At 41.9% G+C, this 257532-nt stretch overlaps 7 protein-coding genes across 14 annotated transcripts; 3 read left to right on the top strand and 4 right to left on the bottom strand.

Annotated features, from left to right (window-relative positions):
* Window positions 1-17190: 17190 nt before the first annotated feature.
* ARL14 (ADP ribosylation factor like GTPase 14) lies at window positions 17191-21524 on the bottom strand. Its single transcript, XM_037407189.1, has 2 exons — window positions 21328-21524; window positions 17191-18705 (listed from the first exon to the last, which is right to left on the bottom strand). The coding sequence occupies exon 2, from the start codon at window positions 18612-18614 to the stop codon at window positions 18039-18041; it is 576 nt and encodes a 191-aa protein (XP_037263086.1). The 5' UTR covers window positions 18615-18705; window positions 21328-21524; the 3' UTR covers window positions 17191-18038.
* Window positions 21525-22876: 1352 nt separating this feature from the next.
* On the top strand, window positions 22877-27795 carry B3GALNT1 (beta-1,3-N-acetylgalactosaminyltransferase 1 (globoside blood group)). The gene is made up of 2 exons (XM_037406715.1): window positions 22877-23082; window positions 26306-27795. Exon 2 carries the CDS (start codon window positions 26634-26636, stop codon window positions 27594-27596), a length of 963 nt encoding a protein of 320 aa, XP_037262612.1. The 5' UTR covers window positions 22877-23082; window positions 26306-26633; the 3' UTR covers window positions 27597-27795.
* A 1361-nt stretch (window positions 27796-29156) lies between these two features.
* On the bottom strand, window positions 29157-137584 carry PPM1L (protein phosphatase, Mg2+/Mn2+ dependent 1L). 2 transcript variants are annotated; one of them, XM_037406713.1, is made up of 4 exons: window positions 136633-137584; window positions 62353-62527; window positions 43501-43662; window positions 29157-38911 (listed from the first exon to the last, which is right to left on the bottom strand). In XM_037406713.1, the coding sequence occupies exons 1-4, from the start codon at window positions 137029-137031 to the stop codon at window positions 38565-38567; spliced, it is 1083 nt and encodes a 360-aa protein (XP_037262610.1). In that variant the 5' UTR covers window positions 137032-137584; the 3' UTR covers window positions 29157-38564. The 2 variants fall into 2 exon arrangements, with proteins under 2 accessions (XP_037262610.1, XP_037262611.1); XM_037406714.1 differs by lacking the exon at window positions 136633-137584 and adding an exon at window positions 132410-132557.
* Window positions 137585-153838: 16254 nt separating this feature from the next.
* On the top strand, window positions 153839-163216 carry LOC119157035 (serine palmitoyltransferase small subunit B-like). 3 transcript variants are annotated; one of them, XM_037407551.1, is made up of 3 exons: window positions 153839-154009; window positions 158984-159170; window positions 162283-163216. In XM_037407551.1, the coding sequence occupies exon 3, from the start codon at window positions 162315-162317 to the stop codon at window positions 162555-162557; it is 243 nt and encodes an 80-aa protein (XP_037263448.1). In that variant the 5' UTR covers window positions 153839-154009; window positions 158984-159170; window positions 162283-162314; the 3' UTR covers window positions 162558-163216. The 3 variants fall into 3 exon arrangements, with proteins under 3 accessions (XP_037263448.1, XP_037263450.1, XP_037263447.1); XM_037407553.1 differs by having other exon boundaries at window positions 160263-163216; XM_037407550.1 differs by lacking the exons at window positions 158984-159170; window positions 162283-163216 and adding an exon at window positions 156261-156650.
* A 9617-nt stretch (window positions 163217-172833) lies between these two features.
* Window positions 172834-183870, bottom strand: NMD3 (NMD3 ribosome export adaptor). The gene is made up of 15 exons (XM_037407221.1): window positions 183771-183870; window positions 183351-183485; window positions 182808-182904; window positions 181717-181797; window positions 181186-181314; window positions 180558-180648; window positions 180304-180382; window positions 179901-179997; window positions 179520-179637; window positions 178712-178857; window positions 177934-178046; window positions 177192-177264; window positions 176578-176684; window positions 175532-175602; window positions 172834-175108 (listed from the first exon to the last, which is right to left on the bottom strand). The coding sequence occupies exons 1-15, from the start codon at window positions 183812-183814 to the stop codon at window positions 174975-174977; spliced, it is 1515 nt and encodes a 504-aa protein (XP_037263118.1). The 5' UTR covers window positions 183815-183870; the 3' UTR covers window positions 172834-174974.
* Window positions 183871-201334: 17464 nt separating this feature from the next.
* SPTSSB (serine palmitoyltransferase small subunit B) lies at window positions 201335-212444 on the bottom strand. Of its 4 annotated transcripts, XM_037407619.1 has the most exons (3): window positions 212116-212444; window positions 212069-212073; window positions 201335-202862 (listed from the first exon to the last, which is right to left on the bottom strand). In XM_037407619.1, exon 3 carries the CDS (start codon window positions 202829-202831, stop codon window positions 202589-202591), a length of 243 nt encoding a protein of 80 aa, XP_037263516.1. In that variant the 5' UTR covers window positions 202832-202862; window positions 212069-212073; window positions 212116-212444; the 3' UTR covers window positions 201335-202588. The 4 variants fall into 4 exon arrangements, with proteins under 4 accessions (XP_037263516.1, XP_037263517.1, XP_037263515.1 ...); XM_037407620.1 differs by lacking the exons at window positions 212069-212073; window positions 212116-212444 and adding an exon at window positions 212044-212064; XM_037407618.1 differs by lacking the exon at window positions 212069-212073 and having other exon boundaries at window positions 201336-202862; window positions 212116-212443.
* Window positions 212445-224285: 11841 nt separating this feature from the next.
* Window positions 224286-237603, top strand: OTOL1 (otolin 1). Of its 2 annotated transcripts, XM_037407655.1 has the most exons (9): window positions 224286-224366; window positions 225863-226013; window positions 226228-226421; window positions 227471-227572; window positions 231370-231502; window positions 232622-232981; window positions 234608-234697; window positions 235608-235679; window positions 235825-237603. In XM_037407655.1, the coding sequence occupies exons 6-9, from the start codon at window positions 232630-232632 to the stop codon at window positions 236718-236720; spliced, it is 1410 nt and encodes a 469-aa protein (XP_037263552.1). In that variant the 5' UTR covers window positions 224286-224366; window positions 225863-226013; window positions 226228-226421; window positions 227471-227572; window positions 231370-231502; window positions 232622-232629; the 3' UTR covers window positions 236721-237603. The 2 variants fall into 2 exon arrangements, with proteins under 2 accessions (XP_037263552.1, XP_037263551.1); XM_037407654.1 differs by lacking the exons at window positions 224286-224366; window positions 225863-226013; window positions 226228-226421; window positions 227471-227572 and adding an exon at window positions 230315-230418.
* Window positions 237604-257532: the final 19929 nt, after the last annotated feature.

Genomic DNA, 257532 nt, shown 5'->3' with positions numbered 1-257532 from the left:
TTTTTTGGTTTTTGTTGGGGTTTATTTTTTAAATAAAACTGTTCTACTTGCGGCCGCAGGACGGCAGGAAGAGGGTGCCCGGCTGCTTCGGGCGGCGTGGGAAGGACGTGGGGGCCTCCGAGCCACCTGAGGGGAGAGAGTCAGCGTTGGCATGCCTTTGAAGTTTCGAAAAAGTGAAAGACTTGAATAAAAGGAACCGCTGCAGCTGTCACGTTTGGCACGGTCCAGATTTTAATCTCAAACACTTAGTAGACTGGCCCTAAGCACAACTGGTTTTGGAAAGAAAATAGTAGAGCGCAGGATACAGCAGCAGGTATTCTGGCAGGCCCTGTGGAAACATGGGTAAACTTTCCTCAGGAATTAATATCATCTGTATGCAGGATTCCACTGTATTGGGCAACATTCTCATTTACGCTGCACAGCAACTGTGGACCACGTTCACAAGCAAGACTTGATGGAAATATTTCTGATAAGGATGATCAGAAATGACAGCAAAATTATTTTTCAGTGAGATGAGATTCCGTGGATCTTTCTAGTTTCCTAGCATGATGAAAAGAGGCCAGATTGGTTTATTTGGGTCCAAAAGAGGTTGCAGTCATCTTCTGGATTCTGCTGTCTCAGAATTTTTTACATGCCGGTCTCTTACCAGTTTGATGATGACAGTCAGGTTTAGTGGCAGTGGATTTCAGCCAGTAGAAACTGCTGTAACTCATTGTCAGGTGATGTAGGTGGATGCTGTTTCCAAACTAATTATGAGCTTTCACCAGATAGGCTTCTCACATTTGAATATAGTCATCAGTGTGACATTGTGACATATATTTTGTAAACTCCCTTCTGGGACTTAAAGCTTCCTTCCAGGGTGCTTTCTAATAAGCAACATTATTTACGTGTTACACAAACTGTGGTGAGCTGCAAAAAGTCATTCCTGAATTTGCATTGATCATACCAGCAAAGGGAACGATGCTACGAAAACTCCATAGATGTGTTTTGTTTGAGCATAGACCAAGACTGTGTTTACATCAAATACTGTGGCTATCAGAGTACATCCCTGTCTTTATTCAGGTAAATCCAAACTATAAAAAATTATTCATTGGGAACTCGCATCTGATAAAACTTGCCTCTTGACACTGACTCTTCAGAAATACAAAATAAATGTTCCACTTCTATAGCTTTTCTGTGATGCAGGTAATTAGACTACAGAAAGTTTCTGGAAGGGCAGAGAGATTAACAGTCGCCAGGAAAACAAAGTGGTTTATTTACAAAACATCCAGTGGGTTTTTATTTCTCAAAGCTCACTTCAGAATGCCTTTGACAATTGGGAAGCAGCTTTAACTTGTGAGGAAAATACACTCGGAGTAGTATCTGTTCCTTCCAGTCTTCCAGAATATTAGGGGGAAAAAAGCTACTATCCAAACTATTTAAGCTAACCTGGATATTTTTTATTGAAATGAGTTAAGGGTATTGAAAGAAATAGATACACTTGCAGAGCAGAGGGGATGCCAATTTTTTCCTACTTTTGTAATTTGATCCAGAGAATAGTACCTCTGTTCATAACTAGAAGCACTCACTGGAATATATAGCCCTCATCCTGCATGTAGTTTATACTTACTCTTAATGATTGGAAAATCAAGTCAGCGGTTGTGAGGATTCCTCTCTGTTAAGTCCTGCGTGTTGATAGAGCCGTTGTTTCGTCAGCGGCCTTATGATTTTCCATAATACTTGTTGAGAAAAGTCAAAGCTGTGATAGGAGGTGCAGTCTCCCAAGTCTGTAAACTAAGTCACTCGGAGACTTACCAATATCAGAAAAGAGAACTTGCTTTAGTTCTTTGTGAAAACACAAAGATTATGATCTTTCAGACTACAAGCTAATGTGTGTTTTATCTCGGGGAGATTTCTCAGAGGATGAGGCTTTGTTCTAGATAGAGTTCTCATCAAGATTGAAATGACAGGACTCTGAGTCACCACAGCCACATCTGTTGCCTAAATGTTGTAGTGATGTCACAGCAATATGAGTAGGGTAAATCAGTCAGGTTTAATTAGTCCTGATGGTATTTCATATAGGATAGCTACTTGTCTATCAGTATGTAAACTGTTTTGTTCAAAGCCACTGTGGGTGCAGCAACGCTTTCACACTGCAGTCTGGATATACAAAAAAGACCTTTTCTTGTCATGGCTATTTACATTTTAAAAAGTAGTACACTTTGTCCATTTGACAATGTTTTAGAAGCTACATAGAGAAAAAGAAAAAAAGAACATCTCTTTAACTAACAATCATTTTCATTGGTATCACAGCACAGCTGCCTTAAGAAAACAGAATATTATAGAAGTACAACCCTCCCAAAACCGTACCTCACTTTTTCAAAAGTAATGTATTTCCAACTGATGCTATCATTTCAGAAGGAAGCCTTTAGTAAAGAAACAAGAAAAATATTCACATATGTAAACAGTAGAAATTTGTGAAGTCTGGGAAATAATAAATTCTACCAGCATGTTCAATTTTAAATTGGTTGAATAGAATTGTCAGGTAGTTTCTCATTGCTTTTAGCTTCTGCACTTAATGTTTAAGGAAATGATCAGCAAGTAAAATATTTTGTGTTACCAAACTGGAAATTTCTTATATTTGCTATGGCTTTTGTTACGTTGAGTTTATTTTATAACCCTCTATTTACATCTGAATGGTTTGAATTAACTGAAGTAAAACTCCCTGCTTTTGACTGCATTTTCAGGCATATTTTAACAGTGCTTCCTTCTGTGATTAAAGATTGTGTTGTATGTATCACAGGGACATGCAAAATGCTTAGTATTTTTTATTCTCTGTCATCTTTGAAATTGCCCTAGATGAACATACCTATTGTAATCACATAGCTGATATGATGAAAATAGTATTACACTGGCAACTGTCATCTAATACTTTTTGCTGAACCACAGTTTTTTACATAGTAAGAGTATGAAATCCAGAAAGAGATACCTAAAACTAACAAAAGTTTAACTAATAACTGTTTCAAAAGATTTGAAAAATCAGGATGCAGCCCTATGAATCTGTTATTCTGACTGGCTCATCTAGTTGTACATTTAAAATTCCTCTCCTGAGGAATTATTCCACTGACTGGAGGAAATATCAGAATTGTAACAAGCCAAATTGCTTTACAATTTCACCTAAAAATAAGAAGTATTGAAAACTTACAGTTACCTAATGGCATAAGTCATTGGTCTCAAAATTAAAAGGTATTTTACAGATCTATCAATAATTGGCTGACTAGTTGTAGTGTCACTTCCTTTGAGGAATAATTTTAGTGTCCCTGAGAAACAGTTTTGCAGAATAAGTTTAGAATTCTGTGGCCCCAAGGAGGTTTCTTCGTGAATCCATCTCTTCAAGCACAATTGAGGCTCTGTCTCAGCAGAACATGGTTATCAATAATGAAATTGGACTCTAGTACATTGGGACTGGCATGTTACTTTCCTGACTATGTCTTGGCTCATAGAATCATAGAAGCATTTTGGGGTAGAAAAGACCTTTAAGATCATCAAGTCCAACCATTAACCCGGCACAGCCCAGCCCACCACTGAACCATGTCACTGCATCTATGCGTTTTCTAAACGCTTCCAGGGATGGTGATTCCACCACCTCCCTGGGCAGCCTGTTCCAATGCTTGACCATCCTTTTGATGAAGAAACATTTCCTAACATCCAGCCTAAACCTCCCCTGGTGCAGCTTGAAGCCTTTCCTCTTGTCCTGTCACTTGTTACCTGGGAGAAGAGACTGACCCTCCTGCCTACAGCCTCCTTCAGAGTTGTAGAGAGTGACCAGTTCCCCCCTGAGCCCCTTTTCTTCAGGCTGTACCCCCCTAGCTCCCCCAGCCGCCCCTCACAGGGCTTGTGTCCTAGCCCCTTCCCCAGCTCTGTTGCCCTTCTCTGGACACACTTCAGCACCTCAGTGTCTGTCTTGTAGTGAGGGGTCCAAAACTGCACACAGTATTTGACGTGCAACCTCACCAGGGCCAAGCACAGGGACGATCACCGCCCTAGCCCTGCTGGCCACACTATTTCGGATACAAGCCAGGATGTTGTTGGCCTTTTTGGCCATGTAGGCACCTGCTTGAGATTATAACTAATCAGGCTATGAAGGTAAAAAATATATATGGTGTCTAAGACCCAGCCCAGAAGTTTATGAAAGGAAAGAAAAACTATTTTGCTCCATCACTGCTCTTTTCATAGCTACCTTTTCCGCGTCTTTGCTAACCCAAATGTATACATGTTCATCCCATATTTACTACCTCCGACTGTTGCCACGCTTAGCACTGACTGATTGTATAACATGTGGTTTGGGAAAGGTGGACTTGAAAAGCCAGCACATTCTAGCAACCAGAACTGACTCAGTGCCCTAACTAGTAACAATGACCTCTTAATGAAGTCATCTCTCTGTTGACCTTCCCTCTGTATTCTTGGAAAAAGATTGACACAGACAAGGGACTGAGCAATAATCATGTTATTTTATGAGTAACCATTTGAAAATAACTGAAGAATCATCTTGGAGAATTTCCTTAAAATCCACACCTGTCTTAAAATCACATTGCCGCATCATCAGATCTAATAAACCATTCCAGTGTGCATAGTTTTCTTACCATGTACTTTCATGTGAAATAGAAGAACATACTATGCTCTTACTAAATTATGTATGTTTGGAGGAAGACTATCCTTCAGTGGTCTTTGATCTATATTTTTGATGTAGTATCATCTGAAAAAAATTCATAGTGTGACTTCAGTGAGGACATAATCATGGATTAATCAAGTGCATTTTGCTTAATCTGTTTAGCTCTCAGAAGAACAATTACCATGTTATTTTTGTATTGGTTTGATTTTACTTCAGATCTGCACTGCAAATCTGCCAGCACTTGGAAGACAAATTTTGAAGAACAGACCAATTCCCTTCTGAATTCTTGATCTTGTGGCTGTCTTAAAAAAAAAACCAAGCAAACAAACAAACAAACAAACCAAACAGATATTTTGATTCTAAGTGAGTTTCTCTTAGAAGGGTATATTTTGGCTAAATGTAGGTGCCTACAACATAACAAATTATGCATATAATACAAATACTCTTGGTATGGTAATGTTTAAACTTCATGTGATGTTACAGTAGCTCTGTATCTTTTTATATTTTTGCATATTTCTCAGATTGGAAAATAATAGTAATGCAAATATAAAGATGTGAATTGGGTTCTGCTCACCTTCTGATCCTTCAAGCAATGACAGGGAAGATACTGAGAGCTGCCCTAACCTCTCATTAAGGAGTGGTTCTAAATTGTTTGCTCCCGGCACCTGAACACGAAGTTAGAGTAGCTTGAGGTGGTTATAATTTGTATAGGATTTGAGCTGTCTGGCAATATATAGGTGCTAGAAAGGAGATACCATTTGGCAAGGAGGAATTTGTCTCCACAATACAAGTTTCCAGTTGATGTAAGGAGCCAATTTTGTCACTTTTGAAAGTTTCTAATGCGGAGGTTGTACTGCATGGGCATTGTGCTCAGTAATGAAAATTCTGGCTTGCCAAGCAGCTACATCATATAGAGGGCATTCTGATTTCAGAGATCATTTAGATCTTTGGAGAAGAAAAAAAAAAAAAAAGAAGAAAGGCAGAATACATAAGTTTGAGATGGCTTTTAGCTACCTTTGTCCCTTCCATATATGTATACACAGTAGACAGACTTGCATTATAAATAGTTTACATTTACAAACAGGTAACACATTCATAATTTGTGAACTTTGTGCTTGATTATGTAATTAGAAAACATGTAATTATCAAGTTATCTTTAAAAATATCCTTCAACTAATAACGTAAATTGATCTGAAATGTTTTAGTAATATATTTTGTTTTAAACATACATTTAGGCAAAATGAGTTCGGGCAGATGGCTTTTCATAGCAAGTAAACATATCTCCCTAGTATAAGAAACAAAATACTATGTCAAGCTGCAAAAGATTTGTGTTGCACATTGAAAAATTCCATTAATCCCGGGATTTATAAAAATGGAATAGCTAGTATTAACAAAAATGTAGATCACTGAACTGCTGTTGGGATATTTTATGATAATCTTTCATCTGGTATGCAAACACAACTACTTGTTTTCATTTTGCACAGAGCTTCTCTGAGTCTGGAGTCCGACTGTTACTTGCTGGACATTGAAACAGCCCTATCAAATAATACCTAAACTAAACTGGGGTCAGCTGTGAATATTGCACCAGGTGAAAAAGCCATAAAAAACTGTCACACACAAGTAGTAAATATACAAAACTGAGCTTCACAGAACAGGGGGATTATTTTAAAAGGGACATTACTACAAAAAGTAATCTACGTAAGATTGAACAGGGCTGATCTAAGTAAAGCACCATGGGGCTTTTGGGCTCCATTAAGCAAGTCAATGTTTTTTGCACTCGTTTTCACTTTTCCCTGAAGTGCTCTGCTGTAGCTCCTTAGCATGAAAAGTCTTTTCTAGAAAGAGCTAGAGGTGCTGACAGTTTTTCTGCTGAAGGAGCAGGCAGGTGGAAGCGTAACGATCCCAGAGGCAAGTCAGCACAGAACCCTTAGCAGGAGCCTGTGCAAACCCCACACCACGCGGTAATAGGTCATGAGCAGCAGATGCCACGCTTGCATTGCGGACTTCCCCCACTGAAGCAAAAACAACCACAGCCTGCTTCCAGGGGAGATAACTCAAAGACAAACTTTTGCAAAAGACAGCACATTTTTTAAGGTTGTATCTAGGAGAAAATTTAATTTCTACTGTCTGAATGCTAGTTTTGCTTTTAGTCTTCTCTTACATCACTGTGCTAGAATAGTTTTTTCAGATGTGCCATTACACAGCTACTACCTCTAGGATGTCTCCTTTTAGTACAGTGCTTGATTTTGCCTGAGCCTCTGTATCCTCTTCTACCGTTTTCTTATTTTACTCATTTGAACTGCTTGAGCCAGACTGTCATTTTTCTCTCTTAGAAAATGTTCACACAAAGTTCAAATTCCTTCCTGAGGTATTCTTTGTTAGCTGTCTTAATTAGTTGCTCAAAAATTATTTGCCCAAGTTCTATGCCATTTTGTAATAAAAGGGTCTACACTGAGTACCTGCAGCATCTGCAACAAATCCTGCTACCACTGCTGACATTTCCTTTACTCTTTCTGTTGTCCAGAGGCATGTGAAAACAGCAGTATGATGGACCATGCATTGACGTGGATGCACATCATTCCTTTTGAGCTAGAAAGATGTATTAATACTGCTGTCTTCTTGGATAAATTATTAACTCTTACATCCAGCCTTCTGCCCAGCTTCCCTCCTCCTCACTTAAAAAAAAACAAACCAAAAACAACCAAAAAACCAAAAAAGGCACTTATTTCAGCTAATTTTTCAACTTGTTTTTCCAATTGTTACCCTAACCTACTAGTTTAAAGTTGCTTTTTGACGGAACTTGGCTGAAGTCCTTTGGATTACAGTAAGAAAAAAAGATTTTAACCAGAAAATGCTTAAACAGCTCTCCTATCTTTTGACTCCATTTGCTTTCACACAGGGGTCATTCTCTTGTGCAGATGGAGACTTCTCTTGTATTCAAAAGCTGCAGAGTTCCTGTGCATGTGTCCCCTTTATTTTTCTCTGTCCATTTAGAACCACTGGTTACACTGTATTTTAGCTTTTCTTTGTATTTAGAAAAAAATATGTGTTTATACTTAGAAAAAAACGCTCTTTAGTTGGAGTGGTACTTGAAACCTCACTTTCTAGCATCACAGTTTTTCAGAGTAATGAACTGCACAGAAAATCAGCCTAAAATATCCGAAAATGTCCAAAACATAGTAGGATTCAATGCCTTTCCATTTATAACACTTTAATCATGTTGTACAAGACACTAAAATTACTGAGAGATGCTCCTGATCTTAGTTTCAGTGCTGGCCCATATCAGATGTTAATGAAGCCAAAGGCCTGTTGATGTCACCAGGCCAATTTAGTTTTAGTGCTCTCACTCACTTAACACTGTCCCTCACGAGGCTTGCTTTCCTGTGCTTACTTACAGCCTGGGCATTACAGACGCCTTGAGGATCTCTTCTCACAAGGCCAGTTTGAATTTGAAATACCACATTATGAGCACTATTTATCTAGTTAAAGAGCCCTAAATATTTTCCTTTTTCAATTTGTGGAAGCCACCATGTGATAAGTTATAAGATGATGCACAATATTCTGTTTCTTCAAAAGGAGAGACTGTAAACCAGATCCCCAGATGGTGCAAATTAAAGGTAGCTCCTCTGGCCTCAGTGGCCATGTGCTGATTCACATCAGCTGAACATCTGCTCCTGTGATTAGAAAATAAACTTAGGGCTCCCACATGACTGCAAACACTAAGCAGGAGGCAGTCCTGTTAAAATTTATGATCAGAGTTTCAAAGCAATCTCTGAATGAGCCTACTTCTGATCTCAGTTATTCTGTTTTAATATAACTTTTTATTTAATATAACCTTTGTTTTTGGGATTGCTTTTAATTAACATCGGTGATGTTTTCCGCAGTTCAGCCTATATTAATTCAGTTTTTAACACGCCGGATCAGATGTTTTGCAAACAAATTTATAGATCATGAAATGACCGCTGCCAAAAATGTTTCTTAGTACCAAAGCCAGAGTTGATCACAAAATCCATCAGCTGCAAATAGCCCATGAAGAACAGGAATCAATCATGACTCAGCAGATTGTGGAGCCCCACTTCCCTGCCTTTGTCCTAGCTGCTCTACCTTTCAAACAGAACAATTCCTAATAAAGGCAAGGGAAGAAAATTTCATTCAAGATAAAAAGTGAGGAACGGTTAGTGAAATGAGTTTCCTGAAAGATTCAGGAATATATTGTTTCCATGCTAAAAAAATTTTCCTTCTTAAGAAGCCCCTAGAACAAAGTAATTTTCTGGTAGCACTGCTGATGGTTAAGACAGTGACAGAAAACTTCTCTGTCACAGCTGCTTGATTTGGGCGAGTTCCATGATGTTTCTAGAAGGAAAGGGAAACAGTATCTGCTGGCAGGCCTGGGAACTCCCCATATACTGGGTTCTGTTCCACTTGAGTGCTGCAGAAGGGAAAGTCACTTGCCCTTCCTTGGGTTTTCCAGTGGAAGGATGATCCTCAGGGCAATACTTTTAAAATTAATATATACAATATGGTTACATAATTAAATGCTAGTATGAAGTGTTAGGTAATATGTGTTTCACATTGTACGCAGAAACACTAATAGGATCACAAAGCTAGAGACATTTATGGGAGCATCTAAAATTTAAGCTCTTATTTCTGGCTGTTAACACTGCCAGTGAGCAGAATTTAGCATATAAAATGGTATCAAATCCAAGATGCATCTTTTATGCAACAAAAATGTAAATGTGCAGATGCAGATTGCCATTGTCAATGCTGTGTTTCAGACTAATTTTGCAAGGAAACTAGAATACATAAATGAATAAGGAATTTTGAAATGCTGAAGGACTGATATTGAGTAGAGATGTGAAAATACCCTAAGTATGCATATCTCTTTGTTACACTGTAATGAAGAAAATGAGTACTTCTGAGCCGCAGCACTAATGAGGCCCATTTTCGTAAGGATTTCTGACTGAGCTTTCCTTGATTTTCTGATGCCTGATAAACAACAATATTTCTGTTTCAGCTTTTCTTTTGAGGGGGAATAATGGCCACATAATTTTCCTGAAATACATAGCATTTTAGTAGCTTCAGGAACTCTACACCTCTGTCATATCACCTAGATCAACTCTTTCCTTTAATATTCATAACTTCTTTTTTTAATTAAAATCTCCTTTTTGTTATGAACTAGTATTCAGGGCTCTTATAAATCACTACCAACTTAATGTGAAAAAAAAATAATATTAATGGCAATTCCAGTTTAGAAACACATCATTATAATCTAATAAACTATAGAGTAACTTTTGTCCTTTCTGCATCATGATAGTCTGAGCCTGTGAGACATATATGATGGAATTTTGTAGTGTTCCTGCAGGAGAATGATGCTGCTGGCATGGAGAAGGGATGGGACAGCAGTGAAGTTGTTGAGGAGTGCAGTCAGTCGGGGGGAACGGCAGTCTGCCTGTTTGGATGGTGTAATGACTGACAGAGTCTTTTTTTGCAGTATCATACGTTTGGACAGACAATGAATAACACTCACCTGCAACCTAGGAAGTGGAAAGCTGATGTAAAGCTGGTTTGCAATCCCATCTGTTGCACAGAAGATGCTGAGGCAGACTTACCTGCCTGAAGATTTACTCTTGAGACACAAGATAGTATACATTTCACTCTAATAATAAAAATTGTGTTTTGGTAAAAATAAAAAGCAAAAGGACAGAGACAAAGAGGGAGAAGGGAAGAGGAAAGCTCTCCACATGGCCGGCCAGGAAGAGAAGCAAGGGGGTCCCCAGCTCAGCTGCCTCCCCTGGACTCTTCTCCAGTGCAATGTGATTGCCCCCTTCCCATAGTAATGAGGTAGTTTTCATTTCATAGAATCACAGAATAGCAGAACAGTTTGTGTTGGCAGGGCCCTTAAAGCCCACCTAGCTCCAGCCCCCTGCCCCGGGCAGGGCCACCTCCCCCCAGCCCAGGTTGCCCAGAGCCCCGTCCAGCCTGGCCTTGAGCCCTGCCAGGGACGGGGCACCCACAGCTGCTCTGGGCAGCCTGGGCCAGTATCTTGCCACCCTCACAGCAAAGAATTTCTTCTCAATATCTAATCTAAATCTACCCTTGTTCAGCTTAAAACCATTCTCCCTTGTCCTATTGCTACAGGCCTTTGTAAACAGCCCCTCCCCAGCTTTCTTGTTGGTCCCTTCAGGTATTGGAAGCTGCTCTAATTTTTCCCTGGAGCCTTCCCTTCTCCAGGCTGAGCAACTCCAAGTCTCTCAGCCTGTCTTCATTGAGATCTACTCAACCCACTACTGACCGTTCCTGCTTACAACACCCTTAGCGCTGTCTGGAGCATGCTTTAACCAGTAGCATGTGTTGCACACGAATGGGTTGTTATGCTTTGGACATTTGTATTACTGGGTTATGCTTATTAAATGTTGAAATGACTGTAGTCTGCTTGTTTGAACAGTTTGGACATCACTCACTTATAAAACTTCTGTTCCACAAAATGCTGTACTTTTGAAACATTCATCTTAATGTGGAATGAAAACAAATGTGGATTTTACCTGAAGTACAGAAATCTTAATTTAACGAATTGTTACTATCAGGTTTTTAAATACTTAATATCTGAAAATAAGTCCCAGCAATGTTGTAATTAGCTGGTTTTTGTTTGAAAAAGTGATGTACAAGATGGTTACTTGTGTGGTTTAAACCTCCAAGAACAGAGTTCTCAAGCTCCTATTGTCACCACTCGAATTTACAACCAGTTTCGGTTTTATTAACTGCAGTATATCTTATATGCCACAAGGTGTCTCTGTGTGGAAATGCTAAACTTTATACGAGGGTTTTTATAATATTACTCAATTGATGTAAAGATTTTCTACTATTTGGCTTGGGTTTTCCTTAATACTTGACAGGTTTTTTTTAATAACACATGAGAAAGAAAAGTATATGCAAATTTATCCATTAGTATAGGCAATACATTATTATTTTAAATGGTCAATGAACCAAATGACTTATTGGAAAATTGTAATCTTAAAAAAAAAAAAAAAAAAAAGCTCAATGTATAGCCCTTAGTAAGCAGGTGATAACAAAGAAATATGAATGTCTTCCTATGCGGGTTGAAAGGAAGAGCTGTTTGAAACTGCTCTATTTAATTTCCACATTTGTTTTTAAGAAGATCTGTTATGTATTCATATTCAGGATTAATATTGTTTAGGGTTACTATAAGGAGCCAGTTATTGGCATAATATTTTCTCTAAAGATTACATTATCTTTGGGGCCTGATGTGCCTAAGATCTATAAAATAGTTGCCTTTAGTATGTAATGTATGTTCAGAGATAATACATGTGAAGTTACATATGTGGGCACAAGTAGGAATTACTGTCTACATTGCATGTTTAATTGAAAATAAGAGAAGGCTTCTTAACACATTATTATCACAAGAGGGGAATGCAAAAACCACTCAGGAGATAACGGCTAATGATGATTTTTTTTTTTTTTGCTTTCTATTGCTTTGTATATCTGCATACACCTAGTACTATGTTTGCCCTGAGAACTTTTCTAACCTATTTTTCTTTTCTCTATCCTTTTCCATTGTATTTCTTTAGCTTATCTTCTCTCACTTCCCCTCCTATTTAACTCCTTATATACTTCTCCTGTAGCATACTATTTCTTATTTTGTTTTACCTTTCTAGATAAAACAGAGTAATTCAAGCTGGATTTGGATGCACTCATGTTGGTCTGCAACATGTGTAAATAACAGATGAGTACCTAAGCATTATATTGCAAGTAACTATATACATTTAAGATATATCAAACCTTATATTGTAGATCCTCAACAAAGGAAAAAACACGTGAATGGAGGCAAAGGCCATTGCGCAGTGTTGTGAATACACGCAATGGGAGCACCCAGCAGTGGAGACCTGGGCGTGAGACCTAGCCAAGGAGACTGACATTCATTCATCAGAGTTGTTAAGCTGTTTACAGAACGTTTTTACATTTTGTTTTGCATCCAAATGATATGAGGGATTTTCACATGAATCTGCAATGGTCCTAAACTAAACCAGAACATTTCAGAATTATGAATCAGCTAAGAAAAGGTTAAGAGACTAGCCTTCTTTAGTGATTAATGTGTACGCTTTAGATAAAGTAACTGAAAACGGTTAAGGCACAGTTATCCTTTAACAGCCAAGCACAACTGTAAAGGAGTTCAGCCTTTGTTTGGATCAGCGAAATTGTTGCTGCAGTTCCCAGCTATATTTGCTAAAAAGAAAGGATACACATGGCTTCAGACCTAGATGGTTTATTTAAACTCACAAAATTACTTATTTTAGCAGATGTTCCATGAGATTCAGGCTAATAGCAGTAATATAAGGTCTAGAAACTCTTCTCATCAATCAGGCAGCATATAAAACACAGAACAAAAAGATGATCTTTGCACCAAAGAACACACATTCTAAGGTTTAAAGGGACCAGATGAATAAATATGGAGAGAACAAGGAAATAATAAAAAAATATTCATCAAAAGATATGGGCTGCGGCCTTGTCATAAAACCCTAAGAGCTATTGTCAGATTTTTTGCATACATCGTGGGAAAGGAGTGCATTAAGGAAGGATCTGAAAGAAAACAACAAAATGGTTTTGTAAATGTGTTTAGGTAATTCCAAGTACAAGGAGCAGCATGAGAGCAAGCGTAAAAACACTCGATGACTATCTAATAAAAAGACCATGAATACTGGCATCACCATTTAGATAGCTGGTGAAGGACAAGGGAAGTGAGAAGGCTCTGCTGTGCAGACCTGCAAGTGTAAATACGTAGCTGGGGAGGGGAACACAGAGGTGACAGAGGGTAAGGGGAGGTGACTCTGGATGGCACCCAGCTTCACACTAGATGTGACACAGTTACACTGCAAAAACATCATGGATGGGTGGGAGTGGTACAAGGACACTTACCACAGCTAAAGAACAGAATATTGTAGAAACTGGAACATATGCTAATGCACAATTTGATAAAATTACATGTGTTCCAAATAAGTTGTGTTTGGACATGTTGTGTTGCTGTTTGATTAATTTAGATTTGCAAATTGTACCTGCAGTATGGTGTGTGCTTTGTAAGTAAGGCCTCCACCCTCAAGAGTTTACATCCTAAATTAGAGGCTCATATAACCTAGCCTGCCTGATCTGGTGCAATATATGTCCAGAATCTTCATGCTTGTGCTGGATAGGAATACTTGAGCTAATTATAAGTGGAGGAAGTCTAATTGTAGCAGCACAGAACTCAGCATGGGTCATTTACTTTGGAAAGAAAGCCTGCTTTAAGCAGTTAAGTATACATACAGCGCTTCAAAGTATTGTCTTCCTTTACAGTAGACTTAAAACTTGTTTGAAAGGTGAAAGTCCTTCCTTTGTTGCAGGTAACTTGCCAGAAATGAGGGGGAGATGGCAAAAGAGACATTTTGAGTGAGTCGCTCAGCTCTACATTACCTGGTACTGAAAAAGCCTTGTCCCTCATTCCTTACACATTATGCTTCCCTTTGATTCTGCAGAGTATTTCATTATTGGGGGAGTTGTCTTCTAACAACTAAGGAGGAGGGAGTGTTACTATCCAAATTTGCAATGGTTTCTTATGCTGCTCTGCACCTTCCCTTAAAATGGCATTTCAGCCCACTGGAACTATGTTAAATGAGCTCCATGACAGCTATTTCAAAACTCATGATTTTATACAACAGTAATCTTATTAATGAATGGTCAAAACGACAGTTCCCCTTACCCTGGATTTGTCAACTTTTAAAATGTCACATTCAAACGTGTCTGAAGTGGATTATCTTCTTGTGAGGGCACAGGATATAGCATGTCTTGGTTTCACAGATCCTTTGTGTTTCACAATCTCAGATACGTACTGTTTATTTCTTCATGGATGACTGTTCTGTCAGCAGAAAGAAACAGGTGCAGCAAACTTTGTGCAAGAAATACTAGCAGACACTGGGGGACTTGTCCACTTCAGCTACAATATAGTTGTAATGCTTCTACCACTTGATTGCAGTTGCACAAGACTGCCAGTATGCATCAATAAAAAATGCAAGAAACGCCAGGGTGAACAAGGTGTGATTTATTAGGAGACCTAATAAAAAAAGTTCCAAAACCTGAAGCAATATAAACAGCTGAGGGGTGTCCCAAACCCTTTAAGGCCTTTCATTCCATGCCAACTTTTCAGCTTACAGGCTTTGGTTCCACTGCCAAGTGGGGCAGTACTCCTCATATGCTGATTTCTTACCTTCTCAAAGCACTCCAAACCTTCAAAAATCCTAAAATTGTTTTTAGTGAGTAACCTATATAAATTCTAAATAATAAAACAAGACTTATCCAGGAATAACTTATGCTTACGATACTATGGATTGTATTTTTAGCTCAGGTCGAATTCTACTTTGTTGTGCTCTGAAACGTAAAGACAATTCTGCTCATTATATTGTTCAGCCAAGCAATCAAAAGTTATAAAACTCTCCATAGCAGGATGAAGCTGTAAAATGCCTTTGTAACTTCCTTGCTATTGATTTCACCATGTAACACGTGATGGGATCAGATATCAAACAGTTTCCAGGCTTCCAACAGGGAGCAAACAGTGCCGTGGGGCTCGGCAGTCTTGCAGAACTGAGCCAGAAGTTCCAATTCCTCTGCACTTTCCTGGCCTATGCTTTTTCAGAGATCCTTCCCAAAACATGCTGAGTCGTCAGGGAGATTCTTTACTCCATGTGTAGAAAGGAAATTTTAAGCAGTGGGTTCTATGTCCTCTATCTCCTCATCCTAAACAAGCCCCCAAGTACACCACTTACTCATGCAGTATAGAGAAAGACCAACTAGCTCCAGGAGCAGGGGAACTAATTAAGTCTGAGCTCTGTGGATTTATGTTCCCGCTTAGGCTCTCTTGAGGCTAAAACGGAACATTTGTCTCCTAGGGGATTAGTCTTTTGTACTTTATCAGCCTTGCTTTCACTCGGGGCACCAGTATGGTCACTCCTCTATCTCACTGATTTTTTTAATTAAACTTTCAGGCATATAATTATTTTGAGAACCTGCACCTTTGTCCAACTTGATATTAGTTTTAAAGCTTAAAAATTATTCAGTAAGGTAGGGATCTCCAGGGGCAGATAAAATGGGCACGGCTTCACTTCTTTAGAAAACCAAGCTCTTAGAAAAACTGAGTTTTAAATACTTGATATTCTGCAAAGTGAATGGAATAAAGTATATTTATTTCCTTTGAAGCATAATGTAAAAGATTCTCTTCAAGTCAATGTGAGCATCATTTAATCTAATTTGATAACCTGGAGAAGGGATTCTGTGCCTGAAAGCTTATTCTCTGTTTTAGCTATGTGAGCTAGTCTATTACACAACTTTATTTCTCCCTTCAGAACTTGCTTCTTGTCTAATTAGAGACCCTCGTGCACTCTCATTAAATCTCTCAAGGAGTATTTCTCCCTATGGAAGTCCCGAGGCCAGCAAACTATATTCAGGTTTATTATAATAGACACGATTAAACTAGTGGGAGAATTCAATGTGTAACATACACATGCAAATGTTTATAAATATATTGATCTGAAATAGTACATTTTTAACATTGAATCGTCAGGTTTAGAAAACTAATGTTCCCATTGTGGCTGACTTTTAAGAATCTTTTTGGGGACAGAGGATGTTATTTTATATTGAGCCCAAATCATCAGACCAGGCAATACAAGTCTAAATACTTTCTCAACATGACTCAGGATTTAGCCTGTAGTAATTACTGTCAGTATGAGTGACAACTGCTGTTGAGAAACCTTCCTTTGTTTACTATTTCAGCAAATTCACCTGATGATGTTTTTGTCTTTGAATTATATATGCATGAGACAACAGGGTATGTCTGGGTGTTTTTCTTGCTGCTTCACCTTTCTACAACTTGAAATTCCTGCCTGTTTATTAGTAAGAACTAAATGTAAATTTCTTATATTATTACTTGGCATAATCGTTTTGTCTCAAGAGAAAAGCTCACAAGCTGACCTTTGCTACAACTTTTTTCAGAGCACATAACTGGGGGGGAAATTTTGTCAAGGGACTGTTGAGGCACAGAGTGATCAAATGACTTGCCCATGGTCAAAGATTGTGGTAGATGTAGGGAAAAAAAAATAATATGACTATCTAAGCAAGCATCCTAACCACCGGAGCATGCTATGACTGCAGACACTGCCCAAGGAGGCAGAAATAATTGGGCTGGATTTTCTGGGACTGTATAACCAATAATTAGATGGTCTCTTTACTCTTGCTTTTAAAAGAGCAGGCCCTGTTAACATTTCAGCCTTAGTGTTTAAAGTGTTCTCATGGTTGATACAGTTCAATTAGTCTTGTAATTATGAATCCTTCGATGCTTAATGGACCTTATGAATGAATTGGAATACTAATTCACTCCATCGATCAGGAAATCTAAACAGAAATTTCATTTGGAATTTTTTTCTACAAACTATAGTAAGAGGATCAGCAATTTGGTGCCAGTTTTATCTCAAATTTAATTAAACCTAAATTTATGAGTAACAAAATTTCAGTTGGATTCAGTACAGGCAGGACAGGATCCATCATGATCTATAAAATTGACAAGGAGCCAACATCCCCATTCCTCCCCACTTTATTCCCCACACAGACAACGGGGATGAGCGCTTTGCTGGACCAATCCTGTGCTGGCTTCCACCATCCTGCTCTTGGCTACGGGTAGCAATCCAACAGCACAGAAGCAAAGAGATCGGTACCTGGAAGTCTGTAATGAAGGGACATCAGACCTACACCTTACAAACAGCACCAGATCTTTGTTTTGTCAGTGACTTGATGAAGTGAAGATCCTGTTTGTTAAAATCTGTTTGGAGTAACTGGTTCCAGAATGCAATAACATCCAACAGGTATTTCAGATTCATAGGATCTCCTGTATATAACTAAGAGTTTAAGCTCTAAACTGACTATATTTTTACATGAGAAATACATCCATGGAGCATTTATTACAAAAAAAACATTTTATCCCTCGCTTTTCTTGCTGAATGAACGACTTCACTATTTTATATCTTGACAAAATGACTCGATTTAAACATTTGAAGCACTGCTCACCTATTTTGTTTCCACCTGCTAAAATTCGGAAGCTCAACTTCACCTCTTTGATCATCCAACAGCCACATTTCTGAGCAGAATAACCCCAAGTATACCGTCACCAATGAAACACTGCAGAGTGGCATCTCAGAAGCATGTGCAGGTGTAACAGTATCATCAATTATTGTCAAGGTTCTTTATAGATATTTACTGATAAGAGTTCTCCAGAATCCAGTATTTTCAGATTTAGTCCAACAAAATGTATTCATTAATGTTCATGAGAATGCGATGATAGAAATTCTTGAAGAGTTTAAACTTCCTTAGAGATTGTAAAAGTCTCCTTTGATCTGCTGTAGTGTTTTGAAAACATGGTTAGCCTTTGGAGAGCTTCTGATAAACCTTCTCCTGTGATGGCACAACAGGGTTGTACATACCAATTTCTGTCACTGCAGTACTTCTTCATGTTGAATTTCCTGGTTATTTCCTCAGCGTTCAAAGCTCCAGGCAGATCCTGCTTGTTTGCTAGCATGACAACTGGTATGCTTTTCATAAATTCATTCTTTAAAATGAGTTCAAATTCTTTCTTTGATTCTTCCAGACGTTGCTTATCAGAGCTGTCCACAACGTACAGAAGTCCATCTGTGTTTTCCAGGAAATTGCACCAGACCTGTCTCATTTTCTGTTGTCCTCCAACATCCCAAAATGTCAATGTAAAATTTCTCTCGGTTTCAATCATATCAACATTAAAGCCAATTGTTGGAATCGTTAGAAAAACATCATTATACTTGAACTTGTACAACAGTGTAGATTTTCCTGCAGAATCAAGTCCTAACATCAGTATATTAGCTTGCTTGACTTTGGAGTGCTTGGTGTTCTGGAGGCCCATTTGTGCCGCGGGGTTCTCTAGCAAGCCCTTAAAGGTGAAATTCCCTGTCTTCTGTGAAGTTGATTTTTGTCAGCAATGTGTCTGTCTGCCTCTGTGAGACGAAGCACAAAATGTAAGGAAGAGGAAGAAGCAGCCTTGCGATACGGAAAGTAAGTAAAAGCTCTGTACAAATGCTTGCTGGCTTTTACCAACTTGATAATATGCAAAGAGTATTTATGATGGTGCACTGTACATTGCCAAGCCTGTGGGTGGAACAGCTATGAGTAACATACCAATTGGTCACAAGCACAAAGGTTACAGTCTTTGAACATGTTTGAACAGTGAACCACACTTACAGGACCATTTAAGAACTCTTTACAATGTAAATTGTGCAAACTGAACCCCCAGCAGTCTAGCTATACTCCCAGATCCCAAGGTCTAGGGAACTGCGAGCTGTCTGCTCTGTTTCAGTGTGTGCCCAGAGATAAATATGCCTTTATGACTGCATCTGCATCCATTTTGGAAAAGAAATTAAATATAAACACAGGCAGTGAGGAGGGGGAATCTTAAGGTTTGCCCATACTCAGCAAGCCACAAAATGACACAGTACCTGATTCATTGGTGCATCTCATGTCCCAGCAACAAATACATCTCAAATGGTTTAATCATAGAATCACAGAACGGTTTGGGTTGGAAGGGACCTTAAAGATCATCTAGTTTCAACCCCCAGCCATGGGCAGGGACACCTCCCACTAGCCCAGGCTGCTCAAAGCTCTATTGATCCCAGCCTTGAGCCCTGCCAGGGATGGGGCAACATGTGCCAGCGCCTTACCACCCCCACAGTGAAGAATTTCTTCCTGGTATCTAATCTAAATGTCTCCTCTTCCAGTTTAAAACCATTCCCCCTTGTCCCATCACTACATGGCGTTGTAAAAAGCCCCCCTCCAGCTTTCTTGTCAGCCCCTTCAGGCACTGGAAGCTGCTCTAAGGTGTCCCCGGAGCCTTCCCTTCTCCAGGCTGGACAACCCCAACCCTCAGCCTGCCCGCACAGCAGAGGGGCTCCAGCCCTCCGAGCATCTTCCTGGGCTCCTCTGGGCTCGCCCCAGCAGCTCCGTGTCCTCCTTATGCTGGGGGCAGAGCTGGACGCAGGGCTGCAGGGGGTCTCACCAGAGAGGAGCAGAGGGGGACAATCCCCTCCCTCGACTGCTGGCCACGCCGCTGGGGATGCAGCCCAGGTGCGGCTGGCTTTCTGGGCTGCAAGCGCACGTTGCTGGGTCATGTTGAGCTTCTCATAAACCAACGCCCCCAAGTCCTTCTCCTCGGGGCTGCTCTCAATCCATTCTTTTCCCAGCCTGTATTTGGGCTTGGGATTGTCCCGACTCACATCCAGGACCTTACACTTGGCCTTGTTGAACTTCATGAGGTTCATGTGTGAGTCTACATGGGCACATGTAAACACATGTAAACTGGCTGCCTCCGACTCCCACAGTTACTCCTCTTGCCTGCTCATGCATGAAGCTGTCTGCTTGGATTACACTGTCAAGAGTTGTAAACTCGATGATTTATGTTTATATGAAGAAGATTAACCACACTTTGCATGGTGGAGACTAAATATCGATCTTACGATCTGGTCATTACTAAGATTCTGCTACCTGAAATTAATAATTTCAGGTAGCTTTGTTACGCTCAGTTGTTGCCCATGGATCTACGATGAAGATTTCCTTGAGGAAAGGAACGAGAAGGGTGGAGTAACTGAGTCTCAATTAAAAGACCTTTTTTTTGCCAGCATTCTAAATAGTGTGTGTGTGGGGAAAGAGGATAGAAAATTTAGTCTAGTATTATTTAATTCAAGTCTCCATTTTTTGGCAGTTAGTAGACCTACGCTGGGCTGGTTGAATGTACGCTGGGTATTGCAATACTTATTTGCCCTTATACCCAGATGCACTAGTATTACTTATTACCATGTGTCTTTGCTTCAGAAAGTACATAATCAGCAAAACAGATGTAAAGGTCTTCTGGCCAAATAAGCTGCTGACTGATAGGGTAATCATTTTGATAATTATGATATTGGTGGCTCAGGTATTACAAATGTTGCGTAAAATAAACCGCAGCCTTGACAGACAAGTTATAATCTGGTTTCTCTTGAAGCTAAAAGGGTTATACCGGAACTAATTGGGGGCAACAAAAGATGACAGTGACATACTCACAGTTGTACCTTTTTCAAACTTAATAACATGTATAGATTACATGTAGGATTTTTTTTCAGGAGTGGGTCATGATGTATTAGACCAGGGAAGAAAGTGTTTGCATTTCCTTATAAATAATGTATATGAATGAATCAAAAGATGGGGAGACAAGAAACTATGCAAAACACATTGTTAACACAGTTGAATGAATCATAATTCCCTGCAAAATAGCATGCCATTTCCTTGAAATATGGTTATCTCCATCAAGGGCAAAACCTCCCTTCTGTGTGACCTGTGACAGCATGGATGGATGGTCCACGTCCCTGGGTGGTGCTCTGATTTAAAGATTACTCACAGTTCTCTGCTCTCTATGTTTGCTCCAACTGTATCTGATATTTATGGTCTCAACTGTTATTTCATTACATCAGACTATCACCTTAAAGAAGTGATTAACCAATCTCTGATTTTTTACAAGCTAATTAAATTTATTTCCAGGACAGAACAGCTAGCTTCTGAAGACTCCATGGTTTTGCAGTTTTTAACCTTACCTGAGTCAAACGTGAGTTTGGTTCAGAGCAGAATTTGGTGATGCAGAGCCGCTTCCAGTATGATTTCCCACATTGCTCTGGAGTTTATACACCAGCATGAGGTCAAACCAGAGCCGTAATCAGGTGCACCAGACACAGCGTGACACACACAGCCTTCTGCTTGCAGGTCCTGAATCTACATGGCACTGAAAGGTGACCATTTGACAGAATGAGAAGTGTACCTTTGATTTGTCCAGAGGTGTGTTTGCCTAGCCAGGGTGAGGCTATCTTGCTTGTGTAGGGTTTGCCTGCATGTTCGGTTTAAAAAAATGCAGAGTAATAGAACAAAACCAGGACAGCTGATTTACCACCAATTAATCTGAACTCAAACTTTGCACAATAAACGTTTCATAAATGATCTAAGTTCCTGAGTTGTCCAAGCAAGATATTCCACCATGGCTGCATGCTTTTGCAATGTGACAACATGTAATTAAAGTAATAATTCAGGGAGGCTTGGGGGTGAATCCTCACCATGGACTGAGGGTATTCAGCCTGGAGAAAAGGGACGGGGGGGGGCACGGACAGGACGGGGGGGGGCACGGACGGGACGGGGGGGCAGGACGACACCTGATTGCTCTCTGCAGCTGCCTGGAAGGAGGCTGTAACAAGGTGGGGTTGGTCTCTGATCCCAGATAATAAGTGACAGGATAAGAGGAAACGGCCTCAAGCTGTGCCAGGGGAGTTTTAGCTTGGGTATTGGGAAAAATTCCTTCACTGAAGCGTGGCCAAGCACTGGAACAAGCTGCCGGGGGGGGGGGGGGGGGGGGGAGTCACCATCCCTGGAGGTGTTTAAAAAACGCATAGATGCGGTGATGTGGTTCAGTGCGGGGTCAACGGTTGGACTCGATGATCTCAAAAGTCTTTTCCAACCTATGCGATTCGATGCTTCTATGATCGGTTCTAGCGGCAGAAGGATGAGAGCAAGTGCGGTTTGCAAACGGCTGCCTCCTGCCCTGCAGCCCCCGGGCTCAGTGTGACACCAGCCAGGCCCTGGTGCTGGCGCCGGGGCCCCAGGAGCGCGGCCAGCGGCCAGCCCCGAGCCCCCAGCGGCCAGCCCCGAGCCCCCAGCCCCGAGCCCCCAGCGGCCCCGAGCCCCCAGCGGCCAGCCCCGAGCCCCCAGCCCCGCAGCCCCCAGCCCCGCAGCCCCAGGCAGCCCCCGCGGAACGCCATTTGCCGCGGCCCCGGCGGGCTGGCGGGGGCGGGTGTTTCCCGGTTCCCTCGGCGCGGGCAGCCGGTGCGAGCAGGACCCGCCGCCCTGGCCCTGAGGGGCCGCGGCCGCTGCGAGCGGGAGGCGCGACGCCGTGCTCGGCGGGCGGCAGGTGCCAGCGGCGGTGCCGGTGCCAGCGGGGCCGGGGGGACGTCGCGGCTCCTCACGGCGGCGCGCGCGAGGCCGGAAGGGCGCGCGGGGGCGCCGCCATTTGGCGCGAGAGGGCGGCTGAGGCGGCGGGGGCGGCTGAGGCGGCGGGGGCGCCCCGCTCCCGCCCCGCTCCCGCCCCGCTCCCGCCCCGCTCCCGCCCCGCTCCCGCCCCGCTCCCGCCCCGCGTTCCCTTTTCGGCACAGGAACCGTTACATCGCTTCGAGTGTCTGTGCGGTTCCCGCAGAGCGCGGCAGGTTTCCCGCAGAGCCCGTTCTGCCTTGTGGGCCGGGACCGCGTGTGCGCGGCGGCAAGTTGCCTAGAACGGAGAATGACGGTTGCTTGGGCGATTTGAAGTGAGAGTAAGTCATCGTTAAAGGCTATTTCAAATAATTTCTAAGATACTGTTATATTAGATCGTCGTACACCAGGATCTCGCAGAAATTCCTCTAGTTTTTGTTGGTCCTAAGCCCTATGAAGAAAACAAGAAGCCAGGAACAATGCAATGCTTCCAGATTATTTCTGCTAGTAGCTAATAAGTAAGTAAATAAATAAATAAATATTTTTATGTACATCTAACATTATAAATATGGACTTTTTTAAAACTTTACACAGGGATATCCATCGGTTATGGTAATTATTAGACTTTAACGCATGTGGGAATTTGCCACCCTTTCCCTGTGAGGAATGCCTGCCCTCAGCGCTGCCTGGCTGTAGCGGAGTGAGGGAAATGTATCGGAACTCACTACAGCACATACACAGTACAGGTTTTCTTACATTTGTTTTAAAGTCAACCGATTTTATCTGCCAGCATAATCTCCAAATCGGTCGCTGTGAGCTTGGAAGCAAATGAAAGTGTTCCCCTGAAAGGAGCAGTTCTTGAGCTGGTGCTGCCCTGCTGCAACTGGAAGCAAAAACTGCCCCCAAGGAGAGCCTGGAAGTGGTGGAGAACCTGTCCTGGAAGGTCTGCAACTGCACTACTTCCAAGCAGAGGTGCCAGCAAAACTTGCAGACCTCACCTCTTCAACATCGTTACTTTGTTTTAGGCGTTTGAAATAGAATGGAGGTTTTCGTGCCAAGGGCTGTGGCTAGGGTGTCAGCCCTGGTTTGCCCTTTTCTGCATGTGTTTGCGCTCAATGTTGGAGGATGACTGCCTGTATTTTGAATGGTCGGCGCTGCGGAAATGTCTCATGTTTTGGGGAGTGTCGTTTCTACCCTGTGACCATTATAAAGGCTGTGTCTTGGCGAACTTATGACATCTGCCAAACAGTTTAGTGTGCCGCTGGAGCAGTGGGACCTCAGGGAAGAGACCGGCAGGGTCTGGACTTCCTAGCTCCTCAGGAGTCGTACAGCAAACCAGCATTTTGCAGTGCATGTCCTGGATGCCCTGTGGTGCAGCCTTGTCATAAGGATTTAAGATTGTGTATTGCATAGTGTGGACAAAGGACCTGAATTAATGATTTATTTTTTCATTACCTAGCAGATCAGGCACTGGCCTCCAAATCTGTTGTTCACAGTATCACATAATCAGGCTTTTGTGTCCATAAATAATCAAAATACTTACAATCAGATTTTTGTTCCATTAGGTAGTCAAGAACTGATCAAAGTTTTATATGCTTTTACTTTAAATTGATCATCAAACTTTGAGAAATGTTATTTATATAAAATGAAATACGTAAGCACTGATACATGATTTAGGTTAGTTTCTTCCAGTTTCTTCTATAAAGCCGGAAAGTAAATATGAGATTGGCAAATCTAAATTTGTTTACAGTTATAATTGACTTTTGTAAATGCAGTTTGAATAGTCCCGATGATAGTTTCCTTTGCACTCCAAACTTCTATTCTGTTTTAGTCACAGAATCGTGATTTTACTTGCATGTGTTTAATCCCTTTGGAGAAAAAGAAGTGAACCAGCATAAAGCTTCTGGGGTTCTGTGTTTTTATAAGCTAGGACACTGGTCATTTTGGGAAGTTCTTACCAAACCTCAGCTTGTTCATTTGCAGTTATGTGAGGTACCTTTAATGAAGGATTGACTCCTGTTAGCCCCTCGGTATTTTTGAAGTAATGCAGCTTTGAAAGGAATCTGTCTGAGATTCTTCTATTTAAACAGCTATTTGTATAAAATTGCTTTAATACAGTTTAAGTGATGTGCTATGCATTGCTGGTGAATTGCGCTCCAAATGCTTCCTTTAAATGGTCATTAATATAAAGTCAAATTATACCCAGAAATACAAGGCAGGTGGGCTCCGGCAAATCAAATTCACCTGAATTCTAGTGTGCTGTGTTGGGGTTTGGATCTGTTTTTTTTAATATAAAACATTTACAAGCCCTGCAGTGATCTTTTTGAAGATAAGGTAAATAGTAATTAACTGTGCTGTGGAATTGAACCTTCCACCATCCTTACTGTGTCTTTGTGGATACTTCACAGTGTAGGGTAAATATTATTACTGCAAACATTGGAAATCATTTGGAACTCCCACAGTAAGACATTGTAGTTATTTTGGCTTGTCTAATATATGTTCACAGTGTATGTAGTTTTAAAGAAATACAGTAAAGGTAAGGACTGCTAAATGGAGGGTATGGGACTGAGATTTTATATTTAAATTTATATTAAAAAGTTGTATTGATTGGAATATCTAGTCCTGCCACTGCAGCGATGTCTTGAGCATGGACTCTATGTGGCTGTGTAAGTACTTGCACATGTAGATCGGACTCCAGAGCAAGATGTGTGGCTTTAATCGAAAAATGCTTTAGTTTGTCTTCATCTCTTGTGCTGATTGCCATTTTTGGTTTGTGTGGCGTGCCTGATGGAGCTGAGCGAATCTGTTGTGTTTTCATGCACTGGCAGATGGGGGTAGGCTTTTTAATGAAAATAAGGCAGATAGGATCCCTTCTTTAAAACTTAAATAGGTGGACGTAGCAGGAGGATTTGGTAGTGTCTTGTTTGCTTAAATGGAAAATATCAGAAGAATTCACAAAACTCCTTTAAGATTTGAAGCTTGTCTACTGGAGTGGATTCCCTGCTGCTCCCATTACATCAACTGTAAAGCTGCTATGACAAAGTTGGTTGCAAAGCCCCCTTCTTAAATCACTTGATTTAATAAGCACATATTAGATAATAATTGATTGCTGTATAATGTTGCGTGTTGTGGGAGCAGCCACTTCTTTGGGCAGTGTCAGAGCTCAGTCTGTCTGTCAAGACAGGTTTGTGTTCGCGTGACTGCAGCTCTGACACTGTTCGTAAGGAAGCTGATTTTCTCTGCCTCCCCCCGTCACCTACTCAGTCAATTCAGAACAAGCAGCTGCTGAACCCTTAAATGAGGGATGAAATACTTGTGCTTCTCTTTTTACCTGCTTGCTTGGCTGATTTGACCCAGCTTATAAAAACTAGTAGGACTTCCTTTCTATACAAATTCTGGAAGCTTCTGAACATCAATTTGCTGAGCCCTTTGTAGCCATTAGATTTTGCACATGGTATTCCTTCCCCGAGATTTAATTGAGTTGACAACGTGCTGAGATCTCTGTGATCACAGTGCTTGACGTGTGCTCTTTTGTGATCAGGTTTATGTAAGGCACATTTCCAGGGTGAAAGCTATGAGGTTTCAATCCATACCATCCTCAGTAGCAGCTCAGTGTTCTGCTCATACTCATTTCTGGGATACAACAGTGATTTCTGGTGTATAGGTAACGCTGGACCACAGTCTCGGATTCGCCTTCCATTATATTACAGCGTGCTTTCAACTGACACTTCAGGCAAGACAAGAAAAATGCCGTATTTGAATAACAGCATTCTGAACACTACTGTTTCATTTCTTTTTTTTAGCAAGAAACACACTTCAGGACTTGTGGTACAGGTTTTGAAGTCACTGACTGCTTCTGCAAATTAGTTGCTGCCCAGTTCCAGTTAGTATCATGTATATAAGACTGTTAAAATGGATTTTTTTGTTTCTCCTTGTATTTCCTGTCCTTACAATGTGGTACCTAGCTTATTTTTCCAACACTGTGATTGAGCATACAAACCTTACGTATTTCTATGAATATGAACCGATTTACAAGCAACAGTACCTTTTCACACTGCGGGAGCGCTTGAAATGCAAAGATGTAAATCCACTTCTAGTCATCTTGGTGTCTTCAAGTCCTAAGGATGTGGAGTCAAGGCAGGCCATCCGGATAACATGGGCATCTCAGAACTTCTGGTGGGGACATCGAATTCTGACCCTGTTCTTACTAGGACAGGATACTCAAAGAGAAGACAATCCTGCAGCACTGTCGGTAGAAGATGAAAGCATCCTCTGTGGTGACATAATTTGCCAGGATTTTATGGACACTTACGACAATCTCACCTTGAAAACGATCATGGCGTTTCGGTGGGTCAGTGAGTGCTGTTCAAATGCTAGATTCCTCATGAAGACCGATGCCGATGTCTTCATCAACACTGCTAACCTGGTAGAATTTCTTCTGAAGCTGAATTCCTCAGAAAGTGTTTTTACTGGTTATCCTCTTACAGATAACTTTGCCTACAGGGGCTTTCACAAAAAAACGTACATCTCACAACCTGAATGGATATTCGGTGTATATCCTTCGTATTGCAGTGGGTTGGGTTATATATTGCATGGAAAACTGGCTCTGAGGATTTATGAAATGATGAGTCATGTCAAACCTATTCGATTAGAGGATGTTTATGTTGGAATTTGTTTAAATATACTTAAAGTGAACATCACTATTCCAGGAGGTAAACAACAATTCTTTCTTTATAAAATTAATTTTCATATTTGTAAGTATAGAGATCTGATTGTGGTGCATGGCCTTACATCAAGTGAAATAGTCCAGTTTTGGCAGGATTTGTCATCAAACACTTCAGTTACTTGCCTTTGATTCTGTGATCATGTATGAACTTAAAACTATTCGGTGTAAAACCGTTAGAAGTACAGGGCAGCACAAAACCAGAGCTAAAGAGATGACTTTAGCTGAAGGAGGGCTGTGCTGCCGGGGCAAAGCTGCAATGGCAGCGTTCCTTTGGGACATTTTAATATTCTTAAATAAAAGTATTGGGAATTCAGAAAGCACTTTTCCATGTCTGTCTCCCACACGTGCAGGATACTGCGGAATACTCTCCCCGTCTTCCTGTGGTGCTTCTCCATGTGGTGTGCTGTAACCACGGGATTTCTACATGAATCTTTTGGAATGTATAAAATGTCACTGTGGAACAATGTTTATGCCAAGAAACTGGCTTTGATGGTGCTTCCCAAATTCCTACTTTGATTTTTTTTTAATCTTTTTTTTTGCAACTGCATAATCCTTTGCCACTCCCAAGTATTTGTTCTCTGCCTAGCATGGAACTTAGAACAACCTTCTTTGTCCTGGTTTCAGCTGGGAGAGAGTTAATTTCCTTCTCTATAGCTGGTGCAGCGCTGTGGTTTGGGTTTGGTGTGACAGCGGTGTTGACAGCGTGCTGATGTTTCTGGTTGTTGCTGGGTGATGTTTATACTGAGTCAAGGACCTTTCAGTTTCTGGGGCCCTGCCAGTGAGAGGGCTGGGGGACCCGGGAGCTGGGGGGACCCGGCCGGGACAGCTGACCCCCCTGACCCCAGGGTACCCCAGACCATATGGCGTCACGCTCAGCACGTACAGCTGGGGGAGGAGGAGGAAGAGGCACGGGACATCCAGCATTACGGTGTTTGTCTTCCCGAGTAACGGTTACGCGTGACGGAGCCCGGCTTTCCTGGGGATGGCTGAACGCCTGCCTGCCCATGGGAGGTGGTGAATGAATTCCTTGCTTTGCTTGCGTGCGCAGCTTTTGCTTTACCTCCTAAATTGTTCTTACCTCAACCCCTGAGTTTTACATTCCTTTCCAACTCTTCCCTCCATCCCTCGGGCTGAGGAGGGAGTGAGCGGCAGTGCTTGGTTGCCAGCTGGGGTTAAACCACGGCAGCCTTTCAATGCATCACCTCAGTAATCCTTCTGGGCGCGTTGCACCTTCTTATTTACACGTATTGCCTCCGTAGTTGCTCTGAGAATGTTACAAGCCTGTGGATTTTGTGGGGTCTGCAGGAGCTGATGGGAAGTTCCAAAAATGTGATGCACTGTGTGTGTGTATTTCTAGCTATATTTATATACATATGAAATAGAACGGCTTTGGTGGCTTTGACAATGTGTGCAGACTCTGGAGGGCTAGATGCAGGCGAGCTCATGTGCAGTTTAATGACTAGACATCTCTAGTATATCGGGATAATCAAAACCCGCATCTGTAAAAGCAGACGTGTGTGTGTACTGATGCATCCCCAGAGCTTTGGAACCACACAGGGAAGATTAAAACATTCATACAATGACTTTATATCTGTTTCTAAAATAGTTTTCTTTCTTCAAATTTTTGAATCAAAAAAGTAAGAAATACCAAGATTTGTATTTCTTAAAGAAGACAAGCTCTACTACATCTGTAAAGACAGGTTTTTGAATCACTTTATTCGTATCAGCAAGGCCAAGTTTTCAGTAGTTTACACTTCTAATAGACAACAATACAGAATTTGCAATTGCATTAACATAATTATTCTTGACACACCCACTACACAGTGAAGGCAACATCCTGTACACCTAGAATGACAGAGCACTGCCACCTTATTTGTACTACAGCTAAGATGTTATGATGTATTTACATTTGGCTGTCTTTCAGATAGTCTCTTAGAGACAAATTAGAAGAGGTGCAGAAACCTCTAGTACCAAGTTGGAGGTTTCACCAGTTTTTTTGTTACATTGTGATTATGGTTGGTACTGAATCTCGCTATCTTTTCAACAACTGCACATGTTTTTTGATGGAATAATAGGATGTGTTGTTTTTTTTAGATATAAAAATGAGGTCTTGGGGACAATACTCTCTAGACAAGTATTTCAGATGTCAGTGTTCTAAGAATTTATGTTAAGAAGGTCAAAGTTTTCCAAAAATAGATTTCTTTTGTTAAACTAAATAGCTAAAGATACAGTATTGCATAACTGAGGGAAGAATGCTATTGTATTTCTAGAAACAGGTAGAACTGCAGCCGTTCCTATGGGTTTCGGATCTGTTGTTTGATTGTACTGTGGTCAGATCCTGAGAGCTCTGTGAGAAGTGTTTAACTTGTTCTTTGATTGTTTATACACCTTAAAAAAAAACACCTCCATTTTTTTTAGAAACCTGCCATGTTAAATGTTTAGAAATAAATAGTTTGTCATGAGAACACTGATACTACAGCACACATTGTATTGCTTTTTCAAAAAAAAAAAAAAGTAATTGTGAAAGACTACGCAATCTTCAGAAACTGGATAGATAAAGCAGACAGTGCTCCTGTTGAGAGAGTACGAAACGAGTATCAAGAGAACTGGCTGTGCAGGGCCGCACTAAAAATGCAACTGTCACCAAGCGCGGTATTTTTTATATTTGTGCCCCAGAACAATACTACTGATTGTAGATTACAAGGCTTTTGCTTTCACAAATGCAGGTTTATACACAGTGATCTGTTTATGCCACCTGAAATTTAACCTAAAGTGACATCAATTCTGCAAGAAATTTACATTGGAAAATATGCCTGCACCTGTTCTGGTTTTTTTTTACAAAACCCTCATTTCCAAATCTGGTTTGTATTTGAGTCTGACCTTATTATTGCTTAAAAGACCATAAAAATTCATAACTAAGCTAATGTTTCCACTTAAAGCAAGTATCAGGGAAGTTTCTAGTGTGTGCAGCCATGCAAGAGGTAAAAAAAAGCTTAAAACTGTGAACTAATATAAACATTTAAGTCAGCGGTGGGCCCAAATTGTATAGCATCTGCCTACAATATTGTACTAAAAATGAAGTTTAAACCACTGGCTAAGATTTTTCCAAATCCTAAGGCTCCTTTTGTCGTGCAGGCAGGTGGTTCGGAAAGCTGTATTAAATCAGAATCCCAAGCACTCGTGATGTGGGTGTGAAAATGGGGCGCTCTGACTTGCAAAGCCCAATCATAATCCATCAGTCGAAGGTGTTGGGAAACCACTGCTGGGTGGGCAGCAAAAGAGGTTTACAATGTGAAATGTCAAGCCTGTGCTGCCTGTATGTCACTTCGGAAGAGTTAAAAAGTCAAATGTATCAATGCTTGTGTGCATTGGAGAACAGGCAAGCTCAAAGTGAACCATGAAGCAGTACGTGCTGCCAATTCAGGGCATTATTCTCTATGATCAGTTCGCTATTAAGAGGACACAGACGGTTTGGAGTATTTTCCTAAGTTTTGCCTTACGTTTTCTAGTCACTACTAAAGCCTTCCAGTGGAAGTTCATTGCGAGTAACTCATGAATGCCTGGATGCACAATAAATAATGTAATTTTTATCACATTTCTTTCAAATTTAAACTAAAAACTGATTGAAGGCTGTTAACCAAGCGATGCTGAGTTCCTGATAGGTGTCCCTGGGTTACGTTAGGTATGTTGGAGAAGTTTGGGAGGCAGAACTTTGCTCCGTATTCCTAAAATGTTTGTTAATCTCCATTTTTGTCTGAGTAGCGTGTATACCATTTTGGTTGTTCAGGAAGTACTTTACAGTTCACCTAAGGTCGAGGTGGTAGGGAAGGAGATGTCGCACTTTCTGCACTCTCTGTTAAATTAGGCTTGCCAGGTTTTAATGCAGTTACTGTATGTTGCATATTGAGCTGTAAACCGTATCCAAATGCAAGTACTCCATGTAGGAGGGGAAGAAAACCAAGTTAAACTGAAGCTAAGCAGATGGTTGGGTTTGGTGGTGGGTTTTTCGTGTGTAGTTGAGTCCACATTTTAAAGAAACCTAAAATTGTAAAACCAACACAACCCCCTCCCCCCTCCCCTATTTATATATTGGGTTTCTAAAAATCCTAAAGCCACTTCCTTTCACAGGACTAAAGAGAGCATAGCCTGTCTCCGAAACGCTGCTGTTACGTGATGCTTCGCTAAAGGTGGTATCGACCTGCAACTCAGATGAGGAGGTACTACCTGTGGTACAGCACCGTTTGTCTCACCTGCCCTTGTGGGACTCTGGGACTTAGTTTTCCTCCTATAAAATAAGGACTGAACAGTATAAAATTTACCCGAAGTGACCTCCCTTGGGATGGTTTACATACCGGAGCTCTGTTTACCTCTAGCCTTCTGACAGCTGCTGCACAGTGTGTTCGTTTTCCAGACCACATTAATCCAAATAATCTGAATGAGTGGGGTTTATACAGTGTGAGGGTGTCACGGCCGCCCCGGCTGGGGTGGGGCTCAGCCCAAACTCCTAGCTGCTTCTCTCAGTAATGCTTTGCCTGCGGTGGTCCTCCACCTAGGAGTAAAGTGCAGTGTCCCCTGAGCTTGCAATAAAGATAAAATCTTAAAAACATTTCTGGCTTTGAGTGAAAAAAATGTTACAAACAAGCCTGAAGAGGCTCTTATCTACAATAATACAGCCGCCTCCTACTAAATGGAAGCTGTCCTTAACCAAGATGGATTGCCTAAACATTGCGCTTTGTTATCTGGTGTGTTGTGTAGGATTTTTGTTAACGAAGCTCTGACCTGCCCTTGCAGAGTTCCAAACGTGCAGTTCATTCTCGAAATGACTGTCTCGAGTGTTTCTCAGGGAGTGTTTCCCAATACCCTGTGTAAAAGCGGTTTTACAGCCGCTCAGTGTAACATTCGCACAGTACGTGTTTTAAAGTTGTTTTTCCACACCCCGCTCCTAACAACTTTGTAGTTAAGTTACGTGACGGTTTGAACTTTTTAAAGAGTTGATTTCATTTGTAAATCCAGCATGGCTAACCACCGCTTACGTTCTGTACCTAGCTTACATGCACAGGAACGACGTACCAAGGAGCAGCGAGTGATTCACTAGAGAGTGGAACTAGCTCTAAAGAACTTTTCCCAAACGAATCATGTTTTCAACATAACTAAATTTGTCTTTCCAGAAGGAAGAAATTTAAAAATGACACACGGACTTTGGCAGTTGTGTTGTGGGAGCCTCTGGCCATCAAGAACAGCTGGAGCCAGCGGGGTGCAGGGGCGCGGGAGCAGCCGGGCACGGAGCCAGCCTGCCTTCCCGGGGCGGCAGCAGCGTGGTGGCACCGGCACTGACGTGCGGGACGCTGAGCAGGTGTCCCACTGCCAGCCCACACAGCTGGACTTCAGGACTCTCATTCCTACCAGGATTAAAGCAAGTGCGGATCAAGTAAGTGCAGATCAAGTACGGTTTCACCTGAATTGCTCTCACACCCCTGAATACAGCGCATGAATTCCCGGAGAGCAGGGTTTGATAGTTCTGCATTTAGATTCCTAAAATGTTGTAACTGGTTATTAATTTCATTAACTTGGTGGAATAAAGGCTGAAGTAGATCTGAGCATCCACATTCCTAGAAGTACTAACACATTTCCAAAGGCTTAAAAGAATAGAGGGTTGGCCATTCAAATGCAGAAAAAAGTGCTTTATTTCCCTATTGCTCAACTAATTGGAATTCTTCCTTAAGACTGAGCAGCCCAGACACAGGAGCTGAGCTGCTCACGAAAGTGGATTTCAAAACTTTACTCAAGAACTGCTCTTGTTGTGAGCATCTATCTATGGTTTTAGATAGGCTTCGGCTGCTTTGGCCGCACACGTTTTGCTTGACAGAGCGTCTAGACTATCATCTATAACCAGAGACACCTGATACCTACAACTTTAACTTACCTAAAGGAAAACTATATGTAAAGCAGCTGCTTACCTAAGCCTTAGACTGTCACCACTATATAAATAATAGTGATTAAAACTGCAACCCAGTATTAACTTAACTGTATATATCTCTTTAGATACGAGTCCTCAGGTTTAGGGAGGTACTTTATCACCATACTGACTGCACGGAGGGGCAGCAGCTCTGGATATACAGCTGCCAACTTCCGCAGGACATTCTAAATTCTGACCCTGCGATGGTGCACAGCCAGCTTTCGGAATGGAGGCCTAAAAACCTACTTCAGGAAATGAAAGGCTGGTGAGTTTGGGGTTTTTTTTCCTTTAGTATAATCACTTACTAGATGTTTCTCTGTGTAAAATAAGTATCAGATACATTAGCAATACATTAATATTAAAAGCAAGGATGTCGTATATTCTAAGAGGCAGCTGAACAACAAAACTCCCTTACTTTCAAGATGCAGCGTTAGTGTTTATGTAGGAAACACTGTCAGCTCAAGCAGATGCAGTGCTTTAGTACTAACTTTTGTATTCTAACAACTTGACAACTTACATAATTTTCCCTTACATAAATGGTAAAATACCGTAATAACATCAGCAGCAGTTGGTACTGGCCTTGTGTTCACAAGTCAGTGGACAATACATGATGTTGGATGGAATTTATTTATAGTTACCTAAACGTTCTATTCAGTAAAACAGGCTCATTCATTTAAAATTTTGTATTTTTAGAAATTGTAGGACCGCAGTGCTGATGCGAGCCTCACAATGCTGTCTGCGACTGTCCCTCCCCCGCGAGACAGGATCAATACGCCCAGACCACTCCTGCTGGATGTTGCAACAAAAGAAGCGGCGTACGATTTATACAAAATAAAATAGCGTCTCCTGCCGCCCCCGAGACTCCCAGTGAAGTATGGACTCTCCCAAGCTGGATCGCTGCACTCTGTGTAAGCCGCGCTGTTGCCAAACATTTGGATCCCACTAACAAGCATTTAAAATGCATTCACCAAGGCTGCAAAGCCACCCACGTGGGAGGGGGAGCTGGCAGGGGCCGCAGGGCCGCACTGTGGTGTGCCAAACTTTCACGCCTGTTTTTTTAGCATCTGAGCGTCTGCGTTTCGTAGCTGCGCCTGCGGATGCACGCCTTCAGCCCGCGCTGCTCTGGCACTGCTATAAAATTCAGCCTGAGAGAACGGGCCTGCATTCACCTCCTCGTGAACTGCACGAGGGACAACGGGAACTTCTAATGACTTTTTTCACACGGGCTGAGAGCAACTACTCGCAGAATGCTGCGTGGGTACGTGCTGAGGCCAGGCCTGCCACTAGGCGGAGCTGCGATCGCACCTAACCAGGCCGGGACCGAGACCCGGCATCCCCGCGGCTGCACCAGCAGCTACAAACGGGGATGGTTACTGTCCGTCCGTTACACCAGTGAAAAGCCCAACACCCCACTGGTATATAATCAGAACGATAAACTAAATGGCAGTCCATAAGCCAAATGAAAAGCTAAATGGCAGTATCTTTAAAATGCATGATGTGAGTTACACTGTTAGCTTGTAACGTCACTGGGAAAAACCCAAACGCTTCCAAGCTCTGGATGAGATGACTAATTACAAGGTACATTTTTTCATATTGGACCGTATGGAAGATGCTTTTTGGCAGCAACTTCATGTTTTTCTGCATGGGACGCTCTTGAGGAACAGATGTCACCGGTGGAGCTACTCGGGCTTAAGCAGCAAAAAATTCTGCGAACAAACACGGCCAGAGGGAGCTCTCAGGTCTGCACAAGCCACTGCAGCCGGACGGCATCTCCCTTTGCGTGCAGAGGTGCCCAGGCAGCAGGGAAGCAGCACCGAGGATGCCCCTGCGATGCTGTGACGCATTCTGCCAGGCGGCTCGAGCATACGTGGGGTATTTCTGGTTACAGTGTCCAGCAGTGCTTTCCAGATGTAGGATGTATTATTAAGGCAGTGGAGGATCAGACCCTAGACTGTTTAGGTTGCATAAGCAATATGTACATTGGTTAATCTTGTCATCCAGCAGCTGTATGTATCACAGCAGAATTTGGCACAAATCAGCACGACTGGAAAGTTATAGGTGTCCAGATCTGCATTAAAAACTTCTTTGAAGACTTCTAGCAGGGAGCATAGGTAGGCACTGCGCATGTATGTGGAAGACCGCACAAAGCCTCTCATCTCCGTTAGTCCTTCATCTTTAAACCTAAAGTAGCTATAACTATTTTTTTAAAATAATAAACCCAAAAGTCAACAACCTTACCAGAGATCATTGGCGTGAATGTCTTTGGCCAGGAGAGAGCTACTAGAAAGGTGGGAGTGTTGCAGAGAGAATTGAAGGTGCTAAAACATCTATTGTTGCACCTGCAGACGCTTGAAATAGGGCTGATTCAGTAACTGACTGGACAGGCCTGTGAGTGACAGAGTAAATGAGTCCTGGAGTAAATCTCCAGACATGCCTGCAGAGCAGTTCTGCATTGCACTGCACTATGTGTTTCCCCAAATCCTGCGAGCATGGCTTACTTCCAGAGCAGGCCACGTTCCCACTGCTTCCTCACGGCTGCCTCAGGAGTCTGTGAATGCGTACGGATTCCTGCCACCTCATTTTCCCATCTGTCTCGAATGCCAGAGCAACCGGCAGGCGAGCTGTGCTCAGCAGGTCGGGCACCCCCCGCAACGCTCGCTAACCTCAAGAACATGAGCTGCAGGAGCCTTAGTGGCAGCCATGAGCTTTTTGCTCAAGCGGCGTTAGCCTATAATGGTTTTTTTGGAGCTGACCACTGTTCCAGTTCCAGTTTCTCAAAGGATTAGTAGTGATGTCTCTCCTACACAAGCGTCCCTCGGCTTTAGAGTTCTGTAGGCTGCTGACTCTAATTCTTCTTTTCCCTGGGCAGCCATTTTGACAAACATCCAGGCTGTCCCCTCCAAAGAAAAGCCAGTACAACGGAAACATCATCTGTGAAGGAGAAAGGAAAGGCAAACACGACATGCACCAGGAACTCTGCCTGGAGCACAGTTTGGATACTGCTGCTGTAGCATTACTGAGTACACGATTAAGCACTCCCCATGAAAATATCACACAAGGTTTTCATTTCACAGCATTCTAACCTCAAATACCTTTTCAAAATAAAATAACTGAGGCGCTCGGCAATTATTAACATTCCCTGTTAGCTGCTCAATTTAACTGCACAGTTGCATTTAAAATTCACTGAATGCACAGTTCAAGAGATGTAAAAAGTACAAAATCTTCCATCCTCTGGGGAAGGAGCGGTGGTGGGCTGGCTGCCTGCTGGCTTCAGAGGGTGCGGGACACTTCTGTACTCCTCTTTTCACTTGCCTGTTACTCAGCGTCAAGGGGCTCTACCCAGAGTCTGGGATGAGAAGAGGCTGCTAAAGGGTATGTGTACAACGTGAATAGCACTGGGAATAGCAACAGATCCAATTAAGAGTTGTGACGATCTCCAAACAGATGAAAGGAGGGAATTTTGTTGGGGAAGAGATACCCTAGGGACAACATGGAAAGACTAAGACGGACATTCCTTCTCCAGCAGAAATTTGTGCTCATTCATTTTTGCCTTGAGAGACACACACCCGCTCTGCACGACCACAACGCATCACAGTATTTTAGGGATCAGCAAGCCACTGGCCCCAAAACGCTGTAGGGTGATGAGAAATATTGCGTCTACCCAGGAAACAGACAACACTAGTTAACGCGCTGCACCCCTGATTCACCTCGGGACCTAAACGCGGACAGCCTCCACCACCTTCAAGATGAGAGACTTCAGCAGATCGGCCAGGACCGCCCTGTGAGGGGAGGGAATGCCAAGGATAGCTGTAAGACGCGACAGGGGTAAGCCATCCATCCGAAATACTGACCTCCAGCTCAGGCCCTGGCTCTGTCCCACTGACACGCGCTGCCCTGGCGCTCCGCGGCTGTTGCCTCTCGATCATGAAGCAGGCAGCTAAACTGTCAGAGGTAGAGCAAACTCAGACAGTCGTTGTTTAAACTTACAGCAGTCACAGATTCCAAAATTAAATACTGAAAGCTAGATCTAAACATATTTTTATGTAGATCTAACACAAGCTTTCATCTCCACAGTGCAGTGACACTGCCTGGGATTTATACATTATACCAACACACGGTTCTAGAGTGACCTTCCCCCGGATTAACACCACAAATTAATCTGCAGCAGTACAAGGAAGTCTTTTAATAGGCTTGACTTCCATCTAGGTAGCTCTGCGGAATGCCCTGTTTTAATTAGTTTTCCAAACAGTCACTCAGGAAATTAATTTCATCTTGCATTCCTTTCTTTACACGTCTGTGAAAAGTCCATGCCAAAAAAACACTGTAAAGGGTGGGTCTCGGTGAATGACAGGCATCCTTCTATCACGACAGAGCCATTTTTTGCTATGGAAGGTGTCAGACCTCACCGTATTTTGTTGAACTTTAACATTAGTTGGTTTGAATACAATATGGCGTAGAAGAAATGTTATTAGAGTATCGCACAGACTGAGTAAACATGTGGCTTCAGGTAATTCAGTAACTATACCTAATCACATGCTCGGCGGGGATTTATTTAAGGGGGGTGAGGTTAAACAAAGCGAGAGAGCCAGTTCTGTGGTAGCAGGCTAATAGTTGGCTCCTCTTCCTCCTTCATATCAATAACAGGCCAATAATCACAAACCTTTTCCTATACAACCTTATCACTGCAGATTAAAACCAGAAAGAGATGAGAAACATGAGAATCATTCTGAAGAATCACACCGATGAGTGAGAAGCAGCATCATTCCTATCACTTGCTCTTAAGCGGCAGCACTGCCCTGACCCTGCCGTGCACCTGAACGAGCCTTTGACTGTTAGAAATGATCAAATGGAATCAAACGAAATGCGCACACAGGATTTGTAAAGAAAATTCTGAAATGGAAGATTACAGTTAGTTTCTAAGGAGCAGCAAGGTCACAGGAGACAGGTACATGTGAACAAATGTAATTCTTATCACTCAGAATGAATTTGTTGTATTGCTCCTTTTGTTAAGCAAAGAACAAAGACCAGAGGGATCTGTTCCTTTTGTGTAGAACCTTAATGGTATTTACTACAGCTTTCTACTATGTTTAAAATGTAAGAGTTTGTTTTTAGTTCAGAGTGAGGCAGAGAACCGCTGGCAATTACTGTTCTTCCGTTTTGCTGCTATTCCTGAACTTCACCACCATCACTGTTATATTATCAGGACATCCTCTGTAAAAGGACTGTAGAACTATACTCTTTGCACCGAAGTGTGGCTCATCCAAGCGTTCCTTGATGAATCGGACAGCTTCCTCGTTGCTGAAAGCATCCCACAGACCATCCGACGCCAAGATCATGAACTCTGGCTGCAGTTTGTCCAGGTCAAAGGTAAGAATATCGGGGTCGGGAATGACAACATTCAGGTTCTTCAGAGGGTAATCTCCTAACGAGCGGGACATGGCCAGGATCCCCTGCACGCGCCAGGAGCCATTGAAGCTGATAAAACCACCTGGAGAGAAACACCAACACTTAAAGCCGTTCTTTTGCAAGTTAGAGCATTCGCCTGGCTCCCTGCCAGAGCCCCCCACCATTCCATCCTGCAGCATCCTGAGGCGTGCAGACGTTACCGATCTCAGAAAGCAGGACATGGCTTAAGTAAAGCTCGGAGCGCTGCGGGGAAGAGCTGGATTGTGGCTGCTAGTGCTATTGAAACAGCTGAAGCAGGCAAGTCATGAATAGCTCAGCTTTCAAACGAAGCAGCTTCATGCTTTACTCCCCCAGAGACCGACACCTTACTGAGCACAGGTGTCCCTGCAGCACACAACTTACTGGTCAGAAAGCCTCATGGCAACGTTAAGACAAAAATAGAGAAGGCAAATCTTTATGTTCTTGTGTTAGTGAACCTCCTTTTCCGTTTTCCCTGTTTCAGAAGATCTACGAAGGAAACAACACTGAAAACACCCTGCAGTAGGACGCACATCTCACTTTAAGGCATAAAGCAAAGCAGCAAGTGCAAAACCATTTATAGGCTCTTCCTTCAAGCTGCCTTGAATGAGCGGTGTCAAAAAGGACCAAAAAACTGCTGTGAACAAACGGATCGTGAAATTTTACTTCGAGTCGGAAAGATGCAGTGTGGGATCTGACTGACTGATTTTACCATCACCAGGATTAAGGCTACTTCTAGTTGAAAATATATTCTTTTATTTAGGGGTTACTTACAGCGAGAGAACATTTTGCACTGAAATCGATGACTGAGGCTGGCAGCCCCTGGTTGCTACACACTCTGGCTGTGCCAGGGAGGGAACAGCACAGTATTCAAGGTCAAAGAGTGAAACTGAGGCACCTTCAATTCCTGTGCATGCATCTGCGTGCCACTGTCTGCACTGTTCCACAGCAATATTCCTGCCACTGGAACGTGAATGAAAAGCTACTTGAGGACAAAAAGATTGCTAACATGGAACATTAAAATCTATGACGAAATTAGGGGAACTGTTGTCTTTTGTGTCTGCAAGCTGTCTGCTTTGGTGTTCTTATAAATGTATTTGTTCTTTGTCGATATCAGGACGTTTTCAGCTCTGCACCTCAGCCTATGTGTTATTTGTCAGTCACCTACTCACCTAAATCTTATGATAGCGTTTCCATTCCTGGTTGGCTGATCTAATCTGTAAATTCTTTCTGCTTTCAGGTGAAACTATATTTCATTTGTTGATTCATGGTTGCTAAAAGCTTGAAACTTGGTTTGTGTTAAAATCAGCAGAAACACCACTTTTTATCTGGGTGTTCAGAGCCTCCATTGTGAAGATGCTTCCTTCCATAGCCAAAGAAAGGAAGGACCTGCGAGCCTACGGCAGCTCCCTCAAACACACCTCATCCAGCTGCTGCTGTAGGTTTTGGGGGCACCTCGGCTGAACGTTGCACAGCCACCTGCTCACCAGCTCTAGGTTTTTTCCTCAGCCATTAGGACTATAGTAACTGGAGTGTGATCATCTGTATGTATTGGAATGACAGGGGAAGCAAAAAGCAATAAGAAAAGGCAGTTTTAAGTAGACATTTTACACATAATTAGAGGAGAGCAATGCCTGCACCCGTTACTGTACCTGCAGAGCAGACAGCTGATGCTGCCGAGTTGCTGAGCACGCTTACTCCAGTCTTTGCAGGCTGTGCTTACGTGTACAAAGTGACTTTTCGGTGCCGTTCTCACATGGCACCTGGAACTGCCTACGGCACAAGTTGAATTCCAGTGGTCTGCTGAAGTGTCTGTTGGCACTTCTAGTATTTTCTTTTATAAAGCCTTCCATACAGAATACATAAAAATGCTCAGGGAAAAGCAAACATTCCGCAGCGCGGGCTGCTGCTGGAGAAGCAAAGGCATCAAAGAAAGAGAAGCTTTTTGGCAGCCGCACATTTTGCATGTTGGCAAGAGCTGAGCTTGGAGGATTATGTTCAAGGTGAATCACTTAAGTTTCTATCTGTGACAATCACCTCGTGGCTCTACAACCCACCTTCACAAGCCCAAACCAGGGTGGTTTCCAGGCCACTGTCCTACACTGGTACAATATACATCGCTCAAGCGCCTGATCAGGAGCTTCCTTGTGTTTTCCAGGGACACCAACGTCCTTGTGCCACAGGACATGCATTTCCCTTTCCCACAGCAACAGGTCAGAGCGGTGGGACCCCCACCTCATTTAGCTGCGAGACGACCAGCACCGCAGTACTTGTGCGCGTGTGTCAGCCAGGCTTTTGTTGAAAATAAATCAGTCCTGACAAACCTCCCGTAACCGGTGCTGTTAACTACACAGCCACGCTGCGGAGCAGGTAACTCCGCAGGATGTGGCACCTCGGCTCAGAGTGGAGGGCGCTGCCCTGCCCTCGTAGCTGCCACCTTTCCTTTTGGCCTTTGGCTGCAAGCTTGGGTACCAGGGACTTCTCGCTGCGCTGCACAATGCCCGTGAGAAACCTGAGCAGAGGCTTCAGTGCAACAGCTGCTCGAGCCCTGTTGGACTGATCAAAGGAATATTTTTTTTTCTGGTTGTGGGTTGACTAAGACTTTGTACGTGGTTGCTGGGAACAGGGAAAAGAGCGGGACTGAATTAATTCCGCATCCGCTGACCGCTGACAGCAGCAAGCAGCGAGCCTCCTTAACATCCTCCATGGCAGCCAAAAATGATGGATTCGTTTAGACCTGTCGCCCCAATGTTAACGCCCTGCTGAAACGCAGAGGGCAAGTCACGCTTGTCTTGGAGCTGTTGTTTCAGGCTGCCTCAAATTCATTTCTATCAGAATGAGCTTTGAAAGATACTTTCTCAACTGTGGCTATATGGGTTTAACTTTTAAATTAAATCTAACCCTACTAACACAAATGTGCAGTCATTTTATAACTATCTATAGGGCACTGGACAGTGCAGCTTGGTGGTGCAATGTGAAGTCGGAGCTACCAAAATATAACATAATGATGGGTTTATTGTCGCTTTTTTCAGCTCTGCATGACGATAAAGTATCTAGACGGTGGGAAAGAGTCTGGTATGTTAGTCACAGTAGCAACGTAGGGTTGATAAATCAGTTTGGGCACTTTGCTTCAATTTTACGCTTACTGTATGTAAAGAAGGGATATTCCAAATCGTAAAATTATCCAGCGGTAGTATAAACTGGGTTGTTTGTTTTTAACAGCACTATGAGGCCATATCAGTCATGATAATACAGTGGGGCAGCAGGTCACAGAGAAGTGAATTCGTTAAGTCACTAGGGTAGACAGAATATTTCTTGTTTAGCTGCAGATAGTTACAACATTTACCTGTCTATTAAAATAATTTCTTCCCAAGCTGGAAATTCCAGAAAAAATCCAGGTTAATTTTACATGTTGTTGTTATAAAGCCTCACTTCTGGACAAATGAAGTAATCATGTTATTTTTTTCTTCTCAGTGAAGGCCTTTTCTAAGGGAACAATTGCACAGAGGCCCTGGACTTGCCTCAGGGGGAAAAAATTTTACAGACAAATCTCCAGATTTTACTAATGCATCCCCCAAGTAAAGACTTGAAGCAAAATGAGACCAAGATGTTCTTATTCCCTCTTCTTAGGATCTGTATACTTTTTCTTCTCCTTTGGGGAACATTCGTGACCTCAGCTCTCTGCCTAGCAGCGGGAAGGATCCCCACTGCTCTTACGCCTCCTCGGCACTAACAGCGGAGCAAAGCGCACATGGTGCACGTACCGACATCTCTGCTGGTGTGAGTGTACCGATAACCTGTTGGTTTTAAAAATGTTTTATACTTGGGGGGGTGGTGTGGTGTGAAACTTGTTCTTTCCACTTTATAGAGAAAGACTTGGAGGCAGAGAGGCAATGCATCTCTGGAGGCAATGCTCATTGGTAGGTTTAACACAAACGAGGGGAACTTTTTTTCATCAAACAATTTGCTGCTGCAGGCTGCTGCAGAAGCCAAACCAGAAATGGGTTCAAAAGAGACTTCGACAAATTTACGGAGAATTGGCTATTAAACTTGATGATCCAAATGTAACTTCTAGCCCAGGAGGTCACTAAACTGACAAGTGATGAAAGCAATAAAGATTTATTGCAGAAAGGTTTCTGTTTCTTATATTCTTTCCCTGTACTCCTGCTACAATTTACATGTTCGTGCTCCTGAGCAGTCACTATATGGGAACAAAAAATAGCTTTGATGAATTAGATTTATGTTCTGCTTATTTTAGGAACTAAACCTCACTCAGCTTCATACCCAGTCTCTCACATAAAGGCTGCTGATACGGTTTGGCGTGAGGAAGCCTGTAGCACTGCTGCCCCTGTTTATTAATTCGCTCTCTGCAGGGGTCACAAGGCAACTGGCTGGCACGGGCAGCGGGCTGTTGAAGATGAAGGCTGCTCTTCGTACTCGACACTGGCTCATTAAGGTATAGGTCAATCTGCTTCCATTTCTCTGTTTGCACCACAACATCCCACTGAAAAGTGCTCTGTTAATAATGGGAGATTTTATCTGCTGATGCCTCAGTCTGGTACTTTACAGTTTCTCTCAGGGGAAAAGTCTATATTATTGACAGAGAAGAAAAAAGATGGAACTTCAATCCAAAGCAAAAACGTTACGACTCACCAGCTCTTTTAATCCTCTTCCTCTCTTTCAGTTGGTAGGGCTTGTGATCGTGTGACAAGGGGATAGCGTTCCCATCCTTGTCACACAAGACTCCTCGCGAATCACCAACGTTGGCCACTGTGAGCTCTTTATCTGACAACAGCGCGATCAAACAAGTTGTACCTGGAAAAACAGAAGGGAATGGGAAGCAAAACAAATATATGGGGGGGGTGTGTATATTATATAGAAATGATCAGCAGGAAAATGCTTTTCCTATTAATAATGTCAGAGGGGGGCTGAAGTGGGAGGAACATTTCCCAGTCTCGGTCTGAGAGCTGGCTTTTCTTCATGGCCAAGGAAAGTAATAAATGAAAAGTATAAATTGGCCCCAGAGCCCACTTGCTGCTTCCATGAACAGTTTCCATGCTGCAGTGGTCCGTGCGTGTGTGAAGCAGAGCTCTCTCCCCTCATCCTCCCAAGAGCTACGGTCAGTTTTAAATTTTTTTTATTGCAAAAAGGAAAACATTTGACATTTTTAATTACCTCAACCTTTAAATACACAGAAAATGACTAATTAGTCATGGACCACAGTATCCAACACGCATAGTGTTTATTAGCTAAAATGGCAGGAAAATATTGGAAAAATTGCCTATTTTTCAAGTGCAAATACTATAGTTTTTGTTTTCCTCATATAATGGATGCAGAGCAGAATGAATGTTGAGCAAAGCAGAACCTATTAAGACCATGGCTTTTCTCCATTTCCCCCTTCCAGCTAGTGCGAGCTGTATTCATATAAACTCCAGCTACTCCAAGCGTTCCTTGCATGGCCTTTGGACCAGATGTCACAATTTCATTCATGCTTTAGAATCAAAAGATGGCAAGTAAGTTTTTAACACACTAACAAACGTTAAAAGGCCATGTGCCTGGCACTCAATTTAGATTGCACAGTGCTGCTAATACTGCTACAAAAGGCAATTCAACAGTAAATAAAATTAACTTCATGGCTGCTTTCTTTTTCCTTCACGTAGACCAGAAAAGCACATGGTTGAGTTTTCAGCTCTGTTGTTAATTTAAACCTGATTATTCATTAAAAAAAAACAAGGTGCATCCACAGCTGGGTTGCTTGCATGTTTTAATTGGACAAAGATGCAGTTTTAATGAAAATGCTGGCAATGGGGCATCCCTGCACTGCCCACCCCCAGCGGCATCCTGACCTCTGGTTTGCTCCTGGGGAGCCATATTAGGGTTTAAGTCTACGCTCTGTGTCTCTAAAACTGAATTCTCATAGCTGCTGCTTGTTGCACCGCTGTCCGAACCCAAGCTAAAAACTGTGTTTTGCTGTTCCCATGTCAGTAGTTCAATATCCCATGACTGGTATAAATGAAATAGCCACTAATAAACAATTTGTGTTTAGATGCACCGTGTCCTGAAGATTTATTTTTAACTTAATGGTCTGTCTTGCACAGCTCTAAACTAGAGCTATTTTTTCACAAGACAGGCATATATACGTATGTATTATTTTTACAATTGATTGACACGTCACAGACCTAAATGGATAGAGTTTCCCATTCGTTGCTAAACCCCCTGCTAACTGCACAACTCAACGGCTCACCTAACACCAGGGCGTGCAGAGGAACCTGTCCACCGGGATCACCCGAGGCAGCCAGTAATGAGCTGCCCGCTCGAGAAGTCTCTCCTCTGCAGACTGAACGAGACTGCACCCAAGGGCGCGGGAGGCTGTGCCGGGGGAGCACTGCCAGCTGGGCGCCCGCCCTGTGCAGACGCAGGGTGTCTGGCCTCAGCACCCTGGTGCACAGACCCGCTCTAACCCCGGAGGACTTGGCAGTTAGAATACCAGTATCCAAACCAGAAAGACAACAAAATAATAACGAGGATACAAACTACTGTAGTGGGGTGCAGCTGGTCACTGAAGCAGAACAAAATGGGATTTACCATTTGAGGTCACCTCATTCTCTGCCTGAACAAATGCTGGTAACTCTCCACACCCATAAAACTCTGCTTCAGTAAGAAAACTGCAGCAATAAACGGCACCCTCCCTCGCTTTCATTTATGAAGCCTTCCTTAACAAATGTTCGAGCAGCATCATGCTGACAACCTGCATGAGACTAGAGGGCTGGTACCTGCTGAAGCTGGTCTGACATTTCGCCCTTGCAATTTGGGTTGAAAACAAAACCTGTGAGATGTAAAATGGGCGCAAAAGTGAAAGCCCTGTTGGATGGGAACACAAAGCCAAAACCAACGCGGGAAGGATCCTGGAGTGCTGCGGGACAGAGACCCACGCGCTGCACGCGGGGCTGCAAGGCTCCGTGAGCCACCACCCAGCCGACGCTTCCTTCTGAGGATCAGAGCTCCAGCTTTACCTGGAGCTGCCGTCTCGGCCTGACATTTGCATTTGTACATCCACCCACCCTCCTGCACACAAACCCACCCTGCTGCTCCGCAGATTGCCTTCCCCCCTTCCCATGACACCAGCCCAGCATGTATTTTTCCTACAAGCCGTAGTAAAACCCACATGTTTCCTAGTAAGGAAAATACTTCAAATAACATCCTACAGCCCTGGCATTCAGAAAGTAAAATGCTTCACAAACACAGTCATTATTACCACGATTTATATAAAAATGGTAACTTTGAACACAGTCATCTTGGTTATATGATCTGTGTGAATGAAAGAGAATGAGCGTCTGAAACAGAAGATAATTTCCAATGTGATTTAGGAAGAATCAGTTGTTTCATGGTCCCTGACTGATGGCTGGGCTATCGTTAAATCCCTGACCTCACGCAACTGCCTGCCATTACATGAGAAAGAAAACTTATTTTACTTTGTTTTCTTTCCCATCTATTTTTATTTCAGTCATTTAACCTTGTGTAGAGTTAGAAAACATCGTGCTCTTGTCAGCCGCCTCAGATTTAATGCAATTGCACAATGGAAAATTCCCGACATAAAGGGTCCAAAATTGAGAACACATGTTATATTAGTCCCTCGATGCAGCTGCCAGAGTAATACCCTGCTGAGCTGTTTACAAAGAAAATGACCAGAAAATTTAAAACCTGTACTACACTGGCTGCAGAGATAGGGTGTTTTTGTTGTTTGGGTTTTTCTTTCTTAACTCAGGTAAGATTATTGGTGGTGTGGTTTAGTATCAGACAAGGCACCTTGTAAAAGTCAAGGCTGCACTGGCTCTACCAGTTTTTAGATAACTGCTTTGTAGAGACGAGAAAAAAGTCACCAGAGTGCAAACAAAACCCGATTAATACATTAAAAGGCATTAGAGAGCCCAGGCATGATCCAGCTCACCCTGCAGCCGCTGGAGATCTCGTGCTTCCTGTGTGGCATCAAGAAATCCTGCTGGTGCCTGGCTCCAAATCTCTGCTGGCAGGGCAGCTCAGGATGAGGACCAGAGCTCTTGGGCTCCAGATGGCCCAAGCTGGTTGAAGTTCCCCCAGTGCCCTCGTTCCATCCTAACCCATTAGAGAAAAGGTGCAGATAGTCTCACCAGGTTCTCACCACAATGCTTCTTTTCTCCCTCTGTGTCGAGTTTTCCTTCTGTTTTCCAAGTCTCTCACGCCCCACAGCTTTCAGGCCATCAGCATGTGTAACCGCTGCCCTTCCTCTCCCCCCTCACCACCCTCCTTGACCCTGAATTTTTGCTTGTCCCTTGGTGAGAAATCACACCTCCACCCTGCCCTCACCTCACACTCTGAAACACCAGAAGTCCCTGGCCAAGACTCTTCCTCCTGAGCAGCTGTCCTTCCACACATGCCTTCCCACTGCCTTTCCCAGTCCTCCCCCACCTTTTCCATAGCTCTTTGCACAGTCTCTCAGACAAGCGGGACTCCCTCCTCCCACACTGTACCCATTGCTTCCCCATTTGCCCGTGTGCGAACGTTGCTCATGTGCTGCCTCCTGCGGACCTGTCTTTCTACTCCAGTGCCTTTTTTGAAACATCTTTTATTTGTTATCACCTCATCCCTATGCTTCTCCGGCTCCTTTCTTTCACAGCACATCTTTGTGACGCCCCTCTAAAACCCCATCACTACCCTTGATGATTTTTATGGCTACCCCTGCGTTCCTGTCTCACCTGCAAGCTCACTGAAGGTGCCGCCTGCCATCACTGCCAGAGGTTTCCTTCCCTCCAGCTCCACACTCCACCTCCTCCAGTGCAGCCTCTGCCCCAGGCTCACCATCGAAGCAGCTTCTGATGAGTCCCTAGCAGCGTTTTCCAGTGGCAGCGCAGACAGTGAGTGAGCTTCTTTCATCCCTCTCCCTGGCTCCAGCACAGCCAGCTCAGTGCTGCTTCTAGGCTGACGAGACACCACTTCTCTCCTAGTTTTCTGCTTTGATTCTCTAATTGCAACCACCTCTGAAGACCCCTTCATCCCTCTCCTCTTCCCGCTCCTCTCCTGTCTCTGACCAGCGCCTTGCCTCTCCGCAGGCTTACTTCTGCATAACCCCACCTGCAAACACACACATCGCCAGTATCTCCACACAGACCCTGCACCTGCTTCTCCATCCCACACGGGCCTCTTCTCTCACCTAAAAGGTCCGCCCGTGTCCTTTGCAGGTATTTATCCCAACGTCTCTTGCAGCCTGTTCCATGGCCTGAAAAGCACCGTCAGGCACCTCGTGGTGCCACCACGGCAGGAGGAGCAGATAGTTTCACTGCCTCATCTCAGCTTTCTATCACATCTGATGTGAAGTTTCCCGTAGGGAAAAGGAAGAAAATTGGCAGAATGGTGACTTCAAAACCATCATCATTCTCTTCAGAGAGACCAACACTGTCCTCTTAGCATTTGGCCTAAAAGCATTAAACCCCAGAGGGCTAAAAGCTGCGTTAATTCCCGCACAGGTAGGGCTTGTGACAGCTCATTGGCATTAAACAGAAGTCTGTGCAATAGGAAATTGGTCTAATCTCATCTTGGAGGTGGGCTGCAGAAGGAGGAGGTGGGCTGCACCAGCTGGGACCACTGTGAAGCTGCAGGGAAAAAGATCCCCAGGAACCTTAATTAGAAAGGGAATAACCTGGCTAGCTGGGCTGCACCATGCCTAGACGGGCGCAGCTCTCCACACCCTGTTTTTGGCAGGCTCAGCCACAAGAGCTGGGGAAATGCCTATGTGAAGAGCATCAGCCCTGCACTGGCAGCGTCTTTCAGTCCCAGGTTTGAAGCAGCCGTGTCCTGTCCTTTACCCGGGTATCGAACTGAGAATGGAATAACAGCTCAGACCAGTCCTGCCTTTGCAGGTGATTCCTAGTCGTGTGGGAGGGATGTTCAATCAACCCACACAATTGCTTTTTGCTAAGTCTGGATGCCCTGTCACAAGCTGAGGGTGTACAATAGCACTCCTGTGATGCCCGACTGACGGAGGGCAGAGGTCTACTGTACCATTTGAGCAGAAATGTGTTCAGAGCCACTGCAGGTCAAGAAATTCGGTACTTACCTGGGTGGACCGATTTAAAAAAAAAAACAAACAAACAAAAAACAACTCAAAAAATCCCTTCCCATCTTCTTTTCAACAGCGCTCAAGCTTGAACTCACATAATAATTAAGCAAGAGCTAGTATATTTGACCTTCAATAATCTCCAGGAGGAAACAGAATTACTCAGAACAGTGCAAAAAGCGGGATAAAGAAACCCACAGATTTATATTTACTCTCCACTAGCAACTCACACCGCATGCAGCTTCTTTCTCATTTATAGACCATGCATTTCCACTTGCCTTACAGGGACTTTAGATCCTAAACAATAAGTCTCCAGTAGTTTTCAGGGCATATATGTGATGTTTTTATCATTAATGTAGCTGTCCTCTGTGCCCATCTGCCTCAGCTCCTCCTGTCGAGACCAGCCATGTGTCTCCTGATTTCCGATTTCACATGCTGTGCACATACCCCTCGGGCAATGCAACTAAAACTTTGATTATAGCCTGTGGAATAGGCAAGACTGAGAAAAATGACGGAGGATAAAGGAGTCTCTTGCTTCCCAGTTGCCAGGAATATGGCTAAAAAGTGGTGCGTGACCTTCAAGATCATGAAACGCTGCCTCCATGTGCCCTCCAAGTGATCCACCAACTCGAATCTAAAGCCATATAAATAGATCTAATTATCCACTGCTTATCTATAAGATAAGAAACAATAAAACCAAGCACGAGACATTCACAACGAGACATTCACGTTTTATTCACGCCTGAGCAGTGAGAGGGCTGCAGGAACTGCAGGGGCTGAAGCCCTTTCCTTGCTTGATGCTCCCCAAACCACCATGCACAGAAAAGGAGGGACAAATCAGGTACTGAAAACAACAGTTTTCCAAACAAAAATGATCCAAACAACCTTAACTGAGGTGGGATCACTGTAAAACCTTTTGCTGAGATGGACCTTTTGCTGGGTCCCAATGGTTGGCACCCGTCCTCGGCTGGTTTCTAATCCAAGGCACCACGTCTCGTGCTTTTTCAGCTTCTCTGACAACATCCGACCTTCACCAAAGATTTTGTGGAAGGCTAAGCTAATTGTGCTCATCCTTTACTCCTTTATAGGTTATTGAAATGTTTAAATAGCTACACACTTTCCTTTAGCCAAAGCTACGTAGATTAGAGAAAATGCCATTATAATTTCCAAAATACACAATTTTGGCAATTTACTGGGCTAACTGCCTGCAACTGAAATGAACTGCCTATCACTCAACAATACCTTGCAAAATACATGTGCACTTTTAAGATATCCACCTAATTTCCTCAAATGTCTCGCAAGGTACACAGGACCGAGCAGCCTACACATTATACAGGCTTCATCCCCGAATCCCCTCAGCGCTGTGTTTCCTACAAATGAGCTGCACTTGCCCCTTCTTTCAGTCAACAAAATTCTTCTGCAAAAGTCAGTTCTGTAAAGCACGGACCTAAAAATAACCATTCTGAAAACTCAAGGTCTCATAATTCGTTAATCATCTCAACATAATGTTTTTTTCCGCTCTAAAATTAAAAGATCTCCTACTTTTAAAATAGATTAAAAGAAACATTGGATTCTTACAAATACGTAGAAATTGCTTCACATCTTGGTAAGATCATAGCTTAATTTCCGTCATGAAACAATTCCTACCTGGCTGTATTTTAAGATTTTGTATTTGATGCAGAGAACCATATTGTATTTCTGGTTAGATCCTATTTTCCTGTCTAATCAGTGAGTATGTATATACAACTCAATCCTGTTTACCATTAATCATATTGTATTCATCATATTTGGGATACACTTACAGACTAACAGATTCATGCAGATGTTCTGACTCAGCTATATAAAAAATGGCTAAGAGTGTTTTCCAGGTAGGAAAACGAGCTGGAAGGAAGTTTTGTGCGTCAGGTAGCAAAAGTTAATTACTGAAAAGTGGAAAGCCTTTTGGGCAGCCTCTCCATCTTCCAGACTGCTCTGACATTGCCTCATCAATACTGCAGTGGAAATGGCGAGTGCTCCCACCTTTGTGCTATCCTAGTGCCACTTGATTAATTTCTTGTCCATGTGAAAAATAATCTTAATACAAAGGGAATCTCCATTTCAATTCAAACGTCGATTTCTTGGCATCACTCCCATATGTAGTTTCACCTGAACAACCCACTCAGCCATTGCATATGCTAGAAGTAGAAATATGTTGAAAACAGTTTATTTTTTTCTGGTTAGAAATTTCCATATGCCACCAGGATAATTAAAGTGCAGAAAACCACATGTGCAAACTCCTTTGCAGACGGGCTTGGGCATTCTGCAGTAGTTAAGCCTCCTGTGCAGTGTTGCAGCGACACAACAAGAAAAAAATGCCTACACTATGGTCTGTATGCAAGAGGAAAAGAAATCTCAACAACAGCTCCAACCAGCTGCTACATAAGCTGAGCAACAAGAGGAAGGGTCTAGCTCAGCGCGAGGTTTAGAGATGTCAGACGGAGCAGACAACGCGCAGCCCCCCGCTCAGACCATGGCAAGCACGCAGCATTCCCTTGCTGAAAAGCACAGGTTGTATAAACTAAACCCAGAAGTTACTGCTTTCAAATAGGAATTATACCTATTCCCCCACCCTCCTCCAATCTGTTGCTGAACATGTTTTCCCCAATTCCTAGACCTCTACAGCAGAACTAAAATTTAGGGGCAATTTCTATTTCTCTCCTTTGAACCGGAGGCTTTCCTAGGAGATCCGAGCTACTCTGACCCAAGGCAGTAACTAGCTTGGTTTCGTTTAGCTCAGCAACTGTGCTGAGCGATTTCGGAACAAAGCGGTGGGATTTCTATAGGGTCAAATGGCCAGCAGAAGGGGAGCCAGAGGATATCACAACCCTTCCAAGCCCAGAATAATACCCGCCTCGGTTAACAAAAGCTGCTCACATGAACCTGGGGCATTCAGGAAGAAGTTGTACACTTTTCATTGGGAAACATGAGGGTATTCCTTCAAAATAACAATACCTAAACTTTTCTAAGGAAGAGCTGGATAAAAGTTTACAAACAAATGAAAGCTACTAAAAGTTTTACAGTGAGATGTGTGTAGTCTGCTTCATTAAGATGTGTCCCAAATTCTGTGATCTGTAAGACAGATCTTCTACAGATCCATTAGAAATCTTCTACAGCTTTGCATTTCCCATTATGGAACGATATCAAATTTCAATGTAAAACACAGTTTGCAAAAGTGATTGCACGGGGGGTGGGGGGAGGGGTGGTCATGGTAGTGGAAATAAAAGGATTCACCCTCTTAGTAATTTCAGACAAATAAACCCCTCCACAATCACAGTGCCAAAGATATTAAAGACATGAAGTTTATGACACTAAAGGCTTTTGAGTGAGTCAGTTGGGTACCGACCTGCTGCAGGATCCACCCCACGCTTTGGGCCAAGCAGAAGTTTGCTGGTGGCAGCACAGGGACAGCCGAGGCTCGATGCTTGGAGATTCCAAGCGTCAGCAATAGGGTCAGCAATGCCACTGCTCCACACACTGCCCCACGAAGCCGCTAAGAGCATGACTGACCTTATCTAGTTAGAAAATGTTATGCTAGATGGTCAACAGGCTTTTATTAGTGATGTTCAACTGTAATGAGGCCTGTAATCACAGGGAAAAAGTAAAAGCAAAATGAAAATCCTACTTGGACCCCTCCCCCCTCACCAAAATAATTAAAAGCATGCAATTTGTGCCAAGCCCTGTGACATCTCTGGCTTTATCCCAGTTCTGCCTGAAGGATCAAGGCTGCAAAATTTCATTTGAACCCCAGGAACTGGCCTGCACTTCCCTGAGGTGCCTAAGCCATAAATACCAGAGCCAAAGCAGCAGCTATAAATAAGGTGTCAGCAGGCAGGCACTAAACTGAACTCAAAACACATAATTAGCAAATCCTTCACAAACAGTGCAACTAACAGCTAACTTATAGATGCTGCGTGCATCCCTGCATCACTCAGCCTTAACAGGACTGTTCAAAAACCCCCGTCGTGGCTGGCAATCGTATCCGACAAATGGTTTTTACGACAACTGCATTATCCCTTGTCTCCTGGAGTCAGGTTTTACAAAGGACCAGCACCCTCAGCAGCAGGACCGTCTATCAGGTTGCAGCTAATTTCACGGGGGACCACTGTAAATATCTGCTGCGCTCTCCAGCTGGCCCTGAAGCACTTATATGATGGATCACTCACCTTAACTCCTGAACAAATAAGGAACTTATTAGTATACAGGCAGAGCTGTACAGCAAGGCGGTATTTAAGAGTTATTTATTCGGTGCCCAAGGTGTTATCACAGAATTACAAACACAAACATGTACCCCGTCCAAAAGGATTGCAATCTTACTTTGTATTTCCTGCACTGGCTGAAAAGTGGAAGCGAGTCGAGGAGGAATAAAAGGGGTGGGGAGCGACAACACACCAGAATTACACACAATTAAAGAGGTTTGTGATCTAATGCAAGATCCTTACTCTGTTCCCATCCCCTCCACTATCCAACACACGAAATTCGGTGATGCAGATTTTCCTGAGCTGTAAATTGAGGCTGGTTGGCCTGAGCAAGGGTGGCAGCTTTAATCAAACTGGTGACTTTTCCCCTTTTCAGGTTAATCAAACACAGGGGCTAACCATCTTCCAACACCCCTCCAAAAGTCACCTTGGACCATACTTTTTTCTTTCTGTATTTTCTGGTTGTGTCTTCCACTTCTCCAAATCAAAACCTACTTTGGTCATTTGCAAATGCAAAACCCCTCCATCCGCCAAACATCCATTTTCTGGGGGCAGAGCTGTCACCTTGGAAATCATCTGCCCGGCACGCGGCTGAGTGAAACAGCACGCTGTGGGGTGAACGTTTGTATGAGATCAGCAAAACCAACAGGCAGCTGGAGCCCAGGCCGACACCTTTCCAAAGACAGGCTCAAGCCCCTGGCAGACGGTGGCTGCAGCCTGTCATCCCAGAGCTGATGGAAAAGATGCACAGAGAGGGAGCAAAAAGCAACAGTATTGCCAAAACTCAGCAACTGCCACTGTTAGAAAGGTATTACAGCATGAGGAAGAGCTAGTTTTTGCTTGTTCATGACCAGCTTCTTTACCTTAATGGGTTGTTACAGATTATGGATAGGGTTTTAAATAAAGCTTCACTTGAGAACAGAAAGCCGCCTTTTGTTCTTGCTCCTTTTTCCTCCTACATCTCCCCATGTATAATTCAAACACTGGGAAATAATGGAAAAGGCTAACAGTGATTGATTGTGGCGTGCAATGCAGTTGTGCATGCAAAGCAGGGCTTAGCATGAGCTGAACGCTGCTGCAAATGCGGAGAGCACAAGGACAGATGACACAAAGATGTGTGCAAGAGCGCAAGTGATCTCCAGAAACACAGCAGCGCCCACCCTTACACCATAAATCCCTGTGCATGTGCGTGTTCTTGATGTTATGATGTATTTTCTTCCAATGATTTTCATATTAAAATGTTCTCAAAAGAAAGCAAATATTAGCTTTTTGTACACAATATGGCAATACTAGGAGCAGCGAGAGTGAAATTACTCATTTCAATACTAAAATCTAAGCAACTGTGGGGTGAAATGAATAGTCTTGCAAAGGTGCAGCCGGTGATGATTTTGTGCCGCTCCACCCTGCTACAGCAATGCTGCTTATACTTGTCTGGGTAATGATGCAGGAAAATTTAATAAGGATCTCCAAATGGTCTGCCAGGTTTGTAGGCAGAACAAACTTTGCTGCTTTCATGGCTACTCACAAGACCCTTCAGGCATCTATCTCTGCATCCATCAGCAGGTGACAAACCCCCACTGAGATGGATGGCTTTCTTCCAGAGGCCTGGAACAGATATCCTCTCTGCCTACACTGAATTTGCAGCAAGCTGTGTCTTCAAATGCTATCTGTGTCTGATATCTGTTTAATAAAGGATACAAAAATGAAATAAATCCGTGCTCATGTTTATCTATTCATGCAACGCGTGCGTCTAGAATTCAGGAAGAACACTACAGTACTGACAGCGACTATCTCAAGCAATGGTGCACATCAACTGAATCTATAGGTTTTCAAATGAAATCTAACAAAAACTTATGCAAAATAAATCTCAAATAATGGTTTTAATTCCCCAGAGCTTACTTCATTAGGCCAAAGATACAAACAGGGAAGATGGTAACCAGGTGGTGATAATGCAGTGTCCCTGAAAAAAAATCTTTAAAAGGCTGGAGAAGCAACCTTTCCCGAATGCAAGAAACATCAAACCACCCTTCCACTGGGCACAAACCAGAACTGATTCTATCTCAGGTTATGGTTAAACTAAGTAACCACCGAAAAAATAAGTTTATGCATTTTAAAGATGCTTTCCAGACTTAATTGATAAGTACACAGAAAGAAAAAGGTCAGTTAGTAATAATTGGTATTAAAACCATTACATGGTTTATAAACCATTTTCTATTAGACTTCTGAATCTCAGCACTCTGCAGGGCTGTGTTGGTTTCTTCTCTTTCTGCAGGACTTTGGTAATCGCAAAATTATCTTTTTTTAATTGCTTCAAATGTATAAACACCAAAGTAAAGAATACATGGCATTTATACAGTAAGACTAAAAATAGTTACATATACTTGAGTGAGAACAGAACACTTCATGTGATTAATAAAAAAATCCCTAACTTACTGACACAGCCCTGCAGAGTCACCATTGGACCTACATTGCACAGAGGTTTCACCAAATATAAAAAAAAATATTTTTTTTGGTTTACCAAATCTATAAATAGATTTACTAAATACTCCAAACTAAGTATTGTTAGTATTTATATCAGTTCTGGAAAAGCAACTGCTAGCTGACAAATGGAAATAGCTAAATACCTACTTCAAAATTGATGAGGAAGTGAAGAATATTTCACAGGCAAGTAGGCACCTGTCAAAGTGCTACTTCTGCTCTGAGCTTCTGCTGAAAGGCTACAATTACAGGAATAATAAAAATTTATTTTAATGGAGCAAAAGAATACAACATGCTTGGGCTGGCTTAAATACATGTCTGTTGTTTATAAACATTGCCAATATACCAGAAAGCTGGAAGACCACAACGCAGGAAATTCAGGAGTCACACAGTTTGCATTGAAGCTACAACCTGAAATGTAGTTTAAATGGGTTTATGTGTTCACATACAGAGACACTGAGGCTGGCGTTCAGCTCCTCACTAGAGCTGCTTCCCTGTATTTTACCTGTGAACAACAAGCTAATTCAAAGCCAACAGAAAAGAGCGGGCACGTTTAGGATACGACTCTTCACATACTAAAGCACATGCTTAAAATAAATCCATTAATCACCCTAGAAACACCATTCTCCTTCCAATGACTACTGAAGAGCTCTAGAGAAGTTGCCAGAACTGATGTCTTTAATGCAGGTATCAAAAGGTAGAAGAGGCTAACTCTGCCCTCGATGTCTGCCCTGTGATTTCTGCTGCAGGTACTGGCCCTCTGCAGGAGAGCACTGTTTCACAGTGACCAAGTTTTAGCTGTACCTTTAACGTGTAAAAGAAATAAAATAATCCAAAGAAAGCGTGGAGCATAAGGCAGAGATTAAATAAATTCAGCAGTAATCATCTGGCTATAAAGGGTAAAACTTCTACTGTATTATCTGGAAAAAGCACAACATCAAGTTCTCACTGCAGTGACCAAGACTCAGAGAAGGGAGTTGGTTTAGATCATGTTTTTGAGACCAAATAGCTAAAAAACATTTAAAAATCAAACCTGAGCTGGAGAGAAAGCAGCCACCCGTGGTGGCCTGCAGGCCACTCTCGTTTTCTGCTTGTCAGAAGGAAGCCTCTGGCACAGCAATAAATGTTGCCCAACACATTTGAGCGCTGTTAGTTACACATCTGTTGTGTCGAGGTGTTTGCAACACATCAGAAAATAAATGTACTGGATCGCTAAACCCCTGTCAAGGGGCGCTCGCTACAGCACACACAAATCCTACCCAGTAGCATCTCTCGAGATAATAGAAACACATCATCTTCTATAATTATCCTTTTCTTCAGAAAAAGACATAGTCCCTGGCTCTTCTCTTGCTTGCTGTCTCCTTCCCGCTCCCCTAGTTTTGTTCTTTCATATTCCATGCAACCCACTGCCTTTGCAACTGTTGTTTTTATCATGTTTAGTGCATGACACTCCTTCCTGCTCTTTAAATCCCTCCTAAAAAAGTACATAATGCTTTTCAACCATTTTTTAAGCTCAGGTCACTTCATTTTTTGCAGTATTACATGTTCTTGTAGGACCATTATCACTGTGTAACTGTCAGATTACGGATGTCTGCTCTTCCCAGTGCTGTCAGCACAGCAAGCCCATACTCTGCTTTACTGGTAATGGCTGTAGCCAAGACTGGAAAAGAAATATTCCCAAGCCTCCTTGTCAGGACAAGGATTTCAACACCTGAAAAGTCAGCACTACTGAAAGTGTGTTCCCATATTTCCCCAATGACCAAGCCCTCCATGAAAAGGACCAAACACATACCACATGCATGGTCCAAGCACAAGTGTGCACTGTAAGACAATTATTTTTTTTTATGTTTTGAAGAAGGACATAACAAACCCAAAAGATTTCTTTCTGCATTTTTAATGGATTACTGCTGAGCACGAGCCACCTTGGGATAAACATCACAGCAAAGACAACTTGCTTGATCTTCCCTGTGATGTAGCATAACGATGACTTTACCTGCTAAAGCTCTTTGCAGTGGGAAAAAAGGTTTTCCCCCAGAACAGTATTTATTATTTCAAATTGTAGGATGTATTTTGATGCAATTTTACTGCCTTAATTTTCTCATTTTCTCCTTGTAGTCACTTTCTCTGGGGGAAAACACCTGCCTGCACTGCTAGAACGGGAGCACTGTAATTGAAAAAGGAGCATCATTGGCCCTTTGATGACTAAAGTTAACCTTTTCCCAGCATGACCACACTAGCACGGATGCTTGTGTGAAGCAGATGGATTTGCCAGCCTCTTGGGCTGAAGTTTAATCCTGGATATTTTTGCCTTTCTGTACTTTTGCCAGCAACAGCAAATGCCCACAGGACTGGATCTACGCTGGGTTGCAGTCCTGAAGTCAGAATGAAGGTCTGAGCCTTGGATTTACTCAGAGCCAGTTTTCACAGCTGCAACTACTAGTGAAACCAGACTCAGCCTTCTGTGAAGCACAGACATACAAGTTGAATAAGAGGAGTTGATTTAATTCCTTATCAATTTATTATATACTAAATCAGGCCAGGAATGAGGATAGGAGGACGCTGCATCATCTGCTTTGCAGGAATGTGTGATTCCCAGGGAGAGCACAGCACCAGGCATTGCTGGGGAAGGCGGACTACAAACCCCATCTCATCAGAGACAAAGCGCAATGTGTTGTAGCACCAATCACCACATTTTATCTCAGCAGAAAATAAATTCTGTTGCTAAAATTGGAGTATTCAGGCGATTTGGGACACGGACTGCTAGCATAAAAACCTCGCTTTAAGAAACACTATGGTACTAACAGCGAGTGTTGCAAGCAATGGTGCACATCAACTGTAGCTAAATTTTACAAATGAACTCTAACACAAACCACACCTATAGGGAGAGGTGCGCAGGGTCTGGGCAGGTGTGAGCTTTCGGTCCCCCGGGGAAGATGTGAGGAGGAGCAGCCACCCATTTTCCTTGCAGCGTGCTCCAGGAAATGCTGGGCACCCTGGCAAATATTAGCTAAGAAAACATGTTTTGGGCTGACATGTGGCTGTGGATACAGTGCCTAAATATCTTTCATGACTGCTTCATGGCAGGAAAAAATGAAATTAATCTTTTTTGTCGCACAATAATGAAATTCAATTTCTACAGGACTCTGGGGGAGAGGAGCCATCCATTAAAGAAAAACCTATTGACAGCACAAAACCACCACCAGAATCTCCTAGCAGGCTTTCGCTACCTGCCACACCAGAGTTAAATGCCAAAGCACTTTTAAATATCCCAAATTTGTATTTGTACAGAGTAGTCACCGACTACTCCAGCTGTTTAGAGATGCTATAAAGCGAAGGAATAGGATTAATATCCAACAAAGCTTCAGTGGGAAAAAATGTTCTTGCACAAAATTAACCCAGCCGTAGCTAGTCAAGAATGCCACTTTTTACACTAAAGGATTTAAAGATTATGAGAGGATTCGTACCCGTCTGTCACTTTTGGCCTGCTTTCATTTTATAAAGCTTCCCTAGTCAAACTTTACTAAAAATCTTGTCAACATCTGATTATTTTTAGATGAACTCATTTTATTTGGTACCTCTGATACACTGATTTCCTATAGGGAAAGATTTACAAAAAGTCATTAGGATGTTGAGCCCACTGAAGCTGCACGTTATTAATATTGCATGCTACTAGAAAGGCCAAATTAACATGCAAAATTGTACCAGAAACCCAAGCCATTCTAGTGCAGTTCTGTTTTATTCTGACAAATGGATGTAGCTGAATTCTACCCATTTTGGGACACAACCCTGGGGTGAAGGGAGTCAGCTGGGGGTAAGCACTCTGTGAACCCTTGGAAAACAGCCCTTCCAAGAGGGACGGGAAAGGCTTCTGGATGGAAAAAAGTCTGCTCCTTTGCTGGGGAAGTGCTCCCCTCCACACAGCACCCTGCTACAGTCAGCCACTGACCCCTCGTACCACATACCTTAAACTCATAACTTTCTAATTTCCCTGGCTGACACATAGCAGAACTCCAACTGCTCATGATTACAGAAATTAAACCGGGTTTTGCTCATGTCACACATAGTCCCCAACCAGTCAAAGCTGTATTTTCCCTTTACATCACAATCACTTTTGTTTTCACAATTTTGATTTTTAAAGATTGCTTTCTTCATTATGTATGTAAGAACAGCAGCTTGATCTTCTCACTGAATAGACTTTGGTATGGAAAAACACTAATAAAAAGAAAAATGTCACCAACACAACTGCTTGAGTGCTGAATAGCTGGAGCACTCTGGATCACAGACAGCTGCTGCAATTATATTTAACTGCCCATTTTCTGTGCTTTGCTCACAATCAGATCTTACTTCAAAAGCAGGTAGCATCATTCCTGCTTTTGTTGTAAACAAGTGGCATGATTAGAATGACGAACAGGTTCCATCTCTGTGTTTTAATCTTTACAGATGTCTCTACCTGATTGGGCAGCCGAAATTTTGGCTTATTATTTACACTAAGCTGCGCTCTCTGTTCGTTCTGAATGCTGGGACTTTTCTAAACTAGTTAGTTCTGTATTTCTACATGACTGTTTTGTAGCATGATATAAATCCCCAAATGTGTGTTTCAAGCAGTTTTAATCTTTGCTTTCTCTTACAGAGTTTTCAATAAAGGAAAATACTTTTTCTTCTGACAGCATTTGGTAATTTCCTCTACTACATTTTCTCCTTCTTAACAAACTTCTATCAATCAAAATGACTGGAAAGATGAAGTGACTGAACCAGGGAAAAAGATTTACTTGAGTCACTGGATTGGTAAATTCTGCATTAAAAAAGATAAACAGAAGAAACAGAAAGCAATGATTTTTGAAGCTTATTTTTAATGCATCATTAAAAACAGGCCCTAAGTGATTAAAAAAAGTATCCTGCACCCTCATTTTAACTCAGTTGTCCTTTTGGGAACTCATATGACTCTGACACCCTGAAGTACGTGACATGTTGTCTGCAAATGGCACTGTATGGGACTTGAGAGCATCCGCCAAAGCAGTTTAAGAGAATCAGGCTTATTTATTGGGTGAGTGCACGAATATAATTGATATAGTAATAGAGCACTGTAATTACTTGAAGTTACTAAAGCTCACAGCCCTGTAAGTACCCAGAATGCGCAGTCTGCAAATGGCATTTTAAGTTGCTCGAGTGCCTTTGAGATCAAAGTAGCTTAAGAGAATCACATTGCTAGTGAGTGGGAGTCTGAGTAGAAGTCTGAACGAAGTTGATAAGCAGTCTGAGCATTTAAAGTACTTCAGGGCACTGCAGCCTGAGTACAAAGTAATAGGACAAAATAACACCAGCTTGTCAGTGCTTGGTTTTCCAGAGCTGGACTACTGATGAGAAACTCAGATGATGGCAATTTTAGCAGGGTACCACCTAACCAAACAAAAGAGTGATCCATTTGGGCTGCTGTCTGGAAAACATGATCTAAACAATATGAAAAACCCAGTTACAAATTTGAGGCTTCTGCCTGGAACACAGCTCAGCACAGCTCCCCAAGGCCACCACAGTGCCAGGTACAGTCAGGGGAATAACAGAACAAGAAAATGCCACCAGGGATTAAGAAAAACCCTCAAATGGGGACATACTAAGTATAAACTCTCCTTTTCTATGACAAGGCTGCTTGAGGCTGGTTGGTAGGGCTGCAGATGAAAGGAAGTGGTGTGTTGCAGCTCTCAGCCACATGTGGTTAAAGCGGAGAAACACAGCAACATCTTTCAGACAGAGCTAAGAAATGGATGCTGAGAGATGTGCTACTGGGGAGAGTGCAGTGAGCCACACATGCACACACCTGGAGCAGAAACACACAGCTCGTCCAGACAGACTTCCATATGCATTGCCAGTCCGCTCATTACCGTGAATACTAATTCAGTGGTAAAATAATGAATTCTTCTTTTTGTTCGATTCCTTCTTTGCAAGGTTGCCTCATTAATTTCAATTTATCTACACACTGAGAAACTTGGGAAGATTCAGGGGAGTAGGCGTATAGCATATATGGGTAGCTAGTTTGGAAGATCAGCAGAAAACATGAAGAGCAACTCATTTTTTCCTCTGTAACTGTGAAGATCACGCACCAAGACAACTCTGTGAAGGATCTAAAAGCTAGAAGAAACTTCTAACTACTTTAACAAAATGCTAGTAAGTAGTATTAGCTATAATTAAGAAAACCTTCAAATTATTAAGAGGTGAATAACAAAACTGAACCCCCCTGTAACTGCACTGTTAAAATGCCTCCAACGCTCAACAATTTAAGTAGTTTTGGGTATTCACGTGCATTATGTCACATTTAAAAATCAAATTCTGTGACTATCCAGTACACTCTTAACTAAGTAAGCCCAAAAATAAGCTAGCAATGAAGGAGAAAATCACAGAAACCAGGTCGCACCACTTGCAGAGACAATAAAGAGACACAGCTACATCAGTCAACATCAGTGCATTGCAAAGGACAAAGTGCTGTTAGAAAAATAACTGTCCTTTCAGATAGTTAGTATGCAATCACTGATGTGGAAAATTTTCTATCTCAACTTGATTTTAGGAAAAAGAAATGTTTCACTGAGTCACTTCATACCTTTGAGGACGAAGTTCAATTTGCCAGCACAAGCACTAGTATTCAGGAGAAAGACTGAAAGTGAGCAATTCTTTTTCAGTAAAATGCAATTTAGAAAGAAACACAAAATATACCTGCTTCATCATAGGATACAGTCAGTTTTTCCAGCATTTCTCGATCAATTGATAAAATCTGCTGTTCCAGGATGGTTTGGTAAGACAGCACGCTGTTCTCCTTGTCCTTCTCGTAGTCCTGAAGATGTTGTTTTAGGACTTCAGGCAGGCGGGACTTCACGTATTCTGCTGCTGACTATGTACAAAAGAGGTAAAAGTTTAACTAATACTGTCTTTTGAAAAGATTAACACAAGTCCATAGTATTTTTTTTTTAAATTTAAAGCATTCTCCAACGTAACTCCTCACAATAAAATACTCAATGCTACTAACTCCATGGTGCAAAATCCATAGGTCATTTCTCTGCCAAAATGACCCCTGCCCACCCAAAACTTCCAAGGAGTCAGGGATATAATGGACCAAATTCCTCTAAGCTGAGGCATAATGCACTCTTCAGCAGGGAATCTATGGCAGTTCAGAAGGAGTTACCTATGCTGGACTAGACACATACATACCACAACAGCTCAACTTATTCATTAACATATTTTGAAAATATAATCATGAAATATAATGTTTTTATTCTAAATTTTAAAGTACAAACTGAAAGAGTGGAATCACTTCACCTGCTATTGATACAAACCCAGGCTTAGACAGGGAGATAGAAGTGAATGTTTAACAGCACTAAAAAATTACATACATATACACACATGCATACACACACAGAAAATTCTTTTACATTTTTTTCTCTGACTGCTCCAGGCCATAAGGGAACAGAAATTAACACAAGGTGGCATGGTTGTACCGATGTTATGGACCTTTGTGCAAAAACATAAATGGTGGTAACTAATAAGAGCATCTGCCTCTGGAGAGGTGTGAGTGCCCCAGGATCCCTGCCACCACTGAACAGCTCTCTCCTTCGGGGCTTGGGCTCAGACACCCTAAGGAGATCCAACACAAGATAGCTTTCTGGTTTTTAAGCATTAGCATCCCTCTCCTGCGAGTATTACACTCCCACTATAAGGGATAATTAGAAAGTCCCTCTTTCTGGCACGGATTTGGGGTTGGTTTTTCCTGCTTTCCATCTCTGATACAAATGGAACTGGAAAAGGGAGAATGTAGCCCAGGCTGCTGCCCTGCTCCAGCTTTCCTGCCAACCTCAAGACAAAAGAGAAAAATAAATGATAACAAGGTCATATTATTTCAGGCCTGGGACTGACCAGAAGTTACCTCTACTCAGCAACAGGCTGTTCCTGGATTTATATTTAGTTTTCCAAAGTCAACTGCCAATTAAATTGCGACCTTAAAATGTCACTAAAGTTGTGTTCAATTTTTCTGCAAGCTAAGCCATGTGAGACAAATGAAATTATTCTAGAAAAACCAAACAAACTCTCCACACGAGTACAGCATACTTAATGTTACTTTGTAATAGTGATTTTCTTCCAAGGGAAGGCCAAAAGATACACCAATTATTTTAGTCCAAGTTCAGGCACTTGTGGTTAGTGTTTCCTTTGAGAAGAGGTTTTTACTCTGCAGGGGAGTATTTTTGTGCTCTTCCCAAGGCAGCAACTTTAAAAAGCATAAAACAAAAGAATAATTTATACATATTCATTTCCTGAAATACAGTGCCAGCTACGTGAATATTTATATATTACTGGCTGTAAGGAAAAATACCCGTCCTGTCCCAACGATCTTGCAGCCCAAGGGAAAATCAGGAGACAGATGGGTACAAGCAGATGGGAAAACCATCCGGCCCATCAGCCGCAGTCGGTGTGATGGACAGCCATCGCCAGCCACGTGCAGCCCAACTGGCAAATTTTTCCATAGACATCGAGGCAGAGGATTACACCTACTTCAAGTGTGATCTCACAGGCGGGGTTTCTCCCCCTCAGCGACAAGCAAAAGCCAACACTTGCTTAGCCCACTGCCTTTCAAATTACATCTAGATTAAAGATTTAAACTGTAAAGCAATGATGAAACTGATACAAACTCCTCTCTTTTTCCAGCAAGAAAGGTGATCAGCTACATCTGAGTAATTACGTCCTTAGCTGCACTGCAGCGATGAGACAGATAGTGCTATATTCTATTCAGTACAAAAGCAATTCTATCTTGGTTTTAAAAAGTTACTCCCAGTACCTGGAATATTAAAAAATAAAAAGCGTGAGGGTGTGAGCGCATGTTTATGCATGTGTTTGCAATTAAAGAAACCAAGAAGCTAACTGTACTGGGTGAATAAAAAATAAACAACATTTATCAAAGAAAGACTTCCACCATTTCCATGCTCTTCCATCTTGCCGCAGTTCTCACCACACAGACCACAACACTCATTGACCAGATCAGAAACGCCCCCTGCACCCGTCCCACATGGACCTCGGAGCAGGTCACGGTCCAGAGACCCGTTTGCCAGGATGCTGCTCACAGGCAGCCTGCCGGCAGAGCATCCCACCCCCCTGGGCAGCCCACCAACAGCTCGGCCGCTCCTCCACCAGCCAGCACAAGGGTCCCCTTGCTCTCAGGATATCTATTTTCATTAATATATATTTGTGTCACAGGTGGAAGTTAGGGGAAATAAACCCATTTCAGTACTTTGAGGTTTCAAAATAGCTTCATCCTTCTCCTCCCTATAGTCCCTCTTACTCCTGCAGGAAGGAATTACAAATGTAGCTGCTCCTGGAAAGTGCCTGGCCTCAGCCATTAATTATAGGTACAACTAGTGGTACAATATTTTCTGGTCAGCCTTCCTCATCACCACCCCTCTGAGAAAGCAACTTGGAGCCATAGGCACTGCAGCAGTGAGAAATACAAAAGAAATGGTGGTCCTGCTCACGCAGGCACCTTCCCACAGATCGCTGCTTCAAAACAACAGCTTTGCAGAAATGCACATTGCTGAACAACTACCTCTCTTGGTCACAATAACCTCCTATTTTCTGGTAGAAATTTATCCTTTTCTTTTATAAAATTGTAACTGCAGCATCCCTTGTGGATCTGTTTTCAATGTGAAGCACCCTTCTCCAAATTAAATGAAAGACTGACTTTTAACACCTTAATTGGCTATAGGGAATTTCATCCTACCATTGAAAACTAATATTCCACATATAGAATAAGTTTTAAAACATCTACATACAGTGAAATACACTTGCAGTGCTTATTCACACACACACAAAATAATCACATTTTTATCTATTCATTAAAAAAAAACCCTACATAAAAATCACATCAGGAAATGCTGAAATGCCTCACTATGTAGTAACCTGAACCTTAGATGCAGCCAGCATCTGTCTTTAACTTTCAAATTTGCCCACTTTTTTTAATTTTTAAGGAATATATATCCAATACAAATTGACATTTTATAAATTATGCTAACTGCCTACTAAAATTTGTTCTGCTTTTCTGAAGTGCATCCTTCTGGGAGCACCATTGTATGTGAGGAAGCAAAGACCTAAACCAGTTAATTAAAGGCTTCTTTATGAAGCTACTTCAAAAATCAAGTAGCACCTTGACAAAGCAGTCTCCTTACACAGTTACATTCGGTAGAGTATTTGGCGTCTGGAAGGCTACCACAGGCGCAGGGGACAGCTGCATCCTTGCACATCCTCATCATGTTCTGCAGGCTGCTACAGCTCAGCATGTCCCACAGCCTGGCTTCACCAACCCACCTGACCTTTAAAATTCAGGTTTTCACCAAAGCAAATGCAGGGACCTTGCATATTTCTGGCACTTGAAACACTCATGCAGGTCTCATTAAACTGCTACTGGCTGATAAACACTGTTCAGTGGAAAACCCTCTCTAAGCGGCAATGCCCTGGGAATCTGCTTGCTGCTCACCCCTCGGTGGGGTTGGCTAGGAGGAGCATCAGGACTGGCTCCTGAATTATGTGTCTCTCCATGCAGATGTTTGCACACAGCGAAGATGCACCTACACGCCATGTGTGTAAACATGCAAGAAGTGACTGGAGTACTCTATGACAAAATACATTAATTAAGATGGCAAGTGTTAAGCAGCTTCAAAACCCCATGAAAAACAAGCAATGCAAATGAGAGCTATGGGACGATCAGAACGCTGGCACATAAGCAACTGAAGGATTTAATTAGATGGAATGGCCATTATTTATAAACACAGATTTCCAATTTAAAAAATGGAAGACAGAGACTTTATTGCCTCAGACCTGCACTCTGCAGCAGCTCTTATGATTTACAGGGGAAGGAGGGAAAACACAAATTTATGGTCTTAATATTCTTGGGACAATTCATTCTGCCTGCCCAGTTACTGCAAACATTCAGAGATCACAGGAAAATACAGGATCCATTTTAGAGTGTGGTATTGCTGGTGTAGCACGTACACCAATGAAGGATTTCAAAACCCATCCAGATTCCTCTATCACATCTTGCTGCCTATCTTTTCACACATTTCCCTCCCTTCCAAAGACACACAGGTCGCTATGACAAGTTTCCTTCTTCAGAGACAACACACCATGAACTGCTGGGCAAGAACAGAGTTCACCTTATGAAAAGAGGAATATCAGCTTTGTTCACCTCTTGGTTTAGCTCAGGGAAAATATTTTTTAAGCAGGATCAAGTGAGTTTGACAAATAAAAGCCTGAGGGGGGTACAACAAATGAACATGGGTGTAAACCCTATGGAAGATAGTGTTGGCCATGATAATCTCATGGGAAGGAAACACAATGAAGAGCAAAGTGGGACTGATCTATGGACCGTATCAGACATCTCCACAAGACTTGTGGAGAATACACAAAAGGAGCTGGGCGGAAATCAGTACAGTATCAAAACTATAATATAAATGGGCAGTAAGAGAAGCTCGGTAAATAACTCACAAGACTAGATTACTAATACAGATAACTTACTAAGAAAAGAGGCTATGGAAATAAGGAAGCGCACTGCACATCAAGAGAGTATTTGCTCTTTTAGGTCCAGTCTGTAAATGGGAGACAGCCCTGACAAAAGTCATCATGTAAAAAAGAGAAGCAGAGGGCACTACCATAGCACAGGTCCATCAGATACCGAATGAAAAACCAAGAAGTTGGGGGTTTTTAACCAGGAACTGGAATAATTGACCAAAGCACAAGATGTAATGAAGTACTGCAACTACTCAGATATGTTATAGGAAATTATTCAGAGCACAGGTTGTCCAGCAACCTTGGAGTGTGTTGGTAATAGCAGCAAAAAACAGCCTGGGTGAGGGATGTTCCAGCACAGAGAAGCCCCCTAAGATAAGAAGGCAAAAGACAACTTGCATGAAAGTGCCGATTAATTCTTCAGGGAGAAAACAACATAATAAAGACAAAGGACTTTAAAGTAAGGACACTTAAAGATCTCTGAGGCTTCGCAGTACAAAAAGACCAACAGCTGCACATCAAAGGAGAAAAGAAGGTATGGGACCAAATGTTTCCTTAGAGAAATTATGTGAATGAAAACTATCCCAATGCAGAAAACGCCCAGGAATTAACCTGGCTAAGCCACAAGCTGCTCAGTGATCTCAGACTCGAGAAGGACACATATACACAGTCAGAATAGTATGTGAGTATAAAAGAATAACGAACACTGAGAAACAAGTGGAGACTAAAGAAAAAAATGACTTGGAGCTAGCCAAGGTAGCACGAAAAAATTCTACAAGTTCATTTGTAATAAAAGAAAAAAAAAAAAAAACAGGCAAAATGTTGCTCTGCTGCTCAGCAGAGTAGAAAAGATATTGACAGATGATGCCATAAAAGCTGAAGTATTTAATGTGGGTTTTTGACACAGTACTCACTATCTTTACCTTGTTGCATTCAACTAGCAGCTAATATCAGAGGCAAATAACCAAGATCTCAAGACAGAATAGGGAAAGAACACGCTGGAAAGTGCTTATAAAGATTAGATATTTTCCATCTGGCTGGGCCAGATGAAATTCATTCAGGTATACATAGGTAATGGGCTGAAACAATCTCTTTAATGACCTCTGTCTTTGAAAATTCACAGAGGATGGCGAGATGCTATTTGGAAAGGGCAAATATCGGGGCTACTTTTAAAATAGTATAAAGGGAGAGAAATGGAATTACAGACTCGTCAGTTTAACTTTGATGCCGAAAAAATGGGATAAAAGATCAAATGATTTCTACGCACATGAAAGCACCAAGATTTGTAAGATGCAGAGAGCAAAGTGGTTCTCTCAAGGTGTAAGGAGACCTGCTAATTCAGTTCCTGTAAACTGCAGTCTAGGGAGCAAATGCTCCCTTGCTTGTTCCAGCAAACACGCCCGTGCTTAAAAGTCTGAGTACCACTGATCACATCATCAGCGCAGACAAATCTTTCATGCTATTCTCTTAAGCCTTAGGGGATCCCAGAGAAATAGCCTACCATGTAAATTAGTACACTGAATCCCATGCAGATCAAGCATTTCAGACACTCTTCCAGGATTAAGATGCATCTCCAGAGTCGCTTTGGACCCAACGCGTGTGTTTGGTGCTTCCAGGGAATGGATGCCTGTCACTGCCAGAATCCGACCTTCATTCACAGCTCAATCATTTCAATGCTCACAGAAAAGATTTCAACTAGAGGTGCTATTTGAAATACATAATGATCCCATTTGGAATTTCACATTCCATATTTCAGACTAGTAGTACTCCGTAGCAAAAATAATTTTACATACAGGTTTCTGGACCCACATCTTTAAGAAACCCGAAAAACACCCACACAATTCATTATTCTAGGAACAGTGCACTTATTAGATATCTCCCAATAGGATGGGAAAAACCATGGCATGATAAGGTTGTGGACAAGAAATGTATTTTTTTGTAGCAATGACATAAGGCTTTCCTGTCTATTTTTAAAAATTACAGTACAAAAAATACTTTTTTATATATGTATTGCTCTAAAATCAGATTGCTAGGTTAATGAAATCACATCCCAGATTAGAGTAAAAGATCTGAAGGTCAATCTCCCCCTGACCCACCTCATTCTAATAGAGATGTCCTTTCTTCCAGGGGTGAACCAGGACAACTTTATGAGCATATTCCCTCTGTCTAGCCACCCTGTTTTCAGACTTGGTGCAGCACAGGTAGTAAGTATTTTTTCCTATTTTACTGTCATTTCAAGAGTTGTTTCTTGGCATCCTGATGCCCTGTCAGATACATACTATAGGAAGGAAACGGTTAAAGCATATACTTTGGGTTCCTGCCTTCCTGAGAGCTAAACTTACTGCAGACAAACCACCTTCTCAACTTATTCACACTACAATGTGGGAAAGGCTGGTGTTGATTGAAGCAGACACAAAAATTCTGCCTCCAGGCCCACATGTGCCACTTAACTGATTTCAGAGAAATATACGTATATCAGCCCTGACTCCCACATCTCACACATGGTATTTAGGATCAGATGCCTCTCCTTCATCAGCATGAACCACAAATAACTCCACTGTAGTCAGTGAGATTTTGCTGAGGCAAACCTCTTGGAATAAGGACATGAAGCTATGAATAGTTATTCAAAAGGAAAACATACGATAGCAAAACATAATCTACTCTCAAGAGGATAATACAAGATCTACAAATGGCACCAAGACAAACATTTTGCCCTCTAAAGCAAGGAGCTATTTAAAGGACAAACATGCCTAAAGAAACCTGTTAGTAGAGTTTTCCTGTAATAGAAACTTCTGGTGCAGCTGGCCTATTATTTTCTATTAAAAAGTGTCTTTTTTTTCTCCAAAATAAATATTTAAGAAAATAATTTACTATTGATCAATATGTATCCTAGGAAAGCCAAACTCACAATTTAAAACAAGGTTATTAGCAAAAGCATGGTATCTGAAAATGTTTGGGGAACTCAGAAATTCTCTCCTAGGACTTTCAGCAAGACTGAACACTGAAAACACCACTATTATTTTGCAATCCATGCACAATTTATTTCTGTAGCAGGAAAAATATTAGCCTCACAAACATCTTCAGTTAATCAGAAGCTATATAATCATGAGAAAATTAACCTGATTCCAAGGAGATGTATAAAGTTCAAATTAGTATTCATACTGGATTGTCAGAGATATATTAAATACATAATTACAGTAATCCACAGCTGCTTCAACTGTAGAAAATAATGAATTGCCCAGTGAGAACTAGTGTCCATGAAATGGAAAGAAAAGGCCATCTGTTGGGGAGCTTTGCTCTGACTTCATGCTTTGAGCATGGAGAGCTTGATCTTCTTTGACACAGTCTATATGTGGATTTATGGCTACAAGCAATCCAAGTAATCCTATCACCAAACAGAAACGATAAAAATAAAAAATGATGATGACTTACGGCTTTAAATTATGCTTTTTAGTTTCTTCCCTAAGACAGCACTTGTCATTCACTTCTTAAATAGACTTACTTAAATGTCCTAGAATGAGAAGCAAGTCAACGAAATTTGTAATGGAAAAATTACATGTTCTGTTCTCCCTCCCACTCCCCCCACCATTAGTCATATAGAAATGTGTGCCACTGCAGTGTGCATGCACCGAATGTTGGCATGGTACTCGTTAATCTAGGATATGGATCAGAAGAGGTGAGAGTAAATACAGAACAATTATTTTCCATCTTCCAATGAGGGAGTGGTTAGTGAAATACACGTACAAGTAATTTTTTTAATAATTGATTTTAATTAATTAATTAAAATTAACAAAAATAGGTTCCATGTGATATAGTCAAGCAGTTACTCATTTTACAGACGAGGAAAGAAACAAAGCACAGAGACATTTGTCAGATTTCACTGCAATTGGCAGAGCTACAAGGAGTGCTCTGGAATCTGGACGTCTAATTAGAAGATTAATTTTATCAGGGCAAGGGGGAGCATTATGATTATCTTGTCTGGCATCTTGAATCAGGACCGTAGGACTTCCCTATCTCATTGTTTGAATGAATAAGTTGCATATTTTTCAGAATTACTATTTCAGAGACAGAGAATCTTCCACAGCACTTGGAAGTTAATTATCCTTACTGTTAGAGGAGAAATTCACATGCTACAGAAAATGTTCACATTATTTCCAATCTGAATCTGCTATTATCTATGACTTTCAGCCACTGAATCAAGTAAAATGTCTGCTCACCTACATTCCTCTTTCTCATGTAAATACATGCAAATTGATCAAATCACCCCATTATCTTCTCATTGATAAATTCCATAGATGGAACTCATTGAATGGCACATTATTACATGTCACATTATGACGCGCCCTTTCTAATCTTTTCAGGCATTCATATGGTTCTCCTTTGAGCACATTTTCCAACATTGTTCTTTAGGGGTAATCATCACAGTAAGGCAACACACCACGGAGGAAGACTTACTAATACCAAAACCACGTCCTTACTTTCATTAACCATTTGCATTATGCTTATTGGCTCACCACTGCCTTGAGATCTCATGTGCAGTTCATGCAGTCCCTAAATCTTTTACGACTTATACTGCGCACCACTAGATAGTGGATTATACTGAAATGCATGCTTACATGTCTTCACCCAAGAAATGAGTCAAATTTCTCTGGATCTTTAATTGAACATCATTATTTATCCCTTCTCCAATCTCTGATAAGAATAAGTCACATCCCTACAAGAGCCAGGATGGCTCTCCATATGAATATACCCACTGAACAATTTCTATTTATAATTATCCCAAAGTCTATCACATAACCCAAGTTTAATCCCTTTAATACATACCTTATTGATTTGAAAGTATTCAAAATAGCATGTACATCAAGTCAAAACACATGTTCTTCTCGTAAGATTTGGCTAACCACTATGAGAACTATTATTACTGATGAAAACAATCAAATGCTTTGGTTCATAGTTAAAACAATCAAATGCTTAGATTCCATGAAGTGGAATCCTACTCACAAGGAAATCGAGTATATTCTGATTAATGAGCCTGGATGATGGGACAGAGTGCACGCTCAGCAACTTCACAGATGATATAAAACCAGGAGGAGCACTTGATACACCAGATGGATGCGCTGCCACTTAGAGGGACCTGGACATGCTGGAGAAATGGGTCAACAGGAACTTCATCAAGTTCAGCAACGGGAACTGCAAAGCCCTGCCCCTGGGGAGGAACAATCCCAAGCACCAGTACACACTAGGGGGCCAACCAGCTGGAAAGCTGGTTGAAGAAGGACCTGGAGGGTCCTGGTGGACAACAAGATCACCACGAGACAGTAATGTGTCCTAGAAGTAAAGAGGGCCAAGAGCACAACAGGCTGCATTAAGCAGCGCCTTGCCAGTAGGTTGAGGGGTGATGCTTCCCCTCTGTTCAGCTCCGGTGAGATGCATCTGGAGTACTGGGTCCAGCGAGGGGCTTCCCAGTACGTGACAGGGACATACTGGAGTGAGTCCAGTGAAGGGACAAGAAGATGATCAAGGGATTGAAGCATCTGTCATACAAGGAGAGTGTAAGAGGTCTGGGACTGTTCAGCAGAGGGCAGGCTTAGAGGGATCCTTAGGGGGATTTGTGTACCAACACAAATGATAGAGCCAGGTTCTGCTCAGCCCAGTGAATGGCCAAGAACCATTGGGCACAAACTGAAATACATGAAATTCCACTTAAACCAAAGAAAAAACTCTTTTTGTGGTGAGCAGTGTCAAACACTGAGGCAAGTTGCCCGGAGAGGCTGTGGAGTCTCCATCCTTGGAGATAGTCAAAGCCCAACTGGACATGTTCTTGAGCAACCTGCTCCAGCCAGCCCCAGCTGCAGCAAAGGCTGGACTGGATGGTCTCCAGAGACACCTCCAAACTCAGACCCCCTCTGACTGTGAAAATATTTGTAGATAATACAGTGGGATGGCTACTCCACCTAGAATATTTATTCTGACTGTTTAGACAACTACATATATGCACCCAAAAAATGTTTAGTAAATCTATAAAGAATAATGAGATAAGAGGAATTATTACCCTAGTAAAAGAAAATGCATTAGCACTTAAATTGCATATAACCAGACACAAACTCTGAATCTTAATTGTGCTAGGAAGGCAATTATTATTCATGCCTTTTTTAGGAGAAGAATTAAGATTAGTGGGTAAAATAAACCGAAAATTAGCCACAGACAGAGCATTTATTTTATAACACTCCTGTTAGTTTTAACAAACAGGAAGCTGAGTATTATTGTAAAAGTGATGTATTTCATAAATCCTGGAAGACACACAAGCACAGGCACAAAAGACAAGCAGTAATTATGACTACCATATCCATATGGCCATATGTAAAGGACATTAGTATTTGGCATATGAGACTAATATCTTTATTTGCCAAAAGGCATGATTTAGCTAATGGAACAAAGCAAAATATGTTTGAATGAAGTACTAAAAAAAAAATAGGTATTTCAAGTTTTAACTGAATTTTTATGCTAATTGCTTGTAACTATTAACATAGATGAGCTGAATATTAAATAAGGAAATGTTAAAAAAGGTTTAAAAATGCATGCAAATACTTGTCCATTACCAGTTAGCAGTGCAAAAAAATCTAGTCCCAAATTACAATTTATGGTCGCAAGTGATTACTAAATATAAATGCCTATACAGCTACTGAAGATCTGCGAGAAAAACTTTACCCAACCAGGACGAATTGAAACATTTTTTTATATTACTATAATCAAACTGAAGCAATGGAGGATCTTTTTTTTTATATTGGCATAAAAAAGCAGAAGTGAGAGAAAGAAATAACACTGAAAATAATGTTTGAAATGTCATAAAACCAACTAACTTCACAAGAGTATTGAACTGCTCATTTTGTAAGCTAAGCATCAAACATTTTTGGATACAGAAAAATACTCCATTTTGTATTTTACTGAGCTCATCAGGTTCAACAAAGAAAGCGAAAAAAATCAGATTTGCAAAATGACTACAACTTTGTGCAATCCCTGAGAAACTGATGCTAAAACTTTGCAATTGTAACCTTGCATCAATGCAGATCCTGAAATGAAAGCCTTCATCAGCAATTAAAGTGCCTTAAAACTACTCTAGGGGATTTCCACAGGTGCTCCTGTGCAGATGCTTTTCCAAAGAGTAGCAGGATATGAGCTGGTTTATGAAGAATCAGTTTTTTCAGAAGCCTTTCATTCTACTACTTTAGCTGAAGGAAAAATGTATTTATAGCCTCTTAGACTCAATTAAATAGCAAGAAGTGTTCTTTCTTTGCCATTGTTCTCTCCCTCCAAGCAAAGGAAGAGTGAGTACAGCGGAATATTTCAGTCTAAATGGCCTCTCCTGATTTAGAGACATCACTTTCTGCCAAGCAGAAATCATCGCAGGAAATAGAAAGGTTTGGTCTGGGCTGAAACACTCCAAGAATCAGTTTGTTATGCAGGAGACCAAAAAGACTCTATATTCACCTGCTCAGAATTTTATCAAAATTCAACCATCTGGTCAGAAGCCTGTATTCTATTTTAGATTCTTATTCTAACTGCCCCTTGCACCCCCCACCCCCACCCTCCCAAAAAAAAGAAGTATTCCAAATAATTTAACTCATCTAGGGAATGAAGATAAGGAACAAGACATTGCTGTTCCCTTTGTAAAAGTCACAGTTTCAGCAAACACTTCCTTAAATAGCTTCAGCTCAGTACTACCTTGGCCACGCAGAGCGGGGACTGCACACGCAGAGCACTCGTACTTACTGGGATGTCTCCATGCCGGAGCAAGGCACTGCTATCAGGTGATGGATGAAGAGACCAGCACACAAGATACCTTATATAAAGCTGGGAATTTGAATTTCTTATGATGCACAGTGCAGAAACATACCAGTATTGCTTGTGTCCTTTGCTACCTGCCATCTGTTTGACTGTGTGGTGTGAAGCCTGCTCAGAGGGATGCTGGTCAGGACTGGTAGGCCAAGGCTCGCTGCAGTCCTGACCATTACTTTAGCTGAAGTAATTTGTACAGATGGCTCATACAAAGCTGTCCTGTATTTACAGGCTCTCATGCAGAAAGGCAGGTGCACAGATGCCAGTCTAAGTCACTTCTCAGGGTCTAGGACATGGAAGAAGGTAAATAAAAGTCCTGCCCTTCTGCCTTACACTTTTATAGCTGTGTGGAAGATGGGTATGGTTCATTCTAAAAAGCAAATGTAAAAGGGTTTTTATAATGGATGTAAAAGAATAGGGGAAGCACAGTATCATGACACACGCTGGCTCCCACCCTTCTGCTCTGGGGATATTTTCCCCCCACGAATGAGGGTACCTCTAAGGTTCCCATTGCTCCTTTTCCCAATACTGAGTCCAGTGATCCTGAATGAAATATTTCTGTAAATTATTCCAGTACAGTTTCAAAACTCCAAAGCTCAGCAAGCAGAAAATAGACAGGGATTTTCAAATAACTGTGGAGTGTCAACATATAAAGTACTATTATTTTGCCTTCCGCAGTCATAAATCACCTGCATGTCCCCAGCAAATCCAAAACACTGCAGCAGCAGGCTGCACATCACCTACTTCTGTTCTGGAGCAGAAGCTTTGACCAGATGTTGTGCCCTGGAGCCCAACAGCCAAGTCCTGTCCTGATAAGGCTTTTACTAAACAGCCTAAGTCTAATGCTGGCAACAGTTCTTAAGCCTTCATTTAGGTCCCTATTTCTCTTATGAGTGACCTTATAAAAATTCTGTATTAAGAAATCACATTAATAATGAGCCCCATGTTACATCTGATGCTGTGATGAGGAGATAAGAAGCAAGATAAACCACTTCAGTGTGAGAAAGTACATGAAGCTGCAGAGCCTCAGGGTTAATCCAAGTAGTTCTGCTGTGCCGTTCATTCTGAGGAGCTGGAGGGATTAATGAATAGATGACACAACTGCGATTTGTTCCAGCTGTATTTACTGGAGTCCCCTGCTGTCTCTTCAAAAGCCAGAACAAACCCTGCACACAAACAGTTAATGAGGAAAATGTGGCCGTGTAGTCCTTTAAACAATTTACTGCTGGGGCCTGATTACATTTTCTTTTAGTGATGCATATGGGAATTAAAATTTGTGAAGATAACAACTACAAGATTCAATGAGCTCTGTTTAAATGCAATTATGGTTCTTTTGCTTAGGTCCTCTTCTTGCTTCAGATTTGAAAAAGGCCACTGTATTGACCCACGTTGCAAATAATGAGCTGGGAGCTACTGAGGAAAGCACTGCATTCACAGTTTACATAAAACTAATCCAATGCCATTCAAGAATAAAGAAAACTTTTGTCTCCTCTCTGTGTGTGCTACTGTAACACCAGTCTGCCAGGAAAAAAGATTTTTCTTGCCCATCAGACTTTGTGATCATGTGGGTGATAAGCAGCTGAAACATAAGATTATGGTACAATATAGTGTTTAAGAAGTCTACTGGAATCCTAAGATGTATAAATAGAGGAATAATAAGGATTTATTGTAGTAAAGTTATTATGGAATTTTTAACGGAATACTATGTTGAGTTCTTACACTTGGAATTTGAGAAACAAGAGAACATCTGAGGGTTCAAGAAAACAACAACAAAAAGGAAAACAATTTAAGTAACCCCAGAAGTTTACAGCAAGAAAAGCAAGGCTCTGTCTGAAGTTTATCAAAGCTAAGGTCAAGTGGAAAAACCGTACATGTGCTCCACACAGGGGTCTCCATTTAGTTAGAAGGAAGACACCACTCATAAACTCTCATGGATAACCAGGTTACTCTGAAATCTCTACACTGCCACCAAAGTAACCGCTGCTGAGAAGGAAACTTTCCCTCTCATGAGCAACACACATTAACAGCTCAAATAGGTAAGGATGCAGAGACGGCTCTGAAGCAGGAGATGCTTTAGTGACTCCACTGCTACGAATGATGTTAGACAAAGCAGCCACTGAGGGCACGAAGAGGTACTACCTGCATGTAAAGAATGCCAGAACTTTCATAAACCCAAAATATCTCCAGGATTATAGCAAAGAAAGAGCCAGGCTAGGTATTCTGCCAAAAGCACACAGATGTTGTCTGTATTGACACAGAGATTGGATCGCAGCTCCTCTTCCTAAAAGGAGGAATAGGAGAAAGTTTTGGTACATCAGCAACTGAGGAAAAAACAGAACAGCCTTAGCAGCATCTCATCCCACCTAACTCAGTCTGCCCTGCTACAGAAAGTGTCTTTACCTTGGGATTCTGCATTTTTGTGTTCTGTTTTGTCTCCGAAGTTGAAGGACTTACAAACCAGCATTAAATAGAACACCTTCAGTAAGAAAACTCAAACCTTCCAGAGTGGACAGAACTGATGACAGCGAGTAATTATATAAACCACTTAATTAAATGGCACAGACTCAAAGACAGGGACTTCATTAAACAGAAAAGCAGCCAATTCGAATTCATAAATAGTTTCCAAAGCATGTTCATTTTCTAGTGCCATTTCACTACATAAACACTGAGAGCAGTACCCTTGAGAGAAGGAGAGGCATAAATCAGGCCTCCAGTTAGGATAAACACCAATGCTTGGATGTTATTTTTTCTTCCCTCTAAAAATGCACATATTTAAAGAATAAACAAAGACTTTCATTTGCCTGTGTGATCAACACATCTTTGCTTATTGAGCCCAAATGCCTGTAAGCACATGGGGACCAGCTAACGCTCTTGGTAGATGCATGCACAGAGCCCATCTGTCATGTGGGCAGCACCTGCACACAGAGAGAAGTTTGTGTTGGGTTGGAAAGAAAAGTGTGCAGACCAAGGTGTGACGACCCAGGGCACTGTGCCACAGGGCTGCAATGGTGGCAGAGCAGAGCAACGTGGCTGTCTGCAGCACGTTCGCCCTTGATGCCTTCTCACCTGGCATTTGCAAAGGCAGTGGACCACCAGCAAAGAGATGCAGAGTTCAGGAGAAGCCTTTGGGTTTTTCCACCTCCTTTTTCAATCTTACCCTTAACTGGAGAACCAACTTGTTCACTTGTTTTCTCTGAGGAGTGTCTGCCCTTCCTGCACATCCCTCAGTTCCCATTATCCACCCTGGATCTCTGCCATGCTCCGATGCTTTGCTCGCACATGTTCATGGAGGCAGCAACAAAAGCAGAATTGCATCTGCCTTTGGAGGTATTTCTGTATCCTTCATATCACTTCAGTGCCTGACCAGCCAATTTATATCAAAACAAAAAAGAAGGGAAAATAAGGAGGAAAGGGAAGGAAAAAAGGACAAAGGGATACTAACTAAAGGGAGAAAAGTAAGGAAAGGGGAATGAAGTCAGAAGAAGGAAAGAGAAACCAATGCCAGGGAAATATAAGTTACCATTTAAATGACAGTTTTCTGAAACACAATTTAATTAAATATGATAGTACACAGTAATTTTGTTTCTGTATCTCATTAGGACAAGGGGTTGTTAATCACACTTACTAACAAGGCAGAAGGTCAAGTAGATTTCAGGCTATTTTCATCACTGAATAGATGAAGAAAGGGGGGCTGAGCAAGGAAATTATTCAGCCAAATGACTTGTTGCTGAAACCCTGTGGCTGGGATTAGGATCCAGTGTTTCAGCAAACACCTCTTTTCCTGCATTAGCTGCCAGAGTTTAATGCCATTGTGGAACAAAACCACAAAACACAAATCCAGAAAACCAAATACACACAGGCAAAAAAAAAACCCTCAGACATAAGTAAAGTTATTTCAATGCAACTTCGAATGCATTTTCCTAAAGGGAGGAAAGTAACTTCACAATACGCTGATTTACAGAAGTAAGCAGCACTGCTGGGGACAGCTGCCTCTCCATTGACTCTAACCACAAACACACGCTCCGAGTCTCAGGATAACATTAAAGAATATGTTGTAGTCATCACTTTAGTAGTTTCTAAATCTCTATACATCATGACACTGTACTACACCTAAACTGGGACATTTCAGTGGCATCAGGCTTAAAGTAGCCGTGACCAGGTTTACTCCATACTGGGACAGAACTAGCAGACTCTATCAAGTGAGACTGATTAAATTTTCAAACAGCTTCTTTTCCTTACTGCTTCACTTTGCAATTTCTTTCGATTTTTAAGAGCAGCCACAGCACGGATTAAATGTCCATGATATCACACCAAAAAACTTCAAAGACACAACTGGAAGTTATTTTCCTTCTGCATTAGAACCTCCTTGAAAAAGCTCCTGGTCTGAAGAGATAACAGCACAGCTTTGATTTTAAGCCTTTTGTATTGCTGAGCGTTGTTTGTATATTAAAGTGACACAGTCTGAAGTTTTCAGATTTCATGGCAAGCCTTGAGACAAAAAAAACACATACCTTTTTATCAGGAGTATGTAGTGAGGCAACTTATGCAACAGAGCTTAATATTTTGGAAAGTTCCCATAAATATTCAACCTTTAACTTCCAGGAGTTTAAATAGAAATTTAAGCAAACCTGAGCCAACATTTCTAAAGAAAAACAGATTTGAAATTCAGAGAAACCCAATACATCATTAAGGCTAGTTGTGAATTCATTTTGAGGGGAGACTGCTGTTTTGAAGAACGACAACTGCTGGCAGCGTGCCTGGACCTGGACTGCTGCTTTGACCCATTGACCTCAGGCACATGAACCCAAACCCTTCCACTTGGGTACATCTGGAGGACTGCTTTCTGCATGCCTGGCATATTCAGTTTGTTGAAATCTGACATGCATATGCCTCGACTGAAGACAAATGAACCATCACCACCCTGGTGTGTCCTATCCACAGGAAGGAAATCTCAGACACAGAGAAGGTGCTTTGGCCAAGGTTGCACAGCACACTGGTAGAGAGGCTAAGAAGTCAGACCCACAACTCACAACCATCACCCCACAGCTCCTCGGTGAGTGCAGGGCCACAGCTCATGGAAAAGTTCCTTCCAGGCTTATTTGCAAGGGAGTTATACTTATAAAGTGTGTTATGTATATCCTGCAGCCATCAGCTCAAGAATAGTTGTGCATCCTTTACTCCAGGGAACATGTATCATCTTTTGGATCATCACTTTTCAGCACTCCAGCACATAATGCATCTTGTGAGAAGAATAATATTACTCAAGATTTTCATCAAAAGCAACAGCTAAGTATAATATGGCTGTTCCCTGTGAACCACATTAACACGGCTAACAAGCAGCTTATCTTACAGCCTTCACTTTCAAAACCTCATTGAAATATCTGCCTCTTGTGAATAAATTACTCATGTTTTTCTGATTCAGTTAGCTGACAGCCTCTGAGGTATATAGTAGGAAGTTGGTGAGATCAAGATTATTTTCTCAGCAAAAAGGGATGGTAGAAAATCTTCCTTTTGTCACTCAGTTTTTGACTTACTATTTTTCCCCCAAACCCTTAGGCACTTGGTCTCTTTAGTAAGATGCTATGCCCTGTCTTTCAGACTCATGCTGTCCCCTAACTTCAGTATTTCCCCCCTGAGGATGGATGAACTCTGGATTTCCTTCTCCCCACGCTCATCATTACCTGCACTCCATCTGCACAAGCACTGTTCTCTCCCCTGTTGTTTTTTCCATGCCACACAACTGACAGAAGATGTAACAGCTTCAAGGACACTGAGCTGGACCTCTGTACCACAAGTCGGCTCCACCAATACACTCTGGACTGCTACCAGAGGCACATACAGGACTGTGCACGGAACAGGCAATGAGTAATGTCTGCTCTCCTGAGGCTTTACAAATTCCACCTCTCCTGCATTGCATGGATTTCCTTGCTACTACGTACTTCTAAGTCCTTGTATAATAAACAGCTTTTTTTCCTCTCTGCAGAGTGCTTGTATTAAACCAACACGTTCCTCGAACTTAGATCCTATATCCAAGCTTGTACTATGTCCGGTACAGTTTGAGGCAAAGAAACTGTACAGATTGCATAGCAGAAACTGATTTACTGAGAGGCATGAACAAGCAGACATATTTCAAGTAAAATTTCAAAACATGCAGGTGCCATCAAAGAAAACAGCCCAGAACAAAAGAGGCAGATCAGCAGCATAACTGGGGATGACTCTCAGGTAAGGTCTCATGGGCTGGGGTCTCTACTGACATGTTTCTGTACACCTCCATCCACATCACTGTCAGGAACATAACCACCACTGACAGTATTGCTTTCTTGAAATTTTGCCTGCTTTAATGCCACTCTCTTCCCCCTTCCCCCCTGCTGCTAACTATTCCATCTGGATCTTTTTCACCCAGTTATTCCCATCCCACCTGAGGGTTTCCACGACGGTTTCATAATGGTTGTCCAAGACAAGGCTCATGGCCGAGTCCCACTCATAAGGAACCAGATCAGCCATAATCTTTATGCTGTTGACTTGCCAATCTGCCTTGACTCTCCAGAGCTTTCTGAACTAAAATCTAAGTCAGACAGCTCTAACATTTACTTGGGGATATTCACACAGTGGTGCAAGATAAAGCAGTGGAAGCATAGCTCTTAATCTTCTCTCATAAGTCCTCCTCTCATCCTTTTATCCCAGAGACCAGGAGAACCCCAGTGTTATTCTTAGAAGGATGTATCCAAGGCCTTATCTTTGACCTGGCTCTGTTTACTACACTTCATAACTGAACTGTGTCTAAACCTTCCCCATTCTTCCAGTATATCATCTAATGATACAGTTGCTTTTAAACCCATGTAGGTAACGTGCTCCTTCCAGGCACTGCATGATCTTAACTACTGGATCACCCCTCACTCTGCCCTCTAGCTTTATTTCCAGCCTTTCAAAATGCTGTTGCAATACTGCTTCTCTATCAACGCCACTGTAAACTGTTTTGAGCAGAAGTACATACTAAAGGGATGAACTGCAGTGAAACCAAAAGAGAAGAGCAGAATGGAAAAATATGCTACTTGAAGTATCTCGACAGATCAGGACAAAAATGTGAGAAAGTAATTCAGAGCAGGAAACTGCTGGAGTCAAGGCTTTTTGCACCAAAAAGTGGGCTGTTTCTTGGCGACTGAAGTTGGGACACAAACAGAGAATGAGAAAACAACATCTGAAAGAATCCCAGTGTCATGAGTATGGTTGAAAGAAATGGTGCCAACACTGAGCAAAAAAAGGATAAAACAGGATTTGGGAATGTTGTGGGTGTAACAGAAACTAATCTTGACAGAGACAAATAAAATATCACCAGAAAACATTGGGGGGAAAAAACCTGGCAGACACACAGTGTGTAGAAGACTGAAACCAATTTTGAAGCCAACATACTGGTATAGTACTGCAGCCAAAGAATAATGGGATTACTTCAGGAGAAAGTATATGCAGGGAGGGAAATGGTAGACAAAAGGGAAGCCCAACCACCAAAAGCTTGCTACAGAGAAGATAAAATTTAAGAGATACTTTTAAAGATTCCTTTGATGAAGAAGTTAAAACAAGTTAGAGGTGCTTGAGGCACTTCGTAAATCAGAGCATATCGTCAATTGCCTAAACATGGACACACCTGACTTCTCAGCCCTCAGTTCATTACAATGCCTTTCAGTGAGATGGGTATCCAAAGACTGATGTACCAGGCAGGCTACAGTTACATACAAACCATCACCCCCTTTCCTCAAAGAGAAAAAAAATAAATCACAGATTAGAAGTTAATGCTGTCACCAACTTCTGGGCTGCTTTCTGCAGGCAAATCCCCAGGTTCTGGCATTATTCAGTGCCCTGCCAGGTATTAAGTCACTACATAAACTTAGAGTCTATCAATTTCCTGTTTTCTGAGAAAAGCTTATTTGGTTGGGATGAGTATGATAAGAGCACTAAACTGGACTTCACTCAGAAAGAAACTTGCAGTTAAAGGTAGCTTTGCTAGCTGCGAAGCAACATAAAAAGCCCAGTGCCAATCCCTCTTGGTGTATATGCCAGCTCAGTAGTTCAAAACCAGATTAGTTTGCCTTGCTTGGCCTTTTGATTGAATCTTGGCTATTTTTAATCTATCCCATTATACAAAGGAGAAAATCCCCTGCAAATTAATACTGAGAATGAGCGTTACCTTACAGAGCTACAGATATTTATATATAAAACCAAAAATAATCCTAGAAAGAAAATGCATGAATCTGAGAGCAAATTAATCTGATGAGCTAACTTGAATGCACTTGTTGCTTCTTTAGGCAAAAGTCTTGCTTTAAGGAAATACTTCATTTTGTTTCCCACCTAAGAGGCTCCACAAAACGTCAGAACAAAACATATAACCAAAAAGCCCAAGAAAATTTGATCAGGGCTACTTCTGAACTTCTTTTCTCAATTTCTGAGTCAATGAACTCCCTTTTCCTTAAATGTAGATGCAATATTTTCAAAAAGAGCATCTTAATGTACTGGTAAATTGAATTTACAAGAGCAACGACTGTAGGAAATCATGACAAAATGTTTGATATTTCCTGACACTTAAAAAAATATTCTGCTTTAATAAAATCTGCTTTTCCAAAGTTTTGCAATAAACTCTACTGCTTGGAAATAAGGTAGAAATCAGAGGGGATGAACGAATTCAAATACAAAATTAGGTAATGAAACTTTTCATTAGATACAATTATGAGAGATTATATTTTTAAAGAACTGCAGATTAAACTACCTGGATGTGAAATCTTTAATCCCAGCAATTAAAGTAACAAAGAAACAGAACTGAATTTGGCTGGGTAAAAAGATATTTCACATGGACATACTTCATCACTTACATTCAAACACAGGTGTTCTGGAGAACTTGTAAGTAGCTTGGACTTCTTTTCCATGAAGGTTATTTTGGTCACTATCCAAGTTTCACATACACATGAGGAACTACCGGCTATTTTTTGGTAGCAGTATGGTCTTTATCCTGCTATTTTTATTTCTCATTGCCATGCTTTTGCCCTTGGCCTCTTACCACCGCTTTCCCACATTGATTCCTCCCCCATCTCTCAGTTATTTGGCATCCTTTCTTAAAGCATCTAGTTTTATTTTCCTTAAACTCCTTAAATTCTTTTAACAACTTAGAATTTATGGCCTGAACTTTCCAACATAGCCTAGACACTTTGTTACTCAACCTCACATTCCCACTGTATATTTTTTGCATAACAAGGCATTCTGTACATTAAAATCTATTTTACAGATTTTCTGTGGCAAGATCAATGATATGCTAGATATTATACAAAACGCAGAGAATAAATAGAACAGTAAGACACAGCTTTATCTGAAAACCAAACTATGTGCACTCTTTAAGTACCACATTTAGGTAATCTAACTGAGGTGGTATTAAAACTTCTTAAAATCTGTTTAGATGGTACTTCATATAGATCAGCATGATGTGCTTGATAGAAAAGGCTGTTACTGCTAGCTGCAACACAAGGGATAGACTGGTGGGACTCAGAAATAGTCCCATGACGGAACTCCAGGTTTGGACTCAACTGAAAAAAACAGGTTTATAAGAAGGAACACTTCAGCCAGTCCCTAAAGAACTTCAGCTCCTCAGGAGCAAAACAAAAGGCATCACAGCCCATAGGCTAAAGCCACATTACTGTTATATGGACCACTGTTACGCTGGACATAGACTTCTCCAGCTTAGGGATATTGTAGGGGATGACTAGAAAGAAAAGGCTGGTACATGCTTTACAGATGCCTTCAGCAAGAGAAGACCTTGTATCCTCTTGCCTACAGTGGCAACAGATGTGCCATTATCATCAACAGGACCTGTTGCTAACGAACGTATGATGCCACGTAACAAACGCCACCTGTGCTAACGAATGTATGATGCTATGCTGGCATGAGCTCTAACATGTGGACATGCTATTTTATTGCATCTCTCCCCAAGGCCAGTGACGCTGATCCCCCAGGCTCTCCAAGTGGGTCTGCCAACCCAAGGGCAGAGCAGATGTAGCGGCCAGCTGGCGTGATGAGGTGGTTTAGAAAGGTTTCCCTATGCCATTATAGATGGCACCTTCCTGCCAGAACTGCCCCGTGAACTGAATGAGGATTGTCACCTACAAGTTGAGGAGAGCATCTACATGCACAAGCTATCATCAGCTGAAATCAAGTCTCACGCACCCTGAAACCAAGCCCGGCCACTCAGAAGAGCTCTATGCATTAGAGCGCATGGGTGACAGCTCTGGACATAGGCGGAAACTTCAGTACTGCTCTTACTAGAGTTGCTTGTCCAGGTCAGTCTTGTTAATAGCTGGTATGGTACTACAGATTGAGCAGAGGAGTGTGGATATATTCCCTGCCTTCTCCTGGGTGCTGTGATCCATGCCAAAACTGAACACATCAGCCTTCCCTTTCCTTCACCCCGCCAAAAAGAGTCCAACAGAAAGTACGACATTAATGGGACCTGAGAGTCAATTCAGCGTCAGAAACTCCAGCGTGGCACATCCACAAGGAGGGTGCATGGACCTGCTAGTTATTTTCTGGCTTTTCATTGCTGATTCCTGTGCTTTTTTATTGGTGGCAGCTATTAGCCTTTCTCAGCACTATGGATTGTAGGCATTATGTAAAATAAAAAATATATAACTACAGGGTCAAGCAAAAAAGCTGTTACAGTATTTTCATAGTTAGGTGTCCAATACTCTGACTTACACTTAAAAACCAAGTTAGAAATCCATTAATTCAAGTAATGTCTTTTAGTGGTTTAGCATCATGTACTTTTTGTAATGAAATCAATTACAAGAAAAATCGGTGCTCTGTTACTCTCTCACCGAATATTACCAAAATAACATGCAGATTGTTTCTTTCTAAAAGGACTAACACTCACTTTAACTTTGAAAGGGACCTAATAAAATAATTTCCATGCAGCTTTATCTGAATAATCACCTAGAAAATAACTTGAGGTATAAATATGACAGGGAATTCAGGGTAAATCACATCTCTGACGTTTGGCTCTCCAGCAGTGCTGTGACTGCTTTCCTTTTCATTAAGGGTGTCTAGCATAAAAACATATGTCAGATTTGGCATTTTGAATTGTTAATAAAATACCAAATGTTTAACCATAAAGAAGGAAAGCAAAAGCTTTCCCTTAATTATTTCCGTAACTTTGTTCAACTTTCTTATATTTTTTGGTATCTCCTGATGACCTCTAGCAATTACAGGTGACAGACAGGAAACCCAGCACAGGCAAACCCTGCTCTGGCTCTGCGTCTAAAGTTTCTGCATCATGGGAAACAGAGAGGGAACGAGAGAAGTTTCTCCTGGTGCAATGAGACCATCAGTGGAAACTACATAAACGTGGTGGCAGCTAGAAATCTGTACAATTGCATTCTGTATTAATATGCACAAATAATTTCATATCCTTATTCAGTGGCTGCTTTGCAGTGCTGACCTGTTCCTTTGCAGTGAACAAGTCATCAAAGAAACTAAAGGTGATTTTTCTGAGGAATGGGTAAATAACTGGAAAAAAATCAAAGAATTCCCACTTTCAGGCCTAAATCTCTGCGGAAGTCACAGTAGCTGTGCATCTCTAAAAGAAAGCCTCAACTCTGTAACTCTGGCATAAATAAAATATATTTTGTGCTGAACCCACTGCCTTTTCTGACTGAAATAAATGCTTCAAAGAATTATCTTGGATTTAAAAAAAGTATTTTGGCCCACCTGAAGGCTATGTGGCATCATTATATGTTGCAGTGTAAAACCCTGCTTTGAGCTTTATTGCTGGTTTGCCTTGTTCTGAGGAGTTAAAGAGCTCAGTCAGATCACAGAAAGACAAAACCAAGGACATGTACTGAAATCACTGTCACTGTTTGCGCAAGTTTCCTGGTAAAAAATGTAGTGGCTGTAATTAAAAACCTCTTGTAATTAAAGGAATATTGACTATGGTCAGCTATAGAGCAATGGTCTGAACAGAACAAAACATCTGACATATTTCTACACCTCAATAAATGAAGATAACAATCTCATTGTCCTGCACAGAACACGATAAACAAATAAATCTGCAATTTTTGGGGTAATTTACATATAGCTTCTAAAAAAAGTATTTGGAGCATCCCATTCTTGGAGGTATCACATTCCAAGGGACAATGTAATAATTATGGGCAGCATATTTAAATTAATTCTTTCACACCTGCATGTATGCACGCTATAGCAAATAGATGTAAAACTGAAGGAAGAGAAAGCAGCTAGTCAGTCTACCTTAACTATCGTTCATAAATCAAAACAAAATCCACTGTATTTAAACTGCTGGAACAGAAATGCTTTATAAATAGATAACCCCCCCTAAGTTTATAGATCTTCTGTCAACAAGGAAGCACCACAAACTATTATTAATACCAACATCCTATTCAGTGCTTTGTTTGCAGGTTTATTTTAGACAGGGAGAAATTTTTTACAAGGTTCCTCTTTGATGTATCCCTTTTAGTACTATCTTAAGAGACATTTTTTCGGAAGTGGTGTTCATCACAGAAGTGGACAGGATGTTTGTACATTTTGTATTTGAAAATGGAATTATTGTATCCTGGAACAAACAGCAGCTGTGCCTGATGTTCTAAACACATGCTTTTCATGGTAGCTGCCAGAATAAAAGTTGGAATAGCACTCAACCCATGACCAGGGGAAAAAAACATTCCTGGTCCAAAATCCACCCTCTGGTAGGTTTTCACAGTCCCACTGACATCAATGGTCTACAAGCACGCAGAAACATGGCTGGGACCTTGGGAAACATGCACTGCATACATTAAAAAAATGTTGGTATAAGATTGGAAAAGAACAAGCTACAAATGACTGTAAACCTAAGAACCTCTAAAAATGGTTTGGGGTGAAGGTGGTTTGGGAGAAGAAGGGACATGGGAAGGCAGGAGGGTGATCACCTCTGCATTTGCAGCTGATAAAACAGGAACTCCAAGAAAACCCCCATGGCCATGCTTTTGTTGTGGCAGCAAAAATGCTTCTTTGCCATGCTTTTTTTTTCCATGCAGATGCAAGCTAAGCTTGATTTAACAGTCAGTTATCATCAAAAGGGACAGCCCTGCTCTCTCCCACCACCAGGCACATGTTCGCATGTTGCTTACATTACCTCCAGCAAAAAAGCGGCCAAGGACTGTGTTTAGATCAGCTGACTGATCTAACTGAAAGCTAACAGTGGGAAAATGAAGGACTAGCATGAGATCTTCAGTCATGGGAATGACCTGGCAATGGACTAATCCTGAGACAAACACCAGAGGACTGGCGTACCCACTGCTGTCTCTCAGGCTGTTACTCTACCTGGGGCCATCGGAAGTATCAATCACACTGCCATGCAGGAGAGACAGCATGGGCTTATGACTCTCATCTTCAGTATCTCAATATAGTTACAAAACTGACTGCTAAAACATGCAGGAAAAAAACGTGCAAATATGAATTCTCAATCTGTGTAATTAATGGGACATAACCTCACATACTACACATTAGTTAGCTTCACAAATTACCTCCTTCCTTCCCTCTGTCTTGCCCTTCTCGTACTCAGCTTGGACTTCCCTGACAATTTAGCTAGGTACTTTCTGATGAAGACCATCTTAGGCTGCCATCAGGGTAATAAATTTTTTGTTTTAAATCTCCCCTCTCAATTACTTCTCTCTGGAAGAATTTTGAAATTGTTTCCCATTTTCTTTCTAACAGCAGTGGCAAATTTCTGTATTAATGCAGAATGAAATTAACAAGTTCTTCATTGCCTCTTCTTACAACAGAACTGCTGGAAGTTCTGTGTTAGTAAACCTCATGTTATCTCTATTGTTCCTTATACTACAACATCTCTGTGAGCATGAAGTGTTCTTTCCAGCTTTTTTTCCTTTGCCACTGAATTCAAATATCCCATAATAAACAGTTCTCCCTAATAATAATATCTACTAGGAAGGGACTTGCCAGCTTTTTGGAAGAGTCCTCATATTTCTGTATCTAGCCATGAGCAAATTTGTAACATTTATACCTCCTCATCATCATTGCTAGTGTTAGTTTTGTCCAAGAAAGCCTCCAAATGAGTATTAGTTGGACCAAAACACTGGATTGCTATTTGGTACTTTCTCAAGATGCTATTTATTGACTACACCCAGAATAGATAGCTTTGTTGTGTGCTTTAATAAAATGTATTATTTCTTAATAGCATTGTCTATTATGCACTTAAAATATTCAATATATAGCATGAGATGAAAGCAATATAAAGGAAAATGAACTTAAGTGAATGGTATAGACAAGTTCTCTTTTATTTTCCTTTCAGTGCAGTCTCAAGGATTTGGAAGGAAATGTGAAGAAACAAACACAGAAAAGTGAGTTTGCCCAAAGGGCCTGAAAGTGAGCAGAAGTGCAGCTTAGTCATGTGAGATTGGAAAAATATTATTTACAGAAAAAGCAGCATAAAAAGAAAACCTCTCTTTCATGAATCTCAGTGGGAAAGGACTAGGAGAGTGGAGAGAGTACCCCAGCTATAGTCTGCACAAAGTATACATACCTGCACAGAATATACACATGGATACATGCTTTTCTACTAGTACAGTGCATTCACAAAGCCGGTCTCTACTAACCACTGTCTCTCCTTCATTAAGGACAAGAACAGCTAAGTACAAATATAAAACAAATGTTCAGTAGGTCAGTGCTAATACAAGAATTGTTGCATTTCTCCTAAATAAAGAACCAGAGGTCTTAAATAGGGGAGATGTATCTGTATATATATAGAGAGAGATACGAAGAGATCAGCAGGTGTTAAGAAACAGCCATCTCACTAACTGGAAGAATTTCAGGGGTGGTGACACTGGTATACTTCAAGTAACTGCTGAACAGCTGTAAAATAAAGCACTGCACTAGGAAAAAAAGCAGAAGAGAAAAGAATCTGATAAAAGAATAGGAAATGATTTATGAGTAAGTGAAGAAAGAGTCATCTGGTGTAGTTACGAAGGTCACTGTATAGAAGAACAGATAAAGGTACAGTCGGTTAACTCGCTACACTTGAACAACCAACAAAGAAAAATGAAAGGAGATGTAAGAACAGCCTGGCTCAGCAGCAGGGCCAGGAGATCTTACGGAACAGCTAGATAACTTACAGCAACGGGAAGGGCATTGAGCTGTCCTCCAGACAGAATGCTGCATGGCAGAGCCTTCAAAAGTAGCAGGAGGAAAAGGAGGTTGAAACCAGAGAGAGAAGATCTCAATGGCTTGCACAAAACCTTGGGCTTCTGCAGCTGCTGCTGGGGATCTGCAGGTCTGGAGATCTGGTGGAGGACAATGGGGCATCAGCTGTGACTCTGAAGGCTGATGCAGACCTATTAGCCTCCTTCAAACAAGGGGATGTGTGACTCTGCTCAGTGTTTTAGAAAGCTCACAGAATCACAGAACAGTTTGGGTTGGAAGGAACTTAAAGCCCACCTAGCTCCAGCCCCCTGCCCCGGGCAGGGCCACCTCCCCCCAGCCCAGGTTGCCCCCAGCCCCGTCCAGCCTGGCCTTGAGCCCTGCCAGGGACGGGGCACCCACAGCTGCCCTGGGCAGCCTGGGCCAGTGCCTCCCACCCTCATAGGAAGGAATTTGAGTTTGAGCAAGATACCGTATTCACTAACTTTATTGCTGTGTAAAAGCCATCAAGTCTGCAACCAAAAGGGCTGAACAAAGAAAATTAAAAACAGTTTAAGAAGGTTTCATATATAAGCTGCTTCCCAAGCTTTACAGCAAAAAGCTTCAGGGAATTCAGAAGTATAAAACTGTCACCTGTGTAGTAATGACAAGCTTGAGTAGGAAATTATCAAATAACACATCAGAAAACTACCAGTATGGGTCAATACTTAAGACTAAAGTCCTATTGGCATTTTAATAGTGAGCAGGTTCTTCACTTACTTATGGTTCCTTGCACTGGAAAACAGGTTTGTTCTTAATTTCAGTTATAATGCATGTGACGAGGGGCAATTCAGCTTTGAGCTCAGGTTAGCAACTTAAATTACTTGTTATTTTAAACTATTTTAGCTAATTCAGGCTAATCAAAAGAAATTGCCTTCCAAGTAATGGCCATCTGCAGAACTCAAATACACCATGGCAGTGTTTTGGGAAAAGCCATAACGTTATTAACAGTAAAGGACAAAAACAAGGATAAAGAAACTTCTATTTAAAAAATAAATGAATGCAAGTAACCACCTCCACATGTCTAAGTTGTTATTCTCCTCATGAACAGCTTTTCACAGCTTATTGAAATTCACATATTGTCTCTGCAGTAGATGTAGCATTGGAAAAATAATTACAGAAGATGACAAATGAAGTAAATTATACCCAAACTGTGGCTATAAACCAAAAAAAGCTGTCTGCTTCATGTCTGATGTTTTGAGATATTTTTAAGACTAGAGGTTCAGAGGTTAATCCAATAAATATAATTGTATTCGCCAGTTTTAGAACCCATGTAACATTATTCTTAAATATACTGCAACCCACAGCATCTACAGAGAAATTTAATTTATCCCAGCAAAGAGAAAATCCTGCTCAAAGCCCTTCTAGGAAAAGACTGCACAAGTTAAAATTTAATGAACAGATTGCAGAAGAAGGATTCTGAACTTATTAGAAGTCCAGACTTGTTTAAATGAAATAGCTGTTTAATTCTGAGTTCTTAGATATCAGGTTCCCAGTTATAAGATTAAAATCTTGAGAAGGAGGCAAAGCTGAGTTTGGACCTAAGGAGGCTCCTCACAGCAGCGGAGATGCATGTTTGGTGATGATGGTGCAAGTATTGATTCTGGTCACGTTATAAACACCTCAGACCTGCTCCTGGCTAATCACAGGAATGACGGGACTAATGTACTAAAAAGTAATTATACCTGCTTCTGCTTCCAGCAGGCAGATCTACAAACAGTTGGTATTTATTACTTATTCTCCACTTCATTAAATATGGGTTATTATAGAAGGGAAACAACAGCGGTGTAACTATTGTTTGCATCTAACACAGAACTAGTTTTATGTACCAGAGGGAACAGAAGTTAAATCACTAGAATTATGGAAATTAAAATACAAACTGCTTGGCACAAGGTATTACTATAGGCAAAGGTTAGTGTTACTGTTTACTTTACTGGCATACCTAAAGGCCGAACCCCAGGTAAAACAGGGAAATAAATTGTGACTAAAGAGAGAGCATCTCTACTTAGATTTCCTCTCGGGAGGAGAAGGGTGAGGGCACAGCACTGGCGCATCACTGTTCTCAGATATCCTCCCTCCTGCCTTCAACAGACTGGCAACTTTAAAAGTCTTCAGGAATACGAAGCTGAAGATGAAATCACAACCATGCATTTTAATTTGATCAGATGAAATTATTTTTTTCTGCTGTTAATGTGAAATTAGCGTCACAATGTACCTTAAAATGTCATCGGGAAAGAAAAAAATAAAAAAAAGATACAACTTAAATCTAAAGCTACAGCTAATAGCATGAATAGCATAGAAACTGAGCATATGGGGGAAGCATGGTACGCACTACAAGGATCAGAAACTTAACTCCAGCATTTTTGGACTCAGAGAATTACAGCCTTAAGAATGTTCTTTTAATACTGCTTGAGTGTGTGCTTTTATAAACATCCAGATCAGGGTTGGAACTAGATGATCTTTAAGGTCCCTTCCCAAACCATTCTATGACTCTATGATCCTTAAAACATTTAAAGCAAAATAGGAGATTAAACGGCATTTTCCTACACTCACTGTACTTGTGAGTGCATATACCTCTTCACAGTTGCATAGTTCATTGAGCATATACTGTACAATGCATGAAAATTGTTAATCATGGGGGGTTTTACCCTTGACAAAAGCTAAGTAGCCAAATTGCTGCTGATGTGTGGCTCATATGCCAGCTTTTTCTCCCTAAATTTACAGCAGCACAGACACTTAATAAATAAATTTCAGAAACATAATGAAAACCTTAGTGCAGAACTGAAGGATGCTGTAATAGAGTTAAGATTTGAATTTCAGATGTAATTTTTGCTTCAGATGTGAATGCAAAAACATGTACGAATACAGAATTGAGTATTTTGAATATCAAGCAGTATTTGTAAATGTGAATGAACTATAAATGAAGATCAAAGGCTATGCTATGGATGCTCCCGTACAGTGCTGCCCATGCAGAGCAAAGAATTGACCACGTATCTATTATTTCGGCTGCTGCTAACATACAGAATTATTTTTAGAAATCTGCAAGATTTGTTTCCACTGTTCAGAAATCCTTCACGCTAAAGAAAATCTAGTTGCTTCCCAGTCATACTGTCACACTTTGCTGGCTGCAATAAAACTGATTTACACATTAGAGTAATGGGTAAAATTGTGTATAATTGTGTATTGGCCTTCTGAAGCCCATTTTGAATTTCCCCCCCCCCCCCCCCCGCCCCACCTCCCCCAGCAAAAAGCAAAAATACACCAAAAAAACCCCTGTGGTAACAGCTCTTCTTTGAAAGATAAAAATAAATGTTGGTAAGGACAGCCTGGACTGCTCCCCAAAGTTGACAACAAGGCAGTAGGGCATGGTGATAGCAGAGAACTTCCACATCACTGCCACCCCATTGCCCGGCCATGAAGCAGAGGTGGTCGGCTGAGTGAGCATGACAGCCGCCCTGCCAATGGGCAGGTAGATAAGTCCATCCCAAGTCAGGAGGACAACAAAAACAGTAAGTACATCATGCAGAACATACTGAAATCAAACAATAATTCTACACTGCCATTCCCTGGGAAATTCCAAAATGACATTGCAGCAGGATTGGTGCGGACTGTGAAATCAGTCTGCTGAAACACTCCTACTGTACTATGGGTTTTCTGTGTCTGGGTTATTACTCAAGTCTAACCTCTAATAATTTTGTAGATGTTAACTTAAAATATGTTATCTCTGCTTAATTCAAGATAATTACAGGACAGTGAAAAAGGTGGGGTTTTTGTTGGCCTTTTTTGTTTTTCCTTAGTGTTCCCTGCAGTAAGGCTGCTGCATTAACACCTGCCAGATTTCCTAGATTAAGGAAGACCTAACATTAAGGCATTTCAATAAGACAAAAACAACTTGCATCTTTTGCCACACTTACAATTACTATAGCAGCCTGCTATTTCTCTACTGCTACTTTTGCAACACAATGTTTAAAAACCAGAGATGTAATATTTCCCTTTATAAAATCACTGTGAAGATGGAACAAGCAAAAATTGGAAGAAAAAGTCTGGGCTGTTGTTCCCAAGGATGAACAACCAGGGATTCAGCAACCCCTGTTGTAGCCCTCTCTAGCTCATGGTCCTTCCTATTGCATCCAGAAAGCCTGGCTGCTGCTCCAGAAACAGCAAAAAAGACTAAAATTATGCATATGCAAAAGAGATAAAGCACAGGTGAAGGCATTGCTTTGAAAGTTTCCTGCCCCAAATGTGGGATTTCTCCAGTTACTCATGCTCAGGCACTTACGACAGCATTTAGCAACGCAGGCTGCAGGCAGGTTAACGCGTAACAGGTTCAGAAGTGACCTGTTAAAGATGCTTCTGATGGTAACATGCCACCCCTTAGTGCTAGTGAAGTGATGATGCTCTCCGGAACTCTCACATATCTTAATTCTTCCAAAAATTTCGTAAAAGTTGCTTGTACCATTTACACTTCATTCAGGACTGGCAATCTAAGGTAATACTTTGAATTTTGTAAACAACATTACATCAGTATAAACAACATATGCTATAATATATACATAATATATACATACACTTTCTATATGAAACATATTTATAAATAATGTGTTCAGCACATATATGGCTAGGCCAATATTATAAAGGTTCTTGCTTTACATACATCACAACAAAATTTATCTTTCAAAAGCTGCCATCTCTTTAAACTAAAAAGTCAAATCAGAGAAAAGAAAAACTGTTTAAAGGTAAATGACGTACAGCCATTTCCAGAAAAGCTAGAGGAGGAGATACAGGAAGATGCTCTTTTATGATGAGAAACCCAAACAGCTCTCTTTCTTGTTTTTGACACAACAGTAGTAGTAAAAAGGAGATGATTTGTTTGGGTAAGCTGGGGGTGTGGGTTGTGTTTTTTGGAGCTTGATGTTCTGTCATCATTGCAGGCTGATGCAAATCTGAAGCCTGGAAAAGGCACAGAGAAGACATGATTTGTTATCCCAAGAATAACATTCATTCTTAACTGTTGCCAGAATCATTTGGAGAAGGACAATTTTCTTTGCTGCATTTGTCCATTTTTTTGTGATGACATACATACTATCAATATTTATGCCTGCGCTGTACATGTCTTTGATGGGACGGAGGGAAACATGATGCACTGAATGTCTTTAATCCACACAAGAACATTTACAGAGACCATGCAACGTTATTACTGCAAAAAGAAAATAACGTGCTTAAATAGAGTTGCTGAAGTTAGTACACAATATAAAAATGACAAACTTTGTGTATACAAAATCACATCCACATGAAATTCACATTAATGCGATACATTTTCATAAATTCTTTATCAGTTCAAGTCTGGCATTGGGCTTTATTATCTCACTATTCAAGATATGAAAAAAAAAATCAGCTTCATAATCTTGGTCCTTAGCTTTACACGAATTATGGATATGGGTCCACCATCTCAAGCCTCAGGATGGAGAACATTACCAATTACTTAGGAAAAATGCAGCACTACCCAAATGGATAAAGGTAAACTGCACAGAGACATGCTTTCTATCGTCCCTGATCAGCTGTTACAACTGAAATCCCCCCAAAAACTGAGGGGATTGCAAAACTCACCCCCCAAGGTATGCTGCTTTCATCTACACCCTCTTATATAAGACAAAGCAACACTTTGCATTCATTTAGCGATGAAAGCCTACCAAAGCAAACATTTCACTGCACAAACAAGTTCCCACCTTGAAAAATGATACAAAGAAAAATGAGCGATGTTATGTACCTTAACACAATCCAGCACTACTTCAACTAGGACAAGTAGTACAGGAACGTGTAAGGCATGAAATATGTGTGTTCACAGGCTGAACAACCTAAAAAAATGCTCTTTGCATAGTCTGAATACCAACAATCAGTGCCAAGAAGACTACAAGTTTTGGAGAAATACTGTGGAAGTGACACTTGCTCCAAAACAGGAGACACACATTCTTGCAGAGCTCCAGGCTTCAGCCAGGCTCCCCACTTCTTCCTTCATCTTACTATGTGTTGGATTAGAGCTGCTTTTGTGTTACGAAAAGCATTTCAGCAGCAGACAGACCTGTTTCAAACTGGCATCACTTAGTCACTATGGTGTAGACAAGCAAGATGCATTTTTAGTGACAACTACCACAGTAATTGCTGACAGCAGAGAGCTGATGATTTGCCAAAAGCAAAAAATAGTGTCACTTCTTTAAGCCAATTTTTATAAACTTTAAAACCTCAATAATTTACTCCTACCTTTCTATCTAAAGCATGTTGATCAGCAGCTCCCATTCCAGTGGGAAGCTGTCCTTCCAGGAGGAACCTGTCAAACTGATTAATATGAATACAAAATTACACTATTAATACTACCCAAGGGCAGATTTTTGCTGAATATAAACTGTCATAGCTGCTGCACTGCATTTTAGACTGCAAACTGCCATAAACTGCATCAATAAAGGGATGCTCCCCTTTCATTTTCAGAAGCCAGGAAGAAAGCTGAGGCAGACAGGGGATGTGGGAAAGCATTTTCATGAGAGAGAAGAGGAAAGGAGAGCACAAGGAAAGAGAACAGTTTGGAGCAGATCTACCTCTTCCCTTTCTGGGAAAATGGGGAGTAAGTGCTGCCCTCCCTTGCAACGACACCACAGCTGAGAAGGGGTGTAAGAAGGGAAGAAGCCTGGGACAGGATGGTTCAAGGGAAAAGTGATCATAAAATTCATGCATTATGTCAAAGTTTCACATATCCCTGCAGCCCATGATACAAACCTTGGTATTTCTACCACAGGCAGCCAAAACCCAACTTACATATATATATATATATATATATACACACACACATGTTCAACACAGCAGTCTCTGAGAAGCCACCCATAAAGAATGAACAGGGAAACTAAAATAGTAATTAAAAGGCCAAAATAAGAGGATATAATAATATTTGTGAAGTCTGGAGATTTTAAGACACTGTTGTGAATTTTAAGTTTTGGTAATACTCTGCTGCCTGCTGTTTTCCAGCTGTTTCGCCTTAGGAACACGACTGCACAGATTCTTATATGTTATTCAGTATAGTACAATAAATGTCATCCATCATGGTCAACTTGACAAGACATGTTTTCCTGAAAAACATGCCTGAAAGATAAGGGACAGTTATTCATAACTGTTTTATGGGTACACCTCCTGAAAGCCCCTTTAATAATTAATTAATAAACTTTTGGTCTTCACCAAAGAGTTACAACTCAGTTGCAAATGCAAGGCGTATTTTATATTTACGACCTGCAAGGAAATTTGTGACAGGCCTCCACTGAAAATAGGAACTGGAAATAGTTCTCCCCCAAAAAACATAAAGCAGGGCACCCACTTCATTTCAAGATAATCGCTGGACTATATCTGATATTGTTGCCAGGATGATAGATCTAATGAAGAAAAGAGGAATTTCTGCTTTAATCTAGCAGTCAGTCAGTCAGTTCTGGTCAGTGCATATGAGAAAAGTTTACTCTATAAATATTCACACAAAGGGCCTTCAAAGAAACAGTCTAGGCTGCAAATTAACCATGACATTGGTCAAGAACTGATAGTGTAGCAATCAACTATAAACTGTTTCAAGAGCCAAATTCTTCTACAAACTCAATGCAGGGTTGAATTTTTAACCCTACAGCAGACATAAATCTGGTTGTACATTTGATGCTGGAAAGAGAAGGTTGCCAGATCCTTTCTTGCCCAGCCCCTGCCCTCCCAAGACCTGCATATGAACGGTCATTGGGCTTAGCAAGAGCCATGTCACAGCTCTTACTGCAGTGAAGCCATTAACACAAACGCTTCCCTCAAGAGCACAAAAATAGAAATATATTTCTATTATTGAAAGAGACATATCTTGTATGGTCAGCAAACACTTTCACATATTTTTCTGTCTCACCTGCAGACTAATGGACCGATACCAAAGCACTTTCCTTTCTGCCTTCTCAGCTCCTCCAAGATAAATATTAATGGCAAACTATGGAGTAAACACTCAAGTGATTCCTCTGCAGCTACTTGAAACTAAATAAGTGTATTAAAGTATTTTTTCCACCGAATCTTTTCCTCTGAATATTTTCTGGGCTTTGCTTGGGTTTCTCCTCAGTGAGATTTAAAGGCTCATATGAAAATGGGTTTGACATTTGTGCAAAGCTGCCAGGTGTGGGGGAAAGCAGCTCTGTGGCCTCCATGACAAGTGCGTTCTGGGGAAGTAAACTACAATTTGTCTGAAACCTCTCTCTTGGAAAAAAAAATGGCCTCTGAGGGGTGGTTTTGTGAGGTAGATTGCATCTCTGAGTGTTCAGCCTCCAGGCACTGATGTCTGCCAACACAGCCTCTTCACCAACAACAACCTACGAGTAAGCCCCCAAAAAGCATTTACAGTGGCCATGGGTCCTGTGTTCTTGTATAAGGGAAAGAGGTAATATGTTCAAGGCACCGTTCTGTTAAGTATCTATTTGCAAGCATTATGTTTATACTTTTAATGTGGGATGAGGGCAGTATGCATTCCTGTGTATCTGACTTGAATGTCTATTGACAATCACTTAACTGCCACCCATATTGCACACTCAACCCCCCACATGACTGTGGAGCTTGTATTCTTTCATTGAGGCTTTTAATGTTACGTCTTTCCTATAATAAGTACAAAATTAACTAAACTAAAGCAGTATCTCTGTCCTTCCAGGTCTGATAACAGCAGCAAGGCACGGTCCTTTCTACTTTCCTCTTCTGAATGGGCAAGACATTTTAACAGAGAACTCACTCTGCGCTACACAGCATAAAATAGACTCTAAATCCCCAAGTAAATGTAAAATGAATAGTCTCTAGTCTGCACATTCCAAAAATAGTTCACATGTACATTATGCTATGAATAATTCCTCGGTTTAGGAATACTGAAGTGCCTTTTAAAATTTAGACCACGTAGTCTGCAATTTGGACAAACGATATTGCTAGGGGCACTTCTATTCAAAAAGGGTAAGCCTGTATAATTTTCTCTTAATAGCATTGTTGCCAGTGCTCCATTTTTCAGGATAATTTGCTTTCGTTGATACAATACTTTACACATCCATATTCATGGAAACTACCAAGGCGGTGTTTTCCATTCATAACTCACAGATATCTTTATACCTGCCAATTACAATACCCTAAGTCAACAGAGAACAGGATAATCTTGTATCGTCACTCTGTCTGTAAGGAATGGGGGGACTGAGCTGCCAAGGCCAGCATAATGGAGGAGGAGCTGCGAAACGAGGAGGAAGCAGAAGCTGCTTCCATCAGCCTGGGTCCCCCGTGTTTCCCTGCATCCCCTCCACCCTGCCAGCAAGAAGCCCACCTCCCCAGCACACCCAGCCACCATTCCTGCCCGGGGGTCACGCAGACCCCTGTGGCACTCAGAACTGGCCCCACAGAACTGCCCTCTGCCCTGCGCAGCCCCAGGATCCAACGTTGGCTACCAAAGACCACGTCATCCCTGGCCCCATGATCATCAGAACCATAGTGCAGCTCCCCAGCTACCTCTGCACAGCTGGGCCTCCCTCTGCCACCCAACCCACAACGCCCAGCCCCTCAAAGCTAGCAGAAACTCCCAAAACAGTCTTTCCCAATGGCTGCAGCCAGGAAGCACAGACTTCATTTCACTTCCAGACTTCATCAATCCCCTGCGACATGTCTGGTGTGTGTCTCAGCCTGAATTTTTGGACTTTGATAACTTCTTGGTATCTGTGTTTTGCAGATCACCAATTTGAGACAGCACAGCTTAATCTGTGAAGATACAAAGCACTTGCAAATTTATTTGTAATAAAAATAATATAAGAAAATCTTTGAAACTTGTGGCCACTGTGTTCTTGGGCTTTAAATGTCTCAAACAGGACAACCAAAATGTTTTTGTAGTTCAGCCTGCCCATAAAGAAGCATGGGCAAACATTTTTTTAAAAGATTTTAATAAAAAAGAGCTAGGTAAATATGTGTTCCAGATGTAGACCGTATCATTTTGCAGATACATAAACACAAAATAATTGTTTTAGTAAAAGACATACAAAAAAATCCTTGAAATATTGATTTGAATGGGATGGAAATAAACCTGGACACCTATTTGATTCACCAAGTTAATTAGGAACTTGTTTTACTTGCAATAATTGCATATTGATCATAGCAATTACTGCTGAAGAAGCTGGAGAGATGGTTTAAACACACGCCAGGCAGTGCTAATAACACTGATTTCATCTTACAGAGCCTGACTGCTACGGAAACAAAAGCCTTCTTAAGATTAAACTCTGCTGTTACTTGCTGAATTTCTCATCTTGATGAACTTTACTCACAGTTATTTAGAAGCAATTTAAGAAAAGTCATGCTTTAATTCTCAGCTAATTGCCCAAAGGCTTAATTGCTTTTACATGTAAAGTCGGACAGGGGAAAAAAAAATAATTAGGCTATGTCATTTAAAACACAACTTTGTGGCTCAAAGAGTATCAGTCTATAAATAGTATGAACAAATGTTGTGCAGCACTGCATCACGCAATGCAGCTCAAGGCAAACACACTGACTTGGTGAAAGCAATGGGACAGACACTTGCTGCAACACTTAAGCAGCTGAAAAAAACATACCACAGGAGTTCCCGGGGAATGTATGTCTGGGTATGGCAAACATAAACCCAAACTCAGTAAGCACTTTTATTTAAGAAAGCAATATCTGAGTCACAAGCAGTGACATCTCTTTGGGCTGATGTACTACTGAGCATTCAAGCTGTCAGTGAGCATTAATAAATCAGATTATTCAACTTGCAACAAATTAAAGAATAGTGAGCATCGATATAATAGATGCGGCGAGAAGGACTATAACAGTAATGTTGCTTCCCACAGTCTTCGCATAATAACAGTCTTAAAAAGGCATTCTCTTTTCATTTATTCTTTTCTTCTGAAAGCCACAATTATTCCAACAACTCAACATGCTATGCCCTAACAATTTGTAAATGAAAAACTGAAATGCCATTCATTACACAGATTAAAACAGACTATTTATCACGCTGTTTGTACAAAGTGAAGGAAAACTTGCATGTTTACCTTTCTGAACATAACTCAAGCAGGCTCAGAGCTGTAACTTCAGCTGCTTCTGGAAGTTTTTCATAGCAGCTCCTGTCAAACAATTTTCTAAAGCTTTTATCCGTTTTTAAAATTTTTAAACTCCTCAGTAGAAAAAAAGCACATAACCCCAAAATTACCATTTTTCCTACAAGATGTTGCACCTAAATTGCTAACCTTTCATTAAGATGTCACAAGTGTGACCACAAATAAATAAATAAATAAATCACTCTCCATTTCAGGCCACAAAATAATAAAATCAACTGTGTACAACTAATTGGGATATGGCACAGGCAAATCAAAGAAGCAAGAGAAAGCACATGATGCCAAGAAGGACATCTGGGATTTGGGGCTCTTCAGAGAAACAGCTTCAAAGCAGGACCTGTATCTCCTTGAATAGATAGCTCTGATAGTTAATTCCTGGTGCTGATGGTAGAGGAGAAATAACTGTATTTCATTCTACTGTTATTTTTCTTTTCTGTTGCCCTACAATCACATACTTCAGTATCACTTTTGAGTACTTAATAAAAACACATGTATATTCAAAAAGATGGATTACAGACAGATCAAACTATTAATCCGTAATCACTTTTCCTGCTACATATCCAGGATCAGAAGAATTTGTCTTGCACATGTCTGTGGTTTTGTTACAAAACTGTGTAAAGAGAAAGGCTTAAGTCTGTCCTGAAATAGTAGGACTTATAGGGTATTCAGTTACTCATGGCAGAGAATTCTGTAGTAAATAGCCATTTGCTGGCTAAAGTAAACAGATGAAAACCTAACCCAGTATGAGTAATTACTGTAGCTGAACAATAGCACCAAGGAACTTGGGAGTGCCACAAGTGGCTGGGCTGTGGAGTAGTGCCCAGGGTGCCTGGGGAACAGACAGCACTGGCAGTTGGAAAGTGAGACTTGCAGTATGACACATATCAACATGCAGCCCAGAACACGCCTGAATGTGGCATTTAAAACTGCTTAGCATGAGATGAGCAGAAAGGTGCTGCTAAAAGGGTTTTGAGTACATGCTTAATATATATGTAAAAACCCATTTAATTGGAAAGTACATCAAGGTGCAGACTCAAAGACAACATCCAAGTGCTAACACATGGTGTAATGTACAAAAAGCTTACTAAACTAGTACAAAGAAGAAATGTGTATTCAAAGAGCTGAACAATAAAGAACTGCAGCAGGTTTTCATGCTGAGATTTGGACATGTGTTGTGGGATGTCTTATACCATTTCCAGCAGGTACAGTCAGCTTTGCTCCAGCATTTATTTTCTACCTTGGCAGGTAACTACTAGGATATGACCAGGAAGGCTGTCCTCCACATTAAGGAATAGGGTCATAGTTCTGGAACAGACAGCTGCCCACGGGACACGTGGGAGTCTTGTAAACTGTCTAGTTACAGGCTTTCGTATTTGCATATATGTGTCCACAGATTATAGCATGCCACAGTTAGAGATGTTACCCAGCTACCATGACTAATTCATTCTCCTCAGTTGGCTGCCCCTGCTCCACAGAGGAGACAGTACTTTTTCTAATAAAACTAAAATCTTTCCCTCACCCATCCTAGATATTTTGTCTTAATGTTCAAAAAATGGCTCTAACACCCCAAAAATCTGTTGGTTTAGCTGCTAACATTTCTACTGACCTAGATCTATTCAGGACTCAAGTAAACTGTAATAAAAATTTAAAGCAATAACTGGAGTTATCCTTTCCTATACAAATATATATAAGAAGTTAAATTGTAATTTTTATTCTAAAACCTTTAGGTGATACAGTAGGTTTAAAATTAAAGTACCTCTTTGAAATATGAAACTATTATTTTTCAGTTCGGTCAAATTCTCTGGAAGAAAAGCAGCAATTATCAGCTACCACTCCCTACAAGCCTTGCAAAGGCCCATTCTGTTCTTCTGAGTTTGAAAGATGAGAAGGCCAAAAACAACTCTTGCATGCAAATGTGCCAAATAAATATCAAACCACTAGAAAAGAGGTAACATTTCTTAGACATGAGAACATTTCTCCCATTTTTCTTCTTACTACTGTACATGAAGACCTCTTAGGAGCATACGGTAAAGCATTGATAAACAGTGTGTGTCCCGAAACATGCAGTCTGAGCAAATCCTGGATGGCCTCCTAGCCCTGCAGTCTGTAACCCAAAACAGTGCAAGAGAAGATCCTGATCCTGCAGGATCCCCATTCCGAGCCCACAGAGGTTATACTCACACTTTCCCAGTATCCACACCCCAGGGATTTACAGCCTACTTTCCTCTTTAAATGTCAGAAAACTCAGCTGGGCCACCCCCCAAGTGCACAGTGACATAGATGGCTCTTCCCAGAATAGATGCGAAAGGGTCTGTGGAGCAGCATGTGGGCAGCCAGGAGAGATGCACAACTGACGTGGGCTCTGTGACATGAATTCAGGGCACACAGGGAGAAAGCCAGAAAGTGCCCAAAACCCGGCCTTCACTTGCAAATAAATTGTGCGTATGGTCATTGTAAAACCAGCCACTTTGCAACATGGATCAGCCTGTTCCCTGATTCAAGCCAAAACCTGCATGCAATGCAAATCAACACAATTTTTTTTATTTATATGTATCCCTTCAGAAGAAAAATTAAATCCACCCAAATTTTAAGTAACAAAAACTACTGGGATGCATAGTAATTTTTTTAATAAATTCATTAGGACTATTCTTAAGCTATTTGGGAGAAAGTAGGGCTGCAATGGTGATGGTAACGGACAGTCACTCCTCCACCCCGTGGTATGGAAGCCCATACAAGCCCGCTGGCCCTCCCTGGGGAGAGGGTGTACCACCCCTGCTCCCCACCTCATGTCTACACTTCTCCAAGTTTCATAAGTATTTTAAAAGGGTGACACTTCATTATAGTCAGGCGGAGGAAGTCAATATTTAATTTGGGATAAGAATCCACTCACTTGACACTTCTGTGTTAGTATTGCTTAATTTGTTGTTAGGACAATGACAAAGATGGAGTGCAATCCCACATAAACACTTCCACGTGATCTTTTAATTTTGTGACTGAAAACTCATGAGTCACTACATGTGATTAAAGACGGCTCTAATGGCTCATATTGACAGAAAGCTTGATTCTTGATTGACTGCTTAAGCTTTGTACAACCTGCTGAAGAACAGTTATCATCTAATACTTGTATGCAATTTTGATTTAGTAAAAGGATCCAAAAGATACCTCTCTGAGGTCCTCCATTATCACCATGGCAGCAGGGTGTGATTAGGCTTCACTGCAGTGAACAGGAAGGTACGAAGGCCAGAGGATTTCACAAACATAATTAAAACTCAAGAAGGCCTCTCACAGCTGCATTTTGTACAAAATATTGTCATCAATGTATCTCTGATTAGCCCCAGAGCTTTGCTATTCATCTTTCCCCCCACTGCAGAAAAGACCATCTGGGCTGCTTTACACATATAAACTGTAGATTGAAAAAGACATTTTCCAGGCTTTTGATTGAGTAGCACTTTATTCTCAAAAATCTTAATTTCTACGTGGAAGAAAATGTTACTCAGTGACATGAGGAAAGGAATTAGGAATTTCAGATCTCGTAATGCCTCCATGAGGCACTAAATAAGGAAGTCAGGCTGTGCCAAATATTTTTAAGTGTTCAGGTTCTAAAAGATACAGATTGGTGACTGGCAGGAACTTGCAGTGCCCAAGTGCCTCAACCCTGTTTAACTTAAAGTAAATTAGACATACAGTCACTTTGTTAATATCTCAGAAAGTAACTAACAGCAGACTATATGAAGGCCTAAAATATTTTGTTATTACTTTATCTGTTCCACAGTCTAGCTTTATGTTCACCATACCAGCTGTGGAACATACCCGCTTTGCATTAATTAATAAACATACCTTCCAAAAAAAAAAAAAGGGAATAAAAAAAAAGGGCAACAGAAAATATACTGTGCACTCCTTTGTCACTTGATTTGTCTGTAGTTAACAACATCAATGCATCTTTTGAAACCACCTCCCAGTTACTTATGGGAACACATGCAACCCACTGTACAAACCACCTGTCAACACAGGTATTAGCAGCTGAAAAGGTACTAAGCTGAGAAGCCAGATTCAAAATCACAGCTCCCTCCAGCCACTGAACACCTGACGTGCATTCAGAAGAGTATCTCCAACTGCTCTCCCGAAAAAATTAATAGTTTTGGTTCAGCAGCCTAAAACCAAGTGTCCCCACAGGAAAACAAACTTCCAAGTTGATATCAAAATGAACTTCATTAGGTCTAATGAGACCGATTGTATAGTTAACTACATAAAAACAATCCTTACTTTGGATTATTCATTGAAAAAACTGTTTGTTTAAAAGATACATATTTCTGTGATCAACAGTGCTCTTGTTTTCACCTAGCCCATAGTATCTACAGGCCTCACAATGTTTGGTATATTTGTATTCAGACATATGTAATGCTAGGAAGTTTTTCTCCCTGCTTCACAGATGGGGAAATGGAGCACATAAAAGTTAAATAATTACCCAAGGTCACACAGGAACTCTGCAACGGAGAAAAGGCCGCCTGGTGATATAATTACTGAGCCAGTCTGCCTCTCTGGTGTATCCAATAAAGGCACTAGTAACAGCCTTGTAAAGTTAACATAAGAATTAATTTATTTAGGGGAAAACACCCCATGTAACATGATCTTAGAGTATTTTTTAAAAACAGTCCAATTCATCATTCTGAAAAACTATCTTGTGTACTTCTCTTAAATGTAATATGTTCCTGAAAAAATACAAACTTCACTGTTTAATTATCAAGTAAATGTTTTAAGATCAAGGCAAACAGAAGTAGGAATAGTGATGTAACTGTAAAATCCACCAACAGCAGCAGCCAAGAGATGCTGCAGTCCTGTACCCCAGGTGTTTTTGCTCACCTGCGTGAAGTCAACCTTTCACTACACTCCACCACCACGTGTTAGCTCTGAAGGAACATATTAAAAGCTTTCTTGCCTTCACACGGCAGGTTAGAAAACACTTGAGATGGTTTCAGATTCCTCCTAAGAAGAGCTGGCACTAACATTTTGAAACTTTAAACATATTGAGGAGGTTGAAATGCTAAACTTTTTAAAATAAGTGGCATGAAACGTAATTACAAGAGGCCTCTATTTAGGAAAGGTTGTGTGCAACCTCATATTAGATTTCCTACACATATGCAAACTTTAATCCTAATACTGTGGTTTATATGTTTATATGATGTGATTTATTTTTGAACTTGTTACCAACTGAAAGTTACACTCCCAAGCCTGCGGAGCTCAGGGACTGCCTTTTAAGAGAAGGACTTTTCCAGACTGCCCCTTTTTTTTTGCAAAGTATCACCACATTCTCAACAGCCAGCAAGACAGTTTAACAGAAAAGCAAAGAAATGAAGGCAGCAGTAATGTTTATGGTATTAATTTTTAAGTTTAAATAAAAGGAAAAACACTTTTGGTAATACATAATATTTAAAGAATTATGTTTATTTAATATTAATGTTTTCTGGGAGTATTTATTCCCAGACAGTTAATTCTTTTAATTTGATACCATGAAAGGAAACTAGTTGACATATAAATATAAAACCAACATAACATTTCAGCAGGAACAAGCATATCAGGAGGAAATGTCAATATTCATTAATCAACACAAAACAGCAAAGACAGAGACTACCTTGCTAATCCATTCTGATGCCCTTCAGAAGCTAATCAACTAGGACTACACGGGTTTTGGCTTTGAGAGACAAGAGTTAAACACAAAGTGTTTTGCGCTTACAGGTTATATCTTGTTAAGAAAGGAAAGCTGAAACTGATACAATTGTGGAGAACAACATGACCCTGTGATCATTTATTTCAAATTTCTAGTGGTTCCTAGGGCACTGCATACATCGCAGGCAGAGGGTTTTATATTCCCTAAATAAAAAGGACCTACATCCAAGTGGAAAGCCATGAAAGGATTCATTCCCAGATTGGACATAAAGTCTTGTATTTATTATGGAGCTTTATTTCAACACATAAGCCCAAAAGTGTTTGCTCTTCACATCCTGAAGCCACTCACATTACAACTAAATGTCACTCAGTAGTTTTCTGCTCCTCATATTTTACTGCCTATGGGAGAGCTAGTTTTTAATATTTTGTTTCATTAAACATTTAGCTAGACACTTACGTGGTACTCAACCCTGTGATATCTAATTTGTGCCCATCTGTCTTGAAATGATTAGGGCCTAATCTAGTGAATTCATTGGGCTTGTATTAGACTCCTTCTGAATTATAATGAACAAACATCAGCAAAAGTACTTGAAGATGCTAGATGTTACTGTGAGAGATGCCAGTCCCCATAATGGAGATCTGCAGAAGGGAGAAATGCAGATCTGATGAAAGGAGTAGCAGTGTTGGCTCAGGTGTGGAAAATTAACTACAGTTATATGGCACTGGCCGAATATTTAAATATTTGTTTTTCTCCCAGTTCTGAAATATTGCAAATATGTCACTACATGCTTACTTGTCCTTCAAAGCTCACCCGATGGTATTAGACTATACGGGGATGTAATTAAAACCTATCACTGGACCAAGTTACTCTGCAAACAAAAAGTGACGCTAAGATGAATTTACTCCCACCTTCTCTAAATACCTAGTAAAAACCAGTTTTTAAACAAGGTATCTAACAACCAAAGCCTGTTTCTGAATACTAATAATTAAATAAAAAGCTCTTTTGTCAAAACAGCCAAGCCTGCCTCTGAGTAGGCTGACATTCCAGGAACAGAATAAGGAGGCGAAGAGAGCAAAAGCTTTGCAAGAACAATTGCCTTTTATGAAGACACCATGCAAGGCAGGCGGATTTTGGGGTTTTGCTATTTTTTGTTTCACACACGTAATGCATTGTTGTTCTTTGCTTTCTTTCTTTCTACTCACTGCACCCAAGCACAACAGCTGCCTACTGGGGAAGTGCCTGTGGTTTCTGCAAAGAGATGTATTTGTTCAGCCAACTGTGGGCCCAGAACTTCATCAAATTAGCAGAATGCTACTTACAGCTGATGACTTTATCTGGGTGATCTAATTAGAAATCGAAAAAGTGACAAAGCACTGTAAGATAATTCCTCACTCTCTTCCCATGTGAGAACTGTTGAACATTGAAGAGCTGGATGCATATTACAAGTAGATTGCCTATATACAGAAAACTTTACAAATAGCTACAGAACAAGGAATTTATTCACTTGGCACTACATATAACAAATTTAACTACACTTTTTACCCACCTTCCCTGACTGTGTTTCACGTTTGTATTACTAAAGTGATAAGCTAGTATAGTAAATCTAGCCAGGCAATGAATAATGACTTTTCCAGCAAAGGAATAAATCAGGACTCAATAAGCACAGTCAATTGTTGCTACGACAGCAAGCAGTTAACCTGCAAAGTTATTTGAATATGTTTTGCAATGGTTTTAAAAATTATTTTATTGTATTACTGTTAGTACTTATTTCTGTATGAAATCCCGTTCTCTAAACTGTGTTGAGCTCCTCCATAAGGCTGCACACTCATCCTATAAAATCACACACCACAATTCACTTGAATAAAATCAGAAAATCTCCCCCCAAACCCCACAGTTTGTGTAGAAACACTACATAGAGATAAGAACAAAGCAATGGGAATCCAGGACTCTTTCCCAGCAGGAAAAAAAAAGAACAGTACTGCACACAAGACATGAGCTGGATCTGAGCATAGATCCAAGACTGACAGTCTTAGGAGCTCAACCAGAGAGTAGGAGAACTTGGTGCTAACAACACACCCGGAAAAACAGCGGAGCCAAGGCTGTATTAATGACTGGGAATGGACTGGAGAAAGTGCCTCACTATTTAGTTTTAAGCAGTTGTACTTGTTAACCACCTGGGAAACAGCACCACGGAAAAAGACAAAACACACTTAGTCCAAGGAAATTGATGAGCACATGTCAAGGTGTTGCAAAATTGAGCCCTCAGATATATAGACAGTCAGTCAAGGAAATTATAATAGTAACAGAGACAGATAAGCAGGACTTGGCCATGCACAGACATCTTAGCTTAGAGAGAACAGAGGATGAAATTTGCACATTCTACCTTTAGCTGTAGCAAAAGAAAAAGAAGGGCCAAGAGGACAGCTTCCAGGGACTCTCCCAGAACATGGGATTAAGGAAAAAAAAAATGCTGAAAAAGAAGTATGAAAGAGACAAGGGACACACCCTCAGGCTCAGGAAGAGATGAGACATAAAAGCACCAGGAGATCTAAACTCAAAGTCAATTTGGGTCACGAGATCAGAGATAACTACAAAGATCAGAGAGCCTGAAATTTTAGGAAGAAAGATGCTGGCAAGGATGCAACAGTTTGTGAAACTTGTATAAAAACATGAATGAGGATACTGAAATTGAATGTAAGTTCTTGCTATAAAAACTACTGTACTGAAATGAGGCTGCAGAAAGGACCACAATGATGAAGAAAAGCTAAATGAAAGTTGACTTGTTTTTCCCAACATGGGACAGCCCTATGCACCAGAAGGTGTTTTTATGACTATCCATAATAAGTATCAGCTTTGCAAGAACTACTAGGCAGGAAACTAGATCCCTGGAAGTGTGCTTTGAAACCTTAGGAGTAGTACCCAACTGTCTGCTGAGACACAGAGGCTGAAGAACATAGAGTATCGTTGATTCAGGTGTGATAGAATAGTGTCAAAACAAAAGTAAAGGAGCTCAGCAAGTGTTTCCAAGGACTGCTCATGTCTCTGGACAACTTCTCCGGTGCTCCAGTAGTATTGGCATTTACCTACCTGGTACATGTGCACCTGCTCTAATGAGGCAGGTATGTCACAAAATTATTTCACTCCGTGTCAGGATGGGACAAGATAAGCCTGCAAAGGGCAACACTCAAGTCTGACTGTCTTAGCTCTGTCAGAAGAATGAACTCTTATCAGGTCAGGGCTTTGTTTTAAGCTGTGCCCCAGCATGAAAATGCCATAGCTCTAAGGAAAAGCCACCAGGCTGTCATCTCAAATGAGTTACTTCAATTCTAAGCATTAGGACCTTTAACTCTTCCACAGAACTGCATGCTTCAGCCATACAATATCAGCAAATGGATGACAAATACATGTATCGAAATACAGCACTAGAAACAGCCTCTGCTGAAATTTTCACATACATTTATAGCACTTGGGATTTTTTTGAAACTATTAAAATAGTTTTTATAAATGTAATTAATTTCCTATGCCTACAGTCTCTAATTCATTACTGGTGCTCTAGCAACATGGTTTAATCCCCCACTCTCCAAATTCTTTATAAAACTATGCTTATAACATATTATAATCCTTATTGACAAGCAACATATTAAAAGCAAGATTGTATTCCCAGAAGGTTTATATGGAAAAAAAATAGTTTCCTTAGGCTCTGGAAAGAAAATTTATAAACGTACAATTAAAACCCCCACACTATTATTTCTAGAATGGTGTATTTTGAAGTGTAATTGATTTTGCAGGAAATCAATTGTAAAATTAGAGGTTCATTATTTGTTATCTTAACCTCTCCAAAATGTTGGCTTCATATCAGGTTGAATAAATTCTAAGAAAATAGCAACTCTAATTTAAAATCTCTGTTAGAGTCTTTTTAACTGTAAAGTACTTATAATTTTCATCCCTCACATTTGTCAGCTGAAGCCATCTTCAGTGCGTACAAGGATTCTTATCAAGTTATTTCTCCCTCACCAACATCTTGACTGCCTTATGTCATACAACATGGATTTAACACAAAGACACCTCTTTTGTGGCTGGTACTCAACAGATGGAAGTATAAAATAATTTTTATTGTGTTTGCTGGTATTTCCACCAGCTCTTTGACAAATTAAATGGTGATAAAGTGATACTCCTATGTACACTTTGTCACAGGCAGGTCTGGCTTCAATTTTTTTAAAAAATAAAGTAAGAAGGGATATTCATCTTTATTTTTATAAATATAATAAGCAACTTTTTTCCCTTTCAAAGTTAAATTAACACTTACTTGTGGAGTGGCAGTGATCTGTGCTGGACATAGCATGCTCCCTGAGCTAAATATTTACAATGTAGATAGACACTGCAATCTATTTTGGAGAAAAAACTTTAGCCTCCAAAATGTGATGTATCAATGTCATCGTTGGTTTAAAATTAAGTGTCAGCACTGGCCTGAAGAGACTTCTTGGAGTGCACATGAGGAGATAAACAAACCCAGCAAATACTGTGCTCTGAAGTGGGAATAAAGTAGCATGTTAAGAAATCCATCTGCTGAACTGTTTATAAGCTTTTCTTCATACACTTTTGTCATGTCTGGCAGGATTAGCAACCACATTTCTCTTAAGATATGTGAAGGAAAAATTAAAACCAGTATTATTTATGTAACTCATGATGATTTTCAAGTGAACCTGTTAGATATGAAGCGTTTACTTTCCTGGCTGAATTTTTGAACTGACACTGCCAAACAGGCAAGCACTTTTACAGAGACACAAATCTTCATCTTGAACCAAACACAGTTGCTCTGGGATGCCACAACCGTCACTAACAACAGTCGGAGGCTGTCAGCAACACAGGGAAATTTCTCCTATCATAATGACCTCTGTGATTTGAACCCTCACCATCACTGGCAGACAGGAAGATGAACACTCATCTTACACTACAGTGAAGAGTATTTTCAAAGTAATTTGCAAACAGAATTCCTCTTCAGCCAGTTTGTGAACTTATTTTTTTTAACTTCTATGTAAACACGTTATTAAAGCACAAATTAAGAACAGCCTGCATTTTCTCCATGGAAGTACCATATAATTTATAAACAATAAACTTAACTCCATTATCTGTATTATCATTATTATTATTATTATTTTAAAATTTTGAATTATTTCCCTTTTATTTTGCTCTGCCTGATTTTAGCCATAGTTCTGAAGCAATCAGCAACCTTCAGTACCAGTTACTAAACTATTGTTGCTCATACATGTAACTCAGACTGATCAGATCAGAGCTGATTGCCACCTACCACTCAGTTCCCTTTGCCATAGAGCAGTAAAACTAATTAACCCACCTTCATTACTACAACAAAATGCAGTGTTCAAGGCCTTATTTATAAAACTTACAGCTATTATTAGATAATCTGTGACCTTCCTCTCTAATTTTTGCTACACTGAAGAGACAACACAAAGAAAACATCAAACGTCATGCCTGCTTTTACATTAAAGGAATTAAAAATTAATAAATACGGCTGAGATGATGCCAAACAGGTCAAACACACATGTTTTTGATTACAAAATGAAAATAAACCATAATTCTGAGAATCTGTGAAATGCAATCAATGAGCCCAAGAGGACAAAAGCTTACTAAACAAACATAATAATATGCCACTTCAGTAAGGTTGAAATTTACCGGAATGTTAAATATTGGCACAAAGGAAGGCAGCACCTGAGCTCCAGCTTCAACTTATAACTAAATTTATAGCAATATCACATTCAGGTAAACAAAAAAAGGAGTCATACCTACATACAGTATGGGATACTTTGTATTTTGCAACTTGTTCATGTAAAAATGAGGGAATAATATGGGACAGATTTTATTTGTTTCACTATTTGGGACTTTATTCCTATCACCTTGTTTTAGAGCTGAACCAGATACATAGTGGCCTGGCACAGAAGAAACACCATCTAAGGTCCCTCATCCTCTGCTGCTTGGAGCTCATTTATCCCTGGTAATTCCTATTCCAGCCACTGGTGTGGAGACAGTCCCTTTTCTCTTCTAGTGACACAGTTTTTATAGGAACACGTTCCATTTTAGGCGCCTTCTGTCTTTAAAAGGCTACTGCTTACTTCATAAGAGCATTGCTAAGAATAAAACATTTGGTAATATTAGGAATGCTGCACAAATCCAAAGATGCATAAACAGAGACAGAGCAGTGGTTTCAGTATGTAAGATTTAGCTTAATATGGGAGACATGCCCACATCGAGGGAGGTATTTTATAGAGAAGTCATTCTGCAAGCCAGATTTAAGAGACCCCAGAACTGCCAGGTTATGGCACATCACTTGAGTTTATACGGGCTTAATGACAGGTTGCCTAGAGTCAGTGCCAGGAGACCTGTGTATTTTTTCCAATTGAATTTATAGAGCTCAAAATATAAAGGCTTTGCAATGCTATATTTTACTTGCCTTTCAATGGCTGGAAGGAGAAAAGTGCTGTTACTCCTGCTGCCAAAATTCTTTAGCTCCAAAAGTGCAGAAGCTACTTTTAGATCACAGTCCTCAGATTCAACCCCCACAAAGTTTCTTCTCTATATATTATGTCTGTTTTGGAGCATTGTAATGCTGTTAACTCTGTAATGAATATTAATAGAGCCTTTGGGGAGAGTTGTTCTGTCTCTACTATGCCTTGTGTATTATGAAGCACTTTTAAATCTGCAATAACAGTTTATCATATCAGAGACAAGCAATTCATTGTACCCTGGCACAATGGATGCACACGCAAACCCATGCACTCAGACACCACCTTAATTACCTCTCCTGCCTTCTTCCCACTAAATACATTTTTTTGCAAGACACAAACTATGGCTGCCTTCTGCTGCTGTACTTCAAAAAGAAAAAAAACCATGCAGACAAGCAGCACTGCTAGCCTCCCACACCTTTGTAACATTTCTAAAGAATCAATTACTTCTCCCATAGCTTCCCTGACTGACTCAAAACCACAAGCAGTTGAATGTCCAAGACCAGACATACAAAGGGAGGAAAAAAAAATAAAATATACAGCAAGAGGTCAGCAGTGAATAGTTCCAACCAAGGGCCAGAGGAGCTAAGCTGATGTTTGGAGGCAGTGAAGGGTTTGGAAAAGAAAATATTTCCAATGAGACACAGGTGTAAAAACCACACAGAAAGATTGGGGGGAGTAGGAAACAGTAAGTCACAGATATACTTGAAAAATGCCCCATGGAGCCTAACCTGAGGCACTGCCCTTGCAAGGAAAAACAGGTTCTTTACGTCATGCTTACACAGAAACACAAGTGCCTGAAACTACAATGTTTGTGCACTGAAACCCAGCAAAGTGGTGGTCCCTGCCTCACCTCCCCTCTCCTCCCTCCCTGCTGGCTCTGAGGTTAGGTCATGCCTGTGCAACGCTAGCTGGAAAAAAAACAGCTTCTGCCAAATTAGGTCCCTGAAGCAGCTTTGGACAGTCAGTGGAGTGTCAGTGCAGGAGGAAGGCAAGGTCGTAGCAGCAGTGAGGGGAAACTGCCTCTTTTAGATCAACTCAACACCCAGAACCCACATCCTGGTTACTTCTGCTAAGCAACTTATCATTCAGCAGATGAATTGCAACATGTGCACCTAATCAAGAAATAAAAACCAACTTTGCAGTCTCAGTCATCCTGCTGGAATAAATTAATGTATTTTTTGCTCGTACTGAAGGGGCTGTGACGACAAGCACAGCTGGGTGCTGTGGCCAAGGAGAGATGCTGCAACTGGTGGAGCCCCAGTGAAGTCCTCCCTTGCACTGACTGTGCTCCCCTGGGATGGGTGAGCACTGGCTGGTAGCTTTGAACTTGTTGGTGGCTTTAGCCAATTTCACTGGATAAAACACACAGCTGGTTAGAAAAAGTACACTCACCTTGGCAGTGCAACTCTGCAGGGTTTTATTTTGCTCGCTTGTTTGTTTGCTTGCGATGATATAGCAGGCTATAAACAACAAAAGTAAACCCCAAGAAGTTTGGCTTAGGGAAGTTTTGCCAACCCAGCTGCATAAAACAACCTCATTTCAATCCGTTCGGCTGGCTGACAAGGTGTTGGGTTTTTATTAGGACAGTACCCTGGGGGGCTGTGGAATTAGGAATGCCCCCCTTTCTGTTTTTTAGCACAGTAAAGCTGGGGAGGAAGCTAAGTCCATGGAGAGCTAATCTAACAGTGAGGCAGAAAACTTTTAACTGCAGTGGTTCGGGTGTCCAGAAAAAGGAAGAAAACGAGTAGAGTAGCAGAAGGTGGCCATGCCAGTTAAAAGGGCTGAATATAGTGAAACAGGATGAGACAGGACATCCTGTGCTAGAGGATTTTGAAGACCTGTATGCTGATGCGAACTAATTTAATGCAAACAAATTAAGTGTCAATCTACCAGAACCACTGCATATAGATGAGCCTTAAGAAAATACAGGCTAGAGATTATGGAAAACTGGTTAGAGCTGTTTCTGATGAGCTCAGAAAGAAACCTACTCTGCGACTCTAAATCCAAAGCAGGAAGCTATACATATGACAGATTTCCTGATGATACCTGGTCTAACTTTAGACAGTATTACTTACTGCACATAGTGCTTTTTACACTGCATTGTAACTGAAATGTTGTACCATAATTGTTTTTTATTCTTCTTTTTAAAGAAAGTACAACATATTCCACTAAAAGAGCCACCAGTTTTCTAAAGATTTCAGAGAAACCTTTTAACACAAAATTTCAGAAATATTAAGACATTTTTCTTTCTACTAGTATAAAAGCATTCCTGCTGCAGCGGTTTCTCTTTCTCAAAGGCAGAGGACACTGGGACCACCTGAAAGGTGAAGGACTCTGAGACCTCTTTTTACAATGCTGGCTCTGCTCTCTCATGCTGATTATCAGCTACCACATCTGCATCTCTAAAAGGCTAACAGTGTAATGTGGATTTTTTTCATCAACTGGAAATATGTAACTCTTGAACTCCTCAGGTTTTCTTAAAAAATTCCCCAATCCATAGGGCTAATCAGAACCTGATAAACATTGTGAGAGCATCTGTTAAAATAATATTTTCATGAAGTTTTCATCCACAGAGTTTGGTTCTGTTTACCAGTAACTTTTTGATGGGGCCAAGAACTGCTAATCAAAGCAAATATCCCATTATGCCTCTTGAAATTTTTTGCTGCCCTCCAGGCTTCAGTGAAAGAGCAATCTGCATTTCAGACTTTCCTGTATTTCATTCTTGCCACAATGGCATCTGAATTTAGCATGCAATCTAAATGAACTATTGCCATTCCTTGCTGCATTAACTCTTAGGGAAACATTTTACATCCAATAGCTCACTGAAGATTTTTATTTCTGCATTTAAAGTCTAGGACTTCACTTGTGAGCAAGTGTGTGCGCATACATGTTTGGATAAATACACATATCAAACACACATTCCTTGTCTTACTGACTAGCAGACTAAATCAAAAGACATTATGACCTAAGAAAGCTGACTGATAAATAAATTTCTTCTAATGCTTAGATACTCAATCAGCATCTCTAGTTAGGATGTTCCCTCTCGCCAGACACTGCATCTCTAACTAAACAGCAGAAGAAGGATTATTGTAGGCACACAGGCTTTGTCACGGAGAAAGAATTAGGTTGCATTTACTTGTGCCATTTGTGGTAAAATAATCGGGACTTTTCTGATAAGACAAAGCAAGGACCATTTCTTGGAAAACATGAATTTATATACATATAATCCTGCCTTGGAAAAAATATATATTTAATTTCATGTATATTTAAGAGTACCAACTGGATCTTAATGTGTCACAAAGAAATAATACTTTCTTCCTTGCAAGGCAATCCAAGGGAGTGGTTACTTGTGACCATCACTTGAACAGGTCCGTCACATATTCAAGGCACTGTGTGGAGACAGGTGTTCCTAGAATAGGGTAATACACTGTATCCTGCTTACAAACAGAAGATGAAGGCTGTACATTGCAGTGCAAAGTTTTTCATGTAGAAGAAAGCAAAAAGCAGATGGGGAATAATGTCACATTAACTCAGATAGGCAAGAGTGGCTAGCAAGAGTGCATCCCAGAGACATCCTGCTACCGGCATCTTACAGAGCTAGAGGAAATCTCAAACTGTAAAATACTCAAATGAAAAACCCTGCATGAAAAAAATAGCACATTTATAGGTGTTTGGAAGCAAGTGTAACTTCACAGCTGGGGAATTCATGGCAGTGACCACTCCCACAAAGATTTACCAACTCTCTGCCAGCTCCACCCACTGACTGGAGATTTTCCATGTGCAAAAGTCTTTTTATAACAACTTGAACTTCAGTATTTGACCTCTGTTCTGAAATGCCTTTTACCTACTCAGTCACCTAATATATTTAAAGATTTTGCAACCAAATAGGTGTTTGTGTCACAGGACAAATTAGATCATTTTAAATAATAATACTACACTTAGCAGTTCCTTTTTCTCTGTTGCAGCTATGAATAATATTTTTAAGTTCTATTGGAATAGCAAGACTATTGTTGTTTCTCCTTCTTTGAGCTGCTAAGCACTGAAGAAAACTGCTTGTGTCCCATCAAAATACTGTCAAATCAGAGATGAGTTCTGTTTCAAATTTTGTTTTCATTTCTATGAAAAAAATAAGATTAATTCAAACTATTTAAATTTATTTTTGCAGACAGACTTGCTCTGCTAGCAAGTATCCTTCAGTTCGCATCACAGCTGTAACAGTCGTTCCCAAAAAATGTATTTCCATGTCTCTCAACCTTAGAATGAGATGTTTTCTTGCAACGCAGCTGCTCAATTGATAAATTAAAGAAATAGTCTCATCTTCAGCATAGAACCAGAAGTAAATGCTGCACAATTTCTGCAAAGTGGTTCAGAAGTTTAAAAAAAATCATCATATGTTTTTGGTGAAGTAAATAAGAATCAAATACAGACTGAAATGTGGTAGTTATCAGAGATTAACAGACTTTATAATATGGCAAAATTTTCTCTTCTTTTTTACCTTCCCTCAGCTTGTAACAAATTTAAAGTCTGTTTTTCAAACTTAACTTTTCAAAAAGAAAGTGTGCACTGGACTATGGAGGACACCACTGCAATCAATATTTACCATGGGATGGTCATTACCTCAAAATCAGACTAAAGCATTACAGGGAAAACCAATTATTTATTGGCATTGAGGAAGAGCAAATAATCACAGAGCATGAGTATGACTATATCCAGATTTTAAAACCGCATTATTTCTCTAAAGAGAAGTCATTTATTAAGATGGGATTAATTTAAGATGAGACATACAAATCCAACCATAAATGCAAAAATTATTTTGAAGGACCATGTCTATAATACATACTCAAAACATTTCAAAAGCAAAATGTAGTTTCCACAATGAAAGAATCAGTGAAGCCAATTTTTGTATAACACCAATCCATTTCAATGGCATATACAATATACACAGCAAATGCTCAATCTCTGACATGCTAACAGAACTTTACAGAAGTACTAAAAAAGGTTTCCTATTTTTTCACTTGGAACAATTTAAAATAACAATTTTCAAGACCCTCCTGACTAAGAGACCTGAACGCCAGTAATGCTTACAGATTCTTCATCTTCTAGATGGTGTATCTCTACTTCTCCATTCCCAACATTTGGCTCTGATAAATTTTGTCAATGAGCATCTGTAGCCTTCAAATAGCAAATTTTCAGTCAGACCTCTTACTCTTTTTCAGTTGGTGAAATATCACATTTCCTTCAAGTACTCCTACTTTTTGCTAAAGAAAACTCTATCTTGTCTTTAATAGGGAATAAAACTTTGTTAATTGGGTTCTCTCATACTTTACACGTGTTTCATGGCCTCTGTTTTCCTGTATTAGCACACATTATTTCACCAGTCTCTGAACAAGTTCCTGTGGAGCGAGAGTGCTGTCCACCCAAGGCGTTCCCCTGACATAATAAATAGTTGTCATTCCAGTCATCTTCTGTCAGCCAAACAAAGGCTGAAAACACCATCTGGGAGAATCACACGAGGACGGACTACTAGTCCTAAAAAACCTAACAAAAAGCAAGAATCTGATATAGCTGCACAATGCTGCAGTTCTTATCCTCTTTTTGCTCTTCTCCATCTCCTTCCTTACATACTTTCACGCACTGAATCTTTTCTTTTTTGGTCTCAAAGTTCTGTTTCTATTTCGTCTAGCTGAATGCCTTGCGACTAAAGAAGTCTGGAGAACTTTAATCTGCAGTGGGAAAAGCAGCAGTCACATCAGGATTACAACCGGGGAGTGATGAATTATTCAGCCAACATAAATCTACAATTTTTACTGTATGGGCAATTTAAAACATTCACGATTTTCACTTTTAGGGCAGTTTTAAGCAACCTTTATGAAGAAGGAGCAAAAAGTTACTCCAACAAGCTCTCGCATCCCCTCCCTTGTTAAATCCAGTCTGCACTGGCAAGGCAAAGATTATACGCTAACCATCTCCTACAGTCAAACCATGAGCAAGTTGTATACTTACAAGCAATGAAAGAAATACAACACTGATCTTAAAACACATACACATGTAGGAACAGGTTTCATTTAAAGATGACCTCTCAGCTGTTAATAAACCTCTATTAAATATATTTCAGGGTATGAAACCTTTATGGTTATTCTCTTAACCATGTTCAACTTAAAAAGAACAGTAACATTTTGGAGTCTGACCTCCTGTTTACATACACACTATGACCAAACATGCAGAATGTTTCTCCCCAGACTTGATTCATTAAATTAGTATGCATGCAAATTTCTTGGCCAAAAAAAAAGCAGCGTTACTAACTGATGAAATGCAGATATAGTGCTGGACAGTGCTTTTCAAGCTTCCCTATTCATGCTTCAAAACCATCTAAATCCACATTGTGAAGTTCAGACTGGAATTCAGTTTTCAAGACAGGATGCGAGGATTTGAAGCCTGCACTTAAAAAGCTGTATATAAAATAACAAAACCTAATATCCATAGAATGAGCAATTAGTACTAAATTCTCTCATATAGCAGAATCTGAAACAGTACTTTTATCATCTCTTACTAACTTGAAATCCCAATTCCATCCTAATGAACAACGATCTGCTTTTGTGTACAAATACCAAGCATGAATTCCCGTAATAGCTAACAAATAGTCCATTTAAGCAGTTAAACTTTCCCAGCTTTGTTGCTGGGAAAAATGAACAGGAATTAAGTAGGTCTGGTGGAGACAGCAGAAGATATATTTATACTGAAGATAATCTACACTACTGTGCTGACGTGCAGATTTTAAATAGCTGCTTTGCATATTGCTAGCACGTGGCTGCTGTGAAATGGAGACCCACACAGGCTAACTTTACACATCTTTATTCAGTCTGAAATCAGAGTGCTGAAACAGCTACACAAGTCATGGTACTCAGGCTAGTTCAAACAAACTTGCACATGCCACAGTCACGACAGTGACCATGGTAACAAGCATGCCTTATGTCTCCAAACTATCATAACCTGATGCAATTGTGCATTCTAATGCAATAGCTCTCCTCATTCTTAAGAAACATTTCAAATGAACGTTAAAGCCATTATAGCCTCAGGCTTCTGTACAAGCTGCTCTTTTTCCCCACTAGGAACTCACATGACAAAGCAGGAGTTGGCACGCTGTGGATCAGGAAGTACATTACACAGGTGCACTGCAATTACAAGAGACACTGCTAACCAAGATTTTGCAGTTGCACCCTTGTATCTCCTCTCAGTCCAGCACAAGAATATCTGATATTATGAAATGCACAGAAATATATTAAGAGCATGTACATCTTGCTCAGAGAGTGGCCATCTTTCCTTTTTCAGTTTTGTCCCAAACAACAAATAGCTTTTCTATCAAGAGCTTTGGAAACAACACAACCGGAAATGAAACAGGATGATGAATACCTAAGAAAACTCTCTTTACAGCTGCTTCCATGCACACAGATATTTTCACGTTGTCACTACTTCTGTTGGGACTGGTGGTGGCTTTCATTAGATGTCCTCAAGAAAGAGCTATCCAGCTGCAGGAGCAGCGGTGTTCATGATTATTACACACACAAGTGCACAACAAAGCCAGCTTTGGTAAGTCAGTTCAATACACGGGTCTCTCTTGATCCTTGTTTCAAACGTCATTTTCAAGTTGAAACAGATATTCTTATTTTTACCGTAATGAATCAAGGAACAAATGAATTGATTTTGGTTTTCTGTATCAAGGGAAGGAAGGGAAAAGACAGCTTGTTTCACTTATTTTTTAAACTTTCCCTCAAATATCACTTTGGACTGATGAGATCTTCAGTTTCTATCCTTTGATAAATCAAAAAGTCAAGCTCTTTTTTTGCTGTAAATAGTGTCCCATAATGCTATAAATTCTGCTAATGAAAGAAGACATCAGGGATAAGAAAGCCTGTGCCTATGCCTCCCCTTTCAGGTGCACGCCCCACAATTACCAGGTACCTGACAGGTATATGAGACACGCACCAGGCAGTTAAGCCCATCCTTACTTTGGTCCCTTTGGAATTCAACTGTAATTTAAAATAGCCCTGCTCTTTTCGACTTCTTGCAAGCAAGAGATCATTAACATGTTTACTATTTCCAGTTGGTTCGAATGGTCTCAAATATTGAAAATTATCATATTTAAAATAGTAAGGTCACATGACAGGGAGAACTCAAGGCAACATTGGTCCCATATCTCCTACTGAAGTGCAAGAAACACTGCTAACTCCCAAAGCAGCCCTGACCCTTCTCTAATTTATCAACCTAGAGCACCACAGCTAGGGAGTTGGAGGAAAAACTGCAGAGCACTTACGGAGCACTGCCAGTGCTACACGGCTGTTAGTGTTCCCTCCAGACATCTGTGCACATGCTTATGGCCGCGTGAACCCAGGGCCAGAGCTTTCAAAATCCAGATGAAAAGAGGTGCTCCCTCAGACTCCTGAAGTACATCAGTGGGTAGGAACTGTGCTCCCCAGGACACAGGCATCTGCAGAGACACACTGCTAAAAAACCAAACTTGAGTGTTTTGACTCATATTCTTCCCAAGAAGTCAGTTTAACGACAGGCTTTTGAACTCTGGCATCTGAGTAAGTTCTTTGGTATTACAGCTTAATGACTGAAGTAGAGAAGGCACTGGTGATGCATTCTGAAACTGTTTCTGAGGAATCTAGATTCTCTGGCAGCTCAGGGCCTGGGCATTAGCTTATTCCTACCACTAATTACTTCTCCCTACAACACATTTACATATTTGCTCCTTTTGTACACTCATCATGTCTCCCCCCCCCCCTTTTTTTTTTATTTTATTTTTGTAGTATCTCACTAACTCTTGCTGCACAAAAGTAATACCTGTAAGTTCTTTCCAGTGTCATGGAGTCAGTTAAGTGATAAGCTCATCCCTGTTCAGCTGGGGTAATACACACACTTTCTTTATTTGCTTGATTTGATTTCCTCTCATCATATGACTATACAGAGGCATGGTAAAACGCAGACGCCCTACTCCCATAATAATTTAATGCCCTTTTAGTGTTCCCAACCCATCCCTCTTCACCTTGAAACACCCCACACTGCTCAGGACCATTTTCTTGCAATATGGCAATTTAATTCAGGAACGATCAGGCAGTCATGAATGTTTTATTAACATAACTTTGAAAGTCAAAACCAAAACCACTTAACTAGATCTTCTGGGGCATTTTCATGAAAATAATAATAATAATCCCCTATGTTCCCTAATTTTATTTATTCCCTTTCTTTATTTAAATAAAAAAGACATTACTCAGTCGGTTCCAGCCTCTTAGAAGTTGGTGTCCTGGATCAAAAGCTTCCACAAAGTTTTAGTCTTCCAGGGCATTTATTTGACTCTCAACACCAGAAAATTAGAGAGAAGAAAGAGCACTGCCTCAGGAACCCATGCTGCAACACCTGCAGCAGTTACATTGCAAGCAAAAGACTGCTCAGTGATTCTCCTTTATGTTGCTCAAGAGAGGACAAATTATGCAGAGTTTTCAAGTCTTGCCATTGGCTCCCTACTGAAAGACTCTTGCTGGCAAAGAAAGGGAACACCAAGTTCCCTTTACAGAGAAGCAGGTGAGCACAGGGATTACATTCAGCTTCTCCCCCCTGCACAGCACCACAAAGAAAGGGCTGGAAGCTCTGGGGGTTAACTCAGCTAATTGGTTACATGTTTGGGTCTCCCAAAACTGCCAGGCAGACCCACTCCAGCTCCAGAAATGACTGATGAAGTGTCAGACTCTCATGTCACGTGTCATGAGTTCATGACATCTGCAGTGAGTTTCAGCTATCACGTCAGCCACCAGGTCTGGCAGTTCATGAGAAACCAGCTGTGCTCCTCATCCTTGTTATGTCTGTGACCACTTTCTCACACTCATACCTTCCTATTTAGATCACTTTTTAAACAAAAAATTCTGTTTTACAACAAAATGCTGAAAAAATTAATTTTAAATATGACAAACAGTAGCACAGCACTTGCCCCAGGTTCAGCTCAGGGTTTCTCACAGTGACAGGGACACGCCAGTAACATTATTTTGTCATGAAAGACAACCACTAAGATCCACAGTACCGATGCCAAATAAGCATTGATACTGCTAGGTCTTAGGTGCCATTATGTTGTTGATAACCACATTAAGAAAAGAAACTGAAGACTGCAAAACCCAGCAGGTGGTTGATGGTGTTACATCAAATAATGGAAGGCACACAGTTAACGATGTCAGTGTCTGACAGAGAGAAAGAGGAGCAGTTGCACCTGGGGGAGAATGAGAGGAGGACTATAAAGTTCTATTTTCAGTTGTGTTACTGACTTGTATTGGAACAGCCAAGGGACATAAGCAGAAATTTAAGCCTGTAAAATGATCTGAAAACACCTGTTCGCAGAGGTATAATATGTTTTTGTGACACACTTTTGAAATACTTTGTATCAGAAGCATAGTGAGGTCGACTTAAAGCCATGGTAACAGACAAAATGCTGTTTTCAATTTGTATATATATATATATAAACCTCTCAATTAAACAGTGTGTGTCACTGACATTGTATTTAGCTCTCCTACCAATTGGGAGTGCCGGGAAACTCAGTAACAAAACATTCCAGTAAAAATACCTCTCTTCACTGTAATAGGTTTGAGGTTCTGGCCTTTCATATTATTCATCAACATGATTTTCATCTTCCTTCACAGTCAGGTTGTTCCTTAATAACAGACGTACAACTCACAAGCCAAAAAAGCTTTTAAAACCTGTATTTGAAATAACTAATTCCAATATGCAGCTGGATACACTTTCTTTTGGCTCTTCTACCACAGCATCATCATGTTGTTTATAGTTTATTAGAAGCAGGTCTTTCAATGGCCAGTCTTGAAAGTTCACATTAACACTTTGGAATGCACAAACTGCAACTCATGCAACTTAAAAGTGTTGAGTGCAAAACCCAACACATCCCAAGAGATACTCGAATTTACTCAGAGTATTTTTCTAGTCATCCCATGCAGACCTGCAACACAAACCAATACGCAGCTACCGCCTTGAGCTGCTACACAATGCTACCAGGCAGACCATCACTGTTCTTAACAAGGAGGCAGATAAGTTAGATACAAGTTGCTTTTTTAAAGAAAAATGTTACTTAAAAAAAAAACCTTAACAAAATTTACATCTCAAAGCCTGATAATAAAAGCTATCTCCTTAAGATAACTAATCAATAGATTAGAAACAGCACATACTTGCCCATGAAGGTTGAAGAGAAATAAGAATTACTGAATTAGTAAAGTCAAGGTACCACCTCAACTAGAGCCACTAGAACAGAGCCTTTAAGCAACTTCAGATGAGGACACCAATACCTAGCAAAGAATACCTTACAGGATAGCAGGTTCTCCTAAGCAGGAAAAACTGTGGCATTCTTGAAATTATTGACTACCATCATCATTCTCTTTGAAGAGCTGGTAGGTTAGCTCGATCAGGTAGAACTACCTCCAATTCTTGTCCAGCCTGCTCTAACTCAAGTTATAACTGGAGTCTGAAGAGATGGTACCCAACCTCATAACAACCTGGCCACAGATTCCAGGTCTTGGGAGGAGATACTTGATAAGAGGGCTTCCATCACAAAACTGACCTTAAAAGTCCCAGAAGCATGTCTCAAATCAGTTCACCCTCCAGGGGCTTAAAATATTGTGTACATGTAGTTCTAGATACAAATAATTCAATAACTTTTAACAGATGTAGATACATTATTTGGCCTCTTATTTAGCTTTTTGTTTTGCTTTTATTTACTGTTACAACATTCACACAAAAGCAGGGCAAAAAAAATCTCAAAGAAAAAAATGATAGTAAATACCATTCTCCTTTTCAGAAACAATTCAAAATAAAAATGTCAATCAGTATATCAGGATACATAATTGCTAAGATAAATATTAAAGCAAAAAAAGAATTCAGGTTGATGACTTAAATGTTTGTCAATTTAAGGCATCACAGAAAGTGTTTATTTAAAGCACTGATTGAAATAATTCCATCCTGGAGGCAGGAGATTGCTCCTGCCCTCAAAGTTAAAAATAATATCACCATTAACCTCAGCAACAATTTTCTAATTGCCAAAGATTACAAATCTTTTATGCAACATTCATCTTCAGAGAATTCAATCATGCTACTTTGCCTTCCAAAACCACTACTATAACAGTAGTTGTGACTTTTAAAAATAAGGCAAACTTATGTGATGTATTTTATATGAAAGCATAAAGAATTTTGCAAAATGAAAACATCTGCCATAACATCTTTGTAAATTATCTAGCACCTCTTACTATTTATGCATGAAACAAGCAAGAAGAGGGGCTGCTCGGAGCTCTTCTCTGACATGTTGATGCCAATTGGCCCTATAAAACAGGCAGCTGATCCTACATTTTGTTCTCTAAGTCCTGAGCAATAAGGACTGCTGATACGTGCCAGCAAGCCAGTGACCATCAGTAGGAACAAAGAGGGCAAAGTTTAGTTTCCAGAGCATCCAGAGTTACAAAATTGTTAATGATCTTTCAAAAGCCATAAAGAAATGCTGCCAAAACGCACACTTGTGCTCTCTGTTTCTCTCAAACATGCACAGAGAGAGATAAAATCCTAAACCACAGAAGTAACTCTTACACATATATCTCTCAGGTTTTGGATCTCCAGCAGTGTATCAACAATAGTACATTGAAACTGATAGTAGTTTTCCTATAGCTGCCTGGTGATCTTGCTAGGACAGTTTGTTATTAAATACATGCAGTCTTACAGCAATCTAAAATGAAGGCAAGTTACAACATAATAACACACACCATTCTCTTTTCTCCTCTACTCATAATTCTTGTCTTCAAGTCCCAAGATCCACTTCTCATCTCCCTCATCCCCTTCCTGTGCTGGCATCCCTGTGCCTTGTTATTCCAGTAGGGACACCGGATACTTTCAATTTCATGGCCAAAAAAGATAACAGCAGCTTCTTTTCAAGCAGTTAGTAAAAATTTAGTTTCCTTGTCATAGTTCAGAGTTAACTGCATCTCCAAGCATGGAATGCAAGGCCACTCACCTTCACTTCTCTCCCAGGTAAATCCCAGCAGCATCACGCCCACAGTCAAGTTGGCATAGTCCTCACATCAGCAACTGTGATCAGGTGTGCTTAAGCATCATGATCCCAGTATCAGGTGATCATTATCATAGGCCTTTCACAACAAAATCTTGTTTTATCTCAATTATAGGAGCACATGAGTTATAACACAACCACATATACTGTAATCCTACATACGACTTTGGTCAGTTTGGCACCTCCCTGTTAACACCACACCAGAGAAATGAGATTGGTCTCCTTTCCAGTGTTGCTGCTTCTCTCCTTGTGAACTAGAGCCTGCTTTTGTCTGTTCTGCAGTTATTTTTCTACTTCTCCCTTTGTGATTTCCCTTTTCTTCCATATCAATAAAGGGCCAAACTTAGGGTGATCAGGAATAAAGATCTAATGAATGTAATCGTTCTGTTCAGTGGGATCATCCAGATTCTTGTCCAAGTTCCCTGCTTCTCAAGAGAAATAAACCCACTGTAACCACATCTGTGTATGTCAGATTGAAAAAAAAAGAAAAACATTCAAAGCACCTTCTACACCCTGCATAGTGTCCTACACATCTCTAAAAAGAGTTAAGAAGAAAAAAAAAAAAAAGGCTAGAAAAATTAAGACAACAAATTTCACACTCAAATGCAGGAAACAGATGAAAGCTCAGGGGTATAAACATTAAGAAAACTACAGACAAGCGTGTTTTGCCCTCCCCTTCCTCCTACTCCCACACTAAGTTTCCAGTCCTGAAGTATATAGGCTTGGATAGACATTTTATTTAATGCTGATCACAATCAGATATTAAAATACATCAGCTTCAGTGTGCGTTTGGAGGAAACATACACTTCAGGGAAAGTTTAGGCAATTCTGTAGTGCAGCCCGTGCATAGAGTACCTGCAAATAAATTATGTTCCCATTTAAAATGCAAGTTTAAAGAAAAGCAAGCGAGCCACAGCAACACCAGAGAACTGTATTACGGGCCACGCACTTTCACTTATCAGAAGAAATGTTTCATGCCCTCCAGCAGTTTTCTATCTGGTAGAGAATGAAAAAGTAAAGAGATTTATTACATTAAAAAGCATTGATTGAAAGCAGTAGTGTATGACAGTTTCAGCTATTATAACAGAACTTAATAAAATCAAATGTTTACCCCTGAAGGGGATTTGGAAAAAAAAAAAAAAAGAAAAAAAAAGAAAAAAAAAACCACCCAAGCCTTTTCAACATTTATGACAATGACAAAATTTGCAAGGGATAACATTTTAGCACTGAAAGTAAATGCAAATAAATGTTCATTTCTCCAGGGGAGCTTTGAGGTTTGCCAACATGACGTGCTATGGATAATTGCATTGTGGTTTAGCAGTTAAAACACGTACTTTGATTGTCTGGCTGGAGATGTCAGCTGCTCACACAGCTGTGAATCAGACAGGGTCGGAGATGATGAGAGCCAGCAATGTTTCAGCATCATAATCAATTTGTATCAGCAGCAGTAGGATTGGTACTCTGTGCTGCCATGCAGGTCTCAGAAGTTTGTTATGGCACCCAACCGAAAGAATGATGCTTCTTCCTCTCCCCTTGTCCGCTTTGCTTATGACATGACAACTTGGACATCGCTATCCTGGAGCCTGAGCCCCTGTCCCAGCTCAGTGCCGTATGTGACCACCTAACAGCTACTTTTCTGGAATGACTTGTCTACCAGAGTAGAAAGAGGTATATTTTTCCGTTCAGATTATTTTATGGCCTGCAAATTATTCTAGATCTGAAAGCCTGGTCTTAACAAGTACTTTCTGTTCTTTTTATTTCTTGAATGTGATCAAGATAGTTCACTTATACCAGATCAGGAACAGCTTTGCCATCTAAATATCAGGCCTTATGGCATAAATGCACAGATTTTTAAACTACAATTTACACATTCTCACCAGCCTCCCCTACTTACCCTGACGTGAGTATCTGTTAGTATTCTGGCACCCGCAAACCTTTTTCCTTGTGAACTGCAATGAAATTAACTTTTTTTTTAAGCTACGCTGCTTTCAAATGAGATCTCTCCATTCAGCAATAAGGTAAAACTGCTTTAATAAAAACACTAGCTGAATCGTTTAACACTAGCTAAACAACAGGAGTAAAAGTACACAAACAGCCCAAAAGAAATTCTCCAACTTGTTGCAAATACCGATTCTGCATACAACTTACAATGGCCTCGAGAGCTCCAGCTGTCTGTACATACATCTTTGTCAGGATGGAAACTTCCTTTTGGACTTGGTGTAGCTGTAGCGTTTGTTGTCTTACTACCTTCAGGGCGAAATGAAACTCTACAGGACTAATAAAGACAAAGGGTCATTAAGTCTTCATGACCTTTTACATGGGGGATCTCTTGGGCTGCCCACGAGCCAGGGAAACTGGTCTGTCCAGCTGGACTGATACCTATTAATAGTCACTGATGGTGAACATTGATGATGAACCTGACTATGAAGTCATCAGCTGAAGGGAACTTGTAGTTATAAAACCTGTCTTAAAGAAAAAAAAAAAAAGAGTGTCACCCATACCTGCTCCCTACTTCAGAAGGCAGTGGCACAGGGCATACATTCCTGAACTTGTTACAGAGGTTTTCAAACCGGGGCATGCACGCTAGGAACACGCAGATCATTCTAATCAGCACGGATGTGCCACACAGTATGAGCAGCAACAGCTCACATTACTGCTTGTCTTTGGCATCCTGCTCGAGATGCAGGCTGAGCACCCCAGTGCTGCTGTACTGCTCTTCCTGGGTCTGCTTGGGTCCCAGCACACGCAAGGACCTACCAGTTGCAAAGACCCAAGGGCTGGCACGGACAAATAGAGTATAGATTGTTGAAGCAGAGCATCCCCTGAACAGATGAAGGTGTAAGGTTCATGGAATGCTCAGTACAGAAGCATGGTCACAAATTGCCTGGACAGCAGGGGGGACAGGCATGTGGGTGAGGCAGTGTCTTTGCAGGGGCACAGAGTAGGAAGGCTGGCAGTAGGATCCAAAGGGTGGGTGCGTTCACTTAAACTTTAAGGTTTTACCAAGTATTACAGTGAAGAAGTGGAGCTAGAGGCATGTGACCTTCTGTGCATAATTAGAGCAGCTGCTGCCCTTAAATTAGTTTTGGAAACTCTCCTTTCAAGGACATAGATTCAAACCAAAGGGGACTACAGGGAGTATACAAGCATTTTGTTCCTTTCTCCAGATATATCTGTATCTATGCTGTGCTTAAAATGGACAGCAAGCCCTGAACCTCAAGACCCCAGAAACATTACTGTGAAATACCTTTGGACTGCCTTTCATAGAATGTTTTTTCTTGGAAGGGACCTTGAAGATCGCCAGCTTCCAACACCCCTGCCATGTGCAGGGACACCTTCCACTAGACCAGGTTGCTCAAAGCCCCATCCAACTTGGCCTTGAACACCTCAGCAGGGATGGGTCACAAAACTCAGCAGATCTCACACATGACCATTTCTGAAGAGATCAGCATATTCAAAGGTTCCTGAGGCCGAGGGAAAGGGGCACCACTGCCCATAGTTTCAGTTTTGTGAAGGCAATACCTATGGGCTGAGAAAGCATGCTAGATGGGCCAGATGAAGAGGAACAAGGCTGAAGAGTCCTGAGAGCAAGGAAAAATTTAGAGGTGCCAGACCCAGTGCAGGGGAACCCAGCAATGCATATGGGGCCTTCCTACAGGGCCAAGTGAGCTGCAGAAAAACGTGTCCACCAGCAAAAACTAGACAGCAGCAAAACAAAGCATCCATATGCCTGGAGAGTGTTGAAAAAAATAAAATTGCCAGAAGCCAAAACTCAGCTTTAAGGAACAATTTACACCATAAATATTTGGATCTCTAACAACAGGGAGGAAGGAAAAATACTACTCTGGTCCAAAAAAGCTACTGAAAGCATGACACTCAAGACAAAGCTAGAGCAATCTGCTGTTTTAACTAATTCCACATGACAGAAGCATCCAAATTTTCTTTCTCTCACACTATTAAAAGCAAAAATATCCAGGTTCCTGACATGCAGAACAGAATCGATCAAAATCCTACTGCCCCAAAAGTGTATTTAAGTTTACTATTGTCCAGGCTGGACACTAGGTTAAGCACGACTAGCTAACAAGTCTTCACCATTGCCTATATTGTGTGGTAAGCAGTATCAGTTTTTAAGCAATTTAAGATGTTGCTCGTCTCTGAGCTTTGATCCATCTTTAGAGACAGCTTATGTATCTAAGGACATTGCCACAGCAGTGCTGCCGCAGGGTATCAAGTTAAAAAGCGTCAGGCACTAACAACTGCGGTCTGAACATTCCTGTTTGGTAGCTGTGAAATATCCTCCCCATCTACAGCGATGGATAAGCTACTGAGCATTGACCACACATAAAAAGCACGCACACAAATGCTTCCTATGGAGCAGTCAGAGTTAGTCAAGTTCACAGAGAAACTTAAAATTCCTTTTATAATCTAAAAGCATATAAAAATCAAAATTAATTTAATTAAACCAGTGCCAATCAGTTGGCTGCCTGTGTGCCCAAACATGGAAGCCCTGATCCAAGCTAAGCTGACAGACTACATTTAAAATTAATTGACTTTTTGATTTTTATAAAAATTGAAAAAGACTCAATTCTACACCCAATGATACAGCTGTGAACAGCAGTGATAAGAGTTCCTACTCCCAATTACGTATTTTTACACCATTTTAATCAATTTTAAGTCACAGTTTTGTACAGCAAATGAGTGTATAGTGCAGACTTAAAAATCAAATAAGCATGGTTTTGTAGGGTGAAAACTTGGATAAACTAAACAAAATGACAGAAATGTTTCTATATATCATTTTGGCTTGTATTTTAGGCCACTTGTGGAATTTATAAGCAGATTTGAGACTTGCCTATCAACATGACCTCACCTACGTAAATATTTATTCAAACATTTAGGCACTTTGCAGAAGATTCTAGATTGGAAACTGAAGGAAATTACTATAAAAGGGAAAACCATCCCAGCAGTTTCTTTTTAAAAACTGCAATAACGTCCATAAAAATTCAAAGCTGTTGATTTATTCTTACATTTTATAAAATCTCAAGCAATTCATCCTTAATGGCCTTTACTCAGAAGTATGATAGATAAATTTTCATCACTAAGTTTGCTTAAGTAGTTCAGTAACAGAGGAATAGGTTTTGAATTAGAATTAGCAGACCCAGATAAATTTAGGAAAACCCCAAAACTGTTAGCTTTCTCTTCTTTCAACACAGCATAAACACCTTCTGCTATTAGGATCAGAAACTATGAAAAAAATCCCAAGATCATAAAAATAAAAATATTAGTTCATATTTGGTGAAAGGCAAATATTATCTTGCAACTGTCACTATCACCTCCAACTAAATGGAATGTTTCCCCCTATCAATGCCTGAAAAGATGCTCACCATCATAGCACAGCTTACACCCAGGTCAGTTCAGGTCATCAGTTTGTGAAGAGGTTAAAAATCATGTTAACTGATATTAAAGTAAGTGTACAGACACCATGTCCTGCTCTGACAGCAAGATTTACAGCTGCTCTGCTGATATCTGCACGTGTTTCGTAAATTTAAAGCACTTTACCTCTTCACCTTCATCGAAGACCAAGTCAACTCATTCATTAAAGAAGGAGAATATGCACACAAGCTATTACCATGGTACTCAGCATTTCAGAAGTTTCCTTCCCAACCTAACCTCACGGCAAATTGTTTGTTGTGGCAGGCCTGAAAACGACAGCAAGTTCACCACAGTGAATCCGGGAGGAATTAATCATGCTTTCAAGTACCTGTATTTTGGATGCACAGCAGGATCATTTAAACTCAGCTGGCAGGGTGCCCTCTTCTCAGGCCTCACCTCAGCATTCATGTTTCCATAGTCTCAGACAATGCTGGTAAGGGCTCTCACCATCTCTCACCATTATCTTCTGACCTTTCTTTTTTTTTTTTTTGGCTTTGCAAGTTAATCGGTAATCAGAGACTTCTGCCAGCAGTTCATGCTACTGATTTCAAGGTCCTGGGGCACACAAAGCGTTATGTGATTCTGTATGTGGTTACAAACATTAGCCATTTATACAGCAAATTCCCTCCTTTCACACTTAAGCTCCCCAATCTTTCCTTACATTATGAATAAAAACAAAAAGGTTTATTTCACATACTGTAACACAACATCAGCATCTCTAAGAGCCAATTATATCATGCAAAATGCTCTTATCCATACCTATAGATCATAAGGGACAAGCCTTGCCATGTTCCTATTTAAAGAGGCTAAGAGAAATAAAAAGAGCAAGACATTTTTTATGAGACAGTTACTGAGCTTTAATTTCCCACCGTCGTTACCCACATCAGTTTACAACTGCAAACAAGCACAGGCAGCATATAAGGTACTATCTATTACTATAATTATTTTTAAAGTCTTCACCTCATAGGGTTAGGGAAAAAACAATGATATGCAACATAGCCATAACCATAAAACTGCAGATGGTAGCTGAGCTACTTTGTTCTTGTCTAATACTGAGATCTCATTAAACTGAGTGCTTAAACCTTAAATAGTTGAGAAAAAGAACACTTTAGTAAATGATAGTTAAAATAGTTAAATAAATCATTCTGATTAAGCATCCAATCTTTCATTTGCTCAGCTTTCAAGCTCATTGCTTGTTATTTTGTCATTTATGGAATTTGCTACTTCTCAATCTTCCAGTCTAGGCAGCCCCAAAACTTCAAAATAAACGAAAAAGGGAAAGGGGCGGGGAAGAAGCACCCAAGCCATCTTTAAGCTGATGACAGAACAGACAAAAATACTTTCTTCTCTTCTTTTATGATTCTGTTAGACCACTTGAAGACTCCTTTGGCCAAAGTCATTCAGTAAAACAACAAACAGAAACTTTTCCTTGTTCTTTCTGAGTCTACTTCTTTGCCCGCTACCTGTTTTGCATTACTACTGTTATTCAATCTTCAGGAAACAAACTAACTCTTTATAAAAGGAAGACCAAGTTACGCACCATTTATCAAGTTTTTTCTCTGAAATATTATTGCCTTTAACAAGTAGTTGCAGCAGCACACCAGATTCTTAGCTGTAACACAGAGCATTAATAATTATTTTTGCTTATTGCTTTCTCATCAAGCCAGCCACAAAATTTAAGTAAAAGGCTAGCAACCTATTCAGGCTAGAGTTTTAAGATGGAAGAGGAAATGACAAAACTGAAAAGGAGAATTTATGCAAAATGTTAGTAATAATTAAGCAAAACTCAGAAGTCTTCATAAATTATCACTACACAGTAATACATATTACTTGAATCCTGTTTTTCTCCGTCCTTCTACTTCAACATGATATGGCAGGAAGTAATTAATGAAGACACACTCCCTTGTATATAGCTCGGTAGAATTAATCTAGCATCTCATTTGTGGTATTGTCTGTTTGGAAAAACAATTGTTCCCTATACAGAACAGTTTCTTTCACGTGTAACTCCAGAGATTAGCAGTTCTTTGTTCTTTAAATACACATAAAGAAATTTACTGGAAGCCCATATGAAAAATTTAATCTCCACAAAGGCTTTGCTACATATGTAGGTAAAGTGTTCCACAGAGTCATTTATCGTAAAAAAAACCAACAACAACAAAAAAACCCAACATCCAGAAAATCAATTCAAATAATGACCCAAAATTTAGTATTATGTATTATTGATTAAATAAGAGCATTATTTTTTGCTGTTTCTTCTCCCTCCCCTCTTTTGTACTCAAAACCTGCTTAGATTAAAAAGTGTTTTTCATTATTTTTTGCTGTATGCACAGCACACAATTCATGCTCTTCTAATCAGTTCTACATAAAATCTAAAAGCTAGAAACTAGTTATGTCCTCAGTGATTAGGCATGTATTTTTGTAGGAATAAAGGCCACTAAGACCACCTGGGGAAAGATAAATCAGGGATAATAGATACATACATTTTACAAATACTAACTTAAGCAAGGTTTGGAGAAAGATCTGCTGTCACCTTTCAAAATGACAGGCCTCATATAAAAGACTCAGACTTTGCCACTGAGTCAATTAGAGCAAGTTCCAAGGAATTGGAACACAAAAGAGAAAGGCACTTTCCACAGGTCCTGTATTATCATTAATATACCCTACGAATGTACTTCCAACATCCACAACAAAACAAACAAACAAAAATATATAGGGCACATTCTTGTAATTTAGCTATTCTCTGTGTTAGTTTTGGATTATTTAATATACTGAGTTTGCAATCAAGTGCAGAGCAAGATACATATATGATGCAAAATTCTCGAAAGCAATAAGATCCTCCTTTCACAGTGTGAAAGTGGTTTTTTTTAGTGAAGTCTAAGCATGTCTATCATACTTCTATCTGTAACAATCTCAGAATACTGTTTAAAAACACGAGACTGATATTCCTGCAAACTTGGTTTGGCTGAGCAGTTCAGACAAGGAAAACTATCAGTTTAAACAAAGGGAAAGAAGGCAGAAGACAGAGCACAAGCACCTTCCGTCCAAAGCTTCAGAGAACAAGAGAGCCAGATGTATCAAATACACAGATCAGAACCAATATTCCTTCAGCAGATGTATACCAGTTTGCGATACATATACATTGCTACTTGCATTCCTCGAAGGCCAAGGAATACTGAACTGGCACAAGTATGCCAGTAAGAGTTGGCACAGCTGTACCCCAGTTGAAATCTGACATAAAAAGGAAAGCAGATTTCAAAAACAATCAGAATTTTTCATTAAGCTGACAATTTTCAATATCCAGTGTTCACATTATTTTAAAGGGGGCAAAACAATAGCTGCTGCAAGACAGCAGCAGGACAGATGACTGGCTCCCTTTAGAACCGTGCAGGCAGCAGAAGAGCAGCTTTTTGATGATGTGCCTAAGGCCTGGATTTTTCAGGCAGCACTTACAGGTTTAGAGGGGCAGCAGCTGCCATCCTCTTGCTCCATTAGTGTCTGGTCACTGCCGATGCTTTTCTAGGCAGGACTCTGTAAAAGCTGCTGGAGGAACACCCGAGCTCTCTTGCTGCCTTACCCCTCCTTGGCAGCAGCACTTATATGAAAAACTTCAACATTTCTCTCCAGCTTCGCATAGCCAGCATATGGGTTGCTAAAGCTAATTGTCACACAAGGGCAAATTCTTTGTCCTTTTCCACCATTATGAAACACGTACTTTGAGCTATACAGAAAGCTACGTGGCAGCACCATAATCATAAATGAAGAGAAAGCTATAGATTCAATGTCTGTCAGCTGTAATAAATGAAGTATCCCATCTAATACTAATTACACAGCACAACCTGAAGGAATTTGCCGTACCTAAAAAAGTTAAGTGGTTAAACACCAGAAAGTTTCAAAATTACAGTTTTCCTGGCTTTCCACTAGGGAGGGGACAAATATGACAGCACAGCAGTAATAACTTAAAAACTACATGCAATTACTCATTCTCAGCGACTTACTGGTCTTCACTTGAGAGGGAATTACTGTGAAGACACATTTTAGGCACACCAGCTTTAGAGCTGCACACACATCTGCCTTTAAGAGGACTCCTCTCTAACCACTACAGATGAGCCCAGCTCCTGGCTGACAGGAGGGGGAGACCATCCCTGTGCCAAAATCAGATCACACAACACTTCGCTGTAACAAAAGATGACTCCAGGGAGTTTGTGCTCATCGTCATTATTCCATGCACGTCAGAGCCACCTCCAACAGCTTTTACTTCAATTAAACCTTTACTACCGCAAAGGGCAGAGGGGTATAAACACATTTATACCATACTGATCATGGAAGGGGCAATGAGACATAAATGGAATGGAGTATTTCTCAATACCTAGAGACTCCCTCCCCCCTCCCCCAAGAAGCAAGGACAACAACCCCTCCACCCCAATGTCTCAAGATAACTGCACAAACCTGCTAGGGGAGAACATATCCATTCCTTGCCCCATACCATCCTCCCCCCCCACACCCTTTTTTTGTTTGGTTTTGGTTTTGGTTTTTTCCCATCTGAGCACTTGCCTCTCCTCCATGCCCATCAAATATCCCGAAGATGGAGGGGTGAGTCTTGTTCACCAGGTCAGTGATTACTTCGAACCTGTCCTCCATGTGATCCCTCCGGCCTTGGATGGAGTAGACAGCCACATTGTGGCTCTTGAACTCCCAGGTCTTGGAGAACTCTGCGTCCAGCACGTCTAGCCCCCCGAGCCTGTCATTCTGCATGATCTCAGCCACCTTGCCCTTCACCATCTTCACCGCATCCCTGCTGGACTTAACAATGGTTTTCACTTCATCCGTGTGGAAGAAGTAACTCCACAGGGCCAGGCTGATGCACAGTAAGAACAGGGTCTCCGGTCTAAGCAAGAAGTAACGCATGATCCGACCCAGCAGAGACAGCAAAGTCATTGTATCCTCTATCATTTATTATCGAGACCGTGTATCCCCACACCATGCAACGCGCACCCCGGCGGCTGGGATGGCTCTGAGCCGAGGCTGCGAGTCAGTGCATGCTCCGCTGGGGCGCAACCGGCGGGCGGGCAGCGCCGAGTCCCGCGCCCCGCCGCTCCCTCCTCCCGGCGGCGGCCTCGGGGGGCCGCTTCGCGCACCGCCGCTGCCGGGCGGCGGCCACCGGCGCGTCCCGGCCCCGCGGCGCCCCGTCCCTCCCGCGGGGGAGCCGCGCCGCTAGAAGCGGCGAGGAGCGGGCCCGGCCCGGCCCGTGGAGGAAGGCTCCGCCGCTGCCGCACCCCCGCGGCCGCGGCCCCCCTCAGAGCCCGAGCCCGGCGCGGGCGCCCCTAGGCCGCTGCTCCGCCTCAGGGCCCCGCGGGAGGCCGCCGCGCTCCGCCGCTCTCGCAGCTCGCCCCGCCGCGTCGCCGAGCCACCGACCGGCCGCAACGAGGAGGTTCCTGGCAGGGTCGCCCGCGGGTACCTGTCTCCCGTGTCCCCCACGCCTTGCGCCGGCCCTCCCCCGGGGCGGAGCGCCGCCACCGCCGCCGCCTCCGCCTCGCCCGGCCCCCGCCGCCCGACTACAAGCCCCGGCGGCCTCCGCGGCGAGGCGCCGGCACGGCGGGGCGGTGGCGGGGCGGAGGCCTCTGGGGCTTGTAGTGCGGCGGGGCCGTGGAGCTGGGCCCGGGGAGAGGTGGGCGGCTGCGGGCAAGCGGCCGCGGGAGCAGCAGCGCAGCCCGGCCTGCAGCGGGCAGTGCCGCGGCAGCCAGCGCTCGGCGGCAGCTGACCGTGTTCCAGAAGTCGGGGGGACTCTACCAGCCCCGTTCCCCGCTTCGGCTTACACCCCCGGGCGGCCAGGACGCAAAATGGTGCTGTGGTTTTTCTGGGGGATAATCTTGCATGACGAGCAAGCAATCTCCGGCTACGTTCACGGGCTCGCAGGTGAAGTGGAACCAAAGTGGGAATTAAATTATTAAACTGATAGTAGAGTTTGCCTAGTCAGCGTTTTAATGGCAAAACCCGTGCGTTCTCTTTCCCTGACCCGTTTCTGTAAGTGGTCGGTTTCTGCTAACTGATGAGCAATGAAAATTACAAGCTGTGACTGTGTGAGCAGAAGTTTGCTGGAATATAAACAAGTCAGCATTGAGCCTGAGCTGCAAATGAGCTGGAGCAATTTTCAGCCATCTGGCAGAGTGGGGGTCAGAAAGCTGACAAAACTCATACACCAACCTGAGAGAGTATGACAGCTGATACCATAGTCAAAGGCATAAGAGTGGTATTGAAAATGAATTAGCAAACCACAAAAGCAGCTGGCAATTTTGAGTGAAAAAGGATATAAAACTGCCTTTCAGCCAAGGCTGAGCGTTCAGGTACGTGCCTTTCAAGTCTTCCAGCAGCTCCTGCTTCCTTAGGACTTTTAACATAGAAGTCACACGGAAACATACATAAACTATTGTTTTGCTAGTTTTGTCAAAGATCAGCTTAAGTAAATTTCATAAACTCAGACTCTGTTAACCCAAAGTTAATGATTTAAGCATTTTTGTGCCTGATTCTTACATCCAGCTCTGAGAAGCAGAAAAGTTAATGACATGTGTTGTATAAACAACGGCACTGCTTTAAGTCTTAGAGGTACTAGTATTTCAAAGGACTATCCAAAGGTGTATGTTTCAAGCCTGAAGAGACTCTTACCTTTTTCTTATCTGTCTCTATCCACTTGAGTTGAGCTGCGGGTTCTTTACCTGAAAGGCCAAAATACATGCCCATGAGTCCAGTAATACAGTAACAACACAGACTTTGCAGCATCTGTAGCTTATGATGCTGACTGAGGAGCAAACATAACGAGTGCTTCCAGGAAACATAAGACCAAATGTGACAAACAGGCTGAAATAACTTGCACCAATGAAATAATATTTTTCAGACTAAGTCCCCATTTTGTGAATAGAGCTTTTTCTAGAGAAACTGCTCAGTTCAAACAAAGCCTCAGTTTTGTCTCTAAACTGTGTCTTAGTGTGCCTGGGACACTTGCATTACAACACAGATCCCTCGGCACAGTCAGTTTGTCTTTGTATATGTGCCCTTAGCTAATTTCTTCTCTCTGGCTTTTTGCTGTATCTGCTGCAGCAACTCCCCTTTCAGTTGTTCATTGTACTGGCTGGAAGCCATTTGTGGCCGCTAAGCAAAACTGGATCTGTAATGTTCGTGTTTGGTTTTAATGACAACTGTAGTGTGGCTTCTTTTAGTTCTATTTATGTTTAAGAAAAGATAAAATAAAGGCAAAAATGTGGAGAATACTGCTTACTACCACCAACTAATTCATTATTTATTCAATCAGTTGTCATTTTAATGAAATATAAATGTGTATGTACTGTCAGGGAGCAGTGACTTGTGTGAAAGTTGTGTTACACTGATGGAAGTTTGAATGCAGACTATGAAACTGCAAAGTGAAATAAAGTGGTTTCAAACCAGAGAGTGCACAAATCACTCTTCCAGTCACCAGCGTGCATCTCCTCATTGTTATTTTAGTTGCCGAGGACTAGTATCCATACACTGTCCAAAATTTCCTCCAAAGAAGTATAGGACCCTCTCTGTGTTAAAGGTTGCCAGAAGCTAAGATGCTTCATACTACCTTGGAGCAGTCCATTAGCAAATGATTATTGTTGCCTATCTTCCATTGTATTAATCATATTTTATGCTGCAAAAGAGTTGGAGCTGGTTCCAAAAGCATCTCGACTGTGAAAATACGATCTGAAATGCTCTGCAGCTGCAGAGTGTCTTAAGGCTTTTCTTTTCTGAATGGAAGGCAGATGAAACAACAGGGTACAGGCAAAGTCTTGTTCTGCTGAACAGATGCAATGCGGTAGCAATTGTTATCGTGCTAGGGCCATCTCAAAGTCATCCATCTGAATATTCTGCCCTTGATATGGAACTGTCCACTAAATAAATGCTAACAATCCAGGTATTGAGTAAAAGTTCTACACCAATTTACTGCTAAGTGCAAAATTCAAAGCAACATTGAGACAGGCCAATGATCTGATACAGAGTGAGCCAAGAAACCCAGTTATGGGTTTCACTCTGCACTCCATGGCTGAATCCTGCACTGCATACTCCAGCAAATCTCCCCAGCGAAGGAACAGAACTTCAAGATCCAAACATGTTTCTTTTAAACACTGGAAATCAATAATAAAAATCCCATAAATATTTGGGATATCAGTTGTTATTGAAAGGTTTAATTCTGGGGGTTTTTTTGGGGGAAGAACTCTTAACTGTTGTTTTATTTCTGAAAGGAATGAATAGTGATCACTGAGTCTGCTTCACAAACGTATAGACTATGTAATGATTTGAATGTGTGTAAAAACATTTCTTGCTCAACAGCTCCTCCTACTGCTTGCACCTGGCATGAAGCGATCAAGGCATAATTTGTTTTCATGCGTTGGCTACAGAAGCAAATCATCTGTTAATGTAAACATATATTCATCCTCTATTTAGTGTTACAATACGTAGGAACTGTGTATATGTTGCCTGATCTGGAGTAAATTGGGAAATTCTTTTGGGTCCCAGAGAAAAAAAGCAACATACAACGTTGATTCATAGGCAATTTTCATGGTACCCAGAATTAAAATACAGAATAAGATGTTGGAGAAAGCACTCACTTTTTCCTCGTCTGGACAATACCAACACTGTTAGCTTGACCATTTATTAGTTAGAATAGAAACCCAGTTATTTTTGATTGTAAGTAGCCTCCTTTTATAAAGATACTTACAAGGATAACTTTAATAATAACAATTAAAACCATTTAATTTACTGTAGTAGCAAACTGAATTTACTATCAACAGTGAAGATAAAGTACTGGATGGGTCACCAGCTTTACTGGACAATTTCACCAACATGAAACTTTTAGTTTGATGGAAATTTCCTCATAAAAATACTAACTACCAAAATTTCTAGAATTTATATTCTATAATATTCTCAGGGTTGCTAAAATTTGGAGTATGCTTCTGTTATTATTGACTGTATTCTGTTGCCTATTTGAAAAGTCTTCTCAGGGTTTTCAGATTCCAACAGTGTTATTAGCATAAATCAGAAGTGCACACTAATGTAGCTTACTGCAGGTTAGTCCTTTCATGGCAGGTCAGAACACTGAAACTTATATCAAAATATTCCCAGATGCCTACAAAGCCATCTCCCTTTTCTTCTGTTAATATGTAAAATCATAATAGAAAAATTAGTACCAATGATAACTATAGAACTGGCTTTTTGCATGTCAGGAATAAAACTGCAATGCAGTAAAATATCTTGTGCATTTCCTTTCAGATGTTTTAAAGAAACAAGTTTTAGAATATTCAGGATAACAGACATAGGTCTCCAGAGGAATAACAGTATAGTAATATCATAAACTGTTTTCTACAATAGTCTTGATAACAGATAAATTAAGTTTAGTTTTTCTGCCAATAGTTTTTATCCTTTCTTTCGATCTCAGTTGATGTAAACAACACTTTCTAATACTGTTTCCAGAATTTCACGTTGCAGCAAATGCCAAGCACTGCAGGTAAATTCTGCCTTCTCCCTGGTAAACCTATGAGAAATCTTATTATAGGAGTATTGCTCATCTTGCATCTCCATTGAAGAGGAACATTTGCAGATGTGGAATGAAAATAGCAATTTTCCACACAAGTTGTTCTTTTCTATTTTCCACGATTCTCAATTCCCATTCCTCATTATAGTACATCTTTGTGTGTAAAGTCTGATTTTCATTTATTTCCTGGCAACATAAAGTGACCTTAGTGTCAATAAGAATGAGAGTCACAGGATGCAGGGAGATTTCTGGAAAAGAGTCATGTTTTAGGAACATCTTTTATTTAAACATAAGATTCTGCCATGGAATAGCGTGCATCAGACCACAACACTGAAGCAGTGTATCACTGTTCAACTGAAGCACATCCTGGATGTCTTGGAAAGGTTAACTGCATGCAAGTACGCACATACAGACACATAACATAAGAATGGAAATCCTACACCTGGCTTACTAATGTTAGGGTATATAATTTCTGATTATTTACTTATGTATATATTTTGGTGTAAGTTATACCTGGAGCTAACATTATTTTCAGAAAACAAAAATCAGTGTAATTCCCCAAGTAAAGTAAGGCGTGTTGCTTATTAGTGTTTACATGTTCTTATTTACTTTTAGTATCAGAGCCAAACTATCATGTGCAAGAAAAGATGCTGGTACTAATTTTATGGAAAAATTGAACCAGGAATGTATTTCAGAAGGAAATTCTGAAGTTTATCAACTTACAGGACCTTGAATTAATACAATTCTAGAATTGCAATAAAAATTCAGCTATTGTAGGTGAAAAGTAAAACATTTTTCTAACAGAGAACTCACATATTGACGTAAAGACAATCTGCAGCTGGCATAAGGAAGTGGGATGGAAAGAAGCTGATAGAAATACAATGTGATTCTGATCTCAGTAGTTACACAGTTACCAGGTGATCCAAATAGGTAAAAGGTTCACAAAAACTAATAGTGACAAGGACAATGAAATGAGAAGAAAAAGCTCAAGTTCTGTTCCCACTGAAGTCAGTGGGAGTCTTTGCCTTGGACCTTGGTGGGAGCACAATCCCAAAATTTTGATTCTGAGTCCACCTCTCAATGGCAAGACATACTCTTGGATATTCTCACTGATTTATTCTGTTTCCCTGGTTAGGCCATCTGTATCATAATTATTCAAAACACATTTTCCCCTGTCAGTTTCCAGAGATGAACTCACTAAGAATTGGAGTGTGACTGAAATATCACCAAAAAAGCCCAGCAGATAAAGCTGAAGATGATCCTGACTGCCAAATCTGCTTTATAAAGTATTCTTTAATTTAAATCACAGCATAACTTTGCATCACTACTGAATGAAGATATATTTGGAAAGGTTTGTAAAGTATTTGCTGGTAAGTTAATGAATCACAGACTTACAACTTCTATGAAAAACTCGAAAATATGCAAGGAAAATATAAATAGAAGTGAAACAATTTAGAATCACTTTGAATTAGCTACAAAGTGGTAGCATTCTTATTAAATATTTCTCAGATTTGAACACAAATTGATAAAAAAAACCAACAAAGCAATCTTAATTTTCTTCTTCATTAATTTTTACTCTGTTTAGCAGATGTTTCTTGTCTTTGTTGTAGACTATTCAATTTGCATTAAGCAAGAGACTACAAATTTGATTTATATGTTTTAATTCCTTGCATTTTCACTTCTTGCAAGCACATTTGTATGCAAAACATTACAGGCTGCATTCTGGGTTAGATCCTTAAGTCAGCCATGCTAGGCTTGTACCAAAACTGAGATGAGAGGGGAACTGAGGTTACAGGTGCCTTTTCTGTGACTTTTACTAACTGTCAACTCAGCTAACGGCACAATTTAGAACAGATTCTAAGTTGCACTCAGTTTCATGACTCTTCAAGAGGTTAGTTACAGCCATGGTGAATTTCAAAGGTGCAAGCATGTATCCAACCCTGACATCTCTCCCCTTAACCATATTCCTAATATATGCTAAAAAGTAAAGCCTTCTAAAAGGCATGATAGAGATAACTCAGCTCTGGGCCACTTAAGATTTCCTTGAGCAAGCCAGGTAAATTGGTTTTCTGACTGCTTTATGGTTCCTGAATGGCATGAAGCAGTCAGCCTGTGTTCCTTTTTGTCTCTGGGAATATGTGATTGATTCTCACATACTCCCTCATTTTCATATACAGCCTCAGGGACAGGCTCCTTTAACTCAGTTCAAAGGGCTCACTTATTTTCCCAGATTTTGGTGATGGAGATAGAGAAATATTCAAACAAGGATGGTGGAAGATTTTTTTTATTGGGATATGGAGAATTTATTAGGACTTTCCCTATTTTTTAAATGATAGTGTTTGTATTCATGCCCAGTGCTTGAAATTTGCTTGTAATGGGTCTGTCGATAAATAAAGATGAAGCTTTCATACCTCTAGGGCTGAAAACGGGTATGTATTTTATAAGGAGCTGGCACAGAAAACTGAAAGAGCATTGCTGATTGTCCACTGGATACAGCCATAACCTTCCTCCAAGAGAAATACAAATGCACAGAAAGGAATACAAAGTAATTAAAAAAAAAAATCAGAACTTAACTGTTAGGGACACTCGCATTAGACGACTTTTAAAACATTCTGTGTTAGGTAATAGCAACAAACTGCTTAGAGATATTTACATGTCTACCCTCCACTGAATCGTACAAGAAAGTCTGGGTTCATAAGAACTGGATGCACTAACAAGAGTGATCATTCCCATACACAACTACTGAAGGATGTTTTAAGTGGTATCTATTCTTATTGTGTGTCTGCAGTGACAAACACATTTCTTTTTGTTTGTTCTTCGTCTTCGCATGGGCAATATGTCTACTGAGATCCAAACAGCATGGTTTGTACTAAAATAGCTGCATGGATTGGTACCTTCAGCTGTCGGAACTGTCTCTCCTTCCTTCCCACTTTGTGAAATATACATACCACAGCACCATCTGCTTTACCGTGACGCAGATTTGCCGCATAGGAGCTGTATTTTAATGGAGAAAATCATCTGACTACAAGAGAATTTTATGACTTTGTTTTAATTTTCTTTTATATCTCTTCCCCGCCCCCCCCCCCGCCCCGATTCCCACATCAGTCCTGAGTCTCCTGAGGCACCAGACTGTAAAGCTGACACCAGATGGGAGAATGAGTTTCAAACAGCTGCGGGCTTCCCTGCTGCTACTTCCAGCTATCAAGGATTCATTTCTGCATGTGCATACGGAAAAAGCTGGTGATAGCAAGACAATACTAAAATCAGTTTTCTTCCCTGCAAGCTCCACTGCTTTCAGCATTCTCACTGCTCACAGAATTTGCCACCATCACAGTATCTGTTTAGAAAGGGCAGTGACTGTAGCTGCCTTCAGCTGATGAAAAAGCAGCAAATAAAGCTTGAGAGAGCATGTAGAAGGAATGGAATGTATTTACATGGATCCCTCTGAAGGAGGCTGTTTATCAGATGTTATGAACTGATTTATTTATAGCTAATGACTTCTCCAAAAACATTGTTCTCTTCTGACCTTTATGCTTAAATTGAAAGTCAGGAGACCTACTCTGCCAAGTAAATGAACTAATTTTAAACTAAAATACGGGGGGGGAAACCTTCTTGCTGTATTATGAATCCATTGTTAACTACTGTGCCTCCTGCTTTTTTACCTTATTATCATTGCTGGTCACTATGGGCAGCTATTAATTCTCCAGAATAACCAGTAAACTTGGAACATGAGAAGAAAACAACCACAACTCAATTTATTATGGGAGTTGAGGACACTTAGCCAGTAATCTGATCAGTGCTTATACTGTCACCTCCTTATACAGGGGTTCCGTCTCTTGGTGGCCTGTGCAATGCCCAATCCATTAGTAATGCTCCACAAATACGGAACAGGGACTTGCGCTTTTGCTGGCTGGCATAGTTAGTCATTGCTTCCTACAAAAACACAGAAAGCAATGACCGGGCTATTTCAACCCACCAGATCCAGCCTCTTCTGACTGTCAAACCCACTCACACCAACATGTTAGAGCTCAGTTTACAGAACTGAGATGTTTGCTCCCAGAGAAGACTGTGCCCTTTCTTTGATCACTATCTCTGCTCTCCCAAGTAGCTTCCAACAGCCAAGCATAATGAGGTTCAGCAGTATGGAAAATGCCGGCACGCTGGAGTCATCTGTGCCCCAGAGAGACTGTTAATTCACCTCACGCTGCCATTAAGTCCCATGCTGTGGGACTGAAGATGCATGTTTTACAATGCCTGTCACCACTTTCAAACCAGGATGTTTCAAGGAGTCAGAGTGTGTCCTGTCACCTCTTCCTCTCACAATGCTAATTAAGACTCTGCGCTCTGCAAACGCACAACACAGACAGAAGATATTGATGAATCTGATTTGTTGTTGCCCATAGGAGTTACAAAGGAGACCTTTGCAGTAAATGGAAAGTGATGCTGTTTGCTGGAGGGATGATACAGTATTTCACATGCTTGCTATGTCCCAAGCTCTTGCTGGAGGAGGGGAAGGGTTTAGCTCCCTTCCTTGATGCACAGTCCATAGTCCTGCTGCAGTTCCTGCAGCCGTGCATCTAGCTTCTGCTCGTGCCCCTGCAATCCTGGTTCCACCTGCCGCCTGGACGGGCTCAGGGAGGCCAGGGTCATTGCAGCTTGACTTGACCTGCTACAGCAAAAGGCCATTGACCACACTCTGCTCTGTCACCAGAAGTGACAGCACAAAGAAGCAGCAACCCTTTCCTCTACGGCCTCTCATAACATTTCTGCTTTAACTTTTAAGCATAAGAAGTGTGCCTCAGGATAAGCAGATCAACTGAGCAGAAACATCTTAATGTTAGAATTAATCCTGTGCTTTAGAAGCAAAACCAGATAACTGCATGCACATAAAACAGTTTCTCCTTTCTGCTCCTTGCTGTAATGGAAAAAGTAAAGTACTCAAGCAATAATTCCACAGCTTGGCTAGGCATTAACTAACAGCACTTTCTGTGTAACAAATACATGGTACTATGGATTGGTAATGGCACAGGAGATGGCTGATGCACTTATATGAAAGGAACTGGGCTACCAGCCAAAGTTTGAGTTCTACTAGTTATGTTCCCAACCAGTAGCAACAGGAATTAATTCCTGAATTGATGTGTGTGAGGATAGAAAAACAAAATATAACATAATGTGCAGAATCTGTGGGCTGTGTGCATATTAATCTATCTTTCTTCTATTGCTTTTCTTTATCTTTCTAGTTCTGAAAATTCATACAAGTCTTGAATCACAAAACTGTTTGGAAGTGAAGCAAGCTATATTTACAACGCAACTCCTGTGAATGATATGGAAGATCCTACTTTTCTAGTGCTTTTGAGCCTGGCGCCTTTTAAAAGAGTTTCCTTCAGCAGTAGTTGGTTCAATCAGTATGCATGAAACAGCAGAACCATCGTGAAAAAACTAGATGCCCATATACTTTATTCCTGTAATGATTATGACATGAAACATGTTACTTGTAAGACTTTAAGATATTTTTCTTTATCTTCGTAAGTTTCTACCTGAAACTACCAGTAGCAAGCACTTTTAAGAAAATCTTCACTGCTGAGGTATAAGGAGCAGTCTAAGATAAAAAGCTGAAGCAGTGGCAGGAAATGTTGGTTTGTGTAAAATACAGTTTTGAGACACCACACAAAATTTCCTTACAGGATTTTTTACTCAAAAATTAGGAAGATGTAAGGAAGTTCAAGTACTTGTCTGGTGGACATGATGGAACATAATAAAGGCCTCTAAATCCAATTAAATGGGTTCTTAAATGTTTGAGAAGTCTCATGCTGACAGACATCAAGACAGGAGTGACAACACAAGAAAGCAAGTCAGACAGAACCTCTCTGAAGAAGTGAGAAACCCTAATTTTAAATGAAGAGATATATTTTAAACTTAGACAAAGTTATGTTGGGGTGAAGTAATATGTATTTGAAACTACAGCTGCCATTTTCTAAACCTGCAGTATCACTTCCTTAAGGCTAGTAAGTTCACTTAGTTTTATTCCTCTATGATACCAAGAGACATTTGATGAAGTGTTGAGTCTTAAAATCAGTTTCTCCAAATAGCTGAGTTCTGCTGAAAAAACTAAAATTAAAGGCTTTTTAACTGTGACCCTGCTCTGGAAAGGCAGTTCAGCACATAAATAGTCTCACTGACCTTCAGCCTATGCTCTGCTATACACAGCTCTCTTGAATTTCCCTTCGGAATACATATACTGCTGAAATCAATGGGACTAGTTATAAGGATAATGATACAACTGCTCGTGGTATTTGTTTTAATGCTAAAGGACCTTGCACTATCTGCCATTATAGCACAATGCATACATAAGAAAACGGAAAAATCACGTAGGGAGAATAAGTACCATGTGCTGCACTGTTAAGGCAAACATCAATAAACTAGTGAAAGACCTGAGGAATGGTTTATAATAGTTCCTTCCACACCTGTGCTGCTGTTAAATACTAGCTCTTATTTGGATGGCAATTTAGTTTACTATTTAATGTTAATAGCTGTGTGGTTAGAAGTATAAATAGCGTAATTTCACTGTTGTGCTGTTAAACTGTATTTTGTTGTATTTAACTCCCTACACGTACAAAAGGTTGTAAAAGAACAGAGTGTAAAGGTGTGGCTATATGAGACTTCTGCTCACTGTCAAAATCAGTTTAAGAGGCTGCCACTGTCATGCTGCAATTCTTTGCTTTCTCACCATTCCCACACAATTCCTTAACTCCTTTGTTTCCTGACAGCCTAAGGTTCTCATTTTAAAACCTTCCTGAGATTATTCTTCTTTGTATTAGTTCTTTAGAATTATTTTTAAAGGGCATTGAAAATATCAAAGTCGCTATAAAGATCTGCTTAAGGAATCACTGACATTTACAGTTTTCATAAAAAATAAATTTTTCATTAGAACATTTGAAAATCACAACACTTTTTTTGTGGAAAACTGTTTTCCTGCCCATCTTTTAAATAAATACCATTTGAAAGAACACCAACAGTCCTGCATTAAATTTATATAGGTGAAATGTCACATATGGATATGACAACTGAATCCAATCTCTTCCATGAGATGCAGATTTCTTAATGACTCATAGAGATACACTGGTATCATTTAGCAACATCTAAATCTTTGCCTAATGCATTGCTTACCGTTCGAATAAGTGGCAGATTTATAGCTAAAATGATGGTTTTCTGTACTCAGAGCTCTCCCTTTCTCTAGCCATTTGATGCTAAGAGTATATTAATAAATATCCTTCATTGGAAGCATACTTAGTGATTGAACTCTGCATATGAAAAGAGGCAGGAGATCAACAACTGTCACATTTATCTTAGCAACATGGCGAAGGATTTCAACATCTAAGTAGCAATGAGACAAACTACGGATAATTTTGCCCTCTGTTTTCAAAATGGGCTTTGTTTTCTCTCACCATCAAATGATACTTTACAGAGGTCCTCTAGGGTTACATCTGGAATAAGGAAAATATGGCTGTAAGGATTTAATTTATCTTTAAAATACAATCCAGTATGTCATTCAGACAGGAAAGCAAGCCAGGGATAAATGTTTGATATAAAAATTTATGAAACATGAAATGGGCTTTAATAGTAAGTCTGTGAAGTCTTGAAACAATAGGTCTCTCTGGAGTGGCAGAGTCCTATTTTTACGGTACTTTGATAGGTCAGAAGGTCATAAAAGTGTTGGGTATGAGAAAAGAATTAAAACTGTAATTGAACATGGGTCATAAATCCATGAAGATTCAAAAGCTGCACTCTGGGTACTAATCCCTGCTGGGAAATGTTTCTATTTAGTTACACTGTAAAGGTTAATTATAAATACAATCTTGCATCTGCAAATCTCTGGTTTATTTTTCTTCTAAGATATGACTTACTGTTGACCTGATGTTATCCATCATTGATGATTATGTCTGCATTTTCCAGTAAAAATTGTTCTTCCCTTTTTTGATTAAATTAGACTGAGCTCAGATTTTGATTTATAAGGAGTAGCAATCCCTCATCCTTCCAGGACTGAAAATGTCCTCATTTAAGATCAGATCAGAAGATGGGGTGAAAGCCTTTTCTAATTTTGAGAGGAATCAAGTCTTTCTAGGCCAGTCACTACATTTCTGTTATTAATCATAAAGATGGATATGTATAAAAGAAGATATTTTTATATCTACACTAAAATTCTGAAAATTCTGCAGTGAAAAATGGCTTTTAATAAGAGAAAAGCAGAGAGAAATGTTAAAAGTGAGACCTCGTGGCTCAAAGACCCATTGCTTCCAGAGATTGCAAATATGAAGGGGCACTGAGGGAGCTAAGGCAGGTGAAAGGTTAAAACTCAAGAATCCCAGTTTCTCTTAATTTACTGTTTGGCAACTAACTGTATCATATTTAATGAAGCATCCATCTTTTGGGTATGATATACAAGATAGCATCCCTCTGGTAGTGCTTAATTACATTGAAAATAAAGCTACAGAACGGAAACCTCTTTGTTGATCCATACATAAGTTCTTGCAACAGTATGAAACAGCTGTCAGAAGACAGCAATAAAACCTAAGAATTTTCACACAAACCAGTATTTTATAGGAATACTGCTAAACCTGACAAGTAAAAATTTCATAACAGAAGAAATACACAATTAACATTACTGTATCACTAGTACTATATGTACTGTTCTGCCGCTCATGTGCATGCCTGTGAGCACTGTGTAGTAACAGCCATACAGTTCTTGCATCGCTTTTAATTATAAGCTATTAATATATTTATTTTCCATTTTTTCCTCATGTATTTCCAGAATAGTTCTAATTATCCTTCAGATTTTATTTTTGTCAGTGGTGATTTGGGAATTACACTGAAAATAAATTCCTGTTTCTTATGCCACAGTCCTAGAGAAACTAGGACACATGTAAAAGATGTCTCTAAATAAAGAGAATTCATATAGAGGGAAGGGTCCAAACCTCTGTCAAAATAATACGAATAAAGAAGCAGCATCCCCAATTGTCTTGGCAGTGCAGAAATGCAGAAGACTTACTTTCTAATGAAAATACATAAAGATTAAGACAAATCTGCCTCAAATTCTCACTCACAATTAATCACTTTCATGACTCAGAAATCACAGGAATAAAATATAAGGTGGATCCACTTTTCTGATAGATGCTACTGCAAAGTATAGATGGCCAGAGCTAACTTAAAAAAAGCTATCTGAAGGTTTCAAATTCAAGTGTCCTGGAGAACAATGAACTGTAATATAGTTAAGCAAAATATGTATTTCTGCGCATTTTAGCCTTCCGATTTTATAAAGCATCTTATATAGAAAGACCGATTAAAAGTAAATGCAGAGAAATTAATGCACACAAAAGAGACACAAATTTTATGTGTTTGCCTTCTTTGTAGACAGTTTAAACACTGTTTATAGATGTTAAGATTTTATTTTAAAATAATAAACTTCCAGTTCTCTGGCTAGGGAAATTAACTTTGAACATAAATTGCTGCATTCTGTGCAATTTCCACTGTCTGACTCTCTCATACTTGCAGATGTCTTTTACATAGGACATTATTCTTCAGTCCAAGAATAAAAAATTTCTCTCCATCCTAATTAGCCCTGAAAGAAAGCCTTTTCCCCTTCATGTGCCACAGTAGAAACCAAGTCTGATGAAGACTTCTGGGCAAAGGTGAAGGGTCTCTGCTTGAGGTCCATATATATTTTTAATGAGCTAATAAGAATTTCTTAAAGCAGAACCTGGTTTATCTGCTAGTTTCCCTTCTAAAACACAGGATTAATTCTAACAGTTCTGCTCAATCCATCTGCCCGTCCTGAGGTGCATTTATTACAGTTACAGGGCAACAACAAACAAGATTTAACAACATCTTTTGTGTCTGTGTTGTACACCTGCAGAGCACAGTCTAATTAGCATTGTGAGAGGAAAAGGTGACAGGACACACTTTGACTCCTGAAGCATGCCGGTTTGAAAGTGATGACAGGCATTGCTGACCATGATGAACCCATTGTGAAACACGCATCTTCAGTTCCCCAGCACAAGGCTTGATGGCAGCGTGAGGTGAATTAGCTGTCTCTTTGGGGCACAGATGATTCCAACGTGCCAGCATTTTCCATACTGCTGAACCTCATTATGCTTGGCTGTTGGAAGCTACTTGGGAGAGCAGAGAAAGGGCACAGTCTTCTCTGGGAGCAAACATCTCAGTTCTGTAAACTGAACTCTAACATGTTGGTGTGAGTGGGTTTGACAGTCAGAAGAGGCTGGATCTAGCGGGTTGAAATAGCCTGGTTATTGCTTTCTGTGTTTTTGTAGGAAGCAATGACTAATTATATCAGCCAGTAAAAGTGCAAATCCCTGTTCCTTATTTGGAGAGCATTGCTGATGGGCCACTTTTCCCTCTGTCAAGTAAATTACATTCCATTACTGAAGTTGCAGGGTTTGCTGATTTTTTTTTCCGGTCTTTCCTTGACTTATTCCTACTCCTGCTTTCATAGCAGTGTGAGGATGTTCACTTCTCTAGTTCCTAGGAGTCAGCAATTAAGAAAACAAATGATTTCCTGACTCTTCAATTGTCTTCTCTGCTCATCTTATAGTAGATTAAATTTCACTGAAAGTCATCTTTTGCCCTGTGAAAGGCACAGGCACCCATGAGGCAGTCTGGGCTAGTATCTCAGCAGAAACTTCTAGCAATATTTCCATTTCTATAGGTAATCTATAGCACTTTTTTCCTTTCAGAGGTATGTGGAATATTCTTCTTCCTTATAGTTATAAAGCACCAGAGATCGAAACAGAATTTTCAAAGTGTAGGGATAAAAGAAAATTGGGTTTAAGTAAAATTAGAAACAGTTTCAATTTGATGACATTGACAGACTGTTTTGAAATAAGGTTTAGATAGGCAGATTGATGTGGCCTTTTGGAGATAAACCATGTATTATTTGGAAGGATTATTCAGTTTCCCAGTGCTTTCCCCTTGCATTGTGTTCACTTTTTACACCGTGTATTTAAATCCAAGCAAGATTTTATCAACTAGGATTTCACTGAAAGAGACTAAGTACCCAAATGGCTATGCCATTTCAACTCCAGTGCCTATAGCTCAAAGCTATTTTGATATCTAAAACCTCTTCAAGACAATTGGGAGTGATGTATTAAATAACTTGGTAAATCTAATTTTGGTTTCTCATCCTAACAAACTGTTCACATACACAATTGTGGCCATGTGCTATGTGCCCCCGAAGGCCCATTCACTTGAGCACAGCTATGCACACTGAGGAATAAACACCTCTGCCTTGGGTTTGATGAGGCAAGGAAGAATCTATGCTAAAATAGCAATAGTCTCCTACAAAAATAAAGGAAAAAAAGGTAAAAAAATGAGAAAGACACTCGCAGACTTTCTTCCAGGAAATATACCTGTGCCTATACAGAAAGAAAAGGGAACATTTCTTAACAGACACATTTGAATGCCATGCACTTACAAGCAATTACAGAAAAGACTCCAAGTACTGTAATTCCTCTGGAGAGCCTTCTGTTACCGTCGAAGGTAATACATTGAATGTTCTCAAATTTGCCTTTTCAAAGGATCACTTACTCAAGGCAGGAGCTATCTTTTCCTCATAACTTTCTTAATGAATTACCTGATGCTGTAGAAAATATGTGATTAGATTTTACTGGGAGTTTTCTTTTATACCCGCTTTGGGTTTTACTCACCAAGTATAAGGCTATGCTGAAAAGATGTGCCGCAAAATGGCGGGCGTGGGTTACCTAAAGCACTCTGTTGAGGGTGGCCGCTGGCTCTGCACTGGCTGGGACACATGGCTGCCTGGTCCACCTGAGGTGAGAGACAGACAGTCAGTAAAGAGGCTCATATAAGCGAAACCACTTCTAATCTGGAAACTGAAGAAAAATAGAGGCATAACACACCCCCCACCCCCACCCCCCACCCCAGCTGTTTACATGGTGCCATTGCTGCTGGGGAAGGGGAGAGTCTGGGCTGGAGAAGCTTTGAGGAGGGTGGATGTGGCAACAACCATCAGCACTATGGAAGATGAATTACTGAGATCTGTGTGATTGTTCCTATCTGTCACTATCACAGACACGAGTTATCCCCTCACGATATGCCCACAACCTGTTCCCGCCCCTTGCGCCTCACGCTTTCCCGCCCGACGTTTCCCAGGACTACCGGCCCCAGCATCCCTTGCGGCGCCCTCCCGCCGCACCTGGCGGCCCCGAAGCGCGGGCCGCTGGGGCTTGTAGGCAGCTGCCGCCCCGCTGATGGCGGCCCTGGGGGGCCGGGGAACATCGGCTGGGTTACCCGGTAGGGCAGGTACTGCCGGCTGCCCGGGGCGGAGGGAGCGACGCGAAGCAGCAGCACAGGGTGAGGGACGGGCCGGTAGCTGCGGGCAGCCTGGCAGGGAGGCTGAGGGGCCTGTGAGAGGCCAGCAGGAGGCTGAGGGGGTGTGAGGGGCTAGCGAGGAGGCTGAGGGGGCTGTGGGGGGCCAGCAGGAGGCTGAGGGGGTGTGAGGGGCTAGCGAGGAGGCTGAGGGGGCTGTGGGGGGCCAGCAGGAGGCTGAGGGGGTGTGAGGGGCTAGCGAGGAGGCTGAGGGGGCTGTGGGGGGCCAGCAGGAGGCTGAGGGGGTGTGAGGGGCTAGCGAGGAGGCTGAGGGGGCTGTGGGGGGCCAGCAGGAGGCTGAGGGGGTGGGGGGCTCTGGGGGGCTCGGCTGTGGTGAGCAGTGGAACGGGTGCTGAGGAGATTTTGCACGGCTGCCCATCTCCCCTTGCTTGTGATGAAAATATGAGATCTGAGTGGGTTGGGTTTGGGTTTTTACTTTGGGTTTGTTTAATGGTAGTGAGCACTTAGTGACTCCTGCTTGCCCTTCACCAGCCAGCTGGCAAGGGCTTTTTTCTCAGAGCAAGGCCAGCTCTTTGGATGATAGCTGGATGAGGAGCTACACTCTGCTGAAACACTGAATTTGAGAATGTTTTTTGGGGTGGTAAAAGCTTCAGGTAGGCTTTAGATGCCACAACTGAAATTAACAAGGATGTCTCCAGGAAGGGACACCCATTTTGGTAACTACCTGTCCTAGTTATAACAAGAGAAAGTCACTGAGCTCATGCTTTCATCTTGCATATTTTCTTAAAACCTCAAAATTTAATTCCTTATCTTTCCTCCTGAAAACCAGCTTCTTGGATGTCACCCTTTGCTAATTTATCTTACAGAGAAGTCTGTACAGTGCACTAGTTCTGGTGGATTCTTAGCGCTTGCTAAATATATGTTGACATTCTTGGGAGAGAGAACCAAGCACACAGCTATTATCCTTTTGATGCTCTGTAAGTGGAAGGTGCCCAACTCTGTGCTGTTTCCTGTGGTTTCAGCATTACATGGGGGACAGTTTCATGCTGCAGTGATTTAAAATTTGTTGTTGACTGCTAAAAAGCCCCTTCTGCCTTTTTTGCAGCTGGGCTAAGTCATGAAGGCATTGGGAATCCCTCAATGCCTGTGACAGAATCAGGCAGCTGAGTGTCTTCCTGGAAAAGGATTGGAGCTTTAACGGAGCACGTCGGGATTGCAGCTGTTGCCATCCTGAGCCTATATATAGAAACACTACTCCACACACATGTGGGAGACAACTGTATTTCCTGGCAGCACAACTGAAATTTGTAGCAGCTTTTTGTCATCTCTTGAGACTCAGTTACTGCAGGAGTACTTGGGAGTCTGCTTCAGAGTTCTTAGGTTAAAGGTGGAATTTCATTGAAGTATGTAGTTGAAATGTTTACTTAGACTGTTTGCCAGGGGTGCGTATATTTCTGATCTGAATTAGGAGGGTGAGAGAAAAAAAGAGGAGACTGGCAGTGCAGGAGGATGTGGTGACCAGTGCTAATGGAAAGTTGTCAATTCACATCCTGTGCCACTCTACTGTTGTCACTTTAGGAGGAAATTCTGGTGCAATTTTGTGTGTGCCTCACAAATAGGCTAATGACTGGAAATACGATTTTAGACACTTTTTTTTTTTTTAAGTCCTGTGTTCATGAATTCTTCCATCGTATTTGACAGAACTATGACTGTCATTGTGCATATGATTTGCTGTATGCATTTAAAAATGTGTAAAATAAGGAAGAATCACAGCTATTTCTCTACTAAAAGCCCAATGAAATTTCTTCCTACTGCTTTACCCAGTTCTTTGTGTAATGTGTGCTGAAGGTCTGCAAGGTAGCTAGGGTTGTATCACCCCGGTTCTAAAGTAAAACTACAGAATGATCCTAAAAATTAAAGAACGGGAGAATCTTGGTCTTAGGAGAACTCTCAGTTTAATCCACTCCTAGTCCCAGGCTGGGCATGCAGCTCTGCAATTCACAGTTGTGGCTTTGTATCTCTGTACAGTTACAGATTTTAAACTCCTTGTAGTCAGCATTTCTTTTTCAGTTATATTTGCTTCGCACTTGAAACAACATCAGTTACATGTTGACTGATACCACAGCATGGGCAACACTGGGGAAAAGAACTGGAATTATTAGACACTGTTAACTGCTGAGGGAAACAAGGGACAAAACAGAGCTCAGCTGCTCGGTGCAGTAACACATAGCTTCCCTTATCTTTTCTATTCCTAAATGACGCATCCTCAATTCAGAAAGGGACGTGAAAGTCTGCCAGGTGAAGGAACAAGGAACCAAGCACAGTGTGGAGCTGGAAAATGTGGTGAATTTGAACCACGCTTGGAGAAGGGCCTTTGACCTCCGTGAGAGACCAGGCATGCAAGGACTGTCACAGCAGACTGCCCAAGAGCATGCTTTATATACTGCTGGGACACTGGTGGCGCAGAAGAAACTTGCTTTCCTGGAGTTGCCTGTGCATCTAGTAGCTAAATAAAAAATTATGTGAGTGAGCTGTATAGTAAGATAAGAAGCAATTGCAGCTGGGAAGGTCTAGGCTTGCTGCTCTTCACAACTGCCATGCTTAACTGTCGAACTGAGTGTTTCATAACAATTGATGCCATATTAAATGGTATGATGTCATATTACCTCAAGCTGAAATAGTCTCTGCCTAATCCTTCTGGGGCAACTATGCATATTCCTTGTGCTTTTGGAGATTACTAGTTTCCACAGTTTTCACTTACTTAATTATCTGTCTTGATGTAGAATTAAAAAAAGTTCCTGAACTGGTCTAGCCAGGTGTCGGGAAGCATGCTGGGAAATTGTATGACTCTTGCAGACAACAATGTAATAATTAAAATATGTTATTTGCATTACAAATGGCAGTAAGCCATTACAATGGCAAGCCCCTATAAGCTGTAGCCAAGATACATTCCTCATCAAGATACATTCCTCATCTAGTTGTTATGTGGTGTCATACAGCCTGATTTTGGGCGTGATACCACTCCAGATGAACCTGTGGTCTGGTGCCGGGATTTGTGGACCCGCATGCCAGGTATTTTACACCATGCAGAACAGAACCTTTCTAAGAATTTGCCTGTTCTACACTATAGGGCATTTTTTCTCCTTTCCAAGAACGGTAGCGTGTATTCTCTAGGTTCTTTGGTGCAGCTTGATTGTATTGGGAAGTCAAGCTAAGAACTTGCTATAGGGGCCATTCCTTATTGCTGCATTTCTTTCCTTATGCCATGAAGCTGGTGCTTGGGTATCTTGACACAGGATGACTATTCAAGGGTGCAGGAGGAGGCTGACACCTCTGTGATCACATTACTTACCCTGTGGTGTGGCTCTGTAGCAGGTCAAGCTCATCTTTGCCTGGGCTACCATGGCCTGCCCAACCTTCCACCGTCTCCTTGCCCTTGTCGTGTGTTTCCACCCTGTTCCTTCCCCCAGTGCCTGCAGTTGTGTGGTCAGGTTTTGCGCAGATGGAGGACACTGTCACATCTTTGTCCTGCCAGGCCTGACTGGTTCCCTGGTGTGTCCTCCTTGCCAGCACATGGGAGAGGGCAGGAAGAGGTTGCTGGGCCAAGCAGAACTGTGTTAGGGACTTGAAGCTGCAGCCAGAAGAGCTTGTACTAAATGCTCATGCAGATCCTGGCTGTCACAGAGACCTGCAGAAGGCTGCCCTCCCAGTATGTTAATAATCCATCAGAAATGCTGCTTCTTTCCAAGTGGTGCTGGAGCCAAAAGGGATCAAAAAAATTGGTGTATACTATTACAAAAAAACCAAACTTGCCTGTGCCTTGCTTTGTGTGGATAGACTGATGGGGTAGATTAGAAAGCTGTCCTGATCACTTTAACTTTCTGCTTTGATTATTTTCCAGCATCTAAACTTTAGGTAGACAGATAAATAATTACCACAGTGTATAGGTGTAAGGTAGAGATATTTCAGTCATTTTTACTTAGTCTTCTAAGGAAATGAGGCTTATTTTCTTTCATTACCTGTATCTCTCTATGCATACCGTACTTTTTAACCCATGACCAATTTCAGTTAAGTTGAGAAAAAAGTAGTGATCTCAAGGATAAAATTTTGTCAGAAGAGATGATGAAGAAGAGAAAAGCAGCATTATTACATAGCCCTTACTAGGCAGCAGAGAAGCTACACAGAAGACACCCATTCTGAAGCCAAATGCAGAGCAAATGCCTCTGTAGGAGTTTATTATTAGCCCTTATATTAGACCTACTATTATACTTTATTAGACATCAGAGGATCTCATTATAAGGCATGAAATAATAGGGGGAAAAAATATTACCTCTTCTTATGGAGCTAATAGGCTAAATTCTGTATAAACCAGAAGTCACTGCTTTTGCATATGGAGCACCTCACTGAACTTAGGAAAGGGAGGCTGCTGGTTTCCTTTGGTGCAGTGGTAATTTGAATGTTTCTGATTTGCTTTGTTAATTTGTGTTTCCCTTGCTAGGAGGAATTATTGCTATGTCACTCTGTGACTTGTATGGTTGTGTTTGAATTTGGCTGGAAACCACAGTGAGGAGCAGTAAAAAGAGGTTTAGAAATTTAATCATGTGGGCAGCATGATCAAGAGACTTGTAAAAAAGAGTCCAGCCCCTCTGGTACAGGGTGCTATGGAGGAGAGTCTCTTTCCCACTTTTCAGAGTGAGATCTTTGAATGCTTTCTCCGTGCATCTGTAATCATGTGTCACAGTGTCTCACCAAATGTAGCAGTATGGTTTTGCCTGGTTTTGTTATTTTTTGTATGTGTGTTTTGTTTGTTGTTTTGGGTTTTTTTTAATCTTGAAGACTTTCTTCTCTGCGTGGGGAAAAGTATCTTAAAGCACATAAGCTATATCTGCCTTAAGAGGTAGGGATTTTAGCCAAATCTTGTATTCTGACTGATGCTGTACACATCTGATTACGAATTGTGAAAGGTATTCATGAGTTCTTATTTCCCCTTGAGGTAAGGAGCTGGGAAAAGCAGCAGGAGTGGCTGCTCAGAAGAGAATGCCTGAGGGCTTTACATACCACCGTCCAAGATCTGCTTACAGCATCACATTGGGAATGGATTCTGCTTATCCCAACGTTTTATTGCTGTGAAACAGCCTGTTCTGCACTACCACCTCTCTCTTTCACAATGGCGCTCAGCTGTCAGGTAAAAACTTTTTGTAGCTGTTAGAACTAAAGCAGACTGAGACAAATCTCAATTTCTGCATTGTTTCAACCTAGGGAGTTTGTTATTGAATTACGAACTCAATGTTTGTGGAGAATTATTGAAAAGAATGAAAACACCTGTACGGTTTTGCACTTGAGAACGGCAGAAGTACTGACACGAGTTTTCCTGGCTTTATGTAAATGTTTTTTTGGAGGGGATTCAGAGAGCACAGAGGTGACAGCCCTACCTTTAGCTGCCTTGGTAATGGGTGCTCTGCCACTGCATCTTGCTGAAGGATTCAAAAGAGGCTGATCCACCTAGCAGGGAAGGTGAATAACATGTAGTAGGGATGCTGGCCGCCAAGAACGTGGACACTGTGGTAGTCAAATATTGTTTTTCCTGTGTATAAGTTATTTTTCACCAAGATTTTCATGGGGGGAAAAAAACAATCTAAAAATCTCCTTGTCCCACCACAGCCCTCCATGCTCGGTTGAAATATGTAGCTGAGAAAGTCTGGTTGAAAGTAGAAACTCCTGGGGTAAGAATCCTGCAGCAGTACTCCAGGGCAATTATATTTCACATTTGATGAATTCATTCTGTAGACCCCAACCTAGGTTATATTTTCCATGATGTAGTATCTCATCCAGCTGGGGAGATACACTTCTGTGGTAGATCTTAGCTCTACAGGAGAAGGGTGGGGCATGTCACCTACTGCTGCCAGGGGCAGTGGTTTACCATTTCTGAATTTTCTGTGGAAAGTGGACAGTTTTAGAACAGAAAACTTTATTAAAAGGTTGGGGGAGTAGGTCAGTGTTTACTAATGGATCAGCTCAGGCTGTGTTTGGTAAGAAAGGGAAAAAGAGGGTGAGGCTCAGATGTCTTAAACATTACTTGTGGCATATTCTCCCAAAATAAAGCTGATTCGTATTTGGAAATGATTTGACTGCAGGGAGATGGTTTAGAACATAATATACTATGCAGATTTCTACCTAATTTATTTGTCCAATTAGATCATTAAAATGCCTCAAGCATTTGTGGCTTGGTTTTATTTTGTAGCATTTTTAAGAGAAACTCAGCATCTTTTCCTTGCAGAAATCTTGTCCGCTTATTCTCCACTCTGGGGTTTCTGGATGAGGATGATTAAGGTGTGTATATGGGTTGGGAGAAACTGATGCAGAGAAGACTGGGAACTGTTTGAAAGTGGTATTAATCAAAGGTTGCAGGAGGTGGTGGCTTCACCAGAGACTTTCCTGTGACATATTAATTGAACTACATTTTTGCGGCTACTTAACTCTGACGCTGTATTTTTGCGGCTACTTAACTCTGACACTGTATTTTTGCATGGACATTAAATTGCACCTTGTTAGAACTTTGGCAGCCTGCATTGTAAGTCCCACGAAAACAGAGATATTTTTTTAGATTTTAAATTAGGGAAGGCACTAATTGTAAACATTTTTTGCTGGTTGCCCTAGATGTATTTCAGCCTTATATCCTCCTCCCTACCTGCAGTTCTTCAACTCTAACTTTGTACAGATTATCAAATTAATGCTGTCATGAGAGTGTGGTACTGAGCCAGACCATGGCTGTCCTTGTTGCATAATGCAGATAGCTTAGGCCAGGGGAGTTTTTAGCAATAGTGAAGAAGGGGCGGGGTGTGGAGGACACACTCTGTAATTGAGGTTCAAAGCTAGTTGTTTCTGCTTCTCAATCTGTACATGAGCTGTTCAGCTGCTACAGGCAGAAGTGGTAGGAAGCATCTCTCACCTAGATGTTTTATCATCAGGGAGAAGTGAAAAGGTAAGTTCTACTTTTTATAGAACTGATTCTTTTAAAAGTCTTTCCTCAAAGTAGCTTGGCAATACATTTGATGATAAGAGGCTTAAGTATAACATAGGTATGGTAAAAACTCCATGTAATGTACAGAAATGTGATGGCTATATTAAGAATATTGCTAAAAGTAGTTAATAATAGTTCTTAACTACAGAAGCATTATCTGGTTTATCTTACCTGTCAGGCAGAAAAGAGGTGGGGAAGCTATGGAAGTAAAATGGAAAAGGTGAGGCAAATTTTTTCTACAAACTTTGGGAAGTAGCTTTTGTTAGGGTAAAATCCCACTCTATATAGGTTTTTGAAGTTGTATTTAATTTCTGTGGAATAAGTTTTTTTCCACAGATCTTGACACCACCGGAAGTTCTTAACTTCCCAACTAAAAAGTAAGGAACCATCGTTTTTGTTTTGTCTCCTCTTACTTACCAAGTGTCAGGAAGCACTGGTAACTGAAATAGTTCTGTTTTCCCTTTACCCCTCCAGTTCTGCATTCTGGTAACTATATAATGTGACACTCAATAATTATTAGCATTAATTTGAACACAGAGCTTTAAAATAATTCTTTATGTTTTCATTCTGGCAACAAATCAAGTCAACCTCTGTTGCAGAAGCAGCTGGATAATCCGTATATAGTTTCCTTTTATTGTAGTTCTGTATGTGTGGTGTTCTCCATATTCCCAGTTTGTATTCCAGGAGCAACTGAGGCATTACATAGAAGTCAGTCTGTAGTAGCAGAAATCAGAATTCTAGCTAAGTTCTGTGTCAAAATTCACGTGTGGTGAAGGGGAGAGGGCTTGAAGTGCTTTTTTGGATCAAGCTGCTTCAACAGTGTCTTAATGCAGTGCAAGGCAAAGTTATGAAAGTAGAGTTTGGCTTGGAGAACAGAATTGCAGCAATTATTAGGTAACTAATTTCTGGAAAAAAGATATTGTGGAAACTCCATTGCAAATAATGGTGCCCACTACACAGTGGTCTAAATTGGACCATCATGTTCAGCATTGAGTATAGGAAAGGAAAAAGGAATACAAATGAAGCCTTTTATGGGACAGGGTAAAAGAATGACTCATGCTAGTCTGTTACCATCTGATCACGTTTCAGGCTTCAAAATGTATTTGTGATCTTGGAATTTTAGATCTCTTGGTTTTTTAAAACATAATTTACTAAAAATGGTGAGTATGAACAAACCAAGTAGCATGGAGTTGCTGCCCTTATGATGTTTTTATATATATTTTTGCTTTTCTTTTGTAAGGTTTCTATTTCTGCTAACTATACTTTATTTTAATAGGGAAGGCTTTCAGAAGCAGCACAAAGCTGAAGATGGATATTAAGAGCATGAAGAACTATCTGTATTGGCTGTACTGCCAGTTTGAACTGATCACCTGCAGCTATCTCATGGAGCCCTGGGAAAAACTGCTTTTCTATACCTTCAACATTACTATGTTAGTTATGCTATTATACACCGCTTACATCTTTGTCCCTGTCCACGTTAGCATGGCTTTTCAATTCTTCTTGCACTTATTTGGAAACCAACATGAAAATACTGTTTCTGTCGTGAAGTAACATCGTCAACCTGACACTGACTTTTGGATCAACAAAGTGTTTTTCTTAACACTCCATTTTTGTTTAGAAACAGGTTCAGTGTGTGTGCAAACACTGTTTTATTCTGCAGTATCTTTTAATGTTCTTCTGTATTCTGGGACTCTCTGACAGCAAATTATTTTGCCAAAACAATTGAAATCCGTCCTTGTTTTTATTGTTTGACTGACTGCTTCTTAAAGAGCTTTCAATTTTAAAGACTGGCTGGAGTTAGGAGGCTGGATTTGGTACAGAAACAACCGTGCTGCATATTTTGTTATTCCAGGGAGAGCTGCTCTGATACGGAGTTTTCATCTTGAGAAAGTACATGGCATGCCTTTGTTCTTGTCTGCCTTACCTTTGCTGACAGGAGAGATGTGTACAAAAAAGGTTTTGCACAATGCTGTACAACTATAAACTGCTTCTCTAAGCTTGGTATGTATGTATTTATAGAATGATTTTGTTATTTATGTACTTTCCTCAGTTATTTAATACAATTAATTACTTGACTGGTTCATCATCATTATGGAAACAATGCAGTTGATTTATTAAAAATGTGGGGATTTACTTCCATGAAAATTTATAATAAAATTCTCATATTCTTAGACTTTATTAAAAAAAGCGTGCATATCATATACAGAACATGAAAATACATATTCAGTTGTGGAAGGACCATTTCAGTTGAAAAACAATAAAAAGCCTACCTAAAATACAATGTCTCTCCTTTTTTCCTAAACCTCTCATTTCCCCTCTTTTACCTCCTTTTATACTCTACCTGTTGAGTAGTGTCTGAAACATGAACTCTTGAGACTGCAGACTTTGTAATTAATGTGCTGTAATTTGTTTTATTTCAAAGTCTGTGTTTTTTTAAACTTCAGCCTTAGAAACACGAGATACCTGCACTGCCAATTTGCTACAGCAGCCATTGGCAGGAGCTGGCTAGAGATGAAGCACCAGTACGATGAACCCGGGAACTAGAATCAGTGTTGTGTATCATCACAGAAGAAGAACAGAGTAGTAGCAGGTGGCTTGCAGGGTACTATAAATGCAGCTTTCCTCCCACCCACACAGAGGTGAGTTTTCTTACATCTTTCGAGCACAGAGATGCTACTAGAATGTCTTCTTTAAGAGAATAGGATGTTATTAGTAAGTGGCAATCAAACGACTTACGAAATGAGATTTTGTCATAGACAGTGATAAAACAAAGACACTAATTACGTAATCTGTCATGTCAACATGAGATCCAGTTACTTTCCCAGTTTATAACCTGGGGGAAATATATAGGATATGAAAATAGTTTATTTGGGAAAATGAAGGCCACTGTGCTTAAACTTACAAGGCTTTGGATGGTACCCAAAGTAATCTCTTAAGTCTGCAAAAACAACAAAAAAATCTATTTAATACTTTCAGATTAGAACCCAGTTGTAAGTTTTATTGAAGTAATATAATGGCTTATGTAGTAAATATCTTATATTTGCCTGTAGCAGCTTTTGTGGTCATTATGTGTGTTGCATTTACTGATGTTTAGGAACAGAAGAGGGAAACATAGTATTGTAGTTATGTCAATTATTAGACTGTTTATGAAGACAATTTTGTTTCAAAACTGTCAGTCTATAATGTAGAAAAGAAAATGCAGCGTTTCACATTATATGTGCTGGAGAGACGTGCACATAACACACCGTATACTTGCGAAGAAAAGCTCAGTGGATAAACAGGCCACCATAACTATGTTTACACTAAACTATAGTAGACTACTATACACATACATCCAAAGTATTTGTCGACATTCAGGAATCTGACATCAGCCTGGAGACTAGGAACTCTTACCCTGGGTGTGGTTTTGTTTATTGCCGCCCTTTCCCTGTCTCTCCAGCACAAACCTACTGGGTGTTTGTTGTGGTTGCCTGAAGCGCCTGCTGCCTCTTTTGCAACAACCAATGCAGGCTTGTGCCTGGTGAGCTGCCCTGTTGGCATGCACCACTTCTTCGGCAAGGACCGGCTCCTGGGTGTCTGCCTGCGACAGTGTCATTTCAGGTCCTCATGCTGTCCCACAGCAGCAGGGATCCCAGCTCAGCTGCATGAATCAGAGAGCCAGGAAAGCACCAAAACCCAAAGGAGGGCACAAGGGGCTAAGTGGCAGCTGACACCCCCTCCCCCAACTTCTCGATTAACTTCACTCATCACAGTCTTTTCCCTGCCTATCATCAAGTCTCTCATCTACAGGAGAGGATTTAAAATAACTACATTCAAACTCTACCTTGCAATTTCAGTTTTGAAACACAAACCTGTGCAGGCAGATTCCCCACGGGAAGCTGTGCTCTGACCAGCAGCCCGAGGTGTTGAATTGACAGAAGGCAGCTGTGGCTCCCGATGTGCTAATGCTGGCCCTGTGCATGCTCACCCAGCAATGTAAATTTGATCAAAGTCAGGCACTGGTATAATTTGGAGTGTATCAAACCAGCCATACGCTTGGTATGTTGATCCCAGCTGTGTGAGAGCAGATGCTATCTGCTGTAGAATAGTCTACTTCAACAGTCTGCTTCAATATTTTTCAAGATTTTTTTCAATCAGCAGAGTTTGTACTGGCTCAGCAGCCTGCACTGAGTAGCCACAATATTTGTTTTTCGAACTTGATGATAAGTGCTGCAAATTAGATTTATTAATATGTGGCCAAAGCAGAAAGTACTTCAAGAAGAATACGAAAGAAATTGAGTATTCCGGGCAGTTCCTGCCTGCACACCCTTCTTAGGACACTTGCACTAAGTTCAGTTCCCTGTGACTTCTTGCTAGCACCAGTAGCATTTCCATCGCACTTTGCCTAAGTTTCTTGCACAACCAAAACAAGCAAAGTTTTTCACACATTCTCGCATAGCGAGGCCAGCCATCTACACTTTTTGCGGAGACACTTAGAGCATACACACAAATAGGAGGCTGGTTGTTAGCCACTGGAAAGGCTGGTTAGTCTTCTAAACATTGTCAGAAGATCTGCTTGCTCAACAGGAGTATCAAATCCTTAACGCCAATGCCTGACGCATGAGATAGCTACTAATTCACCCAGCTGTCTTCCACTGTCCATGTGGGCTGAGCACTGGGGTGTGTGCGTGGGAGAAGAGATGTTGGCTGCAATTGCTGTTTGCAGGGTTTTATCAATCAGATGCATAAATAAGATCTCCTGGGCTTGTTGACCACAGCGTATGCTCATATAGGCAGTCTGTGCTGCTTAGTGACCTTCTGTCAAGAAAGAAATTATGGCATTTGCAAACATGTACTTAAACATGCAGTCTTAATTTGACAAAGTTCACTTCTGACATATTACCAGCCCAGTACTCTTAACATCATTTCCACTCTCCACCTCTGTGAATACATGTGACTTCCTGGTCCACACGCATTTATACAGGGGAAATTCGTGTCACTGCAGTACTATACATTAAAAAGGAAGGAGAGAGTGACACGGAGCACCATTCAGATCACTGTTTCACTGACTTTTTAAAAGGAATTTCATCTTTAAATCGCACAACTTAGCAACACTGGTTCAGCAAGAGTTGAAACTAAAGGACAAAATAATAAACAACTGCTAAAATAAAACTGCTCATGCTGTTCACTGTGAAGTGTTGGATCTTTACAGCTATAATACATAACGGTAGATTCACAGCATCATCATTATGAAGGTTTATTATTGTAGTACTTTTACAGCTTCTCTCTCATTAAACTATAATCTTTATTTTATTGATCCAAATAATTTAAACTTCCTAAAGGCAATGAAGAAGATGATTTTGTTCACATGGAACCGTACCCCCTCTGCTGCTGATTACTTCTAACAGATTCTAGAGAACTAAGGTAAGTTCATGCTCCTTGTTGTTATTTTTATTGTTTCGCTACTATGATGTATGCATGTTGTCTATGCTATTTACATCTGAATGTAATTGGAGTTCTTATCTTACCTATTCATTATCTGACTTGAAAATCCTGTTTCTGAGATGAACTTGTCAGCACTCAATAGCCTTTGCATCCCTCAGAACATACTCCTTATCTTGCATATATTTGTTTAGAGCAATGTTGAGTTTTACAGCAGATGTTTCTTTTTACAAAGCTGACCTTAAATTACTCAGTCCTGCTTGGCTGAAACTTTCCAACTTTCCTGCTCAGCTGAAACTACTTCATGCAACAGCTTAGTTATAGCCTGCTTTGTTACAGGAAATTACTTCTTCCTATATTGGTGACACTTCTGGCATACAGTGTAAATACTATATAGAGTAGTATTTGCATAGTAATTTTTCTAGATATTTTTCAGAGGGGCAAAGGTGAGAATTTGAAAATATGAATGTTTGCCTGCTAATGCTTCCCTGTGGAGACCAGGGCTTTGATTCTTTTCCTCTCTGCAGCATCTATAGCTTCTCACTCACCTCACTGACTTTCACACTTCTCCTTCTGAACTGCCTGCCCTGTCCAGGGAACAGGAATGAGAAGCACAGCTGAGGGTACCCAGAGAAGTTCTCATGGATCTTACAACTGCAAGACTCTAAAATGTTTTCCCTTCTTATGTAGCTAACTTGGGTAGGATTTATTTTTGTTTGAACAGAATGTATAAGAAAAAAAAAACAAACATTATCGAATAACCTGGTATTTCAAAAGGATGTTTCTAGAAAGGCAAGAGCTAACTTTTTATGTGTAATGGGATTATTCTTGGTTTGGTTTGAAGGCTATAGAAAATGCATATAAGAATATTGCCTGTTCAGCTTACACACTTAATAGGCGGTTCATAATCTTATACTGCAGGCTTTCCACTATTTATCTGCTGTTTAAAACTAGAGGCACCAGAGCTCCTAGGCATCCATCTAAAAGGGGAGATGTGATAGCTTTGCCAGTGAGAGGAAAGATTTGTATCCAAAGCTCTAAGACAGGGCAGGGCAAAGGGCTGCACCTACCTGTTACTTCCCCACCTTATGATCGGTGTGTAGCATCCCATCTATGAATCTGAAATATCTGTTAATACTTCGGGGAGGAGCATGATTAAAACACCTGGTCTACATGGTGCACAAGCACCACAAGTCCCTCAGCAAGCCCTCTCCCATCCCCTGGGGCAGCAAGCCCATTTGGGCTGGAAAGGGGTGTCCAAGCAGCGGAGGAGCACACTGGGTACAAACCAATGTCAGCCTGCAGTCAAAGCGTCGTCCCAGGCTGTTGGTGGGTCCCAGCCCTTCCTTCAGCTCTAGTTTGGAGGGGCACAAGCTTACCTGGAGGCAAGTGAAACCTCTTTGTTTCTTTCCACTTGTGTGTTGCATGTGGAGGCTATAGAGTGTCACCCAGAAATTAAAATACGCTGTTGAGAAGCACCTGTATTTTTTGGAAAGCTGGTTAAATTGAAATTAAAACCCCAAAAATGCCCCCCCCCAACCCCCCCAAGCATTCATATCCTGTAACAACCTTTCCTATTGGAAAGCCTTATCTGAAGATATTCAAGGCTGCTTTCAAATGTACATCTATGCATGGCTAATAACGAGGTGATGCATTAAAAGCCAGTATAACACTTGACCTTTATTTTTAAAATATTTATTATAAACCTACATTAAAACTTTTGGTTTTGAGATTAATCTCGAAATGTGTATCTCACACCCTGTCAGAGTGCAGGGAATTGTGTGTGATCTCAACTGCACCAGATATTACTGACCTATCCTCTGAGTATGTAATATGACACTTCAAGTTTCTCACTGTACGCTGCCTGTCAGTGACACTTATAGAGGCTTTATGTCTGTATTACAGGAAGTGATATTAAAAAGTCAAATAGAGAAAACCTGGAGTAGCTAGGAATACCCGAACTTTTGCAAAGCATTTTAACTCAGGGTGACCTTGTTACAGAGTGGGAAAGCTGCAACAATAGGAATCCTTCCAAGAGACTGTGCCAGGCTGAAGATCACTGGCTTCGGGAAAGAGCAAATTCAGGCAAAGAGGAAACCGTGGTAAATGGGTGAGTTATATATGGAGTTCAGAGGCTGCCAAGGTTAAACGGCAGCTGTCTCAACATTGTCACAATTTGGACTGAAAAGAATTCCTTTTAAATCCTACGTGGAGTATACACATCCTTTTGCTGGATCTGAGTCTTTGGCAATACCAGCCACCTGCTAGAACACAGAGTTCAGCACATGGGTGTGGGAATGGGCACCGAAGCCTGGAGATGCTGGAGGGCTGAAGGAGCAGCTGGCCCCAAGAGCCAGCTGGAAGAGCAGCCCGAGTGCTATTGCTCTCATCAGTGCCTGTACAAGCACTCCCGCTGAGCTGGCTCCAGCATCCCCTTTCTCAGTGCACCAGCTTCTGCAAATCCTCTGCTTTAGGACTAGCTCTTCGCCTGCTGCGTTGGGAACCTGCACACCTACCTCTGACTGACGCTTCCATCAGGGAACCTCAGATCTGGACAGTGCAACACAAAGTACCAGAATGCCCCCCCCCCTCAGGGGATTTGGGCCTCCTAAAGGACCTGATTCTGGATGATTTTCAATATGATCATTTACCTTTAAGGAAAAATCTAAAACCTGGGTCTTCAAATAGCTTTGAGGGTTTTCTCTTCTGCTGCATTCATACAGGCTTAAATAAGTCAGGCTTTCATATATGAGCATAAATTCATTTCAACGGTCAGTTAAAAATTGCAGCCTGTTGTATCTCAGATCCGGCCTACAAAAAAGTATGAATTAACAAAGACCTACATTAATAACAAAGGTGTTAATCATAACTGTTACAGCCCACGCAACCTGAAGTCTCATCATGCTAAGTGGTATACAAACAACCTGACGAATTTACAGCTTAAATAGTTACCTTCTATCTTACAAAACTTGTCAGTGAGCACAGATTATTTTAAAATAGTCTTTCAAGTCTTTTCAGTCCTTGGCACATCTGAAACATTTTCTTAGTTGATATGAAAAGGTACATTAGATGAGGATTTGTCTCATACATACTTGTTTCATTTTATAAAGTTGAATATTCCAATTACACAAAAGCACTTATCTTTCTTTACAGTTCTGCTTTGTTTTTCATCATGGAACTGAAATCCTGACAAGTTTTAAACTTCATCTCCTGTTTCTTGCATGTCTTAACCAGGTTCCCACCCTAAGGTTATGATGAAGGTGAAGTACAGAAACGTCGGTAAATTCTGAAGGCAGCAATAGTCTTTGCTATGCAACTACGTTCTGGAATGAGCTACAGCAAACACTGCCAAAATCACTCTGAAACCCCACACGAGTCTCAGCCCTACAGTTTGCTGTTCTGGGAGAATGCAGCTATAATAAGCTGCCCTGGCAGAGCACAAGTAGAGGCAAATCTGCGGCAGAAGGAGCAGTTTGCTAGGAATAAGTCCTTTAACATCAAGATCAAAGCAGATTTTTTCTTAGCTTAGGCTGGTGCTATTTTAAACTGAAATGAAAATATTAGGAACTACATCGGCATAAACAAGTTTTTCAGAGTTTATAGCTATCTTTTCTTTAGAGCAGCTGAACAGACTACTTTTGGGGCTGCTCACATGAAGGAACAGTGACATCAGGTGGACTATCACATTAATCACAGGCACTTCCCAATTTTTCTATGGCAACTTCTACAGAAGAACGGGCAAGTGCCAGCCACTGTGGATGGATGCCTCCTGGCCAAAGTAAGACCTGTGCCTCTCACCAAGATGTCACAGCCTTTCAAGCAAAGTGTATTTGGCCATTCCTAGAAAGATCCTTACAACACACCTGGCAGTTTGGTTCCATCTTGAGCACACTGCAGTTACCAAAATGAGTCTGCCTAGCAGTACTTGCCCATCAGATTCTCAACAGTTTGATTGCAGGCAGCATCTCCTAGAATGGACCATACGCTTCTCTCTCAGCAAAGGTCAGCAGTGCATTGCCCCACAGCTCCTAAACCCACACTGAGAGCAGCCAGGGACAGATGTGAGGAGCAGAACTGATACAGGAATTAATCTAAGGGCAGATTTATTTAGGGCAGAGACAGATACGCATCTGCAGATTCACATTTTTCCCCTAAGTGGTCTGAGAGGATGAACACTGTCTCAAATATGCAGGTTTCCCCAAAATACGTTCCCTGTTTGGAAGTGGTGTCTCCTTCTTTCCCTCCACCGTAACTGCAGCACCCCGACAGAGGAGAGGCCGAGAGCGCTGGGACTGTTTAGCCTGGGGAGGAGATGGCTCAGCGGGACCGTATCCATCTGTATCAATACCTGCGGAGAGACAGTAAAGATGGAGCCAGGCTTTTCTTAGTGGTACCCTGTGAAAGGATGCTCCCCCAGCCACAATCCAATCAACCAGCGCACATTATATGCTACTCTAACTTCTTTAAGAAAATATTTATGACACAATATTTCCCTGTAATTCCCTATATTTGAGCTACTTCTAAGCGCAAAAGAGACTAAACCAGTATCGATTCTATTAAGAACACCCCATCAGATCAGTATCTCAACGACAACCAATGCATACACTACTTCCTCCTCAGCTTGTAATTTCCCAGAATTGGCACAGAAGCAGTCCTTTTTATATGACAAAGGTAAGTTGTCTGGCACAATTGTAACAGTATTTTCCAGTAAGTATTTCACCTGAATAACTTCTGCCTGAACCATATTTGGGAACCTCTGTAGTTACGTAAGAGAATCTACTAACAGATTTTTAAAGCAGTTGAAGGTGAAATGATCATCCTTAAGTTTTTCATCATTAGTATACAACAAGACTTTTTTCTATAGAAAAAAATTTCAAAAAGTAGTCCTTGCATACCCACTCACCTCTTTCTGTGCATTTCTTTCCCTCAACCCTCCAGCTTTCATGCTATAAGGTTTGACTTATGCAACATAACCTCCACCATTTTCTGTGGACAAAACTTTCAGACAGTTATTATAAGTTCTGCAGTTCTCCCATGACAAATTATTTTTTTTTTATACAAGAACTTTGAATTTCAATAAAATGATCTAGAATCACAGTAACACATCAAGAGCTCAGGGGAGCTACCGCACACTGTTCACTACAGCAACCAAACCCCAAGAAGTGATTCACCATTAAGCAAAATGCAAATTCAGCACGAAATCCCCACCAAGTTTAGATCTAGTCTTGCATTTTCTGCCTCCTTTCTTCCCCCCAGTAATTCCCTGTGGGGTATAAAAGTGAAACTCCATTAGCTTAAGCTGCTTCCACTATTGCTAGCCAGGGAAGTCAGTGTGACAGGCTGAAAGGCTATATGGAGCTGTACTTTGTTTCTCATTGTAAAAGCCTTGCTTCTGAAAGAACAAAATTTTGGCTGTTTTGAAGGACAAAATTTCTCTTCTCTGCTGAAACAGAATCTCATTAGCTGGCTGCATTTTTTTATTTTTTTTTAAATACTTTAAAAAGTATTCTTTTTAGACTTACAACTAACTACATGTGGCGAGTGCCTTTCAAATTTAACTATCATGTAACTACTTCAGACAATCCTTTTACACTGCGTTGCTATTCATAAATTACAATACGTACTGCTTGGTACTCGCTATCACACATACTCCGTGCCAAATCTGTACACCCACACATGCATATATTCACATCTCAAAAGCAAACCCCCCTCTCCCAAGCAAACTAGCAGGGCATTATGCTTTCAGTTTTTCAAATTCAAAATGCATCAAAATCAGGGTGCTAATTAATCATTATCAGTTATGACTTAAAATCTTGAAGTAACTTTTACACATATAAAAGGAGAGGAGCTTTAAGCTGTGGCTCACTCCAAAGATAGACTATTTCAGAGTGAGTGGCAGCCTTTTATCTACTGTGAATTAAGTGCATTTCATCAAATTACTTATCCGGTGTCAGCGAGAAGACCTTGGCAAACATTTAATTTGCTGGTACACCATCTAAGCCTCTTTTGGCTCGCAACCATTTAGATGTTAAAGGGACACTGTAAACTCAAGAATCTAAAATTAGAACTAACTTGTGTTTCAAGTACACAGAGCTTACCCACTCATTGGAGAGCTGTTACTATGTGTTACCGGCTAGCAAACAAATGCACAAAAAGCCGAGCAATATACTTAGATTTATGACTTGTTTGCCCAGCATCCACAGCATGAGATCTTTCCAGACAAGACTCTTGCTGAAAGATACTAGAAACCTAACACAGACTGGCAACAGACCACAGCTGGGGGAAAGAGGGACACATCCAGTAACAAACAGGATGACAGACAAGACAGCAATACATCTGAAATTACTGAGAGACACCATGAAGGAAAACATTAGACGGGAAAGAAAAAGATTTATCAAAAAAGTACAGTTTAAACCAAGCTTTTATTACCCTGCCTTCACCTGCCAATAACAGGAACCTTATTACCAAACTATGTGAGATAAAGGCTTGATCATATTTACCTCTGTCAGAAAAATCACAACCCAAAACACAGTTCATCCAGGCATAGAATGTGTTAATTAGCTACAGGTTACAAATTAAAAGTTCTTCAGTTTCCACAGATTTGGCCCAACAGTCACTAGAATAGTTTATCTACATCTCCCCAGTGCTACTGGCAGGTATAGCTGCTGTTAAAATATGTATAATAAAACATTTTTATTGTAGTGATAATTCAGGTTACCTATGCAGCTGCATTCTCATGAATGTTTTTAAGCAGTTTTATGCCTTCCCTATACTGAACTAAAATACTGTCGTGAGATAAATTGTACCTTTATTTCTCAGCAGCTTTATGGATTTCTCTTAACTGCTCTTATACATAGTAAAAAAATGACAAAGCACCCAGGAGTGGAAGCAGAATTGCTTCGTGTGACACAAATACACAGCAAAAGACAGCACTACGGGATGGCTGAGCTGCTAACAATGCCAGCAGATGGCTTAGAGCTTTGCTACATCAAAACTGCCCTTCCACATTTCCATTTTTCCCCCCTTTACAAATATTACAAGATTGTGAGCCATAATAATAATGAAAAAAACCCAAAACTATGAATAACTGGTAACTAAACCTAGCTCCACCTTTTACAATCAAAAATATCTTTGCTTTCTATGGCGTATTGTCTGGGCTTGGGCAGCAAGCCTGAAATCCAATTCACACCTGCATGGAAGCACAGTGAAAATCTGACATTTAAAAGCAAAAATTTCATTCACGTGGCAGGGGGCTGTACTCTGAGAAGTCCTTGATTATTTCTTAACTTTTGAGTCCCTGAAAAGCTGTGAAGTGTGGTGAAATAGAGAAAGGTGCTTCCAACACCTCCTCAGCTGATACTACAGGGGAAAAGTGTTATTTTCAGCCATGTGTATTTCTCTTAAAAGTGGTGACAACTACATCAAGCGTTCTCATTTGAGCTACACCCATCCTTGGTAAGAGGACTCAATACTACCCTGTTTGACAAATCCCACACATTTTTTTTTCACCTTCACATTGATAGTATTTTCCTCCTTTACACATGCCAGTTATTTCAGAAGATTTCTTTCTGAAGTTACAAAGATGCAGTTGCACGACGACTCTTGCTACACTATGCTTCCACATGTACAGTTAAATCAAATGTATACCCACATATACTCTTAGTAAAATTTCTTTTGAACCACCTTTGTGCAGTAAAGTGAATTAAACCCAAATGAATGAAAGTATGCAATGTCCTACTACACCACTCATGTCCTCTTTGGGCCTCTGGCAGAGCGAAATTTGATTTTAAAGTTAACTAAAAAATGATGGACCAAAAATATCTGTATAGTTTTTTAATAGTTCATACCTGATATATTAATTAGACATTGTGCATATTGTTTAATCCACAGATACAGGCATGGGTACAGTACAGTATTCATTACACTGAACAGAAGTTTCCAATCTTTCTGATCAAGAGCTGCATCTTCAATCAATTTACAGGGAAGTTCTTTTTGTGTATGCAGCATGTATATATGGAGTTCCCTTACCAAAGGATCCGAAGGTACACTCTTGATCTTCCCCAAAACAGTTCTATGGAATAATCTAGCAATATCATAAAAGGCTTCAAAGCATTCTGCCAGAATGATTAAGATGGGAAAAAAACCTTCCCATGTGAAGAAATGAAGCAATAAACAGTAGGTAGGTAGTCTACCTACAAATCTAGCAAACTAGAATAAAATCTCTCCCTCTAGGCATCCTTCCTTATCAGCTGTCTTCAGTGCAAGACAATGATTATTCTGGATGGATAACCCTGAAGTTGCAAGGAGAGCGCACTTGGGGACAGGAGGGACTGTGGAACTTACGTTGCAATGCTTACACCAGAAATTTAATTCCCAGTTCTCTAGAAGATTATATATAAAATATTTATCCAGGACCATTATTTAGGGGTGTAGTGGTAGTTATCACATGATTTTTCATATATATGTGATCAGTTTGTAATGTTGACTTATGTTTTGCATACTTTTTCCTCACCAAGGGAGTATTTATTACTGACTAATGCACTATTCTTATTCTGTCATCATATTTGCTCCCTCCCCACCAGTGGCATCCTCAGAAATATGGAGATCCTCTAGCATTTCAGCCAGACTGATTCGCGGAGGACCATCATCATCTGTGTCGCTCTCCACTGGAATATCTGCATCTAAAAACACGTACGAAAAAACAGCTAAGCAAAGGAAAAATAACCCCAAACCCGAACCAACCCCAAGGAAGGAAGGGGAAAAAAAACCCCCCAACACCCAGAACAACCAACAAACCATAAAACAGCAAACCAACAATCCCAAATGCCCCCATAGAAGACCCTGAATTATGCATCAAATCCTTCACCCAGCAGAGGTTTTGGGTGTGGGAGAAAATACGCTTCTCTCGTGCAACAGGCAAACAAACAAAACCCATCTACATCCATTCAGTGCATGGGAAATGCATTGAATACCTGAAGCTATCATGTCACACTGTTATAGGCGTGAGTAGTTCAAAGAATACAAATACACAACTTTAGGAAAAATATTTCAGTCAAATAGTCATGATTTAGTTACATGCAATTAAATTATTAAAAAGTCCTTACTTCTATAAATGTTGACATTCTTCCTTATGGCTTCATCTTCTTCGAGATCTTCAAGGAAGTCCTGGTATTGTCTGTAAAAGACGATTAATACATTTACTCACTTTTCCTTCGGATTTAAGCAGATTTATAAAACAAAATAAAATGAAATAAACAAAGCCCCAAGGAATAACTGCAATCTGCAGTCCTTCAGAGGTGCCTTCTGATAGCACTCCTACATTTCCAACTCATTCTTTCTGCCCTTTTTTTTTATTATCACCTATTAGTTTCCAAATAATTTAACTTGCCTGTCCTCATTTAACTCTAATTGCCTAATTTTTTCTACTCAATTGCATGTTATTTACAATCTGCTGTTGCTGTTACCAGCTTTGTCACTGAACAAACCAGCATATTTTCACATAAGTGTTCCTTTAGCTAGACAGACACCAACTGTAAGCTGCAGACATACTTCCAGTATTACTCACTTGTCTCATTGTTTATGCTTTTCTTAGGAAAAACATAAAACCAATTTTTTTTATTTTGCAACAGTAATTTTTTTTATTTTTTGCATTATAAATTTGCAACTGAAAACCCTGCAGTATCATCTTTCAGATTTCAGGATTTAGTCTGTTTCCCCTGGCCTGCTGTCCTCAGCATCCACGTTCCCTGAAAACTTAGCTGTCAAGATAGGATCAGCTTAGGTCAGGCTTAAAGCACTTTCTGAACTAGGGAAGGGGGAAAAAATGCAGGGAGATACTGCTCTTCCAAGAGCACTGATAGCAACCTGTCCTACGAGCCAGCATCATGCTCAAACAGAACCAGCATTTGCTTGTGCCCCCTTAACAATCAGCACATCAACTTAGGTGTTACACTGCATTTATGCTCAGCAAAAACCAAGAACTATTATTTCTAGACTTGGCACAGTATCCTCCTTAAGCAAAAACCAAGAACTATTATTTCTAGACTTGGCACAGTATCCTCCTTAAGCAAAAACCAAGAACTATTATTTCTAGACTTGGCACAGTATCCTCCTTAGAAGGGACTTAAAAGCTTCACGGCAGATACTGAACCTTTCATCGTCTGTATCCGTGCCTTCTCTGTCCCTTTCTAGCTCTTTCAGCTTCCAGTTTCTGCGACGCTGGCGTTTGGTACGGTCATAGCTCTTCTTTATTAATACCTACAGTGAAAAACAGTATGTATTTACACAAATATACCTTCTAATGCAACTGATGACACTCTTTTGAAAACCCCAAACACCTCCCAAGTCTAGACTTGGGCAACTGTAAATTCAGCTGAACAAATGGTAGTCAGTCTGGCGCTCCAAAGTTATTATAGAATTCACGTAGCATTTGTCAATTCAGAAGTTTCAAAACACTTCAGATTACATCCTGAAGAGGCATGCACACACTGAGGCGTAATACAGTTTTCACCACACAGCACGCAGTGATTTGAACAAAACCAACAAAGAGTAAGGGAAGTTAAAGTAAATGTGCTATTTAACCACCACTCAAAAATTTAAAGTGAGAGAATAATTCTCAACATTAGATGCTATTCAAGTTTCAATATTAATATCCCCTCTTCCTTTAGGCACCATGGAACTAGTGAGTAGTCATTATAAAATCGTATTTCCTAATACCTCTGAGTAATGCAGAGAACTTCGTACAGAGAAAGAAAATAGTCTTACCACATCAGGAATATTGTGTGGGTTCATCTTATTGGCAAACTCATCATTTAAGTTGCAGTTCGCCAAGTCGAATCTAAAATGAAAATAGGTATTTTATCCCTTTCATGTAAGCCTACAAAACTGAACTCATGTCACATGTTTGTATTAAAGACACCATAGTGTAAGTTACAGATCTGATGAAAGAGAAGTATTTCCAAGTAACATACACAGAAATAAATCTACATCAATATGCAGCTGTCATAACTATGAACAACTCTTAGAAGCTGCTGTTACCAAATTCTGTTCAGCAGCACTCCCCAGCCTCCTGAACCCAAACAGCAATACCCACTGAGGTTCTGTTGGGCTCACCACAGCTCCAATAACATTCATGTTTAAGCCTGATTGAGACTCCCCTAATTTGCCTTATCTTACAAAAATTTCACAGTAGTCACTGCTGTATACAAGTCACTATCAATCTCCCATCTATTTGTGTCTAAACTGTTACTCCAGTCTCCACTCTAAAGTCAATACTTCATCTCTCTTATTACTAACAGCCCTCTTCACAAGATGACTTCTGCTAAAAATTTCCTGTATTAGGACCTTCTCTTCATGGCCAAGATCAAAGATTCTATCCCTTTTGCCAATTTCATCTAGAAACCAGAACAGTTCAAAACCTTCTTGATAATATTTAAGGCTGTAGAGAATCCAAAGAACCCAGTCATTAAATAATGATTTAATAAAAAAACCAAGAAACAGAACAGACCCCAAGACAAGGTCACCAGGATTCAGAATGTGCCCCAAGTGAGTACAGCAGAAATACTGACGATCTGTATTCAGCTCCGAGGTTTTCTGTACCCAGGCTTCAGCCAGTGTGTGCTTGAGGAATGAAAAATAAAACACTCTTGTAATCAAACACTGCTTAACTTGCTGCACTATTAGAACATGTGTGCTGCTATATTACTGTTTTAAATTACATTTCTAATTAAACTTGTATTTCTACATGAAGCATCTGGTGTTATTGCTTGCTACTCCTCATTTCTCACCTTTACAAAAGCAAATGGACATGTCAACCACCTTCCACAGTAATTCCACGAAGGCTGCTTCTGTAACTAGACACCTTTTGGTGTCTTTTTTTTTTTAACTATTTAACTTTCAACCACATAGAACTTTTGATTGAAAAGAAAATATTTGGCACCAATTCATTAACTCTGATTAAAAAGAAATGCTTCTATACGTCAATAAAAAGAATTACTAATTGAAGAGTGGCAAAGCCAATATAAAATAATTTTAATAATGATAGTAACAAGTAAAGTTCTCTTCAACAGGAAAGAATTTCTGGAAATGGAATTCACATAACGCCTGTGCAATCTCCAAACCCTGAGGAGAGTTTTTACCAGTGCCAAGACACAGAGAATGATACATCTGACTTTGCAAGGTGTAATGATTCAAAACAGAAGTTCAGCTGAGCAGCAGAGGGAGCGGAAGGCCCAAAACCTTGAATCAGACTGAACTCTTATGTTGAATCAAAAAGGAGCTCTTACCTTGTTTGATCTCGCCCCTGCCCCTGCCCCTCTTTTCTTTTCTTGAACCCTATTGATATCCACAACGATAAATTCCTCCAGTTGTCTGGGGTGGAACAGGCTGTTGAAAGGGTGGCGCCAGTAGGTATTGCCATCAATTTCAGCAACTGGGAAAAAACCCATACACCAACACAGGCAATTAAAAGAACAGAATTTCTTGTGAAGAAATTAAACGGAAAAGGAATCATTAGCTAAAATTAAGGCAACTGCCAAAAGCATTTTGTTCAATTTGTTACTGTAACACAAGTATTTAGGACATGACCCATATTGCAAACTCATGCTGTGAGAGTTGATCTGTGACAGCCAAATCTTGTATCATGTGTCTGAAGCACAGACCTTTTTATTCACAAGAACAGTTTTCCTGGATGGATCCTTATCAGAGGTATTTTGCTGGTAAAGCTTACCAGCATATACCAATCACTGTACAGTGCTTCTGGTCTCTAAGTGGCTAGAATCACAACCCAGAGAAAAAAAAAAAAAAAAAAAAGATACCATGTAATTTTAGAAGGACATACCTGACAAATGCAAGTGCCTAGCAGAGACCTAGAACATCCAGAACTTAACACTGAGCCCACACATTTTGCCTAGGACACTAAGGGAATCAAGCTTAGAGCGCTACGTCTTAGTTCACTATTAAATTTCCAAGCGATTGTACAAATAAATTTACAATATTAAGGTCTAAAAATACAAGATTTCATGAAAACAGAAAAGTTATGCCAGCAGAAAAAACAAGATGCTGCCGTAGTGCAGAAAAGAACCCATAACTTACTCTGCAGAGTGCTAGGATCGATGAGGTGAATGGTACTTGTTACTCTAATGCACACACAGATCTGGCTCATGTTACCAAGACTTTGTGCCAGTTTTGGTGACAGACATACAACATTGTCCTGCAAACGAACAGAAAATAATTTACTCACATGCTTAATTTTTACTCATATCTTCCGAGAAATCTGAAATAAGATTTTTAAACTTTGTATTTTCAGTTCTCCACCCAGTATTTCCTCAAGACAGCTGCTATCTGCATTTTCCATGCTTCGTGGTGAGTAGACCCCTCCCCATCCCAAATACACAATAAATAAGGCCTCCATCACCAAAACCAAACTCTACCCACTTCACACAACACCCTGAAGATGAAATAGAGAGAAACTACCTTGCAAATTGGAACAATTTCCACAGAGAAAGTGCTTTTGTAATTGTAGACATTACTATGAATATCATGTGACATCAAACGTTGGGATGATTTTGATCTACAAAACATTAGAAAAGAGCCTTCAGGCAGCAATGAGGACAGGAGAAAATCAGTACAAAGTACAGCAATGAAAGTATATAGCTATGTACTGCAAATACAAAAATTAAGGAAACAGAAAAATCCATGAGAGTTAGTTTTACAATGGCCAAGTGGAAAACACGGGACTTCTGTAGAAGGGATTTAGTCTGTTTTAACTAGAATCAAGTTCCTTATACTTTCACTTTTGAAAATTTTGAAAAATAGAAGAGAAAAGACATTTCCAAAAGCTTTTGAGAACTCAAGGAAATAAATGTAAATGACATACCTACATGGCACTATACACTGAAGAAAGTCTACCATCTTCTGGGCCTGTTGCTTTGAAGAATAATAAAAATCCAGGCCATCTTAAAGAGAAAAGAAAGCTGGATGAACATATCTTTTTCAAGTACTGTGATTTTTTTCAAAATATGCCAAGTAATCTGCTGCTTATCTGTACATAGCTACTAGCACACACATGTTCTTCCAATACAAAACAGGCCAGTCTATTCCACCTCGAGACTAACAAGCCACCTCACTTACCGTGGATTTCTTTGATGCGAAGTGTATTTTGATGAAGCCTGTGTTTTAAAATCAGCTGTTCCAAATAGTAGAAAGTCTTCTTGTGCAGAGTCTAAAACCCAAACAAAGATAAAATTATCAAGGTTATTTAAGAACCATCTAATGCAAATGCAGGATCTCTGAAGAATAAACATTTACATGAAGAGATCACCTAGAGAAGGAACAGTCCAAAGCGTGTTCCAAGAAACAAAGATTTCAGAGATGTGCTCTATTTATACCAAATTATTTAACACTTCCATTTCTCACTTCTGTGCAGCTGGTTGCTAGAGATACTATCTTCTTTAAAGAAGATTTAAATACTTATAAACAATCTGTCCCACTGTTTCTAACACTACCTTAAAATACAGAAGGACACTCAGCAATTCACACACGATGCTCCTGCCAGCCATCACTTAAAAAAGCATACACTAATACTGGACAGCAGAGAGTTTTCCTAAACTAAGATCAGCTAAAAAAACCACAGCCTTGAAAACAAAATGTATCACTGTGGCAGTGTGCAAGCATGAGTACATCTTCTGAGAAAATCAGAAAAGAATCCAGTATTTGTCTGCCCGATTGTTCTGCCATGAACGAATGAAATTGCCTCTACCTTTTGTCTGACTTGCACTACAGCTTTCCAGTAATCCTTAGCTTCAATCCTATGACAGTCTTCACACATTTGAGGCTGAACTATATATTCCACCACAAATATCTGCTGAAGAACTGCTCCATTTATCACCTGCAAAACAAAAGTTTAAAAGGTTTCTTTGTTAGTCCTAGACAGTTAGTCCAAGACAGAAAGCTAGTTTACCACAGCATTCTGAAATAACTTCCGTACTATACTAAAACTATGTGACAGACAGCTATATTTGGGTCACAAATAGTAGCAGTATTTTCCCAGCTTTACTGGAACAGCTGATAACCTGTTTCAAACCGTGAGTAATGGCACTTCAATGACAAAATCCAGGCAGGATGAAATCAAGTTTTCTTTCATAATAGGCCAGTAAACACATGCTGGATTTTACCAAAGAGAAACACTTACCTAAAATGTAATAATAACAATAAAAAAATTAAATAAAATCATACTGTTTGCCATAAAAACTTTTGAAAAACCACATGCAGAAAACCATATGCCAGTTACCTCCTTCTGAACAGTTAGTTTCAGCTTCAGCCTCTTAGAATGGGGTTCAGTCCAAATAAACCCTGCATCAATCAACCGGACCTGCCAGTGGGAAAGAACAAGAACTCAGCTGCTGCCAGTAGTTGTACTAGTAACGTGTTAAGGACATGCAGCTAGCTCTAACTACCACAAAGCACAAGCTTCTGGTATAGTTCACAGTTCCTCAACCAAGTGAAGAAGTAAATAACCTTAATTAAAAACGTATGCATCAGTATACCAAACCAAATTAATAATGCTTGGTTAGAACACAGAGTCTGATCTACCTAAAATAATGACAATGCAACCTCAGACTGTCACACTAGAGTAACTGAAAACACTATTCAACAGTATCACCGTATGCCATGTAGTGATGAATTTGAATAGAATGGTTTCCTCAGGACTTAAAAGCCTGTTAAGAGCATGCAACAGAAGGTATTTCGTATATTTAAGCATTAAGCCAATAGTAAGAAGCTCAATAAGGCAATCTAATTCCAACTGTGATGCCTGTGGTAGAAAAACAATTTTTTTTTACCTAAAACGCTATCTCACATTTTTTCCTCTGGTAAGATTCTGAAACTAAGAGATACTTTATTCAGCTTAGAACATGTGACTTCCATATATAGAGCTCTGCAACCCTCTTTCATACTGTCATAAACCAGTAAGAACAAGTATTATATAAAAAAAAAAAATCAAAATGTATAAAAAGAAAACTGTAAAATTAAGGTGCATTAAAAACATGTTAGCTTCCTTTGGTTAATTATGCTCAACTCCCATCCATACAGTAACAGCTGTGCAGTACACTCTATGCTTTGAAGTCACAGAATTGCACTGCAAGGGCCTCCTCAGTATGCCTGGAAATTTTTGTTCGAGCCTGTCCTTACTGAATCCTCCAAAATTCTAGTACAGAGTGATCCGAGATCTGATTGTCATTCTCTGTGTTTAATATAAATCAGTAGATAAGCTCTGCACTGGTACAAACAGCTGCTCCAGAAGAACTGAACTGTGTAAGTTAGCTGGCCTTTATGTGATGCCAACAGATATGCTATGAAATACCACCAGGACTGGCTACTCACCTTGCTCAGTGAAGCTTTGAGTTTTTTAAGACACAAAGCAAGAAGCTCCCTTGATTCCAAGGTACACTGAATCCAGGTTCCTGGTGGCTGAAGGTACCTGTGACACAGGAAGCATTTTACAGCACGTTAAAGCCGCTTCAGCAAATTACACCAGTCAGAAGATGAGCAGTTATTCCCCAAGTTTCTAATACCAAGCAAGGGGCAACAATTCTTGCCTCCCTCAGCATTCGGATCCATACATTCCAAGTGCAGTCACGCTTCTACTGCTCTCCTTTGAAATTTGCCTGTTTGTTTTTTTTTTTTAAAAAACTTTTAAGTGCCGTAAACTCACTCATTAAAATCTTCCAGACCCTACACACCAAAACCTTTCTACTGCCACAACAAAAAACCCCGGCGAAGGCGCTGAGGAGAGGCCCGCGGAGAGCAGGCGCGGCCCGGGGCCCACCGGGCTGCCCCGCTTCCCGCCGCCCCTCTGCGGGGGCCCGACGCGGGGGCGGGGGGGTGCCGGTGCCGGGGCTGGGCAGGGGGGTCCCGGCCGCCCACCTTTCGCACTGCCTGCAGAAGTGGAGGGTGCCCTGCTTGGGGATGCCCTCGGTGATGTCCACCTGCGCCCGCAGGCAGCCCACGCACATGTTGGCCGGGTTGGGCGGGATGGGCACGCCGCACTGGCAGCAGAGGCTGGAAGAGAAGGGAGGGAAAGTCAGTCACAAATCCCGCCCGCGGAGACCGAAAGCTGCGGGAAGCCCCGGTGGCGACCGAAGGTACACGTACGCTTTTTAATTTCAGTTTTAAGAAAAGCGGTAGCTCAGGAGAGTCGCGTGTGCATGTGTGTGTGTGCGCGCCTCCCCTCCCTCCCCCCGCCGCGGCGGTGTATGCCCGCCCGGCCGCCTGCCCCCGCAGCAACACGGAGGGCGGCCCACCAGCACCCCGCCGCCCCGGGGCCCAACCGCCGGGACCGCTTACATGTTGCCGTGAGCGGGGGCCGCCGGCCCCGGGAGGTACTCCATGGCGGCGGCACGGCCCGCTTTCCGGGCGGCAGAGGAAGGGGCGGGGGCGGCGGCGCCGGGCGGGACAGGGCGGCCGCAAGATGGCGGCCCCGGCTGCGGGCGGGATGCGGCCGATGCTGGCCCGTCGCGCCGTAACCAAAGCTTGAAACATTAATTCATTTTTCTTTAAAAGTCGTGCGATTTGAGCCACCCGCCTCCCTCCCCCGCTGCTGTTGTTGCAGCAAATGTTGGGAGTACGGGACAGCCTCGGCGGCTTCTTGTATTCTTCCCATGGCCGATAGATATATGCCCTGATTTATTATTATTATTTTTTTTCTTCATGGAAATGTGCTGCATCATTTATTAGCGTGGGGACTAACTGGAGAGGTATTGCACATCCGCAGATCCCGCTGAAATGGGGGTGAACTGGTGTGGTCAGCAATACCTGAGGGGTGGCCCTTTTCAACTAATTAATTCTTACAGGTTGCTGCTAATTTATCTTCAAGAAACACTTGCTTCGAAGCAGTTTTATCATTGTTTCAACCTACGTGTCGATTATGGCTGAGCATCTCCAAATACTTCTTTAAGCGCATTGTAAAAAGAATTTGCAACTTTGGTGGAAAGAGTAAGGACGGGGATGCTTGTCATTAACTTTTTATTACTTTCATTACTGATTTTGAAAAAAACTATTATCGTTTGCTTCAGAATTGACTAGCTACCTTTTGCATCTGCTAGCAGCTTCTCATCACTTTGTGGAAATGGGTAAACCCAAAGTTCCTGAGCTTCTCCCCTTGTTTAGCCTTCCTGTGTCTGAGCAACGAGATCACTTTTCTTTGGAGAAGATACAGATTATAGATTATATACAATAGGTTGTATGATGGTGCAGGTGCTTGTAAATGAAGAAACACACAGCTACTCCAGCTGGAGATTCAGTGTTGATTTGAAATCGTTATCAGGCATGGATGAGTAAGAGTCCTCATCTTGCCACTGATCTATAAAGGATCAGACCATGATAATTATTAGATACCTTTAATTCACTGTTAGGCTGTGAGACTGGCCCCTGGCCGCTGCGAGTTTCTGAAGGAAGGATGCAGTTTCCAGAGTAGAATAACAGGACGGTACTGTAACTGATGGCGATAATTTACTGACCTTTTTTCAGAAGTTCTTAGCGAAGCCTTTTTGGATTTTGAGACAATTTAAAGTAATATTTTACAAAATAATAAATAATCAAGAGTTCACTTTCCAGACAGGTGCTTGTCTTCCAGTACAAAAAAAGACTCGATAAACTGGAATGGGTTCAGCAACAGTCACTGCGGTGGTCAGGGCTGGAGCACTTTCCCCCCGGGGTGGGAGCAGAGGGACCAGGGCTGGTTCAGGCTGGAGAAGAGATGGCTTTGAGGGAACCTAAGAGGGGCCACCCTGACCCATGAGGAGGTCATGGAGGAGAAGAAGCCAGGTTCTTCCCAGTGGTGCATGGTGGGTGGATGAGAGGCAACAGGTGTCAGTTGAAACAAGAAAGATTCAGAGTGGTTTGAAGAAAAACTTCCCTATTAGGACAGTCAGGAGCTGGAGCATGTTGTCTATGGAGTTGTGCAGTGTCTGTCCTTGGAGGGTGTCAAGTCTAAGCTGGTTATAACACCAAGCAACCTGCTGTGGCTTCATATTTGACCCTGCTTCGAACAGGAGCTTGAGGACTACAAACCTCCTGAAGTCCCTTCCAGCCTGCCTGATTCAAACCAATTAATTCCTGTCTTTTCAAGGTATAAGTTAAAGCTTAAATACCAAATATCCAAGCCTGGCACCAAGTAAGCAGCACCAAGTTTCTCCTCTCTGCTCCACCCATCTACCTTCTCTGAAGGATCGATCGTTCCTTCCCCTTCAGAAAGAGGCTTTGAGTTTCCCCAGGGGAGAACAGCAGGACAACAAATACCTTACTTCCACAGACTATTGCTAATACAGCTTACCTGCAAAGCTAAAAAAACCTTTATGGTGAGATTGTTGCCAACTACACTGTTGTAATTCACTAATGAAGAGTTGTGTAATACTTTGGTTTAGGAGAAGGTGTTGGTACAATCTGTTTGGGTTAGATTCCATTCATGGTGTACAATAACTAACCATTCCCTTTAGAAAAGAGGAACTGTCATTAAGTTATGTTTGTGGGTCAGCGTCTGTTTTCTGCAGGTTTATAGTTAGGATGGAGAAGAGTAGAGCTGAATTGCATCAACACATCGTGTGTGGCTTATTTAATGCAGTAATAACCTGATGGAAAGGAAGAGTTGTTTTGATTGCTTTAAAGTTGCTTTGGGGACTGAAAATCACAGGCTGTCGAGCTGTCTGACTTGTTTTTTCTTCTTTGGCACATTTTGCTTTGATGGGCTGCTTGTGTTCACAGACTGTTACCCCTGTTCCTTTGAAATTAAGTTTCTTTGCAGACCTCCCTGGACTCTTACTGTAGACTATATTAAAAATAAGAAAGGAAAAAGAAAAAAAAAAAAAAAAAAAGTGTTCCCCTGCACTGAAGTTTCATTTCTATACTCTTCAGAACCCCTGCTGCACAGTGGGTATTATAGAGATTTTACTTTCAAGCCCTGATGAATCACTCAATCTCACTCAATCTTTGGTGTCTTTGATTTGTGAAATAATACACTTCCTGTGAATTCCAGGCTGTCACTTGGCAAGTCTCACATTGCAAGGGGGGTAGGACAAAGCCTGCCATTAATGGGAGCCCAATCTTCTGTGAAGTTGCTGGGAGGAGAATTTGATCCTAATAATACTTTAAGTGTTTCCACTGCAGATATATTTTCAACTGCAGTTTTCTCTGCTTTATTTTGGTGCTAATATGTAGAGGAGTTATAGAGGACTGTATGAAAAATTTATTTGTAAAAAGGTTGTAGTGATTGTTAAAAACATAAGGTATGAAATGTTGAAAAAAAAAAAGAAGGGGGAATTGTGGAAGAATGAAGCTGCGTTAATTATCATTGGTAATATGCAGCTGTGGGCTGGCTTTAGGGGTGCTGGGTTGGCTGATGTAGATAAGGTGCAGCTGTGGCTGGTTCTGTTAAGAGGTTGGGCAGCTGAGGAAGAGATAGGACGAAGAAGCAGAAAGAGAACATACGCCCTGGAAGAGGAGAGACTAGGAGAAGGCAGCAGAGGGGCTGGCATGAAGAGTGTGTTGGTATGTGATTGTAAAAGACCTTGTTGTAGCTGGCTAGTTTGGAGAGTGCTGCGACACTAATATACTAAACACTACCTTAGCTTAAGGCATGGCCACCGTCTACTGCCGGTTAGTATCAGAGCCACGTTCTTTGTAGTCATCAAGGTCCTTTGTATTGCTTTTGTAAGCTCTTGTTGCCCTCTGACTTCCACCCATCCAAGTAAAATTTGTTTCAAACTGTCAAAATATTGCTATAGTCTTAGCAGTGCTTCTGAAAGATTTTACATTTTTGTACACAATTAACAAAATAAAAAGCAGACTGCAGAATTCCCTGAGCACTTTAGCAAGGGTAGGTCTGGATGTCAGAATTTACTATGTGGACTTTGGCCATGGGATGTGGGCTGAAAGATTTCACCATCTCTTCCTAGTGAGGATCTAGTATTCAAAGAAAAGCCGGTATTACTGTAGTTGTTGAGATGGTTGATATTTCCTCTAAATTGGAGGCGTTTTTAGGAATGGGTTTATGGGTAAGACCTTACTTACTATAGGCTGGCACTAGCCAGAGATCTGACATCTTAGGAAATCATTTATGCTGCAAATCATTTAAGAGAGGGTCAGATTTGCGTAGGTATGAGTATTAATCCCGTAGGCTATCAATTTCTTCTTAGCATATGATTGCCACATGTCTATGATAATGCCTGTAGAAAAAATGATGGACATGGGTGTATTTTCCAGACCTGTTGAGCCACAGCAGCTTGATTTGTGGTAGTCCAGATCAGTCTTTTAAAATAATAGACTACATCTGGGAAGACTGCAGAGTATTTTTGCCATTGTATGCTAGTTACCATCTTACTGATACTGCAGCCAGACTCAAAGGAGCCATGCGGGATATCTGACAGGGCTGGTGTGCCTTCAAAACCAGACATGCCTTTTCCTTACTGCCCTACCAGCCGCGAAGGGACTGTGTAAGAGGCACAGAAGGAGACCCCAGGTTCGAAGAAAACAGTGCATAAGTACATTTGTGTGATTCTTCGCTGTTCTGTACATATGTGGGGCAGTCACACTTGTAGCAGTCAATATAAAACTATAGTGTGGAAACAGAAAAATTGGATTTGAGAGTGTTCAATTGCAGGGTGGTGTAAGTGACTGGGGGAACGTAGGGCGGGAAGAAAACTGAGTGTGCCCAGTTGCTGTTTTAAACAGGCCGAAGAAAGATGTGGGGGCTGGATTTCAAGCCAGTCTGGATGCGCTGCTGCATGTGTGCTGTTGGCTTCATTTTCATTGATTCTCACTGAAACAGCCATGTGCTGCATAATGGCATATGTGAGACAGAAGTAAGAAAGTGGCAATAACTGCTTACCTTCTTGGGAAAAAACCTACAGGAATTATACCTCTAATGTGAGCTGAGGCCTTGAGTGTTTTTTCCGTTCCCTACAAATATCTCTGGAACTGTTATCTAAAGTGCAAGATGGTAACTCATCAGGACATTTCAGTTTTCACAGCTCCATTTAATTTCCCTTTTCACCCAGGAGCTGCAGGAGTTGTAAGAGCATGTACAGGCACTGCTGTGAATTTAAAGGAGGCTTTGTAAATTCTGGCAGCTTGGGTGATAAAGCTGTCAGGTCTCCACCACCAGCTACTCTTGTACTCATGATGGAGGGTGGAAGGGGTGAGGGGTGAAAAATGTTGTTCCCCCTTCTGTGACTGCTGTGGTCTAAAACTGCATGGGCATTTCAGAGTATGACTGGTTGCATGGAGTTGTTAATTACTCCTTAGGATTCCCTAAGGTCAGAAGCATAGTAAGCAGTGTGCGTAAGTTTTTATTTTACATTTTTTCTTTGCAGAATTTGGAGATATAGAGTGATTTAAATGTTTTGTCACTTTTTTCCGTTTGGATTTATAGAGTAGGATGAGAGCATCTGGCAAATAAACACTTGGTTTGAGAAGTGTGTACTTGCTAATCCTCTGCATCTGTGTCTGCGCAGAGCTTGCTTGTTCAAATAGGGAAGGCACAGCATTACCGTAGCATCAGTCTGAATGCTGCAGTAATCACGAAAGGGCAAGCAAAAGCCCTGCTTTTCAGTGGCCCAGGTCCTACAAGCTTCTCTGTCCTGTGCATCTTGCCTTTGTGCAGGACTGTTTTGAAACATGTTGAGGTCCATGTAGTTTCTCCAGAGACTGAGGGCACAGACAATGGTTGTACGGTGAGGTTTTATTTATATAACTCAGTTTCTTCTAATTTCAGTTACAGAATCAGAAATTATGAGTTAAAATACGTATAAAAAGCATCATCTAGAAATACAGAATTTATTAATTGACAGTGTGTACAGTACACCCATCTCATTTATAGAACTCTAATAATTAGGGCAGTTGTATAATTAATTCAGTCATCAGTATAATTAATTCAGTTATCAGTCTATATACTTTATTACATCCTAGAATGAGCCTTTTCTCTCTTGCATTAATTTTATCGCTATCAACAGCTGTGGCAATTTTTTAAGTGTCATTTTACCCTGATTCATCTCTTGCAAGAGGTACATATATTTCAATAAACATTATTTTTAATTCCATTAATCCAGAAACCAGTCATCAGAATGATTTGTAGAAATGGAGACAGTATAGAGAAAGACCTTTTCTGGATGGGTACTGCTGCTAAAGGTGTGAATGGCTACTAACGAAAAATATTTTTTTTGCCTATTGCTGTCCCGTGGGGAATCTCCTGACCCTGTCCTTTGCACCAGGAATGGTCCTTGCCACTGGATTCACACCTCTAAGCCAGTAGAAGTGTAAACAGAAAAGAAGCGATATTTTTTGCTAGTAGTGAGCTGTGTGGTGAATTTAGACATTTGCTTGAATCTTACACCTAGTGAAAAGCATATCAGTTTGCACTGACGGCTTCTCTTTCCCTTTTCTGATCTTTCAATGAGTATTAACTGTTATATTTATGGTATGTATTAGTTTTCTGCTCTTACTGTTATATTCTTTAGGGTCTGTATAATCCATTGCCATAAGCACACTACTTGATCTTGTGCTGTGTTATGTTTCACTTCTATTCATTAAGCTATCCAAATATTTAACTGATGTGCACACCAGCATTTGAATTCTATGAATGACACTGAACTCATATGCAAGTCAAGATGAGTTTATCCTAAGATTTGTAACAGATTTTGTATCTGATCTTTAGAAGTACTGCTTAGTCCCCAAGCTTCCAAAGAATACCAAAGTTGCAGCATTGAAAGGACCTGTGTGATATGTAAGGAAAGCAAGCACACTGTATCTGACAGGTTTAATACAGGTTTGCTGTCATTCTTCTATGCAGATGACTGGGCCCTTGGGTAAATAGCTGTGTGTAGTTTGCATGAAAGCTCGAGTGTCGAGGCAAGAAAAGGCAGGACAGCATTCGTGGAGGTGTGCCAGCCAGAACAGCTGGCTCACAGCAGCTTAATTTTCAGTAGGAACGTCAATAAATGGAAGAAGCATAGAACGATAAATTAATGGGAAAGATATTCCTGTGATTAATTTAACAGACACCTGAGGTCACTATTCCCTCACGTAAACTGTATCCAGGAAAGGAGGTGGTGAAGCTACTAGTGGAGCTTCTGGGACCTATTGACCAGTCAGCTCTGCTCTGACCTTCCAACAAACAGGTTTTGGTCTGGTCTGGGCTACTGTTTTCATTAGCTGTGTTAATTTAAATGTAAAACTCTCAAGGATTTAAGAACAAAGGCAAACACATTTTATGATTATTTTATTTTTTCACTGTAAAATAAATTTGGGATTCAAAGCAATGTGCAGAGCTCCTAGGACAGGCAGCACCACCAAGTCACAAATTAATAAAAATACCCTCATGTGACTGTATAAGAATACTAACAAACATTCAGATGGATGCACAGGCAGGGTTGCATAATAACTATGAAACACCTCTATGATCTTTACTGATATCAAATTTATTTTTTAAGGGGATCGTGGTGACACTAGTCTGTGGTTTTAGTTACTGAGGTCCTGGCCGTGGATACGTTCCTGGCAATTTTACTCTTCTTCCCATTGCATCAAGTAATAATTTGGAGGAATGAAGTGGTTTCCCTTCAGAGAGCAGACAAATAATGGAAGCGTAGTCAGTACTCTGAGTGGAGAACCGAAGGCAGGGCTGTGGCCAAGTGAGCTGTTGAAGGATGCAAGATGGAGGCAGCAGCTCGCTGTGCCAGCAGTTCTCGAAGCTGTAGGAGGTATTCTTGTGTAGGAACAGATTGTGCCTGGTTTGTGTGTGGGGCAGTAACTCCCAGCTTCCAAATAGAGTATGACCCAGATCTAGCTCCCAGCAGGGACCAGCAGTTGCTTTGCTGACCAGGAGGTATCTTCCCCCTTGTACAGCCGGGCCTCCTGCCTGCCCCTGCGTCATGAGCCTCAGGAGGGGTGGCCTCACGTCTTCTCCCTGGAGGATTGCTCTTCTCTGCTGTTTCTCCTGTGCAGCTTTGCATTTGGTTGAGGTTTTAATCAGACATTGCCAAGTGGCCTGTTCCTTTAGGAAAGAAGGGCTCTCGTTGCCTTTCTGGATTGCAGCTGTGAAGTTGCATACGAGTCATTTCAACAACACAGCTGGCAGAGCTGTGCTTCAGCAGAGGTACTGCTGTTCCAACTTGTCTTCCTTCCATGGTCCCAAGGAGCAGTATGAATGGGAGGAATAACATTAGCTAATTCCGTTGGGACATGACACTTGCAGGGGCTGCTTTCTGTGAGATAATCTACACTAAATGTACTGAGATAATGCTCCAGTTATTTTCCAGTTCTTGCCTAGTTCTTCAATTCCTTGTGAGGAATCCAATTAGCAATCCAATTTATAGTGTGAGCCACAAACATTATTACTGTTGAACTTCAGAGGCAGGAACAAAGAGAGCCGAGAAGAAACTTCTTTTGAATAGCTTTGCAATAGAGATCGGCGTGTTGGATGCTTTCAGCTGATTGATAGATAAAACCCGTGCGTTGCATCGTCGGGCTTCAGGGAGCTTCGTGGCAGCACACACAGCCGTGGTTTGGGTTCCTTGTGCCTAAGCCATGTGTTCCAGGAAACTGGCATGTAGGAATGCTCTGACCCCGTGCAGGGCACGCTTCTTGCGCGGTGTTTGCCAGCGCAGCAGCCTCTCGCAGGGGTGCCCAGGCTGGCCTGTGCACTGCACCGGCCGGGGGCTGTGCGAACCCAGCCCTGCTGCTGCAGGCAGGGGCACTGCGGTGGGTGCACGCAGCGGTTTTGCACTGCAGGGTATCCTCTGCTTTCTCAGTTCCTGAAGCCCTTTAAGAATCACTGCTGTGTCTGCTGTGGGATAAGCAACAGGTGAATTTATCTTAGTAGCCTTTTAAAAATTGAAATAAGCCAAACTATGAAGTTGCTTGAACTGAGCTGCTTGAACAAAAAGACATCCTAGAGTCATGAAACAGGATCTTCTTCTGCGTATTACAAAGGAAAATCCTCCTCATGCTAATTTCTATTCTTCAACAGCTTCCTGTCACCCTTTTTGTGTTTGTCAAACATCACAGCTTGTTTCTTGATAATCACAACCCCCCAAGATTTTAGTTTATTGTCAGGACAACTTCAGCAGCGCAGCCTTTATGCTGTCTTATCAATGTGCTGTATGGTCAGAGAAACTCTTTTTGCTAATTAATTCCCCATTGCATTTTAATACTTAGCTATTCTCCCGAGATTGCAAAGTATTCCTCTTTAAAAGAGGAGTGACAGTTGTAGTGTGGCACTGTTAGCTTGCAGTTTTTCTTTTTTAGTGTAAAATATTGTGATGGGTCTTGTTACTCAGTTCAGCTCTCTTTACCTGGGTTGGGGAACAGCTATGGCAGAGATTGAGTTTTAAGGAAAAGTGTGGACAGGAGCCAGGAAGTGTTGCTTTAGTACTGGTATGTTTGTTACCTGTACTGGGATGCACTAGACCTGAACCTCAGACGAAGAAATAATTGTTTTAAAAAGGTAAATATTTGCTCATTGGAACATGATAGGGATCTTGGAGACTATTGTACAGTAGCTGTTTGCTTTCCACTTGCACATTGTGTCTGTTAAAAACCAGTACATAAATATTATGGGTGATGTTGACATTTCCTAGACTTGCCTTGCTCGAGCTGGCTGGAGACAAACCAGACAGAAGAAGCCAAAAAACAGTTCAGTGAACTTGCTCTAGAAACAAACCTGTATCCCTTGTCTTTTGGCTGGGATGTGCACTGCTTATCTTCCCTCCATCACTGCTTTTGAGGGTCAAACAGAGGCCAGGAGTATCGTGGAAGGAGTTATGTGTTTCGATGTGGGTGGAAGATTGATAGTTTATAGGGGAGAAGGAGGAGTAAGGGCAAGTGTTGAGAGGACAGGGCCAGGCTCTTTTCAGTAGCATCCAGCGACAGGACTGCGGGCAGCAGACACAAACTGCAACAGAGGAAGTTCCACCTGAATACGAGGAAAAATGTCTTTACTTTGAGGGTGAGAGGGCGCTGGCACAGGCTGCCCAGGGAGGCTGTGCGGTCTCCTTACTGGAGACATGCAAAACTCTCCTGGACGCGGCTCCGTGCAGCCTGCTGTAGGAGAGCCTGCTTTAGCAGGGGGTTGGAATGGGTCATCTCCAGAGGTGCCTTCCAATCCCAACCATTCTGTGATTCTGTGAAAGGAGACTTTGTTGGTGGAAATGGAGATAAAACAAATGGAAACAATGATCCAGATTTGCAAGGGGGCCATGTGGAGCCAACTGGAAAGGGTAGGGAAGGAAGATGATCAAAGACTACACTACTGGATGAGTTGCCTTGCACCAGACTGGAGCAGCCCGAGGTCTGCTGTAAGGCATGGCTTCTCTGGAGTGCAGCCGGGGAGAGGTGGGGTGGCTCTGCTTTTGTCCAGGCTTGATGCCTTCTTCAGTAAACAATGGTAATATTCCAGCAGTTACTATGCCAACCTTGCATCACTGGAAGTGTCCTCTGAGGCAGGGCTGCACTGCAAAATAGTCCAATTCAAAGGGACAGAAAGAACTTGAGAGCTAGTCTGTGTGACTGTAGGTAATTTGTGCCAGTAAGTGTGGACTGATAAATGAAAATTGCATAAACAGTCAGGAAAAAGGAGGAGGACAGGGTACTCTGTCCACCCAGGGCTCCACCAGGCCACTTGAACATTTTAGCATTAGACACCTTTCCAGTGGTAGCCTAGGACATTGCTGAAGTAGCAGGTTTGATATATGTAATGGCAGTTAGCAGTCTTTCTTGGCTTTTTTCTTTTCTTTTTTCTTTTTTTTTTTTTCCCTTGGGACAGTCTTCTATGATGGTATATGCATTTTATAATTATTCATCAAGGCAAATTCTCAGAGAGAGGTGTTGCAATTTTAGTGGGTTGAAATATTCTTTGCACCGCTCCCATCTTGCTGGCACATGCACAACATGGAGATCCAACACGTTGCTATTAAAAGACGTCTGTGTAGGTATTGCTCAGCTATAAAATTGCAAAACTGGAACTTTCTGTATGTATGATAGACTTTTAATATAAAGGCACTGACTGTAGACGGCTGGTTTTGAGTGGAAACTTCCAAAGCTGAAATGAATGCTTGCAGCTCATGATTTATTTAGGAGTATATGCATTTATATAAAAGATGACCTCAGTGATGCTAGTTTTGCTGTTGAAGATTTCTTGGGAAAAACAGGCCGTGTACCCAGGGCTGCTGCAATAACAGTGCTTCAGTGCCCAGGCTCTGCATTCTGATAAGAACGTTTGGATAGAGTGGATTTTAGAGGACACAGTAATTCTGAATAGAAAGTTGATACTGAACTGCATATGGGGCTCTAAGGTATTCTGGTGCCACCAAAGTGTATCTGTCATAAGGAGGAGCTTTTGGATATCAAAATACTCAGATTATTGGATAGCACGAGTCATGTCTAGCCAGATGTGAAAGGCTTCAATACAGGAAGCACTTGGCATTTCTTGATGTTTCTCCACTCTGTGAGACAGCAGGGGCAGCACTAGATGTAGGTATGTGCACGTCAATAGTGGATTTCATCAAGTTGTGCCTTTTATTCTCATGTGAGGAGAAATATTGGAAAGGGGAGTAAAAAGTATTCATCTGTGATGTGGAGAGGGCTTCTTGGCATCTGAGTATTATTTATCTTGAGTGAAATATCTGGTATGTCCTGTACTTCCCCTGGGCAAGGCACCAGCACATATGGAGTTGGATGCGTCTACTTGGTTTACAATCTTTTTTCCAGCTGTTACTTCATAAATCACTCAGTCTCTGTGCATTTGGCAGATAATTATGTATATGCGCTACCAGGCATCTCTTGTTGTGCAATTTGCAGCTGTGGAAAATGCAAAGAACTGATACAAGCTCTTTCCTCTGCCAGGCTGATGGGTGAGGCTGTTTGCTGTGCCTTGTCACCCCGTTTTTAATTACATTGCTGCAATCCTATTACAGCCCTCTCTGACATTAGGGTGCTTTATTCTGAGCCTGGCCCTGCTTGTTTTGTGTCAAATACTCCGTGATGTACATTTTACCTGCATTTTCTCTTCCTGCTAATTTTTTTTAATATCTAAAGATCAGATTCATGGCATGTGACTTATCCTTGAATATGACCTTTAAACAATGAAATATTTCTGATCTACTCCATGATTATGAAGCAAAGATAGGAGCTGACAATATGTCTATTCCTAACGCTGCCACAATTTACCTTCGTTTCCTCTCCTTCTCCCTCTTCGCTCAGTCATTGTAAGCAAAGCAGAATCTGATTTTTTTTCATACAGACTTGCCAGATTTACCCTATCCTCCTCCACACAGATATTTCCACTCTCCTCTTTGTCCTGGTTCTTGGCGTTTTTTTTCTCTTCCCTGAGCATGTCTTAGCAGTAGGATACATATTTTGATACAAAGGTATGCATGCATCTTTTTTTAGTTTCACTTTTAAACATAGACTGATGTATCTTGGCAATTGAGGGGGGCTATAGCTTATATTGGGCCACATGAAACAATTTCTACAGCCTATTTCTAGCTCTTACTCTAAAGGAGACCTCAGTTATCCTGGTAACAGCTCCAGGACAGCCCCACTTTGGAGCTGACTGTGCTGAAACACTAGAATCAGCAGAGTTTATCAGCTCTTAGCTGTCCTGATGTAGCAACTGCTGAAAGCAGCCTCTGAAATAAGGGTGGAGCAGACACCAATGATGAGAAGTATGAACTCTCAAGAGTTAATGCCTGCCTCCGCCTGTGAATCATAGCCTTGCAGGTAGGGAGTTTCCATATAAGTTGTCTGCGGATCTTTTCATAACTTGGACTCCTCAATTTCAGGCCAAATATTGCTTACTTTAAGGAATAAAGAAATTAAGGACAAAATTGATCATGTTTTGGACCAAAGTGTCTTTACTTAGTTCAGGCTTCCTTCCTGTAAGGAGAGGGTTTTCATTTCAGCTCTCGCTGCTGGAGTTGTGGGACAAGCTCTGTGCTGTTGCTGTGCACTTGGATCTAGCCTTTGGAGGACCTCAGGAATGGTACAGGCATCTGACATCCTTTGTGAGCTGACAGACACTGATAGTACGCTGAATTTTCAGTTTCCTGAGATTTAAGGTGGTTTATTTTACCACAACATGTTGGCAATTTCAGCTCCCTTTATTCCTTTGACTGCAACAAGTTTGCAGCAGGGCTGCATGTTGGGTGACGTTTGCTGTGGCTGTAGGAGCTGGTGATCTGCACTTTTTAGAAAGAGTCTGGCTTTCCGGCTGACCCGTTTTTTGAGTTTCTGATCAGGCTTGGCTTGGAGGGAAGTACTGATACGATCAGAATAAGGTACTTCAAGGTTTGTGCTGGAAAGTTCTCCAGGCAGCTGGAGAGCTTAGTGCAAGCTAAGAAGCACCAAGTAATTTAGCAGGCAAAAGAGATAGGTTTGGTTTTTAATTGTGATTTTGTATCTACTTTGTCTGACAGAACATCCCACTATCCTTCTGGAAATAATGAGGAGCCCACCTGGTTTGAGAAGTGTAGGAGGGGGTGTGGGAATGCCATGGGGCGGTAGGATGGAGGGGCGCACCCTTTTTCATGCGGTGTGCCATATGCTGATCTCAGGGAATAGATGGGACTATGTTTTCCTCCTCCTCTGGGGATTAATGTCAGCAGCAGAAACTTCTTCAAAGCAGGAGGGGTGTGAAACAACGGTCACACACTGCTCGGACAACCTTTAATCCCATCTGGGACAGCAACAGCAGCAAAAGTCACTTTCCCAGGAGGGCGAGCTAGGTGCGGCCACAGCTCTCGGGGGGACTGACAAGCTGCTGGCGGGGCCATGGGGCAGGGAGACACAAGAAGCTGATGTCTCCTGCTGTCCTGTAACCCCCCTGCCACATGCTTTCTTGTCTCTCAAGAAGGTAACCAATACTCCAGAAGGGGGTGGTTATCTTTGTCATGGTTTATCACTGAACTCTGCTGTTGTCAATACCTAGATGCACAAAGGGAGTCCAGATAAATGAATTGTTGCCTTATCTTGGCTAGGAAGACTTCTGGAGTTACCAGAGAGAAATGGGCTCCATGCAAGAAGCAGTTTGTGGTAAGATAACTTGCTGATGATATAGCTGTGGTCTGGTATTTCAGGAGTGAATAATTAAAATGACTTGGGTATGGGTTGACTCGTGCACTGTGAGAGGACAGCGCTTCTTTTGATGCAACATTGATCGTTTTTGTGTGATTATGAGAAAATTACGACAAGTTCAGTAATATTTAATTTGGAAATTAGCCTTTTCTGCTTTAATATTCAAATGCTCATCCTGGCACACTGCCACTTGTCCACATCTCTGCCCCAGAGTGCAGTAATCCATCTGCGAGAATTGTCCCAATTCCGGCACACACATTCCAGGGCTGTGTGAGTGTGATTTGCAGTTTGTATGGTTCTGCTGGTTGTTACTACACCCTACTGTACTTCTTTTACAGTGGCTTAAATAGTTGGGTTATTTTTTTCCTAGTAATTAGGGAAATTAAATTCTAGAAACGGAGCATTGCCTTGGTAAGAGGTGAAGGGAGGCAGACACAATGCATCGTATTCACAGTCCTCCTTGGTATGTGCTGTGTGCTTGCTGGGCAGGGCTAATCCTGCGCGTACAATATCAGGACAACATCTGTCCTTTGCAGCAGAAACTTCCTGCCGTGGAGATTGGAGTGATTTCCCTTTACATACCAATTTTAGTTGTAGGCAAGTTTCTAAGAGGTACCTCTGTGGAGGCACATTTCTCACACCTTAGTTTTTGCATGCTCTTGATTATTGCTGTTTGCTCTTTTGGAAGGTTTATCTAAAACGGAGCCTTTATAAAAATGATTATTTTAAATACATTAATAACATTTTTCACTTGATAAAACCTTTAGGGCCTTTTTACCTTTAACCATAACTGTGTATGAATCATTGTAAGTGAAAAGAACAGTAATTTTTTTTTGCTGAATTTGCATCCAATGTAAGAATCTTAAATTATGGCCAAATAACAGCAATAATAAAACTTCAGGAAAACACCACTGTACTTAAAAATCCTTGAGATTTCAAAACTTCATAAACTCAATGTCTCATTTTTCAGGGAATTCCATGTAGATGAAGTCAGACACTCAGATGATGGCCTGTCTCTACAAGTGACTGGTTTGAACCCAGGTGCCGTGAAGATGTGTGGGAAAAGCAATGGCAGTGCATCCCTGCCAGCTGCCTGGGACTGTTTTGCCAGTCTTTTCTAGAAAGATCAAAAGAAAGGATGGAAATAGAGCTTTCTTGTTCTTCTGTTGAGTAAGCAGTCAGGCAGGAGCCACTGTAAGGTGTTCTGGGGGTATGAAAAGGACTGGGAATATCACTCTTCAAATAAGTTAGCACCACATTTAGTCACTGCTCACATAAGCAGAGTTTAGTTGGCAGCTGATCATTGGAGATGTCTGTATCCCACTGATGATCCTCTGAGCTATAAACTGCTGCTACCCTCTTGGAAGCTTTGCGTTTTAGTTCATGTGATAAAAGGTGTGCATGAAAATAACTTAGAAGTAAGCCTGTTAGATGTGCAGAGTCACTGGTGGCAATGCTGATCCCTGTTTCCTGTGCAAGACCACCACTCAGGAAAAGGTCCCTGGGAAGCTTTTTTTTAATAGTCTTGGGTAAAGGCTGCCTGGAGGGGCTTCAGGGGGAGTCTTCTAGAGGTTCATGGTCTGGGCGTGTGTGTGTGTAGTTGCCCTCAGTAATGGATTTGGGAGGTGATCCATGAAATTGGCCAGGAAACCTTTACAGCAGGATAAATGCTAGCTTTGATTAAATGAAATTAAGAAAATGAATTTTGAACAAGGGAGGTGTGGTGCTGGCCAGCTGAGCCCAAAGATTTCTTGGCGTTTAATTTAATGATGCATTTGTACTTTCAGGGTGGATGCAACTGGAACTGGTTCATCTCCCTTTCTGCTTTCGTTTCATTTATCACTGTTGGATTATTGGTCCTGTTTACTCTTAACATAGTCCTTTCATTTGCTTTCTTTGGTGTAAAAAACTTCCAGCTGCTGTGCTCAGCCTGAACTGCAATTAGCATAGGGTAATAATGGAGCAATTAACTAAAATTAACATGGAGTAATAATGAAGCAGGAGAAGAGTGTGCCCTGCCAAGGTGTTTTATAAAGAGCCCAACACTACACCCTTCACGATGGAGTTGGTGCCCATATGCTGTACGTACCGAGCCGTCTGCTGGAGTTACTGGCAGCCCTCCGAAATGCCACCCTCCTCCTGCAGCTTGTGGCTGTTACAGCAAATGGTGCTCCCGTGTTGGTGTGCAGATGTAATCAGATGAAAACCTCTTTCCATCGTGTATGAACGGCTTCACCTACAAGGAAAATGTTTTCGGAACTGGAGCAGAGTTTCTTTCCTATGCTGTGGTGTGGTCTCAAGCTGTCGGAAGTAGTATCCCACCTCCTCTGTCTTTCAGCAGGGGAAAAATGTTTCTGTTCACTGCTGTGTGCCAAAAATGCTTTGAAATCCCCTGCTGGAACCCACTAATTTTGAATATTAAGTAGCTAGAGTTATTTGAGCTTTTCTAGTAGAAAGGAGAAGTGAAAAGGGTTGGGAAAATCTCAAAAGGCTTTTTAGCAGAGAGAGGTTGTTTTCAGCTGTCTCTTTCCTTCCTGGTGAATACTTCTTGCCCAAAAACTTTAGAATTCAGTAAGGAAGCTGAAGAACGCATACAAAAAAAGTGTTTTCACTTAAGTAAGTCTGCTGGGACCCTCCCAAAGAGAAACTGCTGCTCTTTTCCTCCCTCTTTCGAGCACCTCCTGCACAGCTAAACACAGATAACCGGAATAAGGAAGAGAAGTGCTTTGCAAGAATCCCACCATGAGAGGTCAGTGGAAATTCCCTCTTCCTGAACAAAGCTGTTTGCTTGTTCTGTTTGCTTTCAGTTAAATGTTTAAATAGCAACATTGTATCGGGGTGTGTGCTTCTTGAGATATGAGACCCAGCCTTTGCATACCTGTAAGGAAGTGTTTTCTCTCATACTCCAAAAAGCAGGTCAGTTGTGTTTGGTGCCATTGGGAACAAATGACCTTTCTGAGAAATTAAAAAAAGAAGATGATGTTGGAAACAGGATTGATGGGGAGATTTACATCGTGACATTATCTAGTAGAATCTTTTGAGGATAGGATATTGGGAAGTATTTTTGGGTCAAGCAGCAACTTCCTAAGTAAATATTTCAACTTTTTCACCTCCCACATTTGGGCTGTTACTTTTATTCTATGAAAGCAATCACAGAAATTTGCACAGGTACTCAATGTTTTTTGTCTCCTCCAGTGCTTTATTACTATAAGTGTGATTACAGCTTGGTACCTCATATTTGCAGGTTAGCAGCTGTGATTAAACTGATACAACAGCTAAGCCTTTGGCTCCTGTATGAGCCTAAACGACTCAATTGTTGTGCCACCAGCATACACAGGTATTCATTGCCATAATTTGAAGCACATCAGTGGCTGTCTGCAAGAGAATTCGGGCGCATCCATGATCTGCTTGTATTGGCAATATGAACAAATGCCTCAGGTGTGAGCCAGAACCTGAACACAGCTAGGAAGTGGGATATGATGAACATGGCCTCTGACAAGCAGGAGACCTGTGCATCCCTAAGAGTTGCCTTCAGTACCTCCTGAGCAGGTCCGCAGAGCAGGATCTGTGATGAACTTTCTAGTATTTTTCTTTTCTTCCCCCCCCACCACCAGAGGGAGGAGAGGTCTTGGGCTGGAGGATGACCATGGCAGTCCACACAGGGGTTTATTTAAGGGGGTATGAAATGTTACCCTGAAACATTTGCAACAAAATAGCCTGTCTGCCATGGTGTCAGCCTGGCCCACACACATCCTGGGTATTTATGAACAAATAGAAAACACAGGAAGAGCAGAGTCATGCACTGAAATGTTATTTCTGATGAATAAAATTTTATTTTTCTCTGAAAAAACTGCATACACATGTTCAGATCTGTTCAACCGTCAAAACATGTCTCAGTTTCCAAACAGTGTTCTTTTAAGCATGCAGGACCCCACTGCAGCTTGGTAAAGAAGTTATGAGTTGGGTTTTTATAATCCTATAACTGTGCAAACATAATTTGAAAGCTATTTACATTTTGCACCTCTCACTTCTAATAACAGTAGCATCAGCTGTTAGATACATGCACTGTATAGCTATAGCTTATGATTTGGCATTCACATTTGATTTAGGTGTAGAGTGAAAACCAAACAAAACTTCCATTGTTCAAGAAACTCCCTACAGGCAATTATAATAAATCTAATTTCTTCTTTATAAAGGAGATCTCTTTAAGCACTCAGACTTCCCTGCAGTTATGAAAATATTACTTCAGCTGTTTTCTGCATTGTCTTCCTCTGGTGCAGACATGCACTTTGCTTGCCTTGGTGGATATGAGCAGAAAGAAAAGATGTCTCGGTTTTTGATCAGAGAAGGCAGAAGTGCACTGAAACAGAGCCAGTTCTGTGTCTTTCTGTCATTTTCAGTAAACTGCAAGATTACCTATAGTATGTTTTTACTATCTTAGACTATCTAAACTCAGATGAAGCAACTTTGATGCAAAAAGTTGGATTCAAGTTCATACTCTTATTACTTTTGCTTCTCATTTCCTCTGCCATCCATTAAATAACAGAAGTCAATAGCCAGCCAGATATTAATACTCAAATCATGCTGTATTATATTCATGTCTTTATATTCTCTAACCTGGGTCAAAGAAGGCGTGGTATGTTTTGCCACTGAATTCTGTTGGCAGAACTTCTTAGTGCATAATGAGGATAGTACCGCTCCTCACAGCCATCATAAACGGTCTTTGCTGTTTTATATGTGCCAGTGTGATTAAATTAGGGTGCTGAAAGTGGGAGCCGGTTGAATATTAGGTAAACGTGGCATTCCAAGTGATGTTTTTCATTTTCTCACAGCAAAAGCTGGCCTGTGTTTCTTTTAATGGGAACTGTGCAGCTAGTAGTCAGTGCATTATTCTGCTTTTCAGTTACAGGAATTAAGCAGGCTTATTTTGTAAGAGAAAATGGTATTTTCACAGCTGCAAAAATGCCTCAGAATTAATACATGTAAGTGAAGAAGACACTGCATCTCACAAGTTGCAAAAGCTGCTGTTCCCTACTCTGGCAAATTCAGTTCACGATGGAAACCGTGCTTTCAGGCTGCTCTCCAAATATCTGGGAGAAGAACTCAAAAGCCAGGCAGACATGGATGGGGACGAAGACATAAGCCGTGTACACCACCATAGCAAAAACAGTCACAGTGATGGTGTGGAACATGGATCGCTCCCAGGGCTCCAGGACGTAGCTGCAGGTGATCAGTAGGTACTGGTAGTACAGCCAATAGATATAGTCCTTCACATGCTTAATATCCATCTTCAGCTTTCAGTGGTTTTGAGAAGATGACCTGTAATGATAGAGAAGTCTGGATTACAGCTGCAGTGGGAAGGAAGTCATGGAACTAAACAATGATGCAATGACCATAATTTCAAATTTGATAATATGTGTAATTGTTACATAAAATAAAGTTCAAATAGAAATAATGCATCAGTGCCATCACCAGCCTCTGCTGCCATGGAGCAGCGGAAAACAATGCTTATCGCTAGTGCCTGCTGCTTGCAGTTATTGAAGCAGTATCAGTTAGGCACTTTCACGTCCTGCGTTCTGATTATGAGTGTGTTTTGCTATTCATTTTGCAGTAGGAATTAAAACTGCATTAGCTTACAAAGGCACAGGGTACATGTGGAAGTAAGGGAGACACACATTTAAAAGGGAAGGTTTGGGGCCAGCTTCCACAAAGGTGGATGGCAGACTCATATGCTCTGAAATAAAGATGAGATTAAAAGAACTGCTCTGTAAAAACTCTGCTTCTGGTATTCATTCTTATTCTGCAATTGTTGGGAATAAAGAAAAGACAAGCTATGAAAGGGAGGGAAAAAAGTAATCTCAAATAGCAGAAGTTTTTGCCACTCATTCCAAAGAAATAAGATACATTACTGATTAAAAGAGTATTTAATGCCAGTTACAAGTCTAGGAAAGGTTTTTCTCTTAGGTAATACCTTTGTGCATTCATTGTTCCCTTCTCCATGCAGAAAGAAGAACAGCTGAGCAAGTATTAACTAGGAAATGGGGTTTTCCTTCCACTGTTTTTTGTTAAAATTGCTTTTCAGTATTTTACATCATCTTTAAATTCAGGCTAAAAACATCTAAGAGAAAACACAGAGACAGAATGATAAGCAACTTCATGAGGCTCTGTAGAGAGACTCCTTTATTTTGGGGATTGAGTTTAAGGTCACACAAGCTCACCAGGTCAGCTCACAGTAAAAGGGAACACAGCAGACTTCAGTCCTGTTGGAAAACCTTCCAATGTATTATTTCGTTCTACACTTCTGTTGCCTAAAATGCCTGGAACAGAGATGCTTGGACACGTCACATCCCTCCGGTGTTGTGTTTGGAGTGAGTTTTGGGCAAGAGAAATTTTCTGTCCCTCAAGGCAACAAATACTAAGGTAGCACTGGAGAATTTGCAGTGTGTGATTAAAATAACGATGGGCCACTGATACAGGCCAAATATATTACAATATTCAGTGGTTTACTGCCTCTGGAGTCTGTACAGTATATTCTGGTGGTATGTGGGCATTTTCTGAAGGGAAGACAAATTGCCAATAAAAAGGATCCCTGGTTTGTTTTGTAACAGCTTTACTTTGGTTACTGATGTGTAAAAATTTTGTCCAGTGGATGCACTGTTAAGTGCACACACCTTGACAGACCATATTTCTCCATCTTGCTTCCTTTAGATCACCGGTATGGCCAGCTCAGCATTCCCCCGTTACCTTGCAAATGGAGCATCCTGCCAGACTAGCTTACACCTCGCCTGCTGGAGGTGCTGTAAGATAGATTTTTGCCCCTTCTTCTTTGGGAAGGCAACAACTGCAGGCTTACTCTAAGTGTGGCAGACTTTTGATTGAATTGGCACCCCGAGTGTCCAACATTGTTGATAAGGGAGCTGACTATCTTTGTTTCCCTTCCTTCCTCCATGTGCTGGCCTCTCTCCCAGTGTTTCTCCTCCTGTCCCTCAGCTTCCTATCCAGATCTTGCATCTGTTCCCCTCTTGCAGCTCAGCTCTCAACACCCCCATGAATGCAACCTCTTTGCTGGCAACAAGCACAGTGAAACTGTAAACACTGTGCATTAAAAAAGGGAGGGAGGCTTGTTTGTGTTAGCAGATTTTATGCAGATTTTGATGTACTTGCCCCATCGCCCACCCAGCCTTTACTTTCTACCAGCCCCTCTTCTGTGTCCTCCAACCGTCAGTACCTTCCCCCAATATATCTTTTTTCCCCTCCTTCTCCCAAAGCAGTCCGTTCCCTTCGCTTCCATCTTCCCTGTATCTCCTAGACCAAGAGGCCACCTACAATGCTTTTGCGGGGCAGATCACTTCCATTTTAAACTTAACAGTGACTGTCTTTGCTGTGAACAGCTTCACTTGCAAGGGTACAGGCTGGTGAGGAAGGCCACCATTGGTTTCTGTCCTGGTATGAATGGAAGATGATTCCTTTCAGAAGATTTGTTTTAAGGCAGGACTCAAGAGAGGCCTTAAAGCCTTGTAAATATTGCAAAGCCTGTAATAAAAATGGCACAGCTGGCAAACTGTGACTCACTGGGAGCCAAAAGTGTCTCTATTTATACTTTCTGCAAAAAGAACAGCATTTTTCAATGAAGAGGTTAAGCCCTTTCCTATACAATTGAAAGGAAAACGATAAGGGCCCTCTCATACTATCTAGGATTATGGTATTTACACTGGGGTTATACCTGTGCTAGTTAAACTCATACCTTTCTAGGGTAAATATCTGTTAAGCCTGACCACCATGCAGAGAAACTGCAAGGCTGGAGCACTTGCTGTGGATGTTTAAGGCTATAAGGTTATCAGAGCGGTGCTGCAGTGGTTTTGAGGGGAGAGATCCCAGGCTAATGGAGCTTTCTGCCCACAGCGGCCCATCCACTCGTATATCTCAATACAGAGCTGATATAAGGAACAGCCAACAACAGGAAAAAAATTCCCCAGGCTGATATTTTACTGATATTAGACCAGTCTACCAGGCTGCAGACTCACCACTATCACTTATTAGACGTTGCTGTCTTGGAGGGAAGCATGAATAAAGTATGAAGTAATTAAAATAAGGAGCAGACCTTCTGACTTATTCCAAAGACCTTGTTACACTTTCTCTAGCCTGGGGATTGCATTTCTATTCAGCTCGGTAGCCAAGTCCTAGCAGCCAGCCTGTGCTTTTTCAGTTCTTCCAGTTCACGGCACAGGGGGATAACCCCGTCCCCCAGCACTCAGGCACACCGGTAATGGGACTCCCTGGACTACCAGCAAGGACATAAGCAGTCTTAATGCAGAGGATACACGGTCTCCAAATGAATGACAGAGGCTGAGATAAGTAAAAGAAAACCAGTCACATTACAGTCATTGTCCTCACCGCTAAACACACTTCCACTGCATTTAACCTACCCAGAGACTTTCTCCGTTAGCAGGACTGTCTTGGAAATGCAGCAAATGTGAGGGGTATCTTGGGATAATGCGATTCTAGATGCATAATTTATAAAAGGAAAACACAGGATGGAAAGAATAAAGAGCCATCTTAAACCAGCTGCTGAGTCAATGAGATACAAGAATCCACTGCGCTACTGTGACATAGATACCTCTCCTGAAGGTACCCCATTTGCATTAATTCAGGGCCAGTTTTAAGCATAAGCAATAGCCCAAAGCTCCAGAGATCTCAGGCAGCTTTACCACCCAGGCCAATTACCTTGTAGCAATAACTAAAGGGAATGGCAGATGAGGAGATAAACTTTTGAGGCTAAAATTTCTGTATTTTAAATAGGACTTGTCCTAGAGAGGGTCTACTTACATTTTTAAGCATTACTGATTTTTATTACATTAGTGCTGCAATCAGTTGGTGCTCTGAGTTTAAAGGGTCTTGTGTTCTTAGCTCATCATTTCTCAATATTCCAGCACAGGAGATAATTTGCTATTATGCAATTTTAACTTAGCACTCATTTGTCTACAAATTTGAATTTAAGTATTCAGTTGTGTTGTGGAAATGCCTTCCTGTTTAGAGGCCACGGGACTGTCACAACCAGCTATGAATAAAATTAATACAATTCAGCTTCTAAAGCCATTAAGCAATATTCAAATTATTTTCAGCAATTTCACCTCCAAGCAAAAAAATCAAGAAGAGAAACCTGTAAAGCAGCTTTTATTGTTTCAAGTGGCAACCTATTTTTCTGGCTTGTTGACATGTCTCTGATTAGGGCAGCTGAAAAAGATAAATCATCATAAAAAATATCCCAGGTTTCATTTAAAAGCATGCCTAATCTCAAAAATTTATTTATTAATAACTGTAGTTCCCAGCGTTGAAGCTAGTGATTGGAGTTGTAACCTGAAGATTCCAGCGTTAAGTACTTTACTAAATCATTTCTGTTTTGAGCAACAGGGGTTTGGGGACTTTGTTCACACTAACACTCTGCAGCTCTGGACAGCATCTAGCAAAATGCATCTGCTGGGAAATTCCTGTGGAAAGAAACAGTCTTGTAGGGAAACTGGGGTAGACTGGTTTCCAAAGAATGCTTGAAAAACACCTTACACCCTCAGCAGGAGAGTGTAGTTGACTTATACAGAGAAAAAGTGTTTCCAACATACATTCAGGTCTAGATAAGTTTATCTAGAGCGGGGAAAACAAACCCTGGAGCTGGAGATAGCCCCCTTGAATGTAAAGTAGGGCCAAGTGTTCTAAACAAGGTAGGAAGGAAAACCAAGCAAACAATAAGTCCATCCCCAAATGCAAATATTTAATTGGCCATTTGCTAAATAATTGCTGTGATAGCACAGAAGCAAGAGTTGGTGGGTGTTGCAGAATCCTAAGGGACTGCACTCATGCTGGAGCTTAAATAAAATCCTGCCACAAGCCCCTGCAGCTTGTGTTTGGTCTCATATGTAGAACACCTACAACATGCAGGCTCCAAATGGCAGGTGTGATGCGGGAAAGTGCAATAATTATTTTCAAGTTGTCCGATATGTAAGTAATTTCACCTCTTAGAAGAGGAATGGGTAGTCATCCCCCTGGGAATGGAAATATCTCTCCTTTCTGCAAGTTATTTATCTGTAGTTGTTATTACTTATTTGTAACTTTACTGTGTTAAGGGTTTGTTCTGCTGTTACTCAGACTATCCAAATTGATCCAATGCACCAGTCTTGTCCCTCTTAATGCTAACATAACTCTGGGATGAACCCATTGATTTTATGTAGAAGGACAAACATTTCTGTAAGTGCAAAGAGAACGACAAAGGGATTCACATTCCCAGTCCATCATGCCTTTGCTTTAATATGTTTTATTCAGTGAGCACCAAGCATAGCGCATAAGGAATGAAATACAGGTCCTGTGGACCAGTAACTGGGAAGAAATTTAGATGAGGCAGCAGTTAAAATTGTGCAGAGAATCTGAACACCAGCATTTCCCAGGGACACCGTCTCAGTCTGTTCCTCTATTGCATCTGTGCTGCTCAGATTCCCCATGCGCAGCATGGCCTGTGGCCATATAGCATCAGCTCAGCCTAGAAAGCTGCCTATTACCTACTGACAAGCAGAACCCTCAGGTCACTGTAGTACTTAACACACGGATGTTTAAATGTACCCTAAAGCTTGTTTTCACAGGGAGGTAATGCCAGACAAAGAATGTCAATGAGAAGAGCAGCAGTAATCACAGCATAGCTCCCACTATGGACAAGTATGCACCAGTAAACATCTTTACATATAGATTTTAATAAATAACTAACTCTGGAGTAAAAATGTACAGCAGCAATCAGGCTGTCTCTGGTTTCTCAGCATTCATCTTCCCGAATCAGCACCTCATCGCATGCTCGCCCATACATTACTGTCAGCCACTGTGCTACAGGAACCGTGAATTCTTCTTTCTTATGTGTTCTTGTCACCATCCATGCAACACCAGAGTGAAGTTCAGAGCTGGTAAAATTTTGTTGCTTGAACATGACTCAGACATTTTGCATGTGGGTGAACATGGTTTGACTGTGCCTGTGGGGGTTTTTTTTGGACAAAAAAAATCTTCCAGGAGTAGAAAAATATGTGAGGAGTGGACGCGGTAAGACAGAAAAGGGAATGGCATTTTCAGCCACATTTCTGCTTTACCTTGTTCAGAAGAATGAACTCCAGCAGCTTCCTCATCTGTAAACGCTAACCCTCTTTCCTGCCGAACTAAGTGGTAGCATGTAGGTGCTATTTTGTTTCTTTTAAGTGCAAACAGTTACATGGTGCCTACAAGACCTAAGAGTCTAGCAAATACCTTTTGCTGTTGGCAGAAAGACTTCCTTTTACCTTCCGCAGCTTCAAACAAGGCAGCAAAACACTCATCGAGTTGCTCTACAGGAGTGGCAATGCCACACCTGCACAAAACCTGACCCAGACTTTCACAGTGCCAGCTCTGAACACTAACCTAGTCCTTATGTGCATGCTTCTTCAACAGCTCTTCAGTAATCCTGCAGTGCCAAGCATTAGTTTGGTGCTATAGTTTAGCTGAATCTGTAACTGGAGCAAATGGATTCTTGTCAGACTCTCCACCCAGACTGCAGAACACCCAGATGATTTCCGAATTACCATTTGCTCCTTCAGTTAAGTTATATACACAGATCGAGCTTATGATGGTCTGCAACAACATGGGCAGTAATTTTAAGCGTGGTATATAAACTATTTACCCTCAAGAATGGAGAGGATGATCTATAGCATCCATAAGGACCTGATTTGGAGAGAGGCTCCCAACCATTCAAGTTGAATGCAGTTAATGGTTAGACTGATTTCATGCCTTAACTGCTGCCTGAAAAACTGTAGGCTGCTCCAAGCAAAAAAACCCAAACCCATATTAAGAAAAATAAACTCCCCCTTAACTCTGAAGCCTGGCTAATATATTGGCGCACTCGCTTTTCTCTATTCAGGCACAGAGAAAGGAGAAGATGCAGCTTCTGTAACAAAAACACCCTTGGAGCAGCTCTGTCCCATTTTCTTCCAAGGCCAAATTAATTTCTCAAAGAATTTTCTGTTCTTCCCTCCTCTGAAATTTCCTCAGTTATTTTCTTACATAACTACCTTCTTACAATTTATGCACAGACCCTTTCCTTTCCAGCTTTCTCTGGGCTGGGCATGTTCTGGGCTCCAAGTCCTCCCCCTGTGACAGGACTTGCACTGTGGAACAGAACTGGCCGTTGTTGATAAGTGCTGCCAGAGAACAAATGTGAATTGGCAGGTTGAAATCTCAGAGCAAGCTTCCCCTGTATTTCCAGTGTAAGCATAGTTTACTAACATGGTTTTGGACAGAGCTGATTCCCAAACAAGACCTCAAATCTGTGACTAGAGACCAGCACCAGGTTTAAGTTGCAAATACTTAAAAATTTAGAGTTTTTGAAGGGCTGTTCCAGGAGGTATCTAAGAGCGGTTTTGGCTTTGCTCTTGGTGACAAGCCTCCATTCCTGTGAGACTTTTTGGGTTTGGGATATCAGCTAGATCCTTCAAGGGGACTTAAAGACTCTAAAGTTCAGAAGGTTGTGTAAACACATCACTCTATAAATAAGATAGCTAGGATTTTTTGAGCTCTACTAAAAGATCTTTCAAATGCAGTTCTTGTTTTGTTCAGACTCCTTTGGTTTGCTCTGAGTCATTTCTGAAGCAGCTGAAAATAGTAGCTGGTCTTGGGTTATATGTACCACAAGAAGGTGAATACTGTCATAGTTATGACAAGTTATTAGTGAAAAACAGGTACTAAACTCTTGTGCAAGTGCATCTCCTTTGAGATCTAATGAAAGGAAGCAGTATTGCATCACGCCAGTTATTGCTCTAAAGGGGGGAGGGGGAGCATAAAACCAAAGTGAGATACCTGCAACAGATAAGCAAAAAGGAAGATTCACATTTTTTCCACAGAAACTGGTTTAATCCCATCTATGCAATAAGGAACAGCTTCCTTCACAGGCCGCTTCATCCCTATGAGCCAACAGCTTTGAAGGCAGAAATCTTGGTATAGCAGGATACCCCTGAAATTTGGGAGAGCCAAGCCGCCCTTCATTTTTTGGGGGGAGAACACAACAAGAAATACTCCTGTCAGACAGCAGGGCAAGACAGAGCTTTTCAAAGTTGCAACATGCTGCTGTGCTGATTTCTCCTGAAAAGCAGTAGGAGCTGGGGGTATGTAGTCTTTAAATAAAGCAGATGGCATGGGTGAAGAGAAAGGAGGAGGTCTCTGGAGTGACCTGCTGACATCTTCAAGTGCTTCATACATGCCTATACGCCCACGCATGAGGCAGTGGGAGCTGTGGGAGCAGAGCTCCTGCTAAGCAGGGGAAGGTGGGTTCCCCTCCACAGGGACATGACCAAGCGTCACATCACAGCCCAGCTGCATGGGCTCCTCTCCTTTGTGGCACCGGTTTGGAGAATACTCACTTGGCTCTACACCAGGGCAACGGCCAGGCTTGCGGTACACAACTGCTGCACAAATAAAAAGCTCAGCAAAAACAGGATTGGCAGAACACAGTGCAGAGCAACGATTGCTTTTCCCTATCAGCCAGCTGGAGCACCCAAGTCTTGCTGCTGTTCGCTGCATCACTTGTCCTGGACACTTTTTGGGCACAGGGGTGATGGAACAAGTATTCCCATGGCCCTGAGCTGCTCCCCAGGCAGCCTTTCACCACATCTCCTATTACTGCTGAAACAACGTACATGCTCTGTGCAGAGCTTCCCCATGTTACTCCGCCAAAACCACACCATCTAGAAATCACTCCATGGACTTGCAGAATCGCTCTCAAGATAGAGTTATTTGTGCCGTACTCATGATATTCATAAACAAAAGATAAACATCCCAATTCCTAAAGCATTTTAAAAGACACAGTCCAAAATGTACCACATGTGCTGATCAAGCAGAACAGCAGCATTTACTACAGGATTTCTCCTCCGTTGTATCCCAAGTCTGCTTACACAACAGAGAGGTACTCTCGCACCTGCTTCATACTGCAGGATTACTGGAAGCAACCAGCAACTCTAAGAAACCCAAAGAGCAGAGACCTGCAAACAGCAAGTATTGCCACCACACCGGTACAAATAGCACCTTCACCTTCACCACCCCTCCCCACCTCTTTCAACCTTTTTAATTCTAGGCATTTGCCTTGTTTCCAGTGACTCCCTGCTAAGGCAAACCACCTTCCCAACAGCTGTATGAGCAACAACACCTGGAAACCTGACTGCAGATCTCCAGCAACAAGTCCAGAGAGACCTTGCTGGAGGCCATAGGTAGCACCACCAGGCACCTTGAGGAAGGCAGACAGCAGATCTCGGAGGCTTTCCTGCTGCCACCCCAGCCCCGAGGCCTTTGCTCCAGCGCTTCTTACCGAGCTGCCGATGGCAGCGCAGAGTGCGCGGCTCCGCTCGGCCAAGGTCACCGGCGCCTGCATTTGGGGAAGCCCCGGGACGGTGCCGGTGCCGCCGCGGGCCCTTGGCGAGCGCGGCAGGGGGTGGCTGGCCACGGCCCTCACCCCCGCTCCGCCGGGCTCCGCGTACCGCCGCTCCCAGCCCAGCGCTGCCCGCCCCGCCGCTTAAATACCTACCGCCCCGCTCCGCTCCGCTCCGCGCCCCGCCGGGGCCGGTCCCCGCCGCCCCGCTCCGCGCCGCCCCGCCCCGCTGCCGCAGCCGCAGCTGCGCGCCCCTGGCCCTTGCGCCCGGGCGGGCGGTGCGGAGCCGTGCGGGGGTGAGGGGCTGTCACGGCCGGGCCGCGGGGCGGGGTGCTGCTTCCCTGCGGTGCGGCTGCGGCGGCATCTGCCGAGGGCACTTGCGTAACGCGCTCGGTGTCCCCGCCGCAGGAGCGGGAGCGCTCCGGGGAGCCGGGCACCGGCCCCGCCAGCCCTGCCCTGCACAGCTGGCGCCGGAGCGCCGTGCACTCGCCCTAAACGCTTTGTGTTCCACCCGTGCTTTGCAACAGATAAGCTCCTAACGCGGTTTGGAACGTAGCTGGGGGAGGGTGGGCGTGCAAGGGGTGCCCGGGGGTGCTGGCAGGTGCCTGGGGGCTCCCCAGCTCCGAGGGGCTGAGCGGGAAGGACCTGGTCCAGCGTGGCTGTGAGAAACCAGCGTGTAGAGAGGGACGTGGTGACCATGCCTCAGATGAGGTGTTTCCGGAAAAGAGAGATACCGGTGGACAAGTGCTTACAAGACTTTATCTGAAATCCTGTGAATACTGCGTGGCACTGCTCACCACAAGGCTTAGATTTCCTTGCTTTTCTGCCCTCAAAAAAGCCCCCCATGATTTAGTGTCCTGCTCCCTACCAGAGAGCAACAGGAGAACTGAACTTTGCCATATAAATGAGAGATAAAAGTAATAGAACTGCTTCGTTCACTGTTTTCCCCTCAGGCTGTGGGATACCAGGTACAATCTCATTCACTAAGCAAAGCAGTTGCAGAGACCTAATCTTGACAGGCTGATCCTATTTCTCAGCCTTCAAAATTGTTACTATGTGACACTAATTAAGCGATAAGTGAGTGGCATTAAGAAGGGTTGGGTTTTGTCTCGTGTTGCTTCACTTAAGATTATGGTTTTTGCTGCTGGGCTATGGCTTCAGCTTTGGGGCCAGTGGGGTAGCGCCGCTTGACATGAGGGATGCCTGAATCGCTCCTGGTGACCTCTCCAAAATGGGCTTTGCCAGTGTAGTGTCTGCACCTAAACCCTCACACTTGTACTGCAGCATAATGAACAGCTCACGGAGAATGAGCAAATTCCTGGCCAGGTACGTGGCCACAAGGCAGCATCCCGTTTAAACGGACACATCGAATGGCTCGTACCGGGTGTGCTGGCTCCGAGAGCAGTGTGACAGGCTCAGGGAAACATCTGCAGTTTTCAGGGGAGCATGGGGGCTGCAGGCATGGCTGTGTGGGCTCGGGCACGTTGTTTGGATGCGCTGCCAGCCTAGATCCAAGTTTCTGCAGTGCTGGGAACAGCTGGTCGTCCTGCTCTGCCCTGAGCTGTTGAAGGAGCATGGAAGCAGCTGCTGTACAAAGCCTTCCTGTAAAAACTGCCCAAGCCAGCCACACCTGGGCATTGGGACATGCTGTGTTTTATATATGCAGCAGGAGGTACAGAGAAACTCCCGTTGCCTTTCAGAGCAAAAATCCTTAACTTCAGCCCCCTAGGTGTGAGAATGAGGGTGTTGCGAGTGTGGTCCGAGCGTGGGTAGGAGCCGGGCTGTCTCTAGTGCCAGGCCCTTGCCTTGCTGGGCAGCAGGCAGCTCCAACAGCCAAAGATTGCCTGAAGTCACTCAAGTGCTGTTAGGAAGGACCATTCCCAAAGAGTGTGGGAACTCATGGCTGTAGCATCGTGTGCCTGTCCTCAGCTGTGGCACAGAGCCACCCAGCCCTGCCCCTCTCCCTGCCTGCCCCTTTGGGGGCACATGCCCTTCTGTGGCAGGGGGGTGAGCTGGGCTGAGGGAGCCATCAGCTGAAAAATAAGTTTATTTTGCCGGTGTCTCTCCATGCCACAGAGGCAAGAGCAAATGGCCGGGGGCAGCACAGGGATGTGGCAGGTGAAGTGTTGTTTAGCCTGGGGGAAAGGGCACTCTGAGGGTTTGGCCACAGGCTGTTTGGCTGTAGGCACCGTGGTCTGTTTGGCTTGTGGTTGTGCTCACGCTGCAGAAGCAGCCACGCGCACACCCATTCCAAAGGCAGCAGGTACTGCAGTGAGCCCAGAGGCTGGAGCTGGCTTGTTGTTCTCACAATTAGAGCTGCTTTTTACAATGAGGTGGGAACTGTAAGACAAAGACGTGGTGTTGGTAAATTGTGTAGTTTTCTGTGCGACAAGCTGCCTCTTAAAGATGTGCCTCTGCAGGTGAGGTGAAGTTTGCCCGTTCTCTGCAGCTGTGCAGTCTAGTTTGTTTAGATCATGGCTTCACCTTGCCAGAGGTGACTGTCACCACGGCTCTGCATGCAGAGTCATGGCTGCACCCCCAGTGGGGACCTCCCTGCAGAGAGGGGTGGCTCGTCCCTGAGCGGGTGGCTGTGGGAGCTGGGGTCACCTCCAGCTCAGTGGGGCCACTGTATTGCTGTTCTGGCACTGGCTGGTGTCTTCTGAACCACAGACAGCCATAAAGGAATGCAAACTGTTTCAAGGGCCAGATGTAACTGCTGTTATTTAAGTTATTCTTTTAATATTTGAACACATTTTAATGGTCCTTTAAAAATGCTCTTTCCTCAATTAATATCTTTAAAAGGCACTTACACAAACAAAGCTGCCCAGGCAGCAGAGGGGCAATAAGGATGTGACGCTTTCATTCCCAGCTCATACAGTGAGAACAGTGCCTCTTTCTTCTGCTGCTATTTTTATGGATGTTGACTGCAGAACTGATGCTTGCTTATCTTTGATCTTAAAAAATACTTATGCAGAGGCTTTGTTTTAGACTTAGAAACAGTTGTACCCCTTTCTAGCTCAAAGCAGAGCTCCCATCGGTCCTGGAGTACTGTGGAAGCTTGCCTTGTGTCTGTGCACGTAGCTTAGCTTGGTAAAATACCTGGTGGCTGAGTGGACAGTACATGAAATGGTCAGAGTGTTTATGCAGTTGATATAGCAGCAGGTAGATATCACTTACAGCAATCCTATACAAATACTTGCAAAAACATTCTCGGTTATCAGAGTGCTTGCTCCATGCAACAGCTTTAACTGTTGTTAGGGCATTTTTTGAAGGGGAGTTTACAAATAACTTTCCCACAGTCTCATCATCATCCTGATGATCTGTTACTGTCCTGATTCACTGGGTTCCACTGATGGTTGCATTAGAATCATAGAATTGTTTATGCTGGAAAAGAACTTTAAGATAATCGAGTCCAACTGTTAACCCAGCGCTGCCAAGCCCACCACTAAACCGTGTCCCTCAGCACCACATCTACATGTCTTTTAAACGCCTCCAGGGATGGTGACTCCACCATGTCCCTGGGCAGCCTGTTCCCATGCCTGACCACCCTTGCAATGAAGACATTTTTCCTAAACCTCCCCTGGCACAGCTTGAGGCTGTTCCCCCTTGTCCTGTTGCTAGTTATCTGGGAGAAGAGGCTGATCTCCACCTGCCTACAGGCTCCTTCCAGGTAGCTGCAGAGAGTGACCAGGCCCCCCCTGAGCCCTTTTTGTCCAGGTTGACCCCCCCCAGCTCCCCCAGCCACTCCTCACAGGGCTTGTGTCCCAGCCCATTCACCCATTAGATGCACTTGCCAATTTTTCCAAGATGAAGGTTCAGTGTGTATACAAATGCTTCACACTTGTCTTTTCACACACACACACACACACACGCACGCACGCACGCACGCACGCATGCACACACACACACACAGACACACACAGACACACAGACACACACACACACGATCTTATCAAATGGAGGAGGATTTGCCTTACAGTGAATGCCAGGTTTGCTGATAATCAAGTCTTGTTTGCCTTAAGACCAGACAGGGGCCCTGCCAAGCCCTGCTGGTGTTTCAAGGGCTAGTATTTCCAGAGGGAGGAACCTCACCGAGGAGGATGGGCAGAACTGCCTCCTGACTGAATTCAGGATTAATAACTCTGGTGAGGAGTGGGACAGGATTTAATCTAAAGGAGGCTGTGTTGTGATCTGTCATGTGTTGCTGCTGAGAGAGGGAAGGGTCTTTCCTTTCACCTGCTGTTTCTCCCTGAGCTACCTGCTCCTGTGGGTCTCCTCCACTCAGCTGACCCAGGAGAAGCCTGCTGGCTCGCACCTTGGAAGAAATGCAAAGCAAAGCAATGACACAAGAACAAAAAGAAAGTGAGCAAAAACCAGGAAACAAAAAGTTAACTTTTCTACTAGACCAGCTGGAGCAGCCGGGGTTTGAAAGGGAGACACTTCGTGTGGTCACATAAATGCATGTAAAAAGCCCATCTAACCCCCTTCCCAGCAGTGCGTGGTGAGCCCCGAGGCAGGTGCGGATCTGCCCGGTTTGGGGTCTCCCTCCCCCACTGTTCGCCCCTCTCTGCAGGAGCTGTGGTGGTGCCTGGGTTTGCTCGGCTGCCCTGAGATGTGCATCCCCATGTCCCTCATCCCTCACATTTACCAGCACAGCCCCTGCTGTGGGTGCTCCCAGGGCTGTGGAGGCCCTTCCACCCTGAGCAAAGGAGTCAAAAAGCCTCCCAATGCCTTAAAAACAGGCCTATACAATAAAAGATGAGTAACACTGATAAACAAGTACTAGCCGTCACCTTCCTTGGGGTTGCCAGCCTCTTGCCCCAAACCTGCTTGAACCTCAGGCTTCTCTGAGTTTTGTGCTTGCCATGGTAAAAATCACACCACAGTTGTTACTGGTATAAAGGATATAAAAAGAAGGGAGTTTGTTTCCTTGTCTCCGCGGGAGTTAGTGCTCTGCTCCCTTCCTTGTTTTATATCTGTGGATTTGTGTTAATTATTACTGGGGATTTGAATGTTGGATTCCTGCAGGAAATACACAAATTACCCCCTTGAGGCCAGAATAAGATCACTTACCTGCCGTAAAGGCTAACAATAACATTTAGAAAGTCAAAACTACAGTTTTTGAATATTTCATGAGTCTTTAGGCTCTGTTACACCCTGCTGCAGAAATACTTGCCGAGAGGCAAGTTTCTTTTCAGCTTGGGTCAGTGGCTGGCTGGATTGCACACCGGGGCAGGCTTGGCTGTCCGGGCTCATTTCCATCCCATTGCCTTCTGCTAGCTCCTGCAGCTTGCCTTTGCCCACAGGACTTGGATACAACACATGGATGTTGAATTTGGGCAGGAGCTTAGGTGACACTGCTGTGAAGATGATCAGTGGGCTGGAGCATCTCTCCTATGGGTACAGGCTGAGAGAGTTGGGGTTGTTCAGCTGGGAGAAGTGAAGGCTCTGGGGAGACCCTGTAGTGGCCTTCCAGTGCCTAAAGGAGCTGACAGGAAAGCTGGAGAGGGGCTTTTTACCAGGGTGTGTAGTGATAGGACAAGGGGGAATGGCTTTAAGCTGAAAGAGGTAGATTTAGGTTAGACATTAGGAAGAAATTTTGGCCCAGGCTGCCCAGAGCAGCTGTGGGTGCCCCGTCCCTGGCAGGGCTCAAGGCCAGGCTGGACGGGGCTCTGGGCAACCTGGGCTGGGGGGAGGTGGCCCTGCCCGGGGCAGGAGCTGGAGTTAGATGGGCTTTAAGGGCCCCGCCAACACAAACCAGTCTGTGATTCTGTGATGCCATGACTTTGATAGCAGTTGCTTTCTTGCCAGGGAGCACCATTTTGCAAACGGACCGTGTCGCTGCATGTTACAGCCGCATTGCTGCTGCCCGTGGGCACAGGGGTTTCTGCAGTGTCCCTGCCCCTTGTCTGCTGCTGGTGATTTCACTCGCACGTGCAGGCTTCATCCATCCTAGAAGGTAAACCACCAGGCTGTGAGGCCGCTTGTTAGGGATTAAGTCGACTCTGAGGGCAGAAAGGGATGAATGTTCTAAAAATAAAGACCTTCATTTGTTAGCTGTCTGCGTTTGTGTCATAGTCAACGTGTGCGTTGGGTATTTGTATGCAAGCTTTGAATGTCAAGTATTTACTAAGTCATGTCCAATTGCCACGGTGATGCTTTTATTAACTCTACTACGTAGTCTGCACCTGTCTTCTACATATGGTAGATATTCTGTCTCGCAAGCAAGTCTGAAATTTCATTTTCTTTCATGTAGTTTTATTTTGGATAAGTATATTTTAAGTGCAGGAGGAAATTAACTGCAGGGTCCTCTGCAGGTCTGGTTACCAGAGCAGACCTGAGGATGTTCCTGCAAACCTAGCAAAACAACAGTCCTGAGCAATTTTCTTTTTGCAATAGTGAGATATCTGGGTGTATTTTTTCAGATCTTGCCTAGCTGGTCACTTAGTGGAAAGAAAACTTCTGGACTAAGTGCAAGGTTTCGTTTTGTCTGAGTTTGCAGAATATACCTGTGAAACATCCCTAGGCTGGGATGCTAGGCAGAGGTGATGCTCTGGCTAAACCTTTGATTATTGTCCTAATTAGGTGTTACTCTTCTCTTGTGGTCCTGTTGAAAGTCACAGACCGATCTCCTGACAAAACTGCAGTTAAAGTCAACCTGACAAATTGGAGAACAACCTTTTATCTAATTATAGGGCTGATTGGATAAAGCAATCACCTATGTGGGGTGTGTATGACAACCATTTGGTTGGGTGATTATCTCTCCACTTTTTTTAGATGAACTTGCTATAGATTGGTTTATAGCTTCTATTTTGGAAATAGTGCAAAGGTGCCTGTAAAGCGGGAGAGGCTGTGCAGGGCACCAGGCAGATGCTGGCTGGCAGGACGGTTATGAGATCCTGCCTTGTGATGCAATTTCTTTTGGAATTTTGTGCAGGGTAAGATCCATTGTCTGGTGTGAGAAATTACGTTGCATGGGAAACTGCTTATATGTAGCATACAGCGAGTTTGTGATTATTTATAAGCAGCCTCTCAGCTGTCCTCATAAATATCAGAACTAACTGGTGTTCTGGGTAAATTCCAGCTGGGGTAACTCTGCCAGAGGAGAGGCTGGGTGGCATTCTGAGATCAGGTACAACAAGTAATTAGAAGGTAAAGGATTAATCAACAAGGGCTGGGTGTGTTCTACAGTCTTGCATGAGTCAGATCTTCACATCATTCTGCTCTTGGTGTGTCCCTTGACAATATTAAATTGCTACAGCCAGTTTAATAGTCTGTATAAGCAAGTGTGTGATCTCTTGCTGTAATTGTAATCTTGTTGATGGCCTCTAGAAGATCTGAACATGTCCATAGTCACATCCTCACTCAGATATCAGGTGTGAATATTGGTGCTTGTGGACTAAAAAAGTGTTACCGGAAAATTTATTGTTTCATTGACATACTTGCTACAAAGCTTATTTTTCTGAATAATCATAAAGACAAAACAGGAAGAAGGGCGAACGAAAATCAGTTCAGAATGGGTTTGGATGAATATTCACAAGTAGGTTTAGTTACTGCAGAATTCTTTCTTTCTTTCTTCTTCAAAGAGCGGCTCATCTACAAGATCTTGATTTCTGATAGGCAAAGCTGCTGTGAGCTTTAGCCAGGGATGTTCATACCTTCAAGATACAAGCCAGTCCTCTTTCCCTATCTGCTGGGTGACCTGCACTATCACCTACCTTCATCAGTAGCTACTGTGGTAGTGAATGCATGGTTTGTTGCTATAACTGCTTCTTGAGCGTTTTAGAGAGTAATGAAGTTGGCTTAGGAGTTTAGAGAAGGCGGCTGTGTTTGGTGGTGGTCTGGAAGGAATCACCCATTGGACAGCAGTGCCAGCCAGTTTGGCAGCTGCTCTGGGTTGCACCCAGTTGCTGGAGAAGGCTTTCATCTTCATTTTAAAAACACGCAATTCCATCCACTATCTGTTTGATCTCCTCATGCTCTTTCACAATGCTGCATGAGTACAGCCAGCCTTGTGATTAATCCTACTCATTCTGATACCAGTTTGCTATGGGAAATGTTCTTATAATGAGCACTTCCTACCAATAGGTGAGTTGGTTTTATTTTTTTTTTTTCCACCTGTATACTTTGACCATACAGATTCAGCCTTTATTACTGCTCTCAATGGAAACAAGTTTGAAAAAATGTAGGTCTCACAGGTACCTGATATTTTGTGTTTTATCTATTGATCACATCTATTCAGTGTTCAAAAATTCCATTTTGGTCTAGAAGCTGTTGATAAGTTATTCCAGGAAAATGTTTGTTGTATCCTGCTGCGCTTGTTCTGGATGGAGCAGGATGCTCAGGATGTGGAGCGTGACATCCAGGGTCTGTGGGGATGATTAAGGTTTTGGGCTGGGGTGTTTGTGCTTCATTTTTGGATGGTGCGGGATGTAAAACCATCCTTGGCAGGGCTGTTGGGAGCACTTTGAGTGCCCTCTTGTGCTAAGCCTCTGGCTGAAGCAGCTGTCCTCCACATTTTCTGAAACTTCCTGTGTTATCCTTCTCCATCCCACCTTCTGCCTCCTCATCCTTGTTTATTTACAGCTGCACCTGCCAGTGTGGAAACCTCCTCCTTTGTCTTTCAGCTCTGCTTGTAAAAATATGCTACATTTCATCACAAGTTCTGGCATATGGCAAAGCTCGTCACTACATTTGCAGTCCAAACCGGGCTCTGTTGCCTCCTTGCAAACAGCAGCTTCTGCTGTAGAAATCCTTCCCGCTGAGGCACATTTTGCTTTTTCTCCCTTTCCAAGGCCTGCCATGAGAGACAGAAAGGAGGTTACTCTGCTCCTGCTCTAAGCAGAAGATCTAAAGAATACTATGTATCTTCTGGTTTATTTATATTTATAATTTATTATTATTATTATATATTCCCCTGTATTATTCTTTTGCTGCCTCTGCTGCTGCTGGGTGAGGTGCAGAGGAGGGGGCGAGGTTTCCACAGTGGTTCCTTTCAGGAGGTCTTCAGGGAAAATTGGGATAAATATATGTGGGAGAAAGATGGATGGTACTTTGGTGGGTGGGAGTGTAACCCCACAGAGCATGAGATACTCCTATGTGTGGAAGTCCTGTAACAGAGCTGTGGTGGAGCCAGCAGATGCTCTTCCAGCCCCACACTGGTGACTGCGGCCACCGCACAGGAGACCACGGGTGTCACAACCTCGACGTGCACCTCGCTGCCTCTGCAGCTCATCTCTGAGCATGCTGAGGTGTGAAACGAGCCCCAGACCACGATGTTCTTCTCACACTGCCTTTCGCCAGTTGTTACACGGGGAGTTGTGCTTCTAGGATAGTTAATTTTCACCTTGCGTGAGTAATTAGGCATTTATTCTGAATAAATCAGTGGAAATATTTCCCATGACTTTAGTGTTGATCCAAAGTCCCCTGAATCTCGTTTGTATAAAAACAATTCTCTCCCTCTCCTCTGTTGCTTTTTAATTTTGTAAACACTATAAACTCCCAACGAATTTTGAGTCCAGCACACAGACATGGTTTTGTTCCCAGATTTCTTGCTTTCTGTCATGATTTTAAGGTTGCAGCACATGATTCTTTAAAACACCGTGACCTGTGCTGTAACTTTTCTTTATTACAAAGCATACATTTGCCAGAGCAAAGAAGAATTTGGGTTAAAGGAAAACGGATATTTCCATTTCCTTATTTCCAAGGGGTGTTGCAACACCTCCTGATGCAAAAGAGCCTGCAAAGGCGTATGCATCACTGTGTGTTGACGTTGTGCCACAGAGGAGCAGGACAAGATTCTCTGCTAAATAAAATTTGCTGTTGTGGAGATCTAGAAGCCCTTTGTTTCTTAAGATGCTATTAACTTGGGTAGTTTCAGGCTGACTGGGTTTCACAGTATTAAAATAGGTAATGATTGCAGTGTTTAGGGTGGAATAATAAGCTGAAGACAAAACCTTTTGCTAATGCAAAGCACTTTGCCTTGGACAGGCTGTGTGACAGTGAGACATTGCCATCTCTTGGGCAGGTGCAGCTTGAGCGTAGACTTTGTTTAAAACCTACAATAATTAAAAGCCTGGTAGTGTAGCTGAGGACTAGGGAGAGGCTGAGTCTGTCACTGAGTCCACCATCCTGGTATTTTAGTTGATGCTGTTCATACGTGTACATCTTAATACTGGCAAGGGCACAATCCAACTCAGAAATCAGAAACATGGCTTATCTCTTTGTGCAAAAATTGTAGCTACCAGGTTGAAGTCCCTTAAATATTACAAGCTGTGAGTAATTTCTTCTCAAGTTATGAGACTGGAAAAATTTAAATATAACTACATTTGGGATTTTTGTCATTTGCCTTCTAGAGTCTGAGCCTTTTTTACACAAGGCTCAGAACTGACTTTCTAAAATAAAATCTGCAGTTTTCTGCAATCACAGGGTTTTAAGAGATTAAGGTTTAAGAGTACTAAATATCCTAAGTCTCATGGCAAAACTATGAGGGTTGGCAGTACTGTTGCCTGACTTGCTGCTTGATACTACATCTCCCTTTTTAGAAAGAAGGTTTGTGGGCATAAGCTCCTGATTTTAATTATTTTTTTTCTTTCAGAAGGGAATGTGGCAGGTTATGGAGCTAGAGAGACCCTCTGCAAAATAACTAGATGAAAACTGATAATATTTGGCTTAATCCACAGTGCTGGCATGAAGGTTCTTAGAAAACAACACCTGGCCTTTGCTGGTTAATAGGCTGCTGCTGTGTTAGTGATCCCAGCATACACCTTCGGTAAATGTTGCCTGTTGTAATAGCAAAAAAAAAAAAAAAAAAATATCCTAAAACTTGGCAGCTAGCCAAGTCAATTTTATTTGTCTGTGGAACTTTATGGGAACTTTACATACATGAGAATAATTGCACCTGATCCAAATACAGCAGCAGCTGTATGGCCAAATCTCTCCTTATTGGTAAAATAAAAGGCTAACAAACCAAAAAACCCCTCCAAACACAAAAAAACAAAGAAACAAACAAACAAAATTTTTAAAATTTTGAATATTAGAGTATGAATTTTGAAACAATACTGGTTCGCTATTTTTGACCAAGTTTTGAACTATAAGTGTTTGGCCTTTATAGCCTGTAGGGTCTTTGCAAAGGAAAAGCGAGAAGCTGCCTATTTCCTGAAAGAGCCCCAAATACTAACGCCTGTGCTGCATCTGCCAGGTCTGGCATTGGAGTGAGGGTGGTATAGGGGTGTGCACTGCAGGAGGAGGCCTTGGCATGATGTACCCATAAAAGTGGGGAAGGCAGATATGTGGGATGAGTGAGACAACAAGCAAGTGAAGCAGTACAACCAAGCATACAAAAAATTAGAGACAATCTAAAACTTTATGGTGCACTCTTCATTCTTTGAGTTCAACCATATGCAACAGGAAAATCTCCTAGAAATACTCCCTTTTACACATATGTGCATGTGTGTGTGTGTATATATGTTTATATATATATATATGTATATCCCCACACACTATAGTGCTTAGATGCAGAAACTTCTGTGCTCAGGGTGGTCCAAACAGCCTCTAGACTACTCCAGCGCATCTTTCTCCAGGTGGGCTGTTGCCAGCTCACTGATCCTCTCTCCTTCTTACTTTGGCACATAAATGCACTTTGGATTCCGACTTGCACCCACCAGAAGGCAGAAAGGGCCGTCACCTCTTTAAATTGTTCAGAAAATGCAGTTAAAGTTGGATGTTCATATAAAATCACTCTGACAGTTCATCTCTTTCCTAAGATATTAGCCAAAATACAGTTCTGTAGTCCACAGTGTGAGTAGTTTTAAAGATAAATAGATAAATTACAGCTTACAACTGTTTATAGAGGTCACTGATTTCTCCCAGATTATTCACAAACAAATATATAGCCTGAGAGAAAGAAATATTTTGAATCGTTTAGGTATCTATTTAAATATAATCAGTTATAAATTTGGATACATAAAACTGCTGGTTTGTAATATGCCATAGGCATGATGTACCTCCTTTGGGATTATTTTGATCTCAGAATAATTAAAAACGGGGATATACATCATGAAGTGTTGAGTGGCCACTTTAAGCTGCAGAATTTGCTCATGAAGGAACGTGAAGGCAGCACATTACCTCATAGGCAGTAGGTACTGGGTCTGTCTCATGGGTTTCATATATTAAACATGAAAAAAGAGTTTTCAACAAGAAAATATAATTTCCAGGAAGCTGCAATAAGACAGCTGTTGCTCTCTGTGTCTTGCAAATAGTGACAGTGGAGATCTTTTTGTGCTTCTTTTAGGACTGTGCAATATATGCAGTTTTTCTTCTTTATTTTTGGATCCAGTCCTCTGCATACAACAATCTCTGTACTTGTGGATGGGAAGGAAGCTTCTGCTTTGGTAGATATTCTTCAGGTGAGATACTTGCACTTGCATATTGCTTCTCTGCTTCTTGTAGAAGTTATCATTTTGCTGGGAAAGCGCTTGCTGGTGGTGCATTCAGCTGCTTCCCGTTGATACCAGGAACAGCAGGGGACAGGGACCAAGAACCAGGGACCTGCCATGGCCACCTGCTGTCCCTGCTGTCCCCGGCTGGGGACACATGCCACAGAAGTGGTCCCAGAGGGTGGCTTCTGGGGGGGCTCCTGGGCTGCTTTGGCATCCTCAGCTGCAGCATGCAGCTGGTGGAGGGGCTGAGAACCCTCACCCCAAAGGGACTAGCTGCTGTCACCAGCCAGCCTGGCATTTCAGACCCACCCCAGCAAATATCGTCTTCCATGAAAGACGGTACTGGAGACGAGGAGAGGAGGGAAACTATCCCACCACTTGCTATTAGCAAAGGCACCGCTATTGAGGACTATTGTGTTTCTTAAGCACACTGAAGGAAAACAACAGTACACCAGAAAAGCAGGGTTTCTGTGACATCCCCGAGCCCAGCACACAAAGGGAGACCAGGGTGAAAAAGGGGAGCCAGGTAATTTTATCACTTTTTACCTTTGGCCGTCTAGAGTTTCCAAGGAGCACAATGGATGTGTTTCTCAGTCAAGACCAGAGGCACCTGTAGATCCTGACAAAGGAGATCCGTGCCCCGGAGCAGGGCTTGGAGTGGTGCCGCACTCTGCTCCCGCTGCGGTGGGTGGTGCGGCACATGGGGCAGCGCATTTGTTTGCAGGGCCGTTTCACACTCCTAAAAGGGCTTCAAAAATCAGCACCAGTGTAGGTTTTCAGCCCGACAAGCTAGAACTTGTGTGCTGTAATTCTGGTCTCTCACATAAATAAGTACATGTTACTGGTGTTTTAAATATGCATTTAGGGACTCTTAGGGTGATTGACTCAATAGAATGTAATAGGTATCATGAAGTTCTTATAGTCCTTAAATAACTCCCCAAATGCTTATTTATGTGAAACGGTAGCTTTTGGATCCTTCTAGCCATTATACTTTAAAATGCAATAAATCTCTATTTAGGTGTAACTGCCCTGCCATCCTGCAGACCTAGGAAATTTAAAACAACATATGGCGTAGGGTTTGTGGGATATACTGGCATAGACTGCTGCAGTCTGATCTCATTTTCCCCTTGATATCTGAATCTTAATAACTCTAAATGCAATTATACTGATTTTACAGGGATATTATTTTATTCCTTTGCATCTAATGAAAATCCCTATGGCAGTATTTTTCTGAAGTCAATCATTTAGAAATCCTACATGAGCAGTAGCTCCATTTTCTACATCAATGACTTGTTTAATTTTTACATGACACAGTATTTAAAGTTTTTGTCATGAATGAAAGCCCCCCCCCAAATTTTGAGCTGAAAACAGAACAACTGTAAAGGCAAAATCCAAAGAAAATTTGTTGTTATTAGTTTTATGTTTTATTTCTCTCAAGCATTTAGTTCATAATTCTTTTGCAGAAAAATGCAAACTACCATCCCAAGTGCTCTGCACATGGACAGACCACACATGACCTCCTGGTTTCCAGGACGGCTGCAGTGTCCCTGGAGCGGGAAGTTCTCCGTGGCATCTGAAGAGAAGTATCCCCAGATGGAAAAAGATTTTGATCTTGTAAGATATTCCTTGCTTTATTGTGGTGTTTTTACGCTTAGAGCTTAGTTCTCAGTAGTTGTATGTTGCATAGCAAAAAATTGACATTATTTGGGTGAAAATGTAATCTGATGACCAGTGAAGGCTTTCCTACAGAGCTGTATTCTGTCTATTCTGACAGGTTGCTCTCAGTAAAGGGAAGTTAACGATTTCTTCCCTTTTCTGGGTAAACCAGGATACATTGGGAAGAGAGGAATACAAGGACCCCCAGGAGGACCTGGACAGTGAGGACCAGGAGAAAAGAGGTATCAGGAGCTCAGTGGTGAAGTAGGACTTCCTTCCTGGAGGGGACAAACTGGTCCTGGAAGACCTCCAGGAACTGCAGGCTACAAAGGGCAACTGGGTCCCAGGATGACATGGAACTGGGAGGTAAGTGGGGAGAAAAGAGGTCCAAGGAGGACAAAGGACAAGTGGGTGGGAAGGGCTGGCAGAGACACATGGGGTCACGTGGTGTTCAAGGAGTGCTGGTGCCCAAAGGGCACCCTGATGTCCCTGGGGAAAGAGGTCAGCCTGGAAAACATGGGCTGGCTGGATTTCCAGCTTGAAAAGAAGAGAAGGGACAGAAGGAAAATGGGGGAGAAAATTAAACCATAGCTTTTCCAGCAGGTCTTAAAAAAAAAAATAATGCAGCCTTCCATTTTTCTTTCACCCAGCAAGGGTGAATTCCTGCTGACCATTTAGTGCTGCCTCTAAGCGACATTTAGGAGGGTACAGCATATTGAGTACATGAGAGAGGGGGAAAAAAGTTGTATCTTGACTTGATAAACTTATCTGTTTTACTGTCTGCTATGGAAATATTCCCTCCCCTAATTAACAACATTGCAGAAAATTTTCATTTCAGTCTGTTTTCTGTTTAGCTCAGTTGCTTTGTGATAATGAATAAAGGAAACCAAAACACATTTCAGTGTTTCAGAAAATAAAATTACGGGGCGGGGGGAAGGGCCTTTTCTAGGAAGCCTGCTAAATTGTTGTGGGAAATCTTGTGAGAAGTGCTAACTATTTTTTTCACACAGAAATGTAATTTCCTTTTAACACTTTTTATTCAGCTCAAATATAATTTAATTCCATTTTTACCCACTTCCTATTCTATGTGAATATTCTCTTTTCCAGTTTTCCTTCTTGATAGTTGAGCATTAAGATTTTAAATTACTTATTATCACAAACCTAGCCTATTTTCTCTGCTGCTTTGGTTTTCACTGTTTCCTCCTTTATTGTATTTCCAAACCAGATTTTTTTAATTTATCAGTCTACCTTGCACCTGCAGGTCTAAATTTTCTATTTTCATTTGCAAATAATTGGAAGTGGAACCCTTTGAGAAGTGCTTTTTGAATCTCTGTTGCTGATCTTGTTTAAGAAATACTCCATTAATTTAATAAAAAATACATTTACACAGTTTGCTGTGTCCCTCTGTGTTTCAGTGGCAGCCAAGGAGAAGATCCCATAAGGACAAGGTTTCTGCGGCATCCAGGTTCAGGACGCCATTGTGTCCCAGGAGCAACAGGCTGCAGAGGACAGGAGAGGTGAGGGTCTCTGGTGAGGTCCTTCTGTTCCCCCCCATCTCTGATCGTGATGGGGAGCTGACATTGGGGTTGCAAGGATGCTGCTTCCTGGGGGAATTGCTTTATGCTGGTTAAAGCTTCCTCCAGGATGCATTGGATTTCATGTTTGCTTTTGCCAAGCCCCAGGATGAGGTTTTAGTGACCCAGCAGTTAGCAGAAGATCACAGCCCTTCCTGCCCATGGCTGGTGGACGTGCTGGTAGAAATCAGTAGCATGGACACAGCTATTTTTAACTTAATGTCATGGTTTAACCCCAGCCAGCAGCTAAGTACTGTGTAGCTGCTCACTCACTCCCCACTCCCTGGAGGGATGAGGAGGAGAATTGGGAAAAAGGTAGAACTTGTGGGTTGAGATAAGAACAATTTAATAATTAAAATAAAGTTAAATATTGACAACAACAATTGTAATGAAAAGGGGGTTGAGAGAGAGGAATAAAACCCAAGACCGACCAGCGATGCACCACCAGCTGCTCCCCCCCGCTGAGCGATGCCCAGCCAGCCCCCAGCAGCGGTCGGCCCCTCCCGGCCACCTCCCCCCGCTTATATACCGAGCGTGACGCCCTATGGTATGGAACAGCCCCTGGGCTAGCTGGGGTCAGCTGTCCCGGCTGTGTCCCCTCCCAGCTCCTCGTGCTGGGGAAACTGGGAAGCCCTTGGCTTCGAGTGAGCCCGGCTCAGCCCCAGCTAACCCATCGGTGTGTCATCAACAGGATTCTCACCCTGCACCCAAACCACAGCCCGTACCGGCTGCTGGGCAGAAAATTAACGCTGTCCCAGCTAAAACCAGGACACTGAACTTTGCAAATCAAGACCAGTTATCTACAAATATGCAAGGCTAGGAGTGTGTTTCAAACATACTTTTAAGGAATTTTAACAGCCCACATGCATCATTTATATCAGTAAAATGGAGATCCAGATCCTCTGAATAAACAAAGTGATTAATCTAATCTAGTGCTAAATCTTAATTTATAATCTCAGCCCATGAGTTTTCCAGACTGCTTCAGTAACTCGGTAAGCACTGTATAATTTAAAAAGCTGCAATTGTCACATAATCTAATAATACTATCCTAGACTACTATTATTCATGCTATTCAGGAAAATAAACTAACCTAGGATTAAAGCGTGTTTCTTGCTTTAGCTTTAGTGTGCAGCAAATATAGCATTAAATTGAAATATATGGAGTAGCAGCTTCAGTGAGTGTGGAGGCAACACTGCAAAATGCAGTAATCTTTGTTAAAAATGCTTAATCTTCTGTTCAGTAACTTTTGTGGCTAATGAAAAGTCTTGATCAAAATAAGGTTTTAATTATAATTGGTTTGATTACCTTTTATCTGCAATTTATGCGTCCATGATCTTGTCAGAATTACAACTGCTGAAGACAAGTATTTTTAACTTCAGTTTAAAACAATGAGTCCAATTACAGTATTGAAAATGATTATTAGTGTTTTTATAAAAAACTGTTTGAATTCAGGACCCAGCTCTGTTTTCAGCTGTATGAATGAGCATCACTGAGTGCTGGTGCAGGTTCCATTGCAGGAGATGTGACAAGCCCATGTCCTACACTTAGAGTTAGGTTAGAGTATCTCACTGCAAAACTCCTAACTGATTTCTTTGGAATAGCCTGAGAAGCTGGTGAATCAATCTGGCCTCGTATTCTTAGTAATAGACTCTCCTTAATCAACTTTTTATTGCTGAAAGCTGTAGACTATTGTGCAGGAAAGGGTGGTCACACATAAATCACGGAGGATTATGATTCTCTCCACTTACATTAAAGGACAATTGATTGTTTTCTCAAGCCCACCTGAAACAAGCAGCCTTTATTGTCTGGCAGCTGAGCTTTGAGTGTACTGGTATGTAGTAAATTCAGACTGACTGAATGAGGTGGTTTCCTTGCTCATATTTCACCAAGACAAGGCGATGAAAGGGAACCTTTACGTTCCTGTGTTTTGCACTGCACTCTGAACTGGGTTGGGAAATCCAAGAATAAAAACTGGCCCATTTTAAGGCCACTGGGGAAGGAAATGAGTGCTATGATTGCTGGGAAAGAGTGAGGAAAATCAATTAGCCTGTGAAATCCAGAGGGGCTATCGGTTCCAATAAGAACAACGTTGTAGCAACCCTCCTCGGATGGATTTGTTCCTTTTCCCAGCAGGGCTGTGTTCTGCCACCGCACTGTGCAGCACAGCCGCCCGCAGGTACCATGATCTGCGCTGGAGATGGAGAGAGAAGAAAATGTTTGCTTGTTCCATCTCTGCATTTACCTGGGACAGCCCAGATTTGAGGCTGAATTCCTCTTTTTGGTGCATTTCCATGCAGGCACATGCACACGTGCACTCATGACGCCATACAGCTATTTCTGTCATTTCTCCTTCACTCTTTCTGAACTCCCACCACAAGGAGGGGACCACGATGCCATATTGCACTAAATACCGGGAGAGAAACCTGGACCCTGCTGACGCAAATGGGCAAATTCATGCTGAGTCTGATGGTACCAAAACCTGATGCTGTGTGTTGAAAGAGGAGTGTCCCTAAAGCCCTGAAAAATGGTGTTGGGGGAAGAGCCCAAAAAGTCCCATGTGAAGAGCAGCATCCCAGCCTGGGGAAAGTGTTTGAATTTCCTCGGATTTCAAGGTCACCTTGCTCCTTTCAGGGGACTTTGCCAATCCCCCCTTCTCCCTGCACCATGCAGGCTCTCATTGGCCATGGGAGCAGCTGTTACACAAATAAAACTGATTGTCCGAAAATAAGATTGCCTTTTTCAAAGTGCCATTGAGGGGTGATCGTCCTGGGAGCAGGACCGTTTATAAGGTAGGAGGTAGCATGCACTGGTTGTTTAGCCTTCAAGCAGGATATTTGCAATGAAGTCATAGAATTTAAGATGCAGTGGCAATATAATTTGTCTCAATAAGTTTTACTGTCTGTAATGAATATATAGCTGCATGAGGACTACTGTTTTTCCTCTTGAAATAATTGAATAATAGAAAATACAATCATTTTCCTGATATTTAAATCTGGGAGACTGGGGTTAAATACATGTTGGGAACTGGAATATCTAAATACTATAATTTTAGGGACCAAACAAAAGTGCAAATATATTATCACAATGCAATTACGGGACACATGCTAACAATGAATAGATATTTGGATCCAATTAAATACAAGTGTATTGAACAAGATGTCACTGCAACGAAGTTTAATTCTTCATATTTTGTGTCCACTGCGAATCATAATTTTTCCTAGCAGGGAGATTCAAATGAATGATTTTAGAATCAGTGGTAGTAAGCTAATGTAAGGAAAAATCCCAAATTTCAGCTTTATTAAAAATCATTTATATATTTAGGAATAATTATTTTAGGAACAGTCCTGTCCATTATAATGATATTCTGTTTAAAGATTCCCTGCTCTGAGCAATTTATTTTCTAAACAGACGCATAAGGTGTAATTTTTTTATTAATTATGTTTTTCCAGTATTTGACAGCAATCCATCAATCTGGTTACGTGATTGGAGACTGTCTGGTTTTAGAGCTTGTTGCAGAAGTGGTTTGTGACGGTAAAACATAGAAAAGGTTTTGATTTGAAAACTGATTTACCATCGCCCCATAAAGTTACTGAGTCTCTAAAGTTGCAGCTTCTTTCTGCTGCCGGCTTTAGGTGTGTGGAAGTTAGGGGTTTATTTAGTTACCTCCAGCCGTGGCAAAACACTCCTGCATGAGTATATTCTTCAAAAGGAGAATTTGGTGCTTTTTTCTCTCTTCCTAGGTGGCAGATGACCCTCCTTCTCTGCGACTGCGGCTGCGTCCCTGCTGCCGGCTGTGAGGTCTGGCTGCTCTCTGCCTGCCTGTGCTGAGCCCTGCCCTCCCGCGCCAACCGCCCCGGAGTTACACGCTTCATGGTATGGTTGACCAAATGTGCGCCTATGACAAAAATCAGTGCCTGGCATCCTGTCCTGGCCTGACACATGCATGGAGAAGGGATAATTTATCCTTTACTGGAGCTGATGGGGTGAAGAAGGGGTTGAATGACAGCAATGGCAACAGTGATCCCTGAGGATTTTGTGTGGATAATCCATTTTCCATTAAATGATTGGGTTTTTTGTGAAAAAGGAAAAAATATTGACCCTTTCCTCTAAAACTGAATTCTTAAAGATAGAGATGTTATAAACTAGCTCCCAAATACCTGACTTTGAGTTGGATCTCCTTTTGCCCTCTGGGTGGCAAGGGTAGTCAGCATCTCTCCTGGTGACTTTTTTCCTGTAATGAAGGGCCTTAGCTGCTAAGGAAGGTTAGATTACAGGTTCAGCAAGAAAGGGAGTCTGTTCCGTTTGTGTTTACAGGTCAGTACACTGGTTTAAAAAAGAAACAAAGATGCTTTATATGACAAGTCATCTGAGAGGCATCATCTGTCCTATAGCAAAACATGTGTGCTTCTTGCTTTGTTCTTTCTTCCTGGTTCAGCTAAATCAACACTTTAAAAATAAAAAGAACAAATCTGAAAGTTTACACTAGAAGAATATGCAAGTCCAGAAAATCAGCCAGTAACAAGGAAAAAATTGACTTAAAAATTTTGGAATACTTGATATTTCATTTTGTTTCCATTTATTCTTTTAGAGCAATGCTTTTTGTGATGTGCAGTTGTGTTGGACTCTGAAATCATTATTGAATTAATCCTAATCATACACTCAGAAGAGAGGCATCATGTGTCCCAGTGTAACTCGCAGTCAGTCCCTTGAACTGCTGTTGGTAGCTGTGGCAGCACTTCCAACCACAGCTAACAGGAGCAGCTGGACAGCAAGTGCTCTGTAGGGTGATGGTCAGCTGGGGTGAGCAGGCAGGAGGTTTTGCTAAGTTTGCTTTACTTTCCCCATAAAAAGTGAGGCTTTGTAATGTACTCCTCTAGGCAGATGCCCCCATGTGCCTGACACTACTCGTGCAGGTCTTCTGGCTTTGTGGGAACATGCAAATGGGAAGGGTGTTGTGCAGCAATTTGTTATTGTGTTCATCTCTTCCTACAGCTGCCAACATGAGGAGCTCACCGGGCTCCGTCTCGGCGTTTGTGATGCTGGTTGTTACTGCTGTGCACGCGGGAGTGAAGGTGACCCCAGCTGTGAAGTACACGAAGCCGAAGCCCTTACAGCTGGTGGGCAATGGTGCCTCCCACCCGCCCCTCACCCCTGTCGTGGGGAAAAGCTCATTCCCAGCAGCAGCGGGCAGAGCCGACTTACCCACCCTGAGCCCCATGGCCCGAGGGGCCACCACGCTCTTCCCCTTTGAGAACTACACACTCGATGCAGCCGATTTCTTCTTCAACTGCTGTGACTGCTGCCCACCTGTCGCGGGGCCCCGGGGGAAGCCAGGAGAGCAGGGACCCCCAGGTATGGTGGTACCTGCCTCCCCACTCTCAGCTAAAGCACATAAACCAAAGAATTTATCAAAGAATCTCCTGCTTTTCCTTCAAGAAATGAGTTGGCAAGACTTGTGCGGCAAACGCCAAATGTGACTATTCCTCACGTAAAGCCAGAGCAAAAAAAGTGCATGCTAACTACATCCCAGATGTTATACAATGCCAATATGAGTGGGAAAGCCCCCCAAAAGGGGGTTTGGGGACCGCACTGGTGTGGGAGCGCATGCAGAGCTGGCCCCATACCGCGTTGCTGCCGGCTGCACTCTTTGATTCTCTGTCCCTTGTGTCTGATCCCCTGGGAGTCACAGATTTAATTTCACATTCACTTCAACCATGGTTTTGTGGCCCTCAAAACTACCTGCAAACAGTTTTGTATCTTTGCTGAAGGTTTATGATAAACCCCTCTTTTTCTTGGATTTCCACCCCCCCCCGGAGAAGAGAAAGCTAAATACAAAAAGAATTTTGGGTTCAAATTTTAAATTAAATACTTGCTCTCACAAGACACAGCTCTGTATAGAGCACCTAAATATTTTATAAGATACTTTGTCTTTTTTTTTCTACTGCTAAAATACATCTCTATAGAGCAAGTAATTCTACTACTGCTATAACGAATAGTGCATTAGTCTGCAAATGTTCACTTCAATAGCACTAATACTGGAGACAGAAACTATTCATCTGAGGAAAGGTGGTAAAATCATGAAATAATTTTCTTTCAATACAATGTACTCGAGGGATTTTCACTTCCCATAGCTCGGGAGGGATTGGCTAATGGAAATTATAGTGGCTGCAGAGGGAGTTTGCATTCATACGTCTCCTGAGTGTTGATGGAAAAGCCCTTGTGTCAAATGGGTGTGTTGTGATGACTGAAGCTGCCACAGCCTGCTCCCAGACATGCACTTGGAGTCTTTAGATTCCCAAGTGGATGAAAAAGTATATAAAAAAAAGATTGAAGCCAGCTTGCTTGCCTTTCAACCTATCCTTTATGCAGCGTGGAGCTGTCTGCCAGGTTCCACTTTTATATTTGCAGACTTAATTCTTTTTAGGGAGAGGGGCAATTATGAAGCTATGGGAGCTCCTTAGATGCACTCAAATATTAAACACAGATTACTTCTGATGTTTTATGAATGTCTGAGCTCCTGTGACTCTGAGGCAGCTGAAAGTTGGTTTTAAAAAGTCTACCTACAGCCAAGAGTGAAATGCAAAACTGTAAGGTTTGGGGATTACAGTAGCTGAAAGGAAGAGGCTGGGGAGCTGCGTGCCTGACCAGGGGACCCGTGAGCATGCACCCCACTAATTTCAGCACGAGCAGTGCGGCATTGCCCGGGCCACCCCGCACCTTTCGCCCCGCTGTAAGGTCTCGGCTGCAGTGTTTGCAAGGTGTTGGGGAGCGGGGCTCGGGCCAAACCCGTCTGTCTCACGCTTTCTTTGCATTGGTTGTATAATGTCAAAGAAAATGGCCAGCTCTTGCCAGGGTGGTGGAAATGGAGTTTGCCTTACACGCACTCCTCAAGGCTGCTTAGGTGTTACTGCAATTTTTCTTTATAAAGGTAAACCTTTGAGTTACTAAGATAATACTGTTGATGTGATTATGTTACAGGTCCCAAGGGGGAAAAGGGAGATGCTGGTCTGCAAGGTCTGCAGGGAGCCCCAGGTCCTCAAGGTCCAAAAGGTTCTAAAGGGGAAAGAGGTAAAGCAGACTAAGCGCTCATTTCGAAAACAGATGTCGTTGTCCTCATCAAATATGACAAAATTATATGAAAACATATTTTTAAAAGGAAATGGAGTATACTGATACAGATTGACACCTCAGGAGTTTTAGCTGGCGTTAGTGCAGGGACAATAACTCAGTGGTAGCGTATGCGCAGGCAGTATAGGAATAGCTGCTCATAAAGATCTCACTCGAAACTCCTTGTTCTGCATGGGTGTTCAAAATGGGATTTTAATGGGAGTTTGAATTTGCTTTGGATAAGGGACACAAGTAGGAAAAAACCACTGTGGAAGCTACACGCAGGTATAGATACTGCATTTCAGTGTAGGTATCTCAGGCAGAATTATTTCAGCTAAGATGGAGAGCAATTACTATCCATCAGTAGTAACCAAAAGGAAACCCTGCCCTTCCTTTCAGGCTCGGAGCAGCTCTGTCCTGCTGCCACTCGCTGCTGGTAGGATCCTGCGGCTGCCTTTGGTTATGGAGAAACACACAGCAAAGCTGTTAATGGGGTTACCAGCAGCGCCGTGCTGCGCAGTTCAGCTAGCACAGTCTTTTAGGCTTTCTTGAACAAGGCTTTTGGCAACTGTGGAGTGCGAAAGGCAGAGCTGTCATCTTCTCCATCTCGCCATTAAACAGTAGCAACTGCCTCCCAGTGAGGCGCTGATTAAACATCTGAGTCGATGCGGTTGTCTGTGTGATGGTGCTTGGAGCTGTGAGATTCAGCCAAGGTTTCTGAAAGCATTTCTTGACAACACACATTGCTCATGTTTGGTTTATTTAATGAAGTGAGGGGGAGATGCAAAATGGTACCAGTCATCTTCTATGTAATGATTGCTGTGCTGCAGACACAACACACCAACAGTATATTAATGGTGAAATGTCCTAGGAGGCAAAGGGGAGCAAGGCGAGCGAGGAGTAAGTGGAAACCCCGGTTATCCAGGCAAACCTGGGCTGCAAGGTACGTAACACGGGCTGGGAGACCCAGGAATATAGCGTTGACCTTTGCCTTTGCTGTCGGTGATGCCCCTCTGTCTCCAAAGCAATCCAATACTAATGGATTTAATTATTTTTTTCCCCCCCTCTTTGCCCCCACTCTTTCTTAGGTGAAGCTGGAGTAAAAGGCAATAAGGGCAACTACGGCTTCCCTGGACTGAAGGGACAAAAGGGGTCCAAAGGGGACACTTGTGAGAATGGGACCAAAGGAGACAAGGGAGATAGGGGGGATGCTGGAGACCCGGGAGTGGATGGAGAACAGGGGGACAAAGGGGAAAAGGGAGACACAGGGCAGAAGGGGTACTGTGGGGAGCCAGGGGGAAAAGGTGCGAAAGGAGAAAGAGGGGAAGGGGGGGCAAAGGGAGAAAAAGGGAGCAAGGGGGAGATGGGGGTTGAGGGTGTTCAGGGAGTGGATGGGAAACAGGGAGAAAAGGGCGAGCAAGGCACTAAGGGTGAAAAAGGGGACCTGGGACCCGCTGGTGTGATGGGACCTTCTGGGCCCAAGGGGATTGCCGGCAGCAAGGGGGGCCGAGGGGCCCCGGGAAAGAAAGGCTCCCGTGGGGCAAAGGGTGCCCGAGGGGACACTGCAAAGCTCCTGCGATCAGCATTCAGCGCTGGCCTGTCCAAGCCCTTCCCTCCACCCAACGTCCCCATTAGATTTGATAAGATCTTGTACAATGACCAGGAAGATTACAACCCTTCCACGGGGAAATTCAACTGCAGCGTGCCTGGGGCGTACGTCTTCGCCTACCACCTGACGGTGAGAGGGCGCCCAGCCCGCGTCAGCCTCGTCGCCCGCAGCAGGAAGGTGGCCAAAGCCCGTGAGACGCTCTATGGCCAGGAGATCGACCAGGCATCCTTTCTGACCGTCCTGAAGCTGAGTGCGGGCGACCAGGTGTGGCTGGAGGTGGCGCGGGACTGGAACGGGGTCTATGTCAGCGCTGAGGACGACAGTGTCTTTACAGGCTTTCTTCTGTATCCAGATGTTTTTGAGATCCTGCTATAGGTTTAAAGGGCAAAGATGGTACTGAGAAACATGCCTTTCCCTCTGCCTGAGGGAGCAGAAATGAGCATCAGTTTAGCATCGTTTGGTTAGTTGCTAGGTTTTGTGATCTTTTAACAAAAATATTTATATTTGCAGTATGTGGATTAGTTTTATCTAGCAGCCCCAAGATGCAGCATGTCCTTTGCACAGGTGGGTGATAGCTAAGAGAAACCATCGTCCAAATGCAGGACCAGCATGGATAGGGGATTTCACATCACAGATGTCAGGTTTGTAATTAGCCTATTCAAATTATGTAATGAAACTCATTGTCCAACTGCAATTTTAGCGCAACCAGTTCCTGCAATCCTTGCGTGGTCAAAACTCCTCTGGAAATCAGTACTGATAACCATTGGTTTTTGGGAGAGATTGCAGAGTTTGATTTATAGAGCTTAATCAGACAGGAACATGAACAGTAGGTTTCTTGAAATCACATGAAAAGATTTAAAGTTACTTTATCGTTGAATCAGTATTATGTAGTACTTTAGACTTGGTCATGAATTATATAAAGGTTTGTCTAAGAGTATTAGAGCTATTTGATAAGTGTAAAAAAAACCTTTATTGTCCTTAGGCAAAAATATATCTTGCAACTTTCTAAAGTAACTGTGAGATGCAAATCCACTTTATTAGTCTACTCAGACCCCCCGGTCTGAGCGGCTGAGGGTTCGGCTGATGCTGTGCGGTGACCCTCTGCTGCGCGGAGGAGGAGGAGGCGGTGGCAGTGGCCAGGAGCAGGCTTTGGCACTTATGTGAGTCCTCAGCCATGGCAGGGCCCAGTGGATGTCTGGGCATGGTTTTAAAAAGCTGGTTTACCACAATGGAACTGAATCTTGTGAAATAAAAGTATGGCATGAAATAATCTCTGGATGTCAGATTGGATATATTTCCTTATTAATGCACCTTCTCCCATCGTAGTTAACTTTACGCCACCTTTGTCATATTAACTAAGGCACACAGAATTGTTCCAATCACTCTTTCTTTTTTTGAACTAACACTCAAGTCTCATAGTTAGCCTTCAGTGGCACTGGGTTTAACTTGTCTTCTCGGGCAATGGCCAGCCTGGGACACTTTCCCGGTGAGCCAAGGAATGCTGGGTCTGACCCCAACACAGATGGGGTGAATTAGGCTGCTGTTCCCGTTGGTCCTGGTTTCCTTGCTTAAAATGCCATGGTGCTTTCCAGACCATATTTAAATACCATCATAAATCATGTCCCTGTCCCTAGTGTCTTCTTTTTACACAGCACCAAGATGAAGAGTTCCTGAGGGTTTTTTTTCAATCCAGTGAGAAAATTAACAGCAGAGAATTGCTGTTAAATTTTAAGATAAAAACAAGGCAGTTTTGAAAGGCTGATCCAGTGAAGGGTCCTTCAGCTCATCAGCTTTGCAACCCTCTTTTAATATCAACAATTCAAATGGGAGATGTACTGGCTTTGTCAAAAAGTTGGTACTTCATTTGGTGCTTAATCTGAGTTCCTATGTGGTTCAAATCCAGAGCACTAAGTATATAAAAGATGCAGATTTCAGTTTATGAATTCTCTGGCAGCTGTTAAATATTGAACAAAACCAAGAAGCTGTAATAATAATTTTGGATTCCTGCTGTCACAATACCTTCCATTCTTTTGTTGTGCCTTCATGCTGCTCCCCATATAGCCCCTGTAACAGATGGTGGTATATGGACACCCGACTAGAAATTTCCTCTTCTTCTGCTTAAGTTTCTTGTGCTTTTTATCTAAATAACCTCTACAAATGCCTTTAAGAATGCAATGCAAAAATTTAGGGTCTCTCAAGAATCTGCTTAGGTCTCATCCTCTTCATAAATTAATTACCTGGTCCTCTAGAGAAAAAAGGAGCTAGCAACACCATACAGGCTAGAAGAGTAGCTGCTTGCTTCTAAATCTTTCTGCCTAAAATATACCCATGGGGGAGGCAGCTAGATTAGGAGATTTTGAGCTGCTTAAATCCTGCAAAGGTGCTCTGAGAGCAGGTTAATAGGAGCAGCTGGAGACCATTCAGGCTGTGCAAATGTCCAGACTTGCAGATCCTGGGGAAAGAGATGGGATGTGCTTAACACAGTCTCTCTGATTTTCTAAACCTCCGTAATGGATGTGCGAAGGCTGTGATAGCGGTTTGTGCTGGTTTCTGTGCTAAGAATGTATTTTGTCATTAACCAAATACCAGTAGAAGGGATTTCTGCCTGAAACCCTGACTGAGAAGGCAAGGAACATGCATACAAATCACTGAGAAAACACACAGCTCCTTCATATTCATAAATTTCTTAGGGTTGCTAGCTGTGCCAGTGGTACTTCTAGTTTAATTTAAAGTGTTGATGTTTGTTTTGAAAACAGTGGGTTTTTTTTAAATTAAAATACACTAAACAAGTATCTTGGAAAGTTAAGCACAGTGAGGGGTGGTTTGGATAAATCTGGATCTTTGTAGAGAGGGAGCTATTGTTATCTAGTATCAAATTGAATTAACAATAATACCTAGAAAATGTTGTTTCCCTACATTACTAATTTTTTCTACTTTGGTATCTTGGCCAAAGCATGTGTTGTTTGTTAACCAGGCACCTTTAATCAGATCAGTCCGCAGCTGGGCTCAAAAATTGCCCCAAATGAGTTGAAATTTTCAACACAAGTGAACGTACACGCCTCCTCCTTTTACAAGTAGACCCTTACAGAGCTGGTGCCTTTGTAGGCTTTTTCTGTCTTTTAAAGGTTATTTGAAACCTCCCTGCTCAAAGGGTTTCAGAGCTTTAAACACAGCAGATCTACAGGAGGGCTGAAATGAAGGAGAAGGGCAGAGCTGCTGCCCAGCTGGGTGTGATGCTGCTGTGGAGGGTCTTGCCAGCTCTGCCTGCACGGCACAGCCCCGGCTTTACCCTTTCCTGCCTGCTCCCAGGTTGCCTGCCCGAGACCACTCAGCTAGAAAACTTGAATCCAAGCCATTTTCCATTTTAAAAGGTCATTAAATATTTTTTTTTTTTTGTGATGCTATTTGGAGTCTCGCTGCTGTGGGGCACTTTGGTGAAGTGTTCTGCTGCAACAGCTTTTAACTGAAGCAAACTGTTCTGTGGAAAGTTTCAAAGTATTAAAAAAAGCCCTCATTTTTGTATGGCTTTCCCCATTTTGCATGCTGTGTCAGAAAAACAGTGAATGAATTGATTGAGGATGTGCTTTTTCTCATTATGTAGCATTATTTATGCTAAAAAATGCCAAAATATTTGTTCCATTTTGCTTCTGCTTCTACTTAGCACAGATTTATTTTGTGAAACTAAGTGTCTTCTTTCTGTGCTGCAATGAAGCAGTTTGACACTGGTATAAGAGAAAATAAATGCTCAGTGTACTAATCAGAAGAGCAGCTGTTTTCAATAACTAAGAAAAATTATTCCAAGCTGACATAAGGCCATAAAAAGCAGCTGCTTCTTTAATTAGGATGTTGAGGGCTAAATCTACAGAAGGATTTGGGTGCCTTGCTAGCACAAACATACTGGAGCCCTGAGTTAGGCAACTAAGTTCTCTGTATAAAACCAGGGGAGAGTGAGGGGTATCGGATGGATGGATCCTGAGCAGTCACGACTCCTTGCTGCAAACGCTCTTCCTGACCTCAGAAAACAGAGCGTGCTTGTAGGAAGGAAAATAATTCTTCGTACTTTGATAAAGCCCCTATCTGATACAGCTTTGCTTTGTGCCACCACTTTCATCTCAAAGTAAATAAAGCACCTGGAGTGGTGTCAGGGCAGTGCTGAACTCGTGCTTGCCTGGCACAAATCATGTTGCAATCAGCTCTAATGAGATTACAAATCTGTTCTGATTTCCACAGAAAAACACCTGTCTTCTGGTATTTTTCATGCCTTTTCATCCCTGTCTCAGACGTTACCCAGGTGCCATGGTATTATCACTTATTTTCATAATTTTTTGGTAGGGCTGTGGGTTTTGCCCAGAGGGGTATCAGAGGCACTCTCCTACACCAAGTACCTTGGATCTCCCATGCTTCTTGCTCTTGTGTTGTGGCTTTCCAGATGCCCTGTGCTCCTGAGAGCCACCACTTGCTTTCAGACATCTCATCTTGCTCACCAGCCTGGCTGAGCTTGCCCCAGAACGAAGCCCACCTGCAAAGCTTGAGGGCTACAGGTTGGCTAGTAAAAGGGGATAATATCACCCTAGCTGGGAGTGCTTTGGTTTTTTAGGAGCAGAAACCATGCCTTGGTGGTCTTGGCTGGTGGAAGGTAGCCAGCCGTGGTGAGATCTTCCTCCTTCCCTCCTGGATCAATATGCTGTGTCTCAGGCAGTGGCCAGGTAAGCAAGCATGTGCTGTTATAGACTGGTTTGGATGAAAATGGATGTGTTTTGGTGAAGGCACACTGACTTTGAGAGAGGAATGTGTAACAGGTTTGAAAACACAGTATAATAGCCCAAATTCAGGTATTTCAGCTGAAATATGTCTTGCTTTTTCAGAGATCCATAAGTTTGCTTGCAACCACTTGGCTGCAGAAAGACTTTCTCTGTTGAAAGGAGAAACCCCACCTTTCAACGTGAATTAAAATGGATTATAGTGTGATCACTGCCGGTTATCCAGTACGCTTGTAAAATGCTGGAGCTGCTTAATAGGGGATATTTATCAAGTGGTGTGTGGGCTGGCGTTGTTTTCTAGATATAGCCACCATTATTTATTCACAGTAAGAGCTCTGTCACAGTTTTATGTGCCTTGTCTGCAAAGCTGTACCTCTGAGGCTGGAGTTTCAGAAATATTACTTGAAATTGTTTCAGAATGGCAGAGCACTGCACCGTGCAATGATTTAATTTCAAAATGAAAAGGGTTTGCTCTTGCATGGTGTTACAAGGTCTGGTTTAACAACATCTATAGTCTTCTGTAGAGGTGCCTAAATGGAGATGCACATATTAAAAGTTGCGAAGTCAATTTTTGGGTAGATTTGAATCACTTTGTGTGTGTTAATGACTTCTTTGAATTGCTTTAGCTTTTTGTAGATGAATCCTGTTTTTCAAGCAGGGATTTTCCATTTTGATGAAAAGACTTTCTGGGTGAAATTCTCCTCACTGTAGCCCAAACTTTCATACTTTTTTCCTTTTATAGGCAATCTCTGACTTCAGTGAGATAAAATTGAGAGTGGATAGAAAATGCCCTGGCTCTGTTTTAGCTAATCTTTCTCATTTTAAGCTTGGTTTTGCAACCTTCAAGCCTATCTTTTAAGTTTGAGATGCTCCAGACTTTGACTCAAATTAAAAAAAAAAGGAGTAAGTCATGTTAGAACTGAGATGTCTCTGAATTTTTTTCATGAAACGGGTATTTGTTCATGGGACGCTGGGGGGTGAGTGAGTGACGCACCAAGCTGAAGGGCTGGTATCAGATTGTGACATTAGGGCCATGAAATCAAGCAAAAAACCATGCACACTGAGTGATTAAACTAATAAATTATGGTGATTGAGTTTTCTGGTATTCAGTCAAAAAGCCCCACACAGCTGGTTCCACAGCATTTAAATCTTGTTTTGCTATAAATCCTTTTTATGGTCAAGGGATTTGAAATTAATTATGGGACTATGTCTATGAGTATTTAAATTTAAAAAAAAATAAATAAATGGTTCACTTTGGCCTTAAAGGCTTGTGCCTGTGTGTGCAGCTTTATGCTTGCACATGCCAATGCGGATGGATGTTGTGATGTGTCTGCGTATTTGCTGTGGGGTCATGCATGGGAGGAAGGCATTGCTTTGCTTATTTTCAGGGTATCTAAATGGGGACTGACATGCTGGTGCGTGTCTCTGGGTGCTGGGGCTGTTCTGTGCACTGAGTCACACGTACTGGCTATCAGCAATGCCTGTTCCGTTCCTTGGTGTGGCCAATGCAGTTATTAATACTAAAGAAATAAATGTAAACAGGGGAGAAAATAGAACGTTTGATCTAAAGGTGCAAAGGTAGTGGGAGACGAAGGGAATACAAAAAGAGGTTGGAATGTCTTATTTTGAAAATGTAACATTTTTTTTTAAAATATGACAGCTCTGTCCTAATGGCTTTGTATTTTCTGGACGTAAACAAGGTGGTCTGGGCTCCCCCCCAGGTGTTTGATTGGATTCCGTGGGGTTGCTGTGGTTCATACTCCTGTGGAGTCTGGCCCTGTGTGTGTTGGAAAGAGCAGATGACGGGAGCGGGGAGCTTTTAGGGAGCCTGCGGTTTGTTCTGCTTGAAGTCAATGGGCCGATGCTAATGAATTCGGTTACAAGCCACAGCGTGTCCTGCTTAAGGGAGCATGGCTAACTGAGCTGGGTGGGGGGTTTGTGTCCTAGTAAAACAATACAGGGAAAATGTTAGGAAAAGAAAGGTGGAGGGGTGAGCGGCATTAAGGAGTGCTCTGGTGAGCTCCGCTCGGCAAATGGAAATTCAGAGCTGAGCACCAAATCCCCATTGCATCTCCAGGGCGGTCATGGCAAGGGAGAACTTAGTTGTTGCAAAGCCTTTGCTGTTGCTGGAAATAATCATCAGGAACGAAGCTGACCTAGGAGTGTTTACAGGGAAGAGTGTAGTACCATCTGAGAAGGCTACGGATCTTGTTTTGGGTGATAGTGGTGGACACGAGTTCATTTATAGTAGGGACTAGAAAACGTATTTACTCTTGGCCCCTTGCTGGTCCTTGGCTGTTTCATATGTCCTCCCCAGCTGGAGTTGGGTATGTAACAGCTGAGTACATCTAACTCGGAGTCACAGTGTGACCAAAATACTTAGGGAGTCTGTTTTAATTCTGTTTCCCTACCTGTGCCTCTGCATCTTTTTTTTCCAGGGATGATTTTTGGAGAAGGTTTTTGTCCAAGAGTGCCACGTTCTGATAACAGAGCAGCTTCCAGAGTTGTGTTTCTTGGTGAAATTGTACTTGTTTAGGCACAGCTTTAGAGAAGAGCTCCAACTCTTGCCCTGCATAATTTAGTGCAGGGTTTGGGACCCGTCTCCTCTCGCTGTGTGTTGTTGCAGCCAGCAAACCTCTGCTGCTGCTTCTGGGGGAACCGGCTTTTGCTTCTCCCACCAGTGCTGAAAAGCCTGCGTCCATTTGGATGAAAACTGGAGTTTTAGTCCCTAAAGGTGACTGCTCCTTACTCAAGACTGCAGTAGAGCAGCCGGGTACAGCTTGAAAACTTATTTTCAGTTTCCCTTCATGTGTTTCTGGTGGATGATGTGTGAAACAGATGATTAATTGTTTTGGCAAGATAATATAAATGTTTAAGACTCCCATTCATGCTCCAAGGAGCTTTCAGTTTGTTTGATGGGAGATGGATCATCTGAAATGAGATTTTTTTATTTTTTTTTTTTTTGCAAAGGGGCTGGTGCGTGTGGTCTGTTTTGGCCCAGCTCTGCCTCTCTTAGGAAGCCAGGTAGATGCCTGGGAGAGGAGATAACCAGGCAGAGCTGCTTTTCCTTTCTCTTACGCTCTTCTGGTAAGAGATCAATGTAAATATGTCTCTTCTAGACAGCGTAACACTTCATGGCTCCTCTCTTCGAAGGAGCCACGAGGCAGTGGGGAAATTGCTGGCGCACCCTCTCTCCTGGCAGAGGAAGCATCTGTTATTGCTTTATTGTTAAACTCTCTCTGTGGTTGCTTCTTGCCCAGCTTTCTCTATGCACTTTTTCTTTCTATACCTTAAAATTAAACCTACTGCTCTCCAATGAAAATCAATTATCAGTAAGTAAAAATTATGTCTGTGGCATGTCTTGCTGTGCTGAGTCACCAAGCAGTGAGAAAGGGCTGGAAAACTGGTTTGCTATGAGGGTAAAGTCATAAAACAAGCGCTGGGTTTTCTTTTAGTTGGATTGTGATTCAAATGAGTACTACTGTATTTTATGGTGCCTGTGTAATATTATTCTGACATTTCTAGTTATCTATGTAAACTTTCATTGCTCCATAGCAATTTATTAAGCCATATGGTATTCATAAATATGTGGCTAGCTTAATATGATTGTTCATCAGTTTGGTATTGAAAGGGCACCAACCTAGTCAATAAAGATATCTGTCTCGGTGTTTCTTTCATTTTAAAGAGTCGATAAAATGTCAGTATAATACAATCGCTGTGTGAGCTAAATTGTTATTTTTTCACTTTGACTCTTGCCCTTTTCCTTTTGGTATTCAGCGCGTAACACAGGCCAGTAAATTGGCTTTAAGGGTGTACGATTGGGGTTATGGAGGATAGCTTTATAAACACAAACTGTAATAATTTAGATTCAAAGCAGTTATGACCCTAGAGAACATCTTCTGCTGGATAAAACTGTTATCAGCCTGTTCAGAATATTTTTCTCTTTAGTGAGTGGAGCAGCTCAGAGCTGCGGAAAGTACAGCTGAAACTGCAGGGGATCTTGAGAATGTGAAGAAACAAACCCAAAAATTTACAAGTTTTCAAGTCCTCAGTAAGCTTCTTGGTATCAAAACCAGATAAAAATTCTTGTTAAACCTGACAAGTCATCTTGAAGCTTTCAGTAGCTCTATGGCAGGTAAATCCCAGGTTTTGAAAATGGGTATTACTAAAATGTAGTTAATGGTGACCGCCCCAAGTGTTTTTCTGGGATCAGTTACAACAGCCTGGGTGGTGGTTGTTTCCCCCTCAAGATCCCCAAAATTAAATAATGAAATAATTTGGGGATTCACCTGCTTCCAGTGCAACAGTGTGGGGTGTTTAGGGTGCCGGGTGTTAGGGTGGGGACACGGAGGGGACCTGAGCGGTGTAAGGGAGCTGCTGAGAAACCCCGTGTCCCAGTTACCACCTCGCTCAGCAGGTACCTTGAATCCGTCACCACGGACATGCAGGGTTGCACAGAGCGTCTTGTAGGGGTTTGTTCCTTGTTCCTAGATTTTGGAAGGTCTCTGCAGGGCTGGGTTAGCTGGTGAGCTCTGGTAGAGCCACACATGCTGCGTGGAAGACAGGGCAAACCTGACTCTCCTGTGACCAACCCTTTTCCTCTCTGCTGAAGCGTTATCTTTAAGCAATTCTGTTGTCTGCTCCATAGCTGGTTTTCCTACCTATGTTACATGTACCGATGTCATCTTAGCCTCTTTGCTCTGCCACGGGACACAGACTGAGGGGCTCTGTATGTGATGAAAGGTGATGTTTCTTAGCTTGCACGGCCGCCCTGCTTGCGGCGGTGATGCGCAGGAGGGCAGTGTGGGGGTCCTGCTGGCGCTGCCGCAAGAGGAGGAGAAACCCTGATCCCAGAGCCACAGTGGGTGCTGGGGCTCCGTCAGGGCAAGCGAGTGCCACAGGTGAGAACTCTGTATGAACTCCTCCGTAGTTTGTTACGGTTACTTGGGAGGACCTAATTACACCAGAAAGCTCAATTCAAATGCATTTTTTCACCTAGTAAAGCTCTACTGCCTTTATAGCTTCTGTAAGTGGTCTGAATGGCCCAGAAAGGTCAAGGTCTGACCGTGGCCACCACAGAGCCCAGTGGCCCAGCTGTCACAAGACCTTGGGATCCTTCCAGTGTGCAATTACCTGCTCTAAACAGTAGATTAAACTGTCCCACAAATGCAGCTGCAAGTAGCTCTTTGTGGCATGTTCCTCGAATTTCCCATAGAAAGTGTAATTAACATAGCTGCAAACGAGCTCTTTCAGCAGTTTTCCCCACTGTCCCATAAAATGTGAAAAATATGGGTCAGTGCATTTATTAGACCCTCAGAATGTGCACAGCTCTATCAGCTCCTGGCACTTAGCAATAAGTCCTCTGCTCTCCCATTAAAATGTAAATTGGAGGAGAAAATGTCTTCAGGCTGGTGGGTTTCTAACTTAGCTCTTCTGGTACTGCATGGGAAGTTAATGGGAGAATGTGATTTTTCACAATCTCCCTCGTGCTGAAAGAATTAGCTGTTTTGAGGCTGATATTTAATTAGTTCTGCTTCTCCTGGATAATAAATGGGGAGAAGGGAGTCGTTGCATATGTTACTTAACTTCTGCCTGTAACAATGACTAGAGAGAAAGAGTCAGCAGCTATTAATTCCCCAACAGTTTTGCTACGACTGACACAGCTGTAACTGGGGGTTCCCACCTCTCTGCAGTGCTAAATATACCTGAGAGGTGGGCAGGTGTGTCTCGCATCTCTGATAAGCAAACTGCATCTTTAGATTGCTCTGTTCTTTAACAGCTTTCGGTGAGTTAAGGGTTGTCACTGAGTGCTGGGGGCTTTCACTAACTGTATGAAATAGGTGGGGGTTTTGTAGACTCTTGGTGATGAGAAGATTTCAAATGTTTCTGCTCAAACTATTCACGTATTGAAAATCAATTTCTTTGAGGTAAATTTAATGGCTGTAATGTTACGTGTTCTTGAATACAAAAATGTTTGGCACCAAGTAGTGGTGCTTGGGCTGGAAGCTATTTCAAACCTGAAATATTTTTCATGTTTCGGTGCTCTTATTCTTTGGCTGTTCTGTGATGCCTCTGCTCCTGCACAGCTCCTGGCATCAAGAGGAGACAGTGCTGGTGGAGGCAGGCTGGAATGTGGGGGTCTTTCTGCCCGTGTTCAGGACAGAAGTGTGGGGTTCCCTTGCCTGTGCAACCTGCCTCGCTTCTCGTTTCTGTTGTTTGAGCGCCTGAAACCCTTAGGTAGCCAACTCTATGTGAGTTGAAAGAAAAACACAAGGTTTCTTATGGATGGAGGAAGGCTGAAGTCCAGCCTGGTCAAAACAGGCTGTGGGTTGTATTTTTATTTTTATTTTAAATATGCTTTTTTGACTAATTTTCTTTGAGGCACTGAACATCAATGACATGTTTACCAAAACAATAAATTTACTTTAATAATAATTTCCCCTTCCATCTGGAAATGTTTGAAGACAAAGCCTTTAGACTTCTGCTCTAAGTGAATGACACTAATGTGGGTTTTGGTTTGGGCCTCTCCTTGGGTTTGGTTCCAGGGAAAGCCTGCCCGCTGTTCCCATGCGATCGCTCCGCAGAGAAGTGGGAAATAGCAGCCAGAGTAATAAGTAGCTCATCCTTGTTAATTTACCAAGGAGATGGAAACAGGGCAGGGACTAGTGTAACTGTCTTTCACTGCCAAGTGCAATCCAGATGTCTGACATGCTCCTCAAGAGAATACTTAATACCCCTGTTGCTCTGTGGGTTTTTTTTCTTTCTCTTTTTTTTTTTTTCTTTTTTGTTCTTTTACCCTGCCTTCTGCAAAGGGTAAATACAAACAGTATCTCAGCTCTTTATCCCTGTGTCCTCTTGCTGAACAAGAGATAGCCTCTGACTTACCAGAATTTGCATCTGTGGATCTGGCAAACAATTTCTGGACAGGTGGAAAGCAATAGGGTCCAGGAGAATAACCTGCTGTGCATATGCTATTTCTAGATGCTGTGTATTACACGTAATCTGTAATGCAAACTCAAGGTAACAACACAGCCCTGACATGAGAGATGATTAGATCATCCAGACCATCTTCTGTCTTGGCAAGGTTGCTTGCTTTAGAATATTTCTAAGAGAAATTACTTCAGAAAAGCTATTTATTGCTGAAGAGATCCTGCTTTGTGACCTTCCCCCCCCCAAAAAAAAAAAAATATTAAATCCTGAATCTTAATGTATCCTGAATATCCTATCACCTCTAGCTGCTGATGCACAGAAGGTGAATATGCATTGCACAGTGCCAGTGCTGGGAGTCTGAGGCTGCTGGCAAGTGCTGGGTGCATCACATGTATGCTCCTGGGTGACCCCGTGCCCGGGCTACCAAGACTTGCAGAATGTGCCAAAATGACTCTGCAATGTCAGACCGTAGGTGGTGTGGCCAGGCACGGGGAGCGTATGGCTCCTGCAGTGCGGGGGAGGCTCCCCCCCAGGTGTGCTGCAGGGGATCTGTGTGGGCACGGCTGGGGCCTCCATCTCCCTCTGTAAAACCTGGGCCCAGGAAATACTGAAGTGTTTGAGAAAACACAAATATATGGATGGACCTGTATGTTGCAAAGGCTAGTGTATTCAGTGCTTTTAAGATCTCGGCCTTTCTTTCAATGCAGTCACACAAGAAATGAGCATTTAGCAGAGTTGTTTGTGCCTGCTTTGTGTTGCTGTGGCTCTTTTAATATTCACTTTTTATTTGTTTCTGTCTCCTGCATACTCAGAGCCTTTGTTTTTCTTAAGGTGTTTTTTTTTTAGTTCTATTGCTATCCAGATTTTTCTTCTCCCCAGGGCATATCTATTTGTTTGGATGACTAACTTGCTTTTCCTGTATAAATCTGAATTTCCAAGTTGCTGATCCAAGTCTCTCCAATGATAAGTCATTGTCCATCTGTTTGCTCTCTCTGAGCTTGCACTGTGAGCTGCTAAAAGGATTAATGTACATATACAGCAGACATGCAAGTTAGGGTAGTTGGAATTAGTAAGGAACAGCCTCATGCCTTGTTCTTTCTGTGTTTGTGTCAGTATTCCTGCCTGCTGAGGAAGGAGTCTTTTGTACTAGACTTACGTTTCTCACTTTTCATGCTCAGGTAACTTTCTGAAAAAGAATATTCTTCCAATTTCCCACCATAATTAAGACCCAGGTTCCATCCCCTGAGTCTGGTTACGTTTGTCCCAAAGCCATCGCTTAAACGTGTGTTTAATAGAGACCTTTCTGCAAGTTCTTTAGGAAAAAAAAATAATAATAAAAGGACAGGACCATGGGCAAGCCATGAAGGTTGTTTGCAAAAGCAGGCAGCTGAGGGGTGCTCGCCTGCCTGCTTGCAGGATTTACATAGAAGGTTGTATCTGTTGCAAATAGCTTGTCGTATCATTTCAGGAACCAGTTAAAAAAATACTGTTGTATGCTTGGATGATAAAAACAAGACATTATTAGCTGAAAAGGCATGATTTATTCTTGGATGGCTGAACTGCTGGAGTATTGAAAGCTGTTTTAGAAGCGATACACCCATGCATACTATCATCCTAATGTGTCAAGATTTTGTTGCTGTTGTACACTACTTTTTATTTGTGCCACTTAATCTGCCTGTGTCCTTGCAAACTGTATTGGGTTTGCCCGGCCAGGGTTTGGTGCTGGGGGGTGCCGGCTGGCTGCTGTGCGAAGGTGCCCGAAGCTGCCCCCGTGCTGCCCAGCGGAGCCCGTGCCAGCCGGTGCCACCGGGCCCAGCCCCGGGGGGGACCCACGCTGGGGCAGGACAGAGCGGCAGCAGAAAGGAGCAGCCGAGGCAGCGTGTGATGGACTGACCATAACCGCCATGCCCTGGCCTCGGCGCTGCTGGCGGGGAGCAGGGAGTGAGGTTGAGCCTGGCAAGAAGGGAGGGGTGTGAGGAAGGTGTTTTGAGAATTGCTTTTATTTATCATTACCAATCAAATTAAAGTAGGATAATAAATTAATTTCCCCAAGTCAGGTCTGTTTTGCCCATGACGGTAGACGGTGAGCGATCTGTGCCTGTCCTGCCCCGGCAGCCTCTTGCTGCACACCGTGCTGGAGCAGCTTTGGTGGGCACATGGCTTCCAGCCAGGGTCAACGCGCTGCAAGAGCTTGTCTCTTCTATTTCTTAAATAGTTAATTAAAATGTTAAAATCCACTTATTTAAGTGATGGATTGCGGCTCTATTTGCATTTTGAACAGCTTTGTTTAGACTGCGCCGGCTGTGCCGCTGTATTTCACCGGGCGGCTGGTGATGCTGCGCGGCGGCCGGGGACAGCAGATGGCAGTGTGGTGCCGCGAGCGGGCCCGCGGCGCGCGCCAGCTCCGCTCCGGCCCACGAAACCCCTGAAAGATGACGGCAGCTGCTAGCGTGGAGGACCCACTGCCGGTTGTGACCTTGGCGTGATGGGGTGGGCGCAGAGAGGGGCTTTGTGCTGGGGTTGGGGCTGTGCGGTCGGTTCTGGTCCCCAGCGCAATTAGGTTACTAGACGTGGCGTGCGGGCTGCTCTGATGAGGAACCTGTCTGCAGGCTTCCCGTAACGGCGAGGCTCGGCGCAGCGCGCTGCTTTGTCCGGCGTCCTACTTGCTGCGTCCTTGTTGCCACTTGCAGATGTTTGGGCTGGGCTGGAGGGCGCTGGGCTCGGGGCAGTTGTGGTGGTGCGATGTGACCAGGGTGCCCCTTCCACTTAGGGAAGGTCAGTTTAGGACTTTATGCCCTAGAAACTGCATGAAAGGCCAAGCTTGAGTCCGTGAGTGGGGTGGCTCGTGCTTGTCAGTGGCTCTCCGTGTATATTTTACGGCTGGCATGCACACAAAGAATGGGTTTTCCTGATGCCTTTGCTGCTACCAACCTCTGTGCCTGCTTGTTTCTTCCTCCCAGCCTCTTCCTCGCTCTCAGCCTTGCTGTTTGGGAGCCCTATAATAAACTATATGACACATCATCATCACATGTCACACTGAAGATCTATAGATGGGCTGCAAAAACGTGCAGGTATCTTCAAGAGGGATAAATGCTGATCAAATCACTGAACTTCACTTTGTTTTTCAAGATTTGGAATTAAACATTGTTTTACCACAGGGGAGACATCCATGGTGAGAGCTCTGGCTGCAGAGAGCTGGAGTGCAAATCTCCGTGTGTAATATGCGTGTTATTCCCCAGCCATTCCAGTCCAGACTCTATAAAGTGTGTGACCATGTAGGGGACTGTGGGGATTTTTTGCAGGTAAGGCCTGTGTTAAATGAACCAAAACCTAAACCTTCTCATTTTTGGTGTCTCTATATGCACAAAATTATGAGGTGGAAAAGCTGTAAGTGCAGCACTTGGACATCTACTTGATTTGTGAGACTTATCATTTATTTAGACATCCAAATGCTGTTATCTGCACCTGCAATTGATTTTTGGATGGCAAATTACTGGTACATTATTAGAGGTGGTCTTTAAAAAAAACAAACAAACAACTTAATTAGCCTTTCTGGAGCCCAAAGCATAAATAAATCCAGTGGGTTTTCAATGCGTGAGATGTTTCTGTTTTCCCTTTTGCTTCCTGGGGAACAAGGAAAAGACGTTCTCAGTTTTTTTTCAAGTACTGATACTTCCCAGGTGCCTCATTTGCACTGGAGCTCATTTTGGATGGAAAAGCAGGGAGAAGGGCAATGTGGGTGTTACTCTGAAGAGCAGGGTTATGGTTACCAAGCAAGTGAAACCATGGCAGGGCCAATGTTCTGGATGCCCTCAAATACACTTGTATGGCACTGAGGAGCTGTTACCTCTATTGTAGAACTAATGCATGCTCAAAGCACTGGAGATTATGTAAAGTTATATATATATATATAAAAAATATATTTTCCCCTTGCTTAATTTTTGGTCTAACTAATGAACCAAAGGATTATCAGAATTTAACTTTGTGCTTTGTGGACTAAAGGACCCACTAGCATTTCCTAGTGTTGAAGTCTTTGCTTTCTCACGCAGCTGAAGAAACAGATGATGTGAGCAGCAAGGGCATGCGGGCCTTTGAGCAGCCTGGGCTAGTGGGAGGTGTCCCTGCCCATGGAGGGGGCTGGAACTTGGTGATCTTTAAGGTCCCTTCCAACACAAACCGGTCTATGAATACAGGGGCCAAGCACCTGGACTGCAAATGGATCTTCTCTGAGCAACCTGCCTGGACCCAGAGATACTAGCAGAAGTTATTGAGTGAAGAGCAGAAAACAATAACTGGATGGCAGTCATGACCCATCTGGTGACTGACAGCTGAGAAAATAGGGGTAAGCCAGCAGAGATCTTGTTTGCAGCACAGTGTGAAGGCTTTTCAGGAAGATGCACTATGAAATAATTGTGCTTTCCATTCTTCAGGAAGAGCTTGCAAGCACTATAAATGATTAACTCAATGGATATATTAGCTCTTTTTAATTTCATGCTCTTAATTTGGAAGATCTTTTCCAATTTTTGAATGAGCCAGGATTTTAATCTGCTATAGTCTTGTGTCCCTAACCACTGCCTCCACTGTGAAGGATGACATAAGTCTCCTTTAAAGGCTCTGCCTTGGAGCTTTCCCAGTCACTAAAAATCTCATTTTTCACAAGGTATTTCCCCTGGTGTAGCTGGGCAGAGGCGAACAGGGTTTGGATGGTGTGAGGTTAATCAATAAGCTATTCTTATGCTCTGAGACTCTGGGGTGGGGAAGAGAAATAGCACTTGTTCCTGCCCTCCCTTCCCCAAGCCCCATGTGTGCTCGGAAAACATCTGTGTTTTTGTTTTTTTCTGTCTGCTTGTAGCTCACGCAGTATCTGCTTCTGAGCACCTGAAGTCACCGACCCGCAGAGATGGGTCTGTCATCCAGCTTCCCAAACCCCAGAGCTGGGTGTGAGCCCTGCCTGTGTCCCCTCCTGTTCCTATGCCATGGACGCCACGTGTCTGTCGGCTTAAATAATCACACACTTTTTTTTTTTTTTTTAAAAAAAAACCTCATAGTGAAAGAGGATTGAAATTGGGTATCCACTCTACTTTTTCTTTTCAGCCATAAGTTGGCCTTCAGAAATTCTCATGGACAAAATGATTATTAATTTAAAAATTCATGATATTTCCTGAATTTGTTCTTTCCACGTCTTGTATGGCTTTACAGCCGGCAAGTGCATGCTGACCACAGGAATAACAGCCCGGTACAGATGCTGTAGAAATGCAGGGTTTGGATCTGGGCTGGACTGTGGCCCCTGAAGAGCTCTATACTGGGGTTTTAATTCCTACTGCACTGCCAAGCTTCATACAAGCATAAAATGATATTTCTTTTAAAAGTACCTCTTATACTACAGACGTCTTTTCTCATTAGGCTGCAATGCAATGATTTCTTAAACAGTGCCAGTAACACACCAGCCTAAGCTATTTTAGAATAGCAATAATTATTTTTTTTTGCTAGAAATCTCTAATATGGTAATGTTCTCTGAAATGTACTGAAGCAGATGGGAGTAAAAAGAGATGAACATCTTGTTTTTGAATTTGTAGAGCTTAATGGAAGTAGCCTTTAAAGTCAAATGGTTTAAAGCTGATTTTCACACAGTTTATATGTATGAAAGAACAAATCCTGTCTTATCAGGACACCCGAATGAGTAACTGCAGCAAAATGTCTTGTTATGAGACAGAACATAAATAGTGTCGGCATAGAAGAGAAGACAAAAGTGTTGTTAACATCACTGAGGAAAGAAATGAAGTCGTGTAGAATAGACTGGAGCCAGATGTAAGGATTGCTTATGCCAAGCGAGGCTTTAAAGTACGTGTAGCATAACAGCGTGACCTTTAGCGCGGGACCGCCTCTGCAAGGCAGCTGGGTTTTCTTCATCCCTCAGGTGGTTGTTTTACAGTACTTAATCACGGGCTCTCAAAGGTCAGACAATTTTAAGAGGGGAGAAGTGGTGTGTGTCACTTAAATTCTTGAAAACTGAAACTTTATGATGTGCTGTAACTCTGCACTCTAGTATTCCTAGAAAATTCCTGTGTGTTTAAGTGAGGACTTTCCCCGCAGGTGCGGGGTGCCCGGCATGTCCCGCCAAACCTCCGCCCCCACCTTGTCAGACGCTTTGGCGAGGACTTGTGGCGAGCGGCAGCTCATGGTGGGCTGGTGGGGCTGGCGTGTGGCTTGGCTGGGAGCACGGCTGTAGTGTGATTTAGGTTGGAAGACCCCTCTGGAGGCCTTTACTCCACCACCAGCCATGGCAGGGTCAACCTTGAAGCCATAGTAGCTTCATCAGGGTGCTGTAGTGCTATCTACAGAAAGTTGATTAACATCATAGAAGCAGGGGGACAGCTCCCATCCCCGCCCCCCCCCCCCCCCCTTTTTTTTTTTTCCTCCTTTGCTTTCCTGTATGCTATATGAGTGAAGTTTAGCTGTGGTACAAGGACTTATGTCTTCATGGGCTGTCAGAGATGACTGCCTCTTTCAATCTAGTCTTTGACACTTGTTAAATATCCCGATGGAGTACCTTATCAACATTCTTCTTGTTTCCATAATATAACTAATAGCTGGCTGTTTGTACAGTGTAACTATTCAGTTCGTCCCTGCAGTTCCCACCGGTGCACTAGGTCTGGGTGATAATAAATCTATCAAACAGGTGCAGTAACTGCTTGCCTTTAAGCTTAATAAGATTTATTTGTGTGGATTTAGCATGTGAGAAGTAGTCCCAGGCTCTACTGGCTGTAGCATTACTTGCACTGCTACTGTATAAAGATACCAAGGTGCAAGAAATGGTGTTTGAAAGCTCAGAGCTCTGGAATACAAGAGTTTCATGAAGCTAAAATGGTATTTGCCATCTTTAGTGCATTGTATATTCAGCATTAAAGGCTTTTCTGTAAGGTTTATCTACTGGTGACTCCAGACGAGAGGAATCTGGGTGGAAGCGCTGAGGATAAAGGGACTTGCTTGGTAGGCTCTGCAACTTTGGGTTTATGAAGAATTTATTTAAAAGCACTCCTCTGCTGGCTGTAGTTTGGAAATGACATTTAACTGTGTGAGGTGAATTGAAATGAGCGTACTTGCAAGATCACCTTGCTGTTTACAGCCGTTGCAGGGGATCTTTGGACCTAACATTGCAGCCATGGTATTTATGAACAGGTTGGATGCTCCAGATCCAGCTGTGGCCCATGAGAGCAGTGCATGTTCTATGATATAACACAATATTCAGGTATCTAAAACTTTTTTCAAAAAAAAATCTCTTGTGTACTGGGAGGAGGTCACTGAGGAGTGTATTAACTAGGAACTCTCTCTTGCTGAACTTGTCTTCTAAGCCAGTGCTAAGTATCAGACTTCAAACTTATGCTTCCAAACTGCATTGATAAAGCTCTGGAAAACTGGATGAACACAGGCTTGCAACGGATGGTAAATTGTGAGGTACTTTCTTTTGGGAGAATCTGCTGTGCATCTTGATAATATAACTCAATGATCTATGTGTACGAGCATGGTTTTCTCCTTGGGCCTTTTTAGTGCTATTTTTGGTATTGAGATTAAGGGTAACTGCTCCTTGGCAGGAGGGCTAAATAGCTTTTTGGAAGGGAGCAGACTCTGATTTGTGGGTTTGACTAAAGGTGATGGTATTGACGCTAGATGCTGATCCTGTGCTTCTGCGTTTGTGCAGCTTCTGCTCTGTTCCTCGTGGGCTTTAAATCGCTGACTCCAGAAGGTCCTTCTCCAGCTTGAGCGCTTATTTTTGCAGGCTAGAGGCACACCTGTGGAGATGTGCGAAACACGACATGGGGGGGCATCAGCGCTGGCTGCCACTAAGCTACTTGCAAGCTGGAAGTGGCACGGCTGCGTTGCTGCCTGATGGAGGGGGTCAGCCCAGCTCCTTCTGTATTTACCTCTCAGCAGGTGTGTCCTAGCTCATGCTTTCACTGTTAATCTGGAATATTATCGATCAAACGGAACTGGGACCAATAACCTCCCATGTAGCAGTGCTTTACAGTCCTGTTGAATGTGTGACCCCAGTGGCTAAATGAGAATTTCAGCTTAGCTTCCTGCACTTGAGACAACGTAAAGAATAATTGAAATGGATTGATTTTTGTTCGGCGTTCACACACAAAAAGAAGACTCCCAGCTAGCAGGCACTCTGCTCTCAATGCCATTAGCTTCTACGTGTGGCTTTTGAGCGTAGCTTTTGTACTCTGCCTTAACTCCTCTCTTCACTCCATGCCAGCAAGGCTGCTGAGTGCTAGTGAATTTCGGACCTCTCCCTTGAGATTTGCTCCAATGCCCTTTAAAAGAAGCAGGAATTTTGCTCCGGACCCAGCCTGCGAGGTCAGCCCAGCCCAGGGGCCATGGGCAGGACACCTCCATGGGGTGCTGAGGCTCGGGCTTGGTGCGGCCACAGTGGGGTTGTTACTCCTGAATTAGATTGGATAGGTTGAAACTGAGCACAACTTAACTTTCAGTTGAATAACAATAATGAAGAAGAACACCAAGCTATTAAAACGGTAATCGGTTATAAACAGCCATGCCATAGTCTCTTTGGCTACTTCCAAATATATCTTCCCATTTTTTATTCACTGTTTTTATCCATGTTTAACTCTAATATAAATGTTTCCACTCAATTGGTTGCAATTGACTCAGTCACTTTAAGGAAAATAACTTAAACGTGGCTCAATACATTCTTTCAGAGGTTCATAAAACCTTCCCTAAAACTAAACAAAAATAAATCCCATATACGAGCTGCTGTTCCCAAAGGAGACTAAATTAATCTGCAACGTGATTAGAGTTATAGCATCTCTTGGCAGCCAAAAAGAGTAATCAAGAAGTAAAACCTAAAAGATCTCAGGCACTGGAAAGTTATTTTAAAAACCAAAATAAAGCACTTGAGTGAAAAAGTAACTCATGATAAACCCAATTTTAGTAACAAACTGTCAGCTTGGTCAAACTATATATCAAGTTAAGAGTTATAGCCGCATCTCTGTCTTATTCAGAGTAAACAAGTTATAATTGAAAGTACAAGATTCTCAATGGCTCCAGTATCTAAAGCGAGCCCACAGACACCGGTACCTGAAACTGTAGGAATTCAGTGCAGAAAATAGCACTTGGATTTCAACGCCATATGCCCACCTCTTGTTTACATGTGAAGTTATTCAGGAGGCAACACTTTCATCCCCAGATAATAATGTGCTTATTAATGTCTTGGGTACTCCAGAGTTTGTGGAGAGGTGCGCAGCCTGAGGCAGGTAAGCTGGGGGCTGCAGCATATGTGCCAGCTGCAAACCTGTGGTGCTCCAGATGTGCGCTCCCCCTTGGGCGGGCTCCTGGTGGAGCCTTTGTTTGTCAAAGGAGTTGCTTAATACCACCGGCAGGGCTTTGATGAAGATAATAAATATTTTCTGTTGTCATTTATGTGTTAACGAAATATGTAATGGATACAGAAATACTTTTTAGCAATATAGGGGGAAGAA

The sequence above is a fragment of the Falco rusticolus genome, chromosome 13 (genome assembly GCF_015220075.1).
Source record: "Falco rusticolus isolate bFalRus1 chromosome 13, bFalRus1.pri, whole genome shotgun sequence".
Lineage (NCBI taxonomy): Eukaryota > Metazoa > Chordata > Aves > Falconiformes > Falconidae > Falco > Falco rusticolus.
The sequence above is the reverse complement of the archived record's forward strand: the minus strand, read 5'-3'. Positions and strand labels throughout refer to the sequence as shown.

Excerpts from the sequence above, each read along its gene's own strand:
- PPM1L (XM_037406713.1), bottom strand. The coding sequence starts at position 137,031 with ATGATAGAGGATACAATGACTTTGCTGTCTCTGCTGGGTCGGATCATG. Across the intron at positions 43,663-62,352 it reads TGTATCCTATGATGAAGCAG|GTACAACTTGTTTGATCGCG; the intron begins GTATATTTTGTG and ends CTGTTTTTCCAG. Across the intron at positions 38,912-43,500 it reads GAAGAGGATTAAAAGAGCTG|GTGGTTTTATCAGCTTCAAT; the intron begins GTGAGTCGTAAC and ends GTTTCTCTCCAG.
- OTOL1 (XM_037407655.1), top strand. The coding sequence starts at position 232,630 with ATGAGGAGCTCACCGGGCTCCGTCTCGGCGTTTGTGATGCTGGTTGTT. Across the intron at positions 232,982-234,607 it reads AGGAGAGCAGGGACCCCCAG|GTCCCAAGGGGGAAAAGGGA; the intron begins GTATGGTGGTAC and ends ATTATGTTACAG. Across the intron at positions 234,698-235,607 it reads AGGTTCTAAAGGGGAAAGAG|GAGGCAAAGGGGAGCAAGGC; the intron begins GTAAAGCAGACT and ends GAAATGTCCTAG.
- NMD3 (XM_037407221.1), bottom strand. The coding sequence starts at position 183,814 with ATGGAGTACCTCCCGGGGCCGGCGGCCCCCGCTCACGGCAACAT. Across the intron at positions 183,486-183,770 it reads GCCCCCGCTCACGGCAACAT|CCTCTGCTGCCAGTGCGGCG; the intron begins GTAAGCGGTCCC and ends CTTCTCTTCCAG. Across the intron at positions 178,858-179,519 it reads CGATCCTAGCACTCTGCAGA|TTGCTGAAATTGATGGCAAT; the intron begins GTAAGTTATGGG and ends GTTTTTTCCCAG.
- SPTSSB (XM_037407619.1), bottom strand. The coding sequence starts at position 202,831 with ATGGATATTAAGCATGTGAAGGACTATATCTATTGGCTGTACTACCAG.
- LOC119157035 (XM_037407550.1), top strand. The coding sequence starts at position 153,907 with ATGGCGGCCCTGGGGGGCCGGGGAACATCGGCTGGGTTACCCGGTAGG. Across the intron at positions 154,010-156,260 it reads ACGCGAAGCAGCAGCACAGG|AAAGGGACGTGAAAGTCTGC; the intron begins GTGAGGGACGGG and ends TCCTCAATTCAG.
- ARL14 (XM_037407189.1), bottom strand. The coding sequence starts at position 18,614 with ATGGGCCTCCAGAACACCAAGCACTCCAAAGTCAAGCAAGCTAATATA.
- B3GALNT1 (XM_037406715.1), top strand. The coding sequence starts at position 26,634 with ATGTATATAAGACTGTTAAAATGGATTTTTTTGTTTCTCCTTGTATTT.